General features: G+C 45.9%; 7 protein-coding genes and 2 long non-coding RNA genes across 29 annotated transcripts; 3 read left to right on the top strand and 6 right to left on the bottom strand.

The window, feature by feature from the left end:
• Nucleotides 1-705: 705 nt before the first annotated feature.
• On the bottom strand, nucleotides 706-45,474 carry URB1 (URB1 ribosome biogenesis homolog). The gene is given in 45 exon segments (XM_033084652.2): nucleotides 706-2,075; nucleotides 2,170-3,301; nucleotides 3,428-3,504; nucleotides 3,740-3,860; nucleotides 3,958-4,547; nucleotides 5,213-6,079; nucleotides 6,662-7,261; nucleotides 8,274-8,515; nucleotides 8,845-9,021; nucleotides 9,600-9,709; nucleotides 10,336-10,479; nucleotides 11,013-11,119; nucleotides 11,413-11,524; nucleotides 11,898-12,058; nucleotides 13,544-13,646; nucleotides 14,170-14,341; nucleotides 15,111-15,174; nucleotides 15,264-15,374; nucleotides 17,073-17,266; nucleotides 17,399-17,457; nucleotides 18,589-18,766; nucleotides 18,957-19,158; nucleotides 20,055-20,916; nucleotides 21,544-21,723; nucleotides 22,263-22,487; nucleotides 23,038-23,234; nucleotides 24,120-24,290; nucleotides 24,995-25,133; nucleotides 25,785-25,901; nucleotides 28,136-28,255; nucleotides 29,063-29,175; nucleotides 31,870-31,992; nucleotides 34,323-34,470; nucleotides 35,070-35,243; nucleotides 35,615-35,752; nucleotides 36,197-36,392; nucleotides 36,683-36,813; nucleotides 37,477-37,602; nucleotides 38,736-38,821; nucleotides 39,932-40,003; nucleotides 40,006-40,027; nucleotides 41,951-42,083; nucleotides 43,587-43,738; nucleotides 44,912-45,051; nucleotides 45,300-45,474. Coding segments are annotated over 40 exon segments (6,852 nt in total). The 5' UTR covers nucleotides 45,439-45,474; the 3' UTR covers nucleotides 706-2,075; nucleotides 2,170-3,301; nucleotides 3,428-3,504; nucleotides 3,740-3,860; nucleotides 3,958-4,547; nucleotides 5,213-5,867.
• Nucleotides 45,475-45,531: 57 nt separating this feature from the next.
• EVA1C (eva-1 homolog C) lies at nucleotides 45,532-91,166 on the top strand. Of its 2 annotated transcripts, none has more exons than XM_033084503.1 (8): nucleotides 45,532-46,051; nucleotides 67,436-67,632; nucleotides 70,937-71,060; nucleotides 73,893-74,045; nucleotides 81,283-81,426; nucleotides 84,655-84,726; nucleotides 85,357-85,449; nucleotides 86,284-91,166. In XM_033084503.1, the coding sequence occupies exons 2-8, from the start codon at nucleotides 67,561-67,563 to the stop codon at nucleotides 86,676-86,678; spliced, it is 1,053 nt and encodes a 350-aa protein (XP_032940394.1). In that variant the 5' UTR covers nucleotides 45,532-46,051; nucleotides 67,436-67,560; the 3' UTR covers nucleotides 86,679-91,166. The 2 variants fall into 2 exon arrangements, with proteins under 2 accessions (XP_032940394.1, XP_032940387.1); XM_033084496.1 differs by lacking the exon at nucleotides 45,532-46,051 and adding an exon at nucleotides 54,787-55,008.
• Nucleotides 91,092-97,800, bottom strand: CFAP298 (cilia and flagella associated protein 298). Its single transcript, XM_033084541.1, has 7 exons — nucleotides 97,448-97,800; nucleotides 96,235-96,402; nucleotides 95,041-95,108; nucleotides 93,388-93,546; nucleotides 92,932-93,063; nucleotides 91,579-91,674; nucleotides 91,092-91,490 (listed from the first exon to the last, which is right to left on the bottom strand). The coding sequence occupies exons 1-7, from the start codon at nucleotides 97,584-97,586 to the stop codon at nucleotides 91,380-91,382; spliced, it is 873 nt and encodes a 290-aa protein (XP_032940432.1). The 5' UTR covers nucleotides 97,587-97,800; the 3' UTR covers nucleotides 91,092-91,379.
• A 1,104-nt stretch (nucleotides 97,801-98,904) lies between these two features.
• Nucleotides 98,905-147,394, bottom strand: SYNJ1 (synaptojanin 1). Of its 11 annotated transcripts, none has more exons than XM_033084373.1 (33): nucleotides 147,318-147,394; nucleotides 146,058-146,203; nucleotides 139,474-139,560; nucleotides 138,821-139,088; nucleotides 136,326-136,551; nucleotides 135,024-135,107; nucleotides 134,406-134,467; nucleotides 134,024-134,120; nucleotides 132,669-132,838; nucleotides 130,921-131,002; nucleotides 129,961-130,113; nucleotides 126,825-126,981; nucleotides 125,604-125,627; nucleotides 122,498-122,689; nucleotides 122,030-122,114; nucleotides 120,998-121,138; nucleotides 120,483-120,675; nucleotides 119,088-119,246; nucleotides 117,126-117,282; nucleotides 116,678-116,795; nucleotides 116,355-116,570; nucleotides 115,664-115,742; nucleotides 114,520-114,682; nucleotides 113,702-113,908; nucleotides 113,127-113,255; nucleotides 112,520-112,558; nucleotides 109,734-109,781; nucleotides 108,168-108,206; nucleotides 108,036-108,076; nucleotides 105,258-105,366; nucleotides 104,093-104,304; nucleotides 102,514-102,537; nucleotides 98,905-101,014 (listed from the first exon to the last, which is right to left on the bottom strand). In XM_033084373.1, exons 2-32 carry the CDS (start codon nucleotides 146,179-146,181, stop codon nucleotides 102,517-102,519), a joined length of 3,882 nt encoding a protein of 1,293 aa, XP_032940264.1. In that variant the 5' UTR covers nucleotides 146,182-146,203; nucleotides 147,318-147,394; the 3' UTR covers nucleotides 98,905-101,014; nucleotides 102,514-102,516. The 11 variants fall into 11 exon arrangements, with proteins under 11 accessions (XP_032940264.1, XP_032940262.1, XP_032940261.1 ...); XM_033084371.1 differs by having other exon boundaries at nucleotides 102,514-102,534; nucleotides 126,825-126,990; XM_033084370.1 differs by having other exon boundaries at nucleotides 126,825-126,990.
• A 5,516-nt stretch (nucleotides 147,395-152,910) lies between these two features.
• On the top strand, nucleotides 152,911-162,061 carry LOC117010315. 8 transcript variants are annotated; one of them, XR_004420612.2, is made up of 9 exons: nucleotides 152,911-153,084; nucleotides 153,989-154,097; nucleotides 155,004-155,103; nucleotides 158,614-158,730; nucleotides 159,109-159,234; nucleotides 159,379-159,501; nucleotides 160,157-160,270; nucleotides 160,847-160,923; nucleotides 161,171-162,061. It is a non-coding gene; the product is annotated as an uncharacterized LOC117010315 (long non-coding RNA). The 8 variants fall into 8 exon arrangements; XR_004420619.2 differs by lacking the exon at nucleotides 153,989-154,097; XR_004420635.2 differs by lacking the exon at nucleotides 152,911-153,084 and having other exon boundaries at nucleotides 153,098-154,097; nucleotides 159,379-159,475.
• Nucleotides 162,062-168,664: 6,603 nt separating this feature from the next.
• LOC117010338 lies at nucleotides 168,665-169,967 on the bottom strand. The gene is made up of 2 exons (XR_004420639.1): nucleotides 169,466-169,967; nucleotides 168,665-169,013 (listed from the first exon to the last, which is right to left on the bottom strand). It is a non-coding gene; the product is annotated as an uncharacterized LOC117010338 (long non-coding RNA).
• A 2,164-nt stretch (nucleotides 169,968-172,131) lies between these two features.
• On the bottom strand, nucleotides 172,132-176,010 carry LOC117010187 (mitochondrial uncoupling protein 2-like). Of its 3 annotated transcripts, none has more exons than XM_033084475.2 (9): nucleotides 175,573-176,010; nucleotides 175,370-175,472; nucleotides 175,036-175,186; nucleotides 173,833-173,971; nucleotides 173,511-173,721; nucleotides 173,216-173,413; nucleotides 172,948-173,049; nucleotides 172,691-172,871; nucleotides 172,132-172,607 (listed from the first exon to the last, which is right to left on the bottom strand). In XM_033084475.2, the coding sequence occupies exons 1-9, from the start codon at nucleotides 175,723-175,725 to the stop codon at nucleotides 172,544-172,546; spliced, it is 1,302 nt and encodes a 433-aa protein (XP_032940366.1). In that variant the 5' UTR covers nucleotides 175,726-176,010; the 3' UTR covers nucleotides 172,132-172,543. The 3 variants fall into 3 exon arrangements, with proteins under 3 accessions (XP_032940366.1, XP_032940361.1, XP_032940377.1); XM_033084470.2 differs by having other exon boundaries at nucleotides 172,132-172,587; nucleotides 175,573-176,009; XM_033084486.2 differs by lacking the exon at nucleotides 173,216-173,413 and having other exon boundaries at nucleotides 172,132-172,587; nucleotides 175,573-175,725.
• C2CD3 (C2 domain containing 3 centriole elongation regulator) lies at nucleotides 175,743-211,599 on the bottom strand. The gene is given in 33 exon segments (XM_033084639.1): nucleotides 175,743-176,243; nucleotides 176,246-176,423; nucleotides 181,942-182,044; nucleotides 182,649-183,624; nucleotides 184,390-184,598; nucleotides 185,473-185,631; nucleotides 186,477-186,577; nucleotides 187,290-187,495; nucleotides 188,167-188,231; nucleotides 188,865-189,003; nucleotides 190,059-190,367; nucleotides 191,133-191,753; nucleotides 192,749-192,838; nucleotides 193,182-193,450; nucleotides 194,616-194,736; nucleotides 195,593-195,765; nucleotides 196,763-196,943; nucleotides 198,307-198,490; nucleotides 199,168-199,414; nucleotides 200,635-200,786; nucleotides 201,028-201,441; nucleotides 202,188-202,310; nucleotides 203,284-203,402; nucleotides 204,514-204,626; nucleotides 205,095-205,301; nucleotides 205,962-206,116; nucleotides 206,515-206,659; nucleotides 207,789-207,917; nucleotides 208,600-208,732; nucleotides 209,311-209,513; nucleotides 210,252-210,448; nucleotides 211,000-211,157; nucleotides 211,501-211,599. Coding segments are annotated over 32 exon segments (6,795 nt in total). The 5' UTR covers nucleotides 211,156-211,157; nucleotides 211,501-211,599; the 3' UTR covers nucleotides 175,743-176,025.
• A 505-nt stretch (nucleotides 211,600-212,104) lies between these two features.
• On the top strand, nucleotides 212,105-230,330 carry PPME1 (protein phosphatase methylesterase 1). The gene is made up of 14 exons (XM_033084530.2): nucleotides 212,105-212,262; nucleotides 218,023-218,116; nucleotides 219,665-219,757; nucleotides 220,744-220,801; nucleotides 221,292-221,343; nucleotides 223,093-223,247; nucleotides 223,805-223,895; nucleotides 224,252-224,317; nucleotides 224,516-224,648; nucleotides 225,089-225,218; nucleotides 225,634-225,678; nucleotides 226,460-226,524; nucleotides 227,569-227,636; nucleotides 228,267-230,330. Exons 1-14 carry the CDS (start codon nucleotides 212,165-212,167, stop codon nucleotides 228,283-228,285), a joined length of 1,167 nt encoding a protein of 388 aa, XP_032940421.1. The 5' UTR covers nucleotides 212,105-212,164; the 3' UTR covers nucleotides 228,286-230,330.
• Nucleotides 230,331-232,348: the final 2,018 nt, after the last annotated feature.

Below are 232,348 nucleotides of genomic sequence, written 5' to 3' on the forward strand. Positions count from 1 at the left end.
CCTGTATATATTTATTGTATATTTATATTTTTGATTATATTACTTATAAAAAACCCTGCCTCTAACCAAATAACACGCAATAAAACATTTAAACTCTATCTTCGTATTTCTATTCTCATTCTTATATGTATTCCTCATATATTATGCTCTTTGCATTATTATACAGTATATATTTCATAGAAATTTGTTACTTGTATTTGTTAATATGTTATATTCTACAAATATATTGATATTTTTATATTTTCATTTTCCTATTATTTATAGCTCATATTTATACTAGCTATATAACACCCCACCAGCGAAAGAAAAGCGAATAAAATATTCCTGCAAAGCACTATTTAAGTGCTTTTATATTGATATTTTCCGTGTATTCTACACCCACCCCTCCCTGTGCAGGCTCTGGCCCCCTCGGGTCCCTCTGCGGGAGGGCTCCCAGCGCCACCCACCCCCCACTGCCACTCACCTGCCCCTGCCTGGGACTCGTCAGTTAACATCCGTCTCCATAAAGCCCCTGACAAAACATGAGGTGAAAGCCGAATGGTTGATGTGCTCCAGCTTTGGTCCTGCTCAGCCCTAATCCCAGCCTGTACTGCCAGCGAGCGCCCTCATCTCCAAACCTTTTCTCAGGGAAATTTCACCTCTATCTGTTCCCTTCCCCTCCCAGTATCTCTGTGTGATCGGAATGCACACGATGAGAGGCTTCTCTGTCGTCTCTTTGGAAATCCTACAGTGACTTTTATTGCCAATAACATCAAAACTGCTTGCTCTGCTGAAGAGAGAACAGCCTGTTTTCACACATCCAAATTCCTTCAAGTTGCTTCGAGCTTCACCTGTTTCCTGGCACTGGGAGAAGTGACAAGTGTTTAGCACAGCACAATGATTAGAACGGTCTCATTTTCAGAAGACACAACTGAACGACAACAGGCAGCGACACTGCTGCTTCCAGCCAATTTGGGCACGTTTCCCTTTCTGCAATCTGAGCTTTCTTCTGTGTCACACGTGAAATTCTGAGTTCCTTAGTACTCTGGCCCAGTTCTTCCCTATCCTCTCAGCACTGCTCTAAAATGATGAAAATTATACAGTTTATCGTCCAAATGAATTGTGTTCCACATAGAAGGCAAATGCTTTCATTCCAGTTATGCTGGGGGAGCCGGCGGGCGGGGAACACCCATAAAGGATATGATCTTCCATGACTGAGTGTCATTTGCACTATGAATTAAAAATACAACACCACACGAAAAGACAGCACTAACACTGTGGGAAAAACCAGAATCGTCGTGCAGTCGTAAAAACTAGAGCAGCAGCCTCTGTTACGTGTTACTGTTGCTCATCATTTTTTCCAGGTGTGGGACAACTGGCTACCTGCTTTCTCTTCAGAGCTTTCCAATGTCCACGCCGACTGCCAGGGTCCAGTTGAGAATTGCTGGCAGTCTGAACCAAGCTCGTTGCTAACTGGTGCGCAGCTCTCTGCTTCATCATCTCCGGAGCGCTCTTCCGCCTGTGCTGCTCTTAAAAATACACATGCATTAAAATACGAACTAAATCACGTTCTATTATAAAAATACTAGCGTTAGCTATTTCCCAGCCTGGTTTTGATCTCAGCATTCTTGGTTTGCATACCAACATTACATCCAGCGTTCCCTTACCCTAAGGGCCATTTCGCGCTGTCAGCCAACAGTGTGACCTTCAGTGTCACCTTTCAGAAGTGGTTTCAGAAACACAGTCTAATGAAATCTGTTTGCACTAAAACATAGGCAGTGCTCATCCTGTATCCTTCCAGAAACTGAAAATACATTTGAATTGCATAAAAACTGTGTATTCAGCATCGTAATTTTCTACCGCACACCAAAATTTGTTTTGCAACCCGATTTGTGATTTCCTTCGCATCCAAAATGATGCATGGTGGTAGGGAGGACAATTCTGCAGCTTTTAGCTGCCCAGCTGGCATCTTCAAATAGGAGAAGGTGAAGGCTTCATCAGAGTCCTGTAATACTGCTGGAGGGCTCACGGGAGCAGTGAACTGGGTCTCTTGGTCAGCTGGGCAGAGTCATCTCAGGGTAGTTCAAGGGCACTGCCTAAAACAGACAAAGAACCATGAATGCTGGGAGTTGCACCAGAGACTGAGACCTGCGAAAAAATAACTCATTCGGACCCTCAGAAACTGCTCACCTGGCCTGCTGATATCCAGCTTCACTTCCTAAAAACAAAGACAAATGCTGTAACACAGTCACTGTTAACACTTTCCCTACAAAGGCAAACTGTGACTGACCCTTGTCCTCAACTTGGATCCATCTGCATCTGAAAGGAAGGCAGGACAAAAGTCAAAGTGCTGCAGGTCAGCCTAACCCGTCCAGAGACCTGGGATCAATCTGCAGATCTCAACTAGAGTCCAACCCCACCCCACATCACTAAAAGCAAGTCCCCAGGACTGGTCCTAGCACCCCTATACCCAGACTACACAGCAGGGCAGAGCAGCTCCGGGCCAAATGCGTGCAGGCACCCGTGACACAGGACATGACAAACGAGGGGAGGACATGGGGAGGGAAATAAAATCTCCCACCGGGAAAAAGGATCACGAGGACTGAGAGAACCCAAGATGGGATGACTGGGGGGAGACTGATGGGGCAATGATGAGGCTGGAAGAAGATGCTAGCAGAAGCATTAATCCCAAGAACTGAAGAGATGGATGCCTCAGAAATTTCTGGTCAGAATCCTCTCCCTATCTTCGCATTCTTCCACATCCTAAACCTCTGGAATGGACTCTTGTGGTGTACAGCTGTCAATACAGCTGAGAAGAAGAGCTTCAAAGACATCAGACTGGATGCTTCTAAGCAGAGATGCGATTACTATACCGGCCCACGCTCCCATGGGCCAGCACCAGGCCAAAGAAAGTGGAGAGGCTAAAAATTAGCCCAGAATTTCTGATATGCCCCTCAAAGGGGTTAGACTCAAGACATGTAATACAACACACTCAAAAGACACACAGTGCACGATAAACAAGTGTGATGACACCCACCAGAACTGCTCTGCCCTGTGCATTTCAGCATTGAGATCAAATTGAGAGTTGCCTCTCATGGGGCCTAAGGGGCTGCTTCTTGGACATCCCCATCTCCAAAGCTGCCTCAGAAACCCCTCCTGACAATTACAGACCCAGCACCCCTCTGTCATCCCCTTCTGTGAATCACAGCCCTCCGCTTATCTGTCAGACACCCGGAGAGGCAAATCCAGTGTAGGTGCGAAGTAAGGCTCCCTCGATGTCTGGGAAATCGCTGCCATCGCCGGGCTCCTCTCTCTGCGTCACCTACACTAAAGAAAACCAAACATCGGTGTATGCTCTGAGGAGCACATTAGCCAAAACCACATAATTCCACAGCTCCCAGGAATAGCAGTGTTATGTGGGCCAAACCCCCACAAGTCAGCTACTCACCCTCTCCTGAGCGTGCTGGGGTCCTTGAGTCTGCAGCTCCAGCCAGAACCTGAGGTTGTGGCTGTTACGGTGGGTACCTGGGTTAGGAGGAGACAAAGTTAGGTGGCGTTTCTGTGAGTGAGGTGGGTGAGCTCATGTGCTGTAAGATGTGCAAATACATCTGCTGCACTTGTGAAAAGTCTCAAGGGCCCACAAATGGACATTTTACACCGTACTACCTTCAAACCACCCCGCACACACACCCTAAGGTAACTCCTAACTGGATAGCCTGCTCACCCTTCCTCCCCTGGTCACAGTCCTCCTTTTACTCACCTGCAACTTCAACCTCAAACATCTTTAACACAGATCAGATGCCTTTTGTCATATGACAAAGGTGCTGAAAAAAATCTCAGGTGTCATACTTCACCTAAAATTTCAGGAAGCTGTATTCTACCTAAAAAACAAAAAAACCCAAGAACACAACTAAAAATTACAAAAGCACCTTATAACCTCTGAACACAAAACCCAAAACTATGAACTTAAATGCCAACTGTATTTAATGCAATTTTCTTCACTGAATCTTCAAAGCCTCTGCTTTAGATGCCCAAAGGCATCTGCTAAAAAACAAACTGAGGTAAGGTGAAACATCCTCTTCATTGAAATGAGAGGAGAACCCTTATCCCAACTGATTCCCAGAGAGGGAATGGAGGCCCTTAGCAAAGGCTGAGGTTAATATACCCCTGATTGGGACCACCCCTCGCTTGCAGGAAAAGGAGGAGCAAATCCCACGAGGTATAAAAGGCCTCAGAATAATGGTGGCTGTTTGGCTCCTCAGACTTGAATTTGAGATGAGGAAATTCAACAAGAGAAAGGTGAGTCAGTTTTCAATACAAAAAAATTTATAGAAACCACAAATACTTTCCTTTTTACAACAAGTGCGTTCAGAAAAAGGGGCAAAAATTGCATCAGAAATAAAACTTTGCGTTTCAGCAGCATAGCTAGGTAACAGAGAATTTATTAGGTGGTATAACTAGTCTTTAGTGAATGCAACAACTTACTATGTGTGTAACTAACTAGGATGGACGAGAATAGGAATGAGAACAATGGTGTAAGTGTCACAGAGACCTCTATTCAGGGCTACCTATGTTTTTTAAAAAGAACAAGAAAAAGAGTAAATTCTCTGTGAAGTAATTCTCACCCACCCAGTTCTATGACATCAGTAGGGAAGAGCTGTTTTGCGCTGCAAAGGCAGCCGGGGTTCTAAGTGCTAGCAGCTTGTGTCAGGGACAAATCCTGATCTGTCTGGCGTTGTAGCAGGTGGAAGCCCCGTCTCAGGAACAGGGCCCTGGACGAGAACATTGGCGCTTTGCCCTCTGAACCAGAACTCCCCCTCCCAGAAGCACAATAGCAGTTTAAAAGAGGCATTTTGCACTCAGACTGGGCAGGGTTCCTTTAGGACAAGAATAATTACATGTAGAAGCAATTCCCTTATTTGCATCTCATTTTTATTTACCCCCCAAATTCAATTCATATCACAAGGAATGTGCAGTTCTGGCTTTTCCCTGTACCGTATTTGTACAGAGGACCTGGGTACAGCACGCAGTCCTGAGTCATTGAATAAATCCTGGTTTACATTTCAAAGGTTCTTGTTGTGGCAGTGCCTGTTTGCAGATCTGGGCTGGCACGTTCTCCTCCCCTCACGGCCACATTCAAGAACAATTGATCAGATTTTGCAGAGAATTCCCAATAAAACCCAGGCACCATCAGTGAGCAGAAAATCCTTTGGGGTTTAGCTCCATCTCTCACCTGTTCCAAGTGGAGGGAAGATGGCCTTTTGTCACACATCACAGTAGCAGTGATGGATCAGGGTTTTTTTTTAATTTTAATAAAAAGGTAATAAAAATAAACCAGGTCTGCTATAAATGTCTTCAAAAGCCATCTAAGCTTTTCAAACTGAAGGAGACCATCATGATTCTCAAGTTCAGTCTTCTATTCACACTGGTTTTGCTATCATCAAATCTACCAGGTTCTTTCAAGAAACAGTAAATCATCATGCCTAAACCTCTGGGTCCTTGTTATTTGCACTTACAGGCCCTTGTAGGAAGCTCTGCAGCCTTTTTTCCCATCCTACACTGGAGAGAGGATGGATATTAATGGCACACATATGCACAAACAGTCTTTCTGATTCTTCAAAAAGTTAAAAACGCCTGAAATAAAAATGATATAAAATAATATTGTGTCTCAGACTGTTCAAGAAAATGGGAAGTGGAGCTTTAATGTCCCACTGAGGGATGTTGAATATGATCGTCCCCCTGAGTTCCCACACAGTAATAAAACTTTTTTGACCAAACAAAAATAAGATTTCTTTGACCAAACAAGTTAGGTTTGTATGAGAACAGCTCAGGAGGCTTCCAGGGCTCACAGTGATGATGGCAGAGCACAGAACGTTAAAGATGAAGTGTTAGTTCCCTGAATTAATGCCCTGATGCAGCCAAATCTTTTTGCAAAGAGATGCAATAATTTCTTCTCCTTGTTTCTGAGTTCCTGAGCCATCCTGTAATTCATCACCTGCACCAGTGCAGACCAATCTGACGTGGGTAAGTAACATATCCGGCTCCTCAGCTCCGAGCCACATGTCCCCGATGTAAACGGAAGTCAGGAATACAAGAACAGCTGTGGAAGAAAGGTGAGAGAACAATCAGAAGATATTCTTCTATTTCCACATGGAAATACCTAGCCAAGCTGTTTACCTCCAGGACTATGTTTTAAAATAGCTCCCTAACTCTTTTCCTAGATGGAAAATGTGGAGTGCCTTTGCCCACGCAAAGCCAATGACCCTGCTCACAAGGAGGAACAAACCTGTTAAATCAAACCCTTTGAAATCTGACCTGTCAGATGCTGCCCTGGACCAGCAACCGGGATCAGCATCCAGGCCCACGGGGACTTGTTTTTTGCAGACTATTTCTCCTCTTGGAACTACACTTCTTTTTATACCTTTTGTTCCATAAAAGTCCTTGAAAGGGAAGTTTCTTAAAGGGAGTGTGAGCTTTGTAGTGTCAGAAAAACTTCCCAATGTCAGCATGCTCTGTGCTGCCCACCCCTCCGCCCATCCCACTGAAGACAGCTTCTGTTTTGGGAAGCCACGAGCCTGGGTGGGTAGGGGAAAACTGGTTTACTGGATGAAAAAAGCCATGGAATTTTCTAGTTCCTCCACCACTGCCTCGTAACACGAGTGCCAAGAACTGGACAAGTCACCTCTTTTGTCCGCATCCTCTTCCGTCCTTGCTGATAGGCACAGGGATTTCACCAGCTCGTGGAAGGTGCTGCACGGGCCCTGCTCCTCCATGAACTGGAGCATGAAGGAACCCAGCACACCGAGCTCCCTGGAGAGCCCAGCTGAGGTGCTGCTGGCCTGGCAGAGCCGGCTGTAAAGCTTGAAGAGGTTGTTCCTCAGCGTCTCATCCCCGAGCATCTCCCGCGCGGCCGCCAGGTGTGGTAGGACGCACTGCCGCAGCCACCTCAGCGCTGGGGACACGTCCTGCTCCCTGAGGATGCTCTGCCCAGCCAGGGACCTCACCAGCCACTTAGTGACAACCTGAATGGATGCACAGGTGACAGCCACTGACTCGCCCCCAGCTTCGCTGGCTCTCAGGGTCTCCCCTCCCTGTGTGCCGGGCGCTGCTGGGAAAACAGGGTCCCAATGGGCAAGGATGGAATTCAGATGTTCTCTGCATTTCTCCAGCTCAGATACTTCCATGTCTGCAGCAGCATCATCTTCTTCCACCTCGTTCTTTTTCCCAGTCTGACGATACACTTGAGATGGGGCTTGAGGTTTGTTCTCATATTTAACATTTTCTGTAGGAAGAAAACCACCACAAAAACAAACATCAGATACTCCAAAGGATTTTCCCGGTACAAAATCGTGCAAGTAAGGTGCTCTCCTGTGTTGATTCTGTTGTTACAGTGGTAAGTAACAGCCTCCTTCAGCAGCCTCATGGAGCCTGCACTGTTCCAAGGGGCTCTGGGAGCTCCCAGGGACTCGCAGCTGGAATCTTATTCCAAACTGGATCACCAAGCCTGGAGATGAGAGAAGTTCCTGAAGCCTGCAGCAACACAACCCATACGTACAGCAAGTTACAGGTATCACTCCAAAAGCTCCCTTCGCATCTTCCTGAGGAGTTTGAAAGGGCAAGAGAAACTTTAGAAAAGCTAAAGCTTTTACAGCATCCCTTAAATACGGGATACCTTCTCAGGTGATACAAAACAAACCTACAGAAGCTTTAACGTGCACCAGAAGCAGTTGCTGCTGCAGGAAACCAGTGTTCTACTAAGACCTCCCACTCCCAAGTTCCTTGCACTTTTTGTTCATAGAGAGAACAAGACAAGTCACACCAGTCCTGATATATTTTTCCTTTCTTCAAAACTGATGATAACAGGAAAAGTCAACTACTCAATTTTCTATCGTTTTATTTATTGGTTTCACCTCCACATCACTTTCAGAACCCCATCCACACTCAGAATGACTCAAACCTTTGAGTTCAAAGCCTTCAGGCACTGCTTTTTCTTTTAAGATTTCATTAAAGACCACCATTTTCCAAAGCCCAATGTGAGATTTGCAACTAAGTTTCACTTTAAAATGAAACTCCCTTTTTAAACTGCGCTTTTCCAAAGCTTCCAAATTGTGTTCAGGTTAGAAATCACCACAAGACTTGAAAAATGCCTTTCCAATTCCTTGCCTCCTCCCTCCAGCTACATCAGTCTGACAGAAGGTATTAGTACTATTTCCAGAGAAGTTTGCCTCACTTGTCCTGTTGGTCTGTAACAGCTGCCACGAAATATGCCTTCCTTGAAGTATTTTAGCACTTACCGAGCAATTCTGTGTTTTGACACTTGAGGGCCAGGGCCTGCAGCTCCTCCTGCAGCTGCAGGTCTTTGCTGACAAGGCTCCACTTGTGCAGCAGCAGCAGCAGCTCCCTGCTGGACAGGACGCTGTCGTTGGCCGTGAAACGCCGCATCTCCCTAAAAGCCTCCACAACAACGGCACGGTATTCCAGCACAGAGCGGAGGGTGCTCAAGAACTCCGTCAGCCTGGCCACACCTACATTAGTCCTGTCAAAAGAAAACACAGGTGCCATGGATTTTCCTGCATGCTAATTAATAAGTACAGTTTGTAATCTTTACTGTCAGAATGGCTAGGAATTAAGGACCTAGGAATTGACAGCAACTGTGCATCACATTTTTCTTTATTCACCCGTGTATTCAAACACCTAAATCCTCCTGTCAAAGAAATCTCATCCAAATTCACTACTCAGCACAGAAACTGAAAGTAAAAAAGGCCATTCATCTACCAGAGATAAAGAAATCCTCCTGGCCTTAATAAAGTTCCAGCTGGACAGAGGATGAAATGCAAAGTGACTGAAACAAAACAAAGGACTTACCCAACATGTTTGATCAACCTGACCAAAACATACAGAAATTCATTTACAAGCTGAATAGGAAGAAGTTTCCTCTTCTCCTGCAGTTGATTCTTGTTTTCTCTCTTGTCTCCTAAATTTGTTAGCCACAGAGTATGGAGTAAGGAAATAATTTTATTTATCACCTTGTTTTCCAGAAACCTGAAAACAAACCAAAACAAGCAAATAAACAAACAGAAAAGGAAAGAAAACCACATTTGGAAGGCAGATCCTCACCAGCAGCTGGTCCACCACCTATAGGGGACCATCTTCTAGTGTGCCTTGGGTGCACTTGCCTGAACCTGCCAGGGCACTCCATGCAAAAGAGATTTTTTGTGTATGTGCATCTATGTGAGGGAGAGGCAAGGGGAGGAGGATGTTCTAGACAGGTCAAATCCATTCCTGTGCAGCAGCTCCTGTCACAGCATGTGAACTGAGAGTGCTTCAAACTTAGAAGTAAAGACACCAATACAAGGTGCCATTTCCTTTCTTGGTTTTTCAAAGTAGTGTTTCCCAGACCATGAAGCACCCCCCACAATCATCCCTCCTACCACAACTCAAAAGCCTCTCAATTCTGTTTTCACAACCACAAGGGCCACCTCAGAGTTCAGCAAGTTCTGTCAGTCCAGCCCTTGGTGCCCCTGTGTCCCTGTCTGCCACCCTTGTTTTCATGCTCAGTCACGACTATTCTAGTGTGGACGGTACAATTGTTCCCATTTCTCCTGTACTTCTCCGCTCACCTTTTCTCTAAGCTGTGCAGGAGCCACGTGAGGAGGCTGTGATCCTGGATCAGCTCATAGGCAGCTCTGGTGACACGGGCAGCACTTTGTAATATCGCCAAGATACGACACTGAAACAGAAAATGTAACTTGTTCTTTGACAGTCCAGATCTAACGATCTAACTCAGAACCAGGAATTTGACTGCTATCTGATCAACTTCAAGGTAAAATGAACACTACATGTTTTCAGCAACGCCAGGGAAGGAGAGACATGCTCCAGTCAAAGCTTCCTGCCACAGGTGCTACTCTTAAAAGAACTCTTCAGATAGCAAGATAACTTTATCTTTCTGTCCAAGGTTTGGATCCCTGAAATACTCAGGGTGGATGCTCCCAAATGCGAGAGCTCCTGGCACGTGAGTTTCCCTCCTGCTGAAGCACTGCTCAGGTAACAATTGTGCCAGTTGGGGAATAGAGACCCCCAAAAAACAAAAGGGCCTGACTAGGAGCAGAACCACGGTAGCCACATGAGGCTCCAGGATGGCAGGAACCTGTTCCAGTTTAGGGGGATAAGGATGGGACTGCTTTAGACACAAGCAATTATTTCCCCCTCCACACATACAAAAAGTCAACAAGGAACACATTCTCTAGAGGGCAAAGGCAGAGTCAGCTGCTCCTTTCTGTTTTGTACTTGAGATCTCAAAGCCATGCAAACTTCTGTGGTTTGGGGTTTTTTGGTGCTTTCTTTTTAAAGTCTTACCTGGGAGCCCCCATCACACAAAGGACTGTTGAAAAAGGAAAGAATTATTTGGAAAATCCTCTGGTAGTCATAAAGCTCGTAGCAATGTTTGTCACGCAGCCCCTCCCCAAGAAATCTGAGGATCCACTCACGCTCTGTTTTGTACTGGAAGCCACAAAGAAAAATACCACCATCAGACATTTTGACACTTCCAAACAATACCTTCTCCTAAGAGCACAAAAACCTGGTTCCCTGTGAGTGTCAGCTCAGGGCTTACCACAGCTTGCTCTGGTCTTCTCAATTTCCTTTCCTATCAAATTTAATCACTAACATTCATCAGGAACACTCAGTCTGCAGCCCAAACATGCAGTGGAAATGGAATTGTAGAAGCTGCTGTTCCTACAATACCTCAGTTGAACTCAATGATACTAATCAAAACTCAAAAGTGAAAGTAGCCTAACTGGGGCAGAATATTCGGATTATTGTGCTCACAGAACATACACAGCACAACTCATTGTCTGTCAGTATAAAGAAAACAACAAAAGCCCCAGAGAAATCACATTTTTAATTCCAACATGAAACAAAAGAAAGATGCCTCTAATTAACCACCTAGGGGAGAATGAGGTTTCATTGTATTTTTATGGTTTTTTTCAATACATTTCTGAAGAACTACTGGATTCCTAAAATGGGACTCTTACCTCAAAATCAAAACTGTAGAAAAGCTGGAAAAAATCTGGTACTTTCCTCAGGTCCAAATACTGGTGTGACAGAAGGAATCTGTTTACCTTCATGTACATGTGCTCCTCTGTGAAGAGAAAAAGCTGGCACTGTGGAGGAGGACAACGTTCCCACCCCACAGACACGGTCAGCAGTAAATGCAAGCTGCACTGAGCAGAGCTCCAAGCTGGGAGAACAGCCCAGGAACTGCAGAAGGCCCTTGCTCTGGGCTCATTACATTGCTGGCCATCCCTCCCCTTCCCTTCCCCAGAATGAAAAGCTCAGTCAAGAGTGCATGGGCACAGAGCAGCTGAGGAGATCAACACTCCCCAAGGCTCCGTTTGCCACCCCAGCAGTGACACACGCAGGAAGGTCCCGTACCTGGCTTCAGCATCTGCTGTGCCACACGAGCAATGTAGAGGGTCAGGGAGAAGGTGAACCTGAGGTTTGGCTGCCTGATTCCATTCTGCACAGCATCCAAGAGATACAGCAACTGCAAGAGTCCAGGGAGAGAAGCCTGAGCGACAGCCCAAATCAACAACAGGAGCATGAACACATCAGTCAGCTTCTGGGACATTTCACAGGCCATACAGGTCAAATATCAATTCCATCAGTGTTTCCATTCTTACAAACAAAATTCACAAGAATTTCTACAACACATTTCCCACTTTCTCTGTCCACAGATTGTAACAGGAGGAAACACAAAGCAGCAGAGGAGAAAGAAGGGGAGAGAGCAATGATAAAAAGCTTCTTTCAGCTGTCTCACCACACACATGTAGGTGGATGAGCAAGGCAACATCTCTCCCACACACATCCATGACCTACAAGGCCTCATCTGCCAAACTGGCAATGGAGCTGAGCCTTACCTGGCTCTTCTCTCGAAAGCGAGCCCCTTCCAGGTGGGAGCGGAAGGAAGCCAGGACAAAATACGCAGCCGCTCTCATGCTGGGATCATAGCTGCTCAGGGCAGCCACTGTGAGACCCAGGGCATTGACTTCCACAAACTTGTGACACGCCACCACACACTCTGTGAGGAGACAGGAGAGAAGAAACAGAAAGCACCCAGGTGTGTTAGCACTGACATGTCCCAGTGTATGTAACAGCACCACAGGCCTTAACATTTCTGGTCATGAGCACCCATTTCTGGCTCCACCCTCAAAAACTATGGCCTCAGCAATTCACTCTAAACAGGAATTCTTCACCTGAGCTGAAATTCATGGGGTTGTTTTTATTTATTTATGTTGTATTTATGCGAGACAGAAATGATCCTGCTCACTAGGCCACGCAAAGCTAGGGGTAAATTCTGTAAAGACATCTTGTAGCTCACTATTTCAGGGGAATACAAAGAACAACAAGAGAGAAAATTCATCTCTCCAGAGCATTTCTGGGTGCCTGAAAGAGCAACACTAAAAAGCTTCTGTAATAGAAAGGAGCCCATAAACAGCCCACAAACCACACCAGTTGTCCCTGTGCAGGCACAAGTGACTGCTGGTAAGGTCTGCTCTGAGCAAAGTACTCAGCTGTATCCCTGAGCCCTTGTGGGTACAACAAAATCCAGCAATGACCAGAAATCAGCCCAACAGAAAACAGGAAACACACCCTTTGATGTTGCATTTACCTCCCGCAGTATTGTGCCATCAGGATTTGCAGTTTCTCCTCTAAGGGTTTGTGTTCTGTGTGTTTTGAAGGGTTGCTGCCATTTCTACCCACTGATGGCTAGAAATGACTTGGTGTGAGCCCTTCACCTTACCTCCAGGAACAGAGCGCAATGGCACCTCAGTGGTATTTAACAGCTACAAATGTCACGTGAGTTTAGCAATAACATTCCTGTATGTTCTTGTCATTCACCCTGAGGGTCAAGAGGAAGTGTCTAGAAACAAATGTTCTTATTTAAGAAGGGGCTGCAATCTTACTGCCAAGTACTAACATCTGGCCCAATGACTTCTCCCCCCATCACTGCTCAGACCAGTGTGCGTGCGTGTATACACGTGTGTGTATATATATATATGTATACAATATTATGTTAAAAAATCACAGATTATTTCTGTCCCTGTACCAGCTCTAGTCCTCTCATCTTTTTCTCAACTACTCGAACTAGTAAAACTCCATTTCATGCCTGGCAGTTTCTTGTTGCCAGCTCTGCTGGTTACAGGCCAGGCAAAGCAGGGTCTCCGCTTCCCCACAGGCCGTTGCCATTTGTCCCAGAGCCACCACTCTGCTCTCCTTCAGGCAGCAGCTGTGGGCAAACTGCTGATGTGCACTAACCGCTCCACTATGGAGTGGTGACACAGAATGAAACCCAAGTTTCCCTGCTCTATAACCACAGCATGTGACAAGCCCCATCTCCAGCCAGCTCACTCACAACCCTCACACTAGTGTGCTTCTTTCCTCTAAAGTCAGGCACAAATTCCTTGCAGTATTAGCTCTTGGATCAGGGATAACAGAGCTCCAGGTGCAGCTCCTGCAGCAGAGCAACCTGACACTAAATGCCAAAGAAAAACACTCATTTTACCTGGTCTGGTCAATTCACTGAAGAGCTGAAGTAGAAAACAAGGATCATAGAAGTCATCAAGGCTCTTGACTGTTTCATCTTTATATAGTGACTCTTGTATCCCCTGAAAGCAAATCCAAACCAGTGTTTGTAAGGAACAGCACCAATTTCAAGCTTGTTTTCAAACTTCCACAAACACCTCATCCCACTATAACCCACCTGACACCGCACGCATTGTAAAATACGATGTAACGCGGGGTGTGACGTGCTTGTGTTTAAACCCAGCTTTCGCTATGAGACTCTCTCCACAACTATTTCCCCTGAGCAGCACCAACAGCTACAGAAGCATGCCAGCAAACTGTAAGAAAGGCTGGAGAGCCCATTGCCAGTGGATCCTTGGGCTGTCCAATCCTGGCCTCGCATACGTGACAACCTCTGCAATGCACGGTCACCCCTGCTGACGAGACGTGGCCCGTATCTTGCAGTAATTTTGAAAGGTGCTCCCAAACAACCAATTCCAGTCCTCCTACAAACTGAAATGACTCTGCCGACGGAAGCAAACCGCATGGAGGCAAGAAATGAATGCCTCAAGGCTCTTGCTGTATATACAAAGAAGGGTAACAGCGCACAGGCTGAACCAAAAGCACCTGTGATGGCAGCAGCCGGCGATGCTGAGGGAACGACAGAATCGTCTTCATCATCTTCTCTCGATCCAGCAGACACAGAATTTCCTCCATGCTTGGCTGCTGCCACAGGGACTTGCCCAGACTCTTGCAAGTCTTATGATGCTCCACTGCAGCTGGACCCCACAGCAGGATCCTTAAACATAATTCAAGGTAACTGCATTAGGCAACAGAGCCAAAAACAACTACATAGGACATCAGGCAGCACTGAAATTTTGCCTTCATTTGTACTTATTACCCTGTGGGACTCGAAGCTAGAACTCGTTTCCCTGGCAACACCTTTGCCATCCATCCCAAGGCTTTTCAAATTTAGTCTGAGCGTGTCTCATTCACTCTGCCCTCCCCTGTCCATCCAAGGCAGAACACATCCATTTAGAGGCACCTACGGAATTAAGCTTGAAGTGCAGATCAAAATGGCAGCAGCTGCATGAAGGGACAGGGATCCAGACCTGACTCAGCCAGCGCTCTTGCACTGCTGGTGGTATTTCTGCCGCTACCTCCAGGACAGAAAAGAGCACGTGAGGAAGGCAGACCTAAGCACAACTGTTGGTAATAGACTTTCCTGTCGACTGCGTGAGCACAGCAAAGGGAAAAGTCAACCAGTGACTCATGTTTCAGCCTGCCACCTGTGAGGAGACCCCTACAGTGAGTCCTACTTATGGAGAGTGACTCCAGAAATGAAACATTCCTTCATCTAACCCACAGACACACAGAAGTCTGGGCAACATAAGAGAATTATATTAAGACTTAGAAATAAGTTGCAAAAACGTTTCCAAAAGCAGCATTCACCTTTAGGTTTGACCTCATTCACTGTCTCCTTCATTTAAAAACCAGACCGTGCAAAAAGACCAGTTGTGAGACTACCTGTGTGTAGTTTGCCCAACAACGTAAGGTGTTCGGCTCACCTGGAGTTTATAAGACTTTGATTATTCTTCTCATACAACTGAAGCAACAGCAGTATCTTCTGATCTAAAAGCCAAGATTGAACCCAAAGTTAGTGACCTGTGGACACAAGAACGAGATGCAGAAGGAAGTGCCTTGGCCAGGCTGACACTCACCTGCGGAGCTCAGCGTGGCCCCGTAGGCTCCCAGCAGCACTGGGAGGTGACTGCTCCCACAGAGAGAGGGGCTGAGCTGCACAAGTGTCAGCAGAATGTCCACCAGCGCCTCTGGAACAAAGCACAGCTTAAGCCCTGCAGCTCTCGTCACACAGAGCACAAACAAACACCCCCACACCCACTCCACATGCATGCACACACAGCACTGGCCATTCTACATCAGCATCTATCTCTAGAGACACCACAGCCCATGTCCCCAGCACACTTCAGGGTGATTATGACGCATTTAATTCAAGGCAACATCTTAAAACAGCACTCCCAAGCTGAACACACACGACACTCGGCCAGCTGAGGTCCCCACCATGGAACACACTATTCTGCAGAAGCTTTCCATGTGTACACACCCGCTCTCCGGTTAAAAAGGACTGCTGTAGTCTATCTTGCCATAGCTCCACTCCTTCCCCCCCCAGGAGGGCATCTGGAACGGGCTCAGGAGCTGCACAGGGAAAGGCAGACATCCCAGCAACCTCCCCGAGGACTCGAGAATTCACAGCAAAAGCTTCTAACTCCGCACCCCAGCTGCAGTAAATATCAAAAGGCTCCTGCACTCTGCGTTGCAGCAGGGCTCAGCACTGCAGCTGGCTCATGAGCCACGGGAACTCTGTCCTGGGGGGTACACAAATTATCCACCTTTGCCCTGCAACTAACTGAGAAACAGAAAATAGAAGTGATTGGGTTCCTCAAAAGCAGACAGGATGTTCGTAGCACACTCAAGACTCGACTCCAGGTTTCTCTGCTCCCAGTATCTGAAAAGGCCTGGGCTTTGACCCCAGTCATGTGCAGGAATATAAAATGCATGTTCAAACTGAAGAGCTCCTAAAGTACCATCCTGAGTGAATGCACTCATGACACCAAGCTTCTGGAATACTGCAGCTGGCCTCAAAGAATCCATCCTGCTGACCTACAGAAATACACTCTAGAGCTAAGATACGTACATTCACAGTAAGTGGCAAAATCTGTTCCTTATTTTTCATTTCACGAAACTGGTGACTCCGCAAGAGCTTTCTTCACTTTTCAGGTGTTTAAAACTTGAAAGCTTGTTTACGTGTTGCTCATCAATAAACACACAATTTGTTATCAACATGCTGCCCTGAGAATTTTCCCCCCTTTTCTTACACAGCTCTTTCAACTACTGCATCTCAAACCCCTGTACAGTGGAGAAAAGATGAGGTCTATGAAGATTAGATGTGGCTCAAGATCAGGCAGGATTTCACTTGCCACTGAAGAAACAAACCACTCCTACAAATGAACTAGCATCCAACTTACATTCCTCTGGAAGGATATGCCTCATGAAAGGTTACAATATGAAATACACATAATTTAAATTGCCATTCTTGATAAAACTTGCAGAATCAACTTGAAATCTCCTCTATCAACCTATTTAAAAACATGTTTCAACATCACAGCACCTGGGTGCACTTCAGTCATCTTACACTAACTGCCTCAGAGAAACCAAAAGAATCAATCCAAGACTTCAACTGGGTTAAAAACACCAGAACAACAAACAAACAACAACCCAAAACAAAATAAAATCCCAAACCCACCTTTCCAGTAGTTTTAAAAACAGCATAAAAGGAATGTAACATTTGGATCTGAGCAGAGGTAACATTTAAATGCCGGTATTCTGGAGCTGGTAATAACTCTGCAGGTATTTACATGGGTAGGATGTTGCTGGATGGAGAGAACACTACACAAAAAAAAGACAAGATTGGTTGTATTTAGCAGGGGAAGAAGATAGTTTAAAAATACCTCTTGTCTGGATCTTCGTGCCATCTTCTTCTATTGACCTCAGGATGGTTGACAAAAATAAAGAGTGCTGTGTGACCATCATATGAAGTTTGGAGAACTTGACTAAGCTCTGACTAAGCGAGGATTCTTTCTTGTATAGTAACTGGATGGCAACGTTCAGGACCTTCAGAAATGTTTCACCTCTGTAACGGTACCTTTGGGAGAAGGATCACAGAGAAGTCAGATCCCAACCCAAGGAAAGCTGATTCAAAGCTGTTCAAGAAAGCGGAACTTGGAAAAGAAAATGAACTTAATAAACCAAACCAAATTAAAATGAAAACACTTACTTGAGTCCTGTCTTCACAAAGCTGCACCAGTCATCTGGGTCCACCTCTTCAACCACACACTGTGTGCAGCAAGCAAAAGCAGATGTTGGGTCACATTTGGCACATGGAGCTTCTACAGCTGTTTTTGTTCCAGGGACACATTAAGAACGTGCAAGCCAAACACTCACGTGGGATGATCGGAGGATAACAGGGAAAAAAGCTCTTGGATACAACAATCCTAACTCCTGCTTCAAAGGAAACTGCAAGTGTTTTGTTGCTCTGGGAGCAGGGGAATATATGGGCTGTATGGAATTAAAAAGCAAGCTGGGTTGTAGGTTCCAAAAACCCAGTGGCTCGATACTCTTCAAATTCCCAAAGTGTGAAAGGAATCACAACTTGACAAGTCAAAGCAAGACTGGGTACCATGGTTTTGTGTGGTTTAGCTAACCAAGCTTTGAATGTGGCAAACAGGGTGGTTCGTGTAGGTGTTCCCTACAACTAATGTGCTCTGAGGAGCTGGGAACCACAACAAACCAGTCAGGCTGGAGAAGACCGACAGCTGCACATACCAACAGTCCTGCGAATGCAGGTGCTGACCTCGGCTGGAAAACACTCTCAGGATGGGATGGACATGTGAGGAGGCCCCAGGGCCTGCACAGCCAGCCAGCTCCTACAAGGGAGTCTCAGCAAAAGCCAGTGAGAAGGCAAAGGCATTCACTGCTCAGAGACCTTCAGTATTAAGTGTCACAGTGATTGTGTTTACTGAACTCAAACCAAGGGCACAGTACAGCAAGAGCAATCAAGTAGTGCTCTTCAAGATCAAAGTCGGGACTTCTATTTATGATCTACCAGATTTTTGCCCCAGACCTCAGATGGCAGGTGGGTCTTGGCAGAACTCTATCATGTTTTTTTAATTAAAAAAAAAAATAAATAAAATCCACTGGTAACCTTTGACTTCTTACTGCTAAATAGCTCAAACTCCAGGCCTCAAAGGGGATTCTTACCAGAAAGCCATCATCAAGAACATAAAACTGCTTCATATAAAAGGATTCTCAGGACTAAGTTAACTCTGCGAAAGTTGTTAAAAGCCCATGGAGACTGGATTCCCTAACACAGGAAATCAAGCCCAATCTATATCTACAAAATCTGCAAGTGCCCAATCACACATATGCATACCGTCCCACTGTGGCAAAGCAGATAAGAAGTCTCACCAATAATTCCTCTAGCCTCAGTAGCATGGACCTCTCCACTTCTTGCCTGCTTTCATCTCCACTGCTGCTGTACATGGCAACTAACCCTTTCATGCAGGCTGACAAGAGACGTCTCCTCCAGGAACGCAGCTCCTCTGAGTTTTCAAGCACTCTGGATACAGCATCTGCCACGGCCCAACTGCAGAGAGATCACGAATTATTTTTTAATTAATATTTTCACTTGCTTTTGTATATGTTAAAGATGCCTTGCTGCCAAAGTGCAAAGCAAAAGATTCTTTGAGGAGAGGATGCTGTTACTGCTCCCATTGCCATTACAGCGCTTCCCAGGACAATCTGAGCCCTAAGGGAGGCAAGCACACACTGCCCACCTCTCTTCACTCCCTGCTCTCTCCAGAGCAGCAGGAAGCTGCTCCATTAGATCATGCAGCTCTTTGCTTTCCAAAGGTGGCAACAACTTGGAAAGAATTTGCAGTCTCACAGAGGCCTCGTGTGCCGCTCCAGCGTCTGGAATCCCAGCGCGGAGCTCCTTCCACAGGGCTTTCCTCAGGGCAGGCGTGACAGCAGAGACAACTGTTGGGAGAGCAGAGGGCACAGGTCCCACCACCTGCAGGTGTTCATCAACAACACACTAACCCCAAAGCACCTTCTAATCCAGGCCCAGACTACTCAGTTTCTAGGAAACGATGCTGCAGCAGCTGCCAATCTGTTACAGAGAAGTGCTCCATAGAGGCTCACTTCTTTACCCATCCTCTCCTTCCCAGGGTGCTGACAAGGTCTTACCACTTCTTGACCTTGCAGGTAGAGCTACAGCCCCAGTCAGGCAGTTTCCTTTGCTATCTACATTTCTGGGCAAGAAGAAAATGAAATTAAAGTGACCCTGCTCTAGCCAGTTGAACTCTAACTCATCGCTTACTAGTTAGAGAATTTAACACGCCTGTCCATAGATGGAATGCTGCTGCTGTGGGTTTAGAAAGTTCTGGACTGCCAGCTTAGGAGAGCATTACTGTAGCCAGCCCACAGCTGGAGATTTGTTCTAGAAAGAAAATTTCTGGACTCTGTAAAAGTGAAAGCTCACGTTCTGCAAAAGCCATCTGGTTGTGGCATTGCACACTCCAGACACTCTTCTATCCATGCCTGAGCAAAAGGTTTTACCTCCTGTACTAAACCAAGAGAAGCACAATGACAGATTTCCACATGCACTAAGCATTAAAGAAAGGCTTCAAAAGAGAAACCTGGGCAGCAGTAACTGTAAGAGCACTTGGCTTTACTCTAAGAGGCAAGCCTCAGAACAGCTCTTCACCTTTAGTGCTGCAGAGGTACTTCCAAGACACTCATTAGAGGTCAGACATCCAAGTTTTTTATCACCTTTATCTGTGGTGTGAAGATTGCCTGCCCTCAAGGTCAGCAGATCCCAAACAGGGAATCTGGCCTCCTGAATCAGTGGCAGGGCTCAGTGGTGCCTTTACCTGTGGCAGGTCGGCTGAAACCATACAGGTCTCTGCACTGCAAATACACATTAATGAGCGGAAGAAAGCTTTCCATGTGTTTCCTCAGGTACTTCCCAGTGGCACTGCTCAGACACCAGAGCTCAAACTGCAGCAGGTGAGTCCTGGAGTGCTGGATCAGCATGGCCACAATGGCCAGGGAGGTGTGGGAGCACTGGGCAAGACAGTGAGCCTGCACCTCAACACCAACTGCGAGAGCAAGGACTGGCTCACTGTGGAGAGCCTGAAGGAAAACTTGCTCCAAATCTTTGCTGGCTGATGCTGACATCAATTTCCCCAAAGATTTAATGTGCTCTGCAGATAGCAGAAGTTCTCCTTGCTGGGGATGTCTTTGGTAGCTGTCCGTAAGGAGCTGCACCAAAATTTGTCCATAGAAGCTCAACTGTTTCCCTATTTTAGGGGATTTTTCAGATTTCTGAGAAGTCAAGCTCATCTCAGGAAGTTGCAGCATGGTTAAAGTGATCTCCTTCAGCTGAGCTGCAGTCATGTGCATGTGCAGCTCCTCCAGAGCCTGCAGCTGCTGAGACTTCCTGGCATAGACTGGGCTTGTGTCCTTCCCCACAGTCTGCGGCTCTTCCAGGACACTTCTGGTGATAGCTTCGAAATACTTGGACAACATGTATCTGTGATCCCTTGTGATGTTCTGCGGGATGGGGGCACCTGCTCTCAGCAGCTGGAGCACCCCAGAATTGAGGTGAGCTCACACGAGCTTTACAGTGACAGGCTTCAAACCAGGCTGAGGAATAGAGCGCAGTTCCAATGCCAGGAACCAGCTCTCCAGTGTAGGATGTCTGAAAATCAAGGTGAGTGTATCCTCCAGTGTCTGTAACAAACAGAGGGAACAGTATCACTGAATGGATAATCACGGAGCAGGGTAAAAAATAAACTCACTCATCTGCCTATTTTCCACACCTTCTCAATTACAATTATTGAACACTAAATTGTCTTCTTGCTGGCCAGAGGATAAAAAACAGCAATGAATTACAAGCACACAAATATCATTCTCCCAACATTTATGCTGTGGGATTTATGGTGGTATACTGAACACTCTGGATATGTCCAAGCTCCAGAGGAAAACTGAGGATTGAGGGGTTCATCAACACACTCGGATCTCCACAAATTCACAGAACAGATGAAAAAGGAGGAAAAATCCACTCCTCAAATATATAATATTAACAAGGCTTTACACAGGGCTGAGGTAACACATTTTTTTCTGCAAAGGTGATCGAATTTGGGACCTCTCCTGACTGTGTTCCAGCTCAGGGGTGGGACTGTGGGTGATGCAGCTGGGTCACATCTCCAGACAGTAGTTTAGCAACCACACTCTCTATGTTCCTAAGTTCTCCTCCAAGACTTTAACAACACCTCTCTGATCAGCAAAACTACTCCCTAGAGAATCAACCAAATCAGAGTTTACTAACAGGTGCCTCTGTATGCAGAGATTTGGTACCTTGTCATTTGAAGACACTTCTGTCATCAGGGACTCCTCATCCATAAAGAGATCCGCATTAGCCTGATGCCCTTCTTGTTTCTGCTGATGCTCCAGCTTTATTTGATTGCCCCGGCACAACAAGATGTTCAGCATGTCCACATAGAGGTCAACAAGCTGAGGACCCAAAGTTTTACCAAGCTACAAAAATAAAGACATCTTGGAAGTGAAGAAACGAGGAGGATGGCAGCAGAAGGGTAATTAAACAACAGGAATAGGAGGTAACTAAGAACTACTTAGATTACAGCCTCTTCTGGGAGAAGGAACCACTTCCCTATGTAGAAACCTGATTCTAAGAGAAGTCTTAGGTTGCCAAATAAATAGTGACAGAATTTCATTCATACTGTGACATTTGGAGGTACACAGGCCAGTGAATTTTACTCTCTCCAAATGCTTCTTAGGGAGAGCCAGGAGCCAGATTAAAATCTCAGGTTTCATTGCGGTCACACCCATCAGCAAGGTAACCCATGCAAAGTAAATCCAAGGCTCTTCAGTAATAAGAAGTCTCATTTGTTTACAAATTACCTGCAGTTTTGTATGGTGTTGTGTAGCCTCAGAGTCAAGTACAGAAAAGGGAGTTACAGAACTGGAACCTCAAGTTTCAACAGTTAAGTCATTTGTACCTTCTACATTAAAATAAACCAAACATAACCACAACATTATTACAATATTGCTCTTACGCTGCTGAAGTTCTCCACTGTGGATTTCAGGTATAACAACACGTGCTTTACTGCCAACAAAAGCTGGTCAGGTGGAAGCCAGGAAGCCAAGTCTCTCAATTTGGTCTGAACACCAGCTTCCAGCAGGGTGTTGCTTCCTCTCTCATAGGCTCTCTTTAGCAAAGTGCTAAACACAGAATCCAGTGGCACAGTAGGTTCTTCGCTTACCTCCTCGTGATTTTTAAACTGTTTCAAGTGAAAAAAAGCATAAGAGAAAAAGAATGATGACTATGAAACAAAAATCTCTTTAGCCATCCGTGTTTTGAGATGAGCTCTGAGCTGAGCCTGGGGCGAAGCTCCAGGACCACAAGTGTGCAGTCCTGCTAGAACAGAGTTGTCCAGCAGTGCCCCTGGTGAATCTGTAGTGTTCACTGCTGGCCTTACAGAAAAAACCCACCAAACCCAGCCCAGGGGGCCTGTGATCCCCAACCCACCCAGGGGCAACTCCAGGCCCTCTGAACTGAGGCCACTGTATGCACCAGGCTCTGCTGTGCCCGGTGAGGAAGCTGTGTATGAGCCACCCCTGAGTCCTGGTCTCACCTCCCAAACTCCACAAAGACCTCTTGTGGCATCAGAGAAAAGCCCTGGAGCAAATTTATGTCCCAATGTGATCAACAAGAAATACAGAATTAGATCAATAAAAATGCTCTTTCTGATGGAAACGTAACGTCTATAAACTGTGAGGTTTTTATACAAATGCTGGCTCAAGAATTCAGTGACTTCAGCAATTACATACCACAGGTTCCTGAGATTGCTTGGGAATCCAGAGTTTATAGTACTGGTTAAAGCGGTAGAGCTGAGGATAATTAGCAACTTTCATGGACTCAAGATCTTTATCATAGAGTTGGAACATCAAGCAGAGAGCAAGGGGTTCTCTCTGAGAGTGCAGGAGCTCAGTGAAAACAGCAACGAGGTACTCCACAACGTGTGCTCCTAGAAAAGCAAAAACAAATTTAACTACTGACATGAGCACAGACACTGGGGCAACCCTCCTTACTCTGGGCCTGGGCAGCAGGCCACAGAGCATCATCCAGAAATGTACTGAGTAAGATCCAGAAGTGTTTGGAGTGACCTAGACAAGTGCTCCTGACCACTGAGGTACCTGAAAAATCCTCCACGTATTAATTAGTTCATGATGAAGCAAATAATCTATCTTCATTATGTTCTGCTAAACATGCCAGTGTTTTAACAGGAAAAAGACCCCTGCCAAGCACCACCTCAGAGAACAAGCAATTTGTACTGAGGGGCACACACCCCAGTTAATGTGTACAAGTTAAACAGAATTCTCTTTCAGAACTGGGGGTTTTCAGTCCACCCCAGGTGCTACTTGACCACCAAATACACATGGAGGACTTGGTGAGCTTCTGTGGGCTTGGCAAATCCTGCTCCAAGCTCAGCTGATGCCCCTGTGACTCCACTGCTTTCCTGAAGGAGGTGGCAGAACTTGGCAATACTTGCCACCAGAGCTTCATTCCTGAAAAACCTTCCTTTGGAAAATGCATCCACTTCCTACTCACCAGCACAGTGTTTTCTCCCTGATCTCAGCCTGAGCTGCCCACAGCCATGGAAACCACCTTCCTCTCCTGATCTCCACACTGGCCTAAAAACACTGTTACAGAAGCCAGCGACTTCCAGACCCAGATGGTGCATGCAGGGACAGTGTCTCTTCTCTTTAGGATCAGGGAAAAAGGGCAGAAGCACCTACAGAACCTCAATGCCCCTCTTGAGCAGGAAACACCACGGATTATTAAAAATGGGTAAAAATGACGCCCCTTTCACCCCACTGGTAGAAATGACACAACACAAAAAAAACTGTACCTGTTCCATTTTCAGACTGAAGCAACAGTATATTCCTGGCTTCTAACGCAGCAGGGACAACAGCACTGAAGGGAAATGTTTGGATAATCATGTCTTCATTTAAAGAGAACCCAATTGCTTCATCAAAGCCATCACTGCCCTCAATCAGGACATCCACCATATCCAGGACATCTAATAAGGGAAGAAAAAATTCTAAGCAGAGGATCCAGACTTACAGGAAAAACAACAGAGGTGGAATGCAACACTCTAGAAATGCAAGGCATCTTTTTTACTTCTAAAAAAAAAAAAAATAAATCAAAAAAAGGATGAAAGCCACATTTGTCACACAGTACAATGGTAAGTGCAACACAAAAATGATGCCTGAACCTTCACTCTGCCTTTCAATGCTGCTGTCCAGCACAGAGAAGCTGTGGTTGCTCCTGGATCCCTGCAGGTGTCCAAAGCCAGGTTGGACCCTGGGGCTTGGAGCAGCCCGGCTACTGAAAGGTGTCCCTGTTCATGGCAGGGGTGGAAGTGGCTGAGCTTTAAGGAGCCTTCTCACCCAAACCATCCTGGGATTCCATGATTCTGTCAACAGTCCCAGGCAGAAGCGCTAAATTTCCATTTTAGTCCAAAAATGCTGCTGCAAGAGCATGAAGAGAGATTTCAACTACTGTTGAAGTGGCACAGCCACATCAGAAATTACTTTCAGGGGAAAAGCGGAAACTTTGAAATTCCACCTTCTACTTCTGATACCAAGTACACGTGGAGGGCTGAATCCTGGAGGATCCTCACTCAACAGGATTTCTAGAGTTATCCATCCCCAGTTTGCTGATTAGGGCTAGAAAATGTAGCCCCAGGTCAAGAAATTCTGTTGTTGATGGGTTACCACACACCGTCAATGTGAGAGACAGGGATGCTGATGCTATCAGAGTCCTGTTTAAACACAGCCACCTGGACCATGCTGGCTTCCTGAACCAGATCTGCTGCCTTGTCTGTGTAGGGGTAGGGGTTTGTCACCAGCTTGAGCAGGATCTGTCAGGAAAGGTGGAGAGAAAGGTAAGTGCACTGGCTGGTGAGTGTAGGGGAACCATACGTTACTAAGAAGGACTGTGTGCTAAAAGTGGGTGCAAGCTGGGCAGGGTAGCTTGTAGGAGGACAACTTCCTTATCACTTCTGCAGGATTTTGTCTGTAGAGCAGGTTCCTGCTCTACAGGAGACACTGATAGGGAAAAAGTTCACTGCAATTAGGCATCTAGATTGCTACCACAGGCCGAGTACCTGGGGAGAGAGCACTGGGAGTGAAGCGCTGGGCATTCAACCTCCTGAAGGGTAAACAGGAACCGTCACCTTTCCTTGTCAAAGACCACCAGTTACTGAGGTCTGATCATTTTGGCACCTAAAGAGGAGATACAAGCTACCCACACCTACCACACCCTACCCTTATACCAACAATGCTGTAATACCAGCTGATCTTTCTGGATTTCAGTTTCCTACAAATCATTTTGCTGTCCTCCCACTCGAGACAAGAAGGATCCCTCCTCTGTGTCAAGAATCCCAAACAAGGCTTTTCTCAGAATTCATTCGCTGGGCTTCGACAGGTTTCTCAACAATAGCAATAAAATCTCGAGTTTCCACTAACACTATTCTTTACATTGTTTATCCAGCTAATTTGAACACTGTTACCCTTTCCAAAAACTGAATCACTGCTTCCTTTTGGTCTTCTTTTGTATTATCCAAGTGTTCCAGCCAAATTGAAAGTTCCTTCCACGTGTACTCAAACACTCCACTGTCACGTAAAACCTGCCCAGGAAACAAAGGAGGTGTGTAAATAAACTTCAAAACACCTAAAATACAAAACACAAAGAGATACATATCTTTCTGAACAGTAATTCCATGATTCCTTCTTTTGGGAAAGAAAAGAAGAGCAGGTTGAAGAAGAGTAATATCTGCCACTCTCCTTACTCCCCTCAGTTCAAGAGGTCTCCTTCCCACTCTCTAGGGGGACTTCAGCTGCATCGTGGACAACAAAAATCCTACTTCTATAATTTTTGGAAAGCAGGCTATACTGCTTTCAGAGGGTTGGACATCTTCATATCATTAGAGAGTAAATTAAAAAAAGCACCTTAAAAATAGTCTGTAGGGGAGTTTTAGAAAACCACTGATCCAACAAAGGAAAACCATTGCTAAATTAAACCTAAATCAGGCTACTTGTACCTAAAACAATCAGGCAGATGGATTCACAGTCGCACAAATGAGCAGTGGGTTGTGACCACAGCAAGGTCCAGAGGGAAGTGCAAGTTGCTGGGTGTGGTGAGGTAGACTCAGAAGTCCCACAACCAAGACACAGGCTTGGACATATCCAGAAATTTCCCCCCACTTTCTGGCTCTCTAAATGCAGGCCCTGACCACAAGCACCCAAACTTGGCGACCCTGAGCTCCAGTTCTATGAGCAAGAAAGGAGGAGGGAGAAGGGGAAGGAATTGGAGTGACATCATGGCTCCACTGCCTGCCCCTAACTCTCAACAAGAGAGGAAACCTTGCCCAGCCTCCTGACTCTGGCACCTACACTCAACGACTGCAGTTACACAGGATGAATCTGTGCCCTTGCTCCTCTCCATACGCAAAATAAAAGCAAGCTATCACAACTCATTTCTTCTACATTTACTCTGTGTACAACACCTGCAGCTCTAAAAATAACTGCTGTTTACATCAATCTCACAGGGTAATTCATACAAATAAAGAAAAAATGATGGAAAAAGGACTCATTCTAATCTAAGTGACTATTTTTGTCAGAGTCTTGAAATAGAAATGCACTCCCAGCTCTCACAAAAACAGGCAGGAGCAGAATGTAAAATCCAAAACCAAACCTTCAGTAAAGTGGTACTGTACAGAAAAGTAAGTCCTCACTATCTCTTCTTAGCAGCCTTTCTGCTGATGTACCTGCCCTGACTTCCCTGTCCCAGCACTCCCTTCAGGGAAAATGCAAAGGACTGAAGTGCAAAGCGGACAAAAGAACAAGTCAAGCAGTCCATGTTCCCACCTGGCAAAAGAATCCAAAACCTCCGGGAAAACAGCACCTTCGGAGCAGCTCTTGCTTGAGACATTGAGAACTGGGAGACCAAGTGAACCTGCCTCTAATCCCTTGCAAGGATCAAGGGCAACTAAACCCCAACTCGATCACTGTAACTTTGGTCTGGTGCACTGAGCAGTACAAGGCCACGCTGGGATTGGAGCTACGTGCAAAGATTCAATGCACAAAGCTGGGTACAGATTTGTGTGCCAGGAATACTGCAGGACACTGCATGAGAAGCCCTGTCCAGGGCCAGTACCCAGTTCCTGGAATTTCTCTTGGCAGGACAGTTTGGCTGCATTTATCCCTAATGCAAATCTCTGCCCCTACTGAGATAACTAAAGGGTGCCCTCTTTTAATAAGCTGCTAAAAACAACAGCCTCTGGTGTGTCGTGGATTTGTAGTTGACCAGTTTTTCTGAAGAGTCTAATAACTGATTTAAATGTACAGAAGAGGATTTTGATTAATTTCTAAGACAAAAAGTACTCCTTGCACCAAAGCTTATGCCAGACAGTAACAGAGAGGACCACTCTGCAGGGCCAGAGCAAACCAGGTAAGGCTTCTATAAAAGGCTGGAGTGCTGAAGTACAGATTACATAAACATTGATAAAAAATTAAAATCAAAAGTAATCTCTTCTTCATCAATGTCAAGACCTTTGAGGGCACAAACTACACTGATTTATTACAGTATCAGAATTCATTCAGCCTAGGGAGGTGTGCAAACATTAAAGACATTTTCCTTACTAAAGTCAGCTTACAGCATTTATTTCTGTAAAATATTCCATTAATACCCAGTTATCTAACAGCAAATTCCAACAACAGTCACAGGAAACAGGAAAGAAGACTCTGTTGACCACACAATCCTGCAGTAAAGGTAACCGCTTTAAGAAAAAAATTTACAATCCTGAAATTTCAGACTGATGGGAAATAGTGAATATCCTGATATTTTAATTCAAAAGCTTACCTTAATGATTAATTTGTAGGTGGAAATTTTCAGATGAGAATGGGTACTCGTAACAAACATTTTCATCAGTAAATAGAAGACTGATTTTTCACCAGATATCTTCTCTGTCTCCGAGATGTCCTACAAAAAAAAATTAAAAATTAAAAGTCCTCTGCTACAGCAACACTCACCAGGACTATGTTGCACTGAGAAATACCAAGGCCACAAACAAATGGGATCATTTACACTACTCTGCATGCAATGAGCCAGGATCATTGTACTCACTGGTAAAGTGCTTTCCTGGAAAGTGGAAGAAGACTGTAGTAACAGAAACCCCAACTACTACAAGGACCCAAGAAAAAGCCACTTCTCTCATCAATCACGTTTTACTCCCCAGTCATTCCACATCTATCCCTGTTTATCACACTCCATGGGTATCTCTGCTCCTCCTCAAAGTCGGGTCCACTCCCTTTTCCTGACATGACAAGCAAACTCTTGACAGAGCTCTTATTTTACAAGCCTGCAGTACAAAGGACAGCTGGGGCTCTGATGGTTTCTACTATTTACAGAGAACGCTAAAAAATGTTGGGAGTCTTCCACGGCAAGGAGTGGGACGGCTCCCATCAGCGGCTCATTTCCCTGGTCTGTAAACTCAGCCTTTCCAGACAAGTGGAAACCAGCATATTCTCACTTGTGCTCCTTTCCAGAGATACAAAGAGCCACAGGAACCTTCTCCTGTGTTCATCAGGGAGGCAGGAACTGTTGTCCTTGTAAAAAACCTTTCAGCTGAGAAGGGATTTTTCAGTACTGCTAAGACTGTAATTCCTGTTGGTTTTACAAAACTGCCACTTCCTAAAAGGACTGGACTTCAATTTAAAACTAGCCAATAGCAGATAGAAAGATGTGAGGACAAGAGACCAAGGAAAAAAACTTGCATCAGTCTCCTACCTGTACTCTAAACCAAGCAAATTTGTTTGCAGGAAGTTCCAAAGCCACTTTCAGGATGTGGTGCTGCAGAACAGGAGGGACCTCCATCCGCAAGCCCTTTTCAGTGACTATACCTGAGGGGTGAAAGCAAGAAACCAACTTCAGTTTGGTCCATCTTCCAGACCAACCGTGAGACAAGCTGGCAATTCACAGATCCTCATATCATGGGATCCCCAAACACACTGTGACTAAGGTTGGCCAACCCAAGGTGGGAATCCAGCCCTCAGAGGGAGATCCCATCACCTGAGCCCAGCAAAAGCCATTGGTCTTGCACAGGAATATGAAGTCTCAGCAACCCTGAAAAGCTGTGACGTGCAGGCAATAGAAAGGATGAAAAAACTGGACAGCAAAATATAGAATTCAAGTCAATGGGAAATCCTCATACTCATACCATGCTCCAGACAATGGAACTCTACACTCACATCTTTCCCTGCATCGCTGTTATCACTGGCACAGCCACAATAACCTCACTTATCCTGTCACAGGCGAAGCTCTTGCAATGCAATCAAAACCTGAGCTGCCCACCCCTGACCTGCACTAAGTGACACAGAGACATCAGCTGTACAAAGCACTGGTGCCTGAGCAGGATCTTTGTGGCCCACATTACAGAAACAACAATTTAACTTTCCATTTTACAGTCACCACCAAGGCAATCCAGCAGTAAAGAAGACCAAACAATACAACTCCACCAGCTATTTAAAGAGCATATTGCTGTAAGGTAGAAAAACATGGTGCCTTTGGTCCATGTTTCCATCAGAGTGATCAGAAGGAGCAACAGAACTCTCACACCGGCACATCTGAGAAAACAAAGTCTCCTGATTCTTTTACACCACCATCATGTCTCTTCAAAATCAACACCCAGGCTCACTCCACTACATTTGTTTGAAAACTACACTTTATTTTCCAGCCTGTTTAACTCTATTACTTCATAATGTACCCAACAGATCCACAAAGAGACTTCTGCCTCACAAAAACGTGTCCTGTCTTTTCTCCACTTTGAAGCAAGGAGACCAGTGCAAGAAGTAAAGGGATAAACAGGGTATGTGATCTGATGAGTCACCAAGTACAAACATCAATTAAACATATTTTGACAGAGGGAGAAAAACCTCATGCATGAGACAGTTGATTTAGAGAGTGATTTTGTTTAAAGTCCCTTTTTCTCCGACAGGTCAATTAAGGCATTTACATAACTCCCACCTTTACACATGTCAGGCCCTGCTTAAACACACAGGGAGCTGCTCAAGCCAGGAGGCCCACAAAGAGCAGCGATGCCCAAACAACCCTTTGCTTTCTCCCTCAGTCTCAGCTCTACATGGCTGTACCAGCTGTACCACAAGCAGCACTGGGGGACCTTCCCAAGTTTGTCAGGCATGGTTTGCCCTTAGTGAAGTCACGCTGGTTGTCAACAAGGCAAGTCTGTGCCTTGGCAGAGTTTCTAGGAGAATGTGCTTCGTGACCGTGGTCCAGCACAGAAGTGAGACTGAGTCGTCTGTAGTTTCTTGGGTCTTCCACTTTTTCTTTTCTAAAAATGAGGGCTGTGTATCCCCTTTGCCAGTCAGTGGGAACTTAACCACACTGCCACAAATTCTCAAACACAATGGGTAGTGGATTAGCCACTTCCTTTGTCAGTTCCCTCAGGGCCCATGGATGGATCTCACCAGATCCCATGGATCTGACGGAGCATGTTCAGGTTCCTCAGATGGGCTTGAACCTGATCCTCTCTGACAGTGGGCTCAGGACCTTCACTCTCCCAGTCCTGGCATTTGCCTTTCCCAGCTTGGGAGGCTTGGCTGGACAACTTGCCATTGAAGGCTGAGCCACAGAAGTCACTGAGAACCTCAGCCTTCTCCACGTCCAGGGTAGTCAGGTTTCCCATTTCCTTCTGGAGAGGGCCCACATGATCCCTGGGCTTTCGTGTGTTCACAATACACCTGTGGAAGCCCTTCCCACTGTCATTTCACATCCCTGGCCAGACTCAGTTCTAACCAAGCCTTAGCTTTCCAAACCCTATCTTATCCCTAGCTTCCCATACAATTTCCCTGTATTCCTCCCAGGTGACCTGTCCTCACTTCTACCTCCTGAAAGCTTCTTTTTTCTTCCTGTGATTTTGCTCATCAGCTCCTTATCCATCCATGGAAGCCCCCTTGCATTTTTTTCCCAATTTCTTCCTCTTCAGAACTCACAGCTTAGAGGAGGTGGTCCTGGGATATCAGCCAGCATTCTAAGGCCCCTCTGCCCTCCAGAGCTCTGTCCTATAGGACTCTACCAAGGAAAAATCTCTATTACAAGATTCTTCAGAGGACACTGGGAGACTGGGAGGTGCTGGTCTTCACTCCCACCTCAAACTTTCTGTAAGCTATTCTGTTCAAAAAACACTTTATCCTCACACATAATAAGAGTTTGGAAACAACTTACTGAAGGTGGGTAGAAGAAATCTCAGTAAGAGCTGAAGATAAGTGCTCCTCAGAAAGATTAGAATGCAAAGCCCATGAAGACCAAACACTTCCAAGAATGAGACACACAGAGAGGAAGACTCAAGTGAAACCTAGTGCTGACAGCTGGGTGTGGCAGAGCAGCTATGGAATTTAACAGTGCCAGAGCACCGCAGAAATAGCAACAATAAATGCCAATACAATGGCAGAACTAAAACGGGCTACTTTTAGAAAGCAGCTCTTTATCTCCACAGAAAAGCAAACATTCCCTTGCGCTGTGGACTTTGTAAACAGCCAGAGAAAACAGTGGAGGAAGTACAAATAACCATCACATACCTTTTAGCAGCTTGCTGAAATCAAAGTTGCTCCGTGCTACCAAGTGAGGCACAACCTTCTGATAAAGACATATGACCTGAAGCAGTGTAGCTTTCAGAAGCAGCATCTCAGCATCATCTGAACCTAAACAAATTGTTTCTGTAATTAGTTTCTTCTTCCCTCACAGCAAGAGTGCACGGTGTTGCACCCTCCATTACCCAGCATGAGAATTACTAACTGCATTTCCAATAGACTTGCCTAGCAAATGACCTGCTATCTTCCCAACAAGAAGAGAAAAACACCCACTGAATCCCAGCTCCCTCCCCCAGCACTCCTATATGAACGCTTTCCAAACTAAACCCACTTACTCCGTGCTTAGACAGAGAGCTGCCTTTTCTAATTTGACTCAGAAGCGCTGGCACATCTAGAACACAACCTGCACATCTGAATACTCACTGTAAGAATCGCACCAGTCCTGCTGTTGTTTAAGGCTGAATAACAGGAAAAAGTGAAGGACGCTGCTGATCTCTGGGGACACTACTTTTAGCTAATATCAGGTAGGTTTAGCTGGGCAAGTGCAGAAGACAGTACAGTACAGTGTTGCAAATTTCTTACTTCGGTTAAAACATTCTTTCTTTCCCTTTTCCCTTTCAAAATAATACTTTCTCAGTGAAAGCTCTTGGCAAGAGCCAGATAACAGACAGCTGTACGAGAGAAACACCTACAGCACCTAAGGCAACTGTTTACTTCCCAGGAAAAACCATCTCAGGTTTATGTTGTAACATGAGGAGGCATAAAAGCTACTTGTTATGAAGTCATTAATGAAAAAAAGCAAAGTACATGGGCCAAAACATTTAATGCCTCATTTCTTCCTGGTAACTTGGTCTCCCTTAGGGAGTTAGGAAGAACTGGATGAATGCCATGGATAAACTTTGTGTGCCTGAGTCTCAGCTGCCATTAGAAAAGAATTCTCTGGTGGCCACAATGCAAATAAAGCTGGAAAAGGCAACTGGGAGTAAGTGGCACAGCATTACCACCTCAGAATGCTGAGGAACTACAGCTCCACTCCTACAGAAATTAGTTGCTCCACTGGCTTCCAAGCCTTGGACTGTCAGTGCTGACAATAGTTTGCTGGCCAAAGTGGGGCACACAAGGACATTCACTGAAAAACCTTTTGCTCCAGGAAATCTCACTGTGGAATATGCCCTGTGAAGATTTATCTCTAGCCTCCAAGGAAACCTTCAAAGGCCACCGGCCAAGATGCAGACAACCCTGAAATTTACCATTCCCTGCAATGAGACTATGGAAGCAAGCCCTTCAGGAAGGACCAGGGTTTCAAAGAGGAAAACTGAAGCCTTCACTCCTTCCCTTCCCCCTCTTCCAACACTCAAAGCTACACTACTGCCTTACATCAACACAAGCATTTGTGTAGCCACAGTAACTAACTGCTAAAAAAAAAAATACCTCCTGGTAAAATAACTTGCACAAACAAAAATCTCTCCAAAAATTCTTTTTCAGGCATATCAGTCTCCCTGCCAGTTTTATTTTGCAGCTGCAAATACTACTAGCATGGAAAGGTCAAGGGCATGAGGGCTGAGTTCAACAACAGGAGCAGCAGAGCCCCACACCTGAGGAGGAACAACCCCATTCACCATTCACATTCTGGGCGCCACCCAAGTGGAGAGCAGATTGCCAGGGAAGGATCTGAAGGCCCTGGAGTGCTGGTGTCAGAGAGCTGCTCTTCCCCTCCTCCCAGCACTGGGAAGGCCAAACCAGGAACGTTGTGTTCAGGTCCAGACTCCCCAGAACATGGAGACACTGGAGAGAGTCCTGCAAAGGCTTACAAAAATGGTGAAGGGACTTGGAACATCTCCAGTGGATGTTCCCACTGGAGGAATGGCTGGGAGAGCTGGGACTGTTCAGACTGAAGAGAAGGCTTAGGGACATCTTCTCAATGCCTCTCACCTGAAGTGAGAGAGCAAAAATGACCAGGCCAGGCTCCTCCCAGAAGCACCAACTGGCAGAAGCAGAGGCACTGGCACAAAGGGGAACACAGGAACACTCTGAGTGCCAAGAAACACTTTTTGACAATGAGGGTGATTGAGCACCCACACAGGCTGCCCAAAGAGGTTCTGGAGTCTCCATCCTTGGAGATGTTCAAAAGCTGTGGGAACGTGGACCTGGGTAACCAGGTTTAGGCAGAGATATAGCAGGCAAGATGATTTATCAAAATCCCTTCCAACCATTCTGATCCTGGGACAGAAAAGCCAAACTGCTTAACCTTCTAGTAGCAGTGGCAGCCTATACGTTAAACTGTATTCTCAGGCAATTCTAACAGCCTGAAGAACTAAACAAAGAAAAGGTGAGTAGTAAGCATACAAGTGAGATCTGGATTCTGCTCAAGTTCAGGGGGAATGAGGGTTTTGCAACACCCACTCCCACTGACAAGCTATAACTCCACCTGCTTTGCCTACCATGCTGCTCAGCAACTTCTGTCTCGGTCATTGCCTTCACAGTGGAGACATCACCTTCCTTTTTCTCTGCTGGGCCATCAGTGTGCTCTCTCTTTTGCTTCAGAAGGGACTGCCAGACAGCCACGAGATTATTCATGTCCGGTAAAACCTAAAAGCAAAAAAGAGTAAATTGCAACAGCTCTCTGTCGTAAGGCAAAGCTCCTTGATAAATACATCTCCCCAAACACCCAACAGGAAGATCTGCTGCTCTTGACAAAGGTTGGAATTGACCTCGTGTGCAATCAGGGAATGACCTGAAATCTGGCACTGTATTTCCACTTCTGCAGAACACAAGTACTGGAAAGAACATCTTACTGAGGTTTCCTGTGAAAAACTGGTTTGAGTCTTCTTCCTCGTGATATATTTTCAACTCAAGTGCTCTCTTCTCTAGTAACTTCTGAGTAACCTCTGCTGGCTGCATTGACTTGAACCAGGAAAAGAACTTGCTTCCCGTTCTTGGGAAGTCATTTGCAGCACAACAGCCATTAATGTCACTAATCTGTCTCACCACAGAATTTTGCATTCCCATCAGACAGACACGTCAGGAAATGGAGGCTCCTACCTCACCATTTAACCCACAGCCTCCCCAGGCTACCATCTCCTGCCTTCTCGGCTGGAACCACTTGAGGAGAAAGTACAGAGGAGAGCAGTTGCCTACTGCCCGCAAAATACCTCCTGTCGACCCCCCAGTTGTCTCTTTCTCTCTACCTTGCTGACTGCTTCCCTGTACAGCTGCACAAACTCCTGCACTGCTGGCAGCGTGTAGATTTGTGACCTTTGCCAGGTTTCTTCAGACAAACAGTGCTCAATGTTCCTCAGGGCTCTTCTCAGCACCATGGATACCAGCGACAGGATGCTGTGCTTCACCGCTGTGCTGGGCAACTAAAAGAAGGAAGTGAATAAATGACATTTCAGTGATTCCTGTTATGCTTTGCACAGAATCTGTACTCTCAATGTGCGTTAAAATTGGTCAATGAATTCATTATTTTCTAGATCTTGGCTAGCAGTAAAGAATCCATAGATCCCCATAACCATTAGTGGACAGTGGCAGAACTGGTGCTTGTGAAAGGCACCTGGAATCAGCATCCAAATTCATTTTTCAGTGCTTCCCCAAGCCAGATTTATGCTGGGGCAGACTATAAAAACCACAAGTAATTAAGCAGCTTAAGAAATTTCTTGAATGATCACACACTACAATCAAACAGTACTAACTGGGACAGAAAAGTCACTGAAATATTATCGACTGCTCTTACATTTAACCCTTTGCTGAGCATTGTTTTATTGCACACTGTAGGGACTGTTGTTACCATCACCATAGACAACAATCTGGGAAGAGGAATAAACTCTGAAGTCTTAAAAGAATTGGAGATGTCTGGTTGAGCCTCATAGATCTGAAAGAAAAGGAACAAATATGTAAGTCCCATTGGTACAGCCCTGGAGATAACAGCTTTTTCAGGGAGCATTTTACAGAAGGATTTGGACTCGCTGGAAGTAATGGAAAGGTTAGATGCAATTTTTACGCAAAAAGGCTATGCAGCATCCACCAGACTCCTACTCAACTCAACAGACCCTCTGTATGCAACCAGCATTCCTTTTCAGGAGATCACAGCTCCTACTTGCCCATTTTAAGCTAAACAAAGAGGCAGCGGAACACTCACAGAAGACAAAAGGTTTTTTTAGCTGAGCTTTGATGTTGCTGCATCTCAAAAAAATATGTCACTGACGTGATGTTTTCCACTGTTTCTTACACCAACTCCTTCCTTCTCGGTTTAGTTTAAACGCCTATAGAGCCTCCTGCTCTGAGCATGGTTTTTTACCATCATCCATACTCTTACCTTCTTGAGTAACTTCACGTTGTCCATCCAAGCAGGCGCCACTCTAGGAACAAAGGAATAATGGGTCTCCTTGAAGTATCTATTCAATAAATCTGGGCATACTTTGAGAACATTCACCAGGAGATCAGCAACCATTTCATCTTCTGTTGCGGTTCTTAAACCAAGAAGGAAGTGCAGAAGTACCACATTTCCTCCCCTGTTGAGCACAAGAAAAAAATATTTTGCATAAGAAATCCGTCTTTTGATACTTTATATGGGATGTGAACTCTTCAGCTTGTCTAGCTGTTCATTGAAGGTGAGACCTCCCACCTCCTGGCATAATTCCAAGTGTATACTCAGAAGTAAGAAATTAATTTACCTCCATGTTTTCTGCATGACAAACAGTGCATTAGTACCACACATTTCAGGGTAGACACAGCAACTAGCGAGGGTTCTTTTGCTTCTAGCAAAACATCCACATACAATCCCAGCTGCCCAGTGACTTACTTGCCAGAAGTTCCAAGACTTGCATCATAGAACGTTATGCCATGTTTCAGAGAGCAGCAGAGGTCCATTAAGAAACTATGCACAAGTTCTCGCACCATTGCTTTTCCCACCTCTTCAGAACCTTGAGCCACCTATAAAAACCAACAAGAGGTAAAAGAGACATATGAGATCTCATATCACAGATACCAACTTCACTCTACATTTTATATGGCTCCTCTTAGAGAAATACTACAACAAAGTTTGGTTTTTGTTCAGATTAAGAAGAGAAGCTTCAGGACCTGAAGGTCTCTTCCAACCCAAACCATGCTGTGATTCTACAGTTCCTTTAAGCTTCCAAACCCGGAACAACTCAAGATGCCTGTGGATGAAAAGACTTCTGACAGCTGTGGATGGGAAATCATGAATCTCGTGACTTACAGGGACTGCCAGGAACTGTAAGAACTTAAAATTTATTCAGAACTGAAATGCATGTGTAAGAATGGGGTCAGAGATTTGCACAGCTCTAAGCAGACACCTGCTAGAAACACATCTCCTCCAAAGGGTGTTCACAGTATATCAGGATGGGAGTGGCAGGGTTGCAAGCACCTAGCAGAGGAATACAAGGGGCTAGACACAAAGGTGAAAAATCTGTAGCCAAAAGCCAGTGAGAAGCAGTAGAAATTGGGAGTACATTTGAAATAGGCTCAGTAGATTTCTCTTTCTGAACTCATCAAGCTCAGAGCAATTGGGAGCTGTTTCAAAAGCTGTGGGTTGAAAGAGGAGGGAAAAAAAGGCAGCACGAGGACTAAGCAAACCTTCAAATCCTCAGGGCTGACATCAGTAATCCCATTCCAACGGTACAGTGAAGCGATGTGAAGCAACACTTCTGCAGTGAAAGAGCGCACCTTCTGTGTTTTGCTGATGCTCTTGTTATGAACCACCTGAAAGTGAGGAAAAAAAGCAAACTCTTCTAGTCATTGCAAGTTATCGCAAAATCACGGCAAAATAGCAACACACTTCATTCTTCTAGTAGACACAGAGCTGGCTCTCCTCACCTGGGCAGGAAGAAAGGTTCTGCCTGTCCTGTAAACACTTGTCTCACATGCTCCTGCTCCACCCTGACCCTACACCAACCTCTGCAAACCCTGCACCAGCTGGACAGGACAGATGTTCACATCCCACTGAAGGGCACGCATCACGTTTGGAGCATCACAGCCACAGACCAGAACCGTGGGAACCTGGGCGCAGCCATGGTAATGCCTACTGCACATCAAGTTTGAATGAAAGGGAATACACAGCAGAGGAAGTTTCTCAAAACTTCTTCTGCTGTGTTTTACTGCTGGCTTTGTTTTATTTCTCGTTTTTCTTGCTACGCTGAAAGTCATATGGTGTGCTGAGGTCCACCAATAACCTAACAGCTCATGATGTATGATACCCACTCAGGAAAAGCTTCCTTTAACAAGAAAGTTTCAAGGAGGTTTATTTTACATGTAAATGGTAGCTTTTTTATGCTCTTTATCCTTTTGCAACAGCAAAATGAAAAAACATTTTTGGCTTTAACTGGTCATTAGTGAACAGCCCGAGGCTCAGGAAGGCTCCTATGGCAACACTTGAAATTTGAAACTATTTTTCCTTCATTCTCTCAACTGTTCATCCAACAGCTTATGCAACATCGCTACAGTAGTTCAGAGCAGACATTAAAAAATCGTAGATACTGGAGTTAAAAACATTTTAAAGAAATAAACCAAAACACATCTCAGGTGCAGCCAGCTGCACAAGCAACAAGCGCATCCCAGGGAAGAGGCAGGGCTCAGAAGGGGACAGAGCACAGGAAAGACAGCAACCACAACTCCCACATCTTTCAGCAACTCCTGCCGCCCTGTTTTCAACCCTGACACAGTAATCTAGCCAAGCTACCAACCTCCTGCACACGTTACCAGTCACACACGCTGCAGCAGCACGCTGCCAGCAGCCCTGAGAACTGAACGGTGCGTGAGAAATCACTGCAGAACCCTTTCCAGCAGGGAGGAAAACAGAAAACATCGGACAACACAGTTTCAAGGCTGTATCATACCTTAGTTCTCAGTGTGGAAAGTAGAAGATTGACAGTAGAAACTCTGTCTTCCTTTATTTCAGAGCGAAGAATATCTGGAATGAAATCTAAGAGAACATTTCAAATTTAAGTTAAAATGTGAAAGCTCTTTTCATACTGAAAGGCTTCAAGAAATTCATACCCATTCCTCTTCCACGTCACATTGTTTATCTGGCTGTTGTATTCCAGGAGGAATTCCAAAAGGCAGCAATCAGAGCTCAGAAGGATGATGTGACTACAGTGATGAGCAAGCCATGCTGCCAAACCTACTCTGCTCTTGACCTGCCCAATTTGCCAACTTGCTGATTAACACTGCTACAGCATCTGTCACCTTCAAATACACTTTGGGCCCTGAAATGCCATGCTAAAAATCCAAGTAAATTCATATCCTTCCCACTGAAGCACTCGTATTTATTTCACTGAGTGATTCTCAAATGTTCAGAGGCTCCAGCTCCAACCACATGCATCATCTTTTGGCTCCCCTGGAAGACCTTGGGGTTCTTGCAAGGCAGTGAAAGCCAGCTGTCCTGACTGGGCTGAGGTGTGCAGTCCCCAGCCTGAAGGAAGGAAACCATTTCCAGCACCTAAAGGAAACCAGCAGCCCCGGGAGAGCAGGAGCAAGAGAAGTAAATAATTACAGCTAATTCTCAGTCCCCCCACCAAAGGAGAAATGACCTGCTGCCAGCTAAGGGCATAAGGACTTTTTTTTTTTAAACACCCTTTCTGGATCCCTTCTGAATAATTCTCTCATAATTTTACCAAGGGTCACAATTCGCAGGGCAAAGAAAGGCAATTCAAGTACACCCTTTTCAAAAGAAAACTAATGCAACACATCCACTGAGCAAGGCTTATGAGCAAGGCTGGAGGCCATTCGTTTCCTTTCTGTTTACTGACTCAAACTTTCATAGTAGACTGACTTTCTGTTAATCTCTGTCACCAAAGACTTTCTATTTTTGCAAAGGTTTAGCAGACAGCATATTGTTCTCAGGCAGAAGAGGCTTGTTTACTACACTATCAAAGAAGTTCATAGCTTTTCAGGCAATAAGATGAAAAAAATAGATTTTTGCTTCTTATTTGTGCTCTCTACGTGGTGCCCATTTCTCATTAGGTCACATTCATTATCACCGATAAATGTCTGTGCCTTAAAAACAAAAACCCAACAAGCAATTATGAAGTACCTTTCAACTCCAGCAGCTGTGCCAAGAGTGCATTGTCACCAGCAATGAGAAAGGACAGAGCAAACTGATACAGGCCATGGGGACACGTGCTCTTCCCTGGAAACAGCAGGGTAAAGACAAAATAAAAAACTCTTGTTAGCACGCACCTTGTACCCAATTGCAGAACCGATACTGCAGCTGTTGATGATCCCTGCAAGAGCCACAAACGGCTCAGTGAAACAACTTCTAGCAAAAGATTGCACGCACAGCCACAGACGCACATTTCCCATGCAATACATACAGTGCATTCAGCTAAAAAACTTCTTCCATGAAGCAGATCACTTTTTCGTAAAAAGGAAAATGTACTAGTTCGCGTGCTTTTCACTTCTCAGTGTATGAGACCAGGCCACAGATTTAAAGAAAAAGGAAACGTTAACAGCAGCTTCATGCCAATTTCATCACTCAGCTTCCTCACCTGTGCATTGCTTTGTCAGTTCTCAAAACGACCCGAAAGAGAGGCAAATTTAAAACTACCAACTCAGGCACAGCAGAAGCAGCCTGATGTAACAGCACCACAGGATATGAACAGTGACTCACAGAATGGTTTGAGTTGGAATGGATCTTAAGGATAACCTCATTCCACACCCTGCCATAGGCAGGACACCTTCCACTAACCCAGATTGCTCCAAGTCCTGTCCCACCTGCCCTTGGACACTTCCAGAGATGGGACAGCGACAGCTTCTCCAGGCACCCTGTGCTGGACTGTGTTGCATCAGCCTCATGGCCAAGAATCTCCTCCCAGTATCTAATGCAAATATACCCTCTTTCAAATAAAAAGGCGCCCCTTGTTCCATCATGACATTCCCTGACAGAGTTCCACCATGATTTGCAATAATTTTTAAACCTGCTGTGCAAAATTAAGCTGTATGTAAAGAAGCCTAAAACAAGATTCTGCGTAGGCAAAAGATAAGGTGGCAGGGACTCATCAAAGGGTTGAAAGAAGAAATAAAGAGAAACAGGATTTTGCTGTAAGCTTTGGGCCTGGTATATTTGTGTTAAAAACTCACCTCTGATAGTCAATTGTAATATAATTTCACTGAAAGCTGTACAACAGCCAGACCTTTTGGATGCTTGTTTCCTTGTACCTTACTCATGTATTTAAGCAACTTGTGGTCAAAAGACTACACTCAAGCATGTAAAATCAAGGGTGGAGGTACTCCTCCAGACAACTCCTGCAGTGAGGTCAAAACCCATGGAATCTGACAATTCCGGAACTACAAAAGGTGGTTCCAGGGAAAAAAAAGAGATGTCTTTGGTTTTTTGCCTTCCACTTGATTGCTTCATAAAGAAAAAGACTGAATTTTCATCTCAGATGGCACAAATCCAACACAAACGTACACATTCACTCTGCAACTAAGCTTTAAAATCCAGAAACATTGCAATGTCAACATTGCAAACAATACTGGATTTATTATACCCTTGCATTTGGAATGCTACATAAACATTCTTGTTCTAAAGCACTGGTTTGGGTCAATCCTGACTATATTTACCAAGCAGGGATAACAAGAGATAGTTTTGTCTGGAAAAAGAGAAGTGACTTTTCCTCCACACTCATATATTCTTAAGGATTTCCAGCTAGAGATTATTTAGAACTCTTATGTTTTCAAATGCAGTTACTCTGTATTAGTACTGGGCAATATCCCCTCTCCAACTTCCATCAATTTCAGTGGGACCAAACTGCAAAAAGGCTGACTACTTTTCAGGAGTTTACTATCACTTTCACTGTTTTAGACACTAGAAGGGCAGTTCAAAGAAACTGTACACTAATATTTTTCCACAGCTTGTTGGAAACACGAGGTATTTTCTGTGCCCAGTTAGGAACAATCAAGGACTTCAGCTGATGAAGGACGGGAAGGGAGAGTTAAGTTCTCGCAGATGAAAATACAGCAAACGCTGGCAACAACTTTGGTCTAAATAGTTAGGTAAAATAGCTGGTGGAGGCATGGCATAGCATTCCATGGCATGCAGCACCTTAATTACCTTCTTAAATCCTTTTCTCAACAATCCAGGCAGGTATTTGTTATTGAAATCGAAATGGCTATACACATCCCTTGCTGAATCCGGGCCCTGAGCCACCATTGCTGACAACAGCGTGAGGCACCCTCGGCTCATCCTGAAAAGACAAAGCACAGGTAAACCTGCAGGTCACTTCCAGGATGATGTTACACAAACCACCAAACCAAGAGATTAAAACTTAAAAGAGAAAATAGCAGGGAAGTTAAATTATCCAAGTAATTATTTTAGGCAGTAATAACAGCAGCTGGGAAAGAGGAACGAGGGAAGAAGGGAGAAGGAAATGCCTTTTTATCTTCTTTCCCAAAATTAAGCTGTAATGTGAGGCTGGATATTCCCTTTATAAAGTAGTTCCAAAGGCAGAAAGAGCCAAAATTAACAATCACAGCACTGGGGTTGGACTAGACAACCCTTAGTTATTCTCTGATTCTTCAAACTCCTACATTTATAGAGATTTGCAATTTATTTCAACAGGAATGCGTCGGGGCCCCTGTGCACAGGACCTCCACCATCTGAACAGCCACCACCATGAACAGGTTTGTAACCTGTCCATCATGATTCTGTCATGGACAATCTGTAAAAAGCCATGTGATTCCAGCAGAGATCACATCTGCTTGATGGGACACACAAGTAAAACCCTTCTGCACATCAAAGAGGTTGCACAGAAAATGCAGAGCATCTCCCATCAGAAATCTTCAGCCTCCTTTGTGCAGGCTCCAGAAGGATTTCTCCAGAACCTTCAATCTTCAAACACTTCATCAGAAGTGCAGATCTTGCACAGCTTCAAAACTTGTTTCCAGTATACCTGTTTGAGACTCTCTGTCCAGTTAAAATGCCTGCTGCGATAGGATCAACTGCACAGTGCAGGAAGCACAGTTGTATGAACTGGGAAAGCAGAGAAAACTCTTCTAATTCTGCTCAAAGACTGAAAGATAAGTCATTTGCCTTGGACAAGCCAATTTCAGGCTGTTTTTTTTTTTTCTCTGCTTTCCTCTTCCTCCCAGGTTTGTACTGAAACATCACTAGCATTTGCAACTTCTTTCCCCTATTCCACACGAGCACGAGAAACTGTTTGGTCTGGACTAGATAACACAGTTACCTAGCAACCTAAAATGACCTCAGATTTAAGTGACTAGAAAAATTACAGAAGAAAAACCAGTCTGAAAGAGAAAAATGCATTATGAACATGGAAACCTGACTCCAAAAAATACAGGGAAATAAAGCACTCAAGAGCAGCTCTTGACACCATCACAGGAAGACTGCCCAGCCCTGTTACACACAGTACACTTCACCTTAAAAATCAAGTAGCATTAAAATAACTCAAGGACTCAAGGTACTATCCATGTTAGCTCTCACTAGGACAGGCCCAACTACATGAAAACTACAGTTTCAGGAAAGTATCCCACAGCACTGGATTGTTTGATGTATCAGAGATTCCATTTCGCAAAGACTTCCACAGGCAATTATTTTATGACAACTGGAGAAGGATTATTAAATAAAAGTGGATTATTAGCAATAAGTCAAGAGGAATTTTGCAATGTCTAGTACAGTCCCTCCAGACCAACTGACAGAGATTCTCCACCAGAGCACCAAGACGACTTACCTGTAATTTTCAGAATACAAAGCAGCATAGACGAGTTTCATGTAGGAATGAATCAACTTTTTGACAATGTTCATTCCCACGACAGAAAAATGTGAGAGGTCGCTGGCTGTCCTCAGTAAAATGGCTTCTAGAGCTTGAAAGACTAACAGCATCTGCAGGATAGAAAAGTAAGTTAATACCCAACTTGAAATTATTAGTTGCACAAAGAGTAATAACCACCACTAATAAAAAGAGTAGCCCCACTCCAAGAGGAAAGCTTCCACATATCAAAGTGACATTAACTTCTAGATTCTCTCCCTAATGAATGCTTCCTCTTTGAAAAGATCACTTCTGAGAGCATGTAGTTTCAAGATATCAGCGCTTCAAGGGACAATTGCTCCCAAGTGGACAACAAAAAATGAAAAGTGTCAGGAAAAAATACAGGGGCTGTTTCAGTCTTGCAATTAATTCCTTCCAGAAGGATCCAGAATCCATACAGCACTGGGGCTTCATCCATTACAAACATCAGCCCCTGTCAGCAACAGGATATGAGCAAAGGTTGTCACTGAACACGACACAGGTTGTCATTACACAGACAAAAATGATACTGAAAGGCAAAAAGCAGCAAGTGATGGTTAAAAAGCCACGCAATGCAATACTATGTTGTAAGCAGTTAGCAATGCTGCACCAGGATTCACAGTGAAAACTCGTTAACTCTTTGCTCATTGATCACAGTCTGACGAAGATAAATTGTGTTCAGCTGAAGTAAGAAAAATGAGGTCAACTTTACCAGTGGCTTCCTAGAGAAAATATTTCCTTTCATTAGCTTACTTATGTTTTGCTTTCTTAACTGCTTCTGTTGATCCCCTTATTTCCTACAAGGTGTTTTGAGAACATTTAAAGAACCTTAACAGCTTGATTTGGACAGGACTATTGGTTCTGTGTGTCATTAAATCCAGGAACACCTACAAACTGAAAAGAGCATCTGCCAATTCGTAGGTGCTTCTGTCACTGCAACTTTCAGGATAAAAACCCCAAAACAAACAAAAAACATATTAAATTATCAGAGTTACTTACACCACAAATCATTTCTTCACAGAACCACAGAAAATCCTGAGCTGGAAGGGACTCCCAAGGATCATCCAGTCCAACTCCTGGCCCTGCACAGACAACCCAACAATCCCACCCTGGGCACCCCTGAGACCGTAGTCCAAACGCCCCTGGAGCTCTGGCAGCCTTGGGAGCTGTGACCATTCCTCAGTGACCTTTCGCTGGCTCTTCCCCTCGGTGGGATTGCTGGGATTGTAGCCGCCAGTCCCTGAATGACAACCCCATGTCCAACTTACCTCACTTTCAGGCTTCCGTTCTCCATCGAGAAGCTTGAATATCTCAGCACACTCCATTGAAATTTTCACGTATCCCTCCACGACATCGTACACTTGGGGCGATGGCAGCGTCTTGGCGACGGACACGAAGGTCTCCAGCCCTGCAAAGCCAAAGCGTCACACGCGGCACCAGCGCCACATGTGGGGCCCGCTCCGGGCGGGACACTGAGGGGCCGGGCCGGGCCGGGCCGTGCCATCCTCGGCAGCAGCAGCACCGCTACCGGCCCCTCAGCCCCCCCGGGGGCCCACGGCCCCTCAGCCCGGGTCTTTCCCGCCCTGCAGAGCCCCTCAGCCCCGGCGGCCCCAGTCCCTCAGCCCCGGGCCTTTCCCGCCCTGCAGAGCCCCTCACCCTTGGCGGCGGCCGCCGGGTCCCGCAGCATCGCCTTGAAGCGGGCGCCATTGAACTCCTCGTCCCGCGGGCCACAGGCGCGCTTGGCCGCAGGCTCTCCGCTCGATTCCCCGGGCTCCCCGCTCCGCTTCCCGGCCATGCCCGATCCACGCGGCCCGACCCCGCCCCGGAACCTTCTTTGCTCCCGCAGGAAGGGGCGGGCGGATTGGGACCAGCCCCCGGGAGCTTCCGCGGCCCCGGCCCGGCCCCGCGGGAAGGCTTTCGCAGTCGCCGGTGCCCAGGGAGCGCAAAAAGAGTTAAAAGTAGTTGTCTTGGAATGGTTTGGGAGGGACCGTAACCATCATCTCGTTCCACCATCCGTTCCCACCCCCTTCCACCAGCCCAGATTGCTCCAAGCCCTTGGCCTCGGGCACTGCCAGGGATCCAGGGGGAGCCACAGCCGGCCTGTGCCAGGGCCTGCCCTCCCTCCCAGCCGGCAATTCCTTCCCAATATCCCATCTGCAGCGGTCCATCATCCATCGCCGCTTGCAAGGCCAAGCAGGTTTTGGTCATCCCAGCCTCCCAGGACTGCAGCCCCTGCGCTCCTGAATCAACGCGGTTTAAACTCCGGAGCGGGAGGGGGAAAGCGCGGAGTGCCGGGAAGAGCAGGGAGAGGAGAGAACATCCTCAGATACTCCTTTTTCCGGGAAAGGGAAAGGCTTCGGGGTGACCTAACTGTGCCTTCCCAGTACCTGAAGGAGTCCACAGGAAAGGTAAGAGAGGGACTATTTGCGAGTGACAGACCAAGGGGGAATGGCTTCCCCCTGCCAGAGGGCGGGCTGAGATTTATTAAAATTTAAGCTCTTCCCTTGCTTTCAGCAAGAGTTATTCCAGGACAAGTACACTGATAAGGAGAAATGGAAAAAACCTTATTCCAATAAACTGTTGCATACAGAATGACAACAGTTAAAACAGTAGTGGAAAACACGGGATATTATTTCAGGAAGAAGAAATGAAAATAAAGATCTGTGCAAACCCAAACTGAACTTTTTATCATATGTGCAAATATTAAAGGCAACGTTCGTATCTTCCTCGGCTTTTTGGCTTTTTCAAACTGGCTTGTTGGGGTTTTTTTAGCAAAATACAGTTTTATAAAAAAATTTTTAAAAATTTAAAAATAAAAAAGGTGGTCCAGAGAAGGGCAACGTTCTCAGCCATTCTAAGACAGAATGAACAAATACTTTGACATTGATGGAAGATACTGCCGTGTTTTGAGAACACATGGCAGAACAAAATAAAAGAAGGTAATGTTAGAAGACAGAAGAGGGTAAAATAAAAGGAGTACCTGAGACTGGGGGGAAAAAAGGAAATGGGAAAATATTAATTGCTACAAATTAGATACAAGGGCTTTTTACAAGTAATTTATGAGAACAAAGCTAAAAGCATCTTACTGCTGCTAGTGACACCATGCTCCAAGCTCTGCTAATAATTCCTATTTCTAGCAATATTTAAACTTAACTCACCACAGTCCAACTGTTTTTCTGCTTGTTTAGATGGCAGTTCCATTTGGAACCTTAGTATAGCAAATTCTATGCAGAGGTAGAGACTTCCATACAACATTTTTGGTGTTTCTTCTGGGTGATGGGAATCCTTTGTTGTAGCTTTACAGCTTTTTTGACACTTAAATGTATCCTGGTGTCCAAATATACTTGCAATTCCAGAAATTGGTAGGCACATAATATGGAAAGTAAGTAACAGTCTCAAGAGGGAGTTGCTGTGTTACTGAGGGGATGAAAAGGAAGGCAAGAGCTAGTAGAACCACGAAAAAATAAATTTTGAACACAGCTTTTAAACAGCTCAAAGTACCCGTACTGAGATCTTCAAGGTAAAAGTCCCAGTTACCAGACTAACAGGCCTGATAGTTGTCATCACACCATATTTCGTACTTCTAGTCTTTCTAAAAGTACTGCAGAACGCTACTGAAAATTATTTTTAAGGTCAATTATTCTCTCCCCTCACTGCCTGTGCAGCTGTTAGAGGAGCTGTTCCAGGAGGCTGGGGAAGCAGACTGCTGGTTTCACTTCCATGTTCTGCTGAAGTGCACTTTGAAGCACATGTCCTTTTCTTTCCCTATTTTATCTGACAATTTCCCTCCCCCATATCATTTTTTTGGCAAGCAGCATTTACGGAGGGCCAGTCAAAGACCTCAGGCTCAGATAAATTTCGTCTGCTCTGTTGTGCTTATGTGTGCAACAGATGGGAGCAGCGAATGAGTCAAGGAGTAACTTCTGAGCTGCCCAGTTTTCAGCAAACCACAATATTTTCTGTGATTCTTGCCAGATGAACATATCATCATATCCAAGTTACACACTGCCCCTCTGACATTTTCAAGTCTGAAAAAGAATTCTTGGTCGCTTGCATGAACATTGGCTCTCTGCCTTGTTCAAGGGACAGTTCTAGATACAAGAGTGATTGAGTCAGTGACCCTTTCCTGCCGCAGTTACGACCTCTGAAGCCTTTACTACCCTGACCAGTCTGCAAACAGCCGAGCCCCAGCCCTGCAGTCCTGCCTAACTTGCCTTTGCCTCCCGAACTTGAACCTTTTCCCTCACTCATGCAATCCTGAAGACAAAAATCTGATTTGGCAGATGAGGCCATTTCTAACGCAAAAGCTTCACCGAGGCTTCTTTTCTGACTTCTGCTTTAAACAGTCCTGTCCTTCTCAGAGAGCCCCTATCTCCAGCTTTTAGCTGTACATGCTTGCTGTTCTATAGCTAATACTTACCACCCCTCAAGGTTAAGTCTCTTGCTATGCATTTATGTCATTCTCTAACCATGTCCTCATGACCTTTCCTAAACTCAGCCTGATCTCCAGGCCTACAACCTCTCCCTGCAGGTGAGGGACTACCCCTGGGTAGGACTGCTGACAGACCTGTGCATGAGCCCAGCTGTACAGCCCAAATCTGTCCTTTAAACTCACTGGTGTTTGGGTGTTTGAGCCCCAGTTACAGTAACCCCTGTGGCAGTTTCATTTCCAGGCCATCTCTAAGTTGTGATCCCCTACAGTAATTTGGTGAGAAATGGATTAATTTCTTAAAAGAAATTTTTCATTTTATGTCTAAATCAACTATAGAAAGCATTCAGAGGAAATGTGTAGTAATTATGTCAAGACAGACGTGACTGGACCCAACACCAGTCTTTCAATAAAAAACTTCTCATGCTTTCTCTCCACAGACTTCTCTCAGGTAACTCTGGCTCCTTTCCTCATAGGCAGCTCCTCACAGCACTGACTTTTCCTCATAGCTAATGAGGAGCTTCACACAGCTCTGACTCCTTCTCTCCTCTCTGCAAGTTTCCTTCTTCCTTGTGCATGACTGACTAACCCCAACCTGTCCCTTTGCCAGTCATCTAACCCTGTTTGCTCCTCACACAGCATCTTCTTACCTGTCTGTCCCTCACACAACCACATCCCTTCCTCCTCACAGCACAGCCAGCACACTCCATCCCAAACTACTGCAAACTCTGCAACTCGACCCGCTGACCCACTCTTTTATGACCCCCATCCTCACTGGGCAGGCAAGACTGTTTCCACTCCTCGGTAATCAGCACAGCTGTAATTCATCAGGAAAGATTTCCTCCTGCACTGTCCTTACAAACTATTCTCCTACAGAAATGGAATTAACCCAAAATCGCATCTGCAATTCTCAGTGTTTGGTCTTAGTTTACTCAATTATTCCATGGAAAAGTTTCCTCCAGTTTTCCCCAAAATTCCTGGTGTGATATCGAGCTCTTTGTCAAATCTTCCTGCTTTCCAGCCTTTGACACCCTGAGGCATAGGCATGGGATCACAGGAGAGAGGGCGGATGCTGCCCAGAGATGGGCTCTCAGGACCTCCTCCTCAGCACAGCCTCCTCAGAAGGGAATATTCCCAACACTGTCACTTCTTTGTCATCATGTCTGAATGCCCTGTGCCCCGTAGTCCCATGATCCCTGCTCAGATCAACCCTGTATGCTAGCTGACATGCAGTCATCGCAGAGCTTGAATTCCAGAAGTGTGGCATTGAGCAGTCCAGGTGATATGCAAAGGCAGTGTATCGGCCCAGGAGATGAGTGGGCTGGCAAGGCTGAAGTAAAGCCTCAACCTTGTTTAGTCTAGATGCTGTAAAACAAAATCACTTCCCCACCTCTTCTTCCTCCTTCTCCAATCCCACAGTTATTTCAGCTGGAGTGCAAGAACTGCATTTTCGGCCTGACTAATGGCAATTTATCTTCCTCCCATGAGGAATATTAGAGCCTGTCAATATGGAAGGATCTGCCAACAAGGCATTATGAGCATCAGGGGTTAGAGTCAGAGCATGGGGTGAGTCTGGAACTGGGCTCCGTGCCCAGGTGCTGAAGAAGGGTGGAAAGATCAGGAAAGAAGGGAAGAGGACAGAAAAGTGGGGAGATCAATGAGCAGGCTGGGAAGAGCTAGAGGAGGCATATGCTGAAAGCACCTCCGAGTACCTACTGCAATATTCGGGGTATCTTCTGTGTACTGAAGTCCTTCCCACCTCCTACATGTAGAATAATCTTCAAGCATCATCCAGTCTGAGTTAGTTTAACGTAGTCACTGAGTCACAGAATTTAGCAATTTTCAAATTTCATCATTTCCTTCTAATTTCACAGTGCTCAGGATGAATTAGCCTGAGGTCTGGATCTCAAAATTATTAACTTTCACTGATCAGGTATGGATATGGGCTGCTCTTTTCCAAAACACTACCAGTTTTCCATGCCTTTGCATACCTAACTTGGGAGACCTTGAAGCTTGATTTTTTCCAAGGCTCTTGGAAAAGCCACAGTTTTTTCAGTGTTTTGACATTGATTCTGTGGCTTTAAAAAAGCTTCAGTCTTGAATTTCAAGTACATAATCATTAGTCATTTTGGAAGATCTTAGCTTAAATACTTACTAAAGGGGAACAGTGAGAGCAAGCCATCGAAGGCAGCCTCATAAAACCATAATGAATCACTTTCACAAAGAGGTTGATTTCCAGACCATGGTCCACCCAGCAGCTCGGTCCTAATGTCCTTCCTAGACGGAGAGGCAAGACACATAGTCCTCCCCAGCGTGCCTTTGAAGCGCCGTGTCAGGAAGTGACCAGGGACCACTTGGATGCTTTAAGAGGGAAAGAGCAACAAAGCCAGGACCTTTTCCTTGGTACATTTGTTCTGCCTCCTCCTTAGGTCATGTTTTCTCTTGTTTCCAGCAGTAAGCTCTGTAAGATGGGACATGCCTCCTACTTCATGTCTATACAAGTGCCATGTGCACTGTTAGAAAAAATAATCTGTGTACAGGAGAAGTGCCAGCAAGACTGGCAGCGTTCAGGAGGGTGAGGAGTGGGGGCTTTCTGCTGTGTCTGTTGGGGAAATGGAGTGAGGTCTCATTCCAAATAAAACATGAAATTGGCTTTACAAACTTCATGGGTCACATCTTCTGTCTTGTGAAGTGGTCAGGGTCTCTATGGTGCTATGAGTAGTTTGGCCAAGGAGCACAAAATGACCACAAAACTCAAAACTTGTTTAGCTGAGTTTGCTCTCTCTGAAGCAAGTCAAAAAAACAGCAGAAACCAGTAAATATTTCCCCTCCTTCTAAATCTGCTAGGTGGAGTACTGCACTCAGTGTTCATTCAAACTTCTGTATACACACACCAGAATGTTTCCTAGCTCTGGCTCACAGAACTGGTCCTCTCAAGTACAAATTACAGCACACTTGAAGGTCTTGTTAGATTTCATTATCCATAGTACCTTGTGAGAACTTACAGCATCCAAAACACAGAGAATTAGAAAAAAAAAAAGCAAACAGGCTTCTCTAAAACTATTTTCAGCTTGTATCCATAGAAATAGAGGTTGGATTGGGAAAAACGTGCTCTTGTTATTTTAAATAATCACCATATAGTGATTACTGTAAAGTATGTGCTTTGTTTTCATTGGTCTGACACTCATTTCCATAGAAACAGAGAGAGGATAGCAACCCACTTGTTTGAACTGTCCTGTAGATTCTGCCTGTGTCAGAATGCAGGAATATAAAGCTTTTAAAAATGTGGGAAAAGCCTGGGGGGTTTGTTCCTAAATTTTATTTATTTTTTTGTTTTAATCCTCAAAATCCAAATTAGGGAACTTCTTGGAAACTTTATTCTGGGAGAATAGAATGAAAATGACAACCATCAGCTCTTAAAAAGATTATAGGGGAGAAAGCAGGAAGACAAAGCAGTAGGGGATATAGTAGAGAGAAGTGTACACAGACACATATGTGTGTGTGCCTGTGTGTGTGAAAAAGCATTTCTGAGATATTTTTCTGATAATTTTTGTTATTGTATAACAGATCTAGAGGTTTTTTTCACAAATAGAAATAGGCCATCTAACTCAACTGTCTACATTACTTCACATTCCTTTCCCCACAATCACCTTCTTTTATTTCACATTGTTTAGCTCTTAACTGGCAACACTAATTTTATTGGAATTGGCATACACCAAGCCCTGATATGAACTTTGAATTGGCAGTTTGGCTGAAGTTCAGGGAAAAAATTAATAATATGGAGAAAAAGAAGTTAAGTGCTCAGATTTTGGCCTTGCTTTTGCAAAGCTTTCACATAACAACACTATTTCTGCATTTCTGGCACTGTGAAATTATTCATTTTCTCCCCAAGTCCAAAAGAGAGAAACTGTCTGAAGCAGACTTGATCTCTCTCCTGGATTCTAGTTTCTGGACTTTCATGTGATTTTTTTCTTTAGGGAAAAAAGGGAATCTATTTCCTGTTGCTTGTGAGGAAAGGACAAGGCTGAGATTCTGTAATTCCACATGCTGAACATGTCTGGATCAGTTATATTGTCTTCCAGCAAAGGAGCATTGCCAGCTTGTAGGAGCTGCTTTCAAGGCTGCAGCAAAGAGACACATTCTGCACATCATGATAAACTCTTTCTCCTTTCCTGCCTTTGTGTTTTACTGCTCATCACAAAGAATAACGGAGATTCACAAGAATACTTTTTATATTTCGGGTTACTTGGTTTTAGGTTAGCAATGTAGTCCCCATTCAGAGGGAAAAGAAAAAAAAATATTTATTAAAGAATATCAGTGCCATTCTACTGAAAGCATGTCTTCAACTCCTGACAGCCACAGTGTCCATCAAGTTTTCCTCCTCCATAGGAAGGTTTTCCTTGAAGGCAGATGTGAACAAGCACGAGCACCCCGCTGCCTCTTGTGCTGTCATTCAACCCTCGCTGCTTCACCTCCCTGGAGGCTGCCGACTTTTCGAAGCTCTCCCAGTTCAGTCACTCCATTTGGAAACTGCCTTTGCCTTTGGGCTATACCCACATAGGGCCAAAATCATACCAGGCTCATTCCTGCACTTGGGGATGGTCTTTTGCTTACAGCACCAGGCTAGAAAAAGCTATGTTATCTCACTGGCAAGAGAAGATTCACAAATGGTCATCAGGTCACTCACAACAGACTGAGCAGCCCTGATTGACATCTGCGTTCCAGGGATTAATGAGCAGATGTGAGAGAAGGAGGTGAAACACTTCCCGTTAGAGCTGTAGCAGGTGGCATGGACGTGAGAAATCTCTCTGTTGGCTGTATAGGGAGTGGAGGTTTGGCATCCTGAAGCCACAGATGGTCTGATTGCACTCACCTGAAGTTACAGCAGATACCTAGTTATGGCAGCTAGGAAGTTGGGATAGATAGGCAAGTTCACCCTAATCATCTGAACACCATTCTAGAGGATCCAAGTATGGCCTTCAAATACTTTCTGTGCTGCTTTTTCCCCAGCAATCATTTCTGCCTTTGGTGGGAGTGACCTGAGACAGCAAGTGCATGAAGTGTCAGATTAAATGATCAGGTAAGGCAGAGGGTAACTGGCTGAGGTCAGAGGCAAACACTGTCCTTGTCTGAAACAGCCAGGGCTTCACCTGCAGAGCTACTGTTCTCTCTCCCCAACCGTGTTTGCAGCTGCAGATGTTTCAGAGTGACTTTATACTGTTATTTCGGCATCTTTGATCCCATTTATCTGAGTTCGGTAACACCTGATGGAATGTCCCTGACCTCAGATGGTTCAAGCGAAACCTGTTCCGCTGTTATCTGGCCAAGACTAAGGGAGCACAGTCTAATATCTGTGTGCTACCCGGTTGTTTTTCTGTGTGTGAAGAGGGAGAGGGTGAGGAACAAAAGGATTCATATTCAGAGATGAAGACCAAGTTGGTCAAAGTTCAGTGTAACCTCTGAAAAGAGGTGCCAAACTTTGGAAATTCAAATCTGGATGCATTCCAACTTCAGTTGGAACAGAGGGAGAGGAATAGGTTTAACACAATTAGTTTGGTTCCATCATCTTTCCCCTACTCACTCATGTTTGGGTTTTTTTTCTGGAGAAAGATCAGTGTGGAAATGCATGGCAGGATGTAAACAGCTGGATATTCATATTTACCCGCTTTATGCCCCAGCACAGACCCAGGAAAAAAGATGTTTTCATGGTCCATTTCCAGTGTTAAGCTCTCTTTCCTGAGGACAGCTCTTACAGGAACTGGGAAATGAGTGTCCTAATTTATCCCCTTGAGTCCCTCATACCTTAAAAAAAGCACCAAATTACATTTGAAGGTAGTTCAGCAGGTAGTAATGACAATTTGTTTGAACTTCTCACTGGTTCACTTTTCTGTATCACAGAAGATTTCAGGGAACAACGTGAACTCTCTCAAAGTAACCTCAAGAGGTTTCCTCACTTCGCAGTGAAACTCTAAGCCAAGCCTACACACTTCAAGCTCAAGGCACGCTGAACTAGCGTCGTAAAGCTGCGAGGCTGCGGTGAGGTGGTGTCACGCACGGCCAGTGCGAGCAAACAGAGAAGGTCCTTTTGCAACATAAAAGTCAGTGCTTTGCCCACTGAAATCCCTCACCCAGAGATCCTGCCAGGCGTAGGTGCCAGCTGGGTTCCCTCAGAGACCCGTGAGCCGAGGTGTAAGGGCAGGAGCGGGGCTGGAGCAGCAGGCTTGGCAGAGTCTGGCAGGAGGGCCGACGGCGTCTGGAGCAGGGAACGCAGAGAAGTTGGGCTGCGGGGGACCGGGAGTGATGGGGAGGGGAGCACCTGTCTCGGCAAAAACACAGGCGGGGAAATGTGGTCACGGTGTGTGTGAGTCCGTGACAATCCCCCGTCCACTGCCAAGCAAGAATGCGGGAGCAGACGGCGACATCGAGCCTCTCGGCCAGGAGGGAGGCGCGGAGCGCTCGCAGAGGGGTGGGGAGAGCCGGGGAGGGCGGGCGAGGCGCAGCCGGCTCTGAGTCAGGCCGGCCGCACGATGCGCGCCGGGGGCAGTGCCCGGCACGGCGCCGCCGGGAGCCCGCGGCCCTTCCCGGCCCTTCCCGTCCCTTCCCGTCCCTTCGCCGCCGCCCCGCGTCCCGAGTGCCCGCGCCGGCCGCTGCCAGCGCTGCTCCGCCCTCTCCCTCCCCTCCCACGCGGGGCAAGGGCAGCCCCGAGGGCGCCCGGCGGCCCGGGGGGGGCCGCACCGCCAGCCGGGACCGGCTGCACCATGTGAAGAAGCGGGGCTGCCCCCCCGGGCCGAGCCGCCCTCTCCCGCACCATGAGAGACGGGGATGCGGGGCTGCAGCCACGCCGCGCACAGGTAGAGCCCGGGCGGCTCCTCCGCCTCCTGTCCTGCGTGGTCCTTGTGTGCGGGGCGGAGGTCGCGGCTCTCGCCGACTTCTCAGGTACGGGGCGGGCACCGAGCGACGCGCTGCCGGGTGTGCGGGGGGCCGCGGAGCTGCGAGGGGCCGGGCGGGGGCGGGCACGGCGTGGGCGGGGGCTGGCGGGGCTGTCAGACCCCGCAGTGCCCCGAGGGGACCCCCCAGTCCGGGCAGGGGCCGCGGGTCCCGGCCCCAGCGCCGCCCGGAGCCGCGCGTTCCCCGGAGCGCTCCGTGTTGGTGACCCCGCAGCGGGGCCGTGCCCCAGCCTGCGCCCCGCCGAGCGCTCCCGTGTGCCGCCCAGAAGGCACAAGGGGGAGAGGGCTGCGGGCTCCCGGAGGGGCCGCGTGGGAAGGGACACGAGGAGCCGAGCTGTCGCTGCGCGGTGGGAACGCGCTGCGTGCATCGGCCAGGGCCTGACCAAAAGTGCGTGGAAGTCCCTGGAAACGTTCCCACTTTCTCCTGGAGACTTGGAGTCGGGCCCTGAGGGAGCGAACAAGTGCTGCGCTTCTCTCTGCTAGGAGGCAAGCCTAGGATCAGGGGGGTCCCTTCCCAGGGAGCAGAGGCAGCAGCTGTCGCCCAGGAATCACAGACGTGATCCCCGAGAGGGTGCTGCATCACTGCAAAGCGAAGTGACTGCAGGAGCCGGGAAAATATCCTTGTTTCCGTCAGGATGAGGAAGCAATCTCTGTTCTTCTCTCTTTGTGAAAACTGCACTCTTGTACCTTTTCTAGTGCTCCAGGACATCCCGCTGGTGTTAGGAAGTTATTTAGAAGAGCCGTTCCTCTCTTTTCTATGTGTCATAGCGAGCACGGCATATTCCTGGCAGTTGGAGGCTTAAGGAACTGCCTCTAGGGCAGAAAGCAAACCTTACCCATACTGAACAGAGCAGAACTTCCCAAAAGCCAGTTGAGTGCAGTGGAACAAAGTTAATATATAATTAATAGCCCAAATGTGCTGTTATGCATTTTAATATAGTTTGTGTCGATACAGTTCAAAATGCTGGTCATGGTTCTGTAGAAACTACTTCCTCAGCAATAGAAAAATACAGTTTGTAATTTTAAAAATTGTGTCTGGCTCCACAAGCCTGAAAATTTCTAAGCAAGGAGCCATGACATATAAAGACCAGAATTACATACTTGGATAAACTACATTTCTCATATTAAATTCCTCTCACATGTAAAAGGCTTTTAAAATGCTTGCTAATTCATTCTTTGGTGGTTTGTTTTGTTTGTTTTGTTGTTTGTTTTGGTTTTTTTTTGTTAGGTGGTTTTTTGTTTTGTTTTGTTTGGGTTTTGTTTGTTTTTGTTTTTGTTTTTGCTTAACTGCTGGTTTGAGATGTTAGTTTTGGAATCACATGGCAATTCTACACAATAACATAAAACAAATGTTCAAATTTTCCCTTTCAACTAGCCACTGAGTTAAAAATTATCCCTTTGTGTAGGAAAGCTCCTCTCACAAAAGTCATTTGTTCATTTCAAATGATGTTATTTAGATAAGGTTATCCAAGATTAATTTCAGAAGTACAGCTGTCTTCCGTATTCATTGTGCACTGAGCTTTCCAGACAGGTAGAATGACCAGAGAAAAAAGCTATCTCACCCCAGAGACCAGTATTAAACATGACATGCATATGTTTCAGTAAATGAGATGTAGAAAAGGAAAGCAGATTCCAGAATTCCTACCGGACTGGGAAGTTCCCAGGCCTGAACAAATTCTGCTCACATTTTACTTTTAACATGGAGATCTAATCCAGAATGACAGAAAAGACCAAAATGTTACTGTAACCTTAAAAAAAAAAAAATCCAGAGCATAGGGAGAAGTTTTTAGCTACTTCAAAAGCAGGTGCTGTGGACCAGGAGTTGCCAGAGGTGAGAGGACACCATGCAGTGCCATCCCCGGGCTGTTTAATACTGTTAAAGAATTACAAGCTCCACAACAGCAGCTTCGAGATGAGTTTGTGGAGTTGCTGATTTCCCTTGACAGGAACAGCAACTCGATTTTCCTAAACACTACTGAATATACATGGCCACAAACCTGGCCTGTTTGAAGTGCCTTGCAGCTGCCAAGTGCAATGAGGCCTCTACCCCAACAGTCCAAGCTTTCCACAGTTGTTGTTCCCTTAATGCAAGTGTTAAATCCTGCCAGCAGTTCCACCCTGCCCAGAGCCCATTTGTTCATAACCAGACCTGACTGTTTGCTTGTAACAACCCAAAGATGCTCCCTCATGCGATCTGTTTGATGCTCTGCAAAAGGAAGCAAGGGAGCAGTGCACAGTGAAAGTTATTATTACTGTTTTTAAGTTTGACTTGTATTTGTGGTCTATATCCTTCATACTACCTTGAGCTGCAGGTTCTTGCTCTCATCTATATTGTTTTGGGGTTTTTTTTTAAAAGTGAGACATTTCTTCACTGTGCAATAGCATTTTGTGGTTTGGTATTTTCCAGGGAAGAAAAACCTTCTGAAATAAGACACCAGCAGCAGTTCAAAATTCAACTCTGTGAGAACAACTCAGTAGTTTCTCTTACTGGAAGTAATGTTAGACACAATAAAGATCTGCATAATCTATCTTTCTCTAGCAGCTTGAAGCAACAAACAAGGAATTTAAAGGTTGGACTTGATGATCTTTTTCAATCTTAATGATCCTATGAATCTATATTTATTAGTTCCACTGGTTACTAAGAGTGGAGGTGTGCTTTAAGGTCTGCAGTCCTCTGTGTGATTAATTTTTCAAAGTAGAATTTGTGCCCATATTTAAACTGAAAGCTGAATAAGAGTGATCCTACAGCTACAGAATTTTCCTTCCCTTGTGGCTATTCTTGAAAACACACCTTTCAAGTAAAACATTTCCTTATTTTCTCGCTGATCACTAGTAGCTTTCACATTTTGGATCAGGCCCCATTCCTGGGGGCTGCTGTGAATTTTGCTGGTTCTCCAGTCTCTCAATAGTCTGGGCTCCCAGGACAGTCAGAAGTGCCATTTTTCAGGACATCAGGGCCTCATGACAGCCATTTCCCCACAACCCCTCTATGCTCAAGGACTGGTTCCCAAAACAAGTGAAACAAGGAGCTGGCAAACCCAGCAAACTTCTTCCCACCATTTCACACTGTAGGTGGCCTGGTGCTGTAGAAAGCCCAGCTGCTGAGGGAGAGCTGGCTCGGTGGGGATGGTGATGTTTTGTGGGTACCTTGCCGACCGCAGGGATCACTGCTCCTCATCTCCTCTCATCCCCAGCTCTCCATGCTGGCAGTGGGAAAAGGCCTTAGCTCTCCATCCTATCTCCACTCCTTCTCCTGCCTTTTCCCTGTCTGCTGACAAAGTGAACTGACCCCTTATCCATCTGGGAACAAACTCCTTCTCTCTGGCAACACTGAGGAACCCCTTTTTTCATTCACCTCCTTTTTACGCTCCTTCCTTCTTTTGCTGCTCTCCTTGCTGTTCTGAGCTCAGGCTTGACCTCGCCTCCTTGGCTCACTCACAGTCAGTCTCCCTTTCTTTACCTGAGTCCCAGCCAGGTTTTCTGGGCAGCTTTCAAGAAATGTGGCTGTAACTGAAGATCAAAAATGAAGTAATTGTGATTGCATAACCGGGGTGAGGAATGACTTTCTGGATGTGAACAGAAAGCAGCCGCTGCTTTTAATGTCTGTCCACTGGTGTCAACTTTTCTTCCAAAACAGTTCAGACAGAACTGAGCATCACTCTAACTCCACAGACTTGGTCTCCTGACCCAACCACAGAAACAAGTGGATCTAATGAAAAAGCAAACCAGTTCACCCAACAAAAATAATCTGCTCCTGTGACCTTTCTGCATTAGAAGTTCCCATTAAGTTTGGTGGCATTCACCCATCCCAGATTCCCCCAGGTAGAAGGAAAGCAAACAAATGCTTTGAGCAAATGCTTTGTTTGTAGTAACGTGGCAGGATCAATCACTACCAACCACAATGATGCAGAGGTATTTTGGCTGGCTTTGTGTTGGTCAGATAAAATCCTATATAAATTTTCTTGAGTCAGTTCTGTTGACTCACCGTGGCAATTGTAGCGTGTCCTTCAACCAGGATATTTAAAGAAGTGCTGGAACGAGTGATGCAATGATGCATCTTCTCAATACTGCCTTGTAAAAGTCAAGTGTTCACTGCTTTATTTAAAGAAAAACATTTCATTTTACAAATGTGTTTCATTTCAATAGTATGTGAGTTAAACCTCAAAGTCTGGTTTAAAGTTTCTCAGAGTGAAGCAGGCTTTGGTCTGGGATTTGTTCTGTGGAATAAAGAGGTGTGTGTCAGAAATGAGATGTTAGTTTAGATCACGGTGCTGAGACCCAAGCTTTTGTTTCAGGTTTGTTGCTGCAGTTCTTTTTGCCTTTCTGAGGAAGTGTAACTTACAAAACCACATTTCAGATGTGCTAATATTGTTTGTTAAATCCACTGATAAGATTTAGTTATCCCTGTTAGAGAAGTAAAAGCTTGGGTCCTGTCAAGTTCTTACACATTTTGTGAGGCCTTTACAGTAGGCTTCATCCCCAAGAAGGGATGCTGCCCCAAAAGCTCTCCCAAAATGAATTAAGGGGCAGTGTGATGCTTTTGCCCCTACAGATGTTAGGGAATTCAGACACGAGACACAAAACTTGAGTTCCTGAGCTCCACCACTCAGAGACCAGCATGTTTGAGTCTATCAGATTCTCTGATAGACTTTGGGGCAGGAAGTTTGGGGCAGAACTCTCTCCTGTCCCTGGGCAGATTGCTGGCACCTGACACACCATATGCTATTTTCATTGAAAATAAATAGCAGGGATTAGCTCCCCCCTGCCTTCCTGTTCCATCTGCTGCTGATATCCTTCCCATAAAGTGAGAGCTTCCAGTCTCAACTTTATTAGAGAAAGGGACTACAGACTTGTTCCAGAATAATACTCAGTTTTTTTTGGAAGTGTCCCCAGATAGAGAAGGCACTGCCTGACCAGTCAGCGCTTAGCAGAATTCTGTCATCTGCCCGCCATAATCTACAATTAAAATTGAAATATTTTGATATATTACCCAACACAGAGAAAACAGTGTCTTAAGGGAGCTGAAGAGCAGGAGAAGGCGTGGTTGTGCCTTATTTGTTCAGCATTGGTGAGTCATTTAGTCTGAATTTCTAGGCATTTTAAGAGTTTTGCTTCAAAGGTCTATTGTGTGGCTTCTGGCAACAAACTAAATACCAGTGAAGTTTGGCTCTTAATTTAGAATTAATTTTAAAACATCACTCACTATATAAGACCTAATTGAAAGCCTATGGTCGCTGGAAGGATTCCCAAGGATTTCACTGGGCTTCAGAAAAGGGTCTCAACCCACAAATATCTGTTTATTTTTCTTCATTGTATTTAATCTTGGATGGGAAGACAAGAATTATTCTTTCAGAATAATTTTGCAGTTCTTTGACTTTTCATTTCTTCAAGCTACAACTGAGTTGAGGACAAAGAAATGTTGCTGTAAAGAAAATCATCAAGTGCTGAGAGTGAAGTGGGGGGTGTATTTGTGCTTTTCTAGCTTGGACTTACTGTACTCTAAACCACCATAGCACTGCAGATCTATGAGCTGCCAGATTTCTGATTTTTTCAGACTTTCTCATTTTTTTCTGAACATCAAATATAGGTGGGGATAAAAAAAAAAATGCAGAGCTTGAGTCAAAGTTCTGCTTGCAAAACTAAACCTGTGTTTTGTTTTCTGAGCTGGCAATGAACAGCCCCCTGGTTCTCTTGGGGAACATGAACATGGAGGTGGGTTCATGATCATAAATCCGAGTTTTCAGACAAGCATTTCCCTCTAGTCCCTGAGCTTCTCCTACTGCTGCTTGCTGTCTTTGGGAATATGACAAATTTTTTGTCTTTGGTCATAAAGAGTGTCTCATTCTGTCTCCAGAAACAGTTGCTGCCCACAGAGCCTTTCTCTTGTTACTTCTTGTTAATGGCACTAGAAGAGGCTACTCTGTCTCCAGTCAAAGGGAGGATTTTTGGCAAGGGCAGAAAAGAGCCTTAAAGTCTCCCTTTTAACCCCATGCCTCTTGTCACCTTCTTTAGATGGGATGGAGAAAAATCTTCCTTTCCTACTGGGGTAGCTTCATATTACATCCCAGGACAAGTGTTTGCCCTTCTGGCTTCATGGAATAGCTGAGACGAGTATAACTGACTGTAGGGTGGAGTTCACTACAGATCCAAGACCTTGGGGAACCAGAACAGTTTGCCTCTTCCTGACACAAGAAGGAAAGAAAAGCAGAAAGCAAGTGAGAAAGCAGAAGTGCAATGGGGATCTCTCCAATTTCCTCAGAAAGCCATTGGAATACAATACACCAAGCATCACTTCTAGGAGACAACACAAGGGAATGTGGAAGCGTAGAGCTGAAGGACAGAGAACACCTGGGGAGGATGCGAGAAACAGAACAGGCATGTGGTGTACAAGTGCAGGATTCATGGGCTTTCCTACTCAATAATGGAACTCACTTAACTGCAAGTCTGAGCTGAGTGGCACAGAGAGGAACAGGTTGTGTGGTTCCTGGAGAAACTGGGACCAAAAAGTTCCAGTCTGTTCTTTATTTGTAATGGCTTGGCTTTGTTTTTTAGGAAGAGCTCACAGCTCAGCTTCTCGTGTGTGCTGCTGCTCTCTGAATAAATCCTGTTCAGACTGGAGTGTGAATGAGGTTTTGCACTGAATTATCTGCTGATCACCCGGCCTTTTCTCTGGCTTAAGTGGAACCAAGCTGTTGCTTAATTTGACCCTCAGATTTAACACACAGTGGGAATTAGACTCAGTAAGATGGTTATGATTCATGTTATGACCCATGACAGGGAAAAAATGAAGACAACCTCCTTAGGAAAGCATGCATGTGGATAAAACAGTTCATGGAAACCCTGCCTGATATCTCAACCACTGCTTTGATTGCCATTCTGTCCCAAAAGCATCCTCACTACTAGCTTGTGCATTTTCTTCTTGCAGACTTAATCCTTCATCAGTCAGTAAGGCTAGAGGAAACAACCTGCTCCACTGGCATGGGGCTGATGGCTCTCCAGGACAACCATCCTGTCTCTCCAGCTGCCAATCCACTTGCCACATTAGTCATTGAAACTGAATTGAAAGTGGCAGCTCAGGCTTCAATTTGCATGACACATGTAGGGACTTTATTTCTCTGAGCCTTGCACCTCTCAGGTTTGAAACTGGCCATTAAGCTTAAAATGTGTTGAATTGAATGAGGGAATGGCAGATGGACAGAGGTCAGGATCTCATAAGCTTCACCTCTTTTAGAAATGGGTACTCTCAAGGACCGATTCTAAGAAAAGCAGCAGCTCTGGGTGCTCTGAAAACATAGTAGGCATCTGGAAATGGAACAGGGTTTGTGGTCACTATCTTATTAGTGAAACTAAATTATCCCTAGTTTTTCCAAGGAGACAGATATCCTTTCTTAAAAAAAGATTTAGATAATACAAAAAGTAGAGCGATTATATGAAAAACATTTTCCTTGCACAGAAAACCAAGTTTTCATTCCATCTCTGCAGTACAAGTGAAAGGTTGAAGCTGGTAGGATGGTAGTCACTACCAAGAGAACAAGGTTGAGAGGAACAGTGGAAAAAGGCACACTGAAGAAACAAGCCATGGAGGGAAATGAAATCAGATTGGTGACTATTCAAGAAGGTATATATTAAGGAATTACAGATTTTTATGTGGATCTGCTGAGTAAAGCTGTTGTGATAATTTCAGAACAGCAAGAAGAGTAAAGAATGCCTCTAAGTGTATTTCTTACTGATTAAAGACTGTGACATGGAGTGTGGCTACAATGAGTCAAACAGGATGTTTACAAGGCACTTAGATAAAAAAGAATAAAATGATGAAGCAAGAAACATACTGACATGAATTTTAGAAACAGTCTCTTTCCTAGGTATTATTTTGCCCTCCTCAATTGCTATTTCTAAAAAAGAGCTGCTGCAGGCAGAATTTGCTGACAGGTGAAAGGGAATGCCAAGAGGCAGATCCTTGTCCCCGGGGGCACAGTAACCCTGGCACAGCATCACCTGTGGCATAGCTGCCTCAAGACCAGCAGAGAGTTTGGCAGATGGGATTGGGGCTGAAACTCAGGAGTTAATTTCTCCTCAGTGCTTCCTTCACAAACCAACATAGAACAGAGAGGAGAAAATATTGCTGGAGAAGTACTGCAGCTGGAGCCCAATCTCCAATCAATATCAGAGTCGTGCTTCTCATGGTGTTTGTAGTAGAGTGTAGTAACAATTCTGTTATCACTGCACGAAATCTCTTCCTTTAAACTCACCAATCTGGCTTGTGTATTATTAATGAGTGTTGGCACAATTCTTCACAGAACTGTGGGAGCTGATGGAGATTTACCGGACGGATTAGCCTTCTGGGACTCCCACAACAATATGTGTGCTATTTCGATCTATTTTGATCTAAAATAGATTAGTATGTCTTTAAAATGAGCTAGCAAATTTCTGTGCTAAGTAAACTAAATTGAACGATGCACAGGAACTGATGTTACTAAATCTGTGTATGAAGGCCCCATTCTGAGAGCCTTCATAGCTTGTGGACTACTCAGCCTCAGCCTCTAAAAATACTGCATTGCAAAGCTGCTCTCATACCCAAAAGGCATTACCTGAGTCAATGCTGAGATTGCTTTTAGTGTGTGCTCACATTGGGCTCACATCCTGAAATGGTCTTCTCCTTGATCCTTGCATCTGGGGAGCTCATGCCAGGGCAGAGAAGCTAGATTAAACAGAACATACACAAAACTTTCTAAATTCCCAGGCTTTCAGTGGTTTTAAGTGGGGAAAAAAAAATAAATCTGAATTTCCATGCCTTCATGTCTACTGCTACCCTTACTGTTGCTATTCAAAGTGATTATGCCAGGAGAAGTGGTTAAGTACGAGAAGCTATAACCTCTTAAGAATTCTTTTTCACACAAAGAAGTATCTATTTATTCTCTTATGCCAGTCATTTTTTTTAATAGTGTATCAGTCCTCCTTTTCAGTAAAAAAGTGATCAGTAAGGCTGAAAGCTTTGTTCAGCTGCTCAGCCTCAGTGTTTTGTGTGGTTCTCTCGTGCTCTGTTTTCTTAGTTGAAATTCTTTGTCAACACAGTGGATACTGTGACTAATTTGGCTAATTCTGGAAGAAAGGATTACGCTTGGATTCTCTACTGATGTTTTGAGTCTCACTAAAGGATCACAATGAATGAGTAGTCTGGGTTAGACAGACAGTTGGGTGGGATGATACCTTCTGGCCTTCAAATCAATGGGACCTTTTTGTTCCTGTGTGCTTTAGGCTTAACTTCTGAGCCAGTCTCTAACGTGTCATACGGGATTCCAGATGCAGAGCACCCCATACATTGCTTATGAATGTGTATCCTGGATAAATGGGAAAGCGCCTAGTGGGGCTTTCACACAGAGGTGTAGAGATATCATTGGGACACTGCAGTGTTGCCAAGGGTTTCTACTTTAGTCAATTCTCACAGCAGTTAAGTTTGTGGTATAGTTTCATATTGTTTTAAAGAGTGACATTTATTATTTCTGAAAAAAGAGGAACTTTATAGTCCTTGGAAAAGTAACTGCTGCAGCTGAACACCATCTCCCCACTGCATTACCCAACCCAGAAAACAATGAAAAAACTCCAGTATTAGGTTTAAAACATTAAGTCATCTAAGGTTTTTTTATAGGGTCTGGTTACGATTTTATGATTCTCTTTGCTCAGGGTAAGAAACCCCAAAAGTTTCTCACAAGTCCTCTCATTGTCCAGCCCAAGAGCATGCAGAGCCATGACTTCACTCTATCCATGCTGGTTGTGCTCCAGCCCTCCCTCTGCCCTGCTCTTCAGGGAAAGGGAATCTCTCTAGGAGCTAGTGAAGACTTCCCTGACATGCAGGGGACCAGGACCTGGAGGTCTGCTGTAGTCCAGGAACAGCCTCCAGCTCCCTTATTTAGATAGTAAAAAAATTTTTCCCCAAATTCACAACTAACAGATATTGACAAAGTAAACACAAAAGGAGAGGACAGAAAGCCACCCCAGGAGCAGCAACCCTCACAATGCCCTCACTCCTGATCACTACAGCTCTTATTGCTGGTAGAGATCACACCAGATTTCCCCCCACCTTTACATTGTTGTTTGCCTGAATTTGCTTCCTCTGGGAAAATGTGTTCCTGGACAGAAGTCAGTACACAATACAGGGATACTCATGGTCTCAAGAAGGTGAAGTTTCTACCAGAGTGACTACAAGCCACACTACCCAGGAAAGGAGGAGAAGCAGCAGCAGCTGAGAAAACTGCTGAGTGCAGGGCAGTCAGTGCCCCGCTACAACGAGAGGGCTAGCATTAGGACAGGAAAGAACCCGGAGTTTTTCACAGAAGGGTAAGAGGAAACAATGACTTTTGGAGTGGGAATCCTTCCTCAGCATGGGCTGTGAGCTGCTCCATATGTGTCTTTGTGTGCAGTAATGAAAAATGCAGGTTATCATGGTCTGCCTTGTGAGATGAGCAATTTAGATACTGTGTCACCACTCCTCTTATCAGAGAACATTAGGTTTCAGCAATTTCCATTACTATTTTTATCCTTTATTGTGTGCAAATTCACAAAGATTTTAGTAACAGCAGAGTCATGTTTAAGCTGCTTGGGAGACTGGAGAGCAAGAAAATGAAATATGATTATTTTCACCAGTCCATCTAATGTCATTTTTACAAGCGAACCATATTGCTCCTACAGAATCAGAGCAAGTCTTTTTTCTAAAGACATTTTCTTAAAGGATTGAATAGTTGCAATTGTTGGAGAAAGGTGCTTAGATTCTGGATTAGGAATTTGCAGGATCAAAGCAGCAGGTAAGATGCCAGGGAACTCATCCAAATCACAGCATAGCTGATATTCTTTAGGGAATACTGGACTGTTTTGTATACAGCACTCTTGGCCCCAAGTAACTTAAAACCCGAAGAACTGAAATGATTAAAAATGTTGGGTGGTATCTTTAAAGGTGTTGAGTGCCCACAACTCACCTTGGGCTGAATACTCTGACACTGGGCCCTTTATGGCACGCTGGTGATGCCAAAGGCACCCAGCAAGCACCACAGGAACCCCTCTGCAGCACTGGCCATTACAAAGTCACTTGGGTGCAACCGGGCACTCGGCCCTTTTCCTGGCAGCACTCGGCATCTCTCGGGAGCAGGCTGACAGAGGAGGGGCTCTGGCAAGGAACTTCAATTATTTGTGATCTCAATTACACAGAAAATGTAGGGGATGGATTTGGTTGTGGGCTTGGCTATTCTTTTTAACCTGTGAGAAGCTGTGGCGATTGCTGCTGGACTAGTCTCCTTGACATCCGGAGGGCAAATGCAGGGCATGACATTTTTTCGGTCCCAGTTCCAGTGCTCAGTCTGAGGTCAGTGAGGTGGGGAGCTCACCTGCAGCTCTGCTGCGCTGGAAGGTGCATCTGCCTGACTCCTGTCCTCCCCTAGGGAACAGTAAAGATAGCAATGGAGCAGGCTTCTCCTTCCTCCGGACTTCATAACTGATAGGGAAGCTGATTTTCATTATCCAGATGCACAGCTGTAGCTGGAAAAGATGCCAGAGAACTGACCCATCCTTGGAAGTGTTCAAGGCCAGATTATGTGGAGATCTCAGCAACCTGTTCTAGTGGAAGGTGGCAGGGTGGGTGGAACTCAGAGATCTTTAAGGAAATTTCCTTCCCAAGCCATTCTATCATTATATGATTTTCCTATCTTTTGCTTGGAATACTAAAGTTTCTATTTGAAAACCTTTTTGAAAATTGCTTGTCTTTGGGGAAAGTTTATGAAGGGCAGAAGTGTGAAAATTAAATGGGATATTTTATTTAAAGGGCAAATTTTTATTAACTGAAAGGAGCAAACTCTTCTTCAGTATTTTCTTTGAGAAAATTATTTTTTGTTTTAATGATACAAAAAAAGTCCTTGATTCAGCCTCAACAAGAAAATGTTCCCACAAGAGAACATGAGGGGCTTTCTTTCCTTCCATTACACTTATGAGTGTGTGAAACACAGCTGGCCATGAGCCCAAAAGTGCAGCACATCCTTTTAACAAGACATATAAGGAATACCTTAGGCATCTGGAATGCAAGAACCTGGCCCAGAAAACCCAGCAATACCCTTCTGGCTGCTGCAGACACACCCTGGGATTGTGAGCAGCCAGGACTGGCAAGGGCCTGAGCCACGTATTGTCCGTACAACACATCCTGCTGCTGCTGGAGTGCTGGGAGGGCTCGCACTCCCTGCCACGAGACCTCGTGTTTTCCAGCCTGGAGTGCTATGAGCACGTAAGGGGTGACCCATTCAGAGAACTGGGTGGCTGCAGGCCAGATGTATAACCTTGACTACAATGCCCTTTCCGCAGACTGACTGTGGTTTTCTTATTATCTAACGAGCTTGTCATTTCCTGTGCTAGTTGTAACAGAGCTGAATATTTTCTAGGTTACCTAACGAAGCTCCTGCAGAATCACACCGCCTATGCCTGCGACGGGCAGCACCTGAGCCTGCACTGCCCTCGGCACTCGACCATCAGTGTTCAGTCAGCATTTTATGGGCAGGACCCCCACATGTGCAGTGCTTGGGAGCCTGAAACCAGGATGACAGAACCCAGGAACTGCGTGGCACCCACCTCTTTGCAGGTACCGCAGATTGTAAAGGTTCTTAAGGCACAGAATGTCTTCCCTGCTGTTTCTGTGCAAGTGTTCTCAGCCTTGAATGAGGTGACACTGTACCTATGGCAGTTTACCACCAAAAGTGCTACAGCTGGAAGGGTTTGTCTGGACAGCAGGGTGTTACCAGAGGATTCTGAGAGCTCTGAAGATTGCCTTCTGTTGTGATGAATCTTGCTTTGGAAACCCCATGCTTAAAGTTCCCTAAAATAGTCCACTCCTTTCCATTCAAGGGCTGATCATAACTGAGTTAAACCAGTCTTAACCTATCACACAGGCCCTCCTTGACCACAGGGGAGGACACAAGCATTGGACAGAGTGGGGTTAAAAAGCCACTGAATAAGATGACATCCTGGTTGGGATTTGGCTTGTTGCACGCCTGTCTTCCCTCACTGAAAAGGCACAGCAACAGCTGAACAGCAAATCCCAAGAATTTCTGCAGATACCTGCATTTCTGTGACTACCTGATTTGTGTCAGCAACATCCCACGGTTTGTTTGCTGGCCTGCTTCAGTATAGCTTAAAATGATTTATACTTCATCAATGATTACTTTCTGCTGTGGAGACTTTTGTAACAACGTCTGACTTACGCTGCTGTCAAAGGCTTGTTTCATCTTAGTGAAAAATGCCCAGTGCTGTTCTAAATTCAGTAAATCATTGCAAAAATGAGTAGTCAGTGGAATCTGAACATGTTCTGTTGGTTAAACCTGTGAACGCTTAACAGAAGTTTTGATGCAGATTGCAATATTTGTGTCTGTAGACCACAGGTTGGTTCCTTGTTGACATCAGGGAGTATCTGTTCCCACCACCACTGAGTTGAAGGGTATTATGAAGTGGTTTGGCAGTAGTATCCTCTCTCTAGAAACAGTATTAGGGCAATTTTATAAGTGTGGCTTGCCCGTGATGTACTGCAGTTTTTGAGGACATTCCAGACATGACCTATGGGCCATGTGAAAGTACATCTCCCCACCAAAAACAGCAGGCCAGATGCATCCTTAATGTTACATTACTGACCGCAGCAAAGCGGCACCAAGGATTATTCTGGACTTGTGAGTGCCTTTGTGGGGTCTCCATGGGCAGTTTCTTTCCTTGAATATAAGAAACACGGCATGGGGTAACTGTTGTATAAACTACCATCATCATTCGGGCACTGTGACTGATCAAAGGCATGAAAGCATTTTGACAAGGCCATGAATTTGTGTGAGATAGAAATGCTCTGCATCTCAGGGAGTTCCAGGTCTGTTAAGGTGATGGGACACATCTTGTAAACGGATTTCTTAGAAAAGAGCACCAGAGACCTCACCCCTGCTCCCATTCCCTTTGGAAGTGGGTCTGCAGTCAGCACAGACAATGTCCTGTAGCTGGGAGGAAGCATCACAAGCACCTACGACAGAGAGCTCTCATCAGGGGGATCACCACAAAGCTGGATCTGGCTAGAGACAGTAATTGCCCAGTGCTATTTTGAGTATTGTTGCTTGCTTTGTTGCTGCGTGCTTTTGTACAGCATCGAGACAGAAATTGCAACTGCTGTTTACATTAGGCAGGAGAAAATACAAACAGATGCACAGGAGATGATTCAGCTCAGGTGCAAACAGAAGGTGACTCAGCAGGGGAGAGCTATCTCTATTTACTAAAGAAGTAACTCTGTTTCACTGCTCCCTTCCAGAACTGTGCCAATTAAGGAGGAGTTACTATTTTGACTTGCAACTCTGTAAAGGGAAAATTGACTGATAAAATTACGTCTACTGTGCTTTCCTTCCCTTTTAAACTCTTTAGAGTGCATTTAATGCTCAAAAAGTGTTGAATGCACGTCCTCTTCCTCTGCCAATGGGAGTTGTAGGATCATTACAGTGTGCTCCCAAAGTGTGTCATTTCTGCTTGGGAGGGAAGGTTTCCAGTGATGACAGCAGAGATCCAGCCACTGCCAACTCTCTCAGCCTGGAAACAGGAATGCAGCTTGTGCCACCACAGTGGTAGATTTGTGATCTGGTCTCTTGACATGACTGAGACCTCTGCTGATGAGAAAAAAAGAAAAAATTCCCATAGATTTTGAGGGACTACCTAAAACTATCAGAATGGTTTATTAGTTACTCCTGTTAAGAGGGGGGTGACCTGGAGACAACACCCTCCTTTGTCACAGCCTGCTGTGATTTTAAACATCACGAATCTTGTGCACAATCACCCAGACTATCCAAAAATAGTGCCGGAAAAGCCCTCTCTTAACTGAGTTTTGGAGGGGAATAAGAATTTCCTAAATACCCTGCTGCATTTAAACTGTGTGTTTTTAGGTGCTTGTGTCTGTGTTAAAAACTGGACAGACTGGCCCTGGCAATGTCTTCATATTTTCTGCAGCTACAGTTCCAAGAGCACAGCTGGAGTGGGAGCACAGTGTGAGCACTCAGTCCTTTTGCCAGACTGGGAGAGAGCCCACACGACCCTTTTGTATAACACTGCTGTCCTGTTTGTTGTCTTCCTCTGTTGCCACTCCCAGGAAAGCTGCACAGTAAGAACCAGGATATATTGCTGGGCCAATAAATTTGGAGTAGGTATGACCTTAGAACAGCATTAAAAATCACCCCACAAAACAAGACAAGGAGGCTGAGGACAGACTTGCACATCTGTGCTATCCAATCAAACCAATTCTGAAATTTGCTCGTGGCAAGCCAAGTAAATATCTGAAAATGTAACTGCAAGCGAGAAGGAAGTGCCCCTTAAGCAAGAGGTCCTACACATGGCTTACATTACTCAGAACTCTTTCAAGTGAAGATTATATACAGAGCATGTTCAGGTACACGTAAGCAGATCAAGACAAAGTGGTTAAAAGACACCTTTCTGGTTATCCTGCTTTCCCTGGACACTGCACTCCCACAAATGTGCTCAGGAGTGTGCGAGTGCCTCAAGCGTGTCAGTGAGACAGCTGGGGGCTTAGTGTGTTCCCGTGTGCTCCGGGCTCTGCACCATGGAGGCTGTGGTGGCACTCAGGGGAATTAGGCCAACCTCCCCAGGCGTCCCCAGAGCCAGAGGGAAAAGTGACAAACAACAGCAAGTTGGTAACATCTTAATTTGCTGTGAGCATGGCTGTGATTAACGTTGGCCATGACTCCAAGTCCAGTAGAGCTATGGCCTAGATCCAGTGATACAGATGTTTCTTGCATGTTTATAGCCAAAAAGTTGTGATTTCTCTCCTGTGTAGAACAAAGTACAACTAAGTGTTTTCATTGCTGTATAGCTTCATACCTTGTTGTCAAGACTATCCTTTTTGCCCATTGTTCTAGAAAGTACTGGATGAATGCCAAAACCTGAGATCCTGCCAACTCCTTGTCAATAGTCGGGTTTTTGGGCCTGATCTGTGTCCAGGGACCACTAAATTCCTCCTTGTCTCCTTTAAATGCAAACCTAGTAAGTAATCTTTATCAGGCAAATGTGTTTCTCTGCGTGTTTTATTGCTTGTTTTGGTTAAAATGCCACTGCACAAGGCTTTGCATAAATCCACGTGAAGTTTTGGGGCTCTTGGATTGGTAACAAATTGTTGTTTTCTACTTTACCTTAGCACTCCTTGTGTTTGCACTTTCAGGGTGCTTGCTGCCAGTTTAATGACCTGTGTAGTTTGGCAGGGGCAGATGTCAGACATCAGACTAGAAAGGAAAAATGTTATGGAAATTATTTTTAGTGAGATAGCAATGATAATGTCCTATTAGAAAGAGCTGAACAGCAAAACCAGGTGCTTGGGCTAAGGATCCAAATGAAGAAGGTATCCTAGGAAGGAATATGCAAAAATACCTAAGGAGCTGGGCCCAAAGCTTTTAAAGATTAGAAATACCTCCCGTTTATGGAATAATGGCCAGAAGACACATGTGCTGACTTGGTTAGAGGCTTTCCCTGTAGAATCACCTGTACTCTGTGCAGGTATTCGATGCTGATATGTGAAGGGACAAATCTTGCCTCAAAGAGAATCCGCTCTGTAAATATGAGAAAGGGGAAGAACGATGAAGACAATCCTCATGAGATTGCCTTTATTGGTGGTTTGTAATCATTCTCCTTGTTGCTATGGTATATGAGAACAAGCTTCAGTAGCGTGGGGCTCAGCTCTTTTGGCACTGAATTCCCAGTGTGTCTGAAATGGGTCCCAGGAAAGACAGCTGAATGATGATTTATGGGTATATTCCCCAGGCAACACAGAAACACCGACCCACAAGCAAAGGAGAAAGCACTAAGGGGGTTTTCTTTGATCAGAGCACTAAGATAGACATCAGTGGTAGAACAGGAGTCGGTGGCAAGCAAACTGAAAGGCCAGCTCACACTGAAAAGTGGAAGTCAGAGCGCAGAGATGGAGCGGAGTAGGCAGATGTTACCTTCGGTAAAGCACTGACTCAAGAACTCCCAGGGAGATACCATTAAGGGAAAGAAAATGTCTGAAATTTCAAATTTTCATTATCTGTTTTACTAGATCAATATTTTAACTCTTTTTGCTAATCAAAAGTGAACTGGGTTCCTGTTTATTACTTTTAGAAGCTACTTAATATTTTTTCCCATGGGAGATGAGCTTCTTTGAGTATATAATATTTTCTGTTATCTGTATTTTTAAAAAGCTGGTCAAAAGCATATTCAACAGCAACTGCTGCCTTCAGAATTGAGGAATAGTCCAATTCCACTGCAAATGACATGATTTCTTGTGACAGGAAATTTATATTTGTAGGTAAGATACCAATATTGTTAGTCTTGGCAGTGGAAAACATCCTTACTCAGGAAATCACTTCAGGATAACTTCAAGCATATTTTGCAGTCTCCTTGCCTTCAAGTGGCCACTTAAGCAGTTGCCTAAATCCCTTAGTTTTTAATCTATTTAAAATTATTGCTGCTGTATCTTTGCAGAGCTTTATGTTGGGCTCTCCTTGTCTGATACCACTTGGGGTTATATGTACTTCCACAGCCTCCAGCACAGCCAGGCAGACTCAGAGCCCAGCTGTAGGCTGTCAGTCCTTGGGCACAGCCCCCAGGTTTTTGGCCTACTTATGTGTGCATGGGAGGTGCTTCTGCAGAAGTCACAACCTGCAGTAGGTCAAGTATTTTTCAAAATGTTTTCAAAAATGTTTTCAAAATATTTTTCAAAATCACTCTTTTATACACTCAAGCTTGTGGCTGTTGATGAGCTCGGACTGTTACCAAGAACATTAACCCATTCTGTTATCTGTTCTGTTTTGGATGAAACAATAATGTTTTCATTCATGAGTACAGAGGAGGCTTTTCTCTCTCCAGTTCCCAAAGAAGTAGCATCCACCCTCCACTCACAGGGACACCACTCACTAACAATAAGGTTTCCCTTTTCTTCTGCTCAGCTCAGGAATCTCCTTTTCCTGTTTTCACATTTTTGAGGACAAAAAAAATGGAGGAGAATAAACTCTTCTCCCTGGCCTTATCTGCCATAAAAAGGTTTGGCACCACAGTTCAGCCAGGTAGACTTAAGAAGGTAAAAGGCCACAAACAGACCAGACCGGCTGCTTAGGCCAGGTGGCAGACTTAAACGGGATCCCTAGGAGGAATAAGCCATGAAGATGAGCTCAGTGCCTTCCCTGCATCTCCTGAGGGTGCTGCCAGGGTGCCTGTGCCAGCTGAGCAAGGGAGGGGGCATTTTTCTCAGGCTCCTAGTTCACATCACTTACCAGCCAAGCTTTCAAAGGAGCCCTTGCTGGATAGTGCTGCCTAGGGAAACCCAGCGACCTTGGTGGAGCAATGAAAACACAGCTGAGAGCGCTGTCTGCCTTGGGATGGGACCCTGTCCTGGCCTTTTGTCCTCCCGTGGTCTGTGCCTCAGCCACGGCTGTCACTGCAGAGCACTGCCGGCCCTGCCCGTGACTGATGAGTGTGCTCAGGCCGCTGAGAATGCAACAGCGTCCTGAGGAGACACAAAAGGGAAGGATGAAGCTTCTCTCGCTGAGCAGAAGTGGAAAGAAAGCCAGGAAAGCAGGGAGGCTGTTCCACTAGGAGATTGGCAAAATTAGGGTTTTCCATTCTGTTCAAAATGGAGTCACGGGCTCTAGACAGTCACTTGGGCACAATTCATTTGGAAGAAGCACTCTGCTCTTGACTTTGTGTCTGGCTGTACAGATGCCACGTGTCACTTGCAACAGCACTTGCAGGAAAGCTGGTTTCTGTCCTGCTGCTATTTGCTATTAACAGTCCAGCTATTTAAATTGCCTCACGCTATCATATTGCTGTTTGCTTCTACTTTAGCTGAATACAAAACCAAATCAGCATGTGAAAACCAGGAACTGAAGCTCCACTGTCAGGAATCCAAGTTCCTTATCATCTACTCGGCCACCTACGGCAGATGGGCACACGAGGAGAGCGTCTGCTCAACAAAGGCGGAGCACACACCCCCCTTTGGTATGTTTGGGCACCGCTGAGGGACATTCTCTAGGCAGGAGCACAGGGAAGAGAAGACACAGGTGGGGAGAAACTTCAGGTGCAAGAGCAATGGTGTTTTGAAAGCATCAGTGATGGAAATGTGAGAGAGATTATTCCTGAAACTCAAACAAACTGCCCAATAGGGGGGAGGAACATAGAGGAAGAAATGCAGCAAAGTAATAAGCTTTCGTAGAGGTAATCAGTTCTTAGTATGATTACAATCAAAAATCAGTTCCCTTGCCTGTCTTGAATTTAGGCAACATACACTGAATATCACCTGCTTGCCTCTCTTCCTCCAGCTTCAGACAATGACCAGGTGACCCAAGTGTCACGATATTGTGTCTTTCTGCTCCTTCTTCTCTGATACCAGTTTCTGCCAGATATTCCCTGCCTTAGCTGCACACTGTACAGAGAGGATCTGTGGGGCAGGGCCACTGCTTTAGATGCTGCTGTATGACCAGACCCCAAGGCTGTGGTGGCACACTAGAAAGTTACATGTACCTAGGACTTCTCTCTGGCACCAAATCAGGAATGTCCTATGTATGTAGCACTAAACTGAATATTATGTTCAGTGGTGACACCAAAGGCATGAAGGTATCTTCTCACACCATGGAGAAGCCAGCACGAGATGAGTGTGCTGTTCAAAGCCCTTGGTACTACACAGGGAAGGGCTTGCATGACTGATGCCAGCCCTGTGCTTAAAGGCTGAACATTGCTCCTAAGAAACATGCTTTATGTGTCACCTATGAGAAAGCATCTCTGAACATCAAGAAGAGACCAACAATTAATCCTAAGAGCCTTTTGTCTGAAAGCCAACGTTTCTATTTAGTTACATAGGTATTATTAAAAATTTATAGGCTGAAAATCTCAATCTGTTCTTCAACAAGAATCTATTTAACATTGCCATGTCTGTTTTACACCGGCTCTCTTGAGCCTTCACACAGACTTAGCTGTGCCTGTCTGTTCTGTGGAGACACATTTTGGCAGGTCTCTGACAGGCCCCCACACCCCTTATGACAGTGGCATTGCCAGGTGACACAAGGCAGGGCAGAGATGGCTTGCCTGATCAAGAGAGGCTGTCACCACACTTAGGTCTTGCATTTCACTGACCTCTCAAAATCACTCCCTTGCCTCTAATGTCAGCACTCACAGGTCACAGATCAGAATTCTACAAACCTTTCCTAATGGATAAAGTTTCCCAGGATAAAGAGAAAGTATTTGCAGGAGCAACAAGCTCTGCTGTGGCCCCTGTGTCCAAGCACCTGTGCAGCAGCACCTTGGCTGGCACTGGTTTTGTGCTCTGTAAAGCAGCTTAAGACACCAGTAATAGGAGAGAGCAGAAAACCTGAGACAACCACAAAGTAGATCTACAGAAGGTAGATCCTTGTATAGATTTCCTACTACTTAATGGAAGTGCCTGGCCTCTTCCTGCATGGTACCAGTGACCTTCTGCAGGTGGTAGAATTTCCAAAAGCCCCTGTGTGGCATGGGAGTTCAAATTCAGTTATCAGAAAGAACTTGGCATTTAGGAGTCAGATCAAATCAACTCCAGATCTATCTGTCTTGAGCCTGAATCTTATTTGTGTGGTTATTTAAGCACCTACAGATGGAAGTGGGTGCATGATTAGAATTCTGCAATGACTGTGCACCTTTCTCTCAGGGAAAACAACGGTAATTTGAATTTAATGCCTTGAGACATGTCTTCCTTCCTGACTCAGAGCCCATGTACCTATTTATGTTTGCACCAAAAGCTGAATTGGCTCCAACACACATCCATTACTGCTTCTGCTCACATTGGTGCAACCCGGCCTAAGGGCAGTGCTTAAGCCATTCCAGTTCTTTCACCTTCTCTTCATCACAGAGAAACCGTGAGGGGATTTTTTTAGCACCATGCAGAAGAGAAGTCACCCTTAGGTCCTAAGCTCAGAAAGTCTCTGGTGAGCTCAAAAGTTTTGCATCTATTCATACCTGATACAGTCCTGCCAGGTGTACCGGGTATTGAATTAGATACTTCTCCAGATCTTGGCTACCTGTTGATATGTGTGATAGCAAGGAAAAACTGCAGCTTTGGGTTGGGACAGATGTGCTCTCAAGCACCGCTTTCCTGTGAACCACCTGCCAAATCAGCTGACAGATTTTCAGAGTTTTTCTTCAAAGGGAGCCCAGGAAAACGTAACATTTCTTTGGCATAAAGGCTCTTTTTCATATAGGAAATAAATTACATAAATCCATATCTGCTGTGGGAGATATCTGTCTGGTCTTGAGCACTTGCAGGATCCTGAGCCTCACCTCCACATTTAGCATGAGTATTTACTCATGCAACTGGTTTTCTGAGCTAGTTTAAATGGTAAAAAAACAGCTTCTGCAGCTGTCCAAGGTCTGGCACTGTAAAGACTGTACAGAATTTCCAGCAAGCAACTTCTCTGTTTTGCTAAGACTATCAAAAACTTCCCAAGAAAATTCTGGGTGTGGTTCTGTAGCAGATGGTTCTGCCTAGAGGAATCCATTATGCCCAGCACTAAAGCAGGAAACCACAGCAGTTTTTTCCTGCATGAACTGCTGACTTTCCAGACCCATTATCTCTTTTATATTTATACTAACATGTGTATGAGGAAACAGAAAATTCATTGGTCAGAAGCTGTTAAAGAATTGTGCCAGAACAGGTTACCATAGAGAACACCAGGAAGATTGAGGTCAACAAACACCTCTCAAATAATAAATTTTGCTGGTTAATACATGAAAATACCTGAAAGAAGGCTTGGTAGGGGGTTGCCTCTAGGCTCACCTTGCAAACTAGAACACTGCAATATCCTTGCCAGAAATTCCTCTGGATGCACATTATCTGGTCAGATGTGCGATCCCCCTCAAGCACCAGTGACCAGCAGAGCTCTGTCACGGTTCACATTGCTGGAAGGTGGGGCTCTTGCCAGTACAGCCCTCTCTTTTACCTGATCCCACTTCTGGAGGGTTGAGAGGGGAGGTGGAGAATTCACAAACTCTCATCACAGCTTGCACTGTGCCATGACAGACCCTGGGCTTGGGCTCTGTCCTAGTCTCCTCTTCCCACTGGAATTCAGATAAGAGGAAGGGGTGAGAAAGTCAAGCAAGGGGGATTTTCAAAATCCTGTAGGTTCCTTCCAGTCCAACTAGGTGCCATGAGTTTTTTTTAATGTAACAGGACTCTATGATGCTGTAATTATTATTATTTTTTTTATATTATAGCCAATTCAAAAAGCCTTATATCTCTTACTCACTTACTGACTGAAAAGCTTTTGGTTTCTGTCTCTTACTAAAAGATGTACTCTTTGCCTGGTGTGAGCCTGTCCCCTGGGAAGGTCTCTTGAGAGCAGAAGTAACAGCAGTGAAGGCACAAACAGCTTCAGGCAGATCTGGAAATATTTCCACACTGCCTTGGCACTTTGGGCATGGGAGACAGGAGTCAATTAATTTTGTGGATATGAAAGTAAGAATAAAATAATTCAATTTTGCTTCCACCAAAAAACCCCTTAAGTCAGCTCTCTCTATGTGCAGACATCAGATATGAAAAGGTCCTTGTCTGTGTCAGCCCGAGCAAACTGGAGAGCTTAGTAGGTGCTTTGGGCCCCAGGAGGTGCCAGCAGGAGCCCTTGCATCCTTTGCCCCAATAAATGTTGTCAAGACAACCCCTTGAATTTTGTCAAGAACAAAACTTCCTTAAAAGAAGAGTTTTTCAGAGCAGTGGCAGAATGAGGAGTGATTGTTTGAAGGGAGGAAGAGACCAGCCACCATTTTTAGAGGTCAAATAACTTTCTTCTGAGATGAGCAGGGAAGATCAGATTTGGCTGGTGGAAGTTGCTTGGAGCACACTGAGCAGACATCAATTCAACCAGTAATGTTTTCTTTACCAGCAGTTCAGGGGTTTCTCACATCTATTTTTTCATGGCTCACGTTTGTGAAAGGTTTGGAAAAGTACACTTGGCCCTCAAGTCTAGAAGGAGCCAAGGAATTCCTGTCTGTGCACATGCAGGAGCAGGGAGTCTGGTTCCGGCTACCAGGAAATGGAGAACCACACTTGTCTCTAGCCCCTTGTGTTTGGTGGGATGGATCCCCCACTGTGCACATGAATGTGCAAAGAGGAGAGAAAGACCAAGTTGGGGGGTTTTTTGTACAAAAGTGCTGCCAATCACATTGTGTGTTTCTGCTGGAATCAGCAGTCCAAGTGGCCCTTTTCTGATGCATAGGCAGGACCCTGTGTGCCATGCTCTTACATAAATTACCATATTATTTCAACAACTTTCTTTAGGGGCCAGCAGCCTTAGCTTGCTCCAAACTCCAGTTTCCCCTTGTCAGTTCTTGTCCCCACAGTGGACATCTGGGCTCCACAAAGCACAAGCTGTCCTGATTTGGAGGTATGAAATTTTGCTTTCAGTTGATTTTAAAAGCGAGCTCCTTATTCTTCTGTGGGTGGGCACAGCCCAGAACACATAAAGCAGTAAGGGGCACTTGGGGATGAAAGCAGTTGGAAACAACTTGGAGAGGCAGGGACAGGACGTGGTTGCCGGAGCCTGGCAGAAGATGCTCCATCACCTGCAGGTTTTGTGCGGCAGGGTGCAAAGAAAGGGAGGGAAAGCTCCTCCTGTCTGAATTCAGAGAAGCTTTAAGAAACCAGAAGACAAATTGCTTCTCATTAAAGCCAGCGTGATTTATGGCATGCTATTTGCATGCCAAAACTTTGCCAAACAAAGCTAATTAGGGAGCTGAAAGAGCCTTTCCTCCAGAAACAAGGCTCTCTACTTCAACTATTAAATAGCTGCAGTCAGACTGGATAGTTTATTACTGCATTAAGAACCTCGTCCTGACACCCGTGTCCCTGTGCCATCCACAGCAGTGTCTGCTACAAAAGATCCACGACAGTCTTGGTGTGTAACAAGCAGCTTTGGGAGAAAGGCGTGGAGAATGGAGTGTTTTCCCAGCCACACATTGCTGCCTTGTCTGCCACCGCTGGATGCCAGCAGCCTTTCAGCACTCCAGCAATGTGCCTTTCCAGAGGCAGGTTATTGAAAATGTATGGTAGCAGTCTAATAAGCCCCAGGGATATCTGTGTAGACCAAACAGCACTCACTCAGAAAGAAGCCACATTGCATAACTACGTTCATCTCCCAATTCATGGTTTCTTTGGGGCCATTACATGGGATTCCTTTACTCAAAACACAGCACTGACCTCTCCTCACCCAGTCACTGGAAAAAGGTATTTTACCAGGAGGAGGGTAAGTTATTCAAGTTAATCCCATCATAGCTGCTGGGAGAACTAGTGAGAAGGTAGCAAGGCCACATGTAAACCAGACAGGATTTTTTATGTTATAAGACTTTCTATATAACATCTGTCCTGTCCTGCAGAAGAAACAGGACACAGTTGGCATTTACTCACCTGTAGCACCAGAAAAGCCTTGAGAGGTTCTCCAAAAACTGGCCTGCCAAGAACCTGCAGGCATATGATGACTGGCTCCTCAGGGAGAGGAGCCAAATCCAACATGGATAGAGATGATAAGAAGCTATTAAGTCCCACAGAAACATGAGCAAAGGCAAAATGAAACATAACATTTTTCATGTAGCCATATCCCTGAATACGTAGAAAACCATCACCACAGCATCCCTCCTGGGAGCTACTCCTCTGAGACTAGCTCCCAGGGAAGGAAATTCTATAGAAAACATAATTCAGTTTGCCAGTTTGCTGTTGTGCTTCCAATCCACTCATTTATGAATCACCTGACAACTCCTCCTGATACTCTCCAGTTGGTTTTGCACTTGCCAAAGGAAGCTATCAGCTGCCTAAAACATCCATCCAAATATATCCTTACTCATCTGAAATTACCAGGGAGGGAAAGTAAAACTGCTGAGTTACTTAATCAGATCTACCCAATGCTTTAGGTGAGCCCATCCCTGCATTCCCAGTAGTCTCTTGGGACACACAGGTATTGGGATTTTAGGTCACTGAAAAGTCAAAGAGCTCTCTCCAAAAATCCATGTCCAAAGCAACCCACGAGCCCTTTGCCAGACACATCAGCCCAGTATCTCGTGATAGCTCAGGTATATGACTTATTTAGTGATGGTGTCAGGGAGTTAACTCGAAAAATCACAAATCTGCCCCATTTTCACACATTAAATGTCAAGAATTCAGTCTCAAACCTTCTCTTCTGTTTGAAGAGATTTGGGGAACCTTTGGAGTGTGTTTGCAAACAGTGTTTGTCCTTCATCTGAAGAGGCAGAAATGAGCTGCAGCAGTTGGCAGGTGACTGCAAGCCATCCTTCAATGTAGAAAGAGGGACTGTTTCAATGCCCAGAGAATGTTGTTTCAGACCTCTAGAGCACCCTTGTCTCAGAAGACTGGAGTGAGACATATCTGTCATACACAGAAAGCTGCAGTGTGGGGGGTGATGCAGAAAGATTCAGAGAAGGATTACTTGCTCCAAACTTACCCTTTCTGCATCCTTTCTGTTTAGAAACCAAAACTACAGGGTGTTTTTTGCCCTGAGGCTTGGAGTTTAGTACATGTGGATACAGAGAACTTAATCACATTTAGAGACATTCTTTTTTTTTTTCAAAGCAGAGTGTGACTCATACACTTTCCCACTCAAATAATTTCAGCTCCAGTGCAAAACCCATTTTTGGAAGCCGTGTGTTTCCCTGGTTAAATATTGAGCCCTTTTTGACCTCTTTAGTAAATCAAAAGCTACTTTTTAATACCTCAACTTCCTTGTAGCCTGAGCTTTTGCAACACATAAAAATTGATCTCACCTGACTTGAACTGAACTTGGATATCCAGTCGACCCATTTCAGTAACCCAGGGCTGAGAAACAGACTTGGAAACAGCATTTCATCTCTCTTGATCTGAGATGGAATAGATAGAGAGCTATTTGTGCTTATTTTTCCCAAGACATCTGAGTGGAACATGAGACCTTATATTGGGCACCTGTTTGGAGCTTAACGAGACTCTTCTGCACCCTTACTGTGCACCTGTAAGGCAACATGAGAGAGTTACCTCACTGCAAGTTCACATTTTTATTGCAGCTGACTTTCTTGCATTGACACATCTTAATATTTAACTCTGAAGTCCTGCTAAGGCAAAGTTACACCTGAGATAAGGTGCAGATTTGTATCTCTAGCCATGCATCCAGCAGGTCTCATTTCAGATAACACCAGGGTGTTGTATATTTATTGTACGTATTTTTTCTTTCAGACTGTTTGTCTTACACAGCGCTGGAAGTGTTATCAAAGAGGTGTTACGGGAAACAGAGATGCAAAATCATTGTCACTAGCCGGGACTTTGGAAGTCCATGCCTACCTGGAGTGACAAAATACCTAAATGTCAGCTATGCATGTGGTAAGAGCAAATGCACTGTCACTTTCAAGCCCTCATTTGTGTTTGCAAAGACACACACACACACACGGGCACTGAGCTTTCCTAAATATTGCTTCCCTTTAACACGGGAAGTTTGTGACACAGCCATATAAAATATGGGAACAAACCCCTGGGCACAATGGCACCTAACAAACAATGGCATGAAGGGTTTTTGTGCTATTAAAAAAATGCAACTGACAATAAAATATCAGTGATGTAGTTCAATATTTTTGAGAAATACTATAAAGTTAAGAGTTTGTTCCACAGAGTTTACCTGCAACAGAGCTAGGAAAAATAACCTGGCATTGCCTGGTATCAGAGCAGGTAAAACAGTCCAGCATAATTGAAGTACTGTGTACAAGCTCAGCCCTGAAACCTGATTCATCAGAGTACATCTACAGCGTCTCCCTTACAGAGGGGTTTCCTTTCTCATGGAAAGGGAAGTGAAGGTTTATGAAGAGTAAAGGCTTGAGGGCATACATCCCTTGCAGGATTGAAACCTACTTCAGGAATAACCTCAGAAAAGAGAGAATAGTTTTCCACATTGTTTTCTATAGACTAATATAATTTCATCAGAGGCCAGCAGAATTCCCTAAAATACTTCAACAGGAGCAGCTCCACAGGTGCATACTGAAGTCCTTTGGCTGCATCCCTAGTGAGTCAAAGAGCACAGGTTACCTGAGATACACTTTTAAGAACAGCAGTGTAGGATTGATAGCCAGATCACCTCTACCTGAAGAACGGAGGAAAATGAGCCCCGAGAGATTTTCAGTCTCCCCAGGAATTGATTGTCAGCTGTGAAAAGCGGTTTAGTAATTCAGCTTCCTATTATTGGAGGGATCTGGGAATCTGCCATCGCACCAATACATTATACTGTTGTGCAGCTGCCTTTATGAACAAGTTAGTGTTATTCTCATTAATTAGCATGAGTCTAATTACCAGTCATTCCTCCTTGCACCTTTGTGTACCAGAAAAGCAGAGTGAGTTTGTTTGCATTGGAGTTATGCATTCTGTTATTTAGGGATGTGGTTTTGCAAAAACACATGGGTAACAAATAGTGCTCTTTGGTGTTGCTGGCAAGTTTGGAAGAGTTTTTCTTCTGCCAGATCTTACTGGGCTGTGCAATCTGAAGCACTGGCCAATGATTTGCAGATCTGATTATTTTACAGGTCATCTAACAAACACGAGAACAATTTGGCATATTCCAGAATGACATTTCACATTGATTCTCCTCACTAGAGGATGCCTACTAATTTGATGCTTCCCAAGATAATGCAAATACATCTCCCCCTATAGTGACAGGAACTCAGCAGAGCAGAACACTTTTGTTCTCGGGGATGTGCCACACTTCAAAGTAATTCTGTCATGATCAGGAATGTGAAAAAACCCCATACTCCCCACCCACTGGTCAGCACCTGTTTAGGGGTAGTGAGTCTGGCTGCATTTTTACATTTGCAGTTCATTCCTGACAGTAAAATCACGACAGGAGCCAGGAGGTCCTGGTTTCTTGAAGTCTTGTGCTCCCAGTGACCTGCTCAGCATCATCTCCTGCCAGAGTGAGGTGGGATCTCCTGGCTCTTGCTGAGCCTGCACTTCAGGGTCACAGAATCCTCTCAGGAAACAAGGCTCCTGCAGCCCTGTGGTCTATCTGCACTGCCTGGATGACAGAGTCCCTTTGTGGGCTGCCTTTGGCAGCCTGCAGGAGGTGACCAACTCCTACTTACCAAAGTAGTGCTGGCACAAGTTGTAATACAGATGTGATTATCTTCATGAAAATTCCTGTGCTGGTACCACTGTTCTGTTCAGCGACCTGATGCAGCCTATACCAGTTCAAGTCCTTGCGTCTGAAAGGTGCCATAATGAAAATAAGCAATGCAAGCAGCCAGGGGCTCTTTCTCTCCGTGCCATTTTGAATGAAACATTCTCCTACAATGAATATTTCAATGGCATAGGGGAAAAGAGCAAGTTAAGCCCTCGGGAGCTCTCCCCCAGCAGGGGAGCAGGAGGAACATCAGCACAGGTGAAGGAGTCCCAGGGCATGCCACAGGAGCTTCGGTCCCATGTGGGCACTGGAGATGGCACATCCTCCCAGGATGCTGTTCACAACACAGGCATGTTGTTCAGAACAGCCAAGTCTGCAAATACAGACTGCCCTGCACACCGAGCAAAGTATTCCGCCGCTGGAAAACAGCTACAAACTACCATGAGCTACAAGACAAAACAGAAATGAGCTTATTTACCCCTTTATCTGTTGGCCTTCCTGCAAACAGGAGCTAAGACTCCCAAAAGGATTCCTTCATCAGGAAAGGAAACAGCTCTGACTTTGAGCCCACACAGAAAGTTCTGCTCAGAAAGAAGTGCTATTTTTAGTTGTTTTCCAAACGAAAACTATGCTAAGCTGCAAACCTCAGTCTCCTCTGTTCCATTTAACTCTCTCAACACAATTTCTTGACAAATGTTTCTATGTGGGATAGAGGCGAGTGTCATAGCTGAAATTTCTTCCTTTTTCACCCAACATCACTCTGAAAATCAGTCAATCTGCCTTCACATAGTACGGGAACCGATGCCAAGATCTGGGTGGATGAAGGGCCCATTCATCCATTACAGAATATGTGAACTCTCAGTGTCTGTACAATGTCATTCTTTTAATTATTTGAAGAGGACTGAGAATGCTTATCAAGGGAATAAATTAATGAAATTAGAAAGATGCAGCTCATTTATTCCCATCCTCCCTGCCTTCCTCAGCAACTGTCTGTCTCAGAAGCTTCACAAATGACATCGCACAAGACTTCAACATTTATCTTAGGATTACAGTGACTTATCCTCATCCAGACCCAGTATTTAGATGCAACTTAGCATCTGGTTGTAGCCTAGTTTATGAATTTAGAGGCCAATTTTGTCTCTACCCACTGGCTGGCACACCCTTGAGGGGTTGCAAACAAGGGGCAGGTTTGCCAGGCTGAATGGAGATGCACTGATGTTCCTGGAGCAGGTTGGTGTGTGAATCCGCTCACAGGCCCAGAGCTGCCCTGACTTCACAAGAACCACACAATCACTAAGGTTAGAAAAAACCTCCAAGATAGAATCCAACCTTCAGTACCACTGTCAGAAACCCAGTTAGTAAACCCAGGGTTAGCAGTGGGATTCATAATTAACTGGGGAGAGGGTTCTTAAAACAAACAGACCACAATTTGTCTTTTGTCTTTGCAGTTCCTAAATTTATCCTCACAGCTGTCAACTCCCTGGTCCCTGATAACAAGACTTCCATCAAACAGAATGATGGTATGTACCACCCCAGACACAGGGTTTGGGAAGAGGTGGTGGAAACCCTGCTGAAAGAGCTGCTCCTCCCCTTGGAGAGCAGAGGACAGGCTGGGAGTGGGGTGTGAGCACAGTCCTGCAGTCACAGCAATGCTGTGGGAAGAATGACCTGCCCAGCCTGCCCAAAGCCAGCATGCTGGGAAGAGTAAAAGTGAAATTATAGCTGTTTCAGGGTGAAGAATCTTTTACAAGTTATGCCAAAGCCAGCTCTTCACAGAGGCCACAAAGTTAAGTGTGACACCAGTGACAGGAGCACATGGCATGGCTGGGCTGGGCAGGTCATTGGAGAACTGTGAAGCTTCATAAAGTAAAATAATTTCAGAAACCCCAACGGGAATGGGCACAAGGGGTTTCACTTGGCAATAGACTCTTTGAAATGAATTTGCCATTTTCTAGGTGTTTGATATTTTCAATAATTTGTTAATTATACTTCATTTAACTTACCAGTCATTGTTTGGTCTAGTGTTCTGCAGCTCCTTCAGGCAGGCTGCAGCCTGCCTGTGTTTTGGGTGCACTTGTTGGCTGTGAAGTTACTGGGTGAACATCAATTTAACAGCTTAATTGAATTTGCTTTACCTCCTCGTGTCACAGGTGTCGACCTTGATCCAAGGGAATCGAGACTTCCAAAGAAAGATGGAACTATTGTTAGCTCTAACTACTTGGCTACATTTGCATACATTAGAGGTAGGAAATTGAGGCTGAGATTGTTTGGCTCACCAAATCGTGGCATTGTGGGAAAAGGGAGGATCAACTCTGAAGGTTACAACTAGTAATCCCATGTTTATGGTAATGATATTACAATATCATCACAACCTTGTGGATAGGAAAATCCCAGCATAACTGATATTTAGGGAATATTCCTTGCCTTGAAGGATTCAAACTCTCTTAGCAACTGCAGCCAAGACATTTTTAAATTTTTCATGGGGACTGTTGGTTGTTCGGTAGTTCTGAAAACCTGGTCCTGACCTGTGAGAGCACTGGAGCCATCTGTCTTTGGAAATGGTGGGTTCACACATACACAGATCATCAAGGAGCCATATAAAAAAGCAAAAAGTCATCCCAAACCCAGCCATCTCTGCTGTGAGACAAAGCAGGTTTTGTGACTTACCAACACTAAGTGCAAAAGAAGTGCTCCCTACTCAGCCTGGCCTGGAGATGCTGCCGAGGCCCTGCAGAGCCCAGAGCCACTCTCCTCATTCCCCTGTTTGTGAGGGCAAGGCCTGTTTTGGCAGGATGGCTGGAAAAACCAAACAAGGTGTGCAGAGTTCTGGTAGCTGGTTGACAAGAGCACTGAGCTGCTCATAGAGGGCTCGGGCCACATTGTTATTTTACAGTGTTATAACCAGATTGGATTTTCACCCAGCAGTTGAGAGAGGCAGAGCTGGCAGGGGTGGGCTGTGAGTGTTGGGAGGTTTGGGAGCCCTATGGCCACAGAGCACTGCGGGAATGGCAGCTGTGGGTTTGTAACCAGCCTTGGCAGTTTGTAAAGTGATTAACCCCTGGCTTTCTTGTCTGCAGATCACCCTGAAAGAGCCGCTCTCCTGTTTGTGTCCAGCGTTTGTGTGGGACTAATCCTCACACTGTGTGCCTTGGTGATCTGTGTGTCGTGTCCTAGGGACATCCAGAAACTGCACAGGAAGAGGGATCAGCTGGTGCCACAGAGTGCCAGAGCCTACCAGAGCAGTGAACAGGAGGAGGAAGAGGAGGGGGAGGATTCCTCCCTTTCAAACAGCCAGGATGAGACAGACAGACTTTACAGACCTTCTTACTCAGGTTATAACTCAGCAGAGGCAGCGGAGCTGGCCGAAAGGATTGAGCGCAGGGAGCAGATCATACAGGAAATTTGGATGAACAGTGGTTTGGATATGACACCCCCTAGAAATATGAACACATTTTATATTAATGAACAATAAATGGCTTATTTTGGATGACACTCTATCCCTTTTTAAAAAAAAAAAAGAAAAAAAGAATGTACCTTCCGTGAAGGAACATTTGTATCAGTGAATATAATTATTTGTAAAATAAAAAGAAACATATGCAATAAAAAGAGGGTTTCATGCCCTTGACTGTCTGTAAATCCTTCTGTAAAAAACACTCTACAGTTTTAACTCATGGTATGGATTACTTTTCACTGTAATTTGGGATCAACTGCCAAATGAACGTTTAGGAGTATTTTAAAAAGTGGAAAATATTTAAGCAGATGTATTCAACCATCAGAACAGACCTGCCCAAGATGCACTCCTGCTGCCACCTGTGCCAGCAAATCTGTGAAGGACAAGCTCCAAAATGGCTGCTGCTTTCATAAAAGACTATTGACATTGCCACACATGCTAAGAATACTTAAGGGAAACGCTGGGCTCATTCTTCTGATCCTACAGCAGGGTTAGAGACAGAACTTTAACGCAGGTCATAGTCTCAGGACTTTTTATCAGTTTGCAATCTTCTCTTGATAATTGTTAGACTAGTCAGATTGGGTTTCAGTTGGAAAGAAAATAAAATCAGTAATATATCTAAGCTGAAACCACAACAGTCTTCCTGTCTTAAAAATGTCTCCAATATTTTAGCCGCAGCCCATAGGGAATTTACTGAACAAAAGGAGGAAAAATGTCACTTCCTATTGGTAATACTTCATGGGTTCACTGTGCTTCCCCACTCAGATGCTGCATGTCCAGGTACAGCGTAGTATGAAACACTCTGAAAGAAAACAGTGACATGACTTGTCATTTCCTACTGATACAAACTCAAATTAAGCCTGGAAAACCTTTAAAGGGAGGAAGGGAGCTTGCTCAGATGACTAAGGCACAATCCTGTGTTCAACTGGAAAAATCTCACCAGCAATTAGCATCCTATCAGCGGAAGGAAGAGAGGTTAAGGAGATGGACGGAGGGTTGAGGTCATCCAGAGCACTGGGAAACTGCAGGAAAGGCTGTGCACAGCCCAAGAGCCTGGCTGCAATTCCTAGTGGACTACTGCTCTCCCCTTTCCAGCAGGAAAACGTCACAGCCTGTGCTACGCATGATAATGATTCATAGGTTTAGGGCTGGAGAAGCCCATGCCTTGGTCCTGAGGCTGGAAGAAGGCAAGTTTGCCTTTGGGAAGGGCTCTGGGCCAGAGTTGGTTCCTTCCTCCTCACTGATGGGGCAGGTGCCACCCATTTCCCACTCAGATACAAAGGGACTGATTCTACACCCCAACAATTTCTCCTGATGGCAAACTATACTAGTGGAAAAAAACCCTGATCCTCTTCTTTTTTCTGGAGCAGGCTGGGCTCTGGCCTGCAGATCTGAGGGCAGGGGCTCCAGGGGCCCCTGTTCTTGTGGGATCCCCAAAATTCTGAGTCCTGGCGAAACTCCCTTCTGGAGAGCCTGGGGCCAGCTGATCTGCAGCTCATCTGTTTTGGAAGTTATCTGTCTGGCAGTTAATGTTCATAGTCACTAAAATTTCTGCATTTTCTTCCCTCATTTTTTAGTGGGAAGCCTCAGTGGCATTTCAGCCCACGAGCTGACATCCTAACAAAAGCCGGTAGTTATCTTTCCTTCCAACTTCACTTTGCTCAAGACTAGGTAAAGTCAGCATGCCCTTAGGGGTGGTCGGTCCCCTGGAGAATACCTACTCCAGCCAAAGGTGGGACTCCACAGCCTTTCTGGGCAACCTGTGCCAGTGCTCAGCTACTCCCACAGTGACAAAGTGGTCCCTGATGTTCAGAGGGACCCTCCTGTGTTTCACTTTGTGCCCATAGCCTTTGCTCCTGGTCACTGGGCACACAGGTCCCTTCCCCACTTTGTTCACTTCATCCACACATCCAGCCATCTGATACCCCCTGCTGGGATTGCCAGCTGAAACCAGGTTCTTCATTCCTGGTGGCAAAACAGCTGCAGTGGCAGCACATCAGCAGAAACCAGTTTGCAGCTTAGAAGTTAGTCCCTTCCTTGGGGCAAAACATTTCTCTTTTCCCAACTCCTAGTCCTCTCCTTGCTTTTACAACCCTAGAGGAAAAGGACCTTTTGTACTGAAATAGCGATTTAATTGATGACCTGATCCCCTCCTGATTTTCCTCCCTCCCACACTGGCAGGCAGACAGCAAAAAATTCCTGCAGGTGCCACTGAAGTGACTGCTTCCCAAGATGGAGCGTTTCATGTACTTTGAGGAAAAAAGAAAAAAAAAACCCACAAAAACCCAAAAAAACAGTGCAGTGCTTAATAATGCATGCCTGTTTAAATGGATCCTCAAGCATAGTGACTGACCCTGTCCAAACCCCAGCACCAGGAGCAACCCAGCAGGGCAGGGGAAGCAGCTTCTGCTCCAGGCTGGGAGGTCAGGCTTCACTCGGGAGCTGTTCCTTTGACTGAACTATTTATAGTCTGAATTTGGATTGCTATTTTATTCCTTTTGCATAAACTTTCCAAGTCTAATTTGGGGAAAGCTGTCAATTAATGGTTCACCTCATTTCCAAATGTACAGTTTGCGGCAATCTGAGAGTCAGAATGAAGACAAACATTGAAAAACCTGATTAACAGACATTGAATTATTTGGATCTTTCTGAAATGACACCCAAAGTACCCAGTAGACAAAACAGAAAAGTCACAAAGTATGCACTTAGCTGTCCCAAGCCCTGAAAAAACCAGCAGCTGAAGTGCCATAGCTGGAATCTCTCCAGGCTGAGGGCTGAGGTATCCACAGGGAGGGTGGCACAACACAGCAGTAGCAGCAATGCAATGCTCAGGGCTGGCAGTAGGATGGAGTTTCAGCAGTACAATCCCTGCAATTTCCCAGAAGAGCAGCCTAAGGAGAAAATACTGCAAAGGAGAGCTTGCAAGTTGTTTGGACTACTTCTATGGGCATGACACACATGAAATGATATGACCCAGCATCAACATCTGAACTTGCTGGAAGGTAGCATGCAGTGCTGGTGTGGCTGTTTGAACTTCCCACTCCTGCCTTGAAAATTAGCCTCAAGTTTGTTGCCAGAAACACTGGGTGAGGTTGCAGGAAGCAATAAATAAATCCTTCCAAATCCTGGGTGAGGCAGAGAATGGAGCGATGTGGGAAAGCAAAACTGTGAAAAGGACCAAAGGAATGAAACCAGGTGTGGAAACCACTTCCACTCACCAGGATGCTGATATGGCCACAAAACAAAAATTTTAGCAATGTTCTGCTGTGTGTCTCCTTGGAGAGAGAATGGATTTCCTCCTTGGAAGGGCATGGCTACTCTCAAACTTCCAGAAATAAGTGGCTTAAAAGAAAGACACAAAAAGATTTTGCAAAGTTGCAAACCTAGGTGTGGTGTTTGTATCTCCTTGGATAGTTAAATACTCACAGGCTTTCCCGGATTCCAGTACTCTTCAATCATTTTCTAGCGAGTTCATTCCATTTCACCCATAATAAATGAATCCAGCAGATCCACAAACACGGCTGTGAGAACTCCAAAAAATCAATGCTATGGAAAATCTGCTCAGGTAAGAAAAAAATCCAACACCAATTATAGCAGAGAACAGCAGTCAAAGGGGTGCAGAATCTGCACCCCTTAAATATTTCCAATGCCTGCTTTTTCCTTGCTTTCAGAGAGGAAATGAGAATATAATAAGCTCCAGGACACTGATTTTCCTCTTAGGAAGTGGTAGAACAAAGCGTTTTGTTAAAAATCTTTTTTGTCATGCAAAATAATTCCAAATAAATTTTAAATAAAAAATATTTCAAATTTTTAAATGCAAAAATGCTGTTTATCCTTTTAGTTAAAAGTCATGTTATTGTAAAGCTGAGACTCAAGAAAAACTGCCAGGCACCTAAAAGACCTTACCTAAAGGTAAAATAATCCATGATTGAAGTAAAACCACCATTAATAGTTCACTGAAAGGCATTAATCATCTTTTCTGCATCCAGTCTTCAAGCTGCAAGTTCAGCAAATACTTCACTTTCAACTTGATCAGTGCCTCTTCAATACAGATACTAATACAGAAAATTATGATGATTTTTTTAGTTCCATTCTAAGAGATCTGGTCCTATTAAACTTTGGTTTATCCAATCTACCTATAAATGATGTTTACCTCTGTATACAAATTACTGTCAACCTCTACATACCAGCAAGAAAAACTAAACCTGAAGAATGAAAATGAAGTATTTCACAAGGATGTTAGTAATGATTATACAAAAACCACTTCCTTTAAACAATTGTTAAGAGGTTACAAGCACATAAAAAACCTAAGTTCCCCTGGATTAGTTGGGGCAAACTGATTTCCTATAAAATAAAGTACCTTCTCCAGAGCACACCATCTAATAGCAATGCAAAAATGAGAAGAGAGTATAAAGACCACTCTGAACAACACCAAACATTCCAGTGCGTATTTACTACATCTCTTATCTATGAAACAGATCGACATTTCCATATCCAAATTACAAGTTTCTAAAAAAATGCCAAACTTCAAGAGAATTTGTTCACTTCTTTGCAGAGGAAAGTGCTGCTGCAGTCACAGAGAAATATGAAGATTTATTGAACATCTAAGGCCACAGAAGTGACAATTTCAGCTGCTGTCAGAACAATCTACCACACACAACACAACTCCTTGCTGCAAACAAGAGCATCAACTGAGCAGCTTAAGAAGGGGTTTGCTGAGCTTCATCTGGGACCCCATTTGATGTCTTTGACACCGTGAAATTGCCTTTTCAGAGCGTGGTTGTCCGCCCACTCAGCATTTAGAAATGAATCGTCGTCCTCCTCCTCCAGTTTCTGCGGCAGAGAAGGGAGGGAGGTGGTCAGGGACACAGCCTGAGCTCTGTTGGAGCAGCCCAGCTCTTGGGCACCACAGAACACCTACCTTCAGCTCCTCCTGCTTCCTGTAGTAGTACAGCATCATCTCCTTTTGCTCTTCATGACTGATCACAGGCTCCCGCCCTGGAGCTCCCTGGCCTTTCTGGAAGGGAAATTGTCAATGTTGCTGATGGCATTTGTGATACAAAGGAGAAGTCGCTACATAAGACATCAAAAACTTTTCTTCAGACAACTGGATTGCTCAAAGTTAGTAAGGTCCCTCAGAACAGGAAAATAAATGCTGAGAAACTGTGGCTGCATTCATAGAATCATAGAATAGTTTGGGTTGGAAGGGACCTTGAAGATCATTTAATTCCAAGCCCCTGCCATGGGCAGAGACACCTTCCACTAACCCAGGCTGCTCCAAACCCTGTCCAACCTGGCCTTGGACACTTCCAGGGATCCAGGGACAGCCACAGCTGCTCTGAGCAACCTGCGCAAGGGCCTCAGCACCCTCACAGGGAAGTGAGGGTTATTTGTTTAAGTAAGGTTTATTTTTTCATCTCTGTATCTGAATGATACCGTCAATGTTGTGGACATCAGTGGATGCAGAGGATTGAGTCTATTTTACCTAAATTTCCACTCTTAAAAACATAGTAAATCTGTTTCAAGATGAGCCCATATCTCTAGCTCCCCTACAAATACAGACACAGGATGGCACAGGATTCAGTAAAGCAGGGAAGTAAGGAGTTATAAACCACCACCAAAGGGAATTTCTTATCCAGGCAACTATGCTCCTGGAAGAAATTATGGACAAAGCAGAGAATACCTGCTCTTAGCAACTGCAAACACAACATGGAGATGGTGGATGCTCTCAAGAACAGAAGGGTCTGAGGTGTTTAAGCAGAGAGGAACCCCTGGACTGCTCTTGCTCTTTGAAAAAGTCCTTCAAGTAATTAAACAAACAGTCCTGGGAGCCTACACTTCAGTGGCTACTGACATGCCACACCATTTCCCAGTGACCCTGAGAGGAGAAAGCAAATCTGGTCTTCTAAGTGACAAACACATAAATCACCTGAATTACCTGTTAGGGATGCACCACAGAACCCACTGCAGGTGGCAAGACTTGCCATACAACTTTGCATTTCATCTGTTCTTTAAATACCTCTTTGTTGTACTCCACCAAAAGACTACAGGGCAAGAAATAGCAACTACAGTGTGTGTAACTGACAGGTTAGGGCATTACTAAAGAAAAACTCAGAGTATAATCCATTCAAACTTTAAAATAAATGTACGGTTTTAAGATGTTCAATCTGGAATGAATCTAATCCATTTTATACTCCTATGGCTAGTTCTCTTCCACAGAGAACGGGCAACCAAGGGTGAGGAACTTGTAGAGCAATGTCCCAGCAATACTCACTTTCTGGATCTTGACAATGATGGTAGTTTTCTCATTTTTGCCTACATAGTCAGAGAGCAACTTTGTTTCTTCCAACTGCTTTCCTGCCCACCACAACTGTGCTTCCGATTCTTTTACAACTTCAGTTCCAGCCTGTGACAAAATCAACAAGGTGAAGAGCTGGGGTTGCTTCTTGCTCTTTTTTGCAAAACCAGATGTCTTTCTTCTGGGGGAAAAAAACCATCTTTCCAGAATTCCTAACATGAAGTGGAATTTTACAGTACTTCTACATCTTTCTCCTCATACTTCTCTGTGGCATTTTAATTTATATTCCATTCAACCTTGATCTAATATAAACACTTTGGGCAACAAATTCTCCATACTGGAGGTGAAAACAACCTTCACTGATAAGATGAAGACTAGTACAGCCCACGTTTAACCCAGGACAACATATAATGGGAATACATTACTGCATACCTGAGTTCCTGACAAGTCTTCTTTGTCTTCCAACTCCATCCTAACTGGATCATGTGGAGGCAATCCCATTGGATACACAATCATCACAGCCCCTCGGAGCTGCTCCAATGCATCTTTCACCGTCTCCGTAGTCACACACACGTTGGCCTGAACTTGTTTCTGAAATACAGACAGGGATCATTGGCAATACAAGCAAACCTGCAGAAAGACCTTGCTTTGTGACGAGTTCAAAGGTTAGGTGATGGGATATCTGAGCAGAGCTACCAGGCTGCACAAAGATATTAGGAGTGCAAATTTCCTCATTGGAATACTGACTTGGGAGTACATCTCTCACCTTTGGCCCTTCTGTGTAGCCTGCTTATGTGGGGTGAGGGAAGAAACAAAAAAGCGAGACCTTTACTAAACTGTGCAGGAGACAACTGCCTGTGGAACACAGGACTCAAACCAGGACACACATGATCACAGATACCAGACAGGGATGCTTTGGCTCCAAGCACTTGTGACTCATGAACATGATTCAAGCTAGCAAAACTCAAGTGAGGGATGGAGAAGGGTCTTAAAACTTGAGAAAAAAATAGAGCACATGCAAGCAGAAGTGTAAATCTTGGCAAACTGCACAGCTCATGCAGAGATCTGTAACACTAAGTACTTAAGATCATTTCAAACCCACATCTGGAAGAAAAGAAATAAACATCTTCCCCACAGATTTAACACTTTCTTAAGTACTAAGGCAAAGGAATGCTGCCTCCTTGTGGACGTTCTCGATCTGGTTAACTGGCGAGTACAACCTCAAATACACAGGCACATTTCTTCTCTTTTGTCATTATAAAGTGGTGAACCAAACAAACCCCTTCCCAAACTATCCTTAACTCCACTCACAAGTATCACTCAATCCGTGTTTCAAAGTTATACAAAAGCTAAAATACAACACAGAGCACCTACAGATTTGGGAATGTAAATTTGAATGCCTGAGAGCACCGTCCCACCAGGGCAAACCTTGTGCTTGTCTTTGAACACTCACACTCTGCAGGACTGAGCATGAGTCCAAGTGCTTGTCAAACCAAGGTCTAACCCCTGCCCCACACCCAGAAGTGCTCAAGGCCAGGCTGGATTGAGCTCTGAGCAACCTGGTCCAGTGGAAAGTGTCCCTGCCCATGGCAGTGGGGTGAGACTGGATGAGCTTTAAGGTCCCTTCCAAACCAAACCATTTGTGATTCTGTGATAATCTAAGACATTAGAATACATTTTTCAATTAATTACACATAAAAGTCAAAAGGCTTCATTAACTACAAGAATAGCACAGAATGCAGTTAATTTTTCACCAGAGAGCACGACAAGCATTCACCCAAAGAACACATCAATATCAAATTGCAAGGATAAAACTGAACATGATTTAATCGTTCCACATGGGCTCGGCTGCCAGCATTCCCTTGGAGTTTAGTACCTGACTCTTTAACCTGTTGAACCACTTGCCAAAAGCCTTAAAGAAAATCATTAACCAAAATGCCAGGTTTTATTAGACTATTCACATCATTTCATGGCATTCCTAAGGAACTGTCAGCCCTTGCACTGAAAAAAGGTTGATGTTATCTAAGATGCCGAGCTCCACAGTACTTACTAGGGAAGCCCCGTACACCACTTAAGGAAACTCACCTTAGAGATCAATGCCTTGGCTTCTTCTATTGTCTTCTTTATAACTTGTTGCATTTTTTCATTTGGAGCTAAAAGTAAAGAGACATATTTCATAATCTGTGCTTACTGTAAACAAACCAAGCACACATCCTGCCCAGACTTCACCGTGGGCAAATGAAACAGTATTAAACCATAAAGCAGGAGAAACATTACTAAGCTTCAGCCTATTTACCAGTTAGACAGTTCACTCCTGTATTTCTTACTACCTTCAGAAACAAGCACTATTTTTCACAGGACAAACAAACTTACCTTTCTCTAAGACATGTGAGTGGTATTTTCCCCAACCCTGGAAGTGTCCCAGGCCAGGCAGGACTGGCGTTGGAGCAATGTGGTCTAGCGGAAGGTGTCCTTGCCCAAGGCAAGGGGAGTGGATGAGCTTTAAGGTCCTTTCAACCCAAACTATTCTGGAACTTCATTTGGGACAAAGGTCCTCAGTAGAAAGCAACAACCATAATCCCATAGCCTCCACAACAAACCTGGACTGCTGTGGGCTGTACTAGCAGACATGCTATAACTGGACATAACATCTCGAAGCTTTCTGACTTTTTCTTTCCCAATTAAAATCTTGCAGTGAAGGCAGTTTTGTAAATACACTGTACATTTCATAGCACAGTAATCTATTTTAGTTGCTATAAAAAACCTGTCCTCAAAACCGAAAATCCAGTTAAAGCATACTCATTCCCAGCTTATGTCCCACTTGAGTGCATCATTTGATGCAACTTGGTTTGGCTTGCATACACACACTGTTCAATATTCCAACTGTGTCAATATCACAAGGCTTACAAACACACCCTCAGTGAACCCGAGTCCCTGTCAATGTGAAAAAAGGAGAAATACCAGAAAAACAGCCTGTTAATGTACCTTGGAGAGCCCGGGAATAAAACAGTTCTCAAGTGCACATTTACAAACGGGGAGAGTAAACTAAACTGGAACAGTGAAACTTGCTCCTGCTGATCGTTTATGTGCTGAAGGGAGGTGCTGCTCTTTAGGCTTGTTCATCAGCATTACCCCGGATTCTAACCCAAAACAGAATTTCTGTGTGTGGAACTTCGAGTTTAACTATTCCATTCCAGAATTAGGGATCTTTTGTTCCCTGTTATGTTATGGATTGTCTGTGTCTGAATGGAAAGAAACAAGCACTGACGTTTGACTTACCAAATCCATTTCTTCGCCCCATTTCATCCTTCCTGAAGACGCTTCCACCGCTTGGGACACACTTCTCTGCCCACTCATCCTTTAACTTCAGCTCTTTGATCTGCTCATCTGTCAGTCCTTGCATATTGTAAGGTAAGGAAATGCCATGCTCTGCCAGCTCCTCCATCTCTTTATAGAGTGTTTATAGAACAAGATTAAAAATCTCTGTTACTATAGTCCATTTACAAAAGTTTTTCACATGATGTACACGCAGGTAAACCTCGCCCCTAACTCTCAGTTTTTAAACAGGTAGGTACAGGGAGTAAATAGTAAGGGATATAAACACACATATATAGATACAGATAGTGTAATTATGTTGAAACTTATGCATTTTACATACCTGTAAAATAATGTAACTACTGGCACCTGCAGGGATGCAAACCCTCATGGTACTTAGTGGCTATAAACCTCTTCTTTTTGGTATTTCCCTGGTCAGATTTTTTAAATTTCAGAGCAGCGTCAGTATGGCCTCAGACACTCACAAACACTGTGTGGGTGGGTTGCACCCCCAGGTCAGGCTCACCTGACGGGAATCTCTGCTCTGACAGCGCCACGGTGGGGTGGGAAATGTTTTTTAAAGCTGCCTCAGAAGCGAACTCGGCACTGATTCAGACAGGTCACTGGCTCCAGTGCACGGCAGGGCACTGGTGGAGGCCAGTACAACCTCACACACACGCCGGGGCAATGCTGGTGCCGCTGGAGCGCTTCGCAGGGCCCTGAAGGGGGACGCTGGACAAGGGCCTAGAGTAACCGGACAAGGGAGAATGGCTTCAGGACAAGGGGGAATGGCTTCAAACTGCCAGAGAGAGGGTTAGACGGGACACTGAGGAGAAACGCATCCCGTGAGGGCGGGCAGGCCCTGGCACAGGTGCCTAGAGAAGCTGTGGCTGCCCCTGGATCCCCGACCAAGGCCAAGCTGCTCCAAGGACGGCGCTTGGAGCAACGTGGGCTAATGGAAGGCGTCCCTGCCCAGGGCAGGGGGTGGGACTGCGGTAGCTTTAAGGACCGTCCCAAACCAACCCAAACCATTGCGCGATTCCCTGATTTAAGCAGGCACACGCAGCGGGAGTTTCAAGCGCTGTGCAGTGCCCTCACCGAAGCCAGGCACGGAACCGCGGCGGCCCCGTGAAGCGGTACCCGAAGCCCACCCACCCCCCGCCGCCCCAAGCGGTACCTGAGCACAGGCGCTGCACCTTCAGCCGCCCGTTGTGGATGCGGGCGGCCAGCGGCGCCAGCTCGGCCAAGCGAGTGCTGCCCGGCGCCTCCAGCAGAAACTGGCTCTCGCCGCCGCGCTTGACGTGCAGCCGCACCATGGCCGCGCCGGGCCGGCCCCTCAGCAACGGAGCCGAGTCCCTGGATACCGGCGGCACGGAGGGAAGGCGGGGAGCGGCCGCGCCCGGCGCTTCGGCAGGCCCTGAGAGCGGGGGGGCGGCTGCCGCCGCCGCCGGCGGTAGCACCGGGATCCTTCGGGACCCGCCGGTGCCGCCGCAAGGGCTCCCCCGCCGGTGCCGCCGCAAGGGCTCCCCCGCCGGTGCCGCCGCCGCCGGAGCCGCCGCCGCTTCACTTCCGGTCCCGTGAGGGCCCGGCCGCCCCTTAAAGGGCCCGCGCACCGGCCCGGCCCGGCCGCGGCACCACGTCTAGAACTGCAGTTAGAGACTTTGTTACCTTTTACATTAATTGTTGTAATTAATCACCGCCTGCATGAATATAAATTATAAACAGCGGGCTATTCCTGTATTACTCTCAGCCATTATTTAGCGGAGTTGTTAAGAGCTACTTTGTGGGGACAGCTTGGGAAAAATCCTGAAACATTCCATTCTGAAAAGCCAATTCTGATACGTCCAATGAACAAAGCCCGGGAGAGAAAGAGGGATCGGTGAGGTTGGACATCTAGATGCAGAATTTATGGATCACAAGGCCACTCTTAAAGAAATTACCCGATAAAAACTCACTATATGCACTAGAAATTCCCTACTAAAGGGAAAGATACAAAATTACTAGAAATATGGACTAATTAGCATAAGAAGTGACAAATCAATAACCAGTGACAGAATACGAATTAATGAAAGGTAATGATGTAATTTAGAAACAATGAACATGAATGTCTTCGTTTACTAAAAATGTATAAATAAGTGGAAAAAGTTCTCTATCAGTGTCCATGTAGATGCTGGAATTCTGACTGCCACACATCCCTGGCCAATAAATATAAAGGAACACCTGACTTCCTGACACTAAAAGACGGTTGTAACAGATTTAATTTACCCTGACGATTTAGGAGGATTTGGTAACAAGGGGCACAGAGACGAGAATGACCACCCAGCCCACAAGGGCAGGAATATTTCATGCATACCTGGATGTCCCGGGGATACAGCCATGGACAGGTGAGCAGGAACACCGGGACAGAACACTGGGAGTCCAGGGACACGTGGGGAGTGGGTCTCACTTCCATCCTCTGTGTTTTAGAGCGTCTGCTGTTGCTCACTGCTCCTGTCAACACGTGGCAGGGCCTTACCACAGCTACACATATACACACACACATATATATTTATATATATTTGCAGACACTGGAATTTTGGAGCATTCCCTGTGGTCCCCATAGTTCTGTGAAGTGCAGAGGTGCCTCACACCAGGTACAGTTCAGACAGATAGCTTTTAATCACGGCAGTTAAATATTCGACAACATATTTACCACGTTGACTCCCACTAGCAAAAGTTCCCCCCTGAATTTGGTTTGCTAATGTAGGAATATCTTAGAACACCAACCACACAGATGTTTGCAGCAACAGCGTAGAACAAGGTAACTCACACACCGAAGCACAAGCAGCAGCACTGCTGTTCCCAACGTACAACTTGAAGGAGCTGAAGGGAAAGAAGCGCCATGGAAAACTCACTATCACTCCTCTAGGCGGCTGCAGCTCGTGGCTAACCAGGGGCTGTCCGGAGGAACACTGATTATTTCATGGATCATGTTGTGAGAGCATGTGAAGATGCAAAAAGCGTGCTGCCCTGGGACATTTCACTGCCCTGAATACAATCCAAGCGTGTTGTTTCACCCGCTGGCTGGCAGACTACGTAGTCTGCAACTAGTAAATACTGTTTTGGATCTCAAAAGCCAAGGGGACTTTTTTCCAGAGGTTGAGGGAAAGCTTGCTGTATCAGCTGTTCCCAATTTTTAGTAAAAAAAAGAAGCATAATCACAATAGTAATGAATAAATGGATGATATGGAACAATTATTCTGAATTAGTGCTAGCGAGTATGTCACAATAGGATTTAGTAACTGAAATGTACTGACACAGGAGATTAATTGAATATATTAATATGCAAAGTTTTGTTTCTATTTTGAAAGTAAACTATTTTTGTTGTGCCTCAAATTCAAATATAAGCCTTCCAAATATCCATAGCCTCTGTTATAAATTAAACAGCTTCTAAACAACACTTGCAAACATTCAAATCTCAAACTTTGGCAGCTCTTTGGTAAATACTTATAAATATCAACTAACAAAACAGTCAAAAGGAGGGGGGAGGCTGCCAGCAGGGAGCCTCCTCTTGTCAAATTCCACAAAGGAGAACAGAAATGAAAGAGCTCCCTAGGCAAAATCTGCGTCCAGGATTGCCAAGTTTTAGTGAGACGGTAGCTTACCCTTCCTTCTCTTTTTGTCTACTCAAATACTATTACATTGAGATTTTAATAAACTTCAGACCATTTTTTTGTGCTCTACCATATATACACATTCAAAATTTATACACAAGCAGAAGTGGCTGTTTATGAGCAGAGTTAAGTTTCAGTGCATTTAACAATTAATTATTGCACACAGAATAATCTCAAATGCCCAATTATTCTACTGGATAAATGTAGCAACAAAGATAACCTTTTGCACCTCTGACCACCTATCTTTCTGTAAAATCAGGAGTTGGTGACACCTTGGGTGCCAGGGAGGGGAAAGGATCTGCAGGGGACCTGTTGCTGGTTGCTCTGGATGGCACGGGGGGTGCGGGTGGTTTCCTTGCCGGCATGGTACAGAAGCAATCCGTAGAACTTTCACTCCAATCACCATCAAAGTTAAAGTCTGAACCGAGGAAAGTCTTTTGTTCAGTTCCCAGCAAACCTGGGTATCCAGCTGATTTCCCGGAGCCGAGTCGCTTAAAATCCGGAACGCTCGCAGATGGCTTTAGCTTTGTGTTAAAGTTCTCGTCCTCGTCGAACGTCACCCACCCTTTGGGCTGGACGTTTTCCACCTTGAGAGACTGACTTCGTGAGCAAAACGTGCTGTCAGCTGCACCCCGAGGAAATGCAGCCTTGCTTGTGCTACAGCTGGGGGCGGGCAGAAGAGGGAATGGGTGGGAAGCAGCAGGTCCTACCTGTACCTGTGAGGTTACCCCAGACTCCTGCATTTCCGTCCTAAATGGGTTCCCAGCACTAGGAGTTCTTTCCGTGAAGGGATTTGAGCAGTTTGGCCCAGTAATAAATGGATTTGGAGAGCTGCGCTGATGTTCCCAGGATGAGTGAAAGGTTGGAATAGGAGGCGTTGCTGGCATGCAATTTACAGCATTTGAATTATCAGCATTTCTTTGCCTTGCTGAAGGCAACTGTGTCATCTCCTTCTGGTTCAAGGTTGGAGCAGGTGATGTTCGGACAGACATCTGCATCTTGGACACAAGCAGCTGAAATGACAGGGCTTCGAAAGGGTCACTGCTGAGCTGGGGTTCAGGGTTAGTGCCAGATGTCCCGTTGGGATTCAGCTGCAAAAGAAACAATGTGCTCAGCAACCGTGCAGCTGGGTCCAGGTTATTCCTACTGCCCCTCTCCTCACTCCTCAGCTGAAACTTCAACCCAGTTTTGTTTTAACTACAGAGGGAACAACAGCCTGGACCTCTGCCTAAGGAACAGCCATTAAGTCATTAAACACCACTCCCCCCTCCTGGGTGGCTGAGGCAGCTGGAATCCACCTACTGCAGTTCACGATCCCAGGAAAGACACTAAGTGAGGTTGGACATGGGAACATGTTGGGAAATGCTACTGTACTCTAAGCGAGGGGTAGCCCAGCATGACTGTGAAACGAAAAGCTCCAGGTCACATTGCCTGGGAGTTGATCATACTTATGTTACAAGCAGCATTAAAGCACCACAATGAAAGGAAACATTAGTATTATTAGAATATGCAGTCAGACATTTCCATGTAGACATGCATCCATAGGCATCTCCAGTACTTCTTGGCATAGAATGGGACAACCACTGGTTTAATAATTAAAATAACAGGGTATCCTTGGAGAAGACAGTTTTCTCCACAGAATTTCTCAGCTTTTAAGACCAAAGTATTCCTGTTTTCATACACTGCTTCAAACAACAATGCGACTTTTTTACCTTGTTCAAACTGTCCAAAAAGGCGAGTACCTACTGTGTTCAGTATGCACACTGACAAAACAGAGTTTGGAGCTTCCCCTTATCAAATGAAATAAGCTTAAGTTAAAAAGCTTCTAAGAATTCAAATGTCACAAAAAGATTTTACGATTTTAACAAATAAACTTAATATACCAAACAGTTGAATTGACTGTCTTTAGTTGAACTTTTTTGCAGAGTAAGATTAAAACACAGGCATTGAGTGACTTAGGGGAAATGTGAAAAACTGAACCATACAAGGAATAGAAATCAAATGCAGCCTGGCACCAGCTGGTTAAGTCCTGTGGTCATTTAGAAGTACAAGATCCCAAAGAAACTATGAATCCAAATTGTTTCTTATTCAAAGCAAAAATTTGCTTCGAGTAATTCTGGAACCAAACGTTTTTAAAGTAGTTAACAGTTTGTTTTACTTTCGGTCATAGTAAGTTCTCCACTCGAGAAACGTGACATATGGAGTTTATTTTGAAAAAAAAATTGGCAGTGCAATAGCATCAGGATTTATTTGCATTAAAGAGAATATTTACTGTCAACACTGATTTTTTTCCCCCCCAAACAGATCAAGATCAGGAGGCTCATCAGTGACTAAGCAACATAGGTGAGGGTCTAATTGTTTCAGAAAAGATGGAGACACAAACTGTTTGCTCTAGCCCTAATAAATGCAGTCTCATTTTTAAATGCACTATGAAAGGAAAAAGCAAACTATGGTATGACAGTCAATCCATGAATGCAGACAGGTGGTTCTTAATGGGGATGGGACTGCAGATGTATGAAGACAATATTCATACATCTTTTCTGCTTGAATAGATGGAGACCACATACAAGATTGGTAAATAGTCAGATACCTGTTACCCTGATGGTTGCTCCTGCTTGTGAAAGAGAAACAGACATCAAAGGAAAGAAAATTAGGAAGAAACTCCAAGTAACAAAGCAACCTCACATTAAAAATACTTTCAGAAGTTTTCACAAAGCCATTTTTTGAGCTATGAATACAAACCACAAGTATTTACTACACACTACACCAAATTTTCGATTTCTGTTTTCTTCTACTACAAGCTCAACCATTAAGTGCCATACAAAACCAACCCAAGTTCATTCTAACGATATTTCCATACAGACACTCATTGTGCAGCTGATTGTGCTACTTTTTGGACGTGAATCTGAGCAGGGTTGGTGTAATTCCAGTAATCTATAAACACGAAAAGCCCCATAGCTCTCATTCTGGGAACTCATCTACAGCAATAGTTCTGCAAAATGAATAAACCACGCCTCCTATTCTGTGGAACTCTAGAATCTCCTTTCTTTACAAATAAACAACATCTATTTACAATACCTATTTCTCTTTTTTCAATGTATGGATTGTACAGAGTCCTGAATATTCACACTGCACAAGTAATTATTTTTGTAAGGAGAGATTTAGTTTATTTCATATCACAGTCAAGATTTGCATAGAAGGATGAGCTTGCAATTCACTGCCTCTCAAAAGACCTTGTATTTCTTTGAAGACCTTTCCTCAGAAAACTGCATTTTTTGGTCTAAGTTTCCAAAATGAAAAGCAGTTCACAAGCAAAGAAAGAGGTTCAGCAGAAAGAAAGGAAAAGGATTTAAAGATTTTTTCAATTTGAATTAAAAAATCAGCTCACTGAGGACTGAATTTGACTGCTTCAATGTGGTATAAAATAGGCATAAAATAGTTAGTGTAGCAAAAAGGAGCTTCAGATACAGGCCTAAGTGAAAAACCTGAGCAGTCTCAGCTGCTGAAAGCCTCCTTCTGCATTTTTAAGCAGTACTAAGAAACTATGGTTTTTCCTAGAAAACGTTGGCGTTTTTTTGTCATAGCAGTCTAAATGGTCCCAGAGAACAGAATGTTAATGTTACTGCATTAAATTTTCATATTATGTGAATAGCTTTCTGTATTTTAACTGACACTGGAGAATGGGGAAAATTCTATTTCTCTTAAGCATTTATTAATGTATTGATTTATCAACTTTTTTATCAATATCATCTCCCTTCAATGAATGATCAACATAAAGCACCACATCATGCAACAGCTATTTAAAACCTGTGTTAGCTACTTACCATACAGCTTGTCATGCACATATCATTATAAAATTAAACTACTTAGCTTGAGTGGTTTTCCCTACAAAGCTGCCAAATGACAACGTAATTTTAAGAATGAGCTGTCCATAAATTGTAAGGCGATCATAAATTCCATGTTTAGTATTTAAGATGTTAGTTATTCATGGACAACACATAAGCAATTATTACTCTCCTAGAGCCCCGTGACCACTGAATCCAAACTCTGGGTCCTTCTTTTAGTTTCTGGGCTTGCTTTAAGAGGTCCCCACAAGCCTGCTGCATCCAATACAAGCTGTGCTAATTCACACAGTGGAAGAAGGTATCTACAAGGGTGTTTTTACTTACTTGCTGCTGGGAGGGAGCAGGATCAGAAGGCAAACTGTGAGACGAGCGGCTACGAGGCGGCGGCTGCGGGGGCTCCAGACTTTGTGGGGCACTGGCCTGAGATGAATGCGGTGCCACAGGGATCAGGGGCTCCTGCATCCTTAGGGCAGGAGTGCTGGGCTGAGCAGGGGCAGCAGCTTGAGGCTTGAGTGGTTCAGGAAGCAATGGTGAGCCTGGAAGGACATTTGCAGTGATTTTCATGGCAGGGAATTGTACTGAACCTTAAGGATGGCAGGACAGTGAAACACCAGAGAGAACTGCAGAGAAGGGGCTGTAAGAACAGCAGGTGTCCATGGCAAAGGGACTGGAAACCATCAAAAACCCAGCACATCTCCACTGAAAACTGTTACCTAAGTTGAAGCTGGCAGAGGGCAGGGTTAGATGGGTTATCAAGAAGAAACTGTCCCCTGTGAGGGTGAGCAGGCCCTGGCACAGGGTGTCCAGAGAAGCTGTGTCTGCCCCTGGATCCCTGGAAGTGCCCAAGGCCAGGCTGAACATTGAGGCTTGGAGCAGCCTGGGACAGTGGAAGGTGGCCCTGCCCCTAGGCAGGGACCTGGAATTAAGTGATCTTCAAAGTGCCTTCCAACACAAACAATGCTGTGATTGTACACAAAACACACAACCAGAAACCACGTCACTCCTAAATGTACTTCAGTTGTGTTGAAAAGTATTTTGGAAGTCACTATTACAAAACTTGTATTTTTATACTCATAAAGGTCAAGAGGTTTTTTTAAACTGTAAGTTTAGGAAGTTGCTTGGAGAGTCAGACACAAATGCTATTCCAAATCTTATGATTAGAGAATTACCAATGCACAGGGTGTCTGGTGCTGAACAGTCAGAAAGGGATCCACCTGTGTGCTCAGACCAAACACGGCAATCTTTGCACACTTCCTCTGATACCATTAAATCTAAGGGTCAAGATCTCATGTGATCTTGGGAATAGTACCTAGAAAGGGTCTGCAATACTTGTGGATGCTTAACACAAACTGCGAAACGCTATCACATCCAAGAACCTTAATTTCTAGGGAAAGGTGGAGACATCTGCTGAAAACAAAGCATTCAAAGCACAGACTGTAGCACTTGCCTGAACAGTGACATTCGCATTTAACTTCTAAAGCAAACTTACCCCTTGGTGGTTCAGTTGGTTTGGTCTGACTTTCAGGTGCTGCTCTTGCCCCCAAGGGACGGACATGGCTTTGTGGGGCACTGATAACTCCAGCTCGAGGAGGAACAGTCTGACAGCAAAGTGGGCAAAAAAAGTATTTTAGTTCAACTTTGGATCTGCAGTCATCTACTGCTAAATGATTCAGGACAATCAGCAGCATTCATGTGAAAAATAAATTCTTCAATAACAGCCACTGAAGGGATTTTTTACGCACATGCAAGGACAAAGAATATATTTTCAAAACGTGATGTTTCAATTGAAAGGATTTTTACAATGGTTTTCAACTTTATGTAAATATTATCTGTGCAATTATGTAGGAAACAGTTACTATTTTGCTATTATTAGTAAGAATTTGCCTGAGTTTGTGAATTGCAAGCAACAAAACCAACAAGAGCAACTAGTTTATTTGGATGTCTCCTGTTTCTCAACAAATAGCATTAATGAAACACACATTCTGCCTCATATGAAGGCTGAAGTATTCCTGAAGTTGATGGAATAGGAGTTAATATGCTGGGAATGTAAATTTAAAAGTCTGTATCAATATTTAAACAGACATAGGAAGCTATTCCAGATTACAGTTGAAGCAGAGTAAATTGCAAACACCACACTGAAAGCTGAATTAAAGCCCCTGGGATAAAAGCCCGAGTTCAAGGGAAAAAGGACTGTGAGATAAGGTAGTTTGTAAGATTTGTTTCCTGTAGAATGTTGTGTATCAGAGGACATTCTAGAAATGGTTTTCAGAGCAAACTCTATTGCACAGTTGTACACAAAAATTCATTAGAAACAAGCAAAGAAACTGCACCGCTATAAAAGATTTTGGTTTCACTAGATGTCCCTGACTTTGTACATCATGTGATTTCTTATGCTTGGCTGAGTCCATTTACCAACCTTCTGAACTCTTTCAGCCACCTGGCCTCAAATTCCTGTCTGATCTGAGACTGCCAAGATCCATTTTGTTATTTCTTGGAATATTCTGATAGTAGGCAGGAGGGTGATTTGATTATACACCAAAATATATTTTTAAAAATATAGAAGCATCAAAAAGGATCAGAAAAGAAAAAATGTCAGTTAGCCCTCAGGATCCCTCAGTGGGAAGCAGCACTCACTGAAGCTACTGTCCCTGGTCCTGAAATCCATGAAATTAAATTCAAAAAATCACCCGAGACAAAGGCAAGAAACATTCCTAGAATCACAGAATGGTTTTATTTTGGGCAGGGACACCTTCCACTACCCCAAGTTGCTCCAAGCCCTGCCCAACCCAGCCTTGGGCACTGCCAGGGATCCAGGGGCAGCCACAGGTGCTCTGGGCACCCTGTGCCAGCCCTGCCCACCCTCACAGGGAGCAATTCTTCCCCAATATCCCATCCATCCCTGCCCTCTGGCAGTGGGAACCCATTCCCCCTTGGCCTGGCACTCCAGACCCTTGCAAACAGCCCCTTCTCCATTTTTCTTGTAGCTCCCTTCAAGTCCTGGAATGTTAGATAGGAAACCCAAACAAGGCTTGGGCTAAGGCATCTTAAGAAATGTCTTTTTGATGTCTTCTACTACGTTTGGGTTTTTGAGCCTTTTTGGTTTGTTTTGCTTTTTCTGTTCTGATAATATGCACAAAAAATGTTGCTCTTATGCCAGTTCCAAGACACTGATGAAGTCTTCTGTACATCAGATTTTCTTGTGATTTAGAAATTGCAAATCCTGTGCTAGCTCTAGCTTATGAGGAGGAAAAAAAAGGAAGCATACAGCAATAAATGAATGCATCCTTTCCTATATATACCAGTTTTTCTTTATCCAAATTTTAGAAGAGGCCATTTTACACTTCCAGGGAAATATATTAAAAAAAAAAAAGAGCCAAGACCATGAATTGCTCACTGTGAGACTCAATCTCTTTGAAAAAAATGAATCAGTAAAGTTTATTTCAATGGAGACTTTCAACAGCAGTTTTCAGCAGTTCCAATACTGGAATATGCTGCCAAGTCAAAGAACTATCAACAGACAATCCCATAACTCAGTAAATCTTTAATAAGACCTGTAGCTATTAAAACACTTTCCTCTTCCCTCAGACAAGGCTCTTACTTGCTACTGTTAAGAAAAATTAGGCAGATATTTTAGATCTTGATTTCCTGAGTGGAATGAAGCATTTGAAAAAATGCCCATAAATCCCTTAATTCCCTTCAGTTCAGTTCCTCAAATAAAGGAATGAAACACAGTACTAGTATTTACTGCAACAGTTGAATGTTTCATTTTTACAAGACCACCTTTATGAAAATTAGTCTCTAAAACAAGGTACAAAATTCCACAACACATCAAGTAATCATGAGATGTCAATTGCTTACGTAATCCATTAATGGCCTGTGAGCAAATAAATGCCACCAGGATTTACACTCTAACACAGAAGATAATGCCATTTATCACACCAAATCAGTAAGGACATCTAATACAAAGAGTAACTCTGCAGTTGTTTGAAAGGAGATGTAAAATGTGTATTTGGGAGCCTAGTATGTGACTGCAGAGTGCAAAACAATCAAGTCCCATACAGTGTGTATATACATGGTGGGCTTTTTCCCCCATAGTATTTTCAGTCAACAGACAAGAATTACTGAAATAATTAACTCATAGAAGCTGCAAACTGACCAGTCAACTGTACAGATCTCTTGTATCTGTTATGACTAACAGAAACCTTGATGTAGTAAAGAGCAGACACCTAGCAGGAAAATGATCTTAAAACAATAAAACAATACCTACCGGTCTGGTTGTACCCGCTGAGTGTGGAGGCTGATTCCGAACTGTAACAGACATTAGAGATAATGACTTAGCAGTTGTGTCTAAATCAACTTCTGTCTGTATTATAATTAGTACAAAGCATCTATTTATTACCTAAGGTATCTTTTCTTTGTGTTCCAGGGCTTTTTTGTGCTTTGACGCATGGAAAAAAAAAATTAGATTGTCTGTGTTAGATAAGCTACAAATGGGTATTAGATGGCCATGTTACATTACTACTACTGAGAATGGAAGCAAGGAGACAGCAGTGATTACTTCAAAATTTATTACATATTCATCAGCTGTCACTAACACACTCCTACCCTGTGGCACACAAACTAACTGGACCCTTTTTATAACAAATTATTTAAATCACATCCTGCTTGTTGCAAGTTAAAGACACCCACTTGCACAGGTACCCTGAGTTCTCAATCATGTTGGAAAGTGTTTTGTTCTGTGGCTTATTCTGTAGCTGTTCTACCAGCAGAGGTTAAAACAAAGAGACCTGCTGTAATAGCTCCTGAGCCCACTCTCTGCATTTCTGGGATAAATCTGTTAGAGCACCAGCTTCACCACAGCCACGCCCGTGGCAACCTCAGACACAACACTCCAACTGGGTAGTGCAAGAGACGAAAAAATCACCTTTAGCTCAGACAAGTGCACAGTTTCTAACAGGCCAGGAGGCTTAGGATTCTGGCTTGAGTTTCTGCTGCTTACTTCCCAGGAAGGCAAAGGTACCTCCTCAGTGACAGCAAGTGGAAGGAACCCTGTCGTGTATCACACAGTTGATCAAACCAGCTTCTAGCCATCAGACTGTCCCAGAAGCAGTCAGAACGGGTTTCTGGGTACTGTTCTCAGTGATGCAGCTCCCACCATGAGCAACCCGGTGCCAATTCACCCTCCTTGGAGCAGGAAGCTGGCTGGAGTGGATAACCACCAAAGTGCCTTCCAAGTTCAAATACTGTGTGCACAGAGTGACTTTGCCATCTTAGAAAAATGAACTAGCAATGCAGCCAAAATTAATTGTGGCATACAGTGACTCTATTATGACTTGTATTGCTATTTGCTGTGAAGGACATACTACATATTCCTGAGGGGCAAGGAAGAAACCCAAGCCCATGTCTCTGCTAGCATGGCTAAAGCAGGACCTATCCAGCAGCAGTCCCATGTACTCCAACCAGAATGGTGCAAGAGAAAAGCTCCTCATAACTGTGTGTTAAACACACCTGGCTATCAGAATCAAAATACCTACAACTGTGCTCTTCAGAAAGACGTAAAATATTATTTTATAGACCAAATGGCTTAAATGGAAGTCTCTCTCCCCAGAATATACAAATGTATGAAAAGGCAGGCTCTCTAGATTCCTATTTAATTACAGGTATAACAGCCACTCTGATGACCAGTCAGCTACAGCTTCCTCTGAGGGTCAGCCTTAAAAGCATTCTTAATTAGGGCATTCCTAAGAGTTCACTTCTCTTTTCATAAATGCCTTCTGTAACAATTCCCACCACCACTGAAAACCAGGAAGTAGGCTGGCTGAGTGAAAGCTATACTGAATAAAAGAAGAAAAATCCCACATGATAAATACCTTCACGAAGCCACTTTTAGTATCACAAGGGCAGTAATATTACTTGGGAATTAAATTAGAAATCCATTTCTAGGATACAAAAATTGTTCTGTTACCTTCTACTTCTCTCCTAGCTACCCCAGGACTGGGAGGAGCTCCAAGACCTTTTCAGAAAAAGAAGAGAAGCTGTACATTGCATAAGAAAAGCAGTAGATTGAGAAAGAAAAACCAGAAAGCCACAAGACAGCTTTACACAATTTAACTCTGGTCTAGATAGATTACAGTCACCTGCAGGAAATAACTGTTTATAGCAGCATGGGGAACCAGACTGGTGTCAATTACAAACCATCGAGTACAATCATGTTTAATAACATCTATTATTTTAATTTTACATTACAGCTGAAAAAGAATTTCATTCCTTCAAAATGTTCACTCTCCACTAACTTTTGGCTATCCAGTGTGATCTGACATGCCAGTCTTGAACCTCTCATGAAGCAGAGCACAGACCTGTACTCAACACTGGGGAATAAATGAGCACAGCACTTACACCCTGCAACATAAAGTCTGATCCCTGTCATTCAGAACACTGAGAAGTATTCTTCTCCCACGGTACATCTCAGTAAGAAATTTGGTGAAACCAGTGCTTCCCACTTTGTATGAGGTATTGTACCCTGAAAAACTGTATTACTAAGGTGCCTCCACAACAGCACTGTGCACCTGGAACAACTGAACCAATTGGTTTAACAGTTCAGACTGAGAGAAAGAAGATTTTCAGTCATGCGTAACCATGCTAAATTATTTTATTCCTGCAATATCATCAAACATACACCAGGTTCCTAAAACTGTATGGCAAAAACATGGCAGCACGATGGAAATCCTCCCTTAGCTATGACACAGCCTCCTGCTTTTCTCCCCATGTGCCCACAAGTGAGACCTGCCCAGGAGCTTGTTGCCATCTGTGAGTTCTGTCACAGAGTGGGCAGAGCGAAGGCAGCACATGAGGCTAAAGGGGACTGTCTCCAGAAATGTCAGATCTCTGCTTTGCCTGAACATCTGCCTCAAAGATGCTAAATGCTAGTATGTGTCACCTGTTCCAGCTGGGATCTGGGCTCTGCCAATTGCCATCACAAGTTTGAGCGTGAATGACCCGGTGAGAGGAGCAGCAGTGAAGCTGCACAGGAGTGGGGCACTGCCCGATACCACTGCACTGCTCTTGTTTTGTGCAGGAGGACTGAAGGCACCCCTCCTTTCAGCAGCAGGGAGACACAGGCACAAAGTCAGAAAGCTGACTACTAGTATTAAAGGAAAAAACCCGACTGATGTTATTTATTATCTTAATTTGACAATTAGCAGCCTCTATAGTTTTTAATGTTCTCTGAAAATTTAATCTGTAATGTATTAAAAAAATACTGGGTAAACAGAGTGCAACACTTTAGTTTTTACTAGAGCTCATAGAATCCTCAGTGAAATCCTTTTTTTATTAGCATACAAAAGGTCTACACTTTACTGAAAAGCCCTGCAATGAGTACAGAGCCTTGTTCACCTGAATTCTCAGTTACTCCTGATATAAAACATGACCAAACAGAAACACTTAGGTGCCCAAATCCTCCTCTCATCTTCACAGCATACTGAGCCATTAGGAAAAGTGCCATGACCATTGAAGGGACTGAAGCACTTGGGGAGAAAAGGTCAAAAACATGCAAGGAAAAAAAGTAACATTTAAAAGGCACAACATTTTAAAGATGTGATCAATGTCCCTCTGCATGTGCTATGGAAGTCTAAACCCAAAGTTTGATCCACTTACACACTATACAGGGATATTGCCACAGGGCTTTAGGAGCCTTCCTCCTAGGAAGAGAAAAAGGTGCCCTTTCCCCACTAAAGTAAGACGTAAGGACATACATTTTGGTTCCAGCCCCATGCTAACTTGCTTTACCTGAGCTCAAACGCCCGTGATAAGCACAAGTATTTATGCTTACACATGTACACCATGAGTGGAAAATGGAGAGCAGAACAAAAGCTAAGAGCTTTAGGTGGGAATAATATATGAAAAAAATATACAACAGTCTCAAATGATTGCATAAAAAGCAAGTTTTATGCAAGTTACAGCTCTATGGAAAGTTATGTTGGGAAAGAGGATAAAAGAAGACAACTGACCAGTCTTTGCACAATTGAGACAAACAGGATTGTGTCAGTGCACAGAAAACTACACAGCACTGAAGAACAATGAATTAAATCTCAGCTATGTTGAATGTGGTCTATCAGCTGCTTCCTGAAGCTTCTGCACTTTAACCCATTCAAATATTACACACTGGGCATAAAAACTTCCTTGTCTCACCAGTATCTAAGAGCCAAGTACATTTTTGCCTGACACCAAAGTTAGCTGATAGTTACAGACTACGTAAAAGTTATGTATTTTATGAGATTACTCAAAACTTTTGAATCATTTTGTCAAAACCTCCTCTTTCCTACCCACTGAGGGGCAGTGCCTGGAAGTGTCACTAACAATTCTTACCCTCTCTCATGCATTGATGAGCTGATTTAAATCCAGGTAGCAAAGGACAGCAGAAGGACAAAGACTACTTTGAAGAAGCAGTTCACTGAAAAGTTAGCTGAATGTATTCACAGAGGACAAAGTAATAAAAACCTGGAACAACCTTCATCTCTGACTTCAAAATGCCAACTCCTAGAGAAAGACTGCTTCACTGGAAAGCCGAACATAGTTCAGAGGGGGAAGAAAGAAACATGAATGATCATGTTCATTCATGAATGATCCAGTTCTATAACTTTGACAATTGCCCATTTTTATACCTTTGGAAATCATCACGTTAAGTATTGTCACAACAGATCCCCACAGCAGTTTTGCTATGCAGTCATAGTCAAAAACAATTAAAATCATTACCTCCAAATTCTTTTCTAGCAGGTGCAGGACTCCTACCGCCTGACAGTATTTAAGAAATGAATGCAGCAATAATGAAAAATATCAGTGTAGTAGGAGGGAAGAAAAAGAACGAGAAAGTTAAAAATCACAAGGATCAGTTTGTTATTAACTGTGTTGCCCAAATGCTTCTGAACATCCAGTTTCTCTTAGTGCTCAATTGTTCACATCGTCAGATGATCCAAATGAAGTTTACATTAAAAACTTGGACATGATAAAAAGCATATCACTGATGCCAAAATTAAAGGAATAGCAATGAATCAATGAATGCACAAGTTGATTTCTATTTTGTTTTAAAATAGATGCTATAGAAAATCAAAATGTTGAGTAAAATTTGCTGTAAAATTTCACATTTTTAAAACTTAAAATAAGTTTTTATAAACTTATTCACTAATAATATTTAGCTGTTATTTCCCATGCTGTTATTGCTTCTGAAAGTACCAATGAAATATTTCAGTTAAAAAGCCCAGAGAGCCCCAAGTGTCATACGCAGTTTGGGTTTGCACTTTCAAGCTCATCTCACAGACTCGAAAGCAAATGCTGCCGAGCCCTGAGAAGGTGCCCCCCTTACCTGAGGGCGGAGGGGGCCGCTGTGGAGGAGCAGGACGTGCAGGGGGAGCCACGGGGCGAGGGGGTGGGGGACGCTTCGGCTCCAGGCTCTGGGGAGGCTCCTTCTGCTGGCCACCGGGCTGCAATTCGGCTGAAGGGTATGACAGAAAACAGTGCAAAAATTACAAAATTCACAGCTCGGACATGCTCATCCCAGCAAAGCTTTTCTAACAGCAAGTTTTTCTCAGAGAGAGGATAATCAGACCCCAGCCTTGGAAACAACAATCCAGGAGATCTCTCTCAGAGAGAGAAAACAAGAGGAACGCACCAGTGATGAAAAGAAGCCATTTCCTAAACCAAAACATTTGCCTCATGTGCTTTAATAAACTTATGTTCTTCATGAAATCCTGAACAATCTTACCAATAGCAGCATTCCAGATTTTGATTTTGACCCTTACCTGTGAACTAAATTCTCTGGAAAAAATGGTACAAGGAGAATTCTCAAGGCATTTGAGCAGTCAAAACGACCTCAATTAGAAGTCATTCACACAACTTGTGCATGGCAGCCCCCAGACTGTGGAGCTGTGCAATACTCACCATGCGTGGAAACAGGAGGGCCAGGGGTTTTTGCTGGGGCTCGGCTGGGTCTCACTGGCAGCGTGGGTCCATCTGACAGCGTTGGGGACTGGCAGGGGCTGGAACGCGGGGAGGAGCTCGGGGAGGTGCCCAGCCCCGAGCCTGACGTTGGCTGCAGGTGCTGAGGAAGGATTTCTTCTACTTCAGCACTGTAGTCGTCGATGTCTCCTAAAGAACAAGCCCCAGAGAAGAAAAGCACATAAAAACTGATTCTGGGCATGGGATTTTTATGCAAGAAAAAACCCAAAGTTCCAGCAAGCAAAGTATGATTCTTGCATCCCAAATTCCCACATGCAGAACAGCATGTATGCAAAATCAGCTGAAAATACTTCAAATGAGTACTATATATCTATATATCACAGATCTATATTAAAGGTAATTTTAACAGTGTGGCAACTATGAAGCTGATTAATCCAAGAAACAATTAGCTTTACAGGTTATTTCCCTGGTTTGCAATATGGGAAACTTTGCTTGTTCTTCAGAAGGCTGGGCAGGGGATCTCAAGGTATCTGTTATTTGTAGTAACTTCTGCTTGCAAAAGGTGGAATGGTGTTTAAAAAAAAGGTTCAACATGGATGTCCTTTTGAAGCATAAACCATCAATTTAGAATATTTAAAGATAGACAAGAGTGAAGCAGATTGTCAAGATACTGTTGGAAATAATGTGATTTCTAATCTGTTCTAGAAGGGCATAAACTTGCTATGTATTTGCATATCCATGAAATTAACATTATTTAGCACTGAGCATTTCAAAGTAAGGAATACTTCATCTCAACAAACCTTCCATATCATAGTCTGCAGTAACCTCAGCATCTTCACAAAGCAAAGTGGAGCTTGTCGATGAAGGCAGCCCAATATTAATCTTCTCTAGATTCATTTCATCTTCCAAACTTTTGATCCAATCTGGATTTTTCAAGTTGATTTCTATAATCCTTCCTTGTAGCTGAATTGCCAAAAAAGGTATGGAGAAAACAGAAGTCATTAAGAGTAGGAATATTAAAGCTCAGCATTTTAGATTTAAAAACAAAAAAAAAAAAATCCTGGAGTATCACAAATAAGGTTATTGGAATTTCTGCAACTAAACAAAAATAATTCTGATTTTAACTTCATTTTGATAAGTAACTACATTTATGTAATTTAAACTGTCCCTTACAACCATTTAATTTTTTTTTTTGTAGAAAACCTAGCAACTGATCTCAAGCAGTTCTCCTTTTCAGTTAATCAGGAAGCTTCAGGTTCCTTTACTCTGACAGAAGCACAATTTTTAAAAAGAAAAATAGACTTGTTTATAAACTACATAAAGTCATTTTGTAGAGGTTGGCACAGAGCAGGTCCTCATTCTGCAAAACGCCATTCTACTCAGAGCCCCTTTCCTGTCTGAAGTGCCAGGGACATCGGAGCAGATCCAAGGATTCATCTGTAAACATCACACATTCTAAGCCTTAACAGCCACAGGCCAGCAAAAGTTTGAATGTCAGAAGTAATATTTTCACAAAGACTAAATACTGAACCCATAGAAGTCAATGCAAGCTCAAATTTTGAGTTTTCAGAGTTTGTAGTACAGAAGTGATAAATTTATAATAACTGCAGGCTATGAAGATTTTAAACAGGAACCTAAACACTGCTTTTTAAATCATAAAAAAATCCCAATCCTCTCATTTGATGAAGATACCTCTCAGTAGGAGATACTCATTTCTCTAATAATACTCCTCCTAAAAATAAAGTTTGATACTTGTTGAAACTCAACACACTGGTATGTGGTCACCAAAAGGAAAAAAAAAAAAAAGAAGATGCAACCATCTAGGATGGAAGAGAAAAACTTGTAAGAATCAAGAGACAAAAAATCCAACCCACTCAAGAACATTTTAAAAAGCTGGATTTTATTTTCTCTTGCTATACAAGTGTGCAGTCCTTTTTACATTACCTCAATACCATTCAAATTCATAACATTGAGAGCAGAGCTTCCTTCCAAAAATGTTACCCACATCTTGTCTTCCACAAACCTGCAAGTTAATTGGAAACAATAACCAGAAAAATACCACAACACTTAATAGCACAATTCCCAGTCTAGTGAAAATGCAACATCCTCATTTTCAGTTAGTTTAAAACTACTAACCTAATTCTAGAACACAAAATTTTTATAAAAATCCCAAAAATAAAAGTATCTGGAAAAATCATGTCTGAAAACTGAGACACATATAGGTATGTAAAATGAATTCTAAAGACATTTAAGTTGAAATTCAAATGTTAAAAATTAAACAGATCCTAACTGAAAAGTTAGCTAAGGAAATAACTTCATTCAGGAAACTGGTGGGAATAATGAATTTTGGACTTGCTCCAGCAGGTCCAAGTCTAGATAGGACAAGGGGGAAATGGCTTCTCACTGCAAGAAGGTAACATGGGATACTGTGGGAAATTGTTCCCTGAGAGGTGGGCAGGCCCTGGCACAGGGTGCCCAGAGGAGCTGTGAATCCCTGGAAATGTCCAAGGCCAGGTTGGAGCACCCTGGGACAGTGGAAGGTGTCCCCATGGCAGCAAGTGGGACAGGAAGATCCCTTTCAACCCAAACAATTCCACAATTATATGAGATTAAAATAAGAAGTTTTGGTTTTAACCTTATAAGTATAACTTCACCATAGCTTGCAAATTTTTGAAGAAGATCATCAATCAAGTTATCATCAAAATAGTTTTCTTCTGCTGAAGAACTTCTGATGGAGACCATCACAGTACCATCAGGTGGTCCTTGCATTGCAATCACCTCCTTGTACACTTTTTGTCTCTCTTCTGCTTCAATTTCAAATATGTCAATGTCAATCAGTGCAACCACAGGCCTTGGAAAAAACAGACAAGAAAATCCAGTCAGCAGAGCATCTGAGCAACAAATTACACAGCATGAATACTAAGTCTTAGGAAGTAATGTATAAAATTCAACAGGAACCTGTGATCAGACGTTTTCAGCTCTGCTCTTCCATAGTGCAACAAAGTGCCAGGATTCCATGTATAAGGGACATTAGTGTCACTGTGAAAACTTGCATTCAGGAGATCCAGGTCCTCAGCTACAATCAGCAACGAAAACAAAAGAGGAAAAATACAGTGACTGTAAAGATGTGCTATTTGTAAAAAGAAAAAACACAGAAAGTAAATCTGAGTGTCAGACAGACACCCTTTCCCCCCCTTCCCCCCAAGTTCCTTTTCCACTCCTCAAATGTCAGAACTGGGATCTGATTCACAGCCCTTTTTTCGGTCTGTGTTTATTGAAGGTCTGTTACGAGTGTTCTGGCTCCCACCAAGCCAGGAACAGGAGCTCAGCGGCACTGGGAACATCACTACACAGATCCTCTAAGTCACCTAAAGACCATTGTAGACAGTGAAGGAAACCCTCACACCTGATCGGTCAAAGGGCCATTTCCTCCTCCTCCAGAGGATCCGGTCTGTCCACGCCGGCGTGCGGCACTTCTCACTGGTGTCGTAGTCGTCAGAGAACAGATCATATTTGTATGTAGGGGCAAAATTGATCTTCCCTTCCAGAAATCCCCTAAAAATCTGTAAAAAAACAAAACAGATGGGAAACAGCTCAAAACAAATGAGACTTGTCGATACCAACACCCACAACACGTATAAATACCTCTGAATAAAACAAAACAACCTGTTATTTGTTAAAATGGATTCCTCTCCACATTTTGTCTGCTGAAAACATTTGACATTATGGCTAAATAGTGACCCAGACAATCATCAATGAACATAAGTATGTCAGCAGCTACATCTTTAAGCCTAGGTTTCTGAAGAACCAACTGTTCCTTCAATGTCATGACCAGCTGGAGGTCACCCAGAACACTGATGCTGCAACACAACATTTTAATCTGGTGCTCAGTTGTTCCTGTGCCAGCAAAAGTTGGGAATTCAGGTTTACATTTTATCCACCCGAACATGCCAAATGTCCTCACAAATTCAGACACACACTGGTTTGGGTTGGAAGGGACCTAAAGATCCCCCAGTTCCAGCCCCTTGCTATGGGCAAGGATGCCATTCACTAGGCCAGGCTGCTCAGGGTGCCATCCAACCTCATCTTGAACATTTACAGGGAAAAGCTGACACAAGATGCCCCCTCAAATAAATAGGATTTTAAAAAATAAAAAACAAAACAAACCCAAGTCCTTAATACATTCAACGCATTCAAAGTGAGCCTCTCACTCATTAAGTGTTTGAACTGGACACAAGATAAAACCCTTCAGTAACTCAGCTCTATTCTTAAGTTCAACCTTCTATGGGCATCTTTCCTCCACTTCAGAGATGTATAAAAGAGAAATCTAACTTGGATCTTGCAGTCAAATCTGCATCAAGTGACAGGTTGACCTGCTTTTTTTGTTGGAAACACAGTCTGAAATCCAGTAAAAGTCAATGTCAGAAGATCAATGTCAGAATGCTGGAAGTTACACAACTTCTGAGACAATCTGTTTGCCTTCAGAAATCGTTTTCTAACCCACTTCCATGGAGCAAGCTGCTGTGTAAACACCTTTCCTGAGCAGCAGGTACAGAGGTGAGGCTGCCACAGCCCTGGAGCTCCCCTAGGGACAGGGCTGGTACCCAGCCAGCAGCTTCTGAATCATGGAATATCACCCCAGCAGTGGAATGCTGCTCCTGCTCCCCCAGCCAGGAGTCCTTGTCACATTCTGCAGTTTCTATAGACCTCTCCAGCTCCATAACTGCTGGACATGTTTCTAAACCTCTACACATGTCCAAAACCTCTGCACATCATGTTTTGATCCATTTAACAATCAATGCTGGTTGCCCATGAGAATGTACATCTTGCTTTCTCTAGCAAACAGCTGTTAAAGAAATGGAGAGACTAAAAATATCCAGTGTTCTGCCTCCTGTTCTGGTGAGCAGGATAGCAGCACAAATGGAAGGGAACTCTGAATCAGTGAAAGAGCTGCTCGTGATCAAAGTGCTGGTGAGCAGGCAGAACCAACAACAGAAGATTGTCTCTTTTTACCATACCCAGCCTTCCCACACAGAGCTGCAAAGAGAGAACAAGAAACCCCACAAATCTAAAAAATGTAGCTTTCTTCAGACTTTGTTATTCTGTGTTTTCCTTACAAATAAAATGTTGCCATTTGGACTACTCCTTTTCCCAACAGTAACAGCATTAAACCTATTACAATTTAACTAAGCAGTAACATTACCAAACATTACAAATATTCTTTTGAAATAGTTACATCTGACAAAAAGAAAAATATTATAATTAGCAAACTCCTTACTGAGTATGCAGATTCACAGAAGCATCACAGAATTGTTAAAGCCAGTAAAAAACCTGAAAAATTTTCAAGTATGGTGAGGTTTAAACACACCTGTCCAGAGTTTTTTTGATTGATAAGCTGGTCTCCTGCTATGAGGGGATCCCAGTTCTGTTGTCGTATCAGGTCCTTCACCTCTTCATTGGGCAAATCTATTCGATAATTGAAGTCCCCACACCAAAAAATATAGTCATGGGAAAACAGCATCCTTCCCTGCAAAACAGCAACACACACTGGTGTTAAAAACAGCTGAGGGACAAATGTACTCCTTCCAGGTTCAGAAATTCAGTCCTTAGCTGTGAAATATCTGTAATTTCTGAGTGGTGGAGACAACTGACACACATCCCAGTGTTTAGTGCCCGTGTGGTTAGAACAACACCATCAACACACAGTGTGGTGTTTGCACATGGAACACGAGAGAAGGAACATTTCCTGTGGAGTTTCCATTTCAAAAGAAACACAAATCAACTGAATTGGATTCTAAAACTCCTCATCTTCCTATTCCTGTTTTAGAAGTCTGCTCAAAGGCAATGGCTGCTGCCTGTGTCAGAGGAGAACAAAACACCTCCCGGGACTTTGTGGCACAGTCTCCTGACAAACTGCAAATCCAGAGCTTTATCATTCAGATTTAATTGAGGACTTTCCAGTTACATCTGACTTTCATCACTAGAGAGAAACATAAGGGCTTTATTAGCTTATACAAAGCCCAGAGTTTAGAGTGAGGACTTTTACTTCCCCCTTTATTTTGATTTTTCCACTGTCCAGAGGTAAAACCAAGTAGATACACTGGCAGACTGAAGAAGTAGCTTTTAGGAAACTGTTGGATATAGAACTTACTAGGAAAACTGAAACATGACAATAGGCACAAATTTAGAAGATAAAAACCCCTTGTAAAATAAGATGTAAGACTCCTGCACAGTGCCACAGAAATTAACGAATTACAGTCTGATGACAAAACTGAAAACAGCTTTAAGTCACAAGGAAGCATTTCATTGTCCTGATAACATTTTCAGCTTGGTGCTTGATAATGAGAACATGGCACTTGTTTATGAGAACATGGTATAGGATCATTGCTGTGTGCTGAGAACAGTGCTATTTTGCAGGGATTTTTTTCTCATAGGTGATTGTCTCCTGTGCCTATGAAAATTCCACTGCATCTCAGGGACCTACAAGGTCTATTTCCTGTGCTAGGTCCTCAATTCTGAATGCAAGTGAACTCACATTTCATCGCTTCCATCATGGCACTGGCAAGGTCTGTGCTTTCTGCAGCCTTCTATTTCAATAAACATTGTGGGAACTCTATTATCCCTGAGATCTCTAGCCCAAGGAAATCTGACTTCCACAGGAAACTGGGGAGGGGGAAAAATGCAAATGGAGCTTTGGGATGACACTCCTGGAGCTCCACGGGTTTCACTTTGATTTGCTATGGAATTTGAACACCATGCTTACCATGGGAAAGCCAAGCTTTCGAGATATTTCTACAAAGTCTTCATTTCTCTCCTTGACTTGGGATTGGCCTGCAGCAAAATGACTGCACACAAAGCAAAGGCTGGAGGTGTGAAACAGCATCCGAATGGCCACGGCACCTTTGTTCCCAGTGGCTCCTCCCATGCCAGTCTTGACAGTATCAACAGCAACATCCCTGAAAAAGCAAAACAGCTATGAAACCTTCCAGGAACACACAGACAGCTCTGAGAGGGACACACTGTCCTCCCAGCCACAGGGTTAGTTTTATACAGTTCCAACAGCCACCGAGCAGTAACAAGATAAAACCTCCGCTTACCAAGCTCCCTGGGTGACCAATGAGGCATCCAAAAGCTCAGATAAAACAACTTCATCAACTACTTCACCAGAAGGTGGAACAGCCCTTTCAGAGCCCCACAGGGCTGAGGATGTTGGGGTGTTACCTTCCAGCACAAGGCAAGGGAAGGTGACCCAAGCTGGAGCCGGTTGTACTCACTGACCTGATGAAGGGAGCGTGCTGGGGCCTGATGAACACGAAGAGGCACACACCCACCAGCTGCTCTGAAGCCAGCAGCACGTACTTGTAATCTCTGGAGATGGTCTTCTGCAGCTCAGCAGCCCAGAGCTTCTGATTCGTGGTGCTGGTGGCAAGATTCAAAACACCAGGTTGGAAATAAACCAAACTGAGCACATTTCTAGCTGGTGACTGAGCTGACTAAACTGCATCCAAGAACCTCCACTAAGCCTAGAGGCTGTAAACCTTTTCCCAACACCACAGACAACTTTAGGAGCCACAGCTATCTTTACTGTACTTATGAGCCTAGACTAGAGGAGAAAAACCTAAGAATTGTTTTGAAGAGTTACTTCCTAGCCTAGAGCTCAGTCAATATTGGAAAACAGCTGTCCACAATCTCAGATCAAAATGAAACCTAACAGACTATGATTTTCAGAGCTAGCACCAGATAGGAATGAAAAATACCAGGCCTGGAAACAGTATTAACTACACCTAGGGTAGTTTCACACCTAGGGTGAAATTAGTGGATGACAAAATCTGCACAAAGGTCACAGCACTATAGGCTTTAGGTGCTATTTCCAATGAGTTCAACCTTTCCCAACACCAGGAAACATGCAAAGCAGGCAGAGAAAACAATGGGAATATGGTCCTGGGACTGTACACACATTTATCACTGGTATCACCCACGACTGGGAAAAATGCATTTCCATAACCCAGTTTGCTAGGAGAGAAAAAATCTCAACTCCACAGTAATATATCTGTGCAATACATGGAATAGCAGTGAAAACTGAGTATGGAAGGAAGCCTTCCTTTATGCTACAGGCTGTAATCTGTATAAAAGCATACAACACCACATACTTTTGGAAATATTTTTACAGGATTTGCTGTTCCCAGCAATACAAGACACAGAAACTGAAGAACACAGGGAAGGACTGGAGAAAGCAAAATTTTAAAGAACATATGACTTGAAAAAGGTGATTATCGCCCAAACTAGTACTGTGTGGATTGGATCACCCACCTGGCATTCACGATGTTTCCTGCATTTAACTCCACCATCTCTTCAAATCCAATGGCAAATATGTCCACGGGTTTGTTTTTGCGATCTTGAGGTAAAAAGGGAAAAAGTTACTTCCCATTTCTAATTCACCTAAGAACCAAGACCTCAGATGTATATATGTATATTCATTTTAAGAAAGAAATTCCATACTTGAAAAGAAATTGTTCCCCGGCAGGGTGGGCAGGTCCTGGCACAGGGGCCCAGAGCAGCTGTGGCTGCCCTGGATCCCTGGCAGTGTCCAAGCCAGGCTGGACACTGAAGCTTCGAGCAGCCTGGGACAGGGGAAGGTGTCCCTGCCCATGGCAGGGGTGGCACTGGATCTTTACAGTCCCTTCCCACACAGTTCTACACTTCTGTTATACCTTTTCCTATGTTTGTTTAGAAAAATCAATAGTTCTAGAAAAAGTCATGACAGAATACAAATCCTACCTTGGAATTCATGGATCCCAGCTAACTTTGGTGCATCCAAAAGCCAGTCAGTGAGGGTTTGATTTCTGAAGGCAATACTTCGAAACTGCTTCCCCCCATTGACGTTCCATGTCCCAACACAGACTCGGATCTTTTTCGGTTTTGCATACTTATAGAAGTTCTCACACATGCTCTTCAGTACTTTCACAGATGCTGCAAAAACATTGGAGAAGATATTACTTTTATAGCAAGTGTTTCAGAAAACTTGGCAGTGACATCTTCCCAATGCACGTGCACAGCCAAAGTTAAACTGTGAAAGCCCAGGGAATGCTTTCCCAGGGAAAAGTACCCTTAGAGACACATTACTTGTGTGGGTAAGACACTGACTGAAAAACAGCAGCAATTTGTTCAAAATTATATACAGAGAAACACTATATGAAGGAAACAATTTCCATGTTTTATAAATATCTGCTGTTCTTTCATCTCATCTGTGACTCTAAAGAAACCATTGCTTTTCATACATATCAACAAGGATATCTACCTCACTTCCACATGAAATTTATGAAATCCAATCTCCATTACAGAACCAATATGCAGATATATTACTTATTTTCTGGAAGTGTAAAATTTGCTGATACACTACAAGTACTAAAACAGAGAAGGTACATTATTTCATCATATCATATCAGAGTACATCTATTTAAGCCACAAATCTAAATCATTTTTAAGTCAGTTGAATTCCTAAAGAGTTACTTTAGTGAGGACAGCAGGCTGGGATTCAAAATAATTAAACTCATTTTTCTGTCCCATCAGCCTTTCCCTGTGTCTTGTTTTTATGTGCCAGATGAAGAGAGGAATGACTCATCTGTAAAGGATATTGTGAGAAACAAAGAAAAAAGCTGATTCATTGGTCAGGAACTTCACCTAAGTTACATTAATTTACCTATTTTGAATGTTGTCATGGTTATCAGACTTCAAAAGAATGATATAAACAATATCAGATGGAATTCTCCCCTTCACTAGTTGCTGTCTTGCAAAGTAAGTGAGTTACTGGGAGCAACGTTTTTATTTTAATTCCCCAAATAAGATGATTGTTGAGCTGCTGTCTTTTCAGTTATTCTTTGGCCACCTGGTTAAAACAAAAATCAGGTACTCTCTATTCCTACTGGGTTTGAAAAAACTGGAAGCAAGAGAAGAAAATATATTGTGTTTGTTGGCTGTGAATGTTTTCCCTGCTGAACAAATCAGACATCCATAAATGGGCCAAGCACACAGAAAAGACAATGAAGTCTAGAAAACAGCAAGGAGCCAACAGGACACTTGGGTCCTCCAGGAGAGCCAAATCCCAGGTGTGCTCTGACCCACACCCCAGGTGACTCCAGCCTCAAGTCCAGCACATGCCCAAAAGGCCACAGATGGGGGGAAGACAGGAGCTACCCCAGCCCTCAGTACCGAAGGGAAACAATCCCAGGAACTGCTGCAGCCACAACAAATCCAAAACCCCAAATCATCCCAAGGGCTGCTGAAGCCCAGGAGCCCAAAGAGCAGCGTAGGCAGCTGTGCAGGCCTGCAGAGATGAGCTGCTGCAGCACTCTGAGCAAGTCTAAGGGCACAGCTTGGACCTTCCTCCTCTCAGCTTCCATCTTTTGCTTTGGAAAATTTACTGGATTAAAGCTTCATTGTAGTGACCCCAAAGCATTCAGTTGCTACTGAGCAGCTTTTGAGAAAAGGTGCAAAATATCATTATTGCCTATTTAACTGCTGATGCAGTTATGAGACCCTAATGTGAAAAGCCTTACCAGGTTAGATTCTAACTTTAGAAGTGAACTGATAACAAGCTTATTACAAACAAAAAATTTGTATCTTGACACTAGCAGTCTTCCTAAATTGTAGAATGACTCATTTTATAAATTAGAGTAATTAAAAATAAAAATTTCTACTGCTTTCCAAAACATCGAGTGAACCAAGTACTTTTCAGAGCTCCTGAGACTGATTTTCCTACCCATTTCTAGCTACTTATCTTTTCAGCAAAATTGTGCTTCAATCTACAACATCAGAAATAAAACCAGTTGCATTTTCTGTTATTTGCAGCAAAAATACTTTGCTGCTGTTACTGGGCAAGCAAACTGGGAAATCAGTTCTACAAATGAGTGTTAATTTAAAGTTCTCTTTGGGATACTCTGTGCAACTGAGTGGAACTGCTGGAACTTGATGGCACTGTTTTACTGCAACATCCAAATTCCTGTAGGAATATTTCAACACATGCAATTCGTTCCCAGGTGAAATCCTGCAATGCTAAAAAAAGTTCATTTATAACTCTTAAAAATAGACATTCCAATAAATAGTAAAACTAGGACTTAAACAATAATAATAATAATTTATAAATATATAAAAATAGTTGGATCTCCTTCCAGGGTTCTAAGCTAGGAGGTAATACCATCAGATGACAGTGTGACCAGCCATTCCAATAAGCACCTGGTTACACTGACAAAATGAATCACTTCATTTCAGACATACATTACTTGTGACTCAGATTTCGTTCTTTAGATACTCACGAAGAGTTAAGTGGGTAGAGTAAAACACACAAAGCTGGCAAATGTAAAGGCCACTCAAATTTGCTCAACACACTGTAAAATCTGAATAGAAGAGCATTAGGAACATTTTATTTTAAACAATGGTTTCTAGGAACAAGAACATGAAGTGTTGTGCAGCTGACAAGTTTCCTGCAAGAACACGAGTATGTGGAGCCTTCTACCAGCAAATAAGATGAACATACAAGTTGTACTGAAGAATTTCACCTCTTATCCCAACAAAGCAAAGTACAGAAGCCTCCAAATCAGAGAAAAAGGAAAATTCCTTTACAACCAGAGCATGTGCAAAAATAAACTCCAGTGAATAGGTTACCATGTTTCCTAGCTCGTACCCAAGTTCAACTGCAACATTTTTCACCTCTTACAGTCTCACTTTTCTTGTATTAAAGGATGTTAGGGCACAGGAATGCCAGATCCAAACACCACCAGGAAAATGTGAGCCCATAGCCAAATAAAACACAAACAGACACAAGAAAAGCCAGAGGACAACAAGAGTTGGTCAGGTATTTACAGCTTATTTTTGTACTATACTATACCTGATTGTAATGATTGCTCTGAAACTATGGATGCAGTAAAAAGGAAACAAGAAAAGATTAGTCAAATAAGTCATTGCTTTTTAGGATTTTCCAGTAATGTGTGAGAAAACATGCTGTTAATACACAATTTATTATACATAGCCATCTACATCAGTCAAACCACATGTTTTATGCTGCAAAATCTACCAAGTTTCACAATAAGATAAGCAAATTCTCTTCTCCTCCTTTATTAATAATGGATTCACACATGTTGAAGTACCCCACTGGTTACCTTGCCACCTAGCAGAGGATGCAGAGAGATTTCAGGGAACAGAGATTAATGTTCCTCAGCTGTCAGGAGCTGCAGATATGGAAAGAACAGCTTGTATACCCAGAAAAACTGAGAAGAAATGAAAACTAATTTGAACTAATTTTGAGGTGAGGCCAATTTAGCAGGTTTCAGATATAAATCACAATAACATGAAACCTTGTGCTAAACAAATGGGACAAAACCACTCCCTTGGACTCCACATCGGATGAAGATGTGGACCCTCGAGATGAAGGCTACAACTGGGCAACGATTTTCTCCTTGAGCCACAGATTTGCACTGAAGCTTTGATATATTTTTTCTCATTCTAGGTTAAAGTGTGTCTGGGAGAAGGAAAAAAAAAAAAAAAAAGAAAATTTCAGAAGGTTATTAATCCCTAAAAATCTGCAGCAACCCAGAACATTATTACCTGGGCTCTTGGAAGGAAGACTGAAATTCAAGTTCCTTCTGTATTTTTGATGTGCTAGGAGGGGACTGAACACAGCTCTGACTGACCCACTATTTCCTTGCCCACCAGACCTGCAGGAGATGGGACTGATTGCAGCCCTGGGGACCATGAAGGCTATCCCTCTCTGGGGATGCAGGATGCTGGTTCAGCACCCTGCTCTCATGAGGGGAGCCACCTTCCTGGTACCAAACCCCCGAGACTCACATGGCTGCTCTGCACAAGCAGAGTTTCTTATTGAAATCTCTCTGGTTTTGATGCAGAACTTCACCCACAAATCTTACACAGGTAAAGCAATTTCTGCAGCACGTTAGTTTCGCATTATTAGTAAAGCAGAAATAACTTGCATTTTTTAATAAGTCAAGAACATAAAATAGCATTTATACTTTCCAACAGTGCTTTGAAAAATTCTATACAGCTTTCTTACACCAAATAGTTATCAGAGATTAAAATCCTGAAAGACACATACCGCGTAAACTGCTGGTGGTTAAGAGAGCCCGTGCTTTATCTGCTAAATCACTATTTAGGGTATTTCCCAATAATAAAACATCAATGGCCTCCTGCTTGGAGCTATCAAAAAAGTTATTTTGGATCGTTCTGGTCACAGAACGAGCACCATCCTTCAGCTTTCCAGCCTGTTAGGGAGGAACACGTATAAAATATTTTATGTCGGACACTGCTCACAAAACATTGGCAATATTCAGCAGATACACGTAAACTGTGTTAATGATTTTAAGAGCTAAGGAAACCTTATTCTTTTAAGTGTTAAATCAAGTGGTCTGAGCCTACTGTGCTACATGAGCTTTGCCCCCACCCCCAAATGCTAAAAATCACAGTAATATGTACAAGGCGTACCTAACAAGCAGATATAATGAAACTAAATAAAATAAAATATTGCAGGGAGGAGAGCAATTTTTTTCCCTTAAGCCCTAGGCTTTTACAAACTTATTTGATACAGTGCCATGTTTAGACCATGACAGGGATTCTGAGCTTTTCCCCAAACAGTGAGAGATGAGCAAGCACTCGAGTCCAAATGCCATGACACATGAATGTATACGTATATGTGCGTAGGAGTTCAGAATTCACATTCTGGAATATCCATGTTAAAAACAGAGCTTTGAATTAAGACCCACCCCCCTTAACTTGTATACATACCATGCAAGTGTCAGGCAGCATCCCAGAAGGAACACAGACCCACCCCCCAACACTGTTTATGCACTCTCAGGACTGACTGAGCTGCAGTCTGGATAAACAGTGTCCAACCATCTGGGCTAAACAAGAGACAAGCAAACTGTGCTGCTGCTGCAGATGCACCCACACACACCTCAAGGACAATGCCACTAGCACAGAAGGCAGTCTGGCACTCCATCCCAAACCTGGCAGCATTGATTTGGGCACACAAAAACCTTTCTGACTACACACGCTGCTGCATGTGCCTTGCCTGTGAGGTGTCTGTGAACACACACTGCTGCAGGTACATGAAATACAGACTGTGATCCATCAGGGATGCTGCAATGGATTGTGTTGTTATTAAAAACTACTCCCAAGTTTACAGCTTGCATTGTCCATGAGAGTCCCTTAAATACACGTGGAAAGAAGGTAAAAGCTTAACAAAACCACCCCAGGATTTAGTTCTGTGCATTGTACTGGACAGTGAGACAGAAGCTGCTCCTTAGGCAAGGCCAAGTGGCTTTGGCAAACAATGGGGATGTGCTGTAGGGAGCACTTGACTGCAACAGGACTGTGACAGGATGCACTCCTGTCCTGGCAGACAACGTACGACTGATGATCCCAAAACCCACACTCACCATTCACATACCAGGCAATTAATTGAAAGGAACCCCGAGAAAGCAAAAGAAAGAGCAGGTAAGGAGTTAGATGGAACGAGTATTATAATGCTTTAAAAAAGAACTGGTTTGCAGTATAGAAATATATATTAACACACTTAAGGTTAAAGGAATTTTCTCCTAAGCAAAATTTCTATATTTTTAAATCTATGTACTCTCAGGCTTTGAAGAATCAAACTGACATGTAAGAAATGGAACAATTTCAGGCATCAAACTTTTCATTTGAGAAATGAGAATGCAACTTAAAAACCACATTCTACAATATATACTCAGAGTACTCAAAAACATACTGAGTCAGGTTTAATTGAAACAGGAGCAAGTATTGCATGGCTTTGCAAGCATTAAAGATTCTCTTTGAATACATGGGACCCATGGCAGAGATGTTTGGTCTGATTTATGAGATGTGGTACTAATTAGAATTGCCCCAGGGCAGGGATCCAGAATTATACCAGAGACAGCAGAGTAAATGTACTGTTGTGGTTTAACAAACTGAAACCAGGACATCTACTCTGTGTTTTAAACACTAGAAATGGAAATACATTAAATGCATTTTTAAAAGTAAATGAACCAGCCAAATAGAAAGCTATTAATTTAGGAAAAGGAACTAAGAAGGTTGAATGGGAAACTCAAGACAAGGGGAGACATTCCATAAAATACTCACTGCAGCTTTCCTGGCAGTCTGAGTGAAATTTTCGTAAGAAAATAAAACTAAACATCTTGAACCAAATTCCACTCTATAGTAAAATACAAGCAATTCCCAAATGAAGAAGTCTTATATGCACCAGTCAAGGGGGAGAAAAAGCAACAAGGCTATTTGATTCTTTTGGTTTTGTGAATTTTGCTGTGAGGCCTCCTACACGAGCAGAGAAGGACCCTGGCACGGTGAGAATGAACAAATGATGGAAAATCCAAAACAGGTGGCTATGGGAACATAGGATATAACATGGAATGAGAAGCAACACATTCTTTAGCAGAAAGAACAGTGTGAAAAAGACAGTCTTGAAGGAACTAAGGGTAAAAATTGCTATGGAACAACATTTGTTTAGACAGGTATCACCTGGCACAGGATTAGGGAAACAAGGAATCAACATTGTGAGGAAAAAACAAAAGACAGATTTGAAAATGGGAACAAGTCAGGCATTGACCAAGACAAAAGAAGCTGAAGAAAACCATTACACTGTCATGGAGCATGGAACTGTTCTCACAGTGTTAGAAAGCAGGGTAGAAACAAAACTTGGGGCTTTTTCAGTAACTGCAAAACTAAAAAGAAAAAGCTGGATGACCATGCAAACAAAACCCACCTGGCTACAACTGGATTAGTATTAACACTATTAAACACTAAAAAACAATCAACATCTCAAACACACTTGAAAAGGAGATCTAGTGAATGGGGCAGAAACAGCAGCAGGAAAGGTACAGAGAGAAAAGTAAAAATACTCAACTAAGCTAAAGCAATTAAAATATACATTTTGCTGAGCAATGTTCTAAAGAAATGGAAGATTGGAGCCCTATCCTTTCATACAGAATTCTGTCTGTAGGAGGCAGGAGCATGGCTAGGAAGGGATATACAGGAACATGACCTGCTTATCTGCAGAACCAACCATTTTAAGTTAATTTTTTGGTTGGTTGGGTTTTGTTTGGGATTGTTTTAGGATTACTAAGAGCACATTTTTTTAGAGAAAAATCTCATAATTCATGGCACAATTCATTAAAACCCATACTGAACACTGCCAAAGCATTTGAGAAGATGTACTTTACCTTTGCTTTTCCTTCAAGGGCTCCAGTTCCAGCATAAATTTTACTGACAGAATCACCATTTACAGACCACATGGATCGGAAAACTTCCTGAAAGCGAGTAACTAACTGAGGCTTCTCAGCTAATCCTAATACCTCCAGCTGCTTTGTTAGCATCTGTAACAGGTGAAAACAGCATGAGCAAAAACCCAAACATGCCAAACCAAAAGCAAACAAACAGTTTAAACAGGTTTCTTAAAAGGCACATCCTGTTTTTCAGCATATATGCATAAAACCCCACAAACCTGGGGTCTTTATGAACCATTCTGAGCAAACCCTCACCAGGTCGTGCTTGAAAGGCTGCATCACATGTGCAATTTAGTACCAACACTTCATGTTCCTTTGAAGATAGGTAGTAATAGAGGAAAAAAAATTTGTAAATGTTTTCATCTTAAAGTTCACCAAACTAAACACAAAAGCTATTTTCAAGACCTTTGAAAAACCTTGAAAACCTTAGGGTTCCTGACAGCAAGGAGAAGGAGCCTCAAATAATAGACACAAAATGGCAAAGGCAAAATTCTGAAGGTTGTTGGGCAGGAATCAACTAAAGACACAAAAGGAAACCTGCAAAACAAAACTAAGGAGAAATATACAAGAAGTTTTAGAAATTGCGTGCTTGCTCTCATAATTTCAGGGCGCCATCTAGAGTTCAGTACCTGTTATTTGAAGTATCTACTTTGATAAACAGAGTAAGAATTCCTACATCTTATTTAATAGAATTTTAAAATTAAGTAAGCAGTTATTCAGGATTAACCATTTCCCTTCCTATTAATTAGTTTTATGCTTTTAGCTCTCACACTTTAATCATAATTTAATTCTCATTGTTGAAAAATCTGACACACCTGGTTTAAAAAGAAAAGTTGTATTTATGCAGTTCTTAAAAGGGTATGAAAGGGAAAAACAGCAGCTGCATGGGGTTCCTACCTCCAAGCCAAAGAAGGCCTGCACACTGTTGGTCCTGTCCAGACAGTCCAAGCAGTTGGTCCTGACAGTGCCGCTCTGGGACCTGTGCCAGGGACAACAGCAGAGAGAAAACAACTGAAATAACCTGTTCAACACATCTCAATGGGGACAGGGAGATCTGAGCCAGGGCAGTAAATCAGGGCAGTGGGACCTCCCTGCCCCACCAGGCCATTTGTAAACGTGGCAGCAACGGAGGCTGAGCTTCCAGCGCTGAGCACAGCTCAGGCATTTTCTGCAAATAACATCAGTCCTTCTGCTTCAGCTTCTCCCAATCCTCCTTGCTTGCTTGCTGAAAGTGTTATGCAAGATAAGGTTTCTTTTCAAACAATTCAACTAAGACACTTCCAAAGAACCTCAGAGAGAAATAACTCTTAGTTACAACAACCAAACAAAATTAAAATAAGAAGTACTGAGACAGTTCTTGAATTTTATTTAACTAAAAGTAACAAGCAATTGCGAGGTAACTAAAGCCAATTCCAACAACCCATTTTGCGCATAAAACTTAAAAACCAGCCTCTCTCCCTCAGCTGAAGGGATGTTGGAGGCCCTCAGGCACTCAGAACTGCTCCACTTCCTTTCGAAGATGCCCAGTAACACCTGCTAGAAAGCTCTCCAAAGGATCAAGGTTAGGCAACATCCACGTGCTGCCTGCTCAGCTAGGAGTACAAAATGCTAATGCCTCACCCAAGGACACACACTTATCCCTTATTTCTGTCATTCCCACTACACTCCTTGTCCACCACAGTCAGTATGGTTGCAGCACCTTTACTTGGAGACCTAACCATAAACTGCAGCAAGTTCTGAAGAACTTTCTTCAATATTTTTTTTTATATTACTATCTCTGCATGTGATTTGAAATACAAAGCAAAAAGCCTGACATTTCCCAAAGGAGACGGTCCAGGAACTCACAAGCATTGTAACTGTATTTGTCATTAGCACAAGTCTTGGAGCTGTCACAAGCCACAACTCTGTTTTGCTTCCAGTCTGTTGTATTTTGACTTGTGATGGCATTATTTGAATTCCCCAATAAAAAACATGGAGCTCATTCCCTCATCACTCAGCAACTCTTTCTCAGGGAGAACCTCATTCAGCACTTTGTTCTGCATTAGTTAAAAGGAGGAAGGGTGGGGAAGGCAGAGAAGGAATGTTGCCTACATCTATCCCTGCTTCTCTTGTCCTGCCGAGATAAGCACAGCCAGGGATCAGGAATAAGTACAGAGCAGAAACATGCATCTCAATCCTGCCTTGAGAGAAAGGAATCTCTCCCATTCGGGACCCAGTGCAGTCAAAAACACTGCCCCCAACACAAACATTCACAGCTCACAGAGAATGGTGCACTCCACCACTGAGGGAAATCCTCAGCATGTTCTACAGGAAGATGGAAAAATACTCATTAATTCCATGTGGCTGTCCCCTAAAAAAGGATTATCAACCATTATCACTAAATCCTGAGGTCAAAGGCCTGAAATTATTTCTTGCTCCTTGACTGTCTCACAGAGACAGATTTTTAGAGCCTACACAGAATGAGACAAGACCTTAGCAGAGTGAAATAGGTGACTCATATTTCAGCTGTTAAGCATCACCCAGGATACACTAAAACCACAGCAACAGAGGCAACATTCTCTCTCTTATCTTCTTGCTGAGGGCTGAAACACATCCCAGCACCACAATTTAATCTGAGGAAACGTACAGAAGTCATACACACAAACCTTTTCACTTCCTTTCCATCAAAATAAAAAAATCCACACTCTAAGAATTTCTGGACTTGAGGTTTAAGCACACTGTGTAGTTTTTCTGCCTTTCCACCTTTTACCATCTGATGATAGTCGAAGTTCACCATTTTGATATCAGCTGAATGTTCAGATGCTTTCAAATGGCTCTGGCATTGTGAACAGAAAAAAAAAAGTGTAAACATACCAGTACCTGAACATACACAAGGAGGAGTTAAACAAGAGATTACAGATATTTTCAGACTTATATTGTTACCCTTCTTTTAGGAAAAAAGACGTAACTTTTATCACCATTGAAACAAATCACTCAGAACTGATTAATATTTGACATGTATTTTTGTTTGCCTTGTCACAAAGTCAGGTTTTTCCCTTACTACCCCAGAGGTCACCAAAGCAGCCCACGGCCTCTTCTGCAGCAACAGGGACTCAGTAATCACTTCACCAGCTGCTACTGACAAAAAGCCCACTCAAAAGAGTTAGGCTGCTGTGCAGAGTGCTTGAGGAAAACTTGCCCTGATCTTCCCTGAAGAAGCTCAAAGTGCCCACAGGACGTTTGCTGGCAAAGCCCTGGGTATCGAGGCACGTCTGGGAATGCTCCTGTCTCCCACCACAAGGGCTGGATGCAGCAAATATCCCAGTGAATGTCCCAAGCCACTCAATCACGACAATACAGGGGGAAAGGGAGGGGGAAATAACACATGGCTACTGACACGTTCTCTCGTTTCAGACAGAACTCCTCAAATGGTCAGTATTTATCAACTGCAATGTGAGGTTTTCTTTCTTTTAAACCAAACAGTGGGAATCAATGAGAGCAGCCACTTAATAGTTAACATCTCCTGAACAAACATCTCCTGCTCATCATGAAGCAGTTCCATATTTAAATTGGTAAATTTTATTTTTAAAAAATATTAAGGGATTTACCCACGAATTTCAAAAGAAATATCCTTAAAGGAAACATTGCAGCATTAAATACAGTAAAGTATCACGTATTTATTCATCAATTTTAGAGTGTAAAAAAGACTTAGGTTTTCAATAAGGAGCTACTTACACTACTAAGCATGAAATAGGAAAATCACTTAAAACCCCTCAACCTTGTCTACACTGCTGTTATAATTTTGCAGTACAGTAACCAATCTGAACAGAATCAAACAGGAATTACGTGGAGAGCTCTTAGCAATTCATTTCACATCATGCATCTTAAGCAGTGCTGTTACAATAAATCCAATTTTAGCTCCCAGAGCACAGCATACCTGGGGGCTTGGTTTACAAAGGCTATGTGAGAGCAAACAAGCAAACTCCAAGGATGTGCACAGTGAAAGAACTGCCATACTCACCTGGAAAGCTTTGCTGAGCATGTGCTCACCTTCTTTTGCCCCAAGTAAATTTACAATTATTTGCTTGCCATATAAATTTTTAAGAGTTTGGAAATGCCTGTTAACAGAAGAAAAATTCCACAATCATCTTCTGGCACACAGAAAATTTCCAGCAGCACCTGCAACACTGAGAAGTTGCAGAGTATTCCACGTAAATTTTATTCACACTTTTCAACAAAGCGTTGAAAGATATAAGCAATCCCCAGGGAGTTGCCAGCATTGTTGAATCCCACATTTGCACAGACAAAGCCTCCCATTGGGAATAATGCATCCCATCTCTGTGATGCAACAGAAGTTACCAGAGGTTTTCAATGCATTAGCAATAACTTTAGATGATTTTTACCTGTCAAAAGCTGGTGCATTTGCCTCGAAACCCCTTGACATCCTGACACGATGAGATCCCACCTGTGACACCAAGGTTACATTAAATTGTCTTGCTGTGAGTAAAAGGCATGTGAACGTTTCAGCAGTTATACTGAAAAATGCTGGTATGTCTAGAGAACCTAGAGTCCCTGTAAAGCACAAAGTTTTCTTAACCTTTCCTGTTAAAAATCCATAACAGAATTAGTTGCTGAATCAGTCCCTCTTTCAAGAAAATGGTGATGAAATTCTATTACGCTAACTCTTGGTTCTTACTGACTTCTTGAAAAGACTTCTCCTCAAGAACAATTCAGAAGAAAACAGTCTGTTTGGATGCCCTTAGATAACCCATTTAGAAGAGGAAAAAGTCAGAACTTCAAAGAGAAGACACAGAAAAAAGAATGGACGCTCAAGTCATGTGTAAAGTAACTTTTATACTTGAGAGGAGCGGGCTTGGTGAGTCACAGCAGCACCAATGTGCTCCCAAAGGATCGCCTCATCCTCACAGGCAACTGTGAAGAAGAGCCCAAAGGCTAGTAGATGATGTTTAAAAGGACAGGATTAAGAATAATCTGTGTAATTAAATCTATCTCCTGCTTACCTGCAGTCCTGGCTGCTCCCAAAATAATGGAACAGATCCTCTAATCTGTATGAAAGATGATACAGAGTCATCCAAATATATCACCTGTTAAGCAAAGTAAAGCATAGTATTAATAATTATCACAGTGTAAGATTTCAGAATTCTTAGCCTTAACTAAACATGGAGCAATTAAAATGTATGACATATTCCACACCACAAACTCAAATATTGTTTCCAAGACTTCTCTTTATCTGCTGTGAACAATTCCTACAAAAAGGTGCATCACTCTCACGCTCCCTTGCCAAATCACAATTCACAAAGTGTAAGAAAATATGGTTTTTATTATTAGGGCTTGAGTAACTTCTGCACTAGGAGCAAGATGCTTTAAACAACTCCGTAAAACTTTGCTGCAGGAACAGTTAAAATGAACACCAATGCACAGAAAATCACCATGCAGCCTACTCAGAACGCTTGCACAGATTTTCTGCAGCAGAAACCAACATATCACAATCCATGAAGTACCCAGGAACACAAAACATAAGTGGAATAACACACCACAGCCATTCAGTGACATTGGCACGCCAGGAAACTAGGGCAGAGAACGTGTAACAGGAGTGCTGTGACTAAACACCTAAAACTGGAGGTGTACAAGCAGAGCCCTTCCTGCACAAAGTCCTCCTTCAGCCACCTGGGCTCTGGAAGGAGTCAGCGAGTTAGCCAAACAAACCTAGGAGCATCAACACGGCTGTAGGAACACTCTCTTGGGAAAAAGCTACCGTGGGAAGGGAGCCAAGAAGGCCAGCAAAGAAAGATTGAGCAGGTTCTCACATTTCTGTAGAGTGAGGGCAGAGCTATGAAATCCAAGGCAGCAGAGTGACAGTGGCTTTACAAGCTGCCTTTCAGAGGAGCTGTGCTAAGTGGAACGCCTTTATCTTTCCTGAGCCACAAGGTACCGGAGTTTGGTATTTCCCAGAAATCCCTTTTGCCTCTGTTACTTTAGATTAGCTCAGGCCAGAAGTGGCACACGCTGCCATGCAGCTCAAGGGGCTCATAGGAGGCACAGCCACCCACAGGAGCTCAGCACCTTCTTAAGCTACTGCAACCCAGACCCAGGCGTGTCCTGATCGTAAGCCACGCTAAAAACCAAGATCATCAAATTACATAACCTACTTAGCTGCCTAATTTAGCATCAAAGAAACTATTCCAATATCTGCTGCTGGCAGACTTAACTTCTGATTTGTTGATTCAGAGCAAAAAAATCTATCCACACAGGGGCTTACACTGGCTTGTCAGCCAAGCTATGGGCACTGGAACGTAAGGTACCTGCTCTGTTTCAACAAAATTGGCAACGTGACCATCGTCGTTTGTTCCCCGGACGTTGAATCGCGTGCCAGCCCGTTCGCAGCTTAGTCGTGAAATGAGACAAGCCTTCGCCTGCTTGTGAGCTGCATAAATTGTCCTGATCTCCACTCCTCCGCACATGAGGCGCAGCAGCCAGTCGTCGCAGTTGACTCCGTAGTGCTTCAGATGTAAGTGCAGCGATTGGTTCCTATCAGGGAGAAAACACCAAATAACTACGAGGAATTACAATTCCACTCCAACTGTTAGCCAACTACTGACTCCTTATATTTCCCACCTATTAACACTAACAAGACCAGGAAAACAGGCATGTTACAGTTTCGTGGTATAACTTTCATTTAAATGTCCCTGAAACAGCAAATAGCACAATAAGAAGATTGAGTGAAGCTATGAATTTCAATAACCTTAAAATAATAACCCTTACAGTCTTTGCTTGTCACCAACCAAAAAAACAATACTTCAAGCCTGTTTATACTTTTCTGCTCAGCCTTGTTTTGAGAAAGCAAAGATTACAGACTCTGGGAAAGCAAGACAGAATTTCAATGACAGGGTTACTTTTTATAGGGGGTAAAGCACCATTCAATCTCACACCACCACAAAATAAAGCTAGAAAAGAAATTCTTACCAAAATACATCGAATACTTTCATTGTATGCCACCCAACCCTAAACCTATGTCACTCACCAGACAGGCTCCCAGGAATACACTCCAGGCACCTTGTTCCCAAGTTTCTTTAAACACCAATTTCAGGGCTAAGTGCTGCTAGTTTATATACTGCCTATATCAGTCTCTAATAGCAATTCACACAAAAGGAAGATCCACAGTTTGAATGTACGTGTGCATTTAGGAGCACTAATCAGTGCCATACTACATAAGACCGAAGTTTGGGTTTTGTGAAATTTTTTGTTTGCCTTGCTCTAGCAGGGCTTGGTTTTTGATCTTCTTCAGAAACATTCACTTGTAAAATTTTTCTGCACAGCAAAGAAAAGCAAACTCCAGGAAGATGCCTGGTTGTGTCTCTGCCCAGACAATTCTACTGGAATTGCAAACAGCATGTTCACTATAATGGGGGAAGCTCCATAATTTTAGCCTTTTCATCCCAAACCTAGAATATACCAGTGCATTATGATAGGACACTGAAAGTAAACAATATTGTTTCTCTGGGCACTCTGAGCCTGGAAGTTTGGCACAGAGAAATCCCCCAGGAAGCTCACTGAAGTGCATATGCAGAACACTCCCTGTTCTTGACTTGCAATGTTACATTTCTAGATCGTGGACATTCCACCTACCTTTTGTGAGGATTGGTTCTAAATGAAAAAATAGAACCAGATAACTTCAGAAGCTTTACAACAGGGGTCAGAATCAGACCAGCTTATTTGGACAGGATCAACAGGCATCACTTCTCAAGCCTCAAAGTACTGACTGCTCAATAAAGAGCCAAGTCTTTTTCCAGCTGCATCGGCAAACAGCAAGGTTTCTACAATTCCTGTAAACCTACATCAAGGAAGTAGTGTTTCTCAAGCCTTGAGTTTATTAATTTTTTCTTATACCTCACTTTGATCAGATTCCTCTACCTGTGAAATAGCAGCTAAGACTAGAGAAGCCATGGCTCATATGCCAGAGCTGGTTTGGTGCATTTTGGCCAGAAGAGGGGACGGATGTACCTTTTCACCTGATCTAAGTGTGTGCAAAGCCAAGTCCACAGCACCCTTCCAAGACTCCTGGAAACACACAGCATTTTTAACAGAGGCTGAAGGGGACAGAAATTCTGACATGTCAGTGTGCATTACTGGCATTATTTAAGCTGCTGATTGGCACCAACAGCCAATTTGATGAGTATTCCTCCCACCAAAAATTCTTTGTGTGAAAACCTGTACTTTATTGAAAAATATCCAGTAAAAGGATAGTGAGTGCAGCAGCCAAGCAAAGTGCACTTCATAGCAGAGCCTACCTGCTGTCTCAACAAAACCAGCAAGATCACAATCTTCTGAGAAACAAAACTTTTGAAGTGCTTTCGTATTTTGGACACCCCCTTGAAATCCATCTATAAACACCACATCATTTTAGAATCCAGAATGTTCTAAAAAACAGTAATTTTTTTTCCTTTGAAGCTTCATAACCACACCTATTCAAAAAACTGTCACAACTGAAGAATTAAGAGGCACCAAAACTGAAAAATAATATCACAGGACACATTCAGATGAAAATGCAATATAAGCAGTGAAAAATCTGTCTTCCGATGAAGAAACTCCCAAGTGGTCACAAAAACATCCTGTCATTAGTAACAGACTTCTGCCCTTGGAGTTCAAGTAATGCTATTCTGTCTCTTCAAGGTTTGTGGGAGAAAGGTGTACATGCAAGAGCTGGGAAAGGCAAGGATAAAAACTTGCCAGGTGTTAGTGAGTGGAAGAATTCATTGCTCTGAATTAGTGAGGCCTGCTGAAGCAATTCTGAACTCACCAGAAGAACCTGTTGTCAGTGCTGTGCTCCTGCATGCTGCGGTGAGCACTGAGACTCAGGTCCAAGCTGGCACCGGTGGCAGACCACGCAAAGTAGAAGTTGCCAGAGTTCAACACTTTGCGCACTTCTGAAACACGATCCTCGTCCGTGGGGTCAGCTCGCAGTGACAGCAACTCGGTGGAGGTAACTCTGAAAACCTCAGAGTCCTGAATCTTTCCCACAGACATGCATCCTGTCACCAGAACCAGATAATGCAGAAGTGTGTCTCCTGCAAAAAAGAAAGGGCAGAGGTAAGAGAAGTGATCTTAGCAGAGCAGGATGTTGATTTCTTTAAGACACTCAAGCCCACCCCAGTCTGCCTGGAAAACGTACAAAAAGAACCCATGCCAAGAACACGTTCCCAAGCTCTACAGAAGAAAGGGAGAATCTAAACTGCAAGGAAAAGGGATTGCAAAAACAGAAGTCATTTTTGTCCACTCCCTCATTTCTGGGAGCACTCCAAACTTGTAAGTTACTCCCCAAAGGAAAAACCAAACCAAATAAACAAACAGAAAAAAAATAAGCCCTGTTCCTCTTGCAAAGATCCAGTCTTACAAGAGCAGCACAATACTCTGCCCCAAATGAAAAATTCAAGTTTTCCGTTTTTGACTCACCAAGGTTTAATCTCAACACACCCAAGAGCCCATAGGCATCCATGACTTTGGAGTATGTGTTCTTGATGGTGTCTTTTTCTGCAGAAGCTGTGGAGGGAAAAGCAAAGATTTGCTGATGTAAAAGCCCCAATACTATGGCAGGGAGAACAAGCCACTCCAAACCAAAAAGCTGAGGGATTACAAAAGCAGTGCCTACATGACGCTTCTGGAAAGAAACCAAAATGTATGAGCATATGGCGCTTTATTATGGAAAATGAAGGCTTGCTTCTGTGACAAACTATGATCATGCTATGCTTTTAGGCAATAAAAAAAGGACTTGCAAAAACTCCAAGTGATATTAAAGGAGAACACTGGCATTTTTAACATCATCTTTCATTATAAAAAGCCTCTACAACACAGACAAATAAGATGCCTGAGAATGCCCTCCAGCAATTAAAATTAGTGCTTAATGGTGCTTTTCTCATGAAAAAAAATTACCTTTTTTCTCCAAGAATAAAACCATGACGTGGCAGCACTGTCTCCAAACAAGACTATCACAAGCCCATTTTAACTGTGTTAGATATATTCCAAGCAGATCAAAACTCTTGTTAGTTCACCAAAACTGGCATTTAAAGCCCTGCCTTATGGATGAATTAGGAAGACACAATTGTCAGATAGTTTTGAAAAAAGCCCCAAAAAACCTCCAATGAAAGTGTATGTGCCACTGCTCTCCTGGGAGCCAAGTGCACACCTCAGCCCTTGGATGAACACTAACACCAGCCCCGAGCCTGGCTGCAGAGCCAGATGAGAGATGCTCAGAGCAGCAGCATCTCACCCTCTGCTCGTGTTGAGACTGCACCCCAAGGGCAACATGAACAATTCCAGCCTTGCCACTGCATCTACAGGGATCAGGGCTCCCACTTGCCAACAACCAGCACCATTTTGCTTTGATATTAAAAACCTAAGAATGTAACATGAAGAGTAAACCAAAATGCCTATTTGCCCTGGGATTCTGCTGTGCTCTCGCTCACATCAGCTATGTTATTTGGAATAAAAAAGCTCTGTTTTACTTAGAATTGCTCTTCCCAACAAGTATTCCCTAAGATTAGTAAAGCCCTGCCTGTGCACAGCCTACTGCTTCTGTTCAAATATCCGCCAGCTCTTTTATTAAAGTGGATCAGACGATTTAATATAGATGAAACAATTATTTAACCACAGCTTGAAATCCAACCCCATTCAATGTTTTATTAAGTGGATTTTTAAAAAGTTTCTTTACCTTATTGCACTGATACCTATTGCACTAATATTCCTGTAATACACATGTAATAAAAAAAGCTCTACAGCAGCAGGAGGATTTCCTTCTAAAGCCCTCACCCAGGGTGAGTGGTAACCTGCAGTCAATCCAAAAACATTTTGTCAGCATCACCAAGCTGTCTTTCTTAACCAGAAAAAAAAACACTGGGGTGGAAAAAGACTTCTAAACTTCAGACCCTGGTTCTTTCAACCTGTTTTTGGAAAGGCTTTAATGATACCAAAGTAATTTTCTAAACTCAGCTTCCCATAACCAGAAAACTGCCAAGTTCTTCCTCCACACTGGAAATTATTGCAGGAAAAAAACTGCAGGAAAACTTGCAGGATTTTTCTTAAAAGTGCCTGCTAGGATTTAATGATATGTCAGAACAATGCCTGTTCTGTCCTCTGTGGATTTATTCTCTTTTTCCATTGCTGGATATCCTTGTTAAGCCTTAATAAGTAAATGCCTAAAGTAAATTAAGTAACACAGGCTTTGCAAATTCAGATCAACAAAAAAGGCCAACAAAAGCTAACAAAGCAGCAAAGGTTTGCAAAACCAACCAACTAAAACCAGAGAAACTTACTGTGGCTAGTCAATTACTATTTTCTTGAAGTGCCCAAGAACCAACCAAAAGCATTTCATACCATGTTTTTCACTTACATTAGGCCTAACTCAGTGTGAACTCAAAGCTTTTCCACAGTGACCATCTCAGTGTTTCTCTCTCACGCTGCCCACACTTTTCCCATCTCGATTTGTTTTTTAAGGGCAAAATTCACATGGGAAAATGTCAAATATGGCATCACTTGCTCCATCCTGCCCTGGTCCATACTCACTCACCCCAGGCTTCTGCTTTTGAGGCAGTCCCCAGTAAGGAACTTTGTGTGGTCAGGAGTGTTGCAACATCAAGAAAAAGTACTTGAAGTTTCTGAAAATCAGGAAGAAATCAGGAAGACACAGCTTCACCACACTCCTTTCCATTCTCTTCCCAAGAGACTCCTATCCAGTCTCCTCAACAGGCCAAAGTCTGCTCTCCAGAAGCCCAAGGTACCAGGATACTGAACCCTATCCTTAGCTCTCCAAAAAGGCAAAGGTTTTATCTTTCCATGATCACTATTATGCAGTATCAAGAAACCCAATCCAAACTAACAAAAAGCTCCACAAAACCACAACACTTTTGAAGTGATTTTCAAATCCATTTATAATGTACCTCTGGAGAAAGCCAGAAAGCCTCATCTGCAGTGTCAAGAGAAAACCAACAAAAGTTCAAGTCACCATTCCTTAAGGATTAACAGGTAACAGCATTTCAAAAGGTCATCTGCAATAAGCACACCTTATCAATCAGGGACTCCTGTAAAAAAGGTGACCAATTCCATTATTTTGAAGGGAATATGTCAGTGTTACACAAATGGAACCCCACCAGCAATCCTGTTTTCAGGATAGTCTGGTTCAATGTGCATTCTGCTTCAATCCAGAGCCAGAAATCAGTTTCCCAGCTCTAACAATTAAAAGGTTCAGATCACACTGAGAGTCACCATGGAGGCTTACTAGGGTTGAGCTCTCTTCTGCCACCTGACAACACATTTCAAGTTAGTGGTCACAGTTTCCAGGTAGAATATGGGACTCAGAGCTGGGAACAAAAGCACTATCCTGAAATTACCTGCATTTCCTTCAGACCTAAGACTCGTAACTTACACTAGATGAGAAAAAGTCCACACAGCTGTAACTTTAAAAGGCTTAGAATCTGAAAAATCTGGAAAAAAGTCTGAAAATTTTATGAACAAAACTGGGCTTTGATCTTTTAAGACTAAGGTTTTCAGGGGTTTTGTCAAAGGAGGACAGTTAAATTTTCGGTATTTCAATTAAAGCTAACATCTGAGTATCACCATAGATGTGACATTAAAATCAGAACAGCATCACCACTTTCATTTATTAAATTAACCAACCAAAGAACTACTTCATTCCTTTTGGTACCTCTTATTTTGGCACACCCCTCGTGCTGACTGAGCTCAGGATGCTGAGGATGAGGAAACCCTGCCAGACTGCTTTCCAAGGCCTGTTGAGGCCACCTTGTTTAAGTGCATGGAAGATTTTTCTAAGAAGTCTCTGAGTAGCGCTGCCAGGCACGGCAGTGAACAGCTCCAGGGTGCTGCTGCACACACACTACTACAGCTCTGACTCCAGCTCCAGAGAGCCTGTGCCTGCTCCTGCCCAGCTTTACTGGGATACTGAGTGATGCTCCTGCTCAGGGCGCTCATGGCTCAGTGTTTTCCCAGACAGAATGTTCTCCAGGGGCACAGGAGTACAGACAGCTCAGCACTCCTTTGGGATGACTCACCCAGAGGAGGCAGAGGGAGACAGAACACACTCCTGCCCAGGCAGGGAAACCTTTCCAGATAAGACATCTCAGAGAGCCCTGTTTCAAAGAATAAATATAACAGCCCATTGCATATGGAAAATAACAAAAATACATCTATGACACGCTCCCACTAAATTCTAAACAAATCAGCAGTGAATCTGCTGACATTTCAACCCAAGTGCTCTCATCAGGCTTTGAGAAGGATCCCCCACAGTCCAGCGTCTCGGGATAACCCAATAACAGGACTGTGCCGACCACAGGGGTGGTAAATGCTCCAAGGAAAGCAAAGTATTGCCCAGGTGTTTCAGTAGAGCAACATGACTTCATTCACACACAGCACCTCCAGCAGAAGCGTGGCCTGGCTGCTCCCACGTTCTGACTGAACAGATCCACAACCACCACCACCTCTGAACCATCCTTCAACCCCGTTGTTCCCTGCTCCCCTCTGCCTTGGCTGCCTGGAACAGGGCGTGGCACACACTGAACATCACCCAGCACCCGAGCTGGGCAGCATTTCCTGGCCAGGCTGAACTGAAGCCTCTGGATCCTCTGGTGGTGCCTCACCAGGGCACGGGCAGGAAGGTTAACGCAGTTATCCTGCCCTCAGCAAAATGACACATGCGCTTCCTTTGAAGTGACCCTGAAGGGATCAGGAAGTTTCCATCCCTTTCTCTCAGCCCATTTCAACCCCAAATTTCTATACATTGATATTCCAGGAGGTGCAGTTCACTGAGGCTTTCAGAACTGAACCACATCAATGAGTTATAATGCTAAAATGTATTTTACTAGGCTGTGCATCTACTATCCACTCTACATACAGGTAAGAACTATGATCAGGTACAAGGCTAAACATGTCACTTGATCTCCAGTATTTATTAAAATATTTGGAACAATCTCTAAGTTTTGAGGTCAGTATTGTCAGCTTTTGTCATCTAAAAAGTGGCAGCACCGTCATCAAAACCCAGAAGTTTAAAGTGATGCTGTTCTGGATTTCAATTGATATACACTTGATCTGACCATTTTTCTATCTACTCACACAGATTTTACAAACACAGGAAATCCTCCCCAAGGGTCAGGAGTACTTCATTAGCTTTGTGTATGATTTGTACAAATACTTGTAAGTTCGTACAGCTACAGACTGGAATCTTCTGGCTGGATTCTGTGACATGAGATGGAGAAGCAGCACCTCACAAATCCTCCCTGAGCACCAATAACTGTACTCCTTTAAATATGCATTAAAAAGAACAGATACCAGGTGGGAACAGCAAACAGAAAAAGAGAAGAAACAAACCTGACCTAGGGGACTCCTGGGCTTTTTCTGCTGTCAGTTTAAGACTGTGATCTCCCAACCATTAAGAAAAGTATAATTACCTAAAGAATTTAGGGAATTACATGGAAATAAAATAGAGGGAATTTAAGAAAAATGCCACTGCTAAATAGCAGACAGAGAAAGAAGCAGCAGTTTCCTGATTCAGGTTACTGGGAACAACACTCAATGACTACTCCCAGCTGAGTACCAACATTTGCTATGACCTAACCTACCAATTAGAATTCCAAGGACACTCTCTGCAGATTAAAATGAGCTATCACTAAGTAGAGAATCCAAGAGGAGAGAGGCTTTCAAGCTTCCTTCAGGCCTGGCTTCCTCTGCTTGGCAACAACAAAGAAGGGAAGTGGGCAAGAACTTTAACACAGGTTTTAATTTTTAGGGCAGGACATTTATCCGGGTGCCTGCAGTGTATCCTGGCATGAGAAGTGACTCACTGCCCTTTCTGAGCATAACCCTCAGGAATAAATAATTTTTCATCTGCTGGCCCTTAAGTAGCTCAAGCATGCCTCGTAATTGCTAAGCACAGGCTCAAACAACCTGTTCCACAAACCTTCAGAACATTCTATGGCTTGCACTAAACCTGGTCACTACCTTTACGACTGGACAGTTATTCCCAATCCACACTACAGAGCCTTGTGGATACTGCTACCAAAGTCAAGGAGATTACTTAAATGCAGAGTAACAAGAAACTGCACCAGAAAAAGAATTTCAAAAATAGCAGAAAAGCTCCCACTGTTCACCTGGACCATAACACAGCTGCAGCAGCCAAGTCAGTCACTGCCAGGCCTCTAGCAGCTGCTGGCTATGGAGAAAACTACTTCATTGGAAGGAAAGCTTTCTACAAAGTACCAAAAACAAGCTCAGAAATGCTGTGCAACCAGGTGCTTTGACTTCCCAAAGAACACAAACATATTTTATAATTTTACACACTGTAAAACCCTTTACACATTGTATACCTACATTGTATAGGCCTTACAGTTCTCTTCTGCACTTCTCAGTTCAGTGTCCTCCAGCAAAAAATAAAGGGGAGGGGAGCAAAAATGTAGGAAAATAGCTCACACATTTTTCATGTAAAACATGGAAAAATGACTTTGCAATTCAGGACACCTTACTGCAACTATTACTCCTTTTATCACAAGACAAATCAATACAGAGTCTCGAGATAGGTTAAAAATACAGGGACAAAATAAAGCTAGAAATCAAAAAGCTACCAAAAAAGACTCAAAATTATATAAAACCGAATGATGATATAACATTTAAGAATACAGAATCTATTGCCATGAAATGCAACACAGAATTAGCTCATCAGTGAGTTATCATGTGTTCAAAATAGGCTTGTTCAGAACCCAAGAAACAAGATTATGTAGGATGCAATTATAAGAAAATTTAGTGGACATGAAAAATACAGATGCATAAAGAAATGTAATTAAATGTGTAAAACTTTCTCTCAATAGATGAGGGTAAGAAAATGTCTCTTTTCTCATTTAAATCAGAAGCCTCTCCAACAGCAGACAGAAAACCAGAAGCGTTGCTCCTTTACATTCCACAAAGAAATGGTTCACACAACGTCTGTGACAAGCCTGGCACCTTTCTAACACAGTAGTTATCAAAACAGATCGACTTACAGAGGACAGCCACGGCTCCAGACTCAAACATGAGGCATTCTTCTCTGTTCCTGGTTTCCACCATCACGCTGAAGGGAAGTGGCTCCAGCTTGTGATAGACACGATATCCTTTACTGAAAGCCATTTTGCCTCAAACGCAGGCAGCCCTGTCCAGCACAAGATGATGTTAGTGAAACCTCCCTGTGCTTCCAGATACCTCCTGCAAAGCAGCTGTGACCCACGTCCTTTCCTAGGGATTTTACACGTTCAACAAAAACAAACAAATCCCCCCGCTCCCTCTTTCTACCTCCCGAGACTTAGTTTCTCTCTGTCCAAACAAATCTAGGGATTACCTAAAGATGGCCTAAGAGTGTTTCAAAACCAGAACTACCCAGAGAAACACCTATCAAAATAAGGATTCTATTAAAAAGCTTTTTTGAGACAACTAGAATTTTACAGAATCCCAGACTGGTTTGTGTTGGAAGGGACCTTAAAATTAATCCAGTGCCACCCCTGCCATGGGCAGGGACACCTTCCACTATCCCAGGCTGCTCCAAGCCCCATCCAGCCTGGCCTCGGACACTTCCAGGGATTCAGGGGCAGCCACAGCTGCTCTGGGCACCTGTGCCAGGGCCTGCCCACCTTCTCAGGGGACACAGCTGCATTTAATCCTCCTGTCTTCTGGCTTAAAGAAATTTCTCTCCCAATACTTAATAAATAGGATTGCTTCTTAGGGAAATAAAAAAATAAAAGGTTTTCCAGCCACCAGCGATATGGAAGAGTAGCAACCACCGCAATGGTAAACTAGTGCCAAAAGCAGAGGGGCAGCCTTCAAATTTTACACCTATTTTACTAATTCCGACCTTGCAAAAAGGACAGTATATTTTAAACACTGAAGCAGTCAAGACATTTGAAAGAATCGCACAAAAATGTCAACCTATTTCCGGCGGCTTTTTCCTTCCTTTTTTAAACGAAAGCAGGGTTTGGTTTGGATTTGAACCCTGCCCTGCGGCGGCTGAAACATCGCAGTGTCACAGCGGTGACGCTGCCCGTCAGCCACACACGAGTGAGATCCTTACAAACCCCCCCAAACCCTCCCACTGCAGCAAACCAGTGCGAGAGCAGCCAAGTTTTCCGTGCAGAGGCTCAGGAGCACCCGGAGCGGGGCTTTCCGCGCCCCCTCCGCGCCCAGGGCACGGCCGAGCCGCCGCCGCATTCCCGCAGAGCCAGCGGGACCCGCCCGGCAGCGCCGCCCCCCGAGCCCGGCCCGGCCCCGCTCACCGCCCGCCGCCGCCGAGCCAGCGGCATCCACCGCGACCCCCGGCTCCGCTTCCGCCCGGCCCCGCGTCCTTCCGCACCGCCCGCCCGCCCCGGAAGGGAGGGAGGCGAGCAGGGGCGGGCGCTGGGGCCGCGGCGGGACCGGGCCGCGCTTTGAACCGACCGAGCCGTGCGCTGAACACGCCGACCCCAGGCCCCGCTGCGGGATTCCCCCGAGCAGCAAAAGCCGAGGGACAGGCTCGGGAACAGCCGTGCGGACCGAGCCACCTCTGAGCCAGCGCGCTGGGCCAAGGCTGCGATGCTCACAGCGCCTCGGGTCGGCTGGGAGCCGCCTAAAGCCGGCGTCTTCCCACAGCAGGCACGGAACAGACCCGTGCCGTCCTGTGCACCCCGGGACAGCGCCTCCCGCCCTTCGAGACACAGAGGGCAAAGAGGAGGGAGCTGCTCTGGCTCCTGCACCTCCCTTACCCACCCAGTGCAGCCATTCCACTCTCCCTTTAGAGCACTGGCGGGGGGCGGAGGGCTCTGCCCTGCCCCTGGCTGGAAGTCACCGCTCCCCTGCACAGCCCGCTCTCCCCGGGAGGGACACGCAGCGAACGCCACGGCCCAGGCTCGCCAATGGTGCCAGAGGCTGCGGGACACAGCCCTTCCCTCACCAAACTGCTGATGAGCTGCTCCTACCACCCACCTGCAGCTCCCGATCAATACTGACCGCACAGCGCCAAAGCCCACAGGAATTTAACCAGCAAACGACCACCAGCTGTTCCAATCCGCACAAGACTTAGACCACCAGCTCAGAAACACGTGTGCAAGAATAAGGCAGTTTCTTACTAAGAGCAGCCTGACAAAATCTCACAAAACATTTTAAACACCACATCTATCTTGCATGCTGTATACCATAAAACCACTGTGTGTAATTGCAGATAATTAGTTGCATGTTCGTAAACTCCGGCTACACTCGGCTATATGGCACTTCGGCTAAACTCGGCTTTTTTCGGCTTCTCTCGCTACGCTGCCACTTCGGCTAAAATCGGCTCTTTTCGGCTTCTCCCGCTACGCTGCCACTTCGGCTAAACTCGGCTTTTTTCGGCTTCTCTCGGCTACGCTGCCACTTCGGCTGAACTCGGCTTTTTTCGGTTTCTCTCGGCTACGCTGCCACTTCGGCTAAAATCGGCTCTTTTCGGCTTCTCCCGCTACGCTGCCACTTCGGCTAAACTCGGCTTTTTTCGGCTTCTCTCGGCTACGCTGCCACTTCGGCTGAACTCGGCTTTTTTCGGTTTCTCTCGGCTACGCTGCCACTTCGGCTAAAATCGGCTCTTTTCGGCTTCTCTCGGCTACGCTGCCACTTCGGCTAAACTCGGCTTTTTTCGGTTTCTCTCGGCTACGCTGCCACTTCGGCTAAACTCGGCTTTTTTCGGTTTCTCTCGGCTACGCTGCCACTTCGGCTAAACTCGGCTCTTTTCGGCTTCTCTCGGCTACGCTGCCACTTCGGCTAAACTCGGCTCTTTTCGGCTTCCCATCGCTACAGGGCACTTCGGCTTTTATCGGTTACATTCGGGTTGCCTGGCTACGCCCCCTGGGCCCGGCTCGCCTCCCGGAGGGCGGCGCGGGCCGGGCCGAGGCGCCGCGCGGGAGAAGGCGGAGCCGCCTCGCGTTAAACGCGCACAGCTCGGTGTGTTCCTGCCGCCGAGTCCCGCGGGCGGCCCGGCCATCGCACGGGCACGGACGGGAGCGCGGGGCCGGGCAGGAGCTCGCTGGGCAGTGCCTGCACCCGCGGAATATAATGGCCACCGACAGCACCGCTGGGCTCGGCCGGGCTGGGCTGCGGGGTGGCTGCAGTACCGCGCTGTGTCCACACGGCGGCGACACTAAGAGGGCACCGGCCCGGGGGTGGCTGCAGTACCGCGCTGTGTCCACACGGCGGCGACACTGAGAGGGCGCCGGTGCTGCTGAGCCCACAGCGCATGCCCGAACGGCTGGAAATGGCGCCGGCTGGGCTGCAGCGGCATCGGGGTCGCAGGCAAGCCGCCCCTTAGACAAATCGGAGTCCTTGATTTCCCTTCCTTTTCGGGAAGGTAAATCGAATAGTGCCGGAGATGCCATCATGGGAATGGAATCACATTACTTCTGCCTCTCCTGGCAGCCATCTTCGGTGTGGAAGAACCCACTTCCAATCCACTGCCTTATTTTGAGCGGAAGAAAGCACTTCTGAGATGGACCATATTTGTTGTGGCAAAAAAAGGCACTTCTGTGACGCCAGATGTTGTGTGGCAAAACTCATTTACGGTCCGCCGCCGGCTTTGGTGTGCCTATAGCCACTTTTGAGCCGCGCTATACCGGTGTAACAGAACTCACTTTCGGTCCGCCGCCATATTTGGTCTGGTAAAGCCGCTTCCGGTCAGCCGCCATAATTTGTGTGGCAGAGCTCACTTCCGCTCACCGCCATAAGAAGTGTGGCAATCACACTTCCGGTTGACCGCCATATTTAGTGTGGCACGACTCACTTCCGGTTTGCAGCCATATTTGGTGTGGCATCCATAACTTCCGGGTGTCCACCATCTTTGGTGTGGCATCACTCACTTCCGGTGTTTCCCCATATTTGGTGTGGCATAACTCACTTCCGGTCTACCGCCATCTTTTGTACGGCAGAACTCACTTCCGGTCACCCGCCATCTTGGGTGTGTTAAAAGCCACTTGCGGGCTGCCGCCATCTTTAGTGTTGCAGAACACGCTTTTGCTCCTCCGCCGTCTTTGGTGCGGCGAAAGCCACTTACGGTCAGTCGCCTTCTCTGTTGTGCTACCGTGGTAGGCCCCCGCCCCTCACTACGGCGTCTGTAGTGTGCTGCCTGAACCTGGTTCCGAGACAGGCTAACGCCGACTGATCCCGCACTCTGGGCGCGCTATTCCACCCTCATTCCTGGCACTAGGACGTGGGATGTGGGGTCACCTGTGCCCGTGTCGGGTGGTGGCCGAGAGAGTAGCGGCAGGTGGCGACACGGTCTCCTCCATCTTACCCGGGATCCGGCGGCGGCCGCCATCTTGAGTTCCAGCAGGCTGTGGGCACGCCCCCTCCCCGCCCTTAACCACCCAGCGGGGCGGTGCCTGGAGGAACGCCTGCAGTACCGCGCTGTGTCCACACGGCGGCAGCACTGAGAGGGCGCTGCCCGGGGATGGCTGCAGTACCGCTCCATGTCCACACGGCGGCGACACTGCCGCCCAGCTCAGCCCGGGCTTTGGGGACACACCGGGGGGGGGGGACAAAAAGCACCGAGTCCCGATCCTTCAAAAAATCCTCCTAAATGAATGCCCCCCCAAAAAAACCCCGACCAAAACTAAAAAAAGCTCTGCCTCTAACCAAATAAAAATAAAAAAACTCCCTTTAGATATATTTATAACTTTATATCTATTTTTAATATTTAATTTACATTCATATTAATAATCTATACATATTTTATATAGTAAATTTATTTTATATTATAACATATATACAATATTTTTAAATTATATACATGTCTTTATATTACTAGTACTTATTTCTATTTTATGTATATTTGTATCTTTATATATTATATATTTGTATGTTTATATTTTTAAAGAATATTTATTAAAAATCCTGGCCTCTAACCACATAGAAACAAAAATCTTTTTATTTTAAACTATATTTAAATTTATTTTTATATTTGTATTTTTCATATTTATATCTGTAATTTATATATTATATTTATGATATACTAAAATATATACTATATTATTTCTATTAAATACTACGTATTTATTTATATTTTATATATATTTGTACTTACATATATTTATAGATGCATATATATTTATATTTGTAATTTTGTACATCTGTATATATTTATTGCATATTTGTATATTTCTATTTTCTTTTTATTACTTATATTTGTATTATTTATAAAACCCCTGTGTCTAATTAATTCATGGAATTGGGATGTCTCAGCTTCATGACAGGGCTCTTCCCACAAAAGATAACTTAATAACCTTGCTAAATGCTCTGCTAATTAAAGCTTTCATTTGAAGTTACTCTCCCTTTTAAGATACTGTGCCAAGTGAGCCATTTCCAAATTTGCATCTCAAGCCTTAGAACTTTTTGTAAGAGTTAAGCACAACAATTCCAAGCTTTTTGAGCCCACTTTTTAACTTTCCCACATCCTTGTGCAGAACGTCTTATCTAGAACATCAAATTTGTGGATTAAATTATGGGTATGGTAAAAAGAGAGACAATCTTCTGATTTGAGTTCCCTTCCATTTGTGCTGCTATCCTGCACGCCAGAACAGGAGGCAGAACACTGGATATTTTTGGTCTCTCTCCATTTCTTTAACAGCTGTTTGCTAGAGAAAGCAAGATGTACATTCTTGTCCAGTTCAAACCCTTAATGAGTGAGAGGCTCACTTTGAATGCATTGAATGTATTAAGGACTTGGGTTTGTTCTGTTTGGTTTTTTGTTTGCTTGTTTTTTTGGGGTTTTTGTGTGGTTTTTGTTGTTGTTTTCTGTGCTTGTTTCTTTGTGGGTTTTTTGGGGGTTTTTTTGGGGTTTTTTTATCCTATTTATTTGAGGGGGGCATCTTGTGCCAGCTTTTCCCTGTAAATGCTCAAGATGAGGTTGGATGGCACCCTGAGCAGCCTGGCCTAGTGAATGGCATCCTTGCCCACAGCAAGGGGCTGGAACTGGGGGATCTTTAGGTCCCTTCCAACCCAAACCAGTGTGTGTCTGAATTTGTGAGGACATTTGGCACGTTCGGGTGGATAAAATGTAAACCTGAATTCCCAACTTTTGCTGGCACAGGAACAACTGAGCACCAGATCAAAATGCTGTGTTGCAGCATCAGTGTTCTGGGTGACCTCCCGTTGGTAATGACATTGAAGGAACAGTTGGTTCTTGATAAACCTGGGCTTAAAGATATAAAGATATGCTGGCATAATTCTGTGCATTGGTGATTGTCTGGGTCACTGTTTAGCCATAATGTCAAATGTTTTCAGCAGACAAAATGTGGAATCCATTTTAACAAATAACAGGTTGTTTTGTTTTATTTTATTCTGAGGTGTTTATACAGGTTGTGTTGGAATAGAGAATTCTGATTAGTTTAGAGCTGTTTCCCATCTGTTTCTGTCTTATGTTATTTTACAGATTTGAAGGGGATTTCTGGAAGGGAAGACCAATGGCCCCTTTTTAGGACAGTGAAAATGTACATCCTAAGCAGGAGAGGACACAGAATTCCCTTTCCCTGTTTTTCAAGCACAAGACAGCTGGGAATTGCTTTCTTCCCATGGGTAACTGGCAGGAAGGAGATTTCCTCCGCTATCCTTCCATCTGCAGCATCCTCATTTGTCACAGACACCGAGTTTTATTCCGAGGGCTCCCATCAGCAAACGGACTCCAGTTCTCAGAAGCGAATTCCCGAGGCGGATTTTGGATTTTTCCCTGGAATCAGCGGGGACGGCCGAGCCCGGCGGCGGCCCCGGAAGTGCGGGCACGGCGGGAGCGCGCGCGGTGCCGCAGGGGCGGGGTCCGGCCCGGCTGCGCTTCCGGCCCGGCGGTTCCGGCTCGGCTGCGCTTCCGGCCCGGCTGCGGTTCCGGCCTTGCGGTTCCGGCCCTGCCCACGCCCGTGTCCGCCCGAGCGCGCCCCGCAGCGCAGAACGCGGCGCTCGCTGTCCTGCGGCCGCCAGGAGCAGCTGTCCTGAGCATGGCGTGGACGAAATCCCCTTGGCTCGAACGAGACGCCCGGAACCAGCGAGCGGCGGCTGCAGGTGAGTGGCCGGAGGGCAGAGCGGGCTGCGCAGGGCCCGGCTGGGCCGGGATCCGCAGGGATGTGCGCGCTTGGAGCGCTGGTTCTGGGGCCCGGCTGGGCCGAGCGGGATCCACCGGGATGTGCGCGCTTGGAGCGCTGGTTCTGGGGCCCGGCTGGGCCGGGATCCGCAGGGATGTGCGCGCTTGGAGCGCTGGTTCTGGGGCCCGGCTGGGCCGGGATCCGCAGGGATGTGCGCCCTTGGAGCGCTGGTACTGGGCCGGGATCCACAGGGATGTGCTCGCTTGGAGCGCTGGTTCTGGGGCCCGGCTGCTGCGGGGGACGGGCTTGGCCCCGGACTAGAGGCTCTCTGGGACCGCGTTTCACGGAACAAAGCTCGTGCCGCGTTCCCAGCTGCCATGAGAACGTTTGTGGGATGAGCCGAGCCCCGTTTTCCGGGAAGCAGCGGGACGGGTGTCCCTGTGCCACCCCTGATGGTCGCAGAGAGAAGCTGCTGCTGTGGCTGCGGCCGAGGCTCAGTGCGGAAAACTGAGCAGTCCTGATGGAAACCGATGGAAAACCAAGTTTTCTTTGGTTTTGGACTTTCCCAGAAGTTTTTTGGGTTTGCTTTTGGTTTGTTTTACATTTTCCCCTGAGCCCACCTGTGTGTTTTGCCTTAGGAAATGGGAACAGGAGACAGAAGGGGGAATCGGGACAAAGATAAGTTGTTACCCCAGAAGGGACAAGTTCATTTATATTTATTTCCTGATCCAGCTGGAATGATTTGGGTCTCAGGAGGCACCTGGGAGCCTCCTTTTGTCCTGGATAGGGCCGTGGCTGTAAAAGGGGTAAAGGGTGGAACAGAGGTGGGCAGAGGAGTAGTGGTTGTGATCAGTGATACCTTGGGAATTTTCATCTGGAAACAGCCATTGTTTTCCTGATGGGAGTCTTGGAAACAGAAGGGAGAGTCCGTGAGAAATGAGGATGCTGCAGCTGGAATGCTGAGAATGGAGAGTCTGCAGGGAATATTGCCTGGTGAGTCTCTCCTGCTGTCCCATCTCTAATGCTGTGCTGGCACCGAGTCACCTCATTCTGATTTAACCTGCCTTGAAAAACGCTTAAATGACAAATGGGACCACGAAATGGACGCGAGAACCTTCGTGTTCCTGAGGGAACGCTTTAGCTTCTGAACTGCACAAATAATTCCCTCTCCCACAGAAAGCTGCTGGGCTGTGGTTCTGGGGCAGGAGTATTGACATCTTCAGTGCCACCTTCACAGGGATTTCTTTTCTTTGGAGCTCTTGGGATCGGGAGGAAGTGCTGTTCGTGCCCCACTGGGAAAGCACGCAGCAGGATCAGTGGTGCAGCTGTGTCTTTGTCCTGCTCTCTGCACCGTTCCGAGGGTGCCCTGGAGTGCTCTGGCTCATGGCAGGATAATGTGTGCATGCTGCTGGGTCACTCACTGGGCATCCCGTGGAAGGCTTGAGGTTGGAAAAGCCCTTTGTGATGCTGAAATGCCCCCAAGAGAAACCTTCCTAAGCTGGAAGCAAAGTGGCAGGGAGGGAATCCCAGGAGGGTGGTGGGAACAGCTTTTTCCCAGGTCTGGACACTCTCAGGGCAGGGGTGATTCTGAAATGTTTGTCTGCATCTCCCTCCCTACACGAGAGCTGCCTCAGCCTGGATGAGTGTGAGGATATCTCGCTCTTCCTTAGGGCTTGGAGCGTGGCAGGGTGCAGAGCTCACGGTAAATCTTGTTTAAGCACTTCTAATATCAAAGCGCATTGAAACAGAGACTTTGAGGAAATAGCACACAAAAGTCTATTGCAAGCCTAGGTGCAAGCTGTCCTTATTAAAGATCCACGTTGATGGATGTTTTGTCTAACTATTCTGAGGCCAGAATGTGTCCAAAGCTTTGTTAACCCCTTGTCCTCTGCTTGGTAGGGACAGCGTCTTAGCCCAGGTGTCGGGAGCTGTGTGCACATTCCTCCCTGGAGCAGGGAACCCCCGTGAGGAGGAGCCAGAGATGGGGGCATCGAACCAGGTAAGGATCTGTTTCTATTTGGTCATTGTTTTTGCTGGCTTCAATGTCAGAGGCGCAGCGATCCTTCAGGCCTGGTGCCCTGCACCAGCAGTTCCAGCTCCTGAGCTGAGCAGGGAACAGTTCTGGGGTGGGGCTTTCAGCCTCATCAGTGTCCATTCGAATCAATCATTTGTTTCATTTCCATCAATCTCTCGGGTTTGCCACCCTCTGTCCCACTGTGCAGAGGCTCGATCCCATCTGTACCAAGTCCTGGGCAATGTTTGCAGCAGCAGGGGCTGGAGGCAGCATCAGAGGCTGCCTTTGGAGCCTTGCTCTCCCCTTGGGTTTTACAGAGGGTGACAGACTCTGCCCTTAAGGATCCAATGTTTGTTTAGAGCACTGATCCTACAGCTGGACGGTTCAGGTAACCGGGGTCAGAGTCTTGGGCCCACAAGAGGTTTTGTCCCACAGAGACCAACTGAGCTTGCTGGGATAGCACATAGATGGTGCACTGGGACCTTGGGGCTCATAGTGAGTGTTGCCAGGTGATTTTGGGAGGTTAAACTGATGGTTGAGAGCTGCATCTCCCCTGCTGCTGGCAGAGGAGGCAGAGCTGGGACAGGACAGCTCCTCCATTCCTTGGTTCCCCAAAATCCTGTGGTTTTCTTGCTGGGGCTGCTGCAGGCGTTGATTCTGTGAGTTCCAGATAAAGGCTGTGCTTGCTGCTGCACAGAGGTTGGTGTCACACAGGACCTGGTCCTTCATCTGGGCAGTTTTACTGAGGGTGTTGTTACAAGGGAAATGGCTCTTTGTGCAGGAGGTTCTGCTGGGGCCCTTGTACCAAGGGACCTGGTACTTTATGTGCAATGTGCTACCCAGGATGTTACAAACACCTGGGCTTTCATGTGGGAAGGTTCATGGGGGATGTTGTTACAAGCTAAATGGTCCTACATGTGTGAAATTTTACTTCCCTGTCAAAAAGCCTTGGGAATGCTCAGGAACACAGTGTGGGATATTTGACCTCTGAATAGGTCCTGGTTGGTGTAAAATACCCATTTTTTACTGGTTTGTGGGTTTTTTGCCTTTGGAGGAGTGTGAGGCTGGCTAGTCAGGTGGTGTGTGAGAAGGGGAGGGTGTTCTGGCTTCCAGCAGTACTCCCAGGGCAGCTTTGGGATGTAATGCAGAACCCAGCAATATTCCTGCTCTGCAGACATGGGAGGGAGTGGAACAGCAAGTGGCAAAGCTGGGCTTTGCCCTTTAAATCCCACAACACCTGGGTTTAAGTTCCATCTGCCAGAGGAGGGAGTGAACCCTGGTGCCAGCCATCCTGGGGCACTGGGCTGGTGTTACCAACTTCTCCATTGTCATTTGCTTGATGTGATTCTCCCTTGATGAGAGAAGGCAGAGAATGAGGCAGGAGGGGGAGCTTGTTTTGTTTCTGTGAACTCCAGGCTTGGGGCAGCTGCAGAGCACTTTGGTTTCAAATAATCCTGCCCAAACACAGAGAACTGGAACCTCTCTTGGGCACTTTTGGATCCCCCTGTGCCACTCCTCCTCTGGTCCTTTACCTGAGAGGTGTGGGCTCAGAAACACCAGCCCCTACTGGGCAGGTTTTTACTCATACAAATTAATTTTCTTAGAGGAACCATCAGGTGTAATGAAAATCTATGGAAAATGGGTGGTTGGTACACTAGCTGATAGCAGGTCTTGGGCTTTTCTTCTTTTCTTCAACCTGTTCTTAAGAGAGCCCTAAAACTGGAAACTTGAAAGGGGGTGGGCAGGGGAGGAGTTGCTTTTCCTTTTTTTAATATTGCTGTGGATTTTGGTATGTCAGTAAAATTGGAATAACTGAATTTCAGGGCTGTGCACTTCATACTTTTAATGTTTGTGTGGGTGCAGGAAATGCCAAATCCCAAAGCAGTTCTGTGTCTGTAACATTAAGTGCAGCATCTTTAAAGCCAAGTGTGGGCTTGGTGTGGGGTTTTCATGTATGTTTGTACAGTCTAAAGGCTTTTCTTGTGCCCCAAAAGCCACAAGGAACCTGCCAGAAGCAGGCCTTCATTGCATATTGGGATCTCAATTTGCTCTTGGATTTTTCCCTGCAGTCTTCCCTTGGGTTTTTGTGCCAGAGTGGCTCTGACCCCAGAGCCATGCAGGGTCTGTAGCCTTGATAAATGGGAATGAAATTGGATGAAATTGGCCAAGTTTATGGGGAAGGCAAAAACATCCTGGGGTTTGTTTGGCCAAAGGTGGAACGTGAGGATGTCTGCGCTAGCACTGGGTGTGAGTGCTGACACTTCTGGGTTGTGTGTGGGGTGCCTCTGGCCCCTCAGAAATCAGAGCAAGGCTGAAGGAAGGAGGGAGGCTGCCACAGCTGCAGGTGAGGGCAATAGTGGCTGTTCCAAACTGCTTGGTGCAGAACTGGAGGAACAGCTTTCCTGCTTTCTCTCCATCAGAGGGCAGAATATTAAGATGTTGCTGCACTAAGCTGTGTCTTCTGTGGGTTGTTGTGTGGTTGTTGTTTTTTCTGGCTTTTTAATGTGTTTCCAAGTGGGGCAGTGAGGAGCAAGTTGCTGGGTTGGTTACATGATTTCTGGGTGGCCTGTCACAGAAATGGGCATCTGTGTGTGCACGTGCTTCCTGGCAAATCCAGATGTGACATGGAAATCCTAAGTGAGGATTTCCAGCCTTGACTGCACGTGACACAGGCTACTGAAAATGGAACTGACCTTGGCAGAAGAGCAGCTGAGAAGGGAAGCAGAACTAAAATACCTGCAAGCACAAAAACCAAGTGCAGTGGTACTGCTTGGTCCTGTGTGCACCTCCTGCCTCTGCCTGCTGTGAGCACTTGGTGCTGCAGCTCAGTGTTGTTCATTTCAGTGTCTGTTGGGTTTGATTGTTGTGGTCATTTCCTCCAAACACCTCCCCTTCTTTACTGGACACATCCCTGGAGTGGGACCAGAGTCCCCCTTTCCCTGCAGGAATTCTCTGCTCCTCTGGACAGGGGGTGAAGCTGGGGGTTATGAGCCAAGGAAAACAAACAAGCCATGGGCATTCTGTCCTTGATGCATGCAGCAGCACCTGTTCTCCAAGTTCCCAGCACTGATGACTCTAAAGAAAATGCCTGTTCCCTCACTTCTCCAGCTCCCCCCTGCCCCACCTCCCCTGCTCTTATCCCTGGTGTGCCAAGGTCCTGCAGCTCCCTGGCTCTCCAGCTGCAGCTGCCTTGTCCTGCCTGTGCCTGATACAACATGGGCCTGAGACTTTTTTAGCAGCAATCCATTCTTTTAAAGAGCACAAAGAGCATACAAAGCAGAAGAGTCTTTAGGAAATACATCCAAATAAGGGACTCTGCTGTTCCTGTAGTTCTCCTTCTGGTTTTCAACTGAGCTGGAAGGATGGGCATGGCCTGTATTTTTCATATGAAAGTGATGTTACTAAGTTGGTCTAGAAGTTCTGATTACTATTGTTATTATGACTCATTTTCTGACAGAAAACACTCTCTGTTTGCCTTTCCCATGCTGTTTCCAGGTGCTGCCCAGGATGGACATCTCTGGTCTCAGACAGTGAATCCCTAGGAGGAAGGGGAGCCTCTGCCTCATCTGCACAGCTCAGGTGGATGTGACAGAATTGGTGGGGCCTGACAAGGTATGAACAGCTCTCTGTTCTGGAGTGCCTCGAAACCTCTCTCTGGCAGGTTTTGGAGGGGTTTCTCTTTGGGATTTCGTGTGATGCAGCACCCCAGGTGTCCCTTTGTGCAAAGTCCAGTGGTAAAGAATTGAATAACTGACAAGAGGCATCTGAGATTAAAATGATTTTATTAAAATTAGGCAAAGAATGCAGTAAGAAAAATTAGCATATTTCCAATGTCTGAAATAGGAATAAAAATGCTGGAAATGGATACTCTGAATTAGTGTCACCTGTTATGGATAAAACCCCACAGTGAGCAATCAGAGCAGAAGTGTGAAAGCTGGGATCCTCTGACTTCTGCAGTGGACTTAATTTTCTTTTCTTCCTCTCTTTCAGGACAGGAAAAAGCATTACACTCCTCCCATCTCTGCCAAAATCTGTGGTGTTGGAGCAGCCAAAGCCAGGAGGCTTCAGCACCAGGGCTCTGCCCTGGAGGGCTCCTGGTCCTGCCCATGCTGTGGGGTAAGTGAGCAGGCTGCAAGGCTCCTCTTTTCCTCCCTGCTGGGATTAACTGCCAGGGAAATCTGGGATCTGGGTGAAACTCCAGCTCTCCTGGTGTTCAGGGGTGCAAGGTCTGAGGGACTGCGTTTGCCTGTGGCTTTGCAGGTCAGCAGGAACAGGAGGAAATGGGGTGCCAGAGCCGTGTGCCATCAGGCCGTGTTTCCCTCTGGGGACAGAGCTGCTGCTGGAACCATGGCCTTAGGTCTGCTCCCTCTGTGTCTGTGCCAGGTGGGATTTGTGCTGGAGAGAGAGGTGCTGTTGGGAACAAGAGATGGAGTAAATCCTCTCTGGGGATGTGCAGTGAAGGACTGAGTAGCATGGAAGGAGAGGATTTATAAACCATATCACTATTTCTCCCAAATTGATGGGGGTGGTTTGGTCTGGGCCTCTTAATCTTTGTGTCATTTTGAAATGCTGTTTCATGAGTTACTGTCCAGTATCTTTCTAACAAAAGCTGACAGAAATTTAGGTTAAGCATTAGAACTTGGGTCCATTCACTGCAAAACCTTGCCAAGGCTGGAGGACTGGGGTGATGACTGCTCCCAGGAAATGTTACTTATTAATGCTGGGTCAGAGTTCCCTCAGACTGTCAGGCCTCAATGGCTGTGAGTTTGTGTTCTTCTCACTGGGCAATTGGAAATAATTCCAGTATAATTAGAAATTTTAGAAAAATCCAGCTAAAAATGTCACCTCTGTCGCCTCTAAGTTCTCCCAGTTTTTCCCATCTAGGGGCTGCACAGAAGGCAGGCAGGGGAAATGACATCAGGGAACAGCTGAAAATTCAAAGGCACAAAGAGCAGATGTACCAGCAAAGGGCAGGAAAGGAGAAAGGTTCCAGAAAACATTTCTGTGGTCTAATTAATAATAACTTCTGATTCCCCAGGGAGAAGAACACCAACTCACAGCCATTTGGGCCTGACAGTCCCCTGCAGTCAGAGTCAGCACACATCCACAGAGGCAAGTCCAGCATCTGAAAGAAGAAAAACAGAAGGAAAAGGTGATTTCTTTTGCTTCAAAGTTATGTCTAGTTCTTAAAGCCCAACCAGCATTTGCTCTCGATTTTGGCTGGGTGAATCATGAGCAGAGGCCATGGGTTATGCCATTCCTTTAGCTGAAAACCCAGGGTGATTTAGAGGGGGCACAGGAAGTGTTTGTGTAGGAAAATGTGAGGGGATGTCAAGGGCATTTTTGAGGGGAGTGCTGAGGTAACCAAAGGGAACCCAGCAGACAATTTCTCTGGGAAATCTGAAGTAGAGTCAGAGCTCCTAGCAGGTACAGTGTTTTCCCCTTGAGTGGATTGTGGAGGAATTGTTTGGGACTTGGATTGTCCCTCTGGGTGATGCCAGTTGCTGTGATTTATATAATTCCATACATCTGACTCCCAAAACTTCCCAGCCCAGGGGCTTGAGCTGACAGGGCAGCACACAGATTGTTCTCTGTGCAGCACCCAGATTTGGGGTTCCCTGTCAGCTTTCCTTGTTCCCATGAATTACCCCATAGCCCCAAATTCCCTGCTCAATTCCCACTGCCATAACCCCACAGTGCCTCATGGAATGTGGATATTCCCATGCAGAGCTGCCCTTGAACACCAGCTGTGCCAGGAACCGGCAGAACTTCCAAGGAAGCTCAGCAGCATCGGGACAGGGACAGGTGAATATTCCAAAGAATTTGCTCTTTTAAACCCTCATCCCCCAGCCCCACCCATGTCCCTGGGGGCACTGGACAGAGTTGCCTGGATTCCAGCTGATTTAACCCCCCTGAGCTCAGGCTCCAGGTGATGTTTTCAAGCAGGAGAAGGCAGGGGCTGGTGGCACTCCCACCCTGTGCCCACAGGAGAACATCTCTCCTTTCAGAAACTCAGTTCCTTTCAGAGCCTGAGCAAGTTCTTTTCCCACAGGAAAGGGTGCACATCCCTGCCTTCAGCACACCTCCAGTGGGACTCACCTGTAAAAGCTTTCCATCCCTTCTGCACTTCCAGCTGGCTCCCTGAAAAACTCCCAGCTTCATCCAAACAAAACTTCATCCCACCCAAGCCTCTGATTTTAAGGCATTTCTGCAGGCTGTTGTGTGGGATTTAGTACCTGTGAGGGAAGATTGCATTGGCTGGAATGCTGCTGCTGAATGATGGCCTCAGGCTGGAAGGGAAGGGTTTTGGGGTGGCTGTAACTCACCTGGCAGCTGTGTGGGAGCTCTGGGAGGTTGGAACCGGGAATTGCTGCCTGAGCCCCTCTGCAAGTGTCCCATGCTGCCATCAGCAGGAAATGCCAGCTGTGCCTTGGGGTGCTTTTGGGCTGTGGGTGATCTCCATCCAGGCTGGAGCATCCCCAGGTGCCTGTTCAGAGCAGCCCCTGGCCCAGGAGCCACGGGCAGCCCTGGAGCCGTGTCCGTGCCAGCACTGCCCGGGCACCCCAGTGTCCATCCCTGGGACGTGCTTGGCACAGGCAGGACGCTGCAGAGCCCAAGGACAAGAGGTGCTGGTTGCCTTTCAGGGACTCCTGGCCTCCTCCTGCCCCACATTGCCAGCTGGGACACAGAAACACCCAGGAACATTGCTGGCAGTGAGCAGGAGACACCGAGGCCTCTGTGCAGCTCTGGGACCCAAAAACAGCTCCAGGAGTTGCCGTCATCTTAGCCTGGTAATACTCACCTGCAGGAAATATCCTATGGACTTGAAAGTCAGATTTTACAATCTGTCTCAACCCCAGTAGATCTTTCACATGTCCTGTGATCTGGACGTAAAGAGAAAAATTCCCAGTTGAATTTTTATAAATGAGGTTTTGCCATTGCAGAGCTTTTTTGGGTTGCAAAGCAAATCTCACCTGGAGGATGTTGGAGTGGAACTGTGCCTGGCCCTGGCAAACAGATCCTGCCGTGCTCCAGCCCCACTCGTTCCGCGGCAGGCGGGAGCCCCAGGGCTGTGCAGACACGGGGAGGGGGGAGGCAGGCGCTGCTCCCCGCTGAGGGCTGCGGGGGCTTTGCACACCCGCGGGATTTGGGGTTCCCAGGGCTGGCATGGCGTTCCCGGTGTCCCGGTCGGTTCCAGCCACAATCCAGCGTCTGCACGAGGAGGTTCCGCTGCCGTTCTCCCGGTCCCCGGCAGAGCCCCGGCTCCCTGCGGCTGAAGAGGGATCGTGCCCGGAGTCCCGCACCCGCTGCGGCCGGAGCAGGAGCGGCAACGCCCGGCTCGGCCCCAGCGCCCGTCCCGGGGCGGCTCCGGCTGCCCGCGGTGATCCCGGTCCCGATCCCGGCCCTGCGATCCGCACCCTGCCGGCCCGGGGAGAAGCGGCACCGCTGGGAACCCCCAGCGGACACCGACAAAACCCAGAACCGGCCCCGGGTCCCACCTGAGCACCTCGATCTCCGCGCAGCTCCGGGAGCAGCCCCTGGGTTGGGTTCGGCGCAGCGCTCCGAGCGATGATCCCGGCGCATCCCAGAGAAGCATCCGCGTGGGGAGCGGGGCAGGAGCGGCTCGGCCGCTCTTAAAGGGCGGGGGCGGGGCGGGGCCCGGGGGGCGGGGCCTGCACAGGTGCGCGGGGCCCCAGAGCGCATGCGCGGGGCGGGGCCTGCACAGGTGCGCGGGGCCCCAGAGCGCATGCGCGGGGCGGGGCTTGAGGGGATTTAAGCGGCGGGGAGAGGCCGGCGGAGCCATTTGCTCCTCGGAGTTCGTACCGCGCGGGCTGGGGTCTGTCTCTCTCTTCTTCTCTATGTTTCTTTTTTTTTTAATGCTTCTTTTTCTTTATAATTCTCTTTTCTCCCCACTCTTCCTCCCCTCCCCCACCCCCTACACCCTCCCCCCCCCAAACCCCCCCCTCCCTCTCCCCCCTAGCCCTCCCCTCCCTCCCTCCCAAACGCTCCCGGCCCAGCGCCCCCCATACCCTATCCTACCCTACCCTGTCCTACCCTTCCCGACCCGACCCTACCCTACCCTTTTCTTTCCCTGCTCTTCTTTCCGCCCTTCCATCCCCCCAGCCCTGGCTCCCCCTGCCCCCTGTCCCTGCTGCCCTGCCCACCCCGACACCCCGCCTGCCCTCCGTCCTGGGTCACCCATCCCTCTGCCCCCCCATTCCCATCCTCCAGCCCCCCCTTTCTCTTTCCTCCGCAGCTCGGGGTGCCGGATAATAAAGCCCAGAGGGCCGGACCGGCGCCCCCACCGTCCCTGCAGCCCCACACGGGGACTGGCCCGCTCTGCGGGTGTCCCCATCCAGTCCAACACACCGCCCGACACCGCCGGGGCTCCGGCTTTCCCTACATCACACTGGGGGTCCCCGGGGGGGCGGGTTGGGGGGGTTTAGGAGGGGATCCCCTCCTTAGGAGGGGTCCCCGGGGGGGAGGGGGGGGGGGGGGTGGGTTAGGAAGGGCCCCCTCCGGAGGGGGGGGTCCCGGGGGGGGTCAGGGTGGGCCCCCTCCGGAGGGGGGGGTCCGGGGGAGGGGGGCGGGGCGGAGGGGGGCGTTCCCCCTCCAGGCCCCGCCCCCCTCCCCTGGACCCTCCCCTCCGGACGGGGCCCGTCCCGGCCCCCTCCCGGGGACCCCCTCCTCCGGACCGGGGCCCCGAGGGAGGGAGGGGACGCTCGTTCGGTGGTTTCTTTTTTTTTTTTGTGTGCGTTTACGCCGCAGAGTGACGTGACCCCCTCTGCTTCCCGCCCCACCCCCCCCACCCCTCCCTCCCCCCGGGGCCCCGTCCGGGGCAGGGGGTCCTGGGGAGGGGCCCAGGGGGCGGGGCCTGTCCGGGGGGAGGGGCCGAGGTGGGTGGGGCCAGGGGGGATTTACCCCCCAACCCCTCCCACCCCGCCCCTCCCCCCGGAGGGGCCCCGCCCCCCGCCCCTCCCCAGGGGCCCCTCCCCCGGAGGGGGCCCCTCCCACCCCCCTACCCCCCCCCCCCGGGACCCCCTCCTAGTGAGGGGGCCCATCCCAAACCCCCCAACCCCCCCAGGACCCCCTCCTGAGGAGGGGGCCCCCCGACCCCCCGCCCCGACCCCCCAGTGTGATGTGGGGACAGCCGGAGCCCCGGCAGTGTGGGGCAGTGTTGTGTGTGGGGGGACCCGCAGAGCGGCTCCGGCCCCGTGGGGGGAGGATCCCGCGAGGGGCGCCGGCTCGGGGCTCTCGGGCCTTTATTATCCGGCACCCCGAACCCCGCGGCTGCGGGGGAACAAAGGGACAGGGGACAGAGAGGAGGGACAGCAGGGATGGGGAGGGACAGCAGGGATGACACAGGGACAGCAGGGATGGGGAGGGACAGAGAGGAGGGACAGCAGGGATGACACAGGGACAGAGAGGAGGGACAGCAGGGATGGCAGGGACAGCAGGGATGACACAGGGACAGCAGGGATGACAGGGACAGCAGGGATGACACAGGGACAGCAGGGATGACAGGGACAGCAGGGATGACACAGGGACAGCAGGGATGACAGGGACAGCAGGGATGACACAGGGACAGCAGGGATGACAGGGACAGCAGGGATGACAGGGACAGCAGGGATGGGTGCGGAGGGAAGCGGGAGGGGAAGGGAAAGGCCGGGTGGGGGGGAGAGGGACGGGGGACACAGGAGGGGGAATAGAAGGGGGTACGGGGTAGGGACAGGAGAGGAAAAATGGGGGGTCAGGTCTGGGGGCAGAGGAGGGGAGGGTTTGGAGGAAAAAGAAAAGGAACACGGAGAGGAGGAAGGAATGGCAGAGAGGAAAACAGGAGGGGAGGGGAAAGGGAAGGGGAAAGGGTCAGTTTTGGGGAGGGGAGGGAAAGGGGGGAAAGGAAGAGAAAGAAGGGGAACACGAGCAGGAGGAAGGAGGGAGAGAGGGTTTGAGAGGAAGGGAAGCCGAAGTCCGTCCTGTCCTTCTCCGCCGAGCTCCGACAGCAGCCACCCGTCCGCACCGAGCTCAGCCTGAGCAAATGGCGGCCGAGGGGAATGCCGGGAATTAAATCACCTCGGCCCCGCCCCGCGCAGCCGCACTGGGACCCCGCGCACCTGAGCCGGGCCCGGGCCCGCCCCTCAATCACCGCCCGGTACCGCCCCTCAATCACCGCCCGGTACCGCCCCTCAATCACCACCCGGTACCGCCCGGTACCGCCGTCAATCACCGCCCGGTACCGCCCGGGCCCGCCCCTCAATCACCGCCCGGTACCGCCCGGTACCGCCCCTCAATCACCGCCCGGTACCGCCCGGTACCACCCCTCAATCACCGCCCGGTACCGCCCGGTACCGCCCCTCAATCACCGCCCGGTACCGCCCCTCAATCACCGCCCCGGTACCGCCCCTCAATCACCGCCCGGGCCCGCCCCTCAATCACCGCCCCGGTACCGCCCGGTACCGCCCCTCAATCACCGCCCGGTACCGCCCGGGCCCGGGCCCGCCCCTCAATCACCGCCCGGTACCGCCCCTCAATCACCGCCCGGTACCGCCCCTCAATCACCGCCCGGTACCGCCCGGCCCGCCCCTCAATCACCGCCCGGTACCGTCCGTGAATCACCGCCCGGTACCGCCCGGTACCGCCCCTCAATCACCGCCCGGTACCGTCCGTGAATCACCGCCCGGTACCGCCCGGTACCACCCCTCAATCACCGCCCCGGTACCGCCCGGTACCGCCCCTCAATCACCGCCCCGGTACCGCCCGGGCCCGCTCCTCAATCACCGCCCCGGTACCGCCCGGTACCGCCCCTCAATCACCGCCCGGTACCGCCCGGTACCGCCCGGGCCCGCCCCTCAATCACCGCCCGGTACCGCCCCTCAATCACCGCCCCGGTACCGCCCGGTACCGCCCCTCAATCACCGCCCGGTACCGCCCGGTACCGCCCGGGCCCGCCCCGCGCAGCCGCCCGGTACCGCCCGGTACCGCCCGGGCCCGCCCCTCAATCACTGCCCCGGTACCGCCCGGTACCGCCCCTCAATCACCGCCCGGTACCGCCCGGTACCGCCCGGGCCCGCCCCTCAATCACCGCCCGGGCCCGCTCCTCAATCACCGCCCCGGTACCGCCCGGTACCGCCCCTCAATCACCGCCCGGTACCGCCCGGTACCGCCCGGGCCCGCCCCTCAATCACCGCCCGGTACCGCCCGGTACCGCCCGGTACCGCCCCTCAATCCCCGCCCCGGTACCGCCCGGCCCGCCCCCGGTACCGCCCCTGCATCCCCCCGCCCGGTCCTTCCCGGTGCCGCCCCCGGTGCCTCCGGGTCCCCCTCCCAGAGCCCCGGTTCCGGCCCAAGCCCGCCCCGGCTCCCCGCCCTGCCCGGGCCGAACCGTCGCTCCCCGGCCGAACCGGGGTTTCTGGTTCGGTGCTGCCGGTGCCGGCGGGGGATGCCGAGCGGTGCTCGGGGCTCGGGGCTGTGCCGGGCCGGGCTCGGGGCCCGGCGAGTTCCCGGTGCTGACCCGGACCGGCCGGGCCGCGCCCCCCAAACCCCGCCGCTCCCCGCCGTGCCAGGGAAATGTTTTTCCAGCGTGGGTGGAGAGTTCTTTATGGGAAAACTCAATACTCAAGGATATCAGGGATATCGGAGAGATTCTGGTGTACATTCAAAACACGTTGGGATAAATAAATCCATGGAAGAGCTCATTGGCTCTCCCAGACTGGCTCCTGTGTGATCGTCTGTGATCCCAACTGCTCCCAAGGGCTGTTCAACCTGGAAGCACGGCTGAAAACAGTGGGAAGACTCTGCTCAGGCAGTGGAGCCTCTCAGTCGTGTCCCAAAGGTCTGGCATGGATGGAGTTTCAGGGGTCCCAGCACAGCCCCTCTGTTTTGTTCCTCTGGAGCTGACACTTCCCAGCATCCCTGACCAGGGCTTGGGGGTCCCAGCACAGAGCCCCTGGCACATCCCGCTGCTCCTTCCAGTCCCCTTTAACCGGGATCATTTCCTGGCTAGGAGCGCCCAAAGCCAGCAGAACTGGCCTTAACAACTTCTTGGAGGATCTCTCCTCTTTCTTCCTTGCCAAATCCCCACTGCCAGACCCGTGCTGAGACTCAGCTCCCCCTCCCCTCGATCTCTAAGGAATTGGGCTTGGATTTCCCAGTCCAGCAGGGCAGAAATGCTGCTGTCCTTATTGTACATCCTAAGTGCAGTAATGGCTTTAAAAATAATTGAAAGAAATTAAAGGAATGAAGAGAAATTAGATAAGAGCTGCCAGACCCAACCAAGGGATGCTCAAAACCCTTATCAATGTTTTGCTTTAATTAAACAACTCAAAGTAATTAACACCACACTGATACAGTTTGAGTCTTTTTTATTGAGTTATAGAGAAATATGGCAGGATGCAAAAACCTTTCCAAACCCAGGAACTCCTTGAAGGGATCTGCAGGGCACAGCTGCAGAGAGACCCTTGGGATTCAGGGGAAAAATCCCAAAGTTTTCAGTCTTTAGCATCTTCCACTGCATCGCCATCGACAGCAAACGTGGCGTCAGCCTCAGGGAGACGCGGAGAGTCAGAGATTTTACAGATCCTGCCCTCACCTCCGCCTTTCAGCAGGGAGAGTCTGCAGGGAGAGGGAAGAAAATGGATCAGAACGGACAGCCTACTTCCAGAAAATCACCATCATTCATAAAGCACTAAGTAGAGCTGTAGGAACTTCCCCAGAGGTTCATTTCCCTGTGGACTGAGGGCTCCAATTTGAAGCACAGGCTGGACCTGCCCTGGACAGACTATGGAAACCCAGAAGTCAAAGCTACTGGCAGTTCCATAAAACATTCCAAAATCCGGCTCCTGAGGTGTGACCCTCTCTTCTCACCTGGTGGTGGAAGCACAAGAAATGATCTTCCCCCCTGGAGGTGTTTTGGGATCTGCAGTGAACTGCAGGGGGAACAACCAAACCCCAGTTACTTCCCACAGCTGGAACAGAAAAGTGGGGGGAAAGGACACAGGGGCACTGCTGCTGTGAAAAACTGGGATCAAGCCCCTCCAAACCAATGGAAGCAGAGACTGAGTGACAAAGCCTCTGGGACCAGTTTGCTGGGATTGATAGGAAAAGTGATGAGTTTTATTTTGGCAATAAAGTTGGGCTGGAATTCACCTCATCAGCCGGGTGCAGGAGCATCCCCAGGAGCCTGGCCAGGTGCCTGTGCCTGGCAGAGAGCTCTCCCTTCCTGGGAATCTGTGTGCCACAGGGCTGTGGCACTGGCCATTCAAACACTTCCTACCTGTCCTTTCACAAGGCAAGATGGGTTTTCCCTACAGCAAATGTTCTTTGAATTAAGAAGATAACACTACACTCAACTGGAGAAGAAAAAAGTGAGATCTGTTAATTTTTTGTAAGCCAGGCAAAAAAGAAAACCAAATTAAACAAAAACAAAACACAACAATAACAATGAAAAAAACCAAACATCTTAGGCATATTTCAAGACAGGTTAAATCAGAATGAGGTGACTCGGTGCCAGCACAGCACTAGAGATGGGACAGCAGGAGAGACTCACCAGGCAATATTCCCTGCAGACGCTCCATTGCCAGCGCTCCAGCTGCAGTATCCTCATTGCTCAGTGCTGTTTCCAGGACTCCCATGGGGAAAAGGATGGCTGTTTCCAGATGCAAATCCCCAAGGAACCATCGCTCCCAATCACTGCTCCTCTCCCCCCTGCTCCATCCTTTTACAGCCACGGCCACACCCAGGACACCAAAGGAGGCTCCCAGGTGCCTCCTGACACCCAAATCACTACAGGTAGGTCAGGACTTTATTTCTTAGAGTTCTGAAATTCACGTGCTTGCCTGGAGAAAAGCAGCCATTTCTCACGTGTGTACACACTCAGTTTTCACCGTACGCAGGAGCTGTGCCGGGGACAGGAACAGAGATGTTAGAAATCCACCAACCCAGTGTCAGAAGCAACTCAGCTGCTGAGTCTCTTTAGGCAGCCAGCTCTGAACCACAGGCTGCTGCCCTCCACGTGCACGTTTACACCTAGAGGTGCTGCTTGTCGCCAGCAAATCTGATCCATCCTACCAAATCCAAAGTGAAACCCTATGTTGCATAGCTTAACAAAGACAAGAACCCACTTAGACACCACCTCCCGCTTGATAAGCTTTGCCTTATTCAGCCTGCCACCTCTAACATGAACGCAAGGGCAGCTCATGGCTCTCTTCTGACATGCAGAATGAGGTCTGCTGCTGCTGCTGCTGAGCAGCACTCAAAAACTTGTTAGAGCAGCGACTGCCTCACAAATTACACTGGAATAATGTGAGCTCCTGTGGCAGGTATGGCAATAACAAAATGTTTTAGTTACCTGAATGGAAAAGGATGCAAGAGCCATCACTGCAGGCTAAACTGGAGCACTGCTTCAAAACAGTGGAGGGTAGAAGCTTGTCTAAGAGAAACAGTGCCTATCAATGGGGCAGAAAAGGGAAATTAATTCCAGGTTTTTGGAGAAAACTTTAAAACATACAGTAGTAAAGTTAAATAGTTTTGGGTAACAAAACCAAACAAAATCAAAGCCAAATCCAAAAAAGCCCCAAAACTGCTTTTTGAGGCTATTCTTGCTTTATACCACAATTGCTTGCTTTTTCTGAAAAACACTCCTACTTTGTGAGAAACACTGACGATTAGTCAAATGCTCAGAAAAGCAAACACAACCAAAAGAGCAGCATTAATACAAAAAACCCCTGCTGAATCAATTGTTTAAATAAATACCAAATCTTGCTGAAAGGAGTGTCACCATCAGCCTGTTTTCTTTTCTTCCTTCTGAAGTTGTAAAACAACTGACCTTCAACACCTCATAGAAAAGCATGTGTCTGTGCTGTGTCCACCCGGCAGCAGTGGGTGGTTGCAGTACTGAGCTTTGTCCACAAGGCGGCAGCACTGAGAGGGCGCTGGTCTGAAGTGGCTGCAGTACCGCGCTGTGTCCACAAGGCGGCAGCACTGGGAGGGCGCTGGCCTGAAGTGGTTGTAGTACCGCGCTGTGTCCACAAGGCGGCAGCACTGGGAGGGCGCTGGCCGGAAGTGGTTGTAGTACCGCGCTGTGTCCACAAGGCGGCAGCACTGGGAGGGCGCTGGCCTGAAGTGGTTGCAGTACCGGGCTGTGTCCACAAGGCGGCAGCACTGGGAGGGCGCTGGCCTGAAGTGGTTGCAGTACCGGGCTGTGTCCACAAGGCGGCAGCACTGGGAGGGCGCTGGCCGGAAGTGGTTGTAGTACCGCGCTGTGTCCACAAGGCGGCAGCACTGGGAGGGCGCTGGCCTGAAGTGGTTGCAGTACCGGGCTGTGTCCACAAGGCGGCAGCACTGGGAGGGCGCTGGCCTGAAGTGGTTGCAGTACCGGGCTGTGTCCACAAGGCGGCAGCACTGAGAGGGCGCCAGTTCCTGGGTGGTTGCAGTACCGGGCTGTGTCCACAAGGCGGCAGCACTGGGAGGGCGCTGGCCGGAAGTGGTTGTAGTACCGCGCTGTGTCCACAAGGCGGCAGCACTGGGAGGGCGCTGCCCGCGGATGGCTGCAGTACCGCGCTGTGTCCACACGGCGGCGACACTGCCGCCGAACTCAGCCCGGGCTTTGGGGACAGACCGGAGCGGGGGGGGGCGGCAAAAAGCACCGAGTTCTGATCCTTCAAAAAATCCTCCTAAATGAATGCCCCCCAAAAAAAACCCAGACTAAAATTAAAATAACCACATAAAAATGAAAAAAACAGCCCTTTAGGTATATATAAAAATTTCATATCTATTTTTTCATCTTTCCCTTATATTCATTCATTCATAATCTACAGATATTTTAAATATTCAATTTAATTTACATTATAACATATATACAGTATTCTTTATTTATTATACACCTCTTTGCATTACTAATATTTATTTCTATTTTATGTATATTTGTATCTATGTATTCTATATTTGTATAGAGTTTTAATCTTATTTATTAAAAATCCTTGCCTCTAACCAAATACAAATAGAAAACCCCTTTACTTCAAATTATATTTAAATATATTTTTATATTTATATTTTTTAATTTATACCTGTACTTTATATATCTATATTGTGTTACTGATATACTATAATAATATATACAACAGTATTTCTAGTAAATATTACAAATATACTTTATATATTTGTACTCACACTTATGGATTTATATTTATAAATTTGTAAATCTGTAAATATTTATTGTTTGTTTGTGTATTTCTATTTTGTCTATATTATTTGTATTATTTACAGAAAACCTGCCTCTAATCAAATAAAACCCAACAAAACACTTACTTTAAGCTCCATTTAAGTATTTTTATATTGATATTTTCCCTGTATTCTACTCCCACCCCGCCCTGTGCAGGCTCTGGCACCCTCGGGTCCCTCTGCGGGAGGGCTCCCAGCGCCACCCACCCCCCATTCCCACTCACCTGCCCCTGCCCCGCAGTGTGGCTCCCTCCTCTCCCAGGGACCTCACGGTGCCCCAAAAGACACCCCCTCCCCTCAGCCTTTCTTCCTCAGCCCCAAAGAAGGCACCAAGGACTCCCAGACGGGCCACGAGCGGCACGGGGATGCAGACACAGAGGCATGGCCTGCAGCACAGAGGCTCACCCAGAGAGCGCTGCGCTCAGGGACGAGCTCTGCGCAGCAGGTGCACACAGGTACGGGCCATGCTCAGGACAGCTCGCTCCTGGCGGTCGCAGGACAGAAGGGAAAGGGAATTCTGTGCCCTCTCCTGCTCAGCATGTACATTTTCACTGTCCTAAAAAGGGACCATTTGAGGCTTAGGAGTGGTTGGCATGGGTCAAGGATCTGCTGCCTTAGCAGAGCAAAAGGTGGAGTTGCTGTTTGTGATTGTGGCAGACCTGAATAATTAGAGATCAGTGTGAAATTGTTCGGTGCACCGAACGTGATAGAGAACGTCAGCTTGACTGGTGTCACACGCAGAGCTGGGACAATAGCCCTAAACACCCAAAAAGTTAAAGAAACCCTGAGCCACGCTGTGATCAGACCCCATAGGGGCGATTTATTGTAAGCGCCAGAAAGGAATAATGGGAATTCCCTGGCCCCCAGCTTGGTCCCGTCTGCCCACACCACTGCCCTTGGGAAGTGCTGCTCTTCCCGGCTGGAAAGCCAGCAAACAATTTCTCCTTCATCCCTTAAAACTCTTCACAGAAAGCCTCTGTTCTCCCACATTTCTCCTCAAACAGCATCCTTTTTCCTTCTGTCTCTCCGGTCCCCCGCCGAGTGTTTGGCTCCGCTGCTCCCCGGCGCTTTGGCAATTAATATAATTGATGAATTAACGTGATTGATGCTGAGCCTGGCTGGGCGGGCGAGAGGCGCCGAGGGGCTCAGGCCAGGCCCGGCCGTGCCAGCGCCATGGCACGCTGCAGCTGCTCGTACGTCACAAACATCACCACGTTCCAGGAGCCCAGCCGCAGGAAGGACGGGACAAAGCTGTGTCGGCAAAAGCAGCGCTGAAGTGGGAGTGCTGGGACATCCCCAAAGTCCCGCACGTGGGTTGGGATGTTTGGGATCTGTTTGCAGGTGCTCAACTCACCCCTTGTAGAGGCCGGCGGGGCCATCCTGCGTGAGCAGGGCCAGGAGGCAGCTCAGGGCGTTGCGGTACTGCCCGGGGCTGGCGTTCATGTACCGCGTCTTCACCACGTCCACCGGCGATGCCACCACTGTGGCACAGAACCCGGCGCCAAAGGCGGCCACGAAGTGGCACGGGACGTTGTCTAAAGGTGGGGAAGAGCTGGGGGTTGGATGTGGCAGGGACGGGGATGGCACCTGGCCACGTCCCCGTGTGCTCACCTGCCATGAGCTGTGCCCGCAGCAGCGCGTCCTTGATGAGGTCGTAGGTGACGAGCTCCCCGCAGTTGATGACGGCATTGCGGGCAATGTTGGGCAGCGTCCCTGGGCAGAAGGGAGGAGGCATTGGGAATCTGCTCACAGCCCCTCCTGCAGCATCCTGGGCAGGTGACCCAGCCCTGCTGTGCCCATCCTTGTTCCCTTCCTCATCACCATTTCCACTGCTATTCCCACCCCGCCCCTTTCCGTGCCCGTCGCTGTCCAGTCCCACCTCTCCAGAGCCCGCGGATCCCCTCCTCCCTGGCGATGGTGCGGTAGGCGTCCACAGTGCTGCTGTAGCGGGGCGCGCTGTCCGACAGGGCCGCGCTGGCCTGGAACCGCACCTTGACCACGTCGGTGGGCTGCGCACAGGCCACGGCCACAGCCCCCGTGGTGCAGCCAGCCAGGAGCCGCGTGCCCATGCCTGTGTCTGGAGAGGGCGGGTGTTGGGACCCCTGGCCCTGCAGGGACCCCCAGCCCTGCAGGGACCCCGGGGTGAGCGGCCTGCGGTGCACAGGAACACTCACTCTCAGCACCCTTGGGGGTGTACAGCTGCTTCACAGAGTCGTAGAGCCCGATGCGAATGGAGGCGAAGCTCATCTGGCGCTGCAGCCCGGCCGCCAGCCCTCGGTAGAGGCTGCGAGCTCCCTCTGTCCTCACCATGGTGCTCAGCGTCCCCACAACACCCCGGTACTCCACAGAGCTGATGGTCCGGGGGATCCTCACCTCGCCCTGGATCTGTGGGGTGCCAAGTGCATCACCCCACCTCCTGTTCCTCCCCAGGTGCCACCAGCCCTGTGGCAGTCACCAGGTGCTCCCTCGGGGCCCTGGGGACCCGGCGGATCGTACCTGCAGCCGCACTTTGGCGGTGTCCAGGGGAAAGGTGCACAGGTCAGCGATGCAGCCGGCCATCCCCGCGCTGATGAACTTCATGGCGGCCGTCGGGGGCACGTCGGGGGGCTTCAGACCCACCATGGTGGCAGAGGGGCTGGAAGGAGAGGAGGGGTTTGTGGAGGGTGCATCAGCACAGGGCTTCACATGGGTGAAGCGTCCTGTTCAGCTATGGAGGTGATGACGCGCCAGAGTGGCTCTCGATGGCTTTGGTCAGTCCCAACAACCATGTCCTGCCCTGTCTCCTCCCCTCTGTCCCAGGGAAACTGAGGCACAGGGCTTGCTCAGCATGGGCTCAGCAATGCCCACCCTTCCCCATCCCACCCCAGCCATAACAGGGCCTGCTCCCTGAGATCATCTCCACCAGTGACCTGCCCCGAGCCCTGTCCCTCCGTGGCCTCACCGTAGGGACCTCGGCACAGTGCTCCACTCCTGCTTGCACAGGCAGTGCCCTCAGAGCCCTCTCCCTGGCCCCGGCCTTATATAGCTCCCAGGACATTCCAGCAGCCAGGGATCGGGTGACAGGAAAACAGGGTTGCCCCAGTGGCATTTCAGCTGACGGGACTGGCTCACCTGGCACCCGTGATGAGGTGGCTATTTCAGCCCTCTGCCCCGCTCACGGGGCTCAGGCATGGGGAGGGGGGTCCTGCCCAGACCCCCGGCATTGCACTGGGAGGAACACTGGCTTTCACCCTAAACCCCCTCTGGGGAGGATGAGATGCAGAAAACCCTCGCCCAAAGGCTTTACAAGCACGTGCTTTGGAGGCAGTGCAGCACTGAGCCCTTTGTGCAGGGCAGGTTGGATCCCTTTGTCCGACACAGAGCCACAATCCACCCCACACAGCTGCCAAGCTCCCAGCAGGTTTGCTCTGCATGGTGGAACATGTTCCCCAAGCTCAGGAGGAGCAGGGGCTGGATGAGCAGCTGGGAGTGAAATCCACCCTCAAACCCGTGACGTGTATGGCCAGACACTGGGTCTGAGGCTGCTGGGATGGACTGGGCTCAGGACAAGAGGCTGGAAGACAAGGTGGAGGGAAGCAAGGCCCCTTTCCCCCATTTTTAAAAAGCTCAGTGTGTTTACCCCTTGGTGCTCGTCAGCCCCACACGCAGAAAGGTCCCGCAGGATGTGCTGCGAGCCTCCACACTCACACCAGAGCTCACCTTGCACAAGAGCGACTTCCAGTGCTCCTGACACCCTGGAGCCACCTTTGCTCCATTCCCTCGAGCTCCAGACAAAGCTGCCTGGCACCAACACTCCTCTCCAGCTGGCTCCTGCCTTGTTTTCCTGCCCGGCTCCAGTGCTGACCTACACCTGAAAGGAAGACACTGTTTACCTTGTGCCCAAGATCCAGCTCAGGGGTCAGTGCTGTGACCTCCTGTGCAACACTGATCCCAGCCCAGCTGGCATCCTGCCCGAGTCTTTTTTGGGGATGCCACCAGCAGAAAGCAGCCTGCACGTCACTCCTGTCCTTCCCAGGGACACAGGGTGCCTTACCTGCCATCCCGACCCAGCAAGGGCAGGGAAAGGGGCCACAGACACAGGGCAAGCTGTTCCAGCAGTGAATTACGCATTCAGGGTGTCCCCTGGGAAAACAACACTGCAGAAGTGGGAGAAAAATGGGATGCTGATCCTTTGGCTGCTTAAATCCTGAATTCCATGCTGGGTTTGAAAAGCAGCTCAGATTGGAAGTGACTCACCCCTGCTGCACGGTGATAGTCAATTCCTTGGCAAAGCAGTGATCTTTCCATGGGCTCCTGGCCACCCCAGCTTCCAGCAGCATTCCTCTGACTTGGAAGCTCACGTGGGAGAGACTCCTGTCCCCTGTTGAGGAAAGGTTCCTGCCCTGGCATAAGGACACTGCACAGGCTGACTAGAAACCAGGGGAATTTTATTGAAACAAACTCTGGAGACAGCAGTACAAAAATAACTGAGCTCTGTTGTCATCAAAGTCTGCTCTCTGAAAGGCATACCAAAATAATTTAAATATAAATATACAAGTGTCATCTTTCTAGTCACCCTCTTTTGTACACCCACCAGATTTCAGAGTGCCCTTGGCCTGTGTACACACAAGCACTGTGGGCACCTGTGGAAACAGAGAATTGTGCTGCCCACCAACTATTTTTGAAAGAGCCATTTCACAGGAATAAATCCTAAGCCTGGACTACTTGGAGAGCAGGTAACAGGCTGTGGGTTACCCACAGTCTCATTGGGGACCTGCCCCTACAAGACACAGCTCCCTGTGGCTGACCACAGGCTTTAAGCCCTTCTAAATAGGAGACTTCAAGTAACCAATCAGGCCAACTAAAATCAGAGTCTGGAAGCTGTGGCTTCTGCCTCCCCTTTGCTGGAGGGCTCAGCCTTTGCCATGCATCTGGCCATGGCTTAGGAAGCTCTGCTGGGCACGGCCTCTGGCCAGCACTATTCCCTCTTGGAGAGCTGAGCAGAGAAGATCCTGGCGATTCTTTTGGTTTCCTCTTCCGAGAGCTCGGGGCTGGGCCTGGGACGGTTTGCTCTTCGGTAGGGGATTCCTCCAGGCACGGCTCCACTCCTGCTCTGGGGAGAGAGGGACCAGGTGTGAGAGCTCTGCCCTGTGCTTGGTTTCATGTCAAGGCAAACCACAGGGCTGTGCAGAGGGTGACAGGTTAGACACACAGAAAAAAACACCCCAGTGAGAAAGAGAATGATCTGAAGCCCACAAAGGAGCTCTGGTGTGTGACCTCTGAACTTGTGAGCACCCACCCTCAGCCAAAGGAATGACAGTGGCGTAGTCACTGGGACCTGACTGCATTTTGGCTTTCCATTATTATTTTACTTAATAATTTGCAGAACCCTGAAGACCAAGTCTCCTCACAGGGCAGAGGCAATGCTCTGTCACAACAAATCTTAAGCCTGCTGACAGGACAGGGCAGGGAATGGGTTTAAACTAAAAGAGGAGAGATTTAAATTAGATATTGGGAAGAAATTGCTCCCTGTGAGGGTGGTAAGGGTGCCCAGAGAAGCTGTGGCTGCCCCTGGATCCCTGGAAGTGCCCAAGGCCAGGCTGGATGCAGTTTAGAACAATCTGGTCTAGGGGAAGCCACGGCAAGGGTTGGGGCTGGATAAGCTTTAAGGTCCCTCCCAACCCAAACCATCACTGTGATTCCATGAGAAATGGGATGGTCCAGGCTCAGCTGCCTGCAGGGACCCCAAAGCAGCAGCCCATGAGAGGAAAAGCCCTGGTTTATACAGAGTCATCTCCTCCCTGCTTTGCCAGCAGCCTCCCACAGCCTGGCTTTGTCCCAGATGTTCCCAGCAGCACTAGGAAAAGAGTAATTTCAGCATACAAAGGAACACATTTCTCCCCAGCTAGTTCAGAGCTGGCTGTGCCTGTGAAGCACTGGGAGAAGTGATCCTGCTCCAGGAGCCTTTAGGGGAGGGAAGCTGCGGGGCCAGGAAGGTCTTTTGGAAAACTGATCCGCCAGTCTGGCCTTTCACCTACATCCCTGGGCTGCTTCTCTGAGTCCTGGGAAAGGTCTCCTGAAGTGCCCAGCTCCCTCCCAAGAGAAACAGCACCAGGACCCTGTTTTGGTGCAATTTGATATGCACTGTTGGGAGAGGGAAATGGCTTTTCTAGGAATGAGTCAGTCCTCGTGTTTGGTAACCTGTGCATCACAGGCTCAGGTGGCAGCCTGCAGGTAAAATATTTTAAATACTTTCCTGTCTATCACACTGAAAAAACAGACATGGATAATTAGGAAAATCTTTGCTTTGCTCTTCTTTCTTCTAAACAATTCTCCAGAAGAAATTTCCTAAACCAAAATGTAAGGAGCCAAGAGAGATAAATGCAGACCTGGCCACAGAGGAAGATTAAAAGATTAAAAACCAGCAGAGAGAGCTGCTCGCTGGGCAAAGTGCTTCCCTTGGACAGGGCTGTCCAGAGACCAGGACAGTAGCTGAAAGGTCAGGAGTGGCTGGAGAGGGGCAGTGACTGATCCCTGAGTTCTGCACAGCATCTGGAAGCCCCTCTCTAGGAAATTCCCCCAATCTGCCAATTAACGCTATTTCAAAGGTGCATGAAACTGCATTTCCTGCCTCCCACAGCTCCCCTTTCCCATGTGCCACGTGTCCTGCACAGCCAGGGATGGAGAGCCAGCACCTGCCATTTTCAATGTAAGGAACAGAACTCCAGAATGGTTTGGGTGGAAAGGACCTTAGAGCCCATCTAGTCCCATCCCCTGCCACAGGCAGGGACACCTTCCACTATCCCAGGTTGTTCCAAGCCCTGTCCACCCTGCCCTTTGACACTTCCAGGATCCAGGGGCAGCCACAGCTGCTCTGAGAACCCTGTGCCAGGACCTCACCTCCCTCACTGTCAATAATTCCTTCCTGACATCTAATACTCCTAAAATGCTCTGTACTCCAAAGTCGAAACACAAGAGGAGGTGCCTGGTGCTATTTGATGCCAATGAGGCAAAGGAGAGCAGTCTGTTTGCTCCCAAAGTCAGGAAACCAGGTGTGCTTGGAAAACACCACTGGCATGTTGTTTCAATGATGACCAGCTAAAATACAGTTCTCCCCATTTTCCTACCATTGCCCAAAGTGCAGGGTGAAGTGGTGTTCACAGGTGTGTATTTATCCTAATGACCTTCCTAAAAATGAACCTCCAGCTGTAGGAAAGGTGTAACACCAGTTCTTGCTGCTATTTTACATGTACAGGTGGGACTCAAACTGAGCAAGGTTTAAAAGCACCATTAGCACTCCCAGCTCAGACAGATGACCAGAATCACAGAACCATGGAATTACTGAGGTTGGAGAGGACACATAGGATCACGGATCAACTCTTCCCCCCAGCACTGCCAAGGCAACCACTATCCCATGTCCCCAAGTGCCACAACCACACAGCTTTAAATCCCTGCAGGGATGGGGGACTGAGCACTGCCCTGGACAGCTGTGCCAGGACTGTTCAACCTTTTGGAGGGAGAAATTTTCCCTAATATCCAACCTAAACCTCCCCTGGCACAAATTGTGGCCATCCAGTCCCTGGGAATAGGGCCCATCCCTCCTGTCAGAGTTGTGCAGAGCCAGAAGGTCCCTCCTGAGCCTCCTTTTCTCCAGGCTGAGCCCCTTTCCCAGCTCCCTCAGCTGCTCCTGGTGCTCCAGACCCTTCCCCAGCTCCCCTGTTCTTTTTTGGACATCAAACCTTCCTTTGATCCCTCTCAGAGGCACCTTCTGAGTGCCAGTTTTATCCTCCTGCATAGTTTCCAGAGCACACATCTGAAAAGCCGTGTTTACACCATTCCCCACCCCAGAACAGGCTCTGGTCAGTGCCCATCCCAGGCTTCTCCCTCTCTGTCTCTCAGGCTCTTGAGTGTCTGGTGCTCAGCCAGGAAGCACACATGCTCCATGGGGAAGATGCAAGAGGAAAGGGGACTCGAGCACCAAGGATCACACTTCACTCTTCTTTTTATAGGAATGGCAGGGACACTGACACCAGCCGAGGATTTATCCCTGTGTGCCAGGGGCTGGACTAAAGCAGATTCATGAGGATGTCAGGAGAGGACACGGTTTCTTCCAAGGTCAAAGAATTCCAGCCTTGGAGGCAGAGAAGGTTTCAGCCCTGTGGCTCAGCAAGTTTGCTGGCAGTTTTGTTTGCACACAGGGATGGAGGGCAAACAGATCCGTGTTAGCAGGCTACAGCCTACCCTGGCACTGGCCTTGCACCTTCTCCTGCTTTCCAGGCAGGAAATCAGGAAGATCCAGCAGACCAGAAGAAACAACACAACCAAGAATGTTTTGGCAGTTGCTGCCATCAGCATTTCTGGAACATATAAAGCCTGCTATTGTGAATCTGCCCCAAGGTTGTGTTATTTCTATTTACACTGAAGGCAAGTCTATGTATACACAAATATGAATTACTCTGTGTAAAACTGGTCTCCACACAAGTTTCTTATTCTTTCGGAATATTCCTAGAGGTGGGGGAGGCGGGAATATCACAGTATTTAGAGAGAGACTTTAGCCAAGGGCCTGGAGTGCCAGGACAAGGGGGAACAGCTTCCCCCTGTCAGAGGACAGGGTTAGATGGGACATTGGGAAGAAATTCCCTGTGAGGGTGTGGGGGGTGCCCAGAGTAGCTGTGGCTGCCCCCGGATCCCTGGAAGTGTCCAAGGCCAGGCTGGACAGGGCTTGGAGCAGCCTGGGATGGTGGAAGGCATCTCTCCCACGGCAGGGGATGGAACAAGAGAAGTTTTGAGGTTCTTGACCTTGGCATTTTATGGAAAAGTTTATTAAAGCTCTGATTTTTCAAACCTATCCTCAAGGCCACACTCAGAGCAGGTGAGTAGCGTGAAGACAAGAGTTGGGAAGGATCTGAAGAATGGGAAGCGTTAGTTTGATGTAGTGGAGAAAATAAGTGAAAAACAAAGAGGTTTTGTGAGGCTCTACAAAACTCTGATCCCTGGAAGGTGCTCACAGCATCCATGCTGAGCCTGAGCTGCTGCAGCACCTCCTCAGGGCCCCATGAGCTGGGACAACACTTTTGCCTCAAATGCTGCCAGCTCCTTTGCTGTGACTGCCCAGCTCCACACCTCAGCACTGCTTTGTCATTCCAGGAAGGAAGATGGGGAAAGCAGGGAGTCAGACAAGCCAGGGAGAGGAGGTAGGAGCACTAGGAAGGCCAGGAGAGATGGCTGCCAGCTGCTAAGTGAGTGAGGGCTGTGGTGTCCCGAGGACAGCTCAGATTTCAGCCTTGCTGTCACACTTGGTGTTTGCTGACCTGTGCAGAACCAAACCAAATCCAGATTTAGAAGCTGATGTCCCAATTAAAAGCAAAACTATGAGGAAGCATTTTTTCTGAACTCTATGTATTGGTAGCAGTGAAAAACTGGTTCTTCAAAGAGAATTTGATGCACAAGGCACAACTGAAGCCTGTCTCAGCTACAAGTGCTGCAGCAAAGGATTAGCGACAGCTAATCCTCAAATTAGGTACTTTAAGATCAAAATATTCACATAGCTCATTGCTAACATTTTACCTAATCAGTAATAACTTCCTGGGTTGTAGTTCCAGCCACTCAGCTCAGAGCTGCACAGAGGGGATTCAAGAAAAGCTGGTATTAGTATTACACCACAGGTGTCTGTGACTCCAGAGCTATCAGAGCCTGTCTGAGTCTGTTTTGATTCATCAGGCAAGCTGTTCCCAGTGACACAAATGCTCCTGGAAGTGCTTGTTTCGTAGGTCACATGGAAAGGAACAAGGGCATCACCTTATCTGGGAGTGGTAAACAAACAGCCCAGCTGCTGCACACCCACAGCAGAGCTGGGGCTGGAAAAGAATCATGGAATTCCAGAATGGTTTGGGTGGGAAGGGACCTTAAAGCTTATTTCATTTCAACTCCTCCCATGGGAAGGGACACCTTCCACTAGACCAGGGGGCTCCAAGCCCCATCCAGCTTGGCTTGGAACATTTCCAGGGATGGAGCAGCCACAGCTTCTCTGGGCAACTCTGTGCCAGGGCCTCCACACCCTCACAGTAAAGAATTTCTTCCCAATATCCAAACTAAATCTCCCCTCTTTAATTTAAAACAGTGTCCCCTTATCCCATCACTATTTGTCTGTGTAAAAAGTCACTCTCTTTTTAATAACCTCTCTTTATGAACTGAAAATAAATATGTAGATGTCGAAACAACTGAGCCACAAACCTCTCACAGTAAATAAATCTTCATGACCAGAAAACATAACAAATCCTCAGCAATCCATAGCTTTGGTGCAGGAGGAGCAATCACTCACGTTATTCTGCTACTCCCTGGGTCACAGAACCATTACAAGATACCTCTCCAGGAGCCCCCTCCATTTCATCTACATTTCATGAATAACTGGGTGGTGTAAAGGCACAAGGATCACAGACAATGCAGGCATGGGTGTTAAAAACCATCCTCATGGAGAGAAGAGTTATTGGGAAGATCCCCCTGACACAATTTGAAAGCCATCACATTTAAGTTCAGTGCTGGCAGGCAAAGGAAGGGAGAAGTTCTGTTCCTGCTTTAAGGAGTGGACTAAATTGGACAATAAAGGAAAGGACATGCCATACTTACTTCTGGAGATGTAGAAGGAGGAGAAGAAGTGCTGAGCAGTCTCATGGAGGCTTCCATCTCCTGGGGTGGAAGGAAGAAGTTGGGAACAACAACAGGATCAGATCTGAGCAGAGCTGTTAAGGAACAACCTTTGGCAGTACGCAGCTGCACGGAGATCCAGATGGGGAAAAAGCCTCACCTGTTAACAGGTCCCAAATAATAAATTTCATTTGTTTTAATCAATATTCCATTGTTCTAACACTTGGTTCTCTCACCTGGGACACCGACTTGTTTAAAACAATACCTCACAAATTTGTAGAGGACTTCATCCTGCAAAAATTCCAACACTTAATCGAAGATTCGTAATTTGTGCAAGAAACATTAGGAAGTATTTTAAAAGCAAAATAAAGAATGTTTTTTAATGCAGGAGAAACACAAGAGCTCTAACATAGGGGAAAAAAAATGCAAGAAGACATGTCAGAACTACCCAAAATGAAGTGACTCTCACAAATCACAAAATTTATTGGCTACAAGTTTTAGGAAAGTCATCACCACTGTGAAACAGTGTAATGGGGTCCTCCAACACCTTGCCAGACCACCAGGTCTGGATTCATTTCCCAGGGAAGAGCTTCACATAGAAAATTTCTCTGTCCTGAGGCCAGGGACATTCTAACTAAGCAGAAGAGTCATCAAATGCAAGGAGTGTTTAAGAACAGAGTAAAGGATACAAAGGGATTTTTGGCTTGATGGAGCTTTCTGAGCCTTCCACTGGGTCTTCACTGCTGTCATCAGGGAAGCTCTCACAGTTTCTTTCTGAGCCAGCTTGTGCTGATACACTCCCAACACAGTTCTCATCAGAACCACTTCCTTCTTTGCTTTGATGATCTCCATTTACAACCTCAGCATTTTCCTCCTCCTCTCCCTCAGTGGTTTTTCCGTTGGTCAAACCCCTGTCTCCTGGGAATGGCAGCAGCTCCTCAGAGCCTGCATGGAGCTCTACACTTCTCCTGATGGGTTCAGTGCTCAGTGCTCTGTTCCAGAGGTTCTGCCCAGCAGGTGGATGCAGCTCCTTCTCTGCTGTTCCCGTGCTGCTGTTGAAGGTCTGGAAGTCTCCTGCTGCTGCCCAGGGACTGTTCCCACCTGCGTGGGGGCTCACGGGTGGGCTCAGGGCGCTGAGCACGCTCTGGCTGTCGCCTTGCAGGATGCTGGACAAGGTGCTGCTGGTCCCTCTTTGGAAACCTCCTGCATCTATGGAGTGCTGATCTTCAGGCCTGGGCTCCAGAGGAGGCTGCTCAGCCCCCTGCCCTGTTTCAGAGAGCACACTGGACCAGGGGCTCGTCCTGTCTGTTACAGTCGTTATCTCATTAAGAGTTCGTGGTTCTATGACGTCTTCTTCGTATTCTTCCTCACTGTGTGGCTGGATGGCAAAAGCACCTTCATCCTCCTGGATACAACCCTCTGGATGCTCATCTTCAGGAACAATGGGGCCCAGCAGTTGGTGCAGCATGTGTCTCTCAAACACAGATCTCCCAGGCTGCCGCGTGTCCCTCGAAACGCCGGGCGCATCCGACTCCAGCTGATCAGGAACTTCAGGTCTGGCTCCTTCCTCCTTCCAGCTGGGTACATCCACAGCACCCTGCTTCCTCATGCTGTCCTGGTGTACAGCATAAGCCTCTTTGCTGTTTTTAGTTATAGTCTGCAAGTCTGGTTAACAAAAAACAGCATCAGTAAATGCACGGAGCAACAATTCAGCTTAAATCTGATTTATTAGGGGGTTTGGCAGAAAGTCCTAGATGTAATGATGGTTGGGAGCTAAACATGCACAGCTCTGCAAACACTGCTGATGTGAGCATGTTCTGCTCTGTTTCCCACTGACAAGGCCAGAAGAACAGAAATGCTGAGGAAAAACCAGAAGCATTAAGGATGAAGTTAATGGGAAAGGTTACAAATTCTTTAAAAAGTCACAATTCCTTATTTTTGCTTCCCAGTGAGCAGATGTTGTTAATTGCTTGCATCCTCTGAGAACTGAGTTCACCAGTATCAGGTAAAGTGGGCAACAATTTTGAGGCAAGTCCTGCTCCAAGGGAATGGTGAGGGACATTTGGGAAAGAAGGAGTCTGGAACAGATTGTAGAGGAAGGCATGTAAAAGAGCAGTAAAAACAATTGCTAAGGATGAGAAAGGAAATAAAAGGAGCAAAACCTTGGAGAATAAAGAGGGGGTGGGGAAAGGGAAGGTGACAGAAGAATGGTAAATTCTGGCATAATAGGGATGTGCCCTTCAACTCCATCTCCTGGAAATGCTGCTACCCTGTAAGAAGCCATGGGCAGAAAAAGCAGGGAACAACTTTCCAACTGGCAGGAACTGAAGCTCTGGGCTCCAGTTTATTCTCCAGTCTGGTAAGTTATTTTAAAAGCATCAGCAGGGATTTCATTTCCTTATCATTTTGCTCCTCACAGTAACAACTCACCATTGATTAGGCTGCTGACCTGAGACACCAACTGACTGGATTTTTCCAGAAGATGGCAGCCTTTGGGATGTGCTTCTCTGCTCATCGAGCCCTGAGGGTCACTCTCACACTCCTCATGGCTTGGTCTGGATGTGCTGAAGTCAGGGAAAGACCTGGTCAGCTTCTCACTGAAGTATCTTTGAACCTCATCCAGCTCACTCAAGTTTTTTCTGCAAGCAGTAGTAAGAAATTTGGTAAGAGGGGGAAAACAAGCCTGTGGCAGTTGGATTTAAGTTGGATCATTTTAGCCAACAACATGGAAATATACAAATAAAAGACCAAAGGCTTTTATTGAAAAGCAGATGAGCAGGTAAGTGTTGAAACTGCTCTAAGCAAGAGGATAGCACTCCAGAAAAAGTCCTGACTTGGCTATGGAACTTAGGCTGCAAGCCAAAAAAGAACTAGTTCTAAACTTACTTAATCAAAGGAGTTGGATTTGAGATGACCTTCCAACAAAAGTCAAAGCCAAGGATATTACTTGACTTACAGCTGAGCTTGATAAAAATCTGAGGATTTCTCTGTGTTTAAGATCTAGGGATTTTAAGATACATTACTTGTGGTAGCACGGGAAGGGATGAAATACCTCAGGAAATCTTTCACTCCTCTATTCCTACACATAATAAATACTGCTTTTCTAAATTTATGCTTCATTTAAACCTAGAATCTAGTCAAGAGAACAGTGCTTCTAGCAAGAAGAAAAACATGCTGATGGGAAAGGATATACTGCCCCATGCACCCCAGAAATGCTCACAGCCTTGTGCTTGTACCCATGGAAGTCACCTGAAGGGACTATTGCCTTCATAGCACCTGTTCTGTGACAGCAGAATGGACAAATCCAAGCATTCCCTCCAGCTCTGGAAACACTGCTGCTGCTGCTCCCCTCCAACAGCTCACCACACTGCTGCAGCATCTCAGTCCTGCTGCAGAGCACCCCACCCAGCCCCGGATTTTCCATCCCCTTCATCGGTTATTGCACTGTGTCCCCTTCTCTTCCTCAGAATCCACGGCCCCCAAGCTCTGCCCTGCTGGCCAGGCCTGCTTTACCTGAGAGCAGTGAGCAGAGCAGCACGAGAGGCCGGCGGTGCCGAGTCCAGCCTGGCTGCCCGGCGCGCGTTCCCTTCCTGCTGCAGGGATTCATGGAATCTGCGCACGTTCTGCACGTGCTCCTCGTGCCGAGCCCTGTGCGTGCCGGGAGGGCTCATCCTGCCAAAAACAGGCCTGTGTTTAACACCAAAAGCCAGGCTGGAACCTCTGCCTGTGCAAAGTCAGTGTCGTGAAATCCACTGAAGAGCCACCGATGGGTGAAATGAGCTCTTCCAAATGTGCACAGGAATGTCATTCAGCGTTTCAGATTTATACCAAAATCAAGTTAGTGGGGCTGGTAGGGAGCTTTCCACGCCTGCTGGTAGCTCCCAAGCCAGTTGTTCAGATCCCATAGTGGTGGCCCACAGTCCCTCTAAACTTCAAAGACACATATGGGAAAAGGATCGTCTCTGTAAGCTAAATAAACAGATCATGAACTAAAACACTCACTCATTTGAAGGGGCAGAAAGCAGAATTACTGCAGGATATCTGACAGCCTTACTCCTGTAATGTGCAACACCACAGCATTTCACCAGCTGTCATTCACTGCTCATGGACAGAAGTTACGGTAAAATCAAGGGGATTTATGCTAATTTTAACTTATCAAAACAAAACCAGATACAAACACAACCCTTATTCTTATCAGGGCCTGGAGAAAGACCCTGCCTGTTTTAACAATGGCATCATTTAAATCCTAATTTACAAGGGTGCCAATGAACCAAATCAGGAAGCATCAATGACAAGGGAAAGAACATCTAGGCTGTGTCAAAAGGAATCTGTCCCAGGATTGCTACCTCCTGCACCTCCCTCTCACTGGGAAAGGGAATGCCCACTAATTTTTAAGCCCACACACAGTGGACACACTTTGACAGAGTGTACTGTTTTTCCAGTAGAGTCAATTTGCTTCAGAGAGGTCTTTCTGAGACCTGAGAATAATCAGAAAGGTTGTCAGCCTGTGGGCTTACCGCTCCAGAGCGGGAACGCTGACTTCCTTCGGCAAGGAATTCAACATCTGCTTGGACAAGTTTGCAGAATTGCCAGGACATGCTGGAAAGCTGACCTTCACCTAGGATGAAAAGGAAAAAGGAACACTGCATGTGAGTCTTTCACAGTAAGAAAATAAGAGAAATTACGATGTTATCCTGCTGATCTAACAAAACCTCAGGCTTTCTAAATAGCTTTAAATATTCAAATGATTTCCCAGCACTGAGCCAAAGTAGTATTTCCCAACACTTTCTCTTCAGACACTTTTTTTAACTCCCCCCCATACCATCAAAGAATCAAGTGATGGAAAGTAGAATAAGGGTTGCATTACATGTCTATAACACACCCCAATACATCTGGAAGAATACAGAAAAACCCAGGAAAAATGGCAAATATCCCAGATTCCTGACAAATTAGATGTCTCCTAACCAACTAAAAGTTGAATCTACTGTATGTTTTTGAGCACCAGCTGTCACCCCAAGCAGCAAATATAGCTGTGCCATGCTCCCATCACCCAAATGCACAGAATATTCTCCTAAAAAAATTGCCAAACACCCACAAAGCAACAGCAGAGTGAAGCCAGGGGGGATGCTCAAGACTGGGCTGCAGTGCTGTAAGTAGCAGTGGCCAGCAGCTACCATGGAAACCTGGAGCAGATCTCCTAAGGAACGAGGTTTTGGTACATTGACACAGACTGGCTGTGCTGACAGCGCTGTGAATTTGCAGTGGCTTTGCTCAGAAAACCCAGAGTGCTGATCATGAAGGGTGAGAGGGGAGGAAATGGCAGGACATACAGCAGAACTCTCCGGCCGGCTCCGGGCCCTGGTCTGCCTCTCCTCCCTGAGCTGATGGATGTTTTGGAGCGGGGACACGGCCACCTTGATCTGCCCCCGGCACTGCCCGCTGAAGTCAGTGATGTTGTACCACCCACACACCAGCTGGAAGCCAGACAGGAGAGGAGAAAGGTCCACGGACGCAAATCCGATCACTCGCTCCGACTCTGGGGAAGGATACAGAGCACACGTACACTGACAGGAATGTTTTCAGGAATGTTGAAACAGCCTTGAAACAGGGCTTGGAAGTGGGTCTGAGGTCCAGGACAATCCTGTCCAAGAGGGCAATATTATTTGGAATACCTCAGTTATGTTTAGCTAAAAACGTCCCTGCAGGACAGTGAAAGCCCAGGGCAGGGACAGGGATTGCCAGGAGAGCCACTGTGTATACAGCACTCTGGATACACAGGAAGGTTATTCTGAGGCAAAAATCAGACAGCTGAACTTCAATATGTAAAAAGAAAGGAATAAAAGTATTTGGTTACAACTGCCTGGCCACACTTCAACCAACTGCAGCAACAACAAAGAGCACGTGAAGGAAGCAGTTAGGGATTTCCTTCAGCAGGAAAACCCAACCTCTAAAGCATTGTCAAAATAAAACCAGGGAGAATATGGATGAACCAAGACTTGGAAGATGATTAATGGGGAAAAGGAGGATGCCAAGGGCCAGGAAATGAATAGCTATGTATCTCCAGCATTCTTCTAGCAAAGGCAAAAGATGGCATTACAATGCTATTCTCCACTTAACAGAATTTATTTGCCTTGTATGAAATAAAAGCAATCTAAGGAAGGGGATGAAGAAAACACAGTCCTCTTAGTACTGCACTACAAACTTTACCTGCTTTATGCCACACTTTGAAGACTAAGGTTTGCTGTGGATCCACAAGAAGCTCTTTGGATAATCTGTTAAGAACAAAATCCACAGTACTTTATGCAAAGCAGGAAAGAGCAGTAAAATGCTTCTGAAGTTTCAATGCCATTTTATCCACCCAGAAAAATCCTTTTCTTTCTGTATTGATGGGGGCAGGAACAAAACAAGCCCCAAAACTACTGAGCCTCAAAGCATAACACATCTCTACACAGTCTGGGCTTCTGCTTATTCAAGTATTTCCCTCTCCTCACTCTTGCTGTACATGTAAAAGATAGGACCAAAAACTATGAAGGAACAGAAATACAGTTTACTTCATGACTCAGTAACAAAGTGACAGCAAAGAACTAGGGTTATGGTTCAAAGCTGTAATGTTTCAAGTTGATTCCCGGAAATAAAACATTTAAAAAAGAAAAAATGAAGTGTTAAATGTAAACAGTTTAAGTGTCTGAAGGGATTCAGATATTAGGAACACTGGAGGAGACAAGATTGGATCACACAGGTTAATTCCTGCATACTGCCATGTATGACTTGATCTGCTGAGGTTCCTCAAAGCAGTCAATCTATCTGTTTTAATTTAAGCTCAGATATGCAGATCTGGGCTAAAAAACCCCATACCACACATCCTTTTCACACCTGGGCTGGCTGTGTGAATCCCCATCTCTCACCTTGCTTGCTGCTGGAAGTCCCAGACTGGTGAGTCTGTATTTTCTATCACTGGTGTGGTTACTGGAGCATCTGCACCAGCAACAGCAAATGACACACAGCTACTGGGGGCTGCCACTTCACGTTCTGTCAAGGGACTTCCTGAAATGATACAGAATTAAATACAGGTTTCTACATTAATAACAGCAACATCTGAAGGCAGTTCAGCAATCAAAACCACATAACTAGCAAAGAAATGCACCATCTAGAAAACACCCTTTTCACTGGTGGAGCTGATAGCATGTTATATTTGCAATGGAAGCAAATTTTACACAAACCCTTTACTGAACAGAAACTGGAATATTCAAGGGAGAAATAGAAAAACCATTTGCCCAAGATCATCTAAGAAGTCAGAAGTAAAGCTAGGAATAAAACCCAGGTCCAGTGACCCCAGGCATAGAAATATTCCAGTGCTTGAGTTACTCTGTCACCTGTCTCGCAGTTATGAAGAAAGAAATTTCTTCTTGAAACCAGCTTGTATTTGTTTCAGTGGATCAGCTGCCTATCAGTTACTTCTGAAAATCCCCTCAAATAAGGAGCTGAAGACAGAAATATTTAAATATTTCTGCAATACTCAAAAGAAACCTCCTTTTTATCATCAAAAACTTTGCAATAATAAACAAAGTTACATCGGTTTTTCAAAGACTATGAATTCTAGAAGATTCTAGAATCATTATAAAAATCCATCTGCAGGGCTCAGAATCTTTTAGAATTACATACATACCCTAAAATCACGGATTGCACTGACTCTTAGTTGTGTTATCAGGGGAACAAAAGCTGAGTACAGTGAGCCAGGTGTACAAATTTATTACGTGCTAATTTGCAGGAGATAGGGGTGTCTTCAGTCAATGCTTAACTTGGAGTTTAGCTATTCAGATAATGCTTAATTTCAGAGTTCAGCTGTCATCTCTAACAGGTAACATTAAGATATTTCTGTTTTGGATTTTATTCATGAAGAATAGTTCAGCCTCCTGCTTTCCCTGTACTTACACAGAGATTGGGGTTGCATCACTGTGAAGCCAAGTTCAAAATCCACCCCTGCCATTCACTTTGCTGGAGAGGGAACAGATCTCAGACGAAAACAAAGAAACAGAAAACAAAAAAAAAGAAAGAGAAGAAAGAAAGAAAGAAAAGAGTGTGTGTGTGTGTGATGTTACCTTTTAAACTTAGATGCATTGCTCTTTCCACAAGGATGTTGACAGCAACTGTGTTTTCCAGGAACACCACATCACCTTCCTGTGTTTCGCCACTGGTGATCCCTGAGCTCTCAGCATCCACCTGCTGCTTGTCAGAGACCTGCTGGCTCAGAGTAGGGGGCTCCCCTGGGCCTTCATCTTCGCTGTTGCTGCACTCCTCAGCACAGGGGGGTCTGGGCAGAGCAGCAGGAGTGGGAGCAAGGCTGACATGAACACGCACGGCAGCTCCTGACAGGTCTGCAGCATTGCATCTGAACAATGGATAAACACCTGCAGGAGAATCCACAAACATCCAGCTGACTGAGCCAAAGGAAAAGCAGGAGCTGGTACAGTTCATTACTGCAGAGATCTCACACGAGCCCAGCAGAACACATTCTGATTTTCAGTGGAATTTCTATGTGAGTTATCACCCAGAAGCACAAGCTTTGAAACAAAAAAACCCACAACCAATCCCCCAAATTGGGTACTCCTTCATTTTCCCCCAGTAATTCAGATTAAAGCACATCAACTTCCTGACAGCCCTGGGAACAGTGACTCTGCATAATTTTCTATACATAAATGGAGAATACAACATTTACCCCGCATAAAAATTGGTTTAACTCTTGTTTTTTCTCCTGTTCCTGAGTGTATCTAAAAGAAGAGCCAACCAGCCCACAAATGTGGTGGCTGATGAGTACCATGTAGATGACAGAAGCCATAAACTAAAACACAAGTTCCACCTCAGTGTGAGGAAGAGTTTCTTTCCATGGAGGGGGCAGAGCTGTGGAACACCTGCCCAGTGAGGGTGTGAAGTCTCCATCTCTGGAGACATCCCAAAATGCACAATTCCTGTGTCAGCTGCTCCAGGTGACCCTGCCTGGGCAGGAGATGGGACTGGATGATCTCCAGAGATCCATTCCAACCCCAACCATCCTGGCATTCTGGGATTCTGTGCAGGACAGAACAAAGCTGTGAACATTTTGTTTAAAGAGAAGGAGCCAGATGGAATTGCCAGCAAGGAGGAGTGCAATGTGACCCTGTGTTTCAGGAACTCACCACTAACACTCAGTGTCCTCCTTGATGTCTCTGCTAACGCTGCCAGGTCGACGTAGGCAGATCCAATGAGACGATCTGTATCAAGGGGTCTTTCCACCTCATTCTCCTTGCCATATGCCCACCACACCTGGATTTCTAATCTCTCCTCTCTGAGGAACCACAGCAGCCCCTGGCTCCTCCTGAGAGTCACCTTGCTGGGTTTCCTGAAGCTCACTGTGACATTCTCTGCGTCGTCACTCAGTTTTGGCCGCTTCAGCCACGTCCAGGTGGCTTCCTGGTTGTACAGTTTGTACCTGAGGTAGCAGTGAGTGCTCTTGTGCAGCTCTGTCTGCCCTGCCAGCAGCACGCAGTGCAGGGGCAGCCACACCCTGGGCGTGGCAATGGTCACAGCCACCGGGCTGGCACTCTGGCCCCAGCCACCGCTCTCGTCCTCGCTGTCTTCATGGATGTCCTCACTGCTCCAGCCCAGGAGCCGGGCAGCCTCCAAAACGCGCTCCCTGTCCCCGTGCTGGGCAAAGGCAACAGACAGCTCCAGCCCTCCCACGATGGCCTGCGTGGCGTTGGTGCGGTGTGGAGGCACCGGACCTTCGGACAGGGTCACGGGGAACCAGCCCGAAATACCTGGGGGGGCAAGGTCACATCTCACTTATCCCAGCTCTGGAAAAATGTCAGTGCCCATGGTCACCTCCCTGGTCATCAGCCACGGGTTTATTTCTTGTCTGGAGTTTCATTAAATAATTTCTAATCTGAAAAAGCAACGAGTTACTGGCCTTCTAAAACCCTCAGCAGCAGTTCTGATCCCAAAAGATTTTCACTTCATTAACAACACCCATTTTACAATTAAACAACATCCCTGGGATATCTAATTATAAAATTATGCACTCTCATTTCTTTCCTACTCTCTTCCCATTAAAAACAACTCCAAAATTTCAGGCTGGAGAAAATGAGAACTTTACTGAAAGTAAAGCAGAAATAACTAAGGCAATAATAAAAACATCATTATTACAAGGCATAAGAATCCCAAGTTAATGCTAGATAGAGAAGATCATTAATGGACAGATACATGAATAATTTTTTCACAGAAATTTCACTGAATATTCTGAAGTGGAAGGGACCCAAAAGGAGTATTGAGATTGTTTCACACATAGTTTAAAAAAAAGAAAAAAATAAGAGTTAGTCCTACTCCTTTGTAATTATCTAAGACTTTTGTTTCCAGCTTTGACATCTGAAAAGCAGTCACTGGTCCTGCACTAAACACTACAACTCATGGATTTGACATCCTTTTTGGATTTTCTATCCAGAAAATAAGCAGCAGTGAATAAAATCCTAAGGATTTTAAGTGCTGGTTTTAGCTGGTGCAGAGTTAAATTTCTTCATAGTAGCCCCAGAATATTCATTCAGCCACTAAACATCCTACACCCTAAAAACAGATTTTCAAACAACAACCTTTCCAAATACAGGATTTTTACTGAACACGTGGGAAACATTTGAAAGATCTTTGGTCTAAAAAAACCCAGAAAACCCCCTCAAAACCAAAACACACCCCCAGAACAGGAATGAAAATAGTTTTAAGGAATTACAATAGCATTTACACAGAAGGTCAGCAGCAGTGTTACCTGATCTTCTTGTCAGCAGGTCTCTGGTTGGAATCCTGACTGTCCCAAGAAGATAATCCCTAGATGTTCTATCAGCCATTTTGTCAGTGGCTGGAAAAGAAATGATTTTGTAAATACACTGAACTGGTAGGTGAGGTTGAGAAGTGCTTGACTGGAGAACAGCTGGTAGGAGGTGATCTTGGTCACTGGGAGTCTCAAAAACTCTTTGCACAAGGGGAACAGTCTCTGCCAAAGACAATTTAGATAATTACATCTATTACAAGTGCAGAGTCCCTGCACAGGGGTCTGAACAATCTGACCTGCTGGAAGATGGCTCTGCAAGTCCCAACCCAAACTATTCCATCATCCTATGAGCAGTTTTTTTTTCTATACTAAAATCAAGGGAACTTCTGCACCCCTATTCAACCCTTGCAATCGCACCTGTTGTCCTCACCTGCCTTGGTGCTCTGATGGTAGATGGAGAAAGAAATACTGGCAGACTGCAAGAGCTCCCCCAGAGAAGAGGCCTCCCCAGTGCTTTTCTGAGTGATGAGAGGACAGAGGAACTCCAGGTGCTGCTCAAACTCTGGGCAGAAGGAGCAGGGCACGGCTCGCGTGCTGCGCGTCTGCGCCTGGGGCAGGAAGGACGGGAGCGCGCACACGTAAGCGTTCACTCCCACCCCTGCACAGTACTGCACAGAGGGGTTCTTCTGGGCCACAGCTCTGCACCCCACGTGGGGAAAAAGAGAAAAGAAGGGAGAGAAAACACATTTAGTGTATAAAGAATCTAGGAAAAAACATGCTTAAAAGAAAAGTGAAGAGATGGGACTAACAGTGAAAGTTCTAAGCCAAAATGTACATGGGTTCTGCTGCACAGCATTTTCATCTTTTCTTTCCATCTGAACATACCAGGAACAGATATGAAATGGTGAGAGGAACTCACGAGTCCATCACTGGTGGCTGTGCTCTTATCTGTGCTTGAGAAAGCACTCAGCACCTTTCAGGATACACTGTACTGTAGAACAACTCCCCAGAGAACCTGCTCCACAAAGCAGCCAAAGGCCAAGCCAAATTATTTTCACTGACCAGTACTGACCAGCAAAAGGAGGTGAAATTAGCAAATGGGATAATTTACATGTAAACCAGACCCAGGTATTACCCAGGGCACACACCTGAAGGATGAGGAGTCTGGGGTCATTCCATTCCCTTCCATTCTCCAAGTACCATATGAAAATGGTCCTCATCCTTCAGAGTCTGCTTGAATTAGGATGGATCAGGGGCTCACAGCAACACTGAGAAAGGGTCAGACCATGGCTCTGGAATGACAGGAGCCATCCTTCTCTTGTGGAACTGACTCCCTCTATTCTAGCTCTTTCCTAACTCCTGAAAATCAAATATTCTGGAACTATGACCAGCTGATACCACACACTTGGAGCAGAGTGTTAAGGTGGAAAGGAACATGTCTCATTTCCCAGTCAGTTTATTGAGGTTTTCACAGGGAAATGCAAGAAAACAACCTCAGCTAGCTTTTAAATAGCATCAGCAACAGCAGGATCCAATGCCCAAATAGGTACCATTTTATATCAGCCAATTTTTATATCAGTCTTTGGGGCAGAAAAATGTGGAAATGTAGGAAAATATGCCCTTCCAATCTCTGTTCTTCTGCAGAACAAATACTACCACCCTGTACTGCAGCTTCAGGGACCAGAATTACTGCTGATGGTCTTTAAAAAGTTATTTAGACTTTGGAGCAGAACCCATTTTAATCTTGGTCTCTGCAGACAAAAAACTGGCCTGTAAGAATTTGCTCTAATCTCACGCCTCAGCCTGCTGCCTCCAGATAAAGCTGTTCTAAGTGAATAATGGTCCTTCTTGCATTAGGCTTTACCTGGCTGCTGCTTGCAAACCAGCTGCCCTGTGTATTTGTACAGAAAGTGAGACAGCTTGAGCAGTTACTCTGGCTGCTGTTTTCACTGATCGTTGGTACCTCACACTCACATCGAGCAAACCTGGAATAAACAGAAGAAAGGAAGGAAAGAAATGGCAGCTCTTAATGCAGCTACATCCAACACAACCAATATTTAGCTATGCCTTAATAACGAGTTTTATTCTAAAAAAGGTAATTCCAATAACCCACTGAGCCTGGCAGCGCCAGTCTGGGGTGCCTGGGCGCGAGCTCAGTGTCGCCCTCCTGTGGGGAGCGCTGAGCGCTGCAGGGAAGATGGAGCAGCGCTGCCCCGGCTGCGTTCCCACGGCCGCAGCTCCAAATTCCCACCCGGCACCCCCCGGTACAGCACTGCCCCGGCTCTGTTCCCACGGCCGCAGCTACACAGAGAGGGCTTCTGAAAACTGAGAGTTTGAGGGTTTCCCCATGTCTAGTCACCGATTTTTTACTCATTATGGTACTAGTGAAAGCTGGGAGGAAAACCACTCCTGATTTGTTTTAGTTGCCAACACTGATAAGGATAAAATCTATATTTTCATTTGTCCTGGAGGCAAATAGACTTTATTTTTACAGAATTTGATGGAATTTTACGCAGAATCAGAAGGGGTTTGGCTGGAAAACACCCATAAAATCATGGAGCCCGGCCATTCCTCCAGCACTGCCAAGGCCACCACTCTCCCACGTCCCCAAGTACCACATCCACACAGCTGTGAAATCATGCCAGCCACGGGGATTCCACCACGGCCTGGGCAGCCCTTTGGGGAAGAAATCTTCCCTCACACCCAACCTAAACCCCTGGCACAACTTGAGGCCATTCCCTTTGTCCTTTGCTAACACCATCAAACACTGCTGTGTGCTGAGGTTTCCTCCACTGAGCCTGGTTTTACCCTGGGAACTGAAAGCCCTGGAGCCTTCCTCACCTGAAGGGCGCAGAGGAAATTCCTCTGAGGAGTCAGTCCGGGGCACCAAGGGAAGATTGAAGGTTTGCATCCCTATTTCTTCACGATGCTGCAGAGTCACCATGGCACACAGCCGTGACAAAGGCAAGGCCCCTTTGGCCACCAGCTGGTCTCTGACGTTTGGGTAATAATACCTGGTGAGACACAAAAAACAGCATCAACAATTCTCTCACAACTGCACAGAAGTCAATGTCATTTTGAGTGTCTTCAAAGCCTAATTAGCCTCCCCAGCCAAGGGAGAAACTCAAGGAAATGTATTTCCACTGAAGAAAAGAATCATTAAGTGCTTCAGCAGATAATGCTACAAATACATATTTGCAGTAGACCTAACAAGTCAACTAGCAGGAACTCCACTAAAAATTGGCATCTCAAAGAAAAACAAGAGAAGGCTCTGATACCAAATATTCTCTACTCTCACTTCCAGTTAATAAATGAAAATACCTCTCTTGCAGAACAGATTTGTAGAACCAGCTTGTGAGGGTAAAAAAATGCTCTAAACCTTTTCTTAGTGCATTATTTGGCTTCAGCTTCATCTTAAAAAATTCTGGCACTTTTTCTTACAAACAGCCCATAATGATCCTCATGTGACTTTACAAATTTTAAAAAGCCTGACTTGTTTACTTTAAAGTGAATAGGTTATTATATTTTTCTAAAGCTATTTGTCTTCATGGCCTCCACTCTCCATTACTACTAACAATTGGCTTCAGTAGCCAAAGAAGCATTTTCAACTTACAAAACCCTTTAAATTATTTCTCTTGTACTCAGTGACCTGTATGAGGGGAAAAAGCAAACTCAGCACAATGAAATTATACTTTCAGTTGGCTGTTAAGTAAAATTTAAATGCTACTTTTAGATTGCTGTGCTGATTAAAAGATGGAAGAAAGCAAACTGAGAACACACACTCTAAGTAAGTTATAAAAAGGAGTAATGAGGACTCTTGGTGGGGAAAAAGGTTCACAGGCTTTAAGTGCAGTTACTATCACCAAACATTGGTGACCTTACAAATTTTTTCTAGCTATTACTAAATAATATTACAGAACATCTATCCCAGAGCTGGAGGTCTTTCAAGACCAGATCTATCTCTACCTGTACTGCTGTGCTATCTACACAGAACAGGACCTGGTTCTGTACCTGCACCAGACTTCAAACTGGATTCCTCCTCCTGCTGCTCCTGGTGCCATAAATGCACTGACCAGGAGCCTCTGGACTGGGACATCAGCAGGAACCGACAGGGAATGATGATGTTCGTCATTAAAGATGGGATCAGGGACACACAGAGTGGTGGCTGTTCTAAATGGCTTTAGTGTGATGCCTACAAGTCAAGCAGAGCTGGTTAAAAACAGTGGCAATTGCAGCTTTCAACCTTTTTCTGCTTGCAGTCCTTCAGGAGGTAGGGCCCGTGGACAGGGAGAGAAATCCTCCTGGGACAGGCTTGCTCTCCTGAGCTTCACTTCACAAAGCTGTTACAAGCAATCCCTGCAGTCCCAGGACCCCGTGAGCCACAGGCTGGGAACTACTGCTCAAAAGGCAGCACAAAAACCCCACAGGACTCAACACAGAACCATTTTACTGCCCATCATTTTTCAGGGGGATACGTGCTAGTGATGCAACGCACTCAACACCACGGTCTTGCCTACAATTACAATTATTTAAATACTGTTCTATAATATGAAAAATGGTGGGTTTAGATGAGATACTGGGGAGAAATTCTTCTCTCTGAGGGTGAGTAGACCCTGGCACAGGTGCCCAGAGCAGCTGTGGCTGCCCCTGGATCCCTGGCAGTGTCCAAGGCCAGGTTGGACACTGGGGCTTGGAGCAGCCTGGGACAGTGGGAGGTGTCCCTGCCCATGGCAGGGGTGGCACTGGATGGGCTTTAAGGTCCCTTCCCACCTAAATAAACCATTCCATGTTAATCCTAGTGATCTAAACCAAGTAACCCTACTGTTGGTGTATCCATGAAAATCAGAGAATTGTTAAGGTTGGAAAAGCCCTCTAAGATCATCAAATCCAACTGTTAACCTGGTCCTGCCAAGGCCAGCAGAAAATTAAGTACCCAAGTGCCACATCCAAACACTTTTGGAACATTTTCAGGGATGGTGACTCCACCACTGCCCTGGGCAGCCGTGCCAGGGCTTGGTAACCCTCTAGATGAAGACATTTTCCCTAATATTCCCCTATTTATCACTTAAACCTCCCCAAGCATGACTTGGGGCCATTTCCTTTTGTCCTGTCCCTTGTTGCTATGGAGCAGAGCCTGATCCCTACCTGGTTGCACCCTCCTGTCCAGGAGTTGTGGAGAGCAAGATGAGCACCCTGAAAGCTTGTGCATGTAATGCCTTTGCTGAATTTCATTGCACAGTCTCACTATTCCCTGTGGGCCTATTCCTGCATTTCTGTCAGATCAGCTGGCACAGCCCTTTGGCACCTTTAACAAAAGGGACCATGTGAACAGATTCAGAATTAGGATTCTCTTTTTCCACTGGGAACCTGTCACCAGCCTCATACAAACAAGACTTTTAATCCAGTGGCACAGCCCCAGTCCAGTTTTTCCAAGAAAACAAGCACTGGCTGCATGAAAGCTCAGAAAAACATGACCCCTCTTTCTTAGGCAGAGACTAAACAGTATTTAATTAAAGCAATGCTGTAAATAAAGGAACATGATAGAACACACTTACCATCCTCATACAGCCCAGGTCCTTGCAGTGCCCCACAGCCAGGCTCCTGAACTGGGAAGTGGTACTGGATGTAGCAGTCAGCCTCTCCCCAGACTGTGGACTGTAAGGGAGTGAGTCCCTTCACACCCTCCACGTGGATCTCAAACACGTGCTCCACCAGGTCTTCCCCTTTTGGGTCCAACTGCTAACACAAGAAAGGGAAGCCACATGCATTAGGACACTAAGAACATTTCAACAAGCTTCCCAGGAAGTGGCTGAGCCATCTCTGGAGGAATTTAAAAGCCATGTGGATGTAAAATTTGGGTACATGGTTTAATGGTGGCCTTGGCAGGGCTGGGTTAGTGGTTGGATTCAATGAGCATAGAGGTCTTTTCCAACCTAAACAATTACATGTGATAAGGATGTAAGATGCCTGAGATGGGGGACAGAAAAATTATCTGCTATTTTCCTCCTAGAGTTCATAAAAACACTGAAAGCCTGAGAGAAAAATATTTTTTCCTGCAAAGCACATAAAAAGCACAACAGTTCCCTAGCTATCCAATTCCAAGGTAGTGGCAAAACCTCCACAATAAGGCTGTGAGAATTAAGATTTTCTATAATTTTGCTGTTTGTTTGTTTTTACTTGTGAAAATAGAAGCAATGGAGATGCAAGGCAATAAAAAGGGCAATAAGGTTGACTGGTGGGAGCAAGCTGGTAAAAAAGAGTATAAACAATGTAATTCTGTGCACAATTTGTAGACTATAACAAAATTGGCTACAGCTTCAAGAACAGATGGGGGGCTGTCCATCTGTTAATGAACACACTGGCAAAACCCTTTTCCCAAGTCCTTAACAGCGAGAACGGGGTTACTGAACAAATACCATTGTGGGCTTGGTGGGTGGTGGATGGTCCAGAGAGTGAGGAGGACGCTGTGTGACTGGAGGCACCATTCCTGCTTCAGCCTTGAGCCTCTGGAGCGCCACGATCTGCTGAGCTGAGCCCATGGCCAGGACCACCCTGAGGCTGCCGCTCGTGCTGCTGGTGAAGACGTCCACCACGGGCACGTGGCCATCCACAGCCACCACCGGGTACTGGGCCTGCAGCAGCAGGTGGGAGATCCTGGGGTCCCTGCAGAACAAACCCAGAACACACAGAAAAGCCCCAGCATGAGCCATCTGGGTAGGAGCAGGGTCACACAGAACTCAGTCTAGATGGGATTTTCAATGCTGACAAAAAACAATCTATCTCCATTCCTCTGGAATCAGTCTGCACTCAGCGGAGATCCATGAGCTGCTGGGTGCAAGAAGTTATTTTCAGCAATGACAAAGGACAATTTCCCAAAATCTAACAGTGCCTTAGCTATGATCCAGTCTAGAGATCTGTGAATGAACAGATGAATGGGAAACAAGATCCCATTACCACCTGGAGCCATATATGATACTTTCATGAGGGAGTTATGTGCCTTTGGGGATGGAAAAAAAGAAGGAACAGCCTCCCAGGAAGACATAAACTCTCCAATCATATACTGAACTTATTCAAGGCCAGGTTGGATGGGGCTTGGTTCAGGGAAAGGCAGGAGGTGGCACTGGGTGGGCTTTAAAGTCCCTCCCAAGCCAAACCATTCTGGGATTCTAAGATAAATACAGATAAACTACAGTGGCTTACTAAAAAAATTATACATATGACACTGTAATAACTAATGAAGTAGTGGCAAATCAGCTCCAGCACCACCCAGTTTCCACATGTCACTAGGTCTGACTAAAATAAAAGGAATAAATCCATTGCATTAGGAAAAATTTCTTCTGTCCAGTATTTCCAGCAATTTAAACTGTTTTAAGCGGGTATATTACTTAACTGAACAAGAAGCCAGTGGATTAAATTCAAAAACCCAAAGAACTCTGGAGAATCCCATCAGATGAGAACACAAAATATGAAGGTTTTGTAGACTTTTTGACACCCAAACTGTGCAAACCAACAACATCCCTATGGGATCTCTGCAGAGAATAATTAGGGGCAAATCCAATCAGTCACAACCTTGGAAAATCACTGACACAAAGCCACACTTCATTCTCCTGTGTAGTCACTTTGGTTTCTTTTAGCTTTATTCTGTCACAGGACCACAAGCTAAGCAGGCACCAACCCTGAAGCAGCACAGTGACTTTATTTCTCACACTCTACCTGCACTTCTGGACAAGGCCAGTGTAACTTACACCCTGCTCACTGTAGGGAGCTTGGCAGGACAAAAATGCCTTTTGCTATGAAGTGTAACTAAGCACCACCAACGTTCTCTAAGCTGCAGTTAGGATATTTCCCAACCCAATAAAAAATGAGGACAAAAACAAGTTTACTTGAAGGAGATGTAAAACTGATGCAGAGGGAGCTTCACTAATCCCAGCAACTTGTCACAGCCAGGGCTTCCCAGTTTGTTCCATGCTTCAATAATCATCACATTGTTCTTCAGCCGCTCCAAGTGTTTGGAAGTCAATGAAAAAGGCATCACCTGAAAGGTTTAAAGCAGAATTAGCACACAGAATACACTGGAAAGTATTGACTAAGGACAGAGCATTCTGGTAAGTCTACTTCATTCCAGTCTACAGAACTGTGCTTTTTAGAGACAGAAGTTAAAAATCAAATGTGCATCCAAGATGTTTCTAGGTATATAAAAGTAACTTAACTATGAAATGTGTTTCTCAGTGGAGAACACACTTCCACCAGTGTGAAATGGAGAACATGTGACTTGCCTGAGAAAAATGAAAGGCAGGCTGTGTTGTGCCCCAGACGACGGCAGATCTCGTTGCCTCCTCAGTGTTGAGCAGTTTGCAGTTTAAATACACATTGCAAGAGCTGGGCAGCCCACAGCCATCAGCACTAAAATCCTTTCCATCAGGCACCATGAGCAGCACGTGCAGCAGTAACCCATCCTCCTCAGCTGGGGCTGTGCGTGTGGCCACGTCCCTGCTGCCCACTCCTGCCTCCTGGGACTCCTCAGGGCTCCTTCTGGGGCACAGAGAGGTTTCTGCACTTGCACTGGTCCTGCTGGGCTCCTGCAGCCCCAGCTGGGCGCTCCTCAAGGCGTGGGCCGGGTGCCCAGCTGTGGCTGACCTGGCTGTGCTGCACGCCGAGTCTTTGTTGTTGGCCAGGAGCTGCAGGGACACCTGCAAGGCAAGGCAGAGCTGGCCAGATGTGCCCCATCCAGAAACAAGGGATGCAACAGAAAATCAGCAAAACACATCACACCTTGTGCTTGAGAGCTCACCCTAAGGCACTCTGTTGGCTGCAAGCTACAGCTGCTGCAGTAAAATAAACTACACACGGCTTTATGAAATAAAGTCCAGACTGGAGTGCAAAATCACACGATCACAGATCAATCACTGAGGTCCCTTCCAACCCAGACCATTCAAAGCTCATCCCATTCTCAACCCTTCACCTGCTACTACAGAGAGCTGTTTATCCCCAGAACTGTCATATCTCTCAAACTGTTAATGCTTCTCAGAGGCTGAACAGACTGGTAGAAACTTTGGCTGGAAAAGATAATAGATAATCCCTGAAGTGACAAGGAACACCAGGCCTCCATGGCAGGAAAGACCTCAGCTCAGGTCACATGTGAAGAAGAAGTAAAAGCTCCAAGCCCTGAATATGTGCCACTCAAAATTTGCCTGCAGGGTGGTTTCTGTACTCAAGTCCCAGCTTACTGACAATATTGCTAGACATGCAGGAGTTTCAAAGCATTCCTCCAAAACCCTAAGGAACAAAAAAGGGTTCACGTTATTTTATACTGGTCTCACAAACCTTTTTATCTGAGACCTGGCAAACTGAAACAAAGAGAAAAAAGAGAAGTTAAAAGTAAGGGTGTGCAGCCAAAAGTAGTAACAATTCAAGCTTGAGATGGTAAGACACATACCTTTAGTGGCCCAACTTGTGTGTGATCTCCCTCTTTTTCCACAGGTATTTCCCAGCTGACTCTCAGCAGCTCAGCCTCAATCACCCTGCGGAGCTGAAGTGCTGCTGAGCCAATGACCACAGGCTGAGGGCAGGCAAAAAAATTAATTTTGCAACATTTCTATCAGATTTAAAGAACTTTGGTGAAATAAAAGCTTTCTGGAAAGCCACGAGCAGCCACACACCCTCCCACTTGTACCAAAAGGGATTTGGGAAATCTCCTTCACTTCCAATTTCAAGTCTCACTAGAACAGTAAGACAAATTTTCCAAGAACCTACTGTAAACAATTCCAGATTAATGCAAAAATTGAATGACCTAAATCCTAGTAAGTGAGCAAAATACTGAAAGATGCAGTTTACTCCCCCATTAAAAGAAAAGCAGATATCGTTGGTGTTGATTAAAACAATGAAAGCTGAGTTAACCCCTCTCACCATGGTCAGCACAGGCAGGTGGTTATGCAAATAACCTTATCAGATAGAAATGTACATTCTGGGGGAAGAAAGGTATAAGTTACAGCTGTTTTTCACAGCTCACATTACTCCCCTCACACTGGGCAGGGTAAAGATGCAAGCTGCCTCCACGTGAACTCGTTCTACACTGCTGAAGGAGCTGCGTTGTCATTGAAGGATAACGTTTGCAATTGATCCTATGTGCTTAAACAGCAGGAGATCAATCTTAAAGATGAGGGAAGGACAGTTATTCTGCTTGCCAGTCTCAAACTGAGAAGATCCTTTAATGGAGTGACAGGAGTGACAAGTCTGGAACAGGGAATGGGCCCTGAGGCTGCAGGAGTGTTTGGACAACGCTCCAGGGATGCACAGGCTGGGATTGTTGGGGTGTCTGTGCGGAGCCAGGGGTTGGACTCAATGATCCTGTGGGTCCCTCAGAATATTCTGTGATTCTGTGAAGACTGAACAGAAATCAGTCCAACTATCTGCACATAATGCCATTCCCCCTCCTAATATCTGACAGTCTGCACTGAGTGCCTGTGGGAAATGGAAATGCAAGGAATTCCTTTGCTTTTCAATACATAAAGAACGAACAACTCTGTGAGTACCTTTTTCTGTGTGCTCTTTCTCACGTAGATTTTAAAAGCCAGGTCAGAGCCCCACCAGTGCTCAATCATCGCTCCTCCGAACCACACTGGGAGCACAGACCGCTGCTGGAATTTCACCTCTGGAAGGAAGAGAGGTACAGCAAATACCCAAAATTACACGACATAAATAAACTGTCCCCTGGAGAGCACTCTGTTACACACACAATCATTTCATTCTGCGTTATTTATTAACACCAAAGCTGAAGTAAACTGGTTTTCATTTTCAAAGGTCAGCAAATATTAGGAGGCCAGCAAATTAGGAATTCACAAATAATTAATAAATTATTAAATATATTAATACAACCCAACATTATAACAGTATTTGAAGACTTCAGGTGAAAGGATAATGCTACAGTGGATTGACTCAAAGTCTTCTTCAAATTATTTTCAATCCAATCTATTTTTCTAGGTACCCAAAGAGCTGGACTCCACACAAGGCAAAGAGCAGGAGGATGGATAAGTTTTAGATTACAAAGGTTGTACTACAAAAGTTCAGAAGAAACATGTATTCTCTAGCCACAAATGGAAAATGTACAAGAGAACTCAAAATCTCTCAAGTGCCACTGAGAAAGATGCAAAGCCAATGAATGACCACACGGGAGAGGCATATGAAAGTCACCCTGGCATTCCAGTTTCTGGGAAGACTGGGCAGAGAGCCTCTCACTCATCCAGCACTCTCTGCTCAGTGGGAACAAAACAGAAATTGTTCTCAGGGATACAAACATTGGTGGACTCTCAGTACAAAGATTTGTGTTTGCTGATTTGATCACAGGAATCGAGATTCCTTGGATCCAGCAGATTATGTGAGCTACTGGAGATATTACATGACATACTTCAACATCTGGGAAATTATTTATTTGAGCTATAAGTATATTTGATATTTCTAAAAGCACTTGATCATCCTCCTACTACTGCAGAAAGTAACTTGTTCTTTCCCTAGAAAACGGAAATTTGAAAATCCCAGTAAGAACACTTCTTGCAAGAAAAAATAAATTTAAAAAATCACTTGGCTTCCTTCTCCCTGAGAGGATTATTCTTCCACCTGCAGCACAGCAACTCTGTGGGTAGAGGTGTCACTAACCATACTGTGATTTTCAGGCAGCAAAACAAGTATGTGGAAAACACTAGTAAATAATTTCCAAGAGATGGAGTCAACAAAACTAAATCTAAGGAGGAAAATGATGCTCTTACCATCATCTGTGATTTTACTTGAGGCTACTCGAATAGTTTCTGTGGTTATGGAGACCTGTCCTTTACCATCCTTGGAGACTCTCACAGGAAAGTGGTACTCCACAAAGAAGGTACTGTGAATAAAAAAGTGGAAGGGTGACCACAATCCATCAAGAATCTGACGTGAGTCATGAAACTGAACACAGCAGGCAAGTTCCACACTCACTGCTTACTGCAACACTTTTTTTTAGGATAATTGGAACACCTGTTCACAATTCTGTGAATTCCTTCCAGAGATCATATATATGCCAGAGTCTCCTCCAGCAAGCCCCCTTTTGTTTTCAGTGTACTGCCAGGCAAAGTACATCTGTACCTCCCCAAAACACTGGGAAGGCACAGCCTGAAGTGAGCCCACATCAGGATAAATTAAGTCACAATCTAACTTTCCCGAGTTTGTGGGATACAATTTGCTGAGAGAAGCAGAGAAATAGCAAGGTCTCAGAAGCCTGGACGGCTTGGAGAAGCTGGACTGCACCAGAGACCTCAGGGAAATCTCCCCTGAAGGCACAGCAAACAAAGCAGGAAGGAACAATCCCCCTTACCGCTTATGAACAGACATGGGTCGTGGGGGTTTCCCCTGTAAACCTTTCCTCCTTGGGGAGATCTGGATGCTCTCAGGAGGGATTTTCAAGCTTTCAATGATGACTCTGGCCAGGTGTATTTGCTGCAGCAATGCCAACCTGTCTGCACCCAAGGGTGTGAGAAGAGCCATTTCTCTGTGGTCTTCTGGAGGAGCACTGGGAGAGCAGCTGCAGAGACAAAACAGAGGTTCAGGGATACAAAAACATTCTTGGCATGACCACACAAAAGGAAAATTGTAGCTTGGTGGGATGTTACTTAAAAACTGTTCACAAAAATAGACTTCTTTATACTTTTTACAACAAATTTGGTGGTATCTGTAATTCTCTGTAACAAAAATCTTACAATATCTGGGGTCCATAATCGAAAAAAACAGAAAGCGCAGGTTCCACACTGTTGATCTGAAAAAAATCTTATTCTAACTCTTTAAAAAGAAAAGCTTCATTTAATGCCATGTACAGAAGTAGGGAGGTGATACACAAGGACAAGTCTGCTGCAGAGGAACAGCAACAGGATTTTTGCCATAATTTCAAATCTCATTTGTGTAATTTGCAAGACTTGAATTGCAAATGATTTTGTGCTGCTTCTTCTGGGGATATGAATTTTACCTGATGTAAAAACAGCAGTGTTAGTCAGAAAAAAAATCAGAAATAATTTTTTAGAGCTGAATTTTAAAAAAAAGCCACAAAACCTTTACACTAACTGTATTGTACAAGATAAACTTGATAACTGGATCTTTAGGGACACTTTTATTGGTTCCATAATGAAACAAAGGGAATACAATTTAGATGAGATCAGAAGGTCAGAACAGAAGACACTGATGTAACTACCTGGGTTTAGTTTCTGCCACATTTTGATCCAAGGCAGGAAAATCCTTCTGTGGATTCACTGGACCTGCTTTTTTGAGGGTTTCTGTCTTGGATGCTTTTTTTGAGGATTTAACATCATCATCACTGAGGAAGTCACTCAAACTGGAATCAGATTTCTAAAAAGCAGAAATAATGCACATAAATAAGAAGTTAATTATCATTGTAAGAGAATTCCATAATGGTCACAATACAAAAATGAAAAACAACTTGTGCATTGCATCATTTGAAACAAATAAAATGGTATCAAAATTTCAGGGATTTAAAAAACAAAAAGTCTTCCTGGACAGCCTCAATCCCAGCAAGTTCCAAACTTGATGCTTGACTTTGTAGTCTTAACAATATTCTTTTAATAATATTAATTTTAAGCAATGCATGCACGTACTCACAAGCTTTTGTATGACACTTGATGCTTATACAGCTTTAAAATACTGAAATTTGTAGCTTTACTGATCAGGCAAACCTCTGTTTTTCTGCACATTAGGGAATGCACACCGAACTTTGGATCTCCACTTACAGGAGCTGTGTAAAAAAGCCTCTCCAGCAGACTCTGGTCGTAATGGGGATCACCGAGTTCACTGTCATACACCTCACTGCCAAGGGACAGAGAATCCCACAGGGAGCCTGTCTGATCCCAAAGGTGCCCTGGAGAGAAATCAGCACTGTGGACACAAGAGAGAGAAACACACCTCAGTGCTCCAAGCTGCGCAGTCAGTCTCTGAGGGATATGGACAACACAAAAATAAAACCAATAAAATGCCTGTTGTACCCTGGCTTTGGGCTCTGCTGGCTCCAGGCAGGGGCAGACTGTGCCCACCCTGCATGTCTCTGACCCAGCCAGAGGGGCCACCTGGGACCACACCTCTGAGGGACAGCTTGGGTTAGGATAGATCTCTGGAGATCACTCAGTCCAACCCCTGCCCACAGGGAAGGGATGCAAATAAAAAGCTGTCCAGTTGGATTCGGGGTATCCTGAAAGCTGCAGATTCCACGATCACTCTGGGCAACCTTGATGACTTTTGTCATAAAATACACCTGTGAACATCTACCTCTGATTTTTGCCCTTCTCTACTTGATAACTTCTGGAATGCTTTCAGATACCAGCGGTACTTAAGGACAGTTTACTTTGATTAAAAAAAACCCAAACCCCAAGGTATACCTTGAGTAGGTGCAAATACAGCTGTCTTTAGATACAAGCTGGGGTTAGTTTGATTTAAGGGTTTCCTCTGTGCTGTGAGTTTATAATCATTTTATGATCTGCAATACTAGAGTGTTATCCACTGATAAACCACAGAGAAAAAGTAAGTGCAGGGCACAAGAAACATGAACTGAAATTGTGAACCGTATCTGACCCAGAAGCTGTGGGTTCAGGGTGCAGGTGTGGACATCATTTATGCTCCTGCTACACAAAATGAGAGGAAAAGGTCCACTTAATATCTGGAAAAAGATTAAAGATTGTTTCTCATTAATTTTAATTTACAGTGTGTTTCCTCCTCAAAGAAACATGGTATTTGTTTTATGTACTTACTTTATGTAATATTTTAGGCCACAACAGCCACAACTATTAAATTACTTACATTTATCAAAGACTGTGGTTAATCTGACTCCACTTTTACGCCAAGTGACTTGGAGCTATCCAGGTTGTCACACATTAAAGCTGAGCTATAAAACACCTCCATCACTTGCACACAAGTCACTGGTTACATTCCCAAAAATGTGGACAACTTGAAGAGTCAAGAGACATTTTTCAAAAGGACAATTTTGCAGAAGCCTCCAGTGCATCACACTCACCTGCCCAACAGTAACTGGATTGCTCTTTCTTCAGAGTATAGGCCAAATTGCTGACCTGAAACTTCAGATCCAAAGTGATGGGGATCTTCAGGAGTGGGCACAAAACTGGACTTCAAGCCTTTTGGGCTCCTGGGTAACAGTGATGGAAGCACAGACAGCAGTAAAAAGAAAAGTAAAGACATTAGGGCATGCTCAAGATGAATCCGTTAATTGGGTTATCATTTTTTTCTGGGAAGTCCAAAATAATCTATTTTAACACAAACAGCTTTTGCAGAAATAAATGAGACAGAGCTTTCAATAGCATCACTGGCTATCAATGACAATGGCATTGCTTTCTGGTTATCCCAGAAAAACAGACAATATTCATATTTTTCCTCCAAGAAATCTAAGTTTATTTTCTCCTAAAAAAACCCCAGGCATTTAGGTCACCAATTATTCACACTTCCCTGAAAAGCTGTTCTTTGTGATGCAGTGCCATTTCACTGACACCTTCTTGCACTACTCTTGCTCCCTACCAACACTGAATATTTTCTTTTCAAACAACTTTGAACTAAATACAAATATACTAAGAAATTACATTGAAATCAATTACTCAAATCAAGGCTTACTACATGAGGATTTAAATGAGCTCACAAAATTTAGGCATTTATTCACAGGTAGAAATTAACTTCCCATTTGAATGACATGCTGCTTTCACCCTAAATGAATCCTAAAACACATGCTATGAATCTCAGTATCTACAGTTTTCTGGATAAAGCCTCAAGGTTTAGGGTTTAGACCTTGAATCTCACTTTCCCCAATTCAAACTCACTTTGCTGGTGCTTTAAAATCATCTCTCTCTATAAAATGAGACATTTTATTCAGTTTAATCTCCATGTCTGGGCTGGACTTCATTGCAGAAACAGCCATGGCATCACGGAGTTTATTGCCTTGATCCAGGAGAGCTGGGAAATAAGAAGGATGACATTTCAGCATTCCAATGCAATTTAAAAGCAACGTGTAGACACAATAAATGTGCCAGCTACAGTCAAGAAACTTGTGTTTCCCGCTGTTGAAAAGAGATCTTGATGCACTGGGGATTAAATACGTTTTATACACCAGAAAGCAGCTGAGGTGGGAGTGAGGGAGAGTGGTCCTCCATCAGTCTCCCACTCAGCTGTACAAGGAACTTGTCTGCAGACACCAGGTCAGGTATTGGAAGGGCATTATTAAGATACAGAAGCAGGACTAATCTAGGAAAGAGTAGTTTGTCAATTTCTTGTAGGATGCCAATTTCTTGTTCTTTTCAGTAAACACAAAACTCACAAGACAGTACACAAGGAAATGTGCCCCACTGCAATGCTTATTTCAATCCAGCCCAGGCAGTTGTAGCTTTTCAGTGAAGGCCTCCTCGGTGCAATGCAGCAGGAGGGTGTGAAGTCTGTCCCTCCCTTCAGACAATCTCATCTCCAGACAGGCACACAAACACCATCAGGAGATGTTCACAGTGAAATGTGAAGGATGAAGGCAGCTGCACACAAACCTGACAGCAGGTCCTTCGTAGGTGGGTTGTGCATGGAGAGCACCCCTGTGTTCCTTCTGGGAAGTGCTTCAGGATCGGTGCTGGTGGGAAATGACAGGGGCTGGCTCGAGGGATTCAGCTTCAAATGTTCATGGGGATGAGGAGCAGAGAAGGTGTCCTGCATGTTTTCAGAGTTCTCTTGGGAGAGCAAATGGTCCTTTCCTCTAGGAAAAACAAAGTGTTATTTCAGTAACAACTCAAGTGGGTGGGTGAAAGGATTCAGAACTCTCCAAACTCTCCCTTCAGGACATGCTCCAAAAGGAAATGTGACATTTTATTTTAATGATTCCTTGCCTGCCACTGATACCATCAGAGAGAACAACCCAAGCTGCAAGTAAAAGGTTTTTTTAGGAAAAAGCTTTTTAAAAGACCTTTTTCACAAGAGCATGCTGTGACAGAACAAGGGGGAACAGATTCCCACTGCCAGAGATAAGGTTTAGATTAGATACCAGGAGAAAGTTCTTTGCTGGAGCATGGTGAGACTCTGGCACAGGGTGCCCAGAGCAGCTGTGGCTGCCTCATCCCTGGAAGTGTCCAAGGCCAGGCTGGATGGGGCCTGGAGCAATCTGGGATAGTGGAAGGTGTCCCAGCAGCAGGGCCGAAATGAGATGAGCCTTAAGATCCCTTCCAACCCAAATTATTCTGTGATTCGATGATTTGAGGCACCTCTTGTGTGAACCTGCATGAGTTGAACTAAGTCAACGTAAGATACCAATTTCTATCAGACAAGAAACTGCCCCAGTCACCTCAGAAACCCTCAACATTCTGGATTTCATACAAAACATGTTTGAAAAGATCAAGCATCCCATAACTCACAAGTGTACTGCCACTACTTAAAAATCCTGTGCGAACTGCAAAATAAATCACAATTTTGTCAGGAGGAGAAAAAAGAAAAAAGGTACCTAAAAGTTGTGGCTTTGCTGCTGTTAACAGACTGCTGTTCAGCAGTCACCTGTGTGTGCCTGGGCTGTTGGGATGGAGCAGGAAGCTGGGGCTTGCTGCTTCCCTGAGCAGCAGCAGAGTCTGAAGCTCCTTCTGTGGTCAGCACAGAGCTGCTGGTGTCATACAATTCTGGCAGAGGCTCTAGAACCAGCGAGACCTGGAAGACAAGATATGAAAATATGACTTTGTTATTTTCTTAATCAAGTGCGGTAAATACTGCATTCAATTTCACTTGTTGTGCAATGGAAAACTGTTGCTTTTCTACATAAAGCAATATTGATATTACACAGCTTAAAGTCACATATTTACAACTACTTGTTTCTCGTTCCATGTTTTCAAATTCCAGTCAACTATCTTTCATAATTAATTTTCCAGAGCCAGGGCTGCAAGACAGAACTTCCTTAATTCTAGATGTCAAAATCTTCTATCATTCCAGCCCAGTGAAATGTAACAACCAAATACACACTTTTAAATCCACTGTTAATACTCACTGTCAGTGTAGAGATGACCACATGTTTCTCATTATGCTCAACTACCCCATAGTCCTCCAAACAAAATAAAGTCAACACCACCAGCATTTGTTTCTTCACTTGTTACCTTAGCTCAGAAATGCCTTGGACAGAGCACAGGCCTGCAGTGTGCCATGTACAGCTTAATCCTGCACCTGATTATAGCAGAGTCACTAAAGAGCAAAGACACCCAGACTACCTGCAGCTCCCCGAGTTTATCCGATGTTGGTGACACCACAGGAAAAGAGCCTTTGATGGGATGGCTGGGAGACAGCTGGGCCAGTTCAGTGATCTGCGCTTTGCCAAGGGGCAGGTGGTCCAGTTTGGTCAGAACCTCCAGGACGAGAACACCCATATCTGCAAAAATCAGTCTTCAGGTCAGTCTCACGCTCACAACTCACACTTTTTGGCTAAAATGCCAGAAACGCAGAGGTTCACGTTGTGTTGTCCGAGGAAATTACGATAACGGGCAGCATGTGAAGAAGGCTCTATACAGACATTAGTACCAGCACTAAATAATGCTAAGTACAGGCTTATCAGCAAAGGGACGCTTAGGACAGCACAAAGGGAAACGGCTCACCACTGCTAGGGGTAACCCGGCCGTGCAGAACTCTCCTCGGTGTCCCACCCTCCCGCGGCACACCCGAGCCCGCGCCCTCCGCCCCGCCCGTCCCAGCGGTACCGGCTGTCCCGTCCGTACCTGCCAGGTACGCGGCGAGCTGGCGCGGCCCGCAGCGCACGGCGAAGCGGGCCCAGGTGCGGCCCGCGGGGTGCAGCGCCTTGCCGGCGGGGCGCAGCGCCGTGCCCGCGGGCTGCAGCACCGTGCCGCCCGCCGTCTCGCCCCACCACCGCAGGCGCACCACGGCGGGCGGCTGCGGGGCCGCCCACTGCACGCGGGGCACGGTGCAGCGCAGGAAGCAGCGCGGCGGGCCCTGCACCAGCGGCGGCAGGCTGGTGGCGGCGGCGGCGCCGGGGTCGCCAGCACCTGCGGGCACAGGGGGCGTCAGCGGCCCGTGCATCCCCCCAAGTGCCGCCTCCCGTCCCACCGCAGCGCGCTTCCATCCCCCCTGCATGCCCGCAGTGCCCCGCTCCGCCGCCTCTCCCCGTACCGCCCCTCCGCCGCATCCCGCCCGCGCCGCCCGCCCGGCAACCGCCGCCACGGCGGGGGACTACAGCTCCCGGCGTGCCCCGTGCGGCGCAGCGGCGACGCGGACTACGTTTCCCGTGGTGCCCCGCGGACGGGTGTGCTCGGCGCCGCGTGGCGGCGCTGTTGGGGGAGCCGCTTCCGGCGGGGCGGGGCGGGGCGGCGGGGGCGGCTCGGGGGTCCCGGTGTTCCCGGTATTCCCGGTGCGTCCCTGCCTGTCATGTCGGCCCTGGAGAAGCAGCTGCATCTGGGCCGCCTCCCGCCTAGGCCCCCGTTGCCCGGCGGCGGCGGCCAGTCCGGGTCCAAGATGCGCATGGGGTAGGCGGAGGAAGGGCAGGGGCGGATGCGGAGATCGGGGGGGGAGATCGGGGGGAAAGGTTACAATGGAGCGGAGGATCTGGGGGGACCGGGGCTCCTCTTGGGGGATCTGGGCTGGGAATGGTCACTACTGGGGGATCTGGACAGGGAATGGTCATTACTGGGGATCTGGACAGGGAATGGCCATTACTGGAGATCTGGACAGGGAATGGTCATTCTTAGGGGATCTGGACAGGGAATGGTCATGACTCGGGATCTGGACAGGGAATGGTCATTACTGGGGGATCTGGACAGGTAATGGTCATGACTCGGGATCTGGACAGGGAATGGTCATGACTGGGGGATCTGGACAGGGAATGGTCACTACTGGGGATCTGGACAGGGAATGGCCATTATAGGGGATCTGGACAGGGAATGGTCATTATAGGGGATCTGGACAGGGAATGGTCATTACTGGGGATCTGGACGGGGAATGGTCATTATAGGGGATCTGGACAGGTAACGGTCATGACTCGGGATCTGGACAGGGAATGGTCATGACTGGGGGATCTGGACAGGGAATGGTCACTACTGGGGATCTGGACAGGGAATGGTCATTATAGGGGATCTGGACAGGTGATGGTCACTACTAGGGATCTGGACAGGGAATGGTCATTACTGGGGATCTGGACGGGGAATGGTCATGACTGGGGGATCTGGACAGGGAATGGTCATTAGTGGGGATCTGGACAGGGAATGGTCATTGTAGGGGATCTGGAGCAAGGGGTGGTCATTCTTAGGGGCTCTGGAGGGAGGGTTGGTCCTGCTTCCCAGTGCTCCAGGAGAGTGACATCTGGATCAGGCTTCTCCAGCTGCTGAGGAACCACTGCCCAGAGTATCCTCAGGCTGGGGGAGGCTGCTGGGATCAACGCTGCAGCCCTCTTCTCCCGGTCCTATTGCCATCACTGTTTGGAGGAAGGGTCAAGCACGATGTCTGGGTGGTGCCTCAGAGCGTGGCTGGGGAGAGAGGTGTTGGAAAATCTCAGGAGCTGAATTCCTAAGCTGGAGTTGGACCTTGATAATCCTTGTGGTGGGTCCCTTTCCAATTCAGAATATGAAACGAGACTGCTCAGCCGCAGGCACCCATGTGGAGTAGGTGAGCCCTGTGACTTGAATCCCAGTTTAAATCTGCATTTCCAGATGATGGAAAAGTCTGGGATACTCTTCAATCTTTTAAGCAGGGGTCGAGAGCACATTTTGGGAGCGGTGGGAGACGTCTGACCAGTGTCTAAGGGTGTAACATGTATTAATGTATATGATTCTTCCTCTCTTACCATGCATTGGAGGGGTTTTAAATGCTGCTGTTTTATAAACCTCTTTTTCTCTTTGCCAAATGCTTTCAGAGAGCACCGATACAAAATCCAGTGTTGCGGTTAATGATCAGGAATTCCCCTGGAATTCTTACCTTGGAAGCAGTGGGGAGTAGTTCACAGTCACGTTGTGGTTGCACAGCAGAGCTGTGTTTGTGGTTTGCCACTCTGCCACCCCGTGAATCCCTTTACAGGTGATGTTCCTGTTGTGGGAGGCGCTGCACAGCCAACATCTGGAGGAGCTTGGGGCTTCTGGGAAAAGGACACAAGAGGAAGTGGGGCAGAAAGTTTAGCTTAAGCTAAATTTATCCTTATCAAAGTTCAGGTCAATACAAGCAAGTGCAAGATCCCCCCAGGTGAGAATTCCACCAAAAGAGAATGGGATTAGTTGTACGAGGAAAGCACAGTGTGATTTACAGAGCTGGCAGATGTACAGGGCTGCACTGAAATAGTCCTTCAGAGTTCAAACTTTTACAGGGAACACAAATAACTAAACTCAGGAAAACATTTCTGCATTAAGCATCCCTCATTTATAAACGTGATTTATTTCTGCGCTTTCAATTTCTTGAATTGCAAGCCAGGCTGTTAAAAAAATGGATTTAAACTTAATATCCAAGAGTGCCAGCAACTTGATTTTTCCATGGCTAAATCCTCTGACTGGTTGTTGGGCACTTTCTTTTTATTCCCTTTTTTTTTTCCACCATGCAGGTCATCTTAATGTGACTGTGGTGTGGCTGAAAGCAGACCTTGAGAAGCAGAGGGTCAAGCATGTCAGATTGCTACAGAAAAATAGAATTTACTGAGGACCTCTTAACCAAAATAAAGTTTTACCATTTTTGGTAACATGCTGTTAAAAGGTTAATATATATGTTTCAGTAGCTCATAAAAAAATGGCACCTGTTGCTGCATTTAAATATATGAAAATAAAGTTGTTCTAGCTTTCTCCTTTTTTTGCTATTTTTCAGTACAATCACTTCCTAATGTCTCTCTGTAGGAGAGTCTTGTTTGAGAAGTCAAACTGGCCAAAGCAAATTGAATCATGGCATTGTTCAGGTTGGAAAAGCCCTCCAAGATCTTGGAGTCCAACCGTTCCCCCAGCCCCGCCAAGGTCGCCACTATCCCACATCCCCCAGTGCCACATCCACACAGCTTTACATCCCTCCAGGCACAGGGACTCACCGCTGCCCTGAGTGCCCAGGTGCCCAGGGGCTGGACAGACCCTTTTAGGGAAGGAATTTTCCCTGATCTCCAACATGGCTCCTGCGACATGGTTTGGACTGGGAGCGTGGGATGTGTGCTTGGAATTCCACTGTATTTCATAGCACATGGCATCGATTCCTGCTTCGCTAGCACAGTCCTCTCCTCCCTAGACTTAAGTGCTCCCCAGCAGAGCTGTCCAATGAAAGGATGGTTCCAAAAGGCTCTTTGCAGAGGAAGCTGGAGCTTCTCTTTGGCTCCAACAATACGTGAGAGGAATTTGGTGTCCATTTCTTTAAGGACAGGACCGCTCATGGCCAAGGCTGTGTTTGGAATTGCCTGCATGTTGCAAGGGATTCCTTCAAACTGCCCAGCTGAAATGGAAACAAAATCAGGCTTTGTGGCCTCATTCTTCTGTACAGTCACTGGTGGAGCATGAGGCCCCAGACCCAGGGCAGCAGATCCCAACAGCTGCAGCAGCTTCTGCATTTCCTGTCTTGTTTTTTGCCTTCTGTTTTTTGCTAGTGGCTCATTCAGAGTCAAGGATTTAAGTGACAGTCAGTTTGCTGTTCCTTTCCAATGTGTGAGTAAAAATCACGTACAATCTCTGAAGATCTTTCAATTATCTAGAAGGGCATGACTGGATCAGATCTGTGTAATTCAATCATGGAAATTCCAACTCATTTTTTCCTTTTGAATCCATTTTTTCCCCTTGGAATCCTTTTAATAAAAAAAACATTTATGTATTCAGCATCTCTAAGGCAGAACTTAAGTTACTGTCCTTGTCAATTTTTAGAATTTCTAAATACAACTTGTCAGCCGTGGCAGTTCTTACTTGTAGATGATGTTTGATTTGGTTGGGTTCAAGTATGATGCGAGAACGAAATCTCTTGATTCATGCTCTTGTTCTATATTTGTTTTAGTAGTTTTAAATAGGGGCTCTCAGCAGAAAAAGGACTTTCTGAAAATGGTTCCTTCTGCTTGGTGCAACCTTTTTATTTTTTTTCTCATTTTAGGAAAATACCTGAAAGAAAACCCCTTCAAAAATTGGGGAGACATTTGCTGAGCCATGTGGGCGTCTTAGGGATTGAGGACATGATAAAGAGAACTGCACAATAAGATAAAACATCTGCAGAGGGTGCCCAGAATTTGTTTTGTAATTCCAGTTTAATATGCTGCCTGGCTGGCTGGCTGGCTTGGACTTTAAGGATCATTCTAGAAAAGTTATTATGTCAGATCCATTTCTGTTTTGGCTTGCTGAATACTTTAAAAAGCTGTAATTAGTTCTGTCAGCTTAAATATTGGTCAGCAAAATATGGCTTCCGCATAGGAAGGTGCAAAACCACAGCTGCTGTTTATTGGGCACACTTCTAATTTTGAATGTGTGTGTTGATGCTTCACTAAAAAAAGCAGCTCTAAAAAAAACTCAGAATCAAAGATGCTTTTCTTTGGAGAAATGTTTTTGCTCAGCCCTCTGTGGTCACCTGGGATTTTGTGGAAAACTGCACATTTATTGGGGGTTCACTCATGTTTCCTCAGCATTGCTTGGAGGCGAGTATTTTGTTTTAAATCATTATCAACACGTATTTGCATCAGAGGTGATGATAGTTTCTAATTCCCAGCCCCTCTTCACTTTCTGCTCCAATTCCCTTGCAAACATAGGAGTTCTGCTGTATGTTTTTCCCAGATACTTCATGCATGACACACCTACAAACATTTTCTCTGGAGGTGTTTGCTCTTGTTAATTTGAAGCATTGCTAAATGCATCGGTGTGGCAAGGGAAGGGCTCTGCCTTGGTTTCATGGATTCCTCTTGCAGCTCCTGAGATACTCTCCATGGATCACCACATTTATGGAGTATGTGGGAAGGGGTGGAGCCGGGCAGACGGCAATATTTGCTGATCACCTGGAATTGCTCAGGGCAGTGGAACCCAAAACCAGCTGTAACACGCTGTGCAAAATCTGACTGCGGTGGAAATGCTGCATTTTGAAAGGGTGGTGGAATTTATTTTCGCTAACTGCACATCCTACCTATTCAAAAACTGGAGAGGGGAAATCATCCAAGCTGTGGGCAGTTCTCTCCATCTCCAGAAAGAACCAGAACTGGTATGGAGAGAGCATGTGATCAGGGCTGGGATGGCTTCCAGGGAAAAATTAAGCTTTGAATGTGGTATTTTTTTCCTTGATCAGAGAATGAGATTAAGCTGAGGCAGTAAAAGAGATTAATATTTTCTGGATTTATGTAGGTGTGTGACATCTCATTTTATTTAATTGAGATTTGACAAGAAGTCTGGAAACCCACAGGAGGGAATTTGGTCCATTCAGGGAGTGACTGTTTATGTTTCATAGCCTAGAAACACCAGGGAAAACAAAAATTTCGTTTCTGCAAAATTGAAAAGCTGCTTTGTCTGTCATTTTCTGTTTCTTTAGGAAGCCAAGAATTCAGGAGAAACTTCTTCAGCAGGGATTTTTCTGCTGTGAAGGTCTTTCAGCCCTCACGCCCATGCTTGATTTTAATACTCTGTGCTGCCTGCCTCCCCCAGAAGAGCTGAAGTGCAAAAACATGGTTAAAATGGTGCACTGTTACTCATCCTGTATCCTGGGCTCGAATTGAGGCTAATTATGCCACTTCCAAAATTAAGCACTACTCTTTTAGCCTTACTCAGTAAATACCAGCCCGAGAAACAAATTCTGCATCAACTGAGTCATCAGGAAAATTCTGATTGTGGAGCCTTTTGTTGGCAATGGGGGTACAAGGAGAGGGCACAGCTGCACCTTTTGAAGGAGGCAAAACATAAATTGGTTTGTCAGCTGGGCACCTTTTGTCCGTGGGTCATTGCAAACTTGGAGCTTGCACTGGGACAGTGTCACTGTTGTGTTTATTTTCCCTTGCCTTGGGTCTGTGTGGTGTAAATCACCATTGTTCAGTCTTCATTGGAGTTACTTGATGAGGAAAATACTCTTTTCTCTGTTTCCACTGCATTTCCTCAATAGGAGCAACAATTGGGGAAGGGGAAAAGGGGAGGATTTCTTCACTGACAATAAAATTCTGACTATTGTGGTTGTATGGGAATTTCACGATGCGTCGTTTGCTTCCAGTCTGAGCTGTTGTGTAACATCAGCATGTTCTCTTCAGTGAGAGGAGGCCTGGATGCCACTTTCAGTGGAAGACTTTAAAAATAACTCTTTCTTATGGAACTTTTCCTGTTTTGCAGCCCTGGAAGAAAGCGTGATTTTTCACCAGTGCTTTGGAGCCAGTACTTTGAGTCTATGGAGGACGTTGTGGTAGAAAATGACACTGGCAAGGATATATCCTTTTTTTTTTCCATATTGAATTTGTCATTATCTCAGAGACTGGGGAGGTATCACGTTTTGTTTAGTTCATTGGGGTTGTTCAGCTTTTTCATGTCCATTTTCATCTTCCATTATGTCTCTTGCAGAGTTCAGTGTCAGTAACTACAGCTCTCCCTTCCAGACTGACTGTTAAACTGCACCTAGCGAGGCCAATTCCTGACACTGCTTCTTTAGTAACCATTAATTTAAAAAAAAGTCTTTCCAGCAGTTCAATAGCATATTTTGCAGGGAAACACTCATCAGGTTCTCATAATTCAAACCGTGTCAGGACCAAAGCTGTTCATTGATTTTTGTTAACTACAGTTAGTTAAGTGGCAATCAGTGAACTGTCTGCTCAGCATTAACAGCAGCCGTACAACAGATAAACCTCGACGGAAACACGTAGATGTGAATAAACACTTCCAGATTTCTGGCCAAGGCAGAGGTTGTGATGCCATCAGTGTCTTCTGGCTGTGCCAGCCAGAGATTTTTGAGCAGCTGTTTCCTCTCCAAGATAGGAATGCCGTTAAGAAAACCAGATTTCCAAGTTACTTCTGTCCAAACACCCTGGGAGGTGTGGGATCTCTGTTCAGTGCCTGAAGCTGTGACCAACACATGAGACAAGTCACTTCATCAGCTGGGGTTTGCACACAAAGGGCTGTGCTGGAGCTCTGGCCACGTCCCTGCAGTGGGCACCAACCCAATTATTAATTCAGCTGCTTCCACAGTTCACATCTGTCCACAGCCTTTCATATGGGATCTCAGGCTTCTGCTGAAGGGAGCTGAATGTATCCCAAACAACTAAGATTTGCTTGAAGTTGGGATGCTTCTAAACACAGCCTCTCCAAATAGGTCTATTACACTTTTTATTTTATGTTAAACCCTTGGGGGAGTGCACAGCCCTTTATCAAATGTGGATGAGGTGCCCATCAAGAATCATGGAGTCACCAGAGCATGGTTTGGGTGGGAAGGAACCTTAAATCCCATCCAGGGCCACCCCCTGCAATGGGCAGAGACGCCTTCCATTATCCCAGGCTGCTCCAAGCCCCAGTGTCCAGCCTGGCTTTGGGCACTGCCAGGGATCCAGGGGCAGCCACAGCTGCTCTGGGCACCTGTGCCAGGGCCTGCCCACCTTCACAGGGAAGAATTTTTTAGGAACATGTAACCTAAATCTTCCCTCTTCTAGTTAAAACCACTCCCTTGTCCCCTCATTATTTTGCCTGTCTAAAAAATAACTATCTTTTTTACTAATGGAGTTCTAGTTTTCACTTAGTTCATTTCCCTGTTGTCCCCAGGGAGAAAAGGACAGGGGATGAGGGAATTACAGGAGGAGAGAAAACCTGGGCAGCAGGAATACAAATCTTGAAACTTAAATTGAATTACATTTTTGTCCAGGTAATGCTTGAACATTCCTGTTGGTCAGAGAAATGAAGGGTAGAAATAAAATACTGTTGGGTATTGCAAGTTGCAAATTCATTCCAGTGCCTTGAAGTAACTCTGTGAAATGTCCTTAACTGTTCATACACTTTTCGAATTTACAAAAGTGGGTTGGAGGGGCCTGTCTTGCTGCTGTTGCACGGTGGAGGCCACTCTGCTCTCTCCTGGGCTGTGTTTACTGTAAGTAAAGCTGCTGCTCTCTAGAAATGAATGTGTGGACATGGAGCTCTCTGAGCATGGAAGGCAGTTACCCATTCATCTCTGGGAAACCAGGAAAAGAGTGTCCTAAAAGATAACAATATGATCTCTGTGTGGTTGGGGTTATTGCTCAGCTGCATGGGCACCTTGCAGATGGAGGGTTTGGGCTGTCTGTAGGGGCTGGAAAATACTGATCTGTGGATTCACTGGGTTTGGGGAAAACAACTGCTCCAGTCCTTTAAGAATTGAATAGCTGAAAAGCCAAAATGAGAGGACTGGGCAGCTTTGAGGTCTGGGTAACTTTTGCCAATTGTATAGGTGGTTCTATTGAGAATCCCTACTTCTGCCAGGCTGGCATTTAAGTGATCCATGATTCCTTAGCACAGAAGTCTTCCTGTCAACCAAACATGCCACTTCTCTGTGATGCCTGCAATAACTTAATGAAATGGATCTGTCAGGGACAAATAGAACCATAATTGTGTTGCAGTTATTATGCTCTGCCTTACCTTAAAAAGATTCCTCGGCTCTTCCCCTTGACCTCTTTGGGCTAATCAATTTTTATACATTTCAGCCTGTAAAATTCTGTTCTTTGAGAGCAAACTGAACAGGCACTGCAAAGCAGCTGCCTCACCTCTGTGTCAGCCGTGGAGCCAAGGGTAATTTTGTACCATGTGGGGCTTGAAAAGCAAGGGAGTCCCCTGGGTGTCCGTAATCCCAGTGCTGTTCCAGTTTTCAGAGGTGCTGCAGGGCTTGAATTCGTGATCCTAGGAAACCCATGTCATGCCTTATGCACAGTGAAATAACTGTCCTCATTAACAGTGGCAACGAGGATGGGGCTTTGGCCCATTGACAGTCTCGTGGAATATTTCTGCTTGTGCTCTGTAAGACCCTGTCCAATCCAGGTTCAGCCATTTTGGTGGCCGTGAATCCCTCTTTGCAAACAATATTCTCTCTGTCTCTCCTTGCAGTCTGCAATCATTAGCAGGATCCAGTGTAGGATTGTGGCTTTAGACCTCCGAGGCCATGGTAAGTCAGAGAAATAAATCTGGAGTCCAATCAGCATGTTACATGCTCCCATTTTATAAAGGGGATGCAATGAATTCCTCACAGGATGACTAGGAAAACATCCTTAAGGAAATCCAATTTTGATCCAAAAGCAGGGATGGAACACTGGCTTCTGTCAGCACTTAAGACCCCCTGGACTTAACGTGTGGGTGGATTACTTCCTTCCACCAAGCCCTCTTTCGTATTTCCATAACCTTTATGTGGTATTTGCCCTGGGAAATAAGGACTGTTCTTTCATTTTAAGATCCATAAAGAACAGTTACGGGCAGTGTTTCCTACCCATAGTACAGGGTTCCTGTTAATTCTGCGTTTCTTAATTATTCATGTTCATTGCAGGAGGCTTGCTCCTCATATCTGTGCCTAAAAGCTTTGTACCATCACTGCTGCAAGTCCTGAGGGGGCCTGAAGTTTTTCAACTAAAGTGAACTTAACTCGGGTTGGTTTTTTTCAGGAGAAACAAAAGTAAGGAATCCTGAAGATCTGTCTGCAGAGACAATGTCAAAGTAAGGAAACTTATCCTCGTTTCCCTTTTCACAAACCTCCCTGCATTTTCTTTCCTTGGCTGAACAATAAACTACTTGAGTGCACACAGCCTTCATTCAAAGGAGCTGGAAGATAGTTCAATTTCACGTGATTCTGGTAGTTATCCCTTCTCTCCTTCCATTCTGGGACAGTTTGAAATGATGTCTCTCCCAGCTGAGTCAGATTCCAAGAGCTGGAGTTGTTCTCCGAGTACCCTGAGTTTTTAAACAGTGAGCACTTTAAACCTGCAACGTGCTGAAGAGTTCCTAACAGAGGTGGAATGCTTTCCTTTTTCATCCATGGGGTATTTTAGCCTGAAATCACCAGTCTGACTTCCTCAGCCCTTGGAGTGAGTGTTCAGCGCAGGCCCACATTGGCCTGGTAACACCCCTGAAGTCTGGGTCACAGACAGGTTTTTCAAGCACAAAATTGCTTTTCCAAACTGCCATGACCTCCTTTGGCATGCAAATCCATCCCCCCTCGACAAAACTGTAAGAAAAGCAAATACTCACTGCTAAGCACATTATGTTCTGCCCATATTTAGTACAAAGAGACTCTTTGCTGTGACTACATCTAAATGATGAAGGATTTTGTAACCTTCCCATGGACAAATCCACTTGGTTTGTTGAGGGGAGGCCATGTGTGAAATGTATTCTGACTTCCATTGTATACCTTATTCCTGCTGCTTATGCCTTGTCAGATCCTGATGTGTAACTGTCCTGAGGAGATGCTGGATTAAATAATTAGAATATTTTAGATCTGGAGCAGCACTGCTGTGGGGGGAAAGCAAGTTCATTTGTTTTGAAACCTCCCCCTCATCTTAGCAATGAGCTTCAAACTTAGTCCTATTGAATATCTTTTAAATAAGAGCCTTAAATTATAGCTGTTTGTTCTTTTAGATCAAATCCTCAAGCAATTTTCTCTAGCAGAGCAAACAAGCTGGTCAACCTGTTCATCTTTCTCACTTGTTTTCCATTTTCAATACTGCTCAGTTCTCAGGTTCCTCTGAACGGTTGTAGTCAGGAAAGGAGGCTGGAGGGGGTGTCTTTAAACTGCTCTTCAGTAGATTCCAGTTGTTAGCTGTGCTGCTGTTTTGGGGCTTGAGAATCATACCAGCCAGCTTTCCCATCCTGGGAAAAGTGCCAAGAAGTGACAGCTCCAGTTTAACAGTGGGTGCCTGCTGGGAAGGATGGGGAATTGCCCCTTGCCTTGTGGCATCTGTGCTCAGAGAGAGTCTCAGTCTTTTTGCTCCTGCTCAGTGTTGTTCATCTTCACCATGGTCAGCAGGGACCAGTTATTTTTCCCTCTCTAATTTCTAGTTTCTTCTTTTAAGAACAATTAATTTCTTGGTTTGTGCTTCCATGCAAGATGATTTGACAGGTTTTTCTCACCTTTTATTTAACATTCCCACCAGCAAGCATCAGCCTAAAATGTTTTCTGCAAGGAATCACACTGGGCTGGAAGGGAAGATGAATTTCATCCACATGGGCAGGGACACCTTCCACTAGACCAGGTTGCTTGGATATCTTTTCAATTATTGTCTTTTAAATGAGGATTCTGTTAATGACAAGCGAAATGACATGGTTGTTCAGGAGAGCATTGTCTTGCAGGGTTTGGTGCTAAGATGAGGCAGTGCCAGGAGAACAAAGGGGTCAGTTGGCCGTGCGGGGTGTGTGCCCTGTGCTGCCCTGGAGGCAGAGGTGCCACGCAGGGTTTGCTGTCCCTTGCAGAGACGTGGGGAACGTGGTGGAGGCGCTGTACGGGGACCTGCCGCCGCCCATCATGCTGATCGGGCACAGCATGGGGGGAGCCATCGCCGTGCACACCGCCGTGGCCAACCTGGTGCCCAGCCTGCTGGGGCTCTGCATGATCGACGTGGTGGAGGGTGAGTGTGCTGGGCTCCTGCCTCCCACCCCTTCTCTTGGCCCCCAGTCCCTGCATACACAAGGGTTTGCCCCATTTTTAAACCAGTTCCATCCTCCTAATGGATCCTACACATGCAAAAATCTTTGCAGTGTGACCCCTCTTTTCCCAGGTCTACTCTCTGCTTTTTTCCTGCTAATTTCACAGCTAGGTTGGAAAAGACCTTTGAGATCATTGAGTTAAACCCATGACCTAACACCACCTTGTCAGCTACACCGTGTCACTAATTTCTTTGAAACACTTTCTTGATAGGGAAGAGGGTGGCTTTTGCTGTAATGCTTGGTGCTCATAAATGATTGCTGCTTTCTCTTACTGTCTGAACATCCTACCTATTCAAATAGTAATTTTCCAATATGACAGTTGGCTTGGAAATACTATTCTGTACTTTCCTTAGCAGTATTAAATCACTGGAGCTCCAGCTCTCTCTGAGGGTGTTGCAGCCAGTTTTGTAGAGAGGGATGTGGCAGTAATTTCACCAGATGCCATGAAGCTGATGAAGATGATGCCATTTGCTTTTAGGTACAGCCATGGATGCCTTGAACAGCATGCAGAACTTCCTAAGGAGTCGGCCCAAAACATTCAAGTCACTTGAGAATGCCATTGAGTGGAGGTAACGCTTGGGCGCAGTGTCTCCCATCACTTGTCTTTGTAGCTTGACTCCTGGAAGAAACAAAGTTTATTTAATTTGGCTGTTCACAGGCCTTCTCCCAGCCCCCTGCCCTGGCTTTAACCCTGGTTCACTGCTTCCCCAACAGCACTTGTCCCTCTTCCTCACAGTTACAGTGACAAGGGCACGTTCACATAAGTTCAGCATGAGCCGCCCTGTTCAGTCTGAGGCAGGAGCTTTGGGGATAGTTTGGGGAAATCCTGAGCTGTAGAGGAGTTTAACTCCTGTTTCTGGGCCTGCTGATTCTTTAATCTCTTCAGTAAATATTTCTGTCTTCTGATTGTTTTTTTTTTTCCTAGTGTAAAAAGTGGACAGATAAGAAATCTCGAATCTGCCAGAGTTTCTATGGTTGGTCAAGTCAAACAGTAGGTGGCCTTTGGTTTATTTTATTTATTATTTTAAAATATTTTTTTTTCTGTTTTACAATACCATTGCTACATAAGTGCACTTGAAAATGAAAATTTCTTCAAGCAAAATTGATGAACACCTATGGTTTAATCCAGGATGGTGTTTTGGAGTTTTTTCTTTTGTCAGGGAATCAGTTTCTGATTTTATTTTCACAGGTGCGAAGGGGCTGCCAGTCCTGAATGCCCTAAAGCCATAGTAGAGGGAATTATTGAGGAAGAGGAGGAGGAGGATGAGGATGAGGAAGGGGGAGGCTCTGTCAACAAAAGGAAGAAAGAGGATGACACAGAGGTAAGGAGTTTGTTGCTGTGTTTTCAGCTTCCCCTGCAAGAGCTGTCACCTGTGGTTATCCAAATCATTCTGACATGAAAGGGAGCCACTCCAGGGAGAGGAAACTGGATCACAGCCAAGCCCAAATGTTCAGACAATTTGTGAGCTATTTGTGTCAGTAAAGAATAGCAAATTGATTGCCCTGAATCCTGCAGTCTTCTCCTGAAGGCTCTTCTCCTCCTGGTGTAGCTTTCTTGTTCCCTACTCATGTACTCTGATTTGGAGAGAGATTTGGAAGCAAGGAGCATCATCCCTGCAAGTGTGTAATCCACCAGAGGGAGCCAGTATTTTTGAATTTTTTTATATCTATGTATGTACGCATTTCCAGGTGGCTCCCTGAGTTGGTTTTCTTTCTGGCGTTTTACTGATCTCTAATGCAGAGCTCTCTCTCCTCCCTGCAGACAAAGAAGGAGCATTTATACACGTGGCGAATCGAACTGGCCAAAACAGAAAAGTACTGGGATGGCTGGTTCAGGGGTTTATCCAACCTCTTCCTGAGCTGTCCCACTCCAAAGCTTTTGCTTTTAGCTGGTACGTGTCTCTTCAGTCCTGGTGCGCGCTTCAGGGATGTCACACTGGTACTTTGGAGAACAGGGTCAGCACTGGGCTCCTGCATTTCCTGGGAATACCTGGGCTTCTCTGTCTCTTAAAATAGCTTGGTGTGATGTGAACTCAAGTGAAGGTCAGATACAGCTTTAAGCCCTTTTTGTACCTCAGCATGTAAATATCCTTTTAAGATGTAGGGAGGGCTGTGCTCGTGCATTTCTTGGCTGTTTCTCTCCTCCCACTTTACACTCCCGAGGTGCAGCAGTGAAATGTCCTTGTTGTGGGTGTTTATTTTCTGTTTTTCAAGCTAATGTTTCTTTTAAAATACGGAGTAAAGTCTGGCTCAGAGAGTTGTGTTCTCTCTGGCTGTTCTCTAAAACATTTGTTTATTTGATTGTAGGTGTTGACAGGCTGGATAAAGATCTGACCATTGGACAGATGCAAGGTAAGTATTTAATATTGTCACTCCAGCCTTACTGGAATGAACGCTCTTTTTGCATGACAGCTTGTTGCTGTGGGTACTGTCAATATCCAAACAAAGGGGCATTAAAGAATTTGTCCATCCCAAAGTGTTCTCCTGCTGTGGTCAAGGAAAGGTGGGGAAGATGAGGAGGGAAAAGTTCCATTTGAAGGGCTGTTGCTGTGGGATTTGCTCAATCTAGTGTTCAGTGCTCCCAGCAGTGGAGCTGCCTCACTTCTCTTGGATCAGAATCAGTGTCTGTGAGGGCTTCTTTCTAATCCATTTTTCCCTTTCTAGCTACTACATTCCTGATGCTCCTAGCTAGAACACTTGGAATAATTCAAAATTCTCCCATCTCCCAGTGTTTCTGACAGACAGCAGACCAAGACTAAGCACCTTCATTTATGTTTTGGGGTTTGGGCTGGGCTTTTTCCCCCCATCCTGGCTTTCCAGAGCAACCAGTACTGGAAAGTAGTATTGGATAGCAGGATGTTACCTTAAGGTAAATCCAGCAAGAGTTCCAACTCTGACACCTGCCTGCACTGAGAAGCTCTGAGAAGCTCAGCTTCATTTTAACTCCTGGGAACCTGGAGAAGGTGAATTAAGCAGCTGTTCCATGCTTTCTTTGGACACCATGGGCTGTGCGTGGTGTGGAGTCTGCCAAGACCTCCTGCTGTCCCTGGGACCTCTTTTCCAGCTATATTTAATGAGGTTAGTTGGTCCAGAGTGTGAAATCCGTGTGCTGACTCTCCCCCTCAATCCACAGGGAAGTTCCAGATGCAGGTCCTCCCACAGTGTGGCCACGCAGTCCATGAAGACGCTCCAGACAAGGTGAGCCCCACCAGGGGGGTTGAAGCTACTCAAGCCATGATCTGAAATGCAAAAAGGGATCTGTTCCTTACCATGGAGCAGAGATCATACTTCAGGAGCACTTTTTGGCAGGACAACTGGCTTTCACAGGCAGCTTGGATTTTTTAGCTGTCTGAAAAACCCTGGCTAAGACATTACATGCCACAGGGCTGGGCTATGGATTTAACTCTCAGGCTCGTGGTGATGTACTAATTCTATCCATGTGAGTGTGGATTCCTCCTCCCTTCCTTTCCTCATGCAGTTCCCCACTATCCCTTGCACTAAGCTGCAGCTTTAGGGGTTGGTCTGTGTTTTGTTGAGTGGGGTGGCTCACATTTTCCAAACAGAAACCAAATGTTCCTGAAGCAGTTTTGACAGAGCAGTGCTGCTTCTGGGCACTGCTGGGGTTTGTGTCCAGATGGAAGCAGGAATGCGGCGCAGCCAGTGAAGCCTGTGGTTGGGAGCACATCTGGTTTTAAAGCTCATTCTGCACTGACAGCTGTGTTAAAACTCAGCCTTTCTGTGCTTCACTTTAACCAGTCTGAAATAGGTGTTTTTATCTAAACATACAGAGTGCTTAAGTTGTTACTCTTTTTTTGTACATTCTGAGCAGTATTGACTGGGCTGGACAGGGCTTGGAGCGGCCTGGTCTAGTGGAAGGTGTCCCTGCCCATGGCAGGGGTTGGAACTGGATGAGCTTTAATGTTCCTCCCAACCCAAACCATTTCAGGTTACTGTCTTGCATCCTGAATTTACCTTTTCTCCCTGCTAAACTTAGACATTGTTTCAAGAATTACTGAAATGGGTGGAGAAAAAGTTTGGTCACTTCTTGATGGCAGGCTCAGTGTTGGAGTAAAGCTGGAAGTGTGTTTCACAGAGCTCTTGTTGTAAAGGGGCAAACAGTTCAGCAGGAGAATGCTGAGGACATGAACTGTTGGAAATCCTGCAGGCTTTGAGAACTGATGGAGTTTTGTGTTCTCTTTGTGTTCCTTTTAAATCCTGAGCTATTTTTTTCCCTTCTGTCAGGTTGCTGAAGCTGTTGCAACGTTCCTGATCCGTCACAGGTTTACAGAGCCCATTGGTGGATTCCAGTGGTAAGGCTCCATGGAGTTGTGTCCCTGAGCAGAGCTCCTGCTCTCGCTGCCTGTTTGGCTCTCGAGGTGGGAGGTTGGAATTTTAGCACGGTGCTAAAAACCACAGATAAACAAACAGCTCTGAACCACAGCCAGTAATACATTTGGTGTTTGTGCTCCTTTTAAATTTCTCATGTATTTACATGTGCTGATGAAACCCCCTTCCTTGGAAGGGAGGAACAAAGCACATTTCTTTCTTTATAGCCTGCCAGAAAGCAAAATGTCAAATTTTATGGCATTTACCTTAAATAATATTCCATTAAGTAACCAAGGCCCTGTGTTGTGGAAACAATTTGCATCACACTCCCTTGGCCAAGAAATACTGGTGAGATGAGGCAGGTAAAGCTGCATGCTTCACTTTGCAGACTTTCCATGCTTATCTCACGTGTTTTCTTATCAAAATGGCCTCTGGAAGCCAGGCCCCTGTGATCAGCCAGGCAGTGGGAGAAGGGTGGGATTGATAAGCTTGATAGTGCAGGCTGATGTGTAAACACAGAGAGAGGGAGAAGACCCAAGGGCTTTACAGAGTTTGCAGAGAATACCTTGATGCTAACATGGAGTCTTTCTTCCATTGTCTTTTTTGCCTCCTAGTGTGTTTCCTGCTTGTTAATATCCTGGTGTTCTCCAGCACTGATTCCCATTGTAAATAAACTGCACCAGAGGCCACTGTGATGTATCCATATCCTCTCATCTCCCAGTCCAGCAGCAGTGAGAAGTTGGTGTGAGATTCATCCCCTAGAACTAGTTCTCCAGAATATCTAAATTCTTAGGGACTTCCTTGCTGGGAAGCAGCTTCTACTGAAGACCATGAAAAGCTCTTCAGGCCCTTGGAAGTGGGATCCTCTTCTCTGCTGCCACAAGGAAAGACCTCCTGGAATCCCATGTAGTCCATCATACCAATCTCCATCAATTCTCAGGCTTTCTTGGACCCAGCTGCAGAAGGGCTGTTGGCAGTCCAGATCCACCGAGGGCATTGCAGCGCAGCCAAAGGCTTCGGGATTTCTCTGTGGAATCATAGAATCATCTTGGAAGTGCCCCTTAGGATTGGGTTTTATATGTACATGTGTTTTACCCCCTAAAGCAGACAAGGAATCGGCTTCATTGGGAGCTCAGGTTTCATCTCACCGGGGTTAAGCTGTGGGAAAAGCCTGGACTTTCCTGGGCAAAGTTGGATGGGATTGTAAATCAAAAGGGCAAGGAGGGGACTGTGGGCTCCATTGCAGAGTCTTGCAGTTTTTCTAGTGCTTGTTTCAATTCCTCTCTGGGAATAAAAGCCTGGATAACTCCATCTGCTACAGACACATCCCAGGCCAGAGGACTCTGAACCTGCGTTCATGGGAAGACCCAAGAGCAGCAGGGACAATGTGGCCAACAGGCAGTTTGGCTGTTTTCTGCCCCTGGAATGTGTTTGTTCTTCCTTCCTTGTAGCTGCCACACACAGCAGAGCAGAGATCAGCGCCTTTGGGATGGAAAAACATGGAATGGGCTGTAGGAAAAACCCTGGGAGAGCTTGGAGTCAGTCCTGCTGATGTTGATGCAGAGGTGTAGGCAGCTGTTCTCCCCAGTACTGGAGGAAGGACCTTGTTTCCACTGTTGCTTCCTAGATCATTTTGCTGCCTGCCCTCCAGAATTCCATGTGCACAGAGAGCTTTTGTTCAGGGTTCAGTCATCCACAGTTCCTGGGCTTGCTTTCACCTAAGAGTCACTTTTGAGTGTAAGAGCAGACATGTTTTGGACAGTTTTCCTCACTATTTTGCTGGTGGATGTCTGAAATCCCTTTTTTTTTTTTTTGCCTGGTATCCATACCCCCTTGCTGCTGTCTGATGATTTTAACCCTGCTCTGCCAAGGCAAAGTTCTGTGGTGATTTGGGAGCTGCCCTGTGCATCCCGTGACAGGAGCCATCAGGAATTCTTGGCATCTGAGAGGTGCAGATGGGGCAAAGTGTTTAACGTGGCTTTGGGCCTGGTGGACATCCACTTAGCTGTGATTCACCAGGCACAGCCATGGCCTTGCTCCGTGTCCCCTTCCTGACACATCAGGTTGGGAAGCGCCTGGATTAGAGACAGGCGAGCCTCATTCCAGAAGGAATGCCCTCCTGGCACTTTGGCCATCGGCACTCAGGTGTCACAAGAGCAGTTGCTGGCTCTCTGCGCTTCCCTCTGTGAGTCACCATGTCAATGCATTAATTTGGTGTAGTGTCCACCCTGGTTCAGTTCCCGATGGATTCAATGGATCTTCAGTAGTCGAGATGCAAAATAGTTCTTTCCCCACCATGTCCCCAGAATGGCCAAAATTCTCTCTTGCAGGCAACTCCTTTGTTCAGGTCGTTAGGGATTGAACAATCCAGTGTGTACATCCAGAGCCTCACTTCCCGGGATCATACTCATGAATGATCGTGGTGAAGTCACATTCCTCCGTGGTGAAGTCACTTGGAGAGTCTGACTTGGAGTGATTCCTCGCGTTATCCCTTTGATTTGTGGGCTTGTCAAAAAGCCCAACCAAACAGAACCCTCCGTGGAAAGCAAATCAGTTTTGTATTCTGCAGAAGCACCACTGGAAAAGGAATGATTTCTGAAATCCTGTGGGCTCCCTGGGATTCTGTTTTGTTGTTAACACTGAGTGAGTGAAAAGAAAATAAATATTTCAAGAGCCTAGTGAATTGACTGGTGCGTCGCTCCGTGCCAGCTCCCAGCCCTGCCGTGCCCTGGAGAGGTGGCTGCTCAGGGGCTCATGTGGTACTGGATTAGAAAAAATGGATTCCAGGGACAGCAGCAGCACTGTGGGGGTGGGTGGAAGGGAAATTCCTTTTGGCTCTGTCAAGCCATGTACATTTTTTTGAGACTGCTCTTTTGTCTGAGAAATATTAATGCTCCTGGCTGCAGTGTCCAGGGGGCTGCAGACCGGGATAAATGGCATTTGGGGAAGGATACACAGGCTGTGGTAAAAGTAACTGCAGAGAGAAGGAATCTTCTCTTTGGCTCACGAGAAACAGGGACACAGAGAATTCCCCCCACTCCCAAACTCCCAGCTTTGCATTTTTCCTGCAGCCTCTGGATTACTTGGAAACCTCTCTTGGTTTTGTTTCACTTGTTGGATTGAGGATCAGTTGCTGCTTTCCTAATGGAAGATCCCAAGGAGCAGGTGCAGGAGATGCACTTTGGGATGCAGGTTTGTCGCAGGCTTCATTTTAATTGAATAAATAAATAAATGTCTAAATAAATAAATGTCTAAGTCCTAGGATGGGTTTTGCCAGATTATGTGTACTGGACAGAGCCATCAGGGATTTACAGATGTCTGGAGCATTGGGACTGTTGGAAAAAGATCATTTCCTGTATTGCCAAAGCAGCGACTCTTGCTTTGAATAAATCAATGCTTGAGTAAGGAATTAAACTCGGGCCTGGGGCTCTCCAGCCAGAATTTTCCTCAGGGAGTCTGCAGAGGTGGTGCAGCAATAGTTAAAGTTGTTATTTTTTCCCCTTTTGGCAAGGGAAAAGCTTGGAGAACCTGAGGAAGCCCATTCCAACTCTGCTTTCCCCACATTTGTGATTTGCAAGCAGCGTTGGAATGATTTGCAAAAGGTAGAGCTGGGAATCACAGACCTTGGAGATTCCCCCCAGAAGGGCTGACTGGGTATTAGTAAGAAGATTTTTTTACAATTTAGGCCCTGGCACAGGGTGCCCAGAGAAGCTGTGGCTGCCCCTGGATCCCTGGAAATGCCCAAGGCCGGGTTGGGCAGGGCTTGGAGCAGCCTCGGACAGGAAAGGTGTCCCTGCCCATGGCAGGGGTGGGACTGGGTGGGCTTTAAGGTTGGTCCCTACCCAAGGTATTCCGATTCTGTGGCTTTAGCACTCACATTTTTCCTCTTCTCCGCTACTGCCAATTCTTTTGGGAGCAGAAAGGCCCGGGAAAAGAGCCTTTGGAGGTGCCTGGTAACCAGCCATTCACTGGTTTGAACTGGTAAGGAACACTCTTAGAAATCTAGACCTGGACCTTTAGGCAAGGTCAAAACCTTGAATTTATGGCTTTTCACTTGCAAGAACCCTTGGCCCAAGCGCGTTCCACACCCGGCTCACAGCCTGGAAGTGGTCTTTGTGTTGCCCAAACCTGCTTCCCTTGGCTGTGTCGTCCATCCGGCCGTGCTGTCCCCTGGCACTCTGTCCCTGTGGAATCCGACACGGCGGGAATGGCACCGGGTGTTCGCTCCGAGTCTTGCTGCTGGATGCTTGGCCAGCTGTGGCTGAGCTTTCCCAGTGTGGCAGGGTGACCTCCTGCCACGTGCTGCTGTTCCTAGAAGGAAAATGTGTGTGTGTGTGTGTGTGTTTGTGTGTGCGTCTCAGCTCTCTGGAGACCACAGCTGTCCTGTGTCACTCATCCTGGTCTCGTCTTGTTCCGTGTCAGTTTCCCCCGCCTACAAATAAAGCATTTGTGAAAAACCTGGAGTAGGAATTCCTGCTTTCCCTCTGCTGTGATACTTGGGCTCCTTGGAGCAGCCTGTGGAGCAAGGGGGTTGATCCAGCCATTCCTGCTCTAGACCCAGCCCTTGGGTTTTTCTGGTGACTCACGGAACCTTCTTGTCATCCCCCATCCCTTCCCTGCACCCCAGTATGGAGAGGAGGGGGGAATTTAGCCACAGCTTTTACTTTTCCCTCTCCTTTCCATGACCAATGACTCC

Source organism: Catharus ustulatus, chromosome 2 (genome assembly GCF_009819885.2).
Source record: "Catharus ustulatus isolate bCatUst1 chromosome 2, bCatUst1.pri.v2, whole genome shotgun sequence".
NCBI lineage: Eukaryota > Metazoa > Chordata > Aves > Passeriformes > Turdidae > Catharus > Catharus ustulatus.

What these genes read in the sequence shown, in the direction of transcription:
- SYNJ1 (XM_033084370.1), bottom strand. Translation starts at nt 146,181, where the DNA reads ATGGCTTTCAGTAAAGGATATCGTGTCTATCACAAGCTGGAGCCACTT. An exon ending in CCCTTGAAGGAAAAGCAAAG is followed by an intron (nt 126,991 to 129,960) that starts GTAAAGTACATC and finishes CCTCCCTAACAG; the next exon opens with GCTGGAAAGCTGAAGGATGG. An exon ending in ACCAACTGAACCACCAAGGG is followed by an intron (nt 104,305 to 105,257) that starts GTAAGTTTGCTT and finishes ATGTCCTTCCAG; the next exon opens with GCTCACCATTGCTTCCTGAA.
- PPME1 (XM_033084530.2), top strand. Translation starts at nt 212,165, where the DNA reads ATGTCGGCCCTGGAGAAGCAGCTGCATCTGGGCCGCCTCCCGCCTAGG. An exon ending in TCTCCTGGGCTGTGTTTACT is followed by an intron (nt 219,758 to 220,743) that starts GTAAGTAAAGCT and finishes CTCTCCTTGCAG; the next exon opens with TCTGCAATCATTAGCAGGAT. An exon ending in ATGAAGACGCTCCAGACAAG is followed by an intron (nt 226,525 to 227,568) that starts GTGAGCCCCACC and finishes CCCTTCTGTCAG; the next exon opens with GTTGCTGAAGCTGTTGCAAC.
- CFAP298 (XM_033084541.1), bottom strand. Translation starts at nt 97,586, where the DNA reads ATGGTGCGGCTGCACGTCAAGCGCGGCGGCGAGAGCCAGTTTCTGCTG. An exon ending in CCAAGGCATTGATCTCTAAG is followed by an intron (nt 93,547 to 95,040) that starts GTGAGTTTCCTT and finishes TCTGTATTTCAG; the next exon opens with AAACAAGTTCAGGCCAACGT. An exon ending in AAGACTTGTCAGGAACTCAG is followed by an intron (nt 93,064 to 93,387) that starts GTATGCAGTAAT and finishes ATTTTGTCACAG; the next exon opens with GCTGGAACTGAAGTTGTAAA.
- EVA1C (XM_033084496.1), top strand. Translation starts at nt 54,882, where the DNA reads ATGAGAGACGGGGATGCGGGGCTGCAGCCACGCCGCGCACAGGTAGAG. An exon ending in CTCCTTTAAATGCAAACCTA is followed by an intron (nt 71,061 to 73,892) that starts GTAAGTAATCTT and finishes CTTCTACTTTAG; the next exon opens with CTGAATACAAAACCAAATCA. An exon ending in AAATGTCAGCTATGCATGTG is followed by an intron (nt 81,427 to 84,654) that starts GTAAGAGCAAAT and finishes TTGTCTTTGCAG; the next exon opens with TTCCTAAATTTATCCTCACA.
- LOC117010187 (XM_033084470.2), bottom strand. Translation starts at nt 175,725, where the DNA reads ATGCCAGGGCAGGAACCTTTCCTCAACAGGGGACAGGAGTCTCTCCCA. An exon ending in CCGCCAAAGTGCGGCTGCAG is followed by an intron (nt 173,722 to 173,832) that starts GTACGATCCGCC and finishes GGCACCCCACAG; the next exon opens with ATCCAGGGCGAGGTGAGGAT. An exon ending in GCGGGCACAGCTCATGGCAG is followed by an intron (nt 172,872 to 172,947) that starts GTGAGCACACGG and finishes CCCCACCTTTAG; the next exon opens with ACAACGTCCCGTGCCACTTC.